At 37.3% G+C, this 288358-nt stretch overlaps 1 protein-coding gene across 1 annotated transcript; it reads left to right on the plus strand.

The window, feature by feature from the left end:
- Window positions 1–32720: 32720 nt before the first annotated feature.
- LOC128656929 (cysteine-rich secretory protein 2-like) lies at window positions 32721–157297 on the plus strand. The gene is made up of 7 exons (XM_053711103.1): window positions 32721–32753; window positions 53669–53776; window positions 82174–82264; window positions 85387–85541; window positions 93665–93759; window positions 139220–139308; window positions 157273–157297. The coding sequence occupies exons 1-7, from the start codon at window positions 32721–32723 to the stop codon at window positions 157284–157286; spliced, it is 585 nt and encodes a 194-aa protein (XP_053567078.1). The 3' UTR covers window positions 157287–157297.
- The last annotated feature ends 131061 nt before the right edge of the window (window positions 157298–288358 follow it).

A 288358-nucleotide genomic window follows, 5' to 3' on the forward strand; every position in this document is an offset into this window, starting at 1 on the left:
AGAAATAAGCATGTAGCAATTTAAAGTATATATATGATATAAAGAATATAAACTTTTTAAGCTTTTTAAACTTTTGAAACCCAGAGTAATGTAATGGACAAACAGCAAATTATGGCTTACAATATATACAAACAAAAATGTCAAGCTAGAAGGTATCTGGGCCACCAGATTCTGGGTAGTTATGGAGATGTTAATTTAAAGTGGGGTATGTTTCAAGGGAAACCGCGCAAGAATGCTCTGGCATAGTCACATAATGCCAGAGTTTTACAAATATGGGGGGGGGGGTGGAGAGTAATCATGTATTGGTGGGAGGGGGGGAGCTATATATAGCAACAAAGGTATTAAGTTAGACACCATGGTCACCTAGTTGGCATATAGTGGTATGATGAGATCGCCATCTAGTTTTAATCTGTACATTGTACCCAGCAATATCAACTATAATTGAACATCTGCATATCAAACTCCATATAGCTCTTATTTTGCTTTATTAATTGGGAGGAGGACTGTCCGCTACCTCTATGGGGAAGCCAATAAAAAAGTACCTAAGCGGGTGTAGGTCCATTGTGGGATACATAATCTTTAAGTTAATCAGTAAACTATAGTGGAAAGATGCAGTCAATACCATATAAAGGCTTCGCTACTGCACATTGGCAATAAAATTCAGACCTAGGGGCACAGGCCCTATGCCCCAGGACAGACTGTATACAGATAAGCACCATTGGTTAATAGCTGCACCAATAAGTGTATCAGAGAGAACTAGCTAATTATCATATAGTCTGTAAAATATAAATTATCTCCATGGAGGGTTGCCTATATTTAATTTGGATAGTTATAGTTCCACCCCAGACCTATGCTAGTCTGCAAATTTGTTGTGCTTGCTCACATATCAAAAAATGCTATAATGCTAAGAGCTGAGACATATAGATTAGAGATCCTGTAGGTACATCTATAGCAATAGCAACAAGCAAAGTACTATCAAAACTTAATATGCATTATTAATCAATATATAGCTAGATACATTTATTCGAGGTGCAAGACAAATGGACAGGGATATTAGAGCTTAAGAGAACATTATGAGAGCAGTTGTTCAACAATAAAAAATGATAATATAGCTTTGCTTACCCACAGTGCGGCTTATTATAGTGTAAGTGGCTTAAGTAATATAAGGATATAAAGTTATATATAGTAGCTAATCTAAGTAACTATCAAGTATTTCCAATACGTAGAGCAATATATAGACAGGTTATAATAGCTGGGCATTAATGCAAACTACAAACTTAGACTAAGACTAGAAACTAGACTAGAGGCAGGAACACCGTGTGACAAAAGAAAGTGCCACAAGAATGAAATACGTATGTGGCAGTTATCATGTTTTATGTAAATAACACAAGTGATATAGGTTTAATATGCTGAACCTCCAAGGGAAAACAGCACCCATTCAGAAACCAACAAAGCCTGAAATGTGAGGCAGAAGGTAATGGTAGGGAGTAGTACTCAATGTCCATTTGTAAATTCAAAATTAGGTTAGAGCAGCTCAGGAACCAATAAATATAACACAGGCTTAATAGCCAAGATGATCAGTATGAACTGTAAATGTAATATCCATAATAACAGTCTTTAAGAGCTATTGGTATTGCAGCAGATCTTAGAGCTATATATTGAGAAATATTTACCTGGGTCATCTATTGTGTATAGTAAAACACATGTTGCCAAAGGGCAGCTGTATATACAAATTCAACCCAGTTTAAACAGGTCTGGGGTCAGCTGGGAGTAAACCTGAACAAATAAAATAGAGTAAGCTACAGGATCGCGTATATCAGCTGCTTATACAGATCTGGAACTAATCCTTGACTCCCCTCTAGTGGAGATAGATGGTAACTGCATTGGATCTCTGAACATTTTATCATTTGTCTGCAGATTTCCGTATAAAATATTTGGCCAGATATCTCATGCAACATTTTGGCAATGTCATGTTCTAATCAGATAAAACCAGGTGAAACACATGGACCTCCACATAGCAGTAAATAAATGGCTTCGAAACATAACTCAGAAATAAATCAGTGAACATTGCCCACCTGAGTGTCAACTTGTACATATTGATGACTTTATACACAAATCTCTAAGTATATCAAACAGACTATCAATGTCATGTGTTGGATCACTGCAAGTAGTTAAGAAGAGTCTCTGTTAGGAATAGACCGCACATATTACTCTATTTATAGACATACAGTGTGTTTGCAGTGTTGAACTAATTGATGCGATCATATGCGACTAAGTAAGTTGTTATATCATCTAAACTATGAATAATAGCAATACCCATTAGACTTTAGCAGCCAACATCTGGTTGTTATATCTATACATAAGGTACAACTTTTCAGAACAACTATAACAACAGAGCTGCGTAGCTTAAATGTCCTGGAAAGTACAGTCCTAAGGAGATTTTAACCAATGCCTTGCCTAGAGAAATTTCGGGGTGAGGGGTTATAATAGTGGATCTCTCCAGGCAGGGCTCCAGGGATATCAGCAAGCAGCTCTGGTTCCATATATATTAAATGTTATATTAGCAACATAGGTCTCCTGACACAACGTTCGATAGAAAGTAGTCTTAGATATTCAGAGATTACATCTTTCTCCGATTGTGAGAAATCTGAACAAAGGTGATCCCAGAGAAATTTGTGCCATAATTGCACAAGCTGTTTGTAAATAATTTCAGTGAGAAACCTAAAATTGCAAAAAAAAATAAGTTTTTTTTTAAATTTGATCGCATTTGGCGGTGAAATGGTGGCATGAAATATACCAAAATGGGCCTAGATCAATACTTTGGGTTGTCTACTACACTACACTTAAGCTAAAATTAACTCTACAAGCTCCCTACATGCTCCCTAATTAACCCCTTCACTGCTGGGCATAAAACACGTGTGGTGCGCAGTGGCATTTAGCAGCCTTCTAATTACCAAAAAGCAACGCCAAAGCCATATAAGTCTGCTATTTCTGAACAAAGGGGATCCCAGAGAAGCATTTACAACCATTTATGCCATAATTGCATAAGTTGTTTGTAAATAATTTCTGTGAGAAACCTAAAGTTTGTCAAAAAGTGAACAATTTTTATTTATTTGATCGCATTTGGCGGTGAAATGATGGCATTAAATATACCAAAATGGGCCTAGATAAATACTTTGGGTTGTCTACTACACTACACTTAAGCTAAAATTAACTCTACAAGCTGCCTAAATGCTCCCTAATTAACCCCTTCACTGCTAGGCATAAAACACGTGTGGTGCGCAGTGGCATTTAGCAGCCTTCTAATTACCAAAAAGCAACGCCAAAGCCATATAAGTCTGCTATAATGGCATGTCTGGCACACAGTGTTGGGGCAAGGGTCCATCTGACCACTGATACCTGGTCTGCAAAGCATGGTCAGGGCAGGTATATCACCTACACTGCGCACTGTGAAGCGGGCGTAACCCTTACACTACCTGATCGATACTACATCATACCTGATGCTTTAAAGCACGTTATTCCAAACAATTTAGGAATGTTAGGTAATTTATGCCCTTTATGGATTAAAACCAGACTCTGCATCAACTATGTAATTTTCCATAGGAGTTTTGCCATGGATCCCCCTCCGGCATGCCACAGTCCAGGTGTTAGTCCCCTTGAAACAACTTTTCCATCACTATTGTGGCCAGAAAGAGTCCCTGTGGGTTTTAAAGTTCACCTGCCTATTGAAGTCTATGGCAGTTCGCCCCATTCGCCGGTTCGCAAACCTTTGCGTAAGTTTGCGTTCGCCGTTCGTGAACCCAAATTTTTATGTTCGCGACATCACTAGTCACCACACAACTTTAATTTATACTTAATGTTAAGTATAGGAGCAGGGGGCATGCTGCTTAGAAGCCTGTATCTCAGGCATCTAAGAAGCTACAGACCCCCAAGACCTACCATTTGAAAGGTAATCGCCTAACCTTTCCGACAGTGTAAATCTTGGTGGTCTGAAAAAAATTAAAAAAAAGTTAAAAAAAAAATTGTTCAAAAAATAAAAAAATCTTAGCACCCAGGTGGGAAAGTGCTTAGCACTCAAAGGGTTAAAAGCCTCATTTCATTTTCTGAAAACAGTAGAAAGATGGGCTTTACCAAAAAGCTGTAATTTTGTTTTATCTGTCCACGGCACATCCTCCCAAAAGGACTTTGGCATCCTCAGTTAAGTTTTAGCAAACTCCAATCTGTTTTTTTTTTATGTTTCTGTGTCAGCAGTTGGGTCCACCTGAGTCTCCTACCAAATTGTCCTTTTTCATTCAGATGGTGACGTATAGTGCTAGCTGGCAAATTTGTACCCTGTGCCTGAAGGTCAGCTTGAATTTGTCTGTCAGTTGATTGAGGTTCTTTATCCATCATTGCAATCTTTGATCATTTTTTTTTCTTTTGTTCACATCCAGGGAAATTAGCTACAGTGCCATGGGCTGTAAACTTCTTGACAATGTTGTGCACAGTGGACACAGGAACATTAAGATCTCTGGAGATGGACTTGTAACCTTGAGATTGCTTTTCCACATTTTTTGTTCTTAAATCCTTAAAAAATTATTTGCTGCTCTTTGTCTTCTCCATGCTCAGTGTGGCAAGCAGAGACAAACAACAGAAAGGTTAAGTAAATGTTTCACTATTTTAACTGGTTGCCGTGTGTGATTTCTACATTGTCAGCACCTCTTAACTGATACAGGTGAGTTTAATTGCAAATTACAGGAGCATCACAAACTTGGGGGTCAATTTATTATAGTGTGAGCGGACATAATACGATGTAGCGAATCATGTCTGCTGCATATCGATAAATGCCGACAGCATACACTATCAGCATTTATAATTGTACCAGCAGTCCTTGTGAACTGCTGGCGCAATACCTCCCCATGCAGATTTGCACCCAATCGGCCACTAGCAGGGGGTGTCAATCAACTAGATTGTATTCAATAGGGTTGATTTCTGTCCGCAGCCTCAGAGCAGGCGGACAGGTTATGGGGTGGAAGTCTTTAGAGCCTTCAGGCTCGCCGGATATACAGAGCTTGATAAATTGACCTTTTGGAATGCAATTATTTCTTACAATTTTGAGAAGGTGCCAATCATTTTGTCAAGTCCATTTTTGGAGTTTTGTGTGGAATGTGTCAGATTTGGCTTTTTGTTTCTCCACTTTTTTGTGTCATACCAATACAAACAAGAACCTAGATTATGAGTTGTGCGTTCGGGTTTTGACACTGAAAAAATGGTAATTTCAGCGTAAAAACAGCACTGCAACCATTACAAGTCGGTATAGCTGTACCGCAAGGCTTTTAGCCTGTACCGCAACATCAGTCCCACACAAATAAAAATTATGTTTTTTCATGGGACTTTCATAGCGCTGCCATTACGAGTTTTGCAGTGAGGCTAAAAAGCTTGCGTTGCAGCCTATAACGACAAGATCGGCAATCTAAAAGCAGTAGTTATGAGTTTTACGTAACAAAACTGTTACACAAAACTCATAGCTAAAGTGTTACAAAGTGCACTAAACACCCATAAACTACCTATTAACCCCTAAACCGAGGCCTTCCCGCATCGCAAATACTATATTAAACTTATTAACCCCTTATCTGCCACTTCCGACATTGCCACCACTAAAAATAATTATTAACCCCCATTCTACCACTCCCCGACATCGTCACCACTATAATAAAGTTATTAACCCTTAAACCGCCGCCCTCCCGCATTGCAAACACTATTTAAATATTATTAACCCCTAATCTGCCATCCGCACACATCTCCTTCACTGTACTAAAGTTATTAAGCCCTACTCCGCCGCCACTATAATAAACCTATTAACCCCTAAACCACAAGCCTCCCACAATGAAATTTACTAAAGTAAACTATTAACCCCTAAACATAAAGCCCCCCACATCACAATAAACTAATTTAAACTAGTAACCCATAAACCTAATGCCCCCCTAAATTTATATTAAAACTACAATTTCCCTATCTTAAATTAAATAAACATTTACTTGTCAAATTAAAAGAACTAAGTTTAAACTAACAATTAAACGATTATAATTATCAAAGTAAAATTAAACTAACTACCAATCAGAAAACTAAAAAGAAAACTAAACAACTACACATTAAAAAAATCCTAACACTACTCTAAAAATTACAAAGTATCTAATTACAAAAAATAAAAAAGAGTAAATTACAAAAAATAACAAACACTAAATTAAGAAGAAATAACAAACAAAATTATCCAAAATAAAAAAGAATTACACCTAATCTAATAGCCCTATCAAAATAAAAAAGCCCAACCAAAATAAAAAAAACATATCCTACAATAAACTACCAATAGCCCTTAAAAGGGACTTTTGTGGGGCATTGCCCCAAAGATACCAGCTCTTTTCCATGAAAAAAATACAAAGACCCCCCCAACAGTAAAACCCACAATCCAACCAACCCCCCAAAATAAAAAACCTAATTCTAAAAAACACTAATCTACCCATTGCCCTGAAAAGGGCATTTGCATGGGCATTTAGCTCTTTTGCTCTCCAAAAAAAAAACACCCAAAAAAAAACCTTAAAAAAACTAACACTAACCCCCGATGATCCACTTACAGTTTTTTAAATCCCGCTTGAATGATCTTCATCCAGGCTGCTTCATTCAGGTGACCTCTTCTATCCTAATCCAGGCGGCGAAGTCCTCATCCAGGTAGCAAGAAGTCTTCATCCAGATGGCCTCTTCTATCTTCATCCAGACGGCATCTTCTATCTTGATCCCGGCAGCATGGAGTGGGTCCATCCTGAAGACATCCGGTGCGGAGCATCTTCTATATATGGTCGCTGCCATACACTGAAACTTCAATGCAAGGGAGCCATTTGAAACTGGCGTCACTTGCATTCCTATTGGCTGAAAAATTTGAATCAGCCAATACTAATTAGAGCTGCTAAAATTCTATTGGCTGTTCAAATCAGACAATACAATTTAAGCAGTTCTCATTCTATTGGATGATTCCGTATGAAGAGGATGCTCCGTCCGCGCCGGAATGTCTTTAAGATGGACCCGCTCTGTGCCTCCGGGATCAAGAAGATGCCGTCTGGATGAATATAGAAGAGGCTGTCTGGATGAAGACTTTACAGCCTCGATGAAGATAGCAGAGGCCGTCTGGATGAAGACTTCTCAATGCCTTGATGAAAATAGTTCAAGCGGGACTTCAAAAACTGTAAGTGGATTGTCAGAGGGTTAGTGTTAGGTTTTTTGGGTGGATTTTTTTTTTTTTAGATTAGGGTTTGGGCAGCAAAAGAGCTAAATGCCCTTTTAAGAGCAATGCACATACAAATGCCCTTTTCAGGGCAATGGGTAGATTAGGTTTTTTAGATAGTTTTTTATTTTGTGAGTTTGGGGGGTGGGGGTTTGTAATGTTAGTGGGTTTTTGTTAAAAAAATAACTTAGAGCAATGCCCACAAAAGGCCCTTTTAAGGGCTATTGGTAGTTTATTCTAGATTAGGTTTTTTTTATTTTGGGGTGTTTTTTTTTTTAAATGGGTATTAGAATAGGAATAATTTGTATTATTTTTAAAAATTTGCTTGTTATTTTGTGTAATGTTTTTTTCGTTTTGGGTGGGTTTTTATTTTTAGATTAGGGCTTGGGCAGCAAAAGAGCTAAATGCCCTTTATTTTTATTTTGTGGGTTTGGGGGGGGTTGTATACAGTTAGGGGGTGTTTGTTTTATATATAAAGAGCTGTTAACTTTAGGACAATGTCCCCAAATGGCCCATTTAAAGGTATAGAAAACAACCAAACCAAATTCCCTACTTAAATATTCTTTAAGACTCAATAAATATCCCAGCTGTGTCTGAAATTAAATTAGCATAATATAGATATTTTAAAAAAGTACATTTATCCTGATAAAATAGTGTCCTGCTCAATAGTACTATTAACCCTCATAAAAAGCAGTACTAAGTCACTCTTCCTTTTTTAACCAATAACAGCTCACTTCTTCTTGAGCTGTATCACGCTATAGAATCCCCCTAACATAGTGGGCGTTATTCATTTCTCTCATTGAGAAAATATGGGCGGGTATTTATGCAAATGACTAACAACACAATGTAATAATGGGTTTATCTTTAAAATATTGATTGACACTATTCCCTGCTAGCCGCTACATGCCTCTCATAAACCAAAGTCATAAATCCAGCACACAGCGACCCTTGCATGCCACTCCAGAGGCCCACTCATGTCTCTGAATACTCAAATATATCCACAATGAGTAGCAGCAAAGAATTGTATTTATTGTTTCAACACAACAACATCAGCAGCGATGTTTCAGTATTTCTACCTTAATCATGCTCAATACAACACTGAATTAATTATATGTATACTTATTCACCACTAGGTGGCACTGCAGGGACAATTTAATATTAACCCTTTACATACCATTATATTAAAATCATTACAAATTAACATTACAGTTGTTTTTTTCAAAACCATCATATATATATACATTGTCCTAGAGTTTAACTAGAGACATAAAATCCTCATAGAAAAATAGAATCTTAGTAGAAAACTCTCAAATACAGATATACTTATATAATATTTAGAAAAAACATCCTAGAAGAATACAGACATATCCAGATCTCTATTTAACCCATTGGACTCCATTAGGCACATTTTTCTATGAGAATTTTATGTCTCTTGTTAAACTCTAGGACAATGTATATATATATGATGGTTTTGAAAGAAACAACTGTAATGTTAGTTTGTAATGATTTGAATATAATGGTATGTTAAGGGTTAATATTAAGTTGCCCTTGCAGTGCCACCTAGTGGTGAATAAGTATAAATAGAATCAATTCAGTGTTGTATTGAGCATGATTAAGGTAGAAATACCGAAACATCGCTGCTGATGTTTAAAGTATCCTACTGATTACTGGCCAGACCTATCATCCCAGACAGCTGTGTAACAGGGCTCCCTTCTGATCCCTATAGTGATAATCGGTATTTGCACCATCACATTCTTCCCTTGCCTCCCCCCTCTCCAACCTAGCTAGCCCACACACTTTTATATGTAATAAATTATCTACTGACACGACTCTCCGGAATTCAGGCAGATGAAAGTTACACTCTCTGCTCTGTTATTTTAACCCTATACGCTCTGCACAGTGTTTCACAGATCAGAGAGTGTAACTTTTATCTGACAAAGTTCCGGTGAGTCCATGTCTGTAGATAATGTATTACATATACAAGCTAGCTAGGTTGGAGAGGGGGGAGGCAAGGGAAGAATGCAATGCTGCAAATACTGATTATCACTATAGGGATCAGCAGCAAAATAGTCTCTGTTACCAAAGTATAGTGCTAATTCAGAAAGTATGTAAAGTGCCATTAATACAGAAAGCAAGGGCCGTCTTTAACACAGGGCAAAAGGGACAGCTGCCCAGGGCCCAGTCTTTGTTGAGGGGCCCAAGAGTCCTTTTTTTTTTGGTTCATACCAGACTGCTGATGTGACATGGGGAACACACACAGTCAGTCCTAATACTGTCCCAGTCAAAAGTTATTTGCTTATATTTATTTGTGAGAAACTGTGCCAGACCGTGCCGGTGTCATGTGACATGCCAAGCTATTGCCATGTACTGTTTTAGATGTGCACTGTGCAGCACTGAATGCTAAGCCCTAACTCAGCATCCAGCCATTCCCACTGCATCAGAAAAGGTCCTGCTGGGGTTACCACTGTTACCAGGTAACTGCTCTGGTTGTGGGGATTGTTTCTGGGTAGGGCTGACTGTAGGCGCATGCAGCAGACAGCTGGAGCGGCAGGCACATGAGGATTTGAGCATCTGTACAGCTGCACACACTGCTCTCTTCAGTCTTGAGGCTGTGTGACTCATCTCACACTGTATCCATGAAGCCTTGGACAGATAGCATCCAGTCTGCTGGTCCCCTTAGCCCTGCTCTTTCTGCTGTGGCCCTAGGATCAACTAACTGAAGTTTGTTAGGGGAACAGTGCTTTGTAGAAAGGTGTCAGTGGGAAGAATAAGTGAGTGCACACACGCCCCTACCCATGCAGCGTTGTCTAGTACAGGGTGAGAGCAGGACCATCTTTAACACAGGGCAAAAGGGGCAGCTGCCCAGGGCCCAGTTTCTGTTGAGGGGCCCAAGAGTACTAAAAAAAAATAAAAAAAATAAAAACATTTTTTTTAATGGTTCATACCAGACTGCTGATTTGACATGGGGAACACACACATTCAGTCCTAATACTGTCACAGTGAAAAGTACTCTGCTTATATATTTTTTTTTTATGGTTCATACCAGACTGCTGATGTGACTACTGTCACAGTGAAAAGTACTCTGCTTATATATTTTTTTTTTAAACTGTGCCAGACCGTGCCAGTGTCATGTGACATGCCAAGCTATTGCCATGTGCTGTTTTAGATGTGCACTGTGCAGCACTGAATGCAAAGCCCTAACTCGGCATCCAGCCATTTTCACTGCATCATAAAAGGTCCTACTGGGGTTACCACTGTTACCAGGTGACTGCTCTGGTTGTGGGGATTGTTTCTGGGTAGGGCTGACTGTAGGCGCATGCAGCAGAAAGCTGGAGCGGCAAGCACGTGAGGATTTGAGCATCTGTGCAGCTGCATACACTGCTCTCTTCAGTCTTGAAGCTGTGTGACTCATTTCACACTGTATCCATGCAGCCTTGGACAGACAGAATCCAGTCTGCTGGTCCCCTTAGCCCTGCTCTTTCTGCTGTGGCCCTAAGATCAACTAATTGAAGTTTGTTAGGGTAACAGTGCTTTGTAGAAAGGTGTCAGTGGGAATAATAAGTGAGTGCACACCAGGGATAGGCACAGACAAAGGCTGTGGCGGACATTTTCCAAAGTACAGACCTTAGTGAAGGACACCAAGGTACATTTGAAATAAAAAGATTATTTTATAGTGTTTGGTGTTATTATACTGATGCAGATACCACTGATCCTATAACCAGCCATCCTCTGGCTATACCCATGTGCCAGTGTCACTACTGTGTCATTATATAGTGCTGGGTGTTATTATACTGATGCAGATACCACTGATCCTATAACCAGCCATCCTCTGGCTATACCCATGTGCCAGTGTCACTACTGTGTCATTATATAGTGCTGGGTGTTATTATGCTGATGCAGATACTGCTGATCTTATAACCAGCCCTCCTCTGGCTATACCCAAGAGCCAGTGTCACTATGGTGTCATTATATAGTGCTGGGTGTTATTATACTTATGCAGATACCACTGATCCTATAACCAGCCCTCCTCTGGCTATACCCATGAGCCAGTGTCACTACTGTGTCATTATTTAGTGCTGGGTGTAATTATACTGATGCAGATACCACTGATTGTATAACTAGCACTCCTCTGGTTATACCCATGTGTCTGTGTCACTACTGTGTCATTATATAATGCTGGGTGTTATTATACAGATGCAGATACACATCCAATATTTCACTCATGCTCTATTTTTTTCCGTAACTTATCACCCAATATCGCTAGCAGTCTCTTGACAAGCCACTAACTTTATTCACACTACATATTTTTTTTTTTAATTCCTATTATTTTATCAGAAAGAAAAGATATACAGGTAGCCCTCAGTTTACGTCGGGGTTAGGTTCCAGAAGGAATGGTTGTAAATCGAAACCGTTGTAAATTGAAACCAAGTTTATTATGTAAGTCAATGGGAAGTGAGGGAGATAGGTTCCAGGCCCCTCTCAAAATTGTCATAAGTAACACTTAATACATTATTTTAAAGCTTTGAAATGAAGACTTTAAATGCTAGACAGCATTATAAACCTAATAAAATAATCACTACAAGCAGTGTAGTACAGAAACAAACTGGAGAATAGTGCTTGTGAAGACAGGGGCTCTGCCAGGGTCCCCTAACATCTATGATACAAGTAATTTTGTCCACAGCACTATAATATCAATTATTTTTATTTTCTGTTAAACATACAGATATAAAATGCGACGTTTCGAGTGTTGCCACTCTTACTCATGCTAATACATTGTATCATTTGAAACAAATTTAAAGCCCTCACTTTCGCGCCAACCACTACATTCAGTGGCTCTGCTGCCATCTACTGACCAACCAAAATATAACAGTTTAAAAACATTACTTTGTTATACAAACTAAGTATTAGTATCTGTTTGCACTTACTTACTTTTAGAAAATGTATGCATTTTAAATTTATGCAGTCCTGTTTATAATCAATTATGCATACATTGAACAATAGCCATACAATAATATGAACAAATTTAGACAGAATAAACTTTTGATAGAATAAATTTTACAATACATTTCATACAAGGAAATGATTTTACAATATGTTTCATACAAGATAATTAATTATTGATCTTTCATTACAGAAAAATTGACCAATCATAGTCTCTATTGAGACCATTTGGTTCCATACATCCTAGTTCATATATCCAGTACATTTCTTTTTCCTTCAATATTTTTTCCCGATTACTACCATTTCTCTGGGGACCCACACTGTCTATGACTTGCCATCGCAATTGGCTTATCTGGTGTCCACATTTCAAGAAATGATAGGACACTGAGGCTTCAAGATTTTTGCACCGAATATTTGAACGGTGCTGGCATATTCTGTCCCTGACCATACGAATAGTTTCCCCTATATAGATTAGGGAACAATTACATTTTATGAGGTAGATAACATATTTTGATTCACATGTATGGTGTTCTCTTATCTCATATTTCTTCCCTGTTCTTGGATGGAAAAAATATCTGCCTTTAATTACAGAATGGCAGCTCATACAGCCTAGACAAGGAAATGTTCCTTTATTTTTATTTCCTAAGAGTGTTTGTCTTGCTTGTTTCTTGGGCCCTACATCTGTACTAGTGAGTTGGTCTCTTAAGTTTTTTACTCTCCTATAAGCCATTAACGGGGTTTTTTTGAAAAGCTCAATTCCCTTATTGCACTCTTTTAATATGTGCCAATGCTTTGTTACAATACGTTTAATTTCTTCACTATTAGGGTTAAATTGAGTGACCAATAGTAACTTATCTTCTTTATCCCTTTCTCTTAAGTTTTTCCCTTTATTTATCATATTGTTGGTATGCTTTTCAATTAGTGTATTAGGATACCCTCTGTCTAGGAATTTTTTCTGCATTTCCTTCATTCTTGTTTGTTTAATTTCTGGCTTAGTTACAATCCTGTCCACCCCGAGCAACTGACTCTTTGGAAGTGAATTTATTAACCCTTTTGGATGGAAACTATCATAGCTTAATAATGTATTTCTATCTGTATCTTTTGTATACAGATCAAATACTAGCTTATTTCCCTCTTTGGTTACTCTAGTGTCTAAGAATGTTACTGATTCTTCACTCCATTCTATAGAAAATTCTAATCCTTTGACTGCTCCATTTATTTCATTAACGAACTCCATAAGGGACTCCACGCTGCCCCACCATATGCCAAACACATCGTCTATAAATCTCCACCAGGTGGCGCCATATAGACGGAACTTCTCTTTTTCATACACTATTCTTTCTTCAATTTCACTCATGAATAGGTTGGCATATGATGGAGCAACGTTGGTCCCCATGGCTGTCCCTTTTACTTGAATGTACCAGTCATCTTGGAATAAAAAATGATTCCAATAGAGGATAAGCCTTAATAAATTCTCAATAAATTCTACTTGCAGATCTGAACTTTTCTTATTTACTTTACATACTTTTTTAATTATGCCAATTCCTGTTTCGTGCTTGATAGCCGTGTAGAGGCTCTTTACATCCATTGTATAAAGCAAAAATTTGTCTGATTCTAGACATAATTCTTTGGCTTTATTCATGAAGTCTTCTGTATCTTTCAAATACGATGATATCTGTTTCACCTCTGGCTGTAATATTTTATCCAGAAATGTTGAGATATTGGTTAAAGCGGAATTAACACTTGAGACTATGGGCCTCCCTGGTGGTGCAGTTAAATTCTTATGTACTTTGGGTACAGTATAGAACACTGGATTCTTTGGCTCTTTATTAAACAAATAATCCCTCAATTTCTTATCTATTAATTTGTTCTCAAAAGCCTTATTTAATGTTGATTCAATTTCTTTCTGAATTTTACTCACAGGGTTATAATTTAGTTTCTGGTATGTCTCCTTATCTTTAAGTTGGTCCTCAATTTCATTTATATAATATGCTCTATCTAACACTATGGTGGCCCCGCCTTTATCTGCTTTTTTAATAGTTAGCTCTCTATATTTACTTTTCAACTCCTTTATGGCCTTATGTTCACCTTTAGTTAGATTAAACCCTCCAGCTTTGTTCTTATATTGTTTCTTTAGAATTCTTCTTTCATCCTTACATTTCAATTTCTCTATATCATTACAAACCAGCTTGATAAATGTATTAACACTGTGATTATTAGAAGATGGGTTAAACATGCTTTTATTTTTTAAAGATAAATCTTTCAATTTCCACTCAATACCCACATCTTTATTTTCAAATTCTAGATATTTGTTCTCATGGAACCACGTTTTCAATTTGATGTTCCTAAAGAACCTCTGCAAATCTTTATTCAATTCAAAGAAATTGGTATTTGCATAAGGGCAAAAGGAGAGTCCTTTTTCTAGCAAGCTTAACTCTTCGCTAGTCAGTTCTTTCCCAGATATGTTCAATACAGTGGACAGTTCAGATCTTACCCCTTTATGCAGCTCAGTCCGATTATCTATTGATCTGTCATCTTTGTCTTCAGTTGTTAATGTTGGGATTGTTTCCCTCTCCTGCTCGATCTCCTCGGGCCACCTCTGCCCTGGCCTCTGCTTCTTGCGGTGTTTCTTCCCACCTCTATGCCGAGACTTTCGTTGCTTGAATCTAAAGGGGAGGAGTCATCTGATTCACCTTGTGATGTTGTCATATCCCCTTCCGGTTGTGCTCCTTGTTCTCGATTCCTATTGGCTCTGCGTGCTCCAGCTCTTCTGTTGCCGTAGTTGTTGTGGCTGTTACCATGGGAACCGTTTCTCCACTTGTAAACTCTCCCGGTAAGATAGTCCGCTTCATCCCTTTGAAATTGTTGTCTTTTCCTGTCTTTGATTGTTTTCTGTAATTCAGTTGTCTTATCTTCGATCTGTTTGATCAGTGTTTCAAAGTCTCTTGATGATAGGCTTTTTGACAGTTCCTCACGGCTCTGTTTGATCTTTTCCTCTTGAATTGCTATTTCTTCGATTAGAGACTCCACTGTCAGAACCATCAGGTCGTAGGAGCATTTGTTTATTATGGATTCGAATTTGTCACAATGCTCTTTCTTATCCCTTAGTAATGTGGGACAAATGCTCATCCTCAGACCCTCGGTATCCTTTTCACCCTATAGTATTCTGATAAGGTGCTTACGTGCAGGCTCCATTTAGCGTTTTTGTATGTCATCTGTTCAAATGTTTTGCTTAAATTTTCAGCAGGTGCTGCATGCAAAAAGTCTCTCGGTCCTTTCGATAAAGCCGTAATTCTGGCTGCATCTACTTCTGTGTAGGCAAACATTTTCGTTCCATCTGTAGCTTTGTTTTCCATTTTCAAATAGACTCCTGTTGCACGTACTGGGCAGAATTATCCAATTCAATACAAGCAGTGTAGTACAGCAACAAACCGGAGAATAGTGCTCGTGAAGACAGGGGCTCTGCCAGGGTCCCCTAACATCTATGATACAAGTAATTACTTGTATCATAGATGTTAGGGGACCCTGGCAGAGCCCCTGTCTACACGAGCACTATTCTCCGGTTTGTTGCTGTACTACACTGCTTGTATTGAATTGGATAATTCTGCCCAGTACGTGCAACAGGAGTCTATTTGAAAATGGAAAACAAAGCTACAGATGGAACGAAAATGTTTGCCTACACAGAAGTAGATGCAGCCAGAATTACGGCTTTATCGAAAGGACCGAGAGACTTTTTGCATGCAGCACCTGCTGAAAATTTAAGCAAAACATTTGAACAGATGACATACAAAAACGCTAAATGGAGCCTGCACGTAAGCACCTTATCAGAATACTATAGGGTGAAAAGGATACCGAGGGGTCTGAGGATGAGCATTTGTCCCACATTACTAAGGGATAAGAAAGAGTATTGTGACAAATTTGAATCCATAATAAACAAATGCTCCTACGACCTGATGGTTCTGACAGTGGAGTCTCTAATCGAAGAAATAGCAATTCAAGAGGAAAAGATCAAACAGAGCCGTGAGGAACTGTCAAATAGCCTATCATCAAGAGACTTTGAAACACTGATCAAACAGATCGAAGATAAGACAACTGAATTACAGAAAACAATCAAAGACAGGAAAAGACAAAAATTTCAAAGGGATGAAGCGGACTATCTTACCGGGAGAGTTTACAAGTGGAGAAACGGTTCCCATGGTAACAGCCACAACAACTACGGCAACAGAAGAGCTGGAGCACGCAGAGCCAATAGGAATCGAGAACAAGGAGCACAACCGGAAGGGGATATGACAACATCACAAGGTGAATCAGACGACTCCTCCCCTTTAGATTCAAGCAACGAAAGTCTCGGCATAGAGGTGGGAAGAAACACCGCAAGAAGCAGAGGCCAGGGCAGAGGTGGCCCGAGGAGATCGAGCAGGAGAGGGAAACAATCCCAACATTAACAACTGAAGACAAAGATGACAGATCAATAGATAATCGGACTGAGCTGCATAAAGGGGTAAGATCTGAACTGTCCACTGTATTGAACATATCTGGGAAAGAACTGACTAGCGAAGAGTTAAGCTTGCTAGAAAAAGGACTCTCCTTTTGCCCTTATGCAAATACCAATTTCTTTGAATTGAATAAAGATTTGCAGAGGTTCTTTAGGAACATCAAATTGAAAACGTGGTTCCATGAGAACAAATATCTAGAATTTGAAAATAAAGATGTGGGTATTGAGTGGAAATTGAAAGATTTATCTTTAAAAAATAAAAGCATGTTTAACCCATCTTCTAATAATCACAGTGTTAATACATTTATCAAGCTGGTTTGTAATGATATAGAGAAATTGAAATGTAAGGATGAAAGAAGAATTCTAAAGAAACAATATAAGAACAAAGCTGGAGGGTTTAATCTAACTAAAGGTGAACATAAGGCCATAAAGGAGTTGAAAAGTAAATCTAGAGAGCTAACTATTAAAAAAGCAGATAAAGGCGGGGCCACCATAGTGTTAGATAGAGCATATTATATAAATGAAATTGAGGACCAACTTAAAGATAAGGAGACATACCAGAAACTAAATTATAACCCTGTGAGTAAAATTCAGAAAGAAATTGAATCAACATTAAATAAGGCTTTTGAGAACAAATTAATAGATAAGAAATTGAGGGATTATTTGTTTAATAAAGAGCCAAAGAATCCAGTGTTCTATACTGTACCCAAAGTACATAAGAATTTAACTGCACCACCAGGGAGGCCCATAGTCTCAAGTGTTATTTCCGCTTTAACCAATATCTCAACATTTCTGGATAAAATATTACAGCCAGAGGTGAAACAGATATCATCGTATTTGAAAGATACAGAAGACTTCATGAATAAAGCCAAAGAATTATGTCTAGAATCAGACAAATTTTTGCTTTATACAATGGATGTAAAGAGCCTCTACACGGCTATCAAGCACGAAACAGGAATTGGCATAATTAAAAAAGTATGTAAAGTAAATAAGAAAAGTTCAGATCTGCAAGTAGAATTTATTGAGAATTTATTAAGGCTTATCCTCTATTGGAATCATTTTTTATTCCAAGATGACTGGTACATTCAAGTAAAAGGGACAGCCATGGGGACCAACGTTGCTCCATCATATGCCAACCTATTCATGAGTGAAATTGAAGAAAGAATAGTGTATGAAAATGAGAAGTTCCGTCTATATGGCGCCACCTGGTGGAGATTTATAGACGATGTGTTTGGCATATGGTGGGGCAGCGTGGAGTCCCTTATGGAGTTCGTTAATGAAATAAATGGAGCAGTCAAAGGATTAGAATTTTCTATAGAATGGAGTGAAGAATCAGTAACATTCTTAGACACTAGAGTAACCAAAGAGGGAAATAAGCTAGTATTTGATCTGTATAAAAAAGATACAGATAGAAATACATTATTAAGCTATGATAGTTTCCATCCAAAAGGGTTAATAAATTCACTTCCAAAGAGTCAGTTGCTCAGGGTGGACAGGATTGTTACTAAGCCAGAAATTAAACAAACAAGAATGAAGGAAATGCAGAAAAAATTCCTAGACAGAGGGTATCCTAATACACTAATGGAAAAGCATACCAACAATATGATAAATAAAGGGAAAAACTTAAGAGAAAGGGATAAAGAAGATAAGTTAATATTGGTCACTCAATTTAACCCTAATAGTGAAGAAATTAAACGTATTGTAACAAAGCATTGGCACATAATAAAAGAGTGCAATAAGGGAATTGAGCTTTTCAAAAAACCCCCGTTAATGGCTTATAGGAGAGTAAAAAACTTAAGAGACCAACTCACTAGTACAGATGTAGGGCCCAAGAAACAAGCAAGACAAACACTCTTAGGAAATAAAAATAAAGGAACATTTCCTTGTCTAGGCTGTATGAGCTGCCATTCTGTAATTAAAGGCAGATATTTTTTCCATCCAAGAACAGGGAAGAAATATGAGATAAGAGAACACCATACATGTGAATCAAAATATGTTATCTACCTCATAAAATGTAATTGTTCCCTAATCTATATAGGGGAAACTATTCGTATGGTCAGGGACAGAATATGCCAGCACCGTTCAAATATTCGGTGCAAAAATCTTGAAGCCCCAGTGTCCTATCATTTCTTGAAATGTGGACACCAGATAAGCCAATTGCGATGGCAAGTCATAGACAGTGTGGGTCCCCAGAGAAATGGTAGTAATCGGGAAAAAATATTGAAGGAAAAAGAAATGTACTGGATATATGAACTAGGATGTATGGAACCAAATGGTCTCAATAGAGACTATGATTGGTCAATTTTTCTGTAATGAAAGATCAATAATTAATTATCTTGTATGAAACATATTGTAAAATCATTTCCTTGTATGAAATGTATTGTAAAATTTATTCTATCAAAAGTTTATTCTGTCTAAATTTGTTCATATTATTGTATGGCTATTGTTCAATGTATGCATAATTGATTATAAACAGGACTGCATACATTTAAAATGCATACATTTTCTAAAAGTAAGTAAGTGCAAACAGATACTAATACTTAGTTTGTATAACAAAGTAATGTTTTTAAACTGTTATATTTTGGTTGGTCAGTAGATGGCAGCAGAGCCACTGAATGTAGTGGTTGGCGCGAAACTGAGGGCTTTAAATTTGTTTCAAATGATACAATGTATTAGCATGAGTAAGAGTGGCAACACTCGAAACGTCGCATTTTATATCTGTATGTTTAACAGAAAATAAAAATAATTGATATTATAGTGCTGTGGACAAAATTACTTGTGTGTAATAAAATAATCACACAACACAAAATATATAATTAAACTAAGTTAAATGAACAAAAACATTTGCTAAACAGCATTATAAACCTAATAAAATAATCACACAACACAGACTTCACTTGCATTTTTCTGCAGTTCTTTCTATGCATTCCAATCTGGACTGAGTTATAGACTGGAAGATCTTGTTCCTTTGAAATCTGCTCGATAGCTCAGGTCTGGTTAAACTGATTAATTTCAGCTTGCTTTGCTTTGCTGCAACACAAGCAGACAGCTCCCATTACTGGCTATTTTAATAAATGCACTGCTTCTCAATGCTTTTCAATAGCAGTCACATGACTGGAAAAAAAGGTTGTTATTCTGAAACGGTGTAAATTGAACCATTGTAAAACAAGGGCCACCTGTACTAAGGTTGTGGCGGACACTACAAGGGCTAGTCACGGACACCAGTGTCCGTGTATGGACACCTTGCCTATCTCTGATGCACACACACCCCTCCCTATGCAGCATTGTCTAGTGCAAGGTGAGAGGGAACTTGTTCCTAGCAAAGAAGTAACATGTGCTGCTGTGGCTGATGTATAGTGTCATGCTGATACTTCACACATTAATGTAAGGTTTATTTTTATAGTTTTTGTTTTCTCTCTGTCTCAGATTTTACAGCTTCCCATAGCAGTTCTGGTGTTCCAGTCAGTAAACTTATACTGCACCGCCATGCTTCCTCCTCAGTCTTTACCTTGCTTTGCTCCTGTTGGCTGCCCTAAATCTCTTTAACCAGCTAACCTCACACCAGAATCATATTCAAAAGAATATTAAATGAATCCACAGTGGAGGAATTTATGTATTTATTTTCTTATTAGCACTGCTTAGGTCCAGTTTCAGATATTGGATGATCCACTGCTGGGCTAATATATATATATATATATATATATATATAAATAAATAAAATAAATTGATTTAGTTGTTTTTTGGGATGTTGGGGTGGAGAGCAAAATTGCATGGGTTGGGGGTTGGGGCCCAAGAACATTTTTGCACAGGGTTCAGTCAATATTAAAGATGGCCCTGCAGAAAGTTATTAGCTATTGTGTGTTTCTGTCTGGAAGATCGCATGGGACATACTATTTATAGTTAGAAATGTTTTGCTGTGATATCAGTATAACAGCAAAACATTTCTAACTATAAATAGTATCTGCCATGCGATCTTCCAGGCAGAAACACACTTCGTCAGCAGGAGGGAGCACCTGAAACAGAAACATACCCCTTAGTCAAGCCACTCCTGCTGCCTGCTCATACACAGTAATGCCCAGCCTGGAACTACTTCAGCGTTACTGTGACGTAGCAGGTGTATGGGTAGGATTAGGCATGCGCTGGTGGCCATCTTTAAATAAAGTGATATGTGTGTACGAGCACATTTATTGGCTGATATTGTTAGTTTTCAGAGGGCTTGGGCTAGATTGAAATCTTTAATTAAATATAACTTCTAATGCAAACTTTTTAATTAATAGATGTATATTGCAATGTTTGTTATTATGTGTCAATATTTATGAATTCTAATAGAAAAGGTATGAGTTTACTATCCATTTAACCCCTTAATGACCACAGCACTTTTCCATTTTCTGTCCGTTTGGGACCAAGGCTATTTTTACATTTCTGCTGTGTTTGTGTTTAGCTGTAATTTTCCTCATACTCAATTACTGTACCCACGCATATTATATACCGTTTTTCTCGCCATTAAATGGGCTTTCTAAAGATACCATTATTTTCATCATATCTTATAATTTACTATAAAACAAATTATAAAATATGAGGAAAAAATGGAAAAAAACGCAGTTTTTCTAACTTTGACCCCCAAAATCTGTTACACATCTACAACCACCAAAAAACACCCATGCTAAATAGTTTCTAAATTTTGTCCTGAGTTTAGAAATACCCAATATCTACATGTTCTTTGCTTTTTTTGCAAGTTATAGGGCAATAAATACAAGTAGCACTTTGCTATTTCCAAACCACTTTTTTTCAAAATTAGCGCTAGTTACATTGGGACACTGATATCTGTCTGGAATCCCTGAATATCCCTTGACATGTATATATATATATTTTTTTTAGAAGACATCCCAAAGTATTGATCTAGGCCCATTTTGGTATATTTCATGCCACCATTTCACTACAAAATGCGATCAAATAAAAAAAAAAAGTTCACTTTTTCACAAATGTTTTCACAAACTTTAGGTTTCTCATTGAAATTATTTACAAACAACTTGTGCAATTATGGCATAAATGGTTGTAAATGTTTCTCTGGGATCCCCTTTGTTAAAAAATAGCAGACATATATGGCTTTGGCATCGCTTTTTGGTATTTAGAAGGCCGCTAAATGCCGCTGCGCACCACACGTGTATTATGCCCAGCAGTGAAGGGGTTAATTAGGGAGCATGTAGGGAGCTTGTAGTTTTAATTTTAGCTTTAGTGTAGTGTAGTAGAAAACCCAAAGTATTGATCTAGGCCCATTTTGGTATATTTCATGCTACCATTTCACCGCCAAATGCGAACAAATAAAAATAAAACGTAAAATTTTCCCAATTTTAGGTTTCTCACTAAAATTATTTACAAACAGCTTGTGCAATTATGGCATAAATGGTTGTAAAAGCTTCTCTGGGATCCCCTTTGTTCAGAAATAGCAGACATATATGGCTTTGGCTTTGCTTTTTGGTAATTAGAAGGCAGCTAAATGCCGCTGCGCATCATACGTGTATAATGCCCAGCAGTGAAGGGGTTAATTAGGGAGCTTTTAGGGAGCTTGCAGGGTTAATTTTAGCTTTAGTGTAGGTATCAACCTCCCACATGCCACATCACACCCCCAGATCCCTCCCGAACAGCTCTCTTCCCTCCCCCACCCCACATTTGTCCCCGCCATCTTAAGTACTGGCAGTAAGTCTGCCAGTACTAAAATAAGAGGTTTTTTTTTTGGGGGGGGTTTAAATAATAATTCTGTTCTGTAGTATCCTCCCTTAGCCCCCAATCTCCCTGATCCCCCCCAAACCGCTCTCTAACCCCCCCACTCTCTGCCTTATTGCGCCATATTGGGTACTGGCAGCTGTCTGCCAGTGCCCAGTTTGAAATCAAATATGGTTATTTTTATTTATTTTAAAAAAAATACTATTTTCTGTAGTTTAGCTGACCTCCCTCAACCCCCAACCCCCCAACCCCTGCCAGATCGCTAAATATTTTTTAAATGCCCACCCTCACTCCCACCGAGTACCACCTTGTGCTCCCACCGAGTACCACAATTATTCCATAGTGTAGGGTTCCCACCTGCCCGCGCGCGCACCTGCTCCCGTGCACGCGCTCGCACCCGCGCGTGCGCCCGCACTCGATCCCGCCCCCCTTCCCACCGATGGCCGCCCACCCGCCTCCCTGGGTAAGCTCCCACCCACCAACGAACATGGCCATCAATGGCCGATGCAGAGAGGGCCACAGGGTGGCTCTCTCTGCATCGGACGGCTAAAAAATGTTATAGCAGGATGCCTCAATATCGAGGCATCACTGCTATAACATGAAAGCAGTTGGAAGTGATCAGGATCGCTTCCACTGCTTTCAAAGACCAACGACGTACAGGGTACGTCCTTGGTCATTAACTGCATTTTTTTGCAGGACGTACCCCATACGTCGTTGGTCGTTAAGGGGTTAAGGGCCCTTGGTAGTTTATTATAGATAAGGGTTTTTTGTTTTTTTTTGGGGTGTTTTTTTTTAAAGGGTATTAGAATAGGAATAATTTTTATTGTTTTATATAATTTTTTGTAATGGTAGTTTTTTTTTGTAGTTTTAGTGTTTTTTATTTTTTGCAATGTTAGTTTTTACTGTAAGGCAGAAAATGAAAAAGAAAAGAAGCAGGGCACAACCCCTCTAAGTGTAATATGTAAGTTTCAAACAGGTTTTATTAAATGATACAACTTCACACTCACAAAGTAGAACCTCAAACGTGTGAGGTATGGTTAAAGCACTGGGGAACAGCTCATGGGTCTCTTAAGCAAGATTACTGCAGCTCTCAAATGCAGCTCACTTAGTCTGGAGGTCCGGTGTATGTGTCTCACTATAACAGTGTCATAGAGAATTCTACTCACAGATTCCAGTGACTCCTTAAGTCCTAGTACCGTCCCCAAATTTATTAAAATAATCTGTATTCAAAGAACATGCAGTTGATTAAAACACAAAGTTTTGTATAGCTACCACTGTGCTCAATCCTCAAACAGCTGTTTCGCAAGTTCAAAGCCGGCTACTTGCGAGTGCTGGAGCGGATGACGTGAGGCGGTGGGCGTGGCCTTACGCGTTTCGTAGGGAATCCCCCTACTTTGTCAGAGGCTGCCCACTAAAACCCCCTTACATCTTAAATAATGATCCCTTAGACCAACCCCTCTTTTAAACTGGTCTAAGACATATCTGAAGCCATTGTTAATAAGGGAAAGTTTTGAATCTATTGGCACGTTAAATTCATGATATATTTAATCAAATTTTGAATTACACAATGGAATACAAATATCTGCAAAGAATTTCAATGAAATACATATCATAAGAAGACTAAAATTTATGATCATATATGTTAATAAAATATATTAAAAAGATGTTTTCATTATAAATAAATGACAATACAAAATAACGGTAGAAATGACAATAAAATAATAACAGCACTATAACAGCAAAATTAGTGCGAAAACATGCTTCCATAAAAACATTTAATTGATAAATATCTAGACATAATTGAATTGATTACCATCATAATCCTTAAAACCTTAAAAACCACTATATTACAAATTGCAAAATTTCTTAATTTTTGTATAGTACATAAAAACAGTTGTAGACACAGTGATAATATCATATATATTTTATAATTTGATTGGTCAATTCAGTTTATATTTCATAAAAAATACCTACACATTACCCAAAGTTCTCATCAAGACCATATACCTCAAATCTGAAGAAGAAACCATGCCCTACAACAGACTAATGTGAAGACATATGTGAGTGTAGGGAACTGAGAGTTTTATTATGGAATTTTATGGGGGGGGGTTGCTTAGGTAGGTCATCACTAAGATATTTTCAGTCTCACTGACTCTTTAGCAAAAATAACTCGTATTTAATCATCTACCAGAAAGGCGGCTAAATCTATCTCTCGATTCATCCCACTTGGTTCAAGAGTTCCCAAAGTTCTTATCCAATATGTTTCTTCTCTCCTTAAGGCTATTAATCTATTTCCTCCTCTTATCAAGATTTACTCTTTCTATAGCTTTTACTTGTAGGCTACTTGGGTCTTTGTTATGTACTTCTGAAAAATGCACTGAAACCCCATGGGACAGCACTCCTTTTTCAATATTGACCACATGTTCCCTAAAACGAGTTTTCAAGCTTCTTTTTGTTCTGACAATGTAAACTTTCCCACAGGAATAAGACAATTTATATACTACATGAGTGCTTTTACAATTTAAGGACTCTTTAATTGGATATGCCTTATTGTCTCTTAAGGATTTAAACTCTGAATTTACTTTGTCCCAGTGTAGGCGGCTCAGACAGTTTTTTCTGCCACATTTGAAAAAACCAGAGGCCTGTCTTTGTAACCAATTTTTCTGTCTGACCTCTTCTCTTAATTTACTGGGGGCTAAAATATTTTTCAGATTATCATTCTTTTTAAAAATTATCTGCGGTCTCTTGGTTAAAATTTCTTTTAAAACTGGGTCCTGCAATAAAACAGGCCAATGTTTTTTGAAGGATCAATTTGTTTAGAGGCTCTATTATATTTTGTTATAAATAGTGGCTGATCCTTCATTCTCTTTGCCTTTTCAGAATTTTTATCTTTTTTTGTTTTTATTTTCAAAAGTGTACTCCTATGTCAGGGTACCATCCTCCCTCTCCATTTATCTGCAACTATGTCTCTTTAGGACCCAGTAAGCAGCACACTTTACCTTTATAAGCTTCACCTGCACTTCAATCATTGCTTAGTATTGGTCTTTCCAACCACAGAACAGCCTCTCTCTTGATCAGTTGCAATACTGCTCAAACCTAACTCACTTTATAGTGACTCCTGTGAACGCTGTTCACAAAACTTTAACCTCCAGCTTCATTTATTCAGCTATAACCACTGCCAGCATAAAGTCTGTTTCTATACTGTTAGCCTCCTAATCATCTGGGTATTCACTAAACTCTGCTATTTCACCAATTGCTTATCTCAATCCATTTCTCACAAATCATGCTGCAGTCTGCAAGTAGCTTTAGCCTGACTTGTATACTTATCTAATCGTTAAGAATATCATCTAGCTTACTATAGGATATCAATGTTTACTCACTTCTTATACTTAAATGTTATACACCTTCTGCAGATATATACATTTGCATTGTTAGGTTAAATCTCCTGCCACATTACTTCCAGTGCACTCCGTACACATGCAGTGGCAATAGGAACCTTTAACCAACTTATACATATAATAAATTCTGCTGAATGGTTATATGGTACAACCAGCTGCCTGGGATTATAATGTTGTAACCATACACCTCTCCAGCTACATATATATAATTTGTTAACCTGAATTCCAGCAGTTGTGTTCCACATTTATAACTAAGCTCAACCATTCTAATTCTTTTAGATAAAAAAATAAGTTGAGCCTGACATCCTATCTGTTTTGTTGGCCCTAGTGTATGCATTAGATACTACTGCAGGATCATATCCTTTACTTATAAATCTCTTTTTTAATATTTCTGATTCTCTTTAAAAAGTAGTTAAATCTCTGCAATTCCTTTGGACCCATTGAAATTGCCCAAAAGGTATATTTTGGATCCATTTGGGGTGATGTCCGCTGGTGGCATGTAAATATGCATTCGTATCAGTCTATTTCCTGAATAAGCTGGTAATTATTTTCTCTCCTCTATGGGATAGTGTCAGGTCCAGGAAAGTTATATGGTCAGTATCATGTGATTCAGTAAATCTCAGATTTAGAAGATTCTGATTCACATATTTTACTAACCCAGCTACTTCTTCTGAGGTGCCCTTCCATATTATGAGGACATCATCAATGAAGCAGAACCACTTCCCAATCTTATCTTTAAAGGGATTGTTTGAGTAAATATATAAATCCTCCCACCACCTCATGCATAAATTTGTGAAATTGGGGGCGAATTTCGTCCCCATCACTGTGCCAGTCTTTTGAAGAAAGAATTCCCCTTCAAACAGGAAGAAGTTTCTTTTTAAAATAAAATCAATACAATTTAAAATGAATGTTCTTTGTGTTAAGTCTATATACCCTGTCTGTCTGAAATAATATTCAAAGGCTGATTGGCCTAAGTCGTGCGGAATACAGGTATATAGAGATGAAACATCTAGAGTAACCCACATGTATAATCTTTCCAAGTACATGTGAGAGTTGTGTTATGATATCGGTTGAGTCTCTCACATATGACTGGAGGCAGGGGACAATAGGTTTTAATATAACATCCACATATTCTGATAGTTTTGACGTAAGTGACCCTATCCCGGACACTATCGGGCGTCCGGGGGGGTCAACTAGCATCTTGTGAATTTTGGGGAGGTGGTAGAAAATAGCGATTTTTGGTTCTACCACCTTCAGAAATTCAAATTCTGATTTTTCCAAAATCCCCAAATCTCTTGCTTTACAAATCAGATCATCATATTGTTCTTTAAAAACCTTTGTTGTTTTGTTTTTTTTTAATTTAACATATGTATCTGGTCCCCTAATAACCTATATGCTTCTCTCAAATAATCAGCCTTGTCCTGCATGACTGTTCCGCCTCCTTTGTCGGCTCCACGTATGACTAAAGAGTTATCACTTTTTAAATCCCTTAGTGCTTTCTTTTCTTTTAAACTCATATTGTAAGCTACATAACCTTGTTTATTTGTACAAATCTGCTCTAGATCTTTCAGTACGAGTTTATTAAAAACTGGTATAAAATTCCCTTGTGCGTGCAATGGGAAAAACGTAGAGTTAGGTCTTAGACCTGTATGATTCACCTTAAGGTCCTTTGGATTACATTTTGTGCATTCTCTATTTCATTATGTATTACATATTCATCTTCAAGTGTTATTAATGTATCTAGAGTCAGGGATTCATCACATGTGGTTGATGGTTCTTCCTCTACACAAACAAACTTATTTGAATTTTTAGCATAGAATCTTTTGAGGGTTAGTTTTCTTGAAAATTTTTCAAGGTCTATAAAAAGCTCAAAATCTTTTGGATGATTTGTAGGAGCAAAGGACAAACCTCTCTCTAGGACTCTTGTCTCAGTATTGGTCAGAATTTTCTTACTAATATTGAAAATCTTTTGGCCATTTTCTTTTATCATTGCCACTCTCTTTCTTTTAATCTTTTTGAGTTGTAGTCCCACTACTCCTCTACATCCACTTCTCTTTCTCTCTTTTGGGGTTTCTAAAAAAGAAGAAGAAGAATAGTTGGCGGATTTCCCTTGGTAATCACCTCTACTATTTCTTGGTACTCTACCTGTATTTCCCAAATATTGCCAATGTAGTAATCTTGGTCTTGCACCCATATCATCATATACTCTGGATTCACTTGCGTTTGCATATGAGTAGTTATTTTTTACTTTATTCTTGTTTGGGTGTTGATAGATCCTATCTTGATAATTTCTTTGTAATACTGATCTATTTCCCCCTCCTTCAAAATCCCTGTACTCTCTATTTGAGAATCTACACCCTCCAAAGTTTTGTTTTGGGGTCTCCAGATTCTGTACATAATGATTATGTGTTCCGTTGTTTTTATTCTTATTTTTATTTTTGTTATTATTATTTTTATTATTACTATTGTTATTGGAACCATTTTGATGGGTGTGTTTCCTGAATCCCCCATGAAAATTGATATGTCCATTCTTAACCTGCTTAGAGGATTCCCCCGAATTACTATTAACCTTTCTTATTTTGCATCTTTTTGTTATTATTAGTTGTATTAAATCTGGGTTGGCCATTCACATGGAAACATCTTGATCTCTCTTCAATTGAAGCTACTTCACTAGTTTCTATTTCTGGATCTCTCTCTTCCCTTGCTGTGTTTGCTGCCAAAAAGGCATTATTTAGTTATTATACTTATACCTGGAAAGAAGAATACATGTGGGTTAATCTAGATGTTTCATCTCTATATACATGTATTCCACACAACTTAGGCCAATCAGCCATTGAATATTATTTCAGACAGACAGGGTATATAGACTTAACACAAAGAACATTCATTTTAAATTGTATTGATTTTATTTTAAAAAGAAACTTCTTCCTGTTTGAAGGGGAATTCTTTCTTCAAAAGACTGGCACAGCGATGGGGACGAAATTTGCCCCCAATTTCACAAATTTATACATGGGGTGGTGGGAGGATTAATATATTTACTCAAACAATCCCTTTAAAGATAAGATTGGGAAGTGGTTTTGCTTCATTGATGATGTCCTCATAATATGGAAGGGTACCTCAGAAGAAGTAGCTGGGTTAGTAAAATATGTGAATCAGAATCTTCTAAATCTGAGTCACATGATACTGACCATATAACTTTCCTGGACCTGACACTATCCCATAAAGGAGAGAAAATAATTACCCCCTTATTCAGGAAACAGACTGATACCAATGTATATTTACATGCCACCAGCGGACATCACCCCAAATGGATCCGAAATATACCTTTTGGGCAATTTCAACGGGTCCGGAGGAATTGCACAGATTTAACTACTTTTGAAAAAGAATCAGAAATATTAAAAAAGAGATTTATAAGTAAAGGATATGATCCTACAGTAGTATCTAATGCATACACTAGGGCCAAGAAAACAGATAGGAGTACACTTTTGAAAACAAAAACAAAAAAAGATAAAAATTCTGAAAAGGCAAAGAGAATAAAGGATCAGCCACTATTTATAACAAAATAGAGGAGGAAATAGATTAATAGCCTTAAGGAGAAGAAAAGCCTATTGCATAAGAACTTTGGGAACTCTTGAACCAAGTGGGATGAATCGAGAGATAGATTTAGCTTCCTTTCTGGTAGATGATCAAATACGAGTTATTTTTGCTAAAGAGTCAGTGAGACTGAAAATATCTTAGTAATGACCTACCTAAACAAGCCCCCATAAAATTCCTTAATAAAACTCTCAGTTCCCTACACTCACATATGTCTTCATTTTAGTCTGTTGTAGGGCATGGTTTCTTCTTCAGATTTGAGATATATGGTCTTGATGAGAATTTTGGGTAATGTGTAGGTATTTTTTATTAAATATAAACTGAATTGACCAATCAAATTACAAAATATATATGATATTATCACTGTGTCTGCAACTGTTTTTATGTACTATACAATAAATTAAGAAATTTTACAATTTGTAATATAGTGGTTTTTAAGGTTTTAAGGATTATGATGGTAATCAATTCAATTATGTCTAGATATTTATCAATTAAATATTTTTTATGGAAGCATGTTTTCGCACTGATTTTGCTGTTATAGTGCTGTTATTATTTTATTGTCATTTCTACCGTTATTTTGTATTGTCATTTATTTATAATGAAAACATCTTTTTAATATATATATATATATATATATATATATATAAACAGTTTTTTACTTTATTTAGAATAATTAGGCATACACTTCATAAAAAGAAAGAACATAGCATGCAAGAAGAGTGGTACAATATTATGTTTCAACATGGTGATACATTGTGCTAACGATATTAAATCATAAGTTATATATCATATTTTACAATTATAATACATTAAAATGTTCTCTTCACATCATTGTATTTCTTATAAGACCCAAATTCTTTAGATGGTTAGACCTCTCATGGGTCTTGAAATAGTTCTCTTGAATATAATATTGGGTACATATAGGTATACGATCAGGGTTTCATAGGGAGAAGGCAAAGAAAAAGTGAGGGTAACTAAGGGCATAACTTAGTGTGGTTATAATTCCAGTATATTGTAAAAGGGGAAAGTCCCAACTGGGTCACTGATTAGGTGTATGACTGGTGATCGGGCGTTCCAGGTCCGACAATACAAGTGGGTTATGATCCCCAAACGCAGCCAGGCAACATGCAAATAGTGATATGTGTACTTCATATTGGTGTCTACCTCAGCAGGATTGACCTAAATAAAGTAATCCTCTAGGCATATAGCGGGTATTATCTTTTATGAGATATAAATTATTCTTTATAAGGGTGAAGATGTGCATATGTATTTATCATGGTATGGCTAGTGATAATTATGTAATGCCTCTGGGAATTAGTTAGTAGTGGGCTAGTTTCTACTGCGTCACAAAAGATCTCGCAGAGGTGATCGTTCTAATGCTCAGACTCATGAATAGCAATGCTGCATATGTAGCCCTCTGTGTGGCCCTGGCCGCAGGCCGCACGGCAAAGAATATAGAGATAGAAACAATCCCCTGTCCTCCTAGGAGTGATCACCCTTAAATATAAACATAAAGAATACAGGTAATGGTGCCAGACACGATAATTCAACACTTTAACTGATAGGTTTTAGACATTAATGCAGTGGTATGCTGCTAATTAAAATGAATCTCTATAATTCTGGCTCACATATTAGGGAAATCTCCCGCCTTGACTAAATAACAAAATAAACTAGAAAGATGCATCTGTTTGTAAATCAGATAATGAACTTTAAAAAGTAAAACGTCTCTTACAGAGAATGCCATCTCAGCTCAGTCCTGTTAGTGAAGCGATCAAAGCCAAGGCTGGTCATGAAAACAAGATGGTAGTTTATTGTTATGTAACTAACGTTCCTCTAAGCTATCCCTTTTCTGCATATGAGATACAGGCATCGCTGCAAATATAGACTTTAGTCTCTCCTAATATTTTTTTTTGTTGCCTCTTACATGTGGGGCGTAGCAGAGAGCAGGGAGACCGCTCGGTGTACTCCGGCTGAGAGTTGGGTGGTAGTAGAGGCCAATGGAGTGCATTTTTCAGGGGAAATCCCGCTGGCTCTAGTTCCGATGGCTTCTGAATCGTTTTCCGAGTTGGAGCCTCGACAGTCTCTTGAATGTTCCAATGCGCTAGAGAAAAATCAAGTAAGGTGGTTATGGGTGTTTTTTGATCTATCTGGTCTGCAAGATAGCTGTCATGCTGCTTCGTTAGTGTCGGGTTCCTTCTTGGTTGTACTTTAAGAGCTTGCTCAGCGTAGTTTGTTGTAACCCTCTTTTTCAGCTGCTTTATAGGCTGCAGAGGGCCCAGAAGAGGTTCTGTGTCTATGGGACACCTCGCGCTGATGAATTCCACTGAGTTCCCCACTGCTTTCTCTCTATTGTGCAGGTGGTGCAGCAGGCGATCGTATGGTGCATTATCCACCATCTTTTTAAGCAGTTTTTCAATTCTCTCCCATATCACATCCGCTTGCTGAATGTTATCTTCTCCCACCAAGTGTTCCATTTCCATTATCTCCGGATGAAGTGATTTCTGGGGTAGGCAGTTCCAATCTTATTGTTGTAGACCTGTTTGCCTTTCTTACCTCGATAGATAAATTCTGACCCCCAGTTAGGAGCAGATACCTCGGGTTTACCGAGGGGGAAGCGCCGCCTTTAGTGAGCCGCAGCTCCAGGCCCTTAATGTCCGAACCAGAGAACTGATGTCAAAATTACAGCACAAAAGTCAGTGATAAGCACCCAGAGGGATTAGTGAATGATGAGGTTATATTTTCCCGGTTTTGGCTGTGCAAGGATGCCTAAAAATTGGCAGATTTTTAGCTATTCGATCAGAGCTCTTGGATAGTGCGACCAGCTAGGATCGCTGTTAGGACACGCCCCCCTTTTTAATATATTTTATTAACATATATGATCATAAATTTTAGTCTTCTTATGATATGTATTTCATCGAAATTCTTTGCAGATATTTGTATTCCAGTGTGTAATTCAAAATTTGATTAAATATATCATGAATTTAATGTGCCAATAGATTCAAAACTTTCCCTTAATAACAATGGCTTCAGTTATGTCTTAGACCAGTTTCAAAGAGGGGTTGGTCTAAGGGATCATTATTTAAGATGTATGGGGGTTTTAGTGGGCAGCCTCTGACGAAGTAGGGGGATTCCCTATGAAATGCGTAAGGCCATGCCCACCGCATCACGTCATCCGCTCCAGCACTCGCAAGTAGGCGGCTTTGAACTTGCGAAACAGCTGTTTGAGGATTGAGCACAGTGGTAGCTATACAAAACTTTGTGTTTTAATCAACTGCATGTTCTTGGAATATGGATTATTTTAATACATTTGGGGATGGTACTAGGACTTAAGGAGTCACTGGAATCTGTGAGTGGAATTCTCTATGACTCTAGTGAGACGCATACACCGGACCTCCAGACTAAGTGAGCTGCATTTTAGAGCTGCAGTAATCTTGCCTTAAGAGACCCATGAGCTGTTCCCCAGTGCTTTAACCATACCTCACAGGTTTGAGGTTCTACTTTGTGAGTGTGAAATTGTATCATTTAACCCTTTAAGGACACAGCTTTCTGTTTGCTCAATTGTTTTATGACGGAAAAATTCCGTCATATGTCCTTAAGAGGTTAATAAAACCTGTTTGAAACTTACATATTACACTTAGAGGGGTTGTGCCCTGCTTCTTTTCTTTTTCATTTTCGGTAGTTAATCCGGTCTCCAGAACCGTGTACCAGTGGTGGCAGCAACCCAGTGATGTGATTTGTAAAAGACTCTTTGAAATTTGGATGTCATTCTTCAGACATATATCCTTTTAGTGTTATATTTGATGTGCATTTACTGTGAGCATTTGTGTGGAGTGTGGGGCGCTTTTTAATGGTGTGTTGTATTATTTACTGTAAGGCAGCTTAGGTTTTATTTGACAGGTAATTTTGTATTTATTTTAGCTAGGTAGTTAGTAAATAGTTAATAACTATTTACTAACTAATCTACCTAGTTCAAATAAATACAAACTTGCCAGTCAAATAAAAATAAAACCTAAGCTAGCTACAATAAAAATATTACTTATATTGTAGCTAGCTTAGGTTTTATTTCACAGGTAAGTATGTATTTAGTTTTAAATAGGAATTATTTAGTTAATAATTGCTAGTTTAATTTAGCTATATTTTAATTATGTTAAGTTAGGGGGTGTCAGAGTTAGGGTTAGGCTTAGGGTTAAGTTAGGGTTAGGGGTTAATGTAGATTAATTTAGGTTGTTACGATTGGGGGACTGGCGGTTTAGGGGTTAATAGGTTTATTTAGTGGTAGTGATGTGGGAGGCCAGAGGTTTAGGCGTTAATAGCTTTATTTAGTTGCGGCAATGTCGGGGAGCAATGGAAGAGGGGTTAATAGATTTATTATAGTGTGGGCAATGTTGGGGTGCAAGGGAATAGGAGTTAATAACTTTAGTAAAGTGGCGGCGATATCAGGAGCAGCAGATTAGGGGTTAATAAGTTTATGTAGGTTGCGGCGATGTCGGTGGGGGGGCATATTAGGGGTGTTTAGACTCAGGGTTTATGTTAGGGTGTTAAACTAGAACTAACTTATGTTAGGTTTAAACTAGACACAAAAAACATTCCAAGGAGCACTCAGCAGCTGTATAAAACTAAGCGTTTAATGATTTAATGGGCTGTAAAAGAGTCAATTGCCCTTTTAAGGGCAGTAAAAGAGCGGAATGCCCTTTTAAGGGCAATGCCCATACAAATGCCCCTTTAGGTGCAATGGGAAGTTTAGGTTTTTTTAGAGTTAGTTTTTTTTTTATTTTGGGGGGTTTTGGTTTTTAGGGCTATTGATAGTTTAGTTTAGGGAGTATTTTTATTTTGTTTTTTTTATTTTTATAGGGATTAGGTTTAATTTTTTTATTTTTGATAATTTTGTTTATTTTTTCTGTAATTTTAGAGTTTTTTATTTTTTCTAATTTTAGATTATTTTTTGTAATTTTTAGATTATTTTTTGTAATTTAATGTTAGGTTTTATTTAAGTGTAACTTAGTATTGGGGTTTATTTAGGGGGTGTTAGGTTAGGGGGCTTAGTAATTAAATAAGTTATTTGCGTTGTGGGGGGTTGGTGGTTTAGGAGTTAAAAGGTTAATTTGGTTTATTGCGATGTGGGTTTTTTGTCGGTTTAGGGGTTAATAGGTTAATTAGATTTATTGCAATGTGGGGAGTTGCCGGTTTAGGGGTTAATAGGTTAATTAGGTTTATTGTGATGTGGTGGGTTGGAGGTTAAGGAGTTAATATTTTAATTATGTTATTTGAGGATTAGTGCTTAATTACTTTATTATTTTGCGATGTGGGGGTTTGCGGTTTTGGTGTTCATTAATACGCTGTTAATACTTTGTTAATACTTAGTTGTTTTTTTATACTTTGTGTGGGTGGTTACGTGTTTTTTAGTTATTTTGTGCGGGCAGGTGAATTTTTTTTTTTTTTTAAGGCTTCGGGTTTGTCCATTTTCAGAATCCACCGGGATGCATCAACATTCCTTTGGCTGCCTCGCACAGCCAAAATTCCTTTGAGGATGCGTGCCCAACTGGCGACACCGAAGTATATGGTTTTTCTTATTAGGGGATGCTCTCAAAAGATGGTGAGTCAAACTCAATATAGAGCCTTGCATCAATATCTATTTGATCGTGATACTTTCACATTCTCTTTGTTTCTATTACAGTTGACACGTGAATAAATATATATCCCTTTAAGAGCCCGAGTTTAGGTATAGCTCCTCTATCAGGATGTATAGTATATTAATATTGCTGTTTAATTTATAGCCATCATTTAGTATGTAGTATAAAGTATTTTGTGGCAACTGTATTCTTTCTAAAGCTCTATTTTGCTATGTGAATTGGGTCCTGCATTAAACTACTGTCAAATTCCCTGTTTTCTGTGGCAACTGTATTCTTTCTAAGTTTCTCTTTTGGTATGTGAATTGGGTCCTGTATTCAACGCCTGCCAAATTCCCTGTTTTCTGTGGCAACTGTATTCTTTCTAAGTCTCTCTTTTGGTATGTGAATTAGGTCCTGCATTCAACTCCTGCCAAATTCTCTGTTTTATTCCCTGTTTTCCGTGGCAACTGTATTCTTTCTAAGTCGCTCTTTTGGTACGTGAATTGTGTCCTGCATTCAACTCCTGCAAAATTCCCTTTTTTCTGTGGCAACTGTATTTTTTCTAAGTCTCTCTTTTGGTATCTGCCTGTAGTCTGTGAATTGTTATGCATTTTCTTTGATGATATCTTGTCTTTAGCTATGTGATGTTCAAAACTTGTCAATACTTGTGATAATTCCTAAATTTATAAGTCCCAGCCTCCTCCAAATTTTCTTTTCTTTTTTTTTTTTTTAAACTTATCTCACCCTGATCAAATTTTCCAATTTGGTCTTTTGACTGTCTTTGATCATGTCATTAATTAATTTATTGGAATCAGATGAACACTCTGTCCTATAAATTTAACACTGCTATAGGGTAGCATTGCAGGTTTAGTGAGGTACTAAGAATTAGGCAAAATAATTATACAAGAATTAACCCCTTAACGACTGAGGACGTGCAGGGTACGTCCTCAGAAAAAAGGCAGTTAATGCCTGAGAACGTACCCTGCACGTCCTCAGTGTGGAAAGCAGCTGGAAGCGATCCTGCTCGCTTCCAGCTGCTTTCCGGTTATTGCAGTGATGCCTCGATATGGAGGCATCCCGCAATAACCTTTTTAAGTCATCCGGTGCAGAGAGAGCCACTCTGTGGCCCTCTCTGCACCGGAGATCGGTTGCTCCCTGTGTTGGTGGGTGGGAGCCGGACCGGGAGGCGGGTGGCGGCCATCGATGGCCCTGTGGTTGTGAAGGGGAGCGGGATCGTGGGCGGGGGTGGCTGGTGGCGCGCACGGGCGCGCGCGCATGCATGGGAGGGTGGGGGCGGGCGTGTGCACGGGGAGGGAGCGGGTGGGAACCGCTACACTGCAGAAAATGGGGAAATAAAAAATATAAAAAAAATTAAAATTAAAACAATCAGCAAGGTGGTGGGGGTTTGTCTGTGGGGGGTGGGGGGGGGGAAGCTACACTACAGAAAAAAACAAAAAAACAAAAAAAAAGCACTTTTTATTGTAAACTGGGTACTGGCAGACAGCTGCCAGTACCCAAGATGGCCCCCAATAAGGCAGAGGGGAGGGTTAGAGAGCGGTTTTGGGGGGGATCAGGGAGGTTGGGGGCTAAGGGGGGGATCCTACACAGTAGCATATGTAAATATGTTAAAAAAAAATTCATTTTTTTTTTTAAAACCCTTTTATTTTAGTACTGGCAGACTTTCTGCCAGTACTTAAGATGGCGGGGACAATTGTGGGGTGGGGGAGGGAAGGGAGCTGTTTGGGAGGGATCAGGGGGTGGGATGTGTCAGATGGGAGGCTGATCTCTACACTAAAGCTAAAATTAACCCTGCAAGCTCACTACAAACTCCCTAATTAACCCTTTCACTGCTAGCCATAATACACGTGTGAGGCGCAACAGGATTTAGTGGCCTTCTAATTACCAGAAAGCAACGCCAAAGTCATATATGTCTGCTATTTCTGAACAAAGGGGATCCCAGACAAGCATTTACAACCATTTGTGCCATAATTGCACAAGCTGTTTGTAAATGATTTCAGTGAGAAACCTAAAATTGTGAAAAATTTTACGTTTTTTTTAATTTGATCGCATTTGGCGGTGAAATGGTGGCATGAAATATACCAAAATGTGCCTAGATCAATACTTGGGGTTGTCTACTACACTACACTAAAGCTAAAATTAACCCTACAAGCTCCCTAAAAGCTCCCTAATTAACCCCTTAACTGCTGGGCATGATACAGTTGTGGTGCGCAGTGGCATTTAGCGGCCTTCTAATTACCAAAAAGCAACGCCAAAGCCATATATGTGTGCTATTTCTGAACAAAGGGGATCCCAGAGAGGAATTTACAACCATTTATGCCATAATTGCACAAGCTGTTTGTAAATGATTTCAGTGAGAAACCTAAAGTTTGTGAAAAAATTTGTGAAAAAGTGAACAATTTTTTGTATTTGATCGCATTTGGCGGTGAAATGGTGGTATGAAATATACCAAAATTGGCCTAGATCAATACTTTGGGATGTCTACTAAAAAAAAATATATACATGTCAAGGGATATTCAGGGATTCCTGAAAGATATCAGTGTTCTAATGTAACTAGCGCTAATTTTGGAAAAAAATGGTTTGGAAATAGCAAAGTGCTACTTGTATTTATGGCCCTATAAGTTGCAAAAAAAGCAAAGAACATGTAAACATTGGGTATTTCTAAACTCAGGACAAAATTTAGAAACTATTTAGCATGGGTGTTTTTTGGTGGTTTTAGATATGTAACAGATTTTGGGGGTCAAAGTTAGAAAAAGTGTGTTTTTTTTCCATTTTTCCTCATATTTTAACATTTTTTTTATAGTAAATTATAAGATATGATGAAAATAATGGTATCTTTAGAAAGTCCATTTAATGGCGAGAAAAACGGTATATAATATGTGTGGGTACAGTAAATGAGTAAGAAGAAAATTACAGCTAAACACAAACACCGCAAAAATGTAAAAATAGCCTTGGTCCCAAACGGACAGAAAATGGAAAAGTGCTCTGGTCACTAAGGGGTTAAACAAAGATTGTACAAGGCATAAGGCAAGTTCTGTTGTAATACTGTGTTTAATCCACTGTTTGACTATTTTGTAAAAATGCTAAATTTCCTAATATTCTTTTTTGCTACATTTTGTCTCTATAACAAACTACTTTATTCAATTACTCCTTCCCCCTCACTACCTGCACGGTTCATTAGCCCATCTCTCTTAATCTCACCTTACATTTGTATTGATGAACTTCACACATTCCTATAGACTCTCTCTACCCCTTGCACCTCATCCCAAAAACATTACTTCAAATCGGCATCTCATCTCATGTCACTCTCCCTCTTAGCTGCTGGTGACATCTCCCCCTAATCCTGGTCCCCCACAACTTCCTTGCCCTATACACCCATGTTTGCCTTTCAATAGACTTCAAAAACAAAACTCTGGTAACCTTAATCTTATTCCTTTTGCATCTAAAGCCACTACCCCCTTCACTTGTGCACTCTGAAACTCTCGCTCTGTTTGCAACAAGCTTTTTATCTCCCACTCTCTAATTCTTCTGGCTCTCACAGAAACCTGGCTCTCTCCTTCAGACACAGCTTCCACTGCTGCACCATACCCCCAACAGAAAGTGGTAATGAGGCAGAGGATGCCCCAGAAAAGGCTACACTAAAGGTATGGTTAGACAGATAGGAAGAGAACCATGAGAGAGCTGTGTCTTATGGGTTTCAATATGATTTGTATGCCGATAACACCCAAATCTACCTCTCTGCAGCAGACCTAAATCCTTCCTTGCTAACCTGTGTCACTAACTGACTCTCTCATATATCATTGTGGATGTCCTCTCACTACATCAAGCTAAATCTCTCCAAAACTGAACTCCTTATTTTCCCCCTTCTTCCCAAATCTCCACCCTCCATTTCTCTATAACTGTTGATAACTCCATCATTACCCCTACACCACATGCCTAATATTTTGGGGTCACTCTTGACTCTGACAACTGCTCTGCTCCCCCCTAAATATCAAACCTTGTCTCCAGATACTCTCCCTCCTGTCTCCTTCGCTCCTCTCATGATCTCCTATTCTCCTCCACTCTTGTTACCTCCTCACATTCCCGTTTTCAAGACTTCGCCAGACTGGCTTCCATCTTATGGAACTCTCTGCCTGGCTCCATAAGACTCTGCCCTAGTTGTGAAAGCTTCAAGCACTCCCTAAATGACTTTACTATTCAGGGATGCATACAACCTACACTAACCTTCTTATCTCCACTCCTATCTCCTTAAACCCCTTAGCATGTAAGCCTATGAGCCCATCTGTTTGTAGTGCACCTTCACAAGTTCTACTCTCGGCAAGGCCCTTTATGCATTTGATCCCTGTAAATGTTATCTTGTATACCACCTATGTTTATAGTGCTTCAAAATCTGTTGGTGCTCTACAAATACCTGATAATAATAATGAAAATAATAATAATAATAATTTTGTATCTTTAGTATACATTACCATGTGCATGTTGACATCTTGAATTTTCTCACAGAATGCAAGTTTGTATTGCAAATTTATGAATAGCAAGAGGGATCACCTGCGTCATTATGACGCAGTGGCAATGCCGTTACTCTGGCCGCCATTAGAACGCCATGAGTTGAGATACACGTTAAGGTAATATCCACTGAATTCAAAGAGTGAAAAATAATATTTGCAATTTTTTCTGTGATTGCTAGACCAAAATGGTTAGTGGCAGATTATGCACTCTATGGGATTAAGTAACATCAGTGAGATTCTTATATGAAGTTACTTAATACTAGAATATGACGTTAAGTCCAAGGGGCCTATCTATCAAGCTCCATATGGAGCTTGATGCCCCATGTTTCTGGCAAGCCTGCAGGCTCTCCAGTAACAGAAGTTATGAAGCAGCGGTCTAAAGACCGCTGCTCTATAACCCTGTTTACCTGCTCTGAGCAGGCAGACAGACATCGCCACAAATCAACTTGATCGAGTATGATTGGGTTAATTGACAACCCTCTGCTGGTGGCCGATTGGCCTTGAATCTGCAGGGGGCGGCTTTGCACTAGCAGCTCACAATGCTGAATACGGAGAGCGTATTGCTCTCCGCATTCAGCGAGGTCTCCTGGACCATTAACAGCTGTCCAAATTGTTGATCCCACGTAAAGACCACAGCTCTCCTGCTAATGATAGTGTGCCATATTTCTCACTCCTCCAAGGGGATAGCACTATTTAGTCTAGGTCCTGATGAAGCGGTCCTGGAGACCAGGAAACACGTTGTGGAACTGATTTGTTTTAAATAAATCTATTTTTTTTACATTATACATCACAGCCTTTGACGAACTTTTAATTGTGCATTGGAGGATACTGGGATATAGTTGTTTGTATTCCTATATATAGCCACACAGCTGATGAACCTAGACTACAATAGTGCTATCCCCTTTGAGGAGTGAGAAATATGGCACACTATCATTAGCAGGAGAGCTGTGGTCTTTACGTGGGATCATTTATCTGGACAGCTCTTAATGGCCCAGGAGGCTCTTGTGGCTGTCCAAATTGTTGATCCCACGTAAAGACCACAGCTCTCCTGCTAATGATAGTGTGCCATATTTCTCACTCCTCCAAGGGGATAGCACTATTTAGTCTAGGTCCTGATGAAGCGGTCCTGGAGACCAGGAAACACGTTGTGGAACTGATTTGTTTTAAATAAATCTATTTTTTTTACATTATACATCACAGCCTTTGACGAACTTTTAATTGTCCAAATTGTTGATCCCACGTAAAGACCACAGCTCTCCTGCTAATGATAGTGTGCCATATTTCTCACTCCTCCAAGGGGATAGCACTATTTAGTCTAGGTCCTGATGAAGCGGTCCTGGAGACCAGGAAACACGTTGTGGAACTGATTTGTTTTAAATAAATCTATTTTTTTTACATTATACATCACAGCCTTTGACAAACTTTTAATTGTGCATTGGAGGATACTGGGATATAGTTGTTTGTATTCCTATATATAGCCACACAGCTGATGAACCTAGACTACAATAGTGCTATCCCCTTTGAGGAGTGAGAAATATGGCACACTATCATTAGCAGGAGAGCTGTGGTCTTTACGTGGGATCATTTATCTGGACAGCTCTTAATGGCCCAGGAGGCTCTTGTGGCACTTATCAAGTGCTGTCTATCTCCAGGAGAGTTGCAGTCTTTGCGGGAGGACAGCGATCTGGACAGCTGTTGATAGTCCAGGAGGCTCTTGTGGCACTTATCAAGTGCTGTATATCTCTTAAATACGATTCATACTGTGGGTGCGCAGAGTCATTGTCAAATTGATACACACTATTGTGGCACCTTCTTCTTATTTTGCCTTACACTAAAACCTAACATAACAATAAAATAAAATTAATTAAATTAAGAAAATACAATTATCTAAATTACAAAAAAAAAATTAAAACAAAATTACACAAAATGAAAAAGAAATTAACAAAAATAGAAAAAAATACTCCTAATCTAATAGCCCTATCAAAATTAAAAAGCCCCCCAAATAAACCCCCCCAGCCTACACTAAACTGACAATAGCCCTTAAAAGGGTCTTTTGCAGGGCATTGCACCAAATAAATCAGCTCTTTTACCTGAAAAAAAAAATACAAACAACCCCCCAACATTAAAACCACCACTCACACAACCAACCCCCCCAAATAAAAACCTATGGCCTAGATTTGGAGTTTGGCGTTAGCCGTGAAAACCAGCGTTAGAGGCTCCTAACGCTGGTTTTAGGCTAACTCTGGTATTTTGAGTCACTCAAAAAAGGGTCTAACGCTCACTTTTCAGCCGCGACTTTTCCATACCGCAGATCCCCTTACGTAAATTGCGTATCCTATCCTTTCAATGGGATTTTTCTAACTCCGGTATTTAGAGTCGTGTCTGAAGTGAGCGTTAGAAATCTAACGACAAAACTCCAGCCGCAGGAAAAAAGTCAGTAGTTAAGAGCTTTCTGGGCTAACGCCGGTTTATAAAGCTCTTAACTACTGTACTCTAAAGTACACTAACACCCATAAACTACCTATGTACCCCTAAACCGAGGTCCCCCCACATCTCCGCCACTCGATTAATTTTTTTTAACCCCTAATCTGCCGACCGGCAACTACGTTATCTTTATGTACCCCTAATCTGCTGCCCCTAACACCGCCGACCCCTATATTATATTTATTAACCCCTAACCTGCCCCCCACAACATCGCCGCCAGCTACCTACACTTATTAACCCCTAATCTGCCGATCGCAAAGCACCGCCACCTACGTTATCCTTATGTACCCCTAATCTGCTGCCCCTAACACCGCCGACCCCTATATTATATTTATTAACCCCTAATCTGCCCCCCTCAACGTCGCCTCCACCTGCCTACACTTATTAACCCCTAATCTGCCGAGCGGACCGCACCGCTACTATAATAAAGTTATTAACCCCTAATCTGCCTCACTAACCCTATAATAAATAGTATTAACCGCTAATCTGCCCTCCCTAACATCGCCGACACCTAACTTCAATTATTAACCCCTAATCTGCTGACTGGAGCTCACCGCTATTCTAATAAATGTATTAACCCCTAAAGCTAAGTCTAACCCTAACACTAACACCCCCCTAAATTAAATATAATTTTAATCTAACGAAATTAATTAACTCTTATTAAATAAATTAATCCTATTTAAAGCTAAATACTTAACTGTAAAATAAATCCTAATATAGCTACAATATAAATTATAATTACATTGTAGCTATTTTAGGATTAATATTTATTTTACAGGCAACTTTGTAATTATTTTAACCAGGTACAATAGCTATTAAATAGTTAAGAACTATTTAATAGTTACCTAGTTAAAATAATTACAACATTACCTGTAAAATAAATCCTAACCTAAGTTACAATTAAACCTAACACTATACTATCATTAAATTAATTAAATAAAATAACTACAATTACCTACAATTAAACCTAACACTACACTATCAATAAATTAATTAAATACAATATCTACAAATAACTACAATGAAATAAACTAACTAAAGTACAAAAAATAAAAAAGAACTAAGTTACAAAAAATAAAAAAATATCTACAAACATAAGAAAAATATTACAACAATTTTAAACTAATTACACCTACTCTAAGCCCCCTAATAAAACAACAAAGCCCCCCAAAATAAAAAATGCCCTACCCTATTCTAAATTACTAAAGTTAAAAGCTCTTTTACCTTACCAGCCCTGAACAGGGCCCTTTGCGGGGCATGCCCCAAGAAGTTCAGCTCTTTTGCCTGTAAAAAAAACATACAATACCCCCCCCAACATTACAACCCACCACCCAACCCCCCCTTAAATAAACCTAACACTAAGCCCCTGAAGATCTTCCTACCTTATCTTCACCATACCAGGTTCACCGATCCGTCCTGAAGAGCTCCTCCGATGTCCTGATCCAAGCCCAAGCGGGGGGCTGAAGATGTCCATGATCCGGTAGAAGTCTTCATCCAAGCGGGGCAGAAGAGGTCTTCCATCCGATTGAAGTCTTCATCCAAGCGGGGCAGAAGAGGTCTTCCATCCGATTGAAGTCTTCATCCAGGCGGCATCTTCTATCGACATCCATCTGGAGCGGAGCGGCAGCATCCTGAAGACCTCCGACGCGGAACATCCATCCTGGCCGACGACGGGCCCTTTGCGGGGCATGCCCCAAGAAGTTCAGCTCTTTTGCCTGTAAAAAAAACATACAATACCCCCCCCCCAACATTACAACCCACCACCCACATACCCCTAATCTAACCCAAACCCCCCTTAAATAAACCTAACACTAAGCCCCTGAAGATCTTCCTACCTTATCTTCACCATACAAGGTTCACCAATCCGTCCTGAAGAGCTCCTCCGATGTCCTGATCCAAGCCCAAGCGGGGGGCTGAAGATGTCCATGATCCGGTAGAAGTCTTCATCCAAGTGGGGCAGAAGAGGTCTTCCATCCGATTGAAGTCTTCATCCAAGCGGGGCAGAAGAGATCTTCCATCCGATTGAAGTCTTCATACAGGCGGCATCTTCTATCGACATCCATCTGGAGCGGAGCGGCAGCATCCTGAAGACCTCCGACGCGGAACATCCATCCTGGCCGACGACTGAACGACGAATGATGGTTCCTTTAAATGACGTCATCCAAGATGGCGTCCCTCGAATTCCGATTGGCTGATAGGATTCTATCAGCCAATCGGAATTTAGGTAGGAATATTCTGATTGGCTGATGGAATCAGCCAATCAGATTTAGCTTGCATTCTATTGGCTGATCGGAACAACCAATAGAATGCAAGCCAATCGGATTGAACTTGATTCTGATTGGCTGATTCCATCAGCCAATCAGAATATTCCTACCTTAATTCCGATTGGCTGATAGAATCCTATCAGCCAATCGGAATTCGAGGGACGCCATCTTGGATGACGTCATTTAAAGGAACCGTCATTCGTCGTTCAGTCGTCGGCCAGGATGGATGTTCCGCGTCGGAGGTCTTCAGGATGCTGCCGCTCCGCTCCAGATGGATGTCGATAGAAGATGCCGCCTGTATGAAGACTTCAATCGGATGGAAGATCTCTTCTGCCCCGCTTGGATGAAGACTTCAATCGGATGGAAGACCTCTTCTGCCCCACTTGGATGAAGACTTCTACCGGATCATGGACATCTTCAGCCCCCCGCTTGGGCTTGGATCAGGACATCGGAGGAGCTCTTCAGGACGGATTGGTGAACCTTGTATGGTGAAGATAAGGTAGGAAGATCTTCAGGGGCTTAGTGTTAGGTTTATTTAAGGGGGGTTTGGGTTAGATTAGGGGTATGTGGGTGGTGGGTTGTAATGTTGGGGGGGGGTATTGTATGTTTTTTTTACAGGCAAAAGAGCTGAACTTCTTGGGGCATGCCCCGCAAAGGGCCCTGTTCAGGGCTGGTAAGGTAAAAGAGCTTTTAACTTTAGTAATTTAGAATAGGGTAGGGCATTTTTTATTTTGGGGGGCTTTGTTGTTTTATTAGGGGGCTTAGAGTAGGTGTAATTAGTTTAAAATTGTTGTAATATTTTTCTTATGTTTGTAGATATTTTTTTATTTTTTGTAACTTAGTTCTTTTTTATTTTTTGTACTTTAGTTAGTTTATTTCATTGTAGTTATTTGTAGATATTGTATTTAATTAATGTATTGATAGTGTAGTGTTAGGTTTAATTGTAGGTAATTGTAGGTATTTTATTTAATTAATTTAATGATAGTATAGTGTTAGGTTTAATTGTAACTTAGGTTAGGATTTATTTTACAGGTAATGTTGTAATTATTTTAACTAGGTAACTATTAAATAGTTCTTAACTATTTAATAGCTATTGTACCTGGTTAAAATAATTACAAATTTGCCTGTAAAATAAATATTAATCCTAAAATAGCTACAATGTAATTATAATTTATATTGTAGCTATATTAGGATTTATTTTACAGGTAAGTATTTAGCTTTAAATAGGAATAATTTATTTAATAAGAGTTAATTAATTTCGTTAGATTAAAATTATATTTAACTTAGGGGGGGTGTTAGTGTTAGGGTTAGACTTAGCTTTAGGGGTTAATACATTTATTAGAATAGTGGTGAGCTCCGGTCGGCAGATTAGGGGTTAATAATTGAAGTTAGGTGTCGGCGATGTTAGGGAGGGCAGATTAGGGGTTAATACTATTTATTATAGGGTTAGTGAGGCGGATTAGGGGTTAATAACTTTATTATAGTATCGCTCAGGTCCGCTCGGCAGATTAGGGGTTAATAAGTGTAGGCAGGTGGAGGCGACGTTGTGGGGGGCAGATTAGGGGTTAATAAATATAATATAGGGGTCGGCGATGTTAGGGCAGCAGATTAGGGGTACATAAGGATAATGTAAGTAGCGGCGGTTTACGGAGCGGCAGATTAGGGGTTAATAATAATATGCAGGGGCAACAATAGCGGGGGCGGCAGAATAGGTGTTAATAAGTGTAAGGTTAGGGATGTTTAGACTCGGGTACATGTTAGGGTGTTAGGTGCAGACGTAGGAAGTGTTTCCGCATAGCAAACAATGGGGCTGCGTTAGGAGCTGAACGCGGCTTTTTTGCAGGTGTTAGGTTTTTTTTCAGCTCAAACAGCCCCATTGTTTTCTATGGGGGAATCGTGCACGAGCACATTTTTTAGGCTGGCCGCTTGCGTAAGCAACTCTGGTATCGAGAGTTGAAGCTGCGTTAAAAATGCTCTACGCTCCTTTTTTGGAGCCTAAAGCAAGCCTTTATGTGGACTCTCAATACCAGAGTTATTTTTATGGTGCGGCCAGAAAAAAGCCGACGTTAGCTACGCGGGTCCTTACTGACAAAACACTAAATCTAGGCCTATCTAAATAAACCTAAGCTAACCATTGCCCTGAAAAGGGCATTTGGATGGGCATTGCCCTTAAAAGGGCATTTAGCTCTTTTACTTGTCCAGAACCCTACTCTAAAACTAAAACCCACCCAATAAACGCTTAAAAAAACAAAAACTAACCTCTGAATGCAAGCTCAATCCTATTGGCTGATTGGATCCTTTTAAGGGCAATGCCCATCCAAATGAGCTAAATGCCCTTTTAAGGGCAATGCCCATCCAAATTCCCTTTTCAGGGCAATGGTTAGCTTAGGTTTATTTAGATATAATTTTATTTGGGGGGTTTGGTTGTGTGGGTGGTGGGTTTTACTGTTGGGGGTTGTTTGTATTTTTTTATAGGTAAAAGAGCTGATTTCTTTGGGGAAATGCCTTGCAAAAGGCCCTTTTAAGGACTATTGGCAGTTTAGTGTAGGCTAGGGTTTTCTTTTTATTTTGGGAGGGCTGATTGCAACAGCCAATAGGATTTTTTCACCTTTAATTCCTATTGACTGATAGAATTATATCAGCCAATCGGAATGTAAGGGACGCCAACTTAGATGACGTCACTTAAAGGGAAACTTCATTCTCCAGCAACTATTGGAAGAAGAGGATGCTCCGCGACAGATGTCTTGAAGATGGACCCGCTCCACACTGGATAGATGAGGATAGAAGATGCCGTCTGGGTGAAAACTTCTGCCCACTTGGATGAAGGCTTCTGCTGGCTTCGATGAGGATCGATGTCTGGTCTTGGAAAACTGTAAGTGGATTGTCGGAGGTTAGTGTTAGGTTTTTGTAAGGGTTTATTGGGTGGGATTTATTTTTAGTGTAGGGTTTTGGGCAATGTAAAACAGCTAAATGCCCTTTTAATGGCAATGCCCATCCAAATGAGCTAAATTCCTTTTTAAGGGCAATGCCCATCCAAATGCCCTTTTCAGGGCAATGGTTAGCTTAGGTTTTTTTAGATAGAATTTTATTTGGGGGGTTTGGTTGTGTGGGTGGTGGGTTTTACTGTTGGGGGTTGTTTGTATTTTTTTATAGGTAAAAGAGCTGATTTCTTTGGGGAAATGCCCTGCAAAAGGCCCTTTTAAGGACTATTGGCAGTTTAGTGTAGGCTAGGGTTTGCTTTTTATTTTGGGAGGGATTTTTTATTTTGATAGGGCTATTAGATTAGGAGAAATTCATTTTTATTTTGGTTAATTTCTTTATTTTGTGTAATTTAGTTTTTATTGTTTTTGTAATTTAGATAATTGTATTTTTTTAATTTAATTTAATTTATTTTATTTTATTGTAATATTAGGTTCTAGTGTAAGGCAGGTTAGGATTTATTTTACAGGTAAATTTGTATTTATTTTAGCTAGGTAGCTAGTAAATAGTTAATAACTATTTACTAACTAGTCTACCTAGTTAAAATAAATACAAACTTACCTGTGAAATAAAAAAATTAAACCTAAGATAGCTACAATATAACTATTAGTTATATTGTAGCTGGCTTAGTTTTTTTTTTATACAGGTAAGTTTGTATTTAGTTTGAAATAGGTGATTTAGGTAATAATTGTAAGTTTTATTTAGATTTTTTAATTATATTTAAGTTAGGGTGGTTAGGGTTAGACTTAGGCTTAGGGTTATGCTTAGGGTTACGTTAGGGTTAGGGTTAGGTTTAGGGGTTAATATATTTATTTAGTGATGCGGGAGTGTGGCGGTTTAGGGGTTAATAGGTTTATTATAGCAGCAGTGTTGGCGGACGGCAGATTTGGGGTTAATAATATTTAAATAGTGTTTGCGAAGCTGGAGGGTGGCGGTTTAGGGGTTAATAATTTTATTATACTGGTGACAATGTCGGGGAATAGGGGTTAATACATTTTTTAAGTGGCGAAAATGTCCGGAGCGGAAGACTAGGGGTTAATCATTTTATTTTAGTGTTTGCGATCCAGGAAGGTCTCGGTTTAGGGATTAATAGGTAGTTTATGGGTGTTAGTGTACTTTGTAACACTTAAGTTATGAGTTTTATGGTACAGCTTTGTAACGTAAAACTCATAACCGCTCACTTTTTGGCCTCCCAGGTAAACTTGTAATACCGGCGCTATGGGAGTCCCATTGATAAAGGATTTTTTTAGAAGTGTGGTACTGATGTTGCATGACGGCCAAAAAGGTGTGCGGTACACCTATACCTACAAGACTTGTAATAGGGGCATTAGGGGAAAAGTATTGTTATGAAGCATAACAATGCTTTTTCACTCATAACGCAAAACTCGTAATCCAGCTGTATGTTGCTAAATGTTGAAATGTGTAGTTATATTAGTATTACTATGATGATGATCATTTATTGGTAGAGCTCCAACAGATTCTGCAGCACTAATCATCTATTAAGTGTATTTTTTGAACTTTTCATAAATAAAATGAGCATTAGAAATATGTATTGCATATCTCAACAATAAAGCAATGTATTACAAAAAGTTCCTACAATTATTTTAAAGAAAATATTAAAACTAAAGGTTAATACATGTCACTTGTTTTCTAACTATATAGAGGAAAATGATTTTATATGACTGTTTTTAGTGTTTAACATTATAATTTTTATTATATTTTTTATATATTTGTTTGTTTATTTTATCAAACATAACACATTTTCCCAAAAAAACAACTGCTTGGAAAAAAATACATTCAGTGGTACAAATCCCACCTTTTTATAGTGTGAGAAATATTAAAAAGTCCACCATTGTAAACAAGGAAAGCCAAATATTGAAATAAGCGATTCCTTTGGCTGGTAAAAAGTTGATGTAGCTTCCTTGTGTTGTGGGATCACTTTTTGCTTTCTTGAACATAACTTTTGACTTGTTTGTGTCTCTCCAAGTTGTGTTTTGGTTTCAGTTAGTTGCTACAGATTTTGACCTGCAGCTTGTTTTAGAAAAATCATCTCCTAGATTTCGTTAATGTTTGTTGCTGCTGTTGTTTATGATCCCAGTTGGCCTTACTTTTGTGAGAATTTGATTGTGTTCCTACTAACTATTGAGGTATTCATCGCTATTTCAAGAATATGTATTGTGGGCCACATTCAGAGTTTTATCTAGAGTACTGAGATAGTGTCTATCGGGCCTATCTATCAAGCTCCGATTGGAACTTGAGGCCCCGTGTTTCTGGCAAGCCTGCAGGTTTGCCAGAAACAGGAGTTATGTAGCAGCGGTCTAAAGACTGCTGTTCCATAACCTTGTCCACCTGCTCTGATGAGGCGGACAGGAATCACCGGATTTCAACCCGATCGAGTACGTTTGGGTTGATTGACACCTCCATGCTGGCGGCCAATTGGCTGCGAGTCTGCAGGGTGCGGCGTTGCACCAGCAGCTCTTGTGAGCTGCTGGTGCAATGCTGAATATGGAGAGCGTATTGTTCTCCACATTCAGCAAGGTCTTGCGGACCTGATCCGCACTGTCAGATCAGGTTCGCAAGACCTATGATAAATAGGCCTCTATTGCTTTACCTATTACCTTAAGGATCTAAAAATGGACAGATATTTGCAATGCCCTGAAAGTCAGTGGGCTCAATTTATCAAGCTGTGAAACCACAACTCTATATATCTCACATATTAGCTAATCTACAGGTCAAGCATTATATTGTGAACATAGATAGATATTGGCTTAGTTTTGTAAATATTTTTTCAATCAATAAATACATTTTAAATGTATGTTTAATAGAACTCTAATAGAAAACAAAATGGGATAGAAGTTAAAAAAATTGATATTTCTATTAAAAGCAATGAATAAATTATATATATATATATATATATATATATATATATTTCTTTTTTATTTTTAATATGCCATTTAATTTCCAAGGCATGTAACTTAAGTAAAGGATAATATTTTCTTGGAATTCTATTTAAAGATTTCCTTTTAACTCTGTTATATCCATTAGGTAATTATACTGTAATCGTCTGCTATGTTTTGGCAGACATTAGAGTCTCAATTTACATATCTGTTTGTTTTGTGTTTTCAGATTTATTTTATCTACTCTTTCATCCCATAAACAAGATCAAAGTGACATATAAAACAATTGAATCTGCTATTCAGCCAATTTTAAAATTCAAAAGGTCCAACCAATCCCTCAGTGCCTCGTTTCTCTCTCTCTAAAAAGTTTATAATCCACAACAAAGCGTAGCCTTCTTTCTAACAAGATTAGAGCTTTCTCTGTTTGAGATAACAAAATCTTTATGTAAAATGCTAGTGATTAATACTTTTACCATTTTTTACCTTGCTGGCATGCTTCACCTGTTTCATGGATATGTAAGTACATTCATTTAGTTTTACTATCTGCCTTTTATAGTACAAAGGTATGCTAAATCATCGTAACAGCTGATTTTTATGTACTCAAGAATGTAAAGCAACTATTAACATTATACATATATAACAACACTTTTGTTTTGTTGAATACAATGAAGGAAGAATGCATTATTGTGTATTTTTAATGTGATTAATTAAAGAAAAATGATAAGGAATATATCTAACAGCGCTTCACCTTGAGTCCTGTGGCTCCTAAAGGTAATCTGGTCCCTAGCTACCAGAAAGGAAAGTACAGAGGAAAAAAGGTTCTAAAGGAGCGCCTATAAAGGGCAAGGACTCATCTAACCTTTAGGTAGGAATACCTATAGAATGGAGTGTATCAGTGGAATGGATTTATAGCATATGTGTATCCCAGGAAACATACAATTAGTAATAGTATATCTTATGTTAATAGTAGAGATATAACAATTTATTGGGTCACATTAACTGCATATAACAATATAACAATAAAACGATCATAACATTCATGGATCCATGATTCATAAAAATATAAAATGATATAAAATCACTTAAAATACTTAAAAACAATTGAGGTGGGTGAACAATGTTAGAAACGCCAAACAAATATGTTAATGGATGTTACTTTGTTCTCATGTATAAGAACCAAAAATATAATATAATTTGATTGTCCAAATTTGTGCAACAGTTCATCAAGTGTTGGTTATCAAATAGTCCTCCAAATGGTGATTAATCCAAATTGTGATGTGAAAAAATATGATGTGATAAAATGATAAACAATATCTTACAAATGTCCAGCAAATGGTGATTAATCCAAATTGTGATGTGAAAAAATAGTATGTGATAAAATGATAAAAAATATCTTACAAATGTCCAGCAAACAAGTGTAAAAAAAAAAGGTGTAAAAATATGATGCAAAAATACAAAAAAAAAGTAAAAAATATTTATAAAATATATATATAATATATATATATATATATAGATATAGATATATATAGATATAGATATAGATATATATATATATATATAGATATATATATATATATATAGAGAGAGAGAGAGAGAGAGAGAGAGAGAGAGAGATAATATGTGCAACAGTCTTCTGTTTAAAAATAGCTGATAAACTTTGTTTGAATAGGTTAATCCAAATCAAAAAATGAAAAAAATTATAATACAATGTTGTCCCAATAATGTGAAAGAATAATTTGATGAGTTCCTGTGTTTTTATAGAAGATCCTCAAATCCTATAAATAAAGCTTATTATGAATTTAAATGTAATCATGAGTTATAGATTTTACTGGCCCAATAGCATCTAATTAAAAAGTATTGCTGAATCTTACTCATCTTTTAGCTAAATTATATTTAAAATTATATTTAATTTTGAATAATACGGTTTGTCACTGCTGATAATGTTTTAGACATTAATTAAAAATAATTTACTGTTTTATTTAAAAATATATTTTTATTATTTCACATTTTTTCGGCATTTGGTTATAGGGCTAAAGGAGATTTAAAATTAATATATAGTATTAAGCAGTGTTGCGCAAAAGGTCTGTTTTCATATAATTAAAATTGCTTATTATTGTATTAATGTGTTGCTGTCTAGGGACATACCTCTTGATACGCATTTTAAGGATGTTTGTCTTATCTCCTCTGTTGTGACAACCAAAAAACAGATTAAATTAGTTTCTACACTGAACAGATTAAGCAACCCCTGTGTAGAATGTTCCAGCATTTGATTGTGAATCCTCAAGGATATGCCCAATTTCTCTGTGACAAAAATAAATAAATAATTACCATACAAATTAAACTTTATTATCATGTTTGTTTACACGTTTATGTATAACACATATATTATTTAGTTGTCACTAAAGCCATTCTAAAATCCTACTTTGTTTAACACTTTGTACAGACATAATAAAATTAACACTTTTTTATGGCAGTATATTCACTGTTTATTTACCTTTATATACAAGTTTATATGGTACTATGGACTGTTTAATCATTTTAATGACAATAATGTATAGCATGTAAAAATAATAAAAATCTGTTTCAATTACTGTGATGCATACTAATAAAAATTCACAGTATATCTACTAAAAAAGCAACACTATATCTACTAGAAGTTTATTAAAATTAACATAATTATCCCCATGTTAGCTTAGCCTAGGAAGAGTGTCTTTCAAACTATTAACCACATGTAACTCACCTTAATGGGGCAGTACACTGTAAAATAGTTTTTATATTAATGTATTTTCAATTACTTGTTATACCTGCTGCAGAGTATAAAATGTATGAGCAATTGCATTTTCAGGTTTATTTGTGCATATAAAGTAGCTGGTTTTGTGCTTTTAAACCACAGCCTATTACAATGGGTTAAGTTTTAGGTAATTTCAGATCTCATTATGTTATCACTTTGTGTACACACACTTGCTTCCTTATATTGTATCTGTTTTTGAACCAAAGCTAAATACTTAGAGAGAACAATGGGAAATTAACATTTCATTACTTAACTATCCTTCACACCACTGAGATTGTAATTTCTTCTTCTGGCTGTGTTTACTTAGGCTATTCAATAGCCTATACTCCAGTATAAAAACTTTTACTATAGTTGGGGATAGCACAGGCTAAATCAGCTATTTCAATTGCCAAAATAGGGGTAAAGGAGCTACTTGTAATCAATTTAATACACTTCAACATGTTTGGGTGAACTGTCCCTTTAAATGGTATAAAATATTATTGTTATGCTTTTTTAATTTGAAATAATCATATTATAATTTTTCCAAATATATTGAGCTAATTATTAAAATATTATAGATTGTAAAAAAGAAGAAATTATGGTTAAAGAAAATAAAAGCCTTGCATTCATTATAATATTTTTTAACAATAAAATTTTAAATTATTCTGTAAGACAATGTTTTTAGACATGTTTGTTCAAAGAGATCTTTTATTTATATATTTTTGTTTACAGGAACTTGATGGGGCAACAACAAAGCCACACATTAAAGATTTGATTGTTAATACTCACAACTACTATCGATCAATCGTGAAACCATCTGCCAGGAACATGTTAAAAATGGTAAGAGATTAATAAACAGTACTTTTGTGCATCACTAAAAAAAAATCTATATCTCAGCTGATAGTATTTCATAACAATTTGACTAAAAATAAATGAAAATGTAACTTTAATCATTTTTAAAATTGATTAGTTATTTGTGTATTATCTTGTAAAGTACAAACAGATTAATATTACAAATGATAGTGTATGTTCTTTTAACATTCTAATACTATTTATAGATTGATATTAATGTATCTGTGGGATATATAGTATAGCATTTTAGGAAAAGTCTGATATTAAATATACTATATTTATGCCTTTCACAGCATCACTGTATCTATGTTTGTAGAATTCAATGTATTAAAATGAATAATTGAATATAAAAGATCAAAATCTTTAGACACTAACTCATTTTAGGATGTTATTCTGATGTATGTTCAATAATAACATCTTGTTATTTTTGTAGGCTATTGAATGTAGTTTATTTTTTGCATGTGAATAATAATAATAATAATAATAATAGTAATAATAATAATAGTAATAATAATAATTAGTACATTAGTCTGGACCGCATAAAAGGACTTTGTCTAATAGGTTCTTAGAGAATATTGATTTTTTTTCACTGTGTTAAATTAGTGTAGGTTTTATGTTATTTTTCAGTGACATTTCACTTAATGCGAGAATAATATATATATATATATATATATATTATATATTATATTTATATAACCAAGCCATACTGAATGGGTATTTTAAGATATTTAACTTTTATCTATATTAACAATATAGCTTCAAATTATATATATATATATATATATATATATATATATATATATAAAAGAGATTTTTTTTAAGTCTTGGTTCCATTGGAGTGACTTTATTTCTGGACAGGCAGGTGTTCAAGCTGGGAAAAATGTGACAGAGTAAGTTGAGGTCTTCCATAGATCAAGTTAATAGATTGTTCAGAAATGTATTAGCTATAAATAATGTTCTTTAAAACATTTATAAAAATCACTAATTACAGTGATAATAAAAATATATAAGAAATAGTACAAATGGATTAAAAAAAAAAGAAAACAAGTTGTGAGCATTACTTTTTATTTAAATTTATATACACCTATTGATTTTATAAATAAATTAGTAAATATGTTCTATGTAACAGTCCATATGATAAATGTATGATGTTCTACAAAAATAAATATTAGATAAATAAGATTATTACACAACATAATTACAGGGGGTATTAAGGGTCCAGGCAGTAAAGGGATAATTGGTGAGTAAGTTTGCCAATACTAAAAGCAATTAGTGGGTGTTAAAATAATATGAGGAATTAAAGGATTAATAGGGGCTTGGGGGCCCAATGCAAAGTTGATGGGACTATTTTAGTATGGGTTAAAGCAGAGGGAGAAGGTTGTGGTTAAAGTATCTTTGTGGTAATATTTTTACACTGCCTCCTTTTATGGTCTATCACCCCCCCCCCCCGACCTTAAGCAAACTTAGCTTATTCAATAAAGTTAAAAAATTAATTTATATTTATATTTGTTATCCGATATGTATTTGTTTTGTGTTTAGTGAAGCACACTAGAGTGCAGCAGAAATTACCTTTCTATGACTTAAATTGTATTTAAGATGATTATAAAAATTCTAACACAAAAATCAACTTTTTTGAGTTTACAGGTTAATAATTGTGCACTAATGGTTCATTAGAAGGTCTATAAAATACATTCCTGCTTCAGATCCCCATTGTTTCAGGCTCGCCTGAAACGGAAGTTAAGAAGTTGTGGTCATAAGGACGGCAGCTCCTTATCTTGTCCGCAAACTTTTAAGTGGCGGATTGAAATCATTCCGATCCTGATGATTGACAGCTCCTGCTAGCGGCCAGTGAGCCAGGGGCATTAAACATTGCACAATCTTTTCTATAAATGCTTGTGCAATGTTTAATGCTGACAGCATATTCTGTCGGCATTTAGCGAGGTCGAGCCAACATGATTCGCTACAGCGTATCTTGTCCGCTTGACTATTAATAAATCTACCCCCTAGTGTCAAACTTGTGTTTGTCTTTTGCTCCGTAGAGAGGCCAAAAAAGCAAATTCTGTAACTTAGGTTTTCTTCAAAATGCTGTAAATCAATAGCTGGTTTATGCAATTTGCATTATTTTAAAGAATGCCCTTTGCTTTTTGGCCGCTCTAGAGAGCATGGAACACATAAAAGCAAGAGGTGTTTAATAACACTATAATACAATAAAACATTTAACATTGTATCAGTAATTAAATGACATCTACTGCTGGCTTTTATAAGATCAATATTTAGCAATAATAAATGCAGGCTGTTTTTTTCTTGTTTTATGTTATAACATTATCTCATAAAACAAGATCATCTTTTGTGATGTAGGGGAATAGAATAAAAATTAGTTACTGTTGATAAATACAGGGAGCAAAGAGAAAACGAAAAGATCACAGAGAGGCAAAATAGTGATTCATTGTTAAACACTTTGGGCTAGATTACAAGTGGCGCGCAACCGATTGCACTAGCGTTTTCGCAATCTTTTGTGCCCCCTTTCAATTGCGCTGATATTAAAAGTGGAGCTAGTGCTATCTTGATTTACCCTAGAATCCTTACCACGATCTCAGAGCTGTGGTTAACTGTTTTGAAGCTCATCAATTAATATTACAATTATTTTTCTGTAACTTATAGAAAATATTTAATCAGAAATGTGTATTATGTAGTATGGCGTGAATTCATTTTTATTATCCTGAAAATTAAAACACTTAATCAGAAACAAGAGTTCTCTCTTTGTTTCAATACAGGTAGTGAACACAAGCAAGGTGATTTGGTATTATAAATTTGATAAATATACTCAAGATTTTTGGTAAAAATAAAACTTATTTTGTTTCTAAAACTTGTCACATTTTGTTTGTCACTTTGTACATGAGTACATTTTAACCAAATTTACTGTTATACAGAGTATGCAAACAATTATCTAAAAAAATAGATTTCAGCTGGCAATGTTTATATAATTGAGCCCTAAATCTTAACAAGAGATGTCTTTCAGTTTCCATAGAGATTGTGAACTCAGGCATGGTGATTTGGTGTTTTTAAGTTTGATAAATGCACCCATTGTGATTCTTGGTAAAAGTAAACACAACAATTTGTTCATCACTGTTACATGACTACATTTTAACCTAATTTACTGTAAAGCAGAGTATGCAAAAAAATAACTAACTAAGAAAGAAAGAAAGAAAAAAAAGAAAGAAAGAAAATATGGGGGAGAGCAGACATGGAGCGTGGGAAAGGGTATTGGCCTCAAAAGACAGGAAAGTCATAACTAAACACTGTTGAGGGAAACAGTTGGAAAGAGTAATATAACATAATAATAAAAAATAAAGCAATGGCATATGAGTAAAGAAAGGGCATACAGATCAGATGAAAAGTTAAATCTGCAATGGATGGGGGGAAATAGAATTGCAAAAAAAAGTTATTTTGGATAAATTATAAATTCAATGAGCAAAGAGAAAAATGGAAAGATCACAGAGAGGCAATAATGTGATAAACTGTTAAACCCTATATAAGATCATTCTCACACCCTCATTTGCAGCTGTGTAGTCAGGGTGTTAGGACTAAAGGTCATAAGACATTTGGTCATAAGACATATGGACATTGCCATATGGTCACAAGGACTTTTGGTCATCTGAACTTATGGTCATAAGGACATTTTGTCATAAGCACAAATGGTCATAAGACATATGGTCATAGGACATTTGGTCATAAGACATATGGTGATAGGACTTTTGGTCATAGGAAATTTGGTCATAAGACATATAGTCATAGGACATTTGGTCATAAAACATATGGTCATAAGACATATGGTCATAGGACATTTGGTCATAAGACATATGGATATGACATTTGGTCATAGGATTTTTGTTTACAAGACAAATGGTCACTATTGATAATAGTAATATCAGGGCTCAAAAAGTCTTAAGACAAATGGTCCTATTACCAAATGTCCTGTGACCAAATATCGAATAACCAAATGTCCTATGACTATATGTCTTATGACCAAATGTTTTATGACCATATGTCCATATGTCTTATGACCAATTGTCTTATGATTAAGTGTCCTATGACCATATGTCCTGTACATTTTTTTAATAATAATCTATTGATTTTTTTTTTAAACAGCCTTTACTATTTCTTTAAATGATAGTTGTTTATTGTATGCTATTTCTTTAAATGATAGTTTTTTTATTTTATGTTAATCAATAGATTAAAAAAAACCATCATCTGGCCCTAAACTCTTTTATGAATAACTAGGCCGTGATGATTTAAGGTGTATTGCAGGGATAGCATGGTGCAGTGTATTGGCCCATGCATCGCTGCATGCACCGAGCGGTAAAAGTGTGAACATTGCTGTGTGCTCATTTGCATATGCAAACAGGTAATTTCCTATGCATTCACATGCTAATGAAGATTTACCTCCTATGGAAAAACAGCTCCTTTTGGTTAACTGACTTTTGTTGGAGTTTCACCTTTCTACATAGTATTGCACTACCCTGGGGGCGAAATGTCCCTGTAGGCAGTGGCATCACTTGGGGGGTGTGGGATGAGTGGACCGCACTTAGGTGACAAGATTGGGGGGTGACAACACCATGCAGGCAGGGACTTAATCTACTTGAGTAATCCTCCTCACGGCCATTTTGAGGGGTGGTTCTACTGCCAAGGGCACTTGCTGCATTTAGGAGAGGTTGTTATAAAAACAAAACACAAAGAAATAAGAAATAAACAAACAAAAAAAACTTTTATTTATTTTGTTGCTGCCATGTGCAGCTTTGCTTTGGTGTAAGAGTATTTCTGCTCTGTACTCCCCCCCCTGAGCTGCCTCTTGTACACATTGAAAAATCACCATTTTGTTATTCAATCAAATTTAATATTGCACTTTACATACTTATTGTTACATCTATGTTTTTTTCACTGCTGGAATTACACATTTAATCACTTGTCCTTCTCAGTCACACAAAATAGTACCTGCCTCATCAGTCAGCAATTTGATATAATTCTTATTTCAGAACTACTCTCGGGCAGGGGAACTAGTTACTTTCTCTTCTTTTGCTCTGATCACCAGTCATATCTTGCACCCAACCCCCTTCCCTTGTGCTCTTCAATATATTCCCATGAGGTTCTCTTATTCAGACAATGCTTCAACCATTTCTAGAAAGCTATGTTATCTACAGTAGGTAGTTTCTCAAACAAACTTGTATATTGTTTCTATAGCTGCTTGTTAACCCCTTCTATGCCTTTGTAACTTTTCATTAAAGTGACGGTAAATCCTAACATTTAACAAACGCTAGGATTTACCATCACCAAAAATAAAGTGGACTTTGATCAACCATGTAAAAAATGGTGCTAAAGTAACCTGTGTCATTGCACAGTACTAAACACAGCGGCTCCGGCCGCCCACAGCACATTGATCTTCTACCAATGAGGTGCCGCTTGCACCTCTAAACCAATAGCCCTGTGTGCATGCAGAACCCTTTCAGTTGACACGCACGACTATTGGTTCAGAGGTTGTAATGGACTCCTTTTGAATACAGTGTTAAGTAAATTATTTTTTGCGTCACGTATATTTACTTGTTTGCATAAGAGCAAACAGGTAAAAACATAAATGAAAGTTATTTTAGCCTACTGCTTCTCAGCTACTATAAGTAGATTTGATATAGCAACAAGTAGATACAGATGGCAAGTATAGGACTGTAGCTTTAAGAGAGCTACAAATAATGCATCCAGAGATTTTAACAAGTGTGATTTCAGTAAGCAAGTAAATGGTTTTCTGATATACCCTTTTTATATGTAATATTGATATGCTTCCCTGCAAGTTCAGCTAAGGTGTTGAAAAGTATGCAAGATAACCTTGATACTCTGGCATCTACTTATCAAGCCGTCAACTTACTTGCATTCGACGGCACCAATACCCATTGCCTAATATCGCTGCCGCGGACCTGAATATGTTCTCCAAAGTTACCAAAAAAGCTGTCAAAAAGCCGCGCACCAAGAACGGTGCGATGAGCAGCAGACTGTTGTTAACTAACAGTCATCGATCTCGCTGCTCTTCGGCTTTTTCCCAGCTTTATTGGTACCCTGTCACTAAACACCCACACTATACTATACTGTTTTACCCCTTATACCGCCACTCCCGGAGCCCACTGCCACCTACATTATACTTATTAACCCCTAATCTGCCACCCCCTACACCGCCGCCACCAACATTATACTTATTAACCCCTAATCTGCCGCCCCCTACATTATATTTATTTACCCCTAATCTTCCCCCCCTACACCGCCACCACCTACAGTATACTTATTAACCCCTAATCTGCCGCCCCCTACACCGCCACCACCTACATTATATTTATTAACCCCTAATCTGCCCCCCCTACACCGCCACCACTATATTAAATTTATTAACCCCTAAACCTAAATCTAACCCTAACACCCCCTAGCTTAAATATAATTTAAATAAATCTAAATAAATATTCCTATCATTAAATAAATGATTCCTATTTAAAACTAAATACTTACCTATAAAATAAACCCTAAGCTAGCTACAATATAACTAATATTTACATTGTAGCTAGCTTAGGGTTTATTTTTATTTTACAGGCAAGTTTTTATTTATTTTAACTAGGTACAATAGTTATTAAATAGTTATTAAGTATTTAATAACTTCCTAGTTAAAATAAATACAAATATACCTGTAAAATAAAACCTAAACTAAGTTACAATTACACCTAACACTACACTATAATTAAATAAATTCCCTTAACTAAGTATAATTAAATACAATTAAATTAAATTATCTAAAGTACAAAAAACAAACACTAAATTACAGAAAATAATTACAACCCCCCAACATTAAAACCCACCACCCACACAACCAACACTACTCTAAAACTCACCCAATCCCCCTTAAAAAAAAACTAACACTAACACTAACCCCTTGAAGATCACCCTACCATGAGAAGTCTTGACTCTTCACCCAACCGGGCCGAAGTCCTCAACGAAGCCGGCAGAATTGGTCCTCCAGACAGGCAGAAGTCTTCATCCAGACGGCATCTTCTATCTTCATTTATCCGGCGCTGAGCGGCTCCATCTTCTATACATCTGACGGGGAGCATCCTCTTCATCTGACGTCTTCTTAAACAATGACGGTTCCTTTAAGTGACGTCATCCAAGATGGCATCCCTTCAATTCCGATTGGCTAATAGAATTATATCAGCCAATCGGAATTAAGGTAGGAAAATTCCTATTGGCTGATGCAATCAGCCAATAGGATTGAAGTTCAATCCTATTGGCTGATCCAATCATTCTATTCTGTTCCTATCAGCCAATAGAATGCAAGCTCAATCCTATTGGCTGATTGGATCAGCCAATAGGATTGAACTTCAATCCTATTGGCTGATTGCTTAAGCCAATAGGATTTTTCCTACCTTAATTCCGATTGGCTGATAGAATTCTATCAGCCAATCGGAATTGAAGGGACGTCATCTTGGATGAAGAGGATGCTCCACGTCGGATGTCTAGAAGATCGAGCCGCTACGCGCCGGATGGATGAAGATAGAAGATGCCGTCTGGATGAAAACTTTTGCCCATCTGGAGGACCACTTCTGCCCGTCTGGAGCACCCTTCTGCCAGCTTCATTGAGGACTTTGGCCCAGTTGGGTGAAGACTTCTCATGGTAGGGTGATCTTCAAGGGGTTAGTGTTAGGTTTTTAAGGGGGGATTGGGTGGGTTTTAGAGCAGGGTTGGTTGTGTGGGTGGTGGAGGATTTTAATGTTGGGGGGTTTGTACTTTTTTTTACAGGTAAAAGAACTGATTACTTTTGGGCAATGCCCCGCAAAAGGCCCTTTTAAGGGCTATTTGTAATTTAGTGTAGGGTAGGCCTTTTTTATTTTGGGGGGCTTTTTTATTTTTTTAGGGGTATTAGATTAGGTGTAATTAGTTTAAAAATCTTGTAATTTGTTTATTATTTTCTGTAATATAGTGTTTTTTTTGTACTTTAGATAATTTTATTTAATTGTATTTAATTTTATCTAGTTTAGGGAATTTATTTAATTATAGTGTAGTGTTAGGTGTAATGGTAACTTAGGTTAGGTTTTATTTTACAGGTATATTTGTATGTATTTTAACTAGGAAGTTATTAAATAGTTAATAACTATTTAATAACTATTGTACCTAGTTAAAATAAATACAAACTTGCCTGTAAAATAAAAATAAACCCTAATCTAGCTACAATGTAACCATTAGTTATATTGTAGCTATCTTAGGGTTTATTTTATAGGTAAGCATTTAGTGTTAAATAGGAATAATTTATTTAATGATAGGAATATTTATTTAGATTTATTTAAATTATATTTAAGTTAGGGGGGGTTAGGGTTAGACTTAGGTTTAAGGGTTAATAAATTTAATATAGTGGCGGCGGTGTAGGGGGGGCAGATTAGGGGTTAATAAATATAATGTTGGTGGCGGCGGTGTAGTGGGGGCAGTTTAGGGGTTAATAAATATAATGTAGGAGACGGCGGTGTAGGGGGGGGCAGATTAGGGGTGTTTAGACTTGGGGTACATGATAGGGTGTTAAGTGTAAACGTTACCATAGGATTAAATGGGATATCGGGCAGCAGCGAACATGAGCTTTCGCTGCTTTCAGACTCCCATTGATTCCTATGGCATCCGCCGCCTCCAGGGCGGAGGATTGAAAACCAGGTATGCTGATCTGGAATAGTGGCGAGCGTACCTGGTAGAAATTTGATAACTAGCAAAAGTAGTCAGATTGTGCCGAATTTGCCTTCGGAACATCTGTAATGATGTAAGCATCGATCTGTGTCGGACTGAGTCCGGCGGATCGTTTGTTACGTCACAAAATTCTACTTTTGCCGGTCTGTAGGGTTTGATAACTAAGGCGAATCATTCTCGCCACAAATACGCTGCGGAATTCCAGCATATTTGCGGTTGACGGCTTGATAAGTAGATGCCTCTGTGTATTGGTTGATTGCAAACAACGTAACAGTTTGTTATTTAGGCTTGATATAGGTATGAAATGTTTGTAATAACAAACGGTACACATTAATTAGAAACACAGAGTTGAAAAATCTACTCACGACCCTTCAGCACATATTTGCAAATACTGTTCCGTTTGTAGGAGACTGTGGAATACTGTTTGATGTTAGCAAAGCATGCGTGTAAGCTGGAAACTGACAGTGCAGATGAAGCAGATGAATTTGTGCAGGGATAGTGAGACTCTGAGTATAGCACATCCACTGAGGTATCTGACGTCACAGATCACGGAAATATTGCACCTTTGAGAAAACAAACAGGGAGGAGTTCTCTGAAAAGCAACAAATATAAATTAGTACTTAGTGATTACTTCAGAGCTGGTGGAAGTGAATACTAGTGCACTTCAATAAACCAGCATAGTTCCCAGGTAGGTGGACACCTAAATAGGGTAACGGTTAATTGTGGTGTGCAAACTTAAAGTGGTATTGCAATATGAGTTGGTTTGCTTGGTTAAGGTGGAAGATTTCTGACAGAGGTGAAAATGTCACCTCATTGAAGGAAATCGATATGCCTTGGGCTGCTAGAACAACTGAGCTTAGTGCTGTGCACAGGCACAGAAAGGGTGAGTTTAGCACCCTTTTTTACATGGTTGATCAATTAAACTCCACTTTATTTATAGTGATGGTAAATCCTAGTAATTGTTAAACGCTTGGATTTACCATCACTTTAAGCTTATATAATTTTTTGTAAGCATAAATGTTGAGTTCCTCTGTCTTTGTAACTAGAATATACATCTACATGTACTGTCTTTATATACCTGTGTGTGTATCATTATATGCATATATTTGGGTATGCCATAAACGAATACCTATGTAGTGTTTTCATGTGTATGTACATATGTCAATGTATCTGTGTGTGTATATGTGCATATTGCAGTGCATCTGTGTGTGTCTGTGTGAGTGCATATGTCTGATTGGAACAGCCAATAGAATGTGAGCTCAAGCCTATTGGCTGATTGGATCAGCCAATAGGATTGAAGCTCAATCCTATTGGCTGATTGCATCAGCCAATAGGATTTTTTCACCTTTAATTCCGATTGGCTGATTGAATTCTATCAGCCAATTTCAATTCAAGGGACGCCATCTTGGATGACGTCCCTTAAAGGAACCTTCATTCTTTGTTAGCCATGGAAAGAAGAGGACGCACTGCGCTGGATGTCTTGAAGATGGTGCCGCTCCGCGCCGGATGGATGAAGATAGAAGATGCTGTCTGGATAAAGACTTCTGCCGGCTTGGATGAAGACTTCGGCCCGCTTGGATGAAGACTTCTCCCGGCTTTGTTGAGGACTTCTGCCCGCTTGGATGAAGACTTCTGCCGCTTCGTTGAGGATGGATGTCCGGTCTTAAAAAACTGTAAGTAGATCTTCGGGGGTTAGTGTTAGTTTTTTTTAAGGGTTTATTGGGTGGGTTTAATTTTAGATTAAGGTTTGGGCAGAAAAGAGCTAAATGCGCTTTTAAGGGCAATGCCCATCCAAATGCCCTTTTCAGGGCAATGGGGAGATTAGGTTTTTTTAGATAGGATTTTATTTGGGGATTTGGTTGTGTGGATGAAGGGTTTTACTGTTGAGGGGTTGTTTGTATGTTTTTTTACAGGTAAAAGAGCAGATTTCTTTGGGGCAATGCCCTGCAAAAGGCCCTTTTAAGGGCCATTGGTAGTTTATTGTAGGCTAGGGTTTTTTTTTTATTTTGGGGAGGCTTTTTTTATTTTGATAGGGCTATTAGATTAGGTGTAATGATTTTAAATATTTGATCATTTTTTATTTTATGTAATTTAGTGGTTTTTTTTTTTGTAATTTAGTTAATTGTATTTAATTAATGTAATTTATTTAATTGTAGTGTAAGGTTAAATGTTAATGTAACTCAGTTTAGGTTTTATTTTAAAGGTAAATTTGTATTTATTTTAACTAGGTAGCTAGTAAATAGTTAATAACTATTTACTAACTAGTCTGAATAGTTAAAAAATATTCAAACTTGCCTGTGAAATAAAAATAAAACCTAAGCTAGATATAATATAACTATTAGTTATATTGTAGCTAGCTTAGGGTTTATTTTACAGGTAAGTATTTAGTTTTAAATAGGAATTGTTTAGTTAATGATAGTAATATTTATTTAGATTTTTTTAATTATATTAAAGTTACGGGGTGTTAGGGTTAGACTTAGGGTTAGGGCTAGGGGTTAATAACTTTAGTATAGTGGTGCCGATGTTGGGGCAGCAGATTAGGGGTTAATAAGTGTAATGTAGGTGTCAGCGATGTCGGGGGCGGAAGATTAGGGGTGTTTAGACTCGGGGGTTTATGTTAGGGTGTTAGGTGAAAACATAACTTTTGTTTCCCCTTAGGAATCAATGGGGCAGCGTTACGGAGCTTTATGCTCCTTTATTGCAGGTGTTAGGCTTTTTTTAGCCAGCTCTCCCCATTGATGTCTATGGGGAAATCTTGCACGAGTACGTAAAACCAGCTCAAAGCAGCGCTAGTATTGGGAGTTTCGGGAGTTACGGTGCTCCCATACTCAGCACAAGGCCTGCTGCGGCTGCCTTGGTATGGCAAGGTGGAAATGGAGTAAGATGTCTCAATTTTCACCATGTAAGTCTGCGCTGAATATTGGATACGGATTTCCGATGCAGTCCCATGTTAACTTATAGGAGTAAAAATTGCGGGCGTCTGGTGAAATATATGCTACAATATATATGCCGGCTTTTGTGGGCGACACCGCATATGTAATGGGGCCCAATGAGAGTAGAAGGGTAATTGGGATTATGAAAAAATGATTAACTATGGTTCTGGTAATGAGAATATTAGTAATACAGGGGGTTAATTGGGTAGGTGTATAGATGAATTACAACAGGAGATTAAAAAAGTTTGAGGTAATAAATTCATTGTAGTTAAGAGATTCATATAGTATGAAAATTATATCATGGGAATTATTGCTGGTAGGGGATTTATTAGGATGGGTAATTAGGGTAGAATGTTAATATGTGTAATGTATTAAGACTGGTGGCATTTATAGGGTGGATTCTATTTGTACAGAGTCACAGTATGTTATTGTTCATTCTGGGGAACCTTCCAGGGATGGAGGGAATTTTTTAATGTTTTTTGCAGAACTTGCTCAAGGCTCTTACACAAAATGGTGATGCAGTTTGACTGGTGGATTGTATTGATACAGTAGCAGATAGTAGTTAGGGCATACTAATGAGTTTCTATTAGTTATGTGTTAATGTTATATATATATATATAGCAGGTATTGGCAGGTGCACTCTCACTAACACTTTAGTTCCAAATGCCAGGGTGCTAGAATATGGTGTAGAATAAGGAAATCAGAAGACAGCACTCACTGGTCTTGACAATACTGGATTTATTCAGTGACGTTTCGGGGAATACACCCCTTCATCAGACCAGAGTACATAGAACGAAGCAAACATTTATACTGTTCCATAAGACCCTCCCCCAGTGTGAAATTGCGCCAAAATTGTTGCCATGGCAACCACCAAGTGTCAACAAACCCCATACAAATGAATTAAAAAAACAAATGAATTAAAAAAACAAAATATACCACAATACACCAAATAAGTGAACATTGCAACCATGTACATATACAGAGCAAGTGGGAATCATAATGCAAACGGTAGATACAATTAAAGATCAAACAGAATATCAATAGAAAAAAGTATTCAGCATAGATAGATGTTATGGATGGGCAGCAGTTAACAGGACCAATGAGCAATGCTTAGATTAAACATTTCATTACAGGCTTATACTGAGCAAGCAATATATACATATACAGGGCATACTATCCCCATCAATGTAGCGCTGGCAGGAAGAGGGGCTTGTTTATGTGCCTTGATAGCCCCTCTTCCTGCCAGCGCTACATTGATACTTATGAGATAAGTCCCAATACATATACCTTGGACACCCCCTGCTAATATATGCTAATATATGCCTGCAGTGTGATTTCTACTTATAGTCGTTCCGCTATCTTGTCTACCTGCCTGTATGATGGGGATAGTATGCCCTGCATATGTATATATTGCTTGCTCAGTATAAGCCTGTAATGAAATGTTTATTCTAAGCATTGCTCATTGGTCCTGTTAACTGCTGCCCATCCATAACATCTATCTATGCTGAATACTTTTTTCTATTGATATTCTGTTTGATCTTTAATTGTATCTACCGTTTGCATTATGATTCCCACTTGCTCTGTATATGTACATGGTTGCAATGTTCACTTATTTGGTATATTGTGGTATATTTTGTTTTTTTAATTCATTTGTTTTTTAATTCATTTGTATGGGGTTTGTTGACACTTGGTGGTTGCCATGGCAACAATTTTGGTGCAATTTCACTCTGGGGGAGGGTCTTATGTAACAGTATAAATGTTTGCTTCATTCTATGTACTCTGGTCTGATGAAGGGGTGTATTCCCCGAAACGTCACTGAATAAATCCAGTATTGTCAAGACCAGTGAGTGCTGTCTCCTGATTTCCATATATATATATATATTAGAGATATGCTTGCATTCATTTATGGACTAATTAACTAATCACCATATGAACAAAAAAACAAATGTATGAACGAATGATTTACCTTCATACATATCTCATATACCATCGTTCATATGAGAAATGCAGTAATGAGAGAAGAAATCGGGAAGACCAGAGTTGATTGATTGCTTAAGCAGCATGTCAGGGTTAACCCTGAAGTGTGAGATTAGGAGGTTATTATTTCCTGTGCTGTATGTTTGTATGCTCTTGTAGCCAAAGATTTTCCCCTCAGGAACAGTATGGGTAATAGAAAAGTGGGAGGAGGTAACAAGTGCGCTGAGAAAGCTATTACAAACTAATGGAGACACGATTATGTGTAGGAAGCTCTGTGCTATAAAGAAAAAGCAGACCCTTTGAGAAAGCCACGCTGGTGGCGAAACATGTTAGGGCTTAGCAAGTTGATATGCTAAAAGCACAATTTTTTTAATTTGCAAAAGTGTAAATGACAATGCTTACTGAATAGCACTGTTTACTAAAAAAACGCCTCATATCACTAGTTAATTTGTGGCTGTCAGCTGAAAGCATAGATATGTTGTGGGCTTTTTGATGATAAACAAACTTCTTTAACTTCAGTTAATTTGCGGCGACCAGCCGAATACATTCATATATTGTGGGCTGTTTGTTTTATTTAAATTAAGCCAATCTGATAACATATGCTATCAAGCTGCCGCGGTGCCTACACAGAAATATAGTGAGCAGGTTGTTTTATTTTATTTAATTTAAGCTAACCGGTTATTATACGCTTCTAAGCTGCAGTAGGACCAATTGAAATTTATTATAGATCTATCTAACTGGTGTAGTTTATACCAATACTTGGTTATTATTATAGACCCTGAGCTGAAAACCTGCCGAATTATAAGACTATCCCTATAAGTATCTATAGTGACTTTATTTTACAAGTGTTGTATCTTACTACTATAAGCTATCATAGTATATAACGTTGAAAAAAACGCTACCATCATAGCATTATAAACCTTTAAAGCTAACACTTTGGACCACTATATAATTATTCCAAGTTCATTTGGACAATATATATTGATACTATAATAGTAATCTCCCACAAACTGACTTTCAATTGGGAGAGATCAAGCATTAGTAACAGGTGTATATATAGACATTGTTATACCATGACTTAGGGAAATATATGATAATCATATAAGTACTGTTTATCACTAGGGATTATAGTGAATAGAGGATGAGTATTTAATTCCCTCCATCACTAGATCATAGTAAGAGTGACCACTTCATATCATTTGAATTATTTTATAAAATACGGAGAAATATAAATTTCTGATGATATTTCACCACAAAAGTGATCACTAATTTTCTAAAATTAATATAAGGGGCTCTATACATCTAACCTTTGGTTAAGAAAATCCACCCTAAGTCACTATTTGTGTGGAATACAACATGCAGCTTATTGTAATTTAATTTACATTCTGTGTTTTTAAATAAATTATATGTTTGTTTGTGGATCTGTTAATTTTTAATGATACCCAATAAAGGTTATATTTTAATTTATCACGGGTAAAACCGTCTCCCTCCTCCTATAATTGTTCTAATTTACAGCCACTTATCTTGGGCTTAGAATGCTCCACAAGTGTACATCCCGTTAAATCCAAGGATTGAAATTTCTTTCTCGTTTCAAGCTCTGTGCTATATTAAAAAACTAAAATATGATAAAAACAATAATGTGCTAGAACAATAATATATTTTTTGATTTCTCACTATATGTGGAAGAAATAAAAAATATTATATGGATGAAAAAAAGGAAAACAGTGTAAAGTGAAAAAACTGTATATTTATATAAATAAATGGGTCTAGTAATAAATTGACACAATATAAATTGCACTATGTAAATAGAACTATACACATCCAATTTTGGATAATGTGTATGAATGGTAGGTGGGATCTAGCATGCCAATATGAGAAAAATGAGTGTAGTCGAATATTTGTAAGAAAAATAAAATAATATTTATTTTGCCAACATAAAACTATGAAAATAAATTGCATATAAATGAGTAGCAATTATTTTAAAACAATATAAATGTAGGTTGGCCAATATTGTTAGATATTTTTATAATAGATATTATTTTTATTTATTTTCTGCATATTTTGTAATATTAATGCAAAAGGACTTTTAGAAGCTTTTAGATAAATAGTTCGCTAGTATATCTCTAAACATAGTTAGAAGATAACCCTTTAATGTTTATAGTGATAGATTAATCTGCAAATTAAGAATCGTTATATCGAGAATGTCTATAGATATATTATTTTGCATCAGTTACCTAAAGATTATATAGTGTCTGTGTCTAAGTAGGATTATTAGGTGTTGTATACCTCCTAGAGGATTATTTTAAAAAAACAGTTAAGATTGAAGTCTATATTCAAGCCTTTTGGGTGTAGTGTTTGTAGTTCAAAAATCCACTTCGCTTCACTTTTAAGTAGACTATTAGTTAAATTGCCTCCTCTTTAATTGGGCATAATTTTTGAAATAGCTGTGAATTGGAAGATTTTTAAATTACTGTTACTACATATTCTAAAATGTTTAGGTACTGGAAGATCTATGTTCCTATCTTCATCTGAATGTTCTATTGATAGGATATGTTCTCTACTTGGATATACAATTCTACCAGTGCTATTTTTGAGCACTTCAGCTTGCCATAGAATCCTCATGATGTGAGCGCAGTAAGACTGCAATCATCAGCTCATGCTGCAAACACCACTCTGGGTTCCTTCGCGGTAATTAAACCTTAACAAACCCCAGCAGGAAACCAACATCAGATAACTTTGTTGACCCCCATATTAGGGACTATGTTATACTAAATAAGGAACACACAACCACAGTTGGGGTAAAAAGGCAGCAGCTTGTTTTATTAACAAAATCACTTAACATATAAACAACACAGATAAATAACCCCCATAATAAAAGTAACTTTAACAATCCCCTACCCCGGGGCTTGCCACCTGACCCCATTGTACTTCCATGCCAAAGGTCCCCTCAGGAACCGTAATAGACCTCTCCTGCATGGCAGGAGGTACCCCAGCAGATCCACAGACCACCAAAGGCAAGCCCCGCCTGCCAAGCTGCATCAAATTAGCACCTCTCTCAGCAGTAAACCTATGGAGGGAGGGAGCTTCTTGTCACCGTCAGGTCCGGGTAGAAGATGAGCCTACATCCTGCTCACTGTCCATTTTATGCCTCTCTACATGTGCCCGACCCCCATATAAAACCAAGCCTCCGCTATCCCACTCACTAGCCCTGCTCTGGGATCAGAAATAGCCATTTCTCCCGGGCAGGGAATATTAAAGTTTCTTCAGGCACTTGGATTAAAATCTGTGCAACATCTTTACAAAGCACGGACACAGAGCTACACATTGGGTTTGATAAAAAACAGCTGCAAGTATTATACATACTAAAAACACTGACTTCAAGTTTAATACTAACAGTGTCAGGCAATCCACTCCTTTCAGGCTGTTATATTATACAATTTAAAGCTGTAAAGTTCATTGTTTTATCAAAATTGGTTACACTTGTACTAAGCTTACAGAACAATATTCTTACAGAGTGTACTGGTATATGCTATGTAACTATTATCCATTTTGCCTAATATAAAACATAAGAAGTATAAGTTTTGAAAAGAAATGTTCTTTATCATTGTATTTTAGCCTCATTTAACTTTATTTGCTTGGCCAACCTACATTGATATTGTTTTAAAATAATTGCTTAATTGCTACTCAATTATATGTGATTTATTTTCATAGTTTTATGTTGCCAATGTAAATTTTATTTTATTTTTCTTACAAATATTTGACTACACTCCTTTGTCTCATATTGACATTGATAGATCCCACCTATCATTCATTCATTCACATTATCCAAAATCGGATGTGTATAGTTCTATTTACACAGTTCCATTTATTACTAGACCCATTTATTTATATAAAAATACAGTTTTTTCACTTTACACTGTTTTCATTTTTATATCCATATAATATTTTTATATCTTCTTCCACATATAGTTGAAAATAAAAAAATATATTATTGTTCTTGCACATTATTGTTTTTATCATATTTTAGTATTTTAATATAGCACAGAGCTTCCTACACATAATCTTATCTCCATTCGTTTGTAATAGCTTTCTCAGCGCTCTTGTTACCTCCTCCTACTTTTCTATTAACCCTGAAGTGAACTAAGAGTGATGTGTGGAATCTCTTACCCAATCCCGACTTCCTATGTGCTGGAATTAAAAAAATATTTTAAATATTGCAAACGCATTAGCCTATTACCCCATAGGAGTCAATATGGAGCAAAAAAAGTAGAAAAAAAATTAAAGCACTCTACTTGCACGCAAACCTGATTGTATTTTCTCAAGTGCGCTAACACAACATGAAAATATTAATATTTCACATTCCAATTTTCTTCAAATAGCACAATATGTTCTGTTTATTCATAAATACATATTTCTACATAAATCTAATGGTATTTTGGTACAATATATATCTATATATCAAGCTGAAGGGTAGTATATTCAGGAGTAATTTGAGGAAGCACTTCTTTACAGAAAGGGCAATTGATTCATGGAATAAACTTACACAAGTAATGACAAACACTGTGGGGGACTTTAAGAATGCCTGGGACAAGTATAAGGCTATCCTTCAAACTAGATATGTTTATACTTTTAGGAAATATCGGGAAAACTTGCTGGGCCTATGGCTCTTATCTGCTTTCAATATCTATGCTTCTATGTTTCTATATATATATATATATATATATATATATATCGATGATTACATACGGGTACAAATATATACATATATATATATATTTAAAAATACATAAAAAATATATTCTGCTATGTGCAGAACATTGGAATGTGAAATATGTACAGTAAATACACAGTAAAATACTTTATTAAATATGAATATTGCATAAATATATTTTTCGGGTTTTCATCTACTTAACTGCAAAGGCCACCAATGCACTATATATATATATATATATATATATATATATATATATATATATATATACAAACAGGAGTAAAGATTCAAAAGCCGGTTACCTTGCAATGCCATGGAGAGAGAAACGCTGTCGCCCTACAGCGTGAAGGGAGTATACACCTGGGGAGCTTCCAAAAAAGGCCTAGTCTTTAATTAGCAAGGATGGGTCGAGGCTCGCCAATCTGCCAACAGATGCGTCAGTGAATAATCTAACACTTTGAGAATAGTGATGTCGCGAATAGTTCGCCGGCGAATAGTTCCCGGTGAACATAGCTTGTTCGCGTTTGCCGCGGCGGGTGAACATATGCGATGTTCGATCCGCCCCCTATTCGTCATCATTGAGTAAACTTTGACCCTCTACCTCACAGTCAGCAGACACATTCCAGCCAATCAGCGGCAGACCCTCCCTCCCAGACCCTCCCACCTCCTGGACAGCATCCATTTTAGATTCATTCAGAAGCTGTATTCTTAGTGAGAGGAGGGACAGTGTAGCTGCTGCTGATTTAATAGGGAAATCGATAGCTAGGCTAGTGTATTCAAAGTCCACTACAGTCCTGAAGGACTCATCTGATCTCTGCTGTAAGGACAGCACCCCAAAAAGCTCTTTTTAGGGCTAGAACATCAGTCTGCTTTTTTTTTTCCTGTGTAATCTAATTGCAGTTGCCTGCCTGCCAGCGTGTGTGTCAGGCTCACAGCGTATACTGTGCCCACTTGCACAGTGCCACCACTCATATGTGGTGTAACAGTAGTGTACATTTAAAAAAAACAACACTTTTTTGACTGTGAAATAATAGCAGACATCTGCCAGTACCCAAGATGGCTGCCAATAAGGCAGATGGGGAGGGTTAGAGAGCTGTTTTGGGGGGGATCAGGGAGGTTGGGGGCTAAGGGGGGATGCTACACCACAGCATATGTAAATATGCTAAAAAAATTAAAAAAAAAAAAACTTTTATTTTAGTAATGGCAGACTTTCTGCCAGTACTTAAGATGGCGGGGACAATTGTGCGGTGGGGGAGGGAAGGGAGCTGTTTGGGAGGGATCAGGGGGTCTGATGTGTCAGGTGGGAGGCTGATCTCTACACTAAAGCTAAAATTAACCCTGCAAGCTCCCAACAAACTACCTAATTAACCCCTTCACTGCTAGCCATAATACACGTGTGATGCGCAGCAGCATTTAGCGGCCTTCTAATTACCAGAAAGCAACGCCAAAGTCATATATGTCTGCTATTTCTGAACAAAGGGGATCCCAGAGAAGCATTTACAACCATTTGTGCCATAATTGCACAAGCTGTTTGTAAATAATTTCAGTGAGAAACCTAAAATTGCAAAAAAAATTGTTTTTTTTTTAAATTTGATCGCATTTGGCGGTGAAATGGTGTCATTAAATATACCAAAAATGGGCCTAGATCAATACTTTGGGTTTTCTACTACACTACACTTAAGCTAAAATTAACTCTACAAGCTCCCTACATGCTCCCTAATTAACCCCTTCACTGCTGGGCATAAAACACGTGTGGTGCACAGTGGCATTTAGCAGCCTTCTAATTACCAAAAAGCAACGCCAAAGCCATATAAGTCTGCTATTTCTGAACAAAGGGGATCCCAGAGAAGCATTTACAACCATTTATGCCATAATTGCATAAGTTGTTTGTAAATAATTTCTGTGAGAAACCTAGTTTGTGAAAAAGTGAACAATTTTTTTTTATTTGATCGCATTTGGCGGTGAAATGGTGGCATGAAATATACCAAAATGGGCCTAGATCAATACTTTGGGATGTCTTCTAAAAAAACATATGTACATGTCAAGGGATATTCAGGTATTCCTGACAGATATCAGGGTTCCAATGCTCATTTTGAAAAAATGTGGTTTTGAAATAGCAAAGTGCTTCTTGTATTTATTTCCCTATAACTTGCAAAAAAAGCAAAGAACATGTTAACATTGGGTATTTTTAAACTCAGGACAAAATTTAGAAACTATTTAGCATGGTTGTTTTTTGGTGGTTGTAGATGTGTAACAGATTTTGGGGGTCAAAGTTAGAAAAAGTTTTTTTCCATTTTTTCCTCATATTTTATAATGTTAGATGATTTATGCCCTTTATGGATTAAAACCAGACTCTGCATCAACTATGTAATTTTCCATGGGAGTTTTGCCATGGATCCCCCTCCGGCATGCCACAGTCCAGGTGTTAGTCCCCTTGAAACACCTTTTCCATCACTATTGTGGCCAGAAAGAGTCCCTGTGGGTTTTAAAATTCGCCTGCCTATTGAAGTCTATGGCGGTTCGCCCGGTTCGCCCAGTTCGCCCGTTCGCAAACATTTGTGGAAGTTCGCATTCGCCGTTCGCGAACCCAAATTTTTATGTTCGCGACATCACTATTTGAGAACAACATTCCCCAAAGACAACTAGGATTTTGGCCATCTCACTTTCTACAGAGCACAATATAATTAAAAGATTTAAGGAATCCGGTCAAATCTCGGTGAGCAAAGGGCAAAGCCGAAAACCACTTCTGAATGTGCGTGATCTCCGATCCCTCAGAGGTCTTTGTCTCAAAAACGGTCATGAATCTGTAATGGATATACTGACATGGGCTCGGGAATACTTTGGTAAACCTTTGTCAGTCAACACAATTCACCGCTGCATCATCAGATACAAATCAGCAGAAGCCATACATCAGCTCTGTCCAGAAGCTCCACCAACTTTTCTGGGCTCAGTATCATCGGAGATGGACAATAACACAGTGGAATCGTGTTTTGGGGTCCGATAAATCAACATTTCAAATAGTTTTGGAAAAAAACAGTCTTCGTGTTCTCGGGGCCAAAGAGGAAAAGGACCCTCCAAGCTGTTATCAGCATCCGGTTCAAAATCCAGCATCTGGCATGGTATGGGGGTGTGTCAGTTCCCATGGCATCTGTGAGGGCACCAATAATGTATATATATATATATATATATATATATATATTTTGCAGCAACATATATATGCTTCCATCCAGACAACAACATTTCCAGGGATGTGCCTTCATTTTCCATCAGGACAACACCAAACCACATTCTGCCTGGATTACAAGCACATAGTTACATAAGCAGAGTGTGGAGGCTAGCATAGCCTTTCTGCAGTACTGGTGCATAATTAATCAAAAAAATAAGGCAACAAAGGCCCTGTACAGTTGCACAGCTGAAGACATGCATAATGGATGAATGGGGAAAAATGTTACTGGCTAAACTTAACCAACTTGTGTCTTCAGTGCCCAAATGCTAAGTAAATGTTATTAAAAGAAAGGTGATGTTACACAGTGGTAAACAGTCAACTGTCCCAACTTGTTTGGAGTGGGTTTCAGTCATTAGATTTTAAATGAGTGTATATTTAAAACAAAACAAAAAACTACATTCACAAAGTAAAACATCAAATATTGTGTTAATAATCTGTTTTCAATATTATACATTGTTAATTGAATTTTCAAATGACTCTCTTTGTTTGTTTTTTTTGCATTTTCATACTGTCCCAACTTTTTGAAATTGGAGTTTTATGTATTCATATGTATTTATGTGTTTATATGTGTATATACAGTATGTCTAAAAAAACATATACACACATATATATATATATATATATATCAAAATAACAACTGTAATGCATTGAGCAATGATACTTTTTTATTGGACTAACTCAAGCTATCAGAAAAATGTCTGCCTTTTTCAAGTCTGAAGCAATACTGACCAATTTGATGGAATTTACAGATTATATCTTAAAACACAGGCTAAAAAGACAGAACGTGTTACAGAGGTCTGTGTGCAGGGGGAGGAGGAGGTGTCATAAAAATCATGACAGGGGTTTAGGAGACAGGCAGATAGTGTCAGTAAAAGATAACAGGCAGGAGAAATATATGGTTATACACAAAGCATATACAGACATAAAGTTATATATCAACATATGAATAAAGATGGGAAATTAGGTATACAGGGGAATATAAAATAGTTAAAAAAGGAGAAAGCAAAGAATAAAAAAGGTAATATTAATAAGTGTGGACATAGGCTTACCTGCGTACCTATGCATAGAGAGTGTGGAATATACAATGTAATTGATTACAGTATATGAAAGTACATTACAAAAAACATTGATAATGGGTTAAGAAACCAGAGTCCACATTTAGTACAGAATTTAGCAAGTTGAAGTGCATTATCATTTTCATGTCAAAGGTTTTCCTTTCCAAGGTGTTTTTGAAGTTGCCACTGAGAATCTTGATTTTGAGGTTTTGGATGGAGTGGTCAGGTTGGGTGAAATGGTGACCAACAGGGGTACAGTATTTTGTTTCACAGTAGTTTTTGATTGAGTGTCTGTGTAAGTTCATCCAAAGGTGCAGTTTTTGGCTTGTTTCTCCAATATAACATCCCACTTCACATGCAGTGCAATGTATCATGTATACCACATTTGCAGATATACATGAATATGCCCCTTTAATGTTATACGATTTACTCTTGTAATTAGCTGTGCTGCTTTCACAAATGTGTTGACACAGTTTGCAGAGAGCTTTGTTGCAGCGCTTGGTTCCATTCTGGGTGTTCTTTTTATCAAGGGGTAGCTTTCTGTGGACCAGTTTCTGTTTTAGGTTGGGTGGTTGTCTGAGTGCCAGGATAGGGGGTTTTGGAAAGATTTTTTTGAGTGTGGGATCCTCTAAGAGTAGTGGCTGTAAGCCTTTTATGATTTTTCGTATTCCTTCTACAGCAGGGTTATATTTCAATACAAGTGGAATGCATGATATGTTTTTCTTCTGAGTGTATTGTAGCAAATGTTCACATGGGGTATTAAGGGCAATGTTAAATTGTTTGTTTATAACCCTTGTTTCGTAACCTTTTTCTCTGAATGATTGGGACAGTGTGATGAGGTGTTTGTCATGGTCCTTGGTGTCTGAGAAAATTCTGTGATATCTGGTGGCCTGACTGTAGATTATGGATTTTTTAATGGGATTGGGATGGGAGCTGGAGCTGTGGAGGTAGATGCATCTATCTGTTGGTTTCCTGTATACAGATGAGTGTAATTTGCCATTTGTGATGGATATTGTTGTGTCCAGGAAGCTGACACAGTCTCTAGAAAAGTCAATTTTAAGCTTGATTGATGCATGAAATAGATTAAATGATTTATGAAAATGTTCTAGGTTTTTTCTCCTTCTGTCCAAATTATGACAATATCATCTATGTAGCAAAAGTATTTGAAGGGTTTGTGAGGGTGAGTAGCTAGGAATCTCTGTTCTAAATCAGCCATGAAGAGGTTTGCGTACTGTGGTGCCATTTTGGTGCCCATGGCTATTCCCATGGTTTGTAAATAGATGGAGTTATTGAAGATGAAATAATTGTGGGTGAGTATAAATTCTGTAAGTTTACTGACTGTAGAAGCTCTATATGTCTGGTTAGAGCTGTTTGAGAAAAGGAAGTTTAACCAGGCATCAATACAATCTTTATGTGGAATATTGCTGTAAAGTTATTCCACATCCATTGTCACAAGTATAGTATCCTCTGACAATTCTGTTATCTGGCTGATTTTGCTAAGAAAATCAGTGGTGTCTTTTATAGAGCTAGTGGTGTTAATAACTAAGGACTTAAGAATATTCTCCACTAGGCCCGATATTTGCTCAGTCAGAGTGTCCATGCCAGTTATTATTGGTCTCCCTGGGTTCCCTGGTTTGTCGATTTTTGGGGGCATGTAGAATGTCCCTATGCTAGGGTTAGAGGGCACCAGTTTGCACCAGTAAGTTGCGTGTGTTTAGGGAATGTTTTTATTAGTTTTCTAAGTTGCCAAGTGTATTCCTGGGTGGGGTCCTTTTCCAGTTTATTGTAATAAGTTTGATCTGATAATTGTCTATTTCCCTCTCTGATGTAGTCCTGTGTATTCATGATCACCACTGCTCCTCCCTTGTACGCAGGTGTAATGGTAATCTTTTCATGGTTTTTTAGTTTTTTTATTGCATTATAAAATGCTATAATCTATAAATTCCATCAAATTGGTCAGTATTGCTTCAGACTTGAAAAAGGAAGACATACTTCCGAAAGCTTGTCATCTTATAAATGTATAGTTAGTCCAATGAAAAAGTATCATTGCTCAATGCAATACTCTTGTTATTTTGATATCTAATTCTCTGGACTAACACAGCTACTCCAATCAATGTATATATATATATTGATTGGAGTAGTCGTGTTAGTCCAGTGATTTTGATACCAAAATAACAAGATTACTGTCTTGAGCAATGATACTTGTTTTATTGGGCTTGCTATAAATTTATAAGTAGACAAGCTTTTGGAATTAATCCTTCCTTTCTCAAGTATTGCTTCAAACTTGAGAATGGAAGGTATTACTTCAGACTTGAGAAAGGAGGGAATTCTTTTGAAAACTTGTCTACTTATAAATGTATAGTTAGTCCAATAAAAAAGTAGCAATAAAAAGCTCAATATAATACTCTTATTATTTTAATATGTATTAAAACAGGTTGTGCTTTGGAATCAGCAGGGCTCTGTGGAAAACTCCATAAAATATAATTAACGTATAAGTAAAGCGCATTAAAGGAACACTGAACCTAAATTATTTCTTTTGTGATTCAGATAGAGCATGCAATTTTAAGCAACTTTCTAATTTACTCCTATTATAAATTTTTCTTCATTCACTTGCTATCTTTATTTGAAAAAGAAGGCATCTAAGCTTCTTTCTTGGTTCAGAACTCTGGACAGCACTTTTTTATTGGTGGATGAATTTATCCACCAATCAGCAAGAATAACCCAGATTATTCACCAAAAATGATTTTTTTTTTTATAATAGGAGTAAATTTGAAAGTTGCTTAAAATTGCATGCTCTATCTGAATCACGAAAGAAAAAATTTGGGTTCAGTGTACCTTTAAAACACCCTCATTTATATGTTCTGATGGAAGCAAAAAACACACACAAAAAACCCTGGAAATATCATACACAGGGTATTTTTTTTCCTTTTGATGCTTAAAAACAATTTTAGTCTCAGAATAAGGCAAAATAATATTACAGGCTTATTCCACGTCTTCATTTTTTTTATAGAATTTCTTTTATCAGATTATTCTATAATGGGCACTCACCAATAATAATAATACTCTTTTCATTATCATTTCACAGCCCCACACAACATTTATTTTTAAATCAGAGATTCTGTTAATCTTTGGCGAGACAAAAGAAGTACAGTCTAAATAGTATTAACAAACTAAGATTTAGATAAGAAAAGGTCATCCAGAATTGTTTAAATATTTTACAGAGCAAATGAATCCAACATAAAAAGTTGTCAAGCAGGACATTAAAATATGATTAAGTGGTAGTTGAAATATATTTACTACATTTTCACATGCCCCTGGAAGTGCTTAATTTTAGAGAAAAGAAATGGAGTCAAAACCTTTTATACCCTTACATATAAAAATGAGGGATGGGTGAATTTTTTTAAACAAGCATTCATGGAACCTTTTTTTGCAATTAAATGTTAACTTTTCCATTAATAAACATAACATGAATATTCAAAAGGACAGTGTCCTCAGGCAAACAACATATAAGAGTTATTTGTATATAAAGGGCCAGTCAAGTCAAAATTAAACTTTCATGATTCAGATAGAGCATGCAATTTAAACAACTTTCCAATTTACTTTTATCATCAAACTTGGTATTCTTTGATGAAAGCTAAGCTATTTCGAAGCCATTGAAGGCCACCTCTTATCTAAGTGCATTTTGACAGTTTTTCACATTAAGACAGTACTAGTTTATGTGTGCCATACAGATAAAATTGTTCTCACTCCTGTGGAATTATTTATGAGTCAGCACTGATTGCCTAAATTGCTGTCTGTCAAAAGAACTGAAATAAGGGGACAGCCTGCAAAGGCTTAGATACAAGTTAATCACATAGGTAAAAAGTGCATAGATATAACAGTGTTATATTGTTAAATGTGCTGCAGTACTACATTTTTCAGTATAGGTGGTGGTTTTAACAGGAAAAGCTGCCCCTTTAACATTCAAATATTGGTTCTAATAGACTTCCAAATCTATAGCAATCAATACTAAAATACAGGATTTTCCTGTATTGTGTTGTGGTTGGTAAGGTCCCAAAGACAGCATCCAGCATCGATAAATATTTTCTATAGTAAATGCAGGGTAAACACCTTTTCATGTCAAAGGTAACTCTATATTAGCTTTTGCTTATCAATAGTGAATTACTTGGTTTTATTAACTATATAAACATGCATTGGAATAAGGCAACATTTCTCCGAAGTAAAAATCAATCCTGTAGCAGAAATGTTGAAGCCGTGATATGGGGGAAAGAATACTGTGAGAGGAATTGTTAAACTGGCTCCAATACTGTTATAGGGTCATAATGAATTACAAATAAGCTCCCCACTAATGAATCTGAAATGTCAGGCACTGCTGCAATCATCTCAAACTATGAACCACCAAACTGCAGATAATTCTGCCTAGAAATCCCTGTCATATTACCTAACTGTTACATTCATTAATTCTTTAAATTCTAACCAGGAACCCTGCATCACTTTAACCCACATTAACTTTACTGTCCTTGCCACAGTCAAGCCTAACCTTTCTAAACTATATTAACCCTGAAACCCGTGGAAATATTATTAAAAGGACATGAAACCCAATTTTTTTCGTTCGTGATTTAGAAAGAGCATGTGATTTGAAACCACTTTCTAATTTACTTCTATTATCTAATTTACTTCATTTTCTCGATATCACTTGCTGAAAAGCATATCTAGATATGCTCAGTAGCTGCTGATTGGTTGCTGCACATAGAGGCCTTGTGTGATTGGCTCACACATGTGCATTGCTATTTCTTCAACAAAGGATATCTAAAGAATTGAGCAAATTAGATAATAGAAGTAAATTGGAAAGTTGTTTAAAATGACATGCCCTATCTGAATCAGGAAAGTTTAATTTTGACTAGACTGTCCCTTTAAGCCTCGCACAACCTGTCTGGCTTCACTATTAAACTCTTGCTCAATAGCAAATTATTCACTATACCAGTTGCCTTCCCAATACCTATAGGACCACTTACTACCTAATCCCACTCACCAGTAAGCCCACACCCCCCAAGCAGTCAAATCCCACAACACAATCTCAACACTGGTAAACCCACCAACAGGATCCCCTGGCAGAAAACCATCAGCAACAAATGTGATCTCCCATCACAGCAATCCCGTCTTGCAACTCTTCAACAACTAAGCATCCTGCCAAACATCTAATTCTCCCAAAACTAGCAATGACCCAAATTTCATACATGACATATGTTCAAAGAATCTTCATTGTGCAGTATCTTCTGATGAGCAGCAATTCCCTTTAAGTTAGCATCTAACAATCTTCTGCTTGTAAAGCTGTTATTCAGTTTCGATTAGCTCGATTAGGAACCACTGAGCATCCAGAACGTACAGTAGATCAGTGAACGCTGATTTGTAGATTAAAACACGATTCCCATGTTTTATGAGGGGTATTAGTATCCCAGCACTGCATGATTTAGTGACACCATACAAATAAATTATAATATTTATAATATTTCCTAAATATGAACAAAATAATTGTATAATTGTGTTTCTCCCAGTTATATTCTGCACTACAATTACTACCCCAAGTGAAAAATCACCAAAGTTTATCTATTTGTACATTTATGCTGTCAATTAACAACTAATAAGTAGTCCCCAAAACACTAAAAATATATGTAGTAAACAATTAGTTTAGAATATTTTGTGTAATTTGAATGTATCATTTCTTTAAGGAATGGAGTGAAGAAGCTGCAGAAAAGGCTAACCATCAAGCAAGCCGATGTGTAATGCAGCATAGCCCATTTTCTTCTAGAAGAGTGTCAAGTAAGTATAAATCATTTGAATGAATTACGTTTTTTTTAACTCTATAGATTCACAAAAAGGTTTAACCTGTTTATCCTTCTGGTTGCTGAGGAGCTTATATAACGGAGATTAGCATTAGCACTGAGCATCTAGCCAGTTATCACATAATAAAGTATTTATAAAGAAAGTTCTAATAAAAATCAACTAAAATCATTTTTGTAATTAGATTAATTATATATAAGAACAGGAACATGTGAATAGGAAACATACAATTATGTTCCATTTTGCAAAGCCTTTCCAATTTCATATATAAACAAAAGTGCAAAAATGACTGCTTGTTGGCTTCAAATAAAAGCTATAACTTGCAAATGCAGTTTATTAAAAAACTAGTCCTAAATCCCGTTCACACGGGCCATTTTTTGCAGTACAGAGGTCCCACCTCTTGCGCTCTCTTCCTCCCCCTCTCTTTTGCACTCTCTCTCTCCTCTCTCTTTTGTGCTCTCTCTTTCCCCCCTCTCTTTTGCGTTCTCTCTCCCCCCTCTCTTTTGAGCTCTCTCCCCATCTCTTTTGAGCTCTCTCTCTCCCCCCTCTCTTTTGCGCTCCTTCTCCCCCTCTCTTTTGCGCTCTCTCCCCCTCTCTTTTGCGCTCTCTCTCTCTCTCCCCTCTCTTTTGCGCTCCCTCTCTCCCCATCTCTTTTGCGCTCTCTCCCCCCTCTCTCTATCCCCTCTCTTTTGCACTCTCTCTCTCCCCCCTCTATTTTGTGCTCTCTCTCCCATCTCTTTTGCACTCTCTCTCCCATCTCTTTTGCGCTCTCTCCCCCACCCTTTCTTTTGCGCTCTCTCTCCCCCTCTCTTTTGCACTCTCCCCCTCTCTTTTGCGCTCTCTCACCCCCTCTCTTTGGGCTCTCTCTCCCCCTCTCTTTTGCGCTCTCTCTCCACCCTCTCTTTTGTGTTCTCTCCACCCTCTCTTTTACGCTCTCTCTCCCCCCTCTCTTTTGCGCTCTTCCCCCCTTCTTTTGCGTTCTTCCCCCATCTCTTTTACACTCTCTCTCCCCCCCTCTCTTTTGCGCTCTTCCCCCCCTCTTTTGCGTTCTTCCCCCCTCTCTTTTGCGCTCTCTCTCTCTCCCCTCTTTTGCGCTCTCTCTTCCCCCCTCTCTTTTTGCTCTCTCTCCCCCTCTCTCTTTTGCTGTCTCTATCCCCCCTCTCTTTTGCTGTCTCTCTCCCCCTCTCTCTTTTGCTGTCTCTCTCCCCCTCTCTCTTTTGCTGTCTTTCTCTCCCTCTCTCTTTTGCTGTCTCTCCCCCCCTCTCATTTGCGCTCTCTCCCCCCTCTCTTTTGCGCTCTTCCCCCCTCTATTTTGCGCTCTCTCTCTCCCCCCTCTTTTGAGCTCTCTCTTCCCCCTCTCTTTTGCGCTCTCTCTCCCCCCTCTCTTTTGCGCTCTCTCTTCCCCCCTCTCCTTTGTGCTCTCCCCCCTCTCTTTTGCGCTCTTCTCCCCCTCTCTTTTGCGCTCTCTCCCCCTCTCTTTTGCTGTCTCTCTCCCCCTCTCTATTTTGCTGTCTCTATCCCCCCTCTATTTTGCTGTCTCTCTCCCCCTCTCTCTTTTTCTGTCTCTCTCCCCCCTCTCTTTTGCTGTCTCTCTCCCCCTATCTCTTTTGCTGTCTCTCTCCCCCCTCTCTTTTGCTGTCTCTCTCTCCCCTCTCTTTTGCTGTCTCTCTCCCCCCTCTCTTTTGCTGTATCTCTCCCCCCTCTCTTTTGCTGTCTCTCTCCCCTTCTCTCTTTTGCTGTCTCTCTCCCCCCTCTCTTTTGCTGTCTCTCTCCCCCCTCTCTATCTCTCTGCCCCCTCTCTATCTCTCTCCCATCTTCCATCTATCGCGCAACTGCGCCCAGCCACGCCCCCTTCACGCCCGGCCACGCCTCCTCACGGCCATTCACGGCCTCATGGGCCTAAATTGTAGCCATATTCACAAGTTGGTTAATTAAACCATGATCTACAAACAATAAAAAATTAGTTTACCTCTTAGAAATTAGACTTTTGAGTCTTACAATATCAATATTTATATTGATAGATGACTCCCATAAACCAAAACAAAAAATAAAAAATAATAAATTTCTTGGGTGCAATCCAGTGTTTCCTTATATTTATATATAAAGTAGCCTTGTCCATGTAGTTAGTCCATGTTATGTTGGAAGGCTTATTGCCATAATTGAACAACCACTCAGAACCAATCAGAAGAGAGGGAGCACTCATTTCTGAGATCATGTTTTATATGAGTGTTTGTAGACATAGCACATTTATGTTCCAATTTATTAACAGTCGGACGAAAATTATCCTCTGTAGCGATCATGTCCGTCATCGCTGAATGCATACGCTGTTGGCAGTTAACATCACACAAGCAGTTCTGGTGAAGTGCTTGCGCAATGCTGCCCCCTGCAGATTCGCGGCCAATCGGCCACTAGCAGGGGGTATGTGATCAGGCTGATTGCTGTCCGCCACCTCAGAGGCAGACGAGTTAAGTCTTAAGACCGCTGCTTCTTAACTCCTGTTTCCGGTAAGCCTGAAGGCTCGTGCAGAAACAGGGGTATACGGTCCCATTCGAGACGTGATAACTCGGCCCCTTAGACTTGATCTCAATTTTATAGGAGTTGCATTTTTGGCTGGAATTTGGGCCAAAAAATTATTTGTTTTTTATTTAGCGCAATCTTCATTGATTTCAACTCTTTCTCGCACTCGCAAATGGGTTTTTGGCCACTTTAAACAAGCCCTATCAACACTATGGAGCCGAAAACTGCTTGCCAGTCACACTATATTTTTGGTTCACTTTTGAACTTTTTTTTCAAGACCATTTTTGGCTTATCAAATTCCGCACCTCTAGAAATGATACCAATGCCCCCCCCCAAAAAAAAACTATCATGGTGATATAAGTAAGGTGCCTCAGAATTCTGGACATAATATCTGTAGTTCAAATGGCGGGAGGCTAAAAGCAGAAACGTAGCGTAGGTTACTGCCTTTGACCAATGCAGTATATACACACACAGATTTCTCAACTACACACATTTCTCAACTGAATGTCTGTAAATTGTATATCTAATGCCATAAGATTATTTCTGCATTTAACCTTAATATATTTCCTTTCCACTTTTCTTAGATCCTTATGAAATGCAGTGTGGTGAAAATATATTATTTTCCAGTACAGAGACTGACTGGGCAAAAGTAATCCAGGATTGGGATAGTGAAAAAGACAATTTTGCTCTTGGTGTTGGACCAAAATCAGATAAAGATATGGTCGGTCATTATACACAGGTATTTCAAACCATAACTACAGAACCTCAAATCATGTTACTTGAAAACTACTACAATGAATATTATACTGATCTCAATTTCTATCAGTTTATAATGCAATGAGACAAAGAGTTTAGCTTTGCATATATGGATGGAATATGTTCACCAAAAAGTAGTATCATACACAGTTTATTGTATGATATTTTGCTTTTAGCATTTGTGACTTGTTGGTGGACCAGAGTAGCACAGGGGGTGGAATTATGGTTTCCCAAGGGGGAAGTAAAAGTGGTTGTGGAGCTTCATTTATCTGAAACCTGCACTCTCTAAGTTTGTGGATTACAACTACCTGGTGCATTGTAATACATATGTAACAATGGTGTTGCTTCTGCACTTGCGGCCACATGTTTTATTACAGAAACAACCAACAGGCACTCATGGTTGACACAAAGGCCTCTAGTTATCATGGTCTGGTGGACCTGATCCAACACTGCGGATCAGGTCCGCCAGACCTCGCTGAATACGGAGAGCAATACATTCGCCGTATTCAGCATTGCACTAGCAGCTCACAAGAGCTGCTGGTGCAATGCCGCCCCCTGCAGACTTGCGGCCAACCCGATCGGGTTGATTTCAGGCGATGTGTGTCCGCCTGCTCAGAGCAGGCGGACAGGTTATGGAGCAGTGGTCTTTGTGACCACTGCTTCATAACTGCTGTTTCTGGCGAGCTGAAACACAGGCTCGCCAGAAACACGGGACATCAAGCTCCATACGGAGCTTGATACATATGCCCCAAAGCCTTTAATAGAGTCAATTAAAATGTTACTTATAATTCAAATGAATATCCCAAACCACTATACTAGGAAGGCCTCCCTCAGGGACACAGGATACATACCTGGAGGTAATTAATACTTGTTTTTAAAAAATAAACACTAGAAATAATAATAAACATGTTTATTTTCTTTTTTATTGAATAGTAAATACATTTTGTCCAACTCCTCTACTATCCTACCGTGGACATAAAAAGTCTACACACTCTTATGAAATTGCTGTAAAGGCAAAAATAACAACAATGTAAATATCAGACTATTTTGTATTAGTATCATTATAAATAAAACAAAATTATAACACTTTGGTTGTATAAGTCAACTAATACTTTGTGGAAGCACCTTTTGCATTTATTCTTTGTGAATAAGTCTGTATTAACTTTGCACATTTAACATTTTATACCAATTTTCTTTCTCAAAAAATTCAAGTTTCTGCAAATTGTGAGGGGATCTCCTGTGTACAACTCTATTTAGGTTATTCCACAGGTTTTTTTATTGGGATTAAAGTCTTGGCTCTGATTCCAAGATTTTGATTTTCCTTTACTGAAGCCATGCTTTGGTCGACTTGGATGTGTGTTTTGTGTCACTGTCATGTTGAAATGTGAAATTCATCTTCAACTTTCTGACAAATGCCAGCAGATTTTGTGCCAAAATATCCAGATTTTTGTATCTATTTATTCTCCCATCTATCTTGACAAGAGTCCATGACCCCGCTAAAGAAAACACCTTCAAGGCATGATGCTATCACCACCATGCTTCAAAATAAGTATGGTTTTCCTTAGATAATGAGCTTAATTCTTTGAATAATGAGCTTTATTAGCCTTGCACCAAACATATCTTTTACAATTTAGGACATAAAGGTCAACCTTTGTCTTGTCAGGCCATAGCACATTTTGCCACATGGCTGGGGGTGACTACAATTTTGTTTTTGCATAATTTAGATGGGATTGGATGTTCCTTTGTTTTTTTAAAAAAGGTTTCTGTCTTGCTACCCCATTGTCCAGACATCAAAAATATGATTGCTGGTGGCCACATGCAAGGAGTGACCAGAACCTGCCAGAAATTCCTGTAGCTCCTTCAGTGATGCTGTTTGTCTCTTGGTAACTTCCCTGATAAGTTACTCCACACCTCTCCTCAAATGTCAGAAGGCTGACATTTACATTGTTATTTCTATCTTTAAAGGGACATGAAACCCAACATTTTTCTTTCATAATTTAGAACGAGTATGCAATTTTAAACAACTTTCCAAGTTACTTTTATTATCTAATTTGCTTCATTCTCTTGATATACTTTGTTAAAAAGCATATCTAAATAGGCTCAGTAGCTGCTGATTGGTGGTTGCACATAGATTCCTTGTGTGATTGGCTCACCCATGTGCATTGCTATTTCTTCAGTAAAGGATATCTTAAGAATGAAGCAAATTAGATAATAGAAGTAAATTGGAATGTTGTTTAAAATTGTATTCTCTATCGGAATCTTGAAAGAAAAATGTTGGGCTTCATGTCCCTTTAAATTAAAAAAAAACACGTATTTTTTAAGGGTGTGTAGAATTTTTATATTCAGTGTAACAAGAAAGCCCTGAAGCTACCACTTCACAAATGACTAAAATCTTTAAAAATAATTATAACCTCTCTTTGAAATCTACAATGTTTATAGTGAATACATTGAAATACAGATTAGTAAAATATACCTTTAACCTGGTCGCTAGTCTTTCTATGGGGCTTGCATATTTAATAGTGCTGTATTTTAAGTGACTTTTTCCAGTGGCCTGCTTAAGGATTTCCAGGTTTTATTAATCTGAATCACCTCAGGCATTAAAGTGAAGGTAAACTTTGATGAATGAAAGTCCGTTTTTTAAAAATACTATTAAAAACAGGGGCACTTTCATTCATCAAAGTTTACAAATCAGCCGTTTTGATTAAAAACCTACCTTTTTTTCTTTTCACAGCCAGAGCAGCTTCCCCCTCCTGGAAATCCTCTCTTCACACGTCAGCAATGACTAATCTGGCTTCCTCCAATCACAGCATGGCCTCAGGCAATAACCACCCTGGGGGGAAAGCCGTGATTGGAGGAAGGCGGATTGGTCATTGCTGACGTGTGAAGAGAGGATTTCCAGGAGGGGGAAGCTGCTGTAGCTGTGAAAATAACTGCTTGTGTAATGTTAATCAAAACGGCTGCTTTGTAAACTTTGATGAATAAAAGTGCCCCTGTTTTTATTAGTATTTTTAAAAAACGGGCTTTCATTCACCAAAGTCTACCTTCACTTTAACTTGTTTCAGAAAGTGTATGGCGGCACTCAAAGGGCTTCAAATAAAAGATACGTTTTATTTCCAAATTTGCCCTTTTACAGGAGCATGATACATAATCTGTCTTTACATAGCGGTCTATTAGGACTGCCTGTTCACTGTAAATATATATATATATATGTATATTCTTATATACATATATATTTTAATATGTGCATATACACATATAAACACATAAATACATACAGTATGTGTATATTCATATATATATTTAAATCTGCTGCCCATCGCTGCATTTAGTTTCTTTGCCGTGTATGACGACATCAGAACGAGGCTTCCATTAGAGCCTATGGAAGAGCGTACCTATTAACCCCTAAACCAAGACCCTCCCGCATCGCAAACACTATATTAAAATTTATTAACCCCTATTCCGCCGCTCCCTGACATTGCCACCACTATACTAAAGTTATTAACCCCTATTACCCTGCACCCCAACATCACCCACACTATAATAAAGATATTAACCCCTATTCTGCCGCTACCCGACACAGCCTCCACTATAATAAACCTATTAACCGCTAAACTGCAAGCCCCCACAACGAAATATACTAAATTAAACTATTAACCCCTAAACTGGAAGCCCCTCAATGAAATATACTAAATTAAACTATTAACCCCTTAACCGAAACCCCCACATTACAATAAACTAAATTAAACTAGAAACCCCTAAACCTAACGTCCCCTAACTTTATATTAACATTACAATTTCCCTATCTTAAATTAAATTAAAACTTACCTGTCAAATTAAAAAAAAACGAATGACTAGATTACGATTTTTGCGGTAAGATGAAAAAGCAGCGTTAACAGGTCCTAACATATAAACATATTAACCACCACTAGAATAAACATATTAACCCCTAAACCGCCGCACTCTTGCCTCGCAAACACTAGTTAAATACTATTAACCCCTAATATGCCGCCCCTAACATCGCCACAACCTACCTACATTTATTAATCCCTAATCTGCCACTCCGGACATTGCCGCCACCTACATTATACTTAATAATACCCCTAATCTGATGCCCCCAACATTGCCGACACCTACATTATTTTTATTAACCCCTAATCTGTCGTCCCCAATGTCACCACAGCCTACCTACATTTATTAATCCCTAATATGCCGCCCCCAACATCGCTGCCACTATTCTAAATTTATTAACCCCTAAACATAAGTCTAAACCTACCCCCCTAACTTAAATATAATTTAAATAAATCTAAATAAAATTCCTATCATTAACTAAATAATTCATATTTAAAACTAAATACTTACCTATAAAATAAACCCTAACATAGCTACAATATAACTAATAGTTACATTGTATCTAGCTTAGGTTTTATTTTTATTTTACAGGCAAGTTTGTATTTGTTTTAACTAGGTAGAATAGTTACTAAATAGTTATTAACTATTAAATAACTACCTAGCCAAAATAAAGACAAATTTACCTGTAAAATAAAACCTAACCTAAGTTACACTAACACCTAACACTACCCTACAATTAAATAAATTACATTAAATTAGCTAAATCACAAAAAACCCCACTAAATTTCAGAAAATAAAAAACAAATTACAGATCTTTAAACTAATTACACCTGATCTAATAGCCCTATCAAAATAAAAAGCCCCCTAAAATAAAAAAAAACACTAGCCTAAACTAAACTACCAATAGACCTTAAAAGGGCCTTTTGCGGGGCATTGCCCCAAAGTAATCAGCTCTTTTACCTGTAAAAAAAAATACAAACACCCCCAACAGTAAAACCCACCACCCACACAACCAACCCCCCAAATAAAATACTTTATAAAAAAAACTAAGCTCCCCATTTCCATAAAAAGGTCATTTGGGTGGGCATTGCCCTTATAAGGGCAGTTAGCTCTTTTGTGGCCAAAAACCCTAATCTAAAAAATAAAACCCACCCAATACACCCTTAAAAAAATCCTAACACTAGCCTCCTGAAAATCGACTTACTGTTCTGAAGACCTGACATCCATCCTCAAGGAAGTGGCAGAAGTCTTCATCCAACCGGGCCGAAGTCCTCAACGAAGCTGGGAGAAGTCTTCATCCAAGCCGGGTTAAGTGGTCCTCCAGACGGGCAGAAGTCTTCATACAGACGGCATCTTCTAACTTCATCCATCCGACACGGAGTGGCTCCATCTTCAAGACATCCGAAGGGGAGCATCCTCTTCATCCGGAGTCTTCTTACTGAATGACGGTTCCTTTAAGTGACGTCATCCAAGATGGCGTCTCTTAGATTCCGATTGGCTGATAGAATTCTATCAGCCAATCGGAATGAAGGTAGAAAAAATCCTATTGGCTGTTGCAATCAGCCATTAGGATTCAAGTTCAATCCTATTGGCTGATCCAATCAGCCAATAGGATTGAGCTTGCATTCTATTGGCTGATTGGAACAGCGATGCAATGTCGGGGGCAGCAGATTAGTGGTTAATAAGGGGTGTTTAGACTCAGGGTTCATGTTAGGGTGTTAGGTGTACATTAATTTTATTTCCCCATAGGAATCAATGGGGCTGCGTTACTGATTTATACGCTGCTTTTTTGTAGGTGTTAGACTTTTTCTCAGCCGGCTCTCCCCGTTGATTCCTATAAGGAAATAGTGCACGAGCATGTTACACCAGCTCACTGCTCACTTAAGCAGCACTGATATTGAAGTGAAGTGTGGAGCAAAATTTTGCTCTATGCTCACTTTTTGTCTTTTAATGCCGGGTTTCTAAAAACCCGTAATACCAGCGCTGTATGTAAGTGAGCGGTGAGAATAAACTGCTTGTTAGCACCGCACCCCTGTTACCGCAAAACTCCTAATCTAGCCGTAAATTTAAACTAACAATTAAACTAATATAACCATTAAACTAAAATTAAAATAACTACCAATTAAAGAAAATTAAAATACACATTAAAAAAATCCTAACACTATTACAAAAATTACAAAATATCTAATTACAAAAATAAAAAATAAAAAAACTAAATTACAAAAAAAACAAACACTAAATTATGAAAAATAACAAACGAAATTATCAAAAATGAAAAAGAATTACACCTAATCTAATAGCCCTATAAAAATAAAAAAGCCCACCCAAAATAAAAACCCTAGCCTACAATAAACTACCAATAGCCCTTAAAAGTTAAACAGTTCTTTTACCTGTAAAAAAAAACACAAAGACCCCCCAAAAGTAAAACCCACCCACCAAAATAAAAAAACCTTACTCTAACAGAAACCTAAGCTACCCATTGCCCTGAAAAGGGCATTTGTTTGGGCATTGCCCTTAAAATGGCATTTAGCTCTTTTGCATTGCCCTGAAAAGTGCATTTAACTCTTTTAAGTAAAGCCCAAACCCTCAACTAAAAAAAAACACTTAACATTTTAAAAAATCGTAACACTAACCCTCGAAGATCCACTAACAGTTCCTGAAGTCCGGACATCCTGGCGGTGATAGGTCTTCATCCAGGCAGCTCCATCTTCGTCCATCACGGGACCGGCATCTTCTTCATCCCTGTGGAGGCAGAGCGGCGATCCAAGGTGGAGGTCCAGGCGAAAGGTCCAAGGCGGAGGTCCATCTATCCGATGTGGAGGTCCTCTTCATGAGATCGTCCGCTGCACACTGAGGATTTAAATGCAAGGTACCCCTTTAATACTGGGGGTACCATTGCATTCCTATTGGCTGAAAATTTTGAATCAGCCAATAGGAATTAGGGCTGCTAAAATCCTATTGTCTGTTCAAATCAGCCAATAGGATTTAAGCAGCTCTCATACTATTGGCTGATTCGAATGGGTTTTTTATTTTTTTAACAGGGTATTAGAATAGGAATAATTTTTATTATTTTGGATAATTTCGTTTGTTATTTTTTGTAATGGTAGTTTTTTTTTATTTTTTGTAATTTGGGTGTTTTTTATTTTTTGTAATGATAGTTTTTAATTTTTTGTAATGGTAGGTTTTAGTGTAAGGCAGCTTAGACTTTATTTCACAGGTAAGACTGTATTTATTTTAACAAGGTAGTTAGTAAATAGTTAATAGCTATTTACTAACTAGTCTACCTAGTTAAAATAAATACTTACCTATGAAATAAAAATAAAACCTAGTCTAGCTACAACATAACTATTAGTTATATTGTAGCTAGCTTAGGTTTTATTTCACAGGTAAGTATGTAATAAGTTTTAAATAGGTATTATTTAGTTAATAATTGTAACTTTAATGTAGGTCTATTTTAATTATGTTAAAGTTAGAGAGTGTTAGGTTTAGGGTTATGTTTAGGGTTAGGGTTACGGTTAGGTTTAGGATTAGGTTTAGGCGTTAATAGTTTAATTTAGGTTGTTGCGATGTGAGGGGATGGCGGTTTAGAGGTTTAATAGGTTTATTTAGTTTTAGTGATGTGGGAGGCCAGAAGTTTAGTGGCGTTAATAACTTTATTTAGTGGCAGCGATATTGGTGGAGCAGCAGAATAGGGGTTCATAGATTTAATATAGTGTGGGCAATGTTGGGGTGCAGGGGAATAGGGGTTAATAACTTTAGTATAGTGGTGGCAATATCAGGAGCAGCAGATTAGGGATTAATAGATTCATTTTGGTGGTGGCAATATCGGGTGCAGCAGATTAGAGGTTAATAAGTTTATGTAGGTGTCGGCGATGTCGGGGGCAGCAGATTAGGGGTGTTTAGACGTGGGGTTTATGTTAGGGTGCAAGGTTTAAATGTAACTTTTTTCTCCCCATAGACATCAATGGGGCTACGTTACGGAGCTTTTCATTCTGCGATTGCAGGTATTAGGTTTTTTTTCTAACCAACTCTCCCTATTGATGTCTATGGGGAAAGTGTGCACAAGCACGTCAAAACAGCGCTTGTATTTTGTGCGTTATGGAGCTTAATGCAACCATAACGCACGCAAAAGCCGGCTGTTTCAAAACTTGTAATGTAGTGTGCATAACTCATAATCTACCTGTTTGCTTCTTCTCCTTACATTTGATTTTTTTTATTTTTTTTATATAAAAATATTAACTCTATATTGTTTCATAGCTTGTCTGGGACAAATCCTTTCTTGTTGGATGCGGAGTTGCCAATTGCCCTAACAGTCAATTTCCCTACCACTTTGTCTGCCAGTATTGTCCAGCGTAAGTATTTTAGAGTTGAATTATTAAGTTATATTTACATATACTGAGAATAAAAACGTTGTAATCTAATGTATATTAAGGAATTCACTCTTCTTATATTTGACGCTTATTAAATATTAAAGGGACATGAAACCCAAATTTGTCCTTTCATTATTTAGATACAGCATGCAATTTTAAATAACTTTCCAATTTATTTCTATTATCTAGTTTGTTTTGTTCTTTTCATATCCTTTGTTGAAACGTATACCTAGGTATGCTCAGAAGCTGATGATTGTTGGGCTGCACATATATACCTCTTGCTATTGATTTTCAGCTAGCTCCCAGTAGTGCATTACTGCTCCTACAACAAAATATACCAAGAGAAAATTTGATAATAGAAGTTAATTAGAAAGTTGTTTAAAATCACATGCTTTGGGGCCAAATTATCAAGCTCTGAATGGAGCTTGATGCCCCTGTTTCGGCGCGAGCCTTCAGGCTCGCCTGAAACAGCAGTTATGAAGCAGCGGTCTAAAGACTGCTGCTTCATAACTGGTCCGCATTCTCTGAGGCTGTGGACATCAATCCGCCTGATCCTATACAATCGTGCTGATTGACAACCCCTGCTAGTGGCCTGCTTTAAGCTTGGGAAGGACATCGTTTGGGACTTTCCTTTTGGGACTAATTACAAAGTTTCCATCTGAGTCCTTAAAACTTACACTTTATTTTGTGATCATATTTGTCCTTTTATCAATTTATGTGTTATTAATTTAGATGTGTTATTAATTTAGATGTGTTTTATAAGTTAGGGCTGGTCACTATCAATTGTATTAAATAAATAAATGTTAGATTTTAGAAAGAGTATTTTCAAATTGTTCATTTCATGTTTTTAAGCATTATAACATACAATATATATTTTAATCATATGTGGTTTGTTTCACGTTTGTATTCACCACTAATTTAATTTAATCGAAGTATATGGGAATTAATTTTAACCCTTTGGTGTGAGGATCTATAAAAAACCTCTCTGCATTTGAATATATTAGATTTAAATTTTTACACATGGTCAAACATTCAGAATTCTGAGTTTATTTTAAAACCCCTTTTTAATTGTTTACTTTAGCATCCACTTTGCGCACTTATATTTTGTATTATATTTAAATTTTTGTCCTTTTGGAAGTAATATTGGGAATCTTCCTTATATATAGGTATTTGTATTCAATTCATTTTGCGCTGGTCTCTAATTGTTTTATTTTCTTCTAGTGGCCTGCTTGTGCAATGATAAATGCAGACAGCATAGCTGTCGCCATTTATCAATGTGCGGCGGACAATAAATGCAACATCATAGAAACATAAAAGTTGATGGTAGATAAGAACCAAAAAGGCCCATCAAGTCTATCCATATTACATGTTACTTTTTCCTTAGGATAGCCTTATGCATGTCCCAGGCATTTTTGAATTCCTTTACAGTCTTTGTGTTTACCACCTCAAATGTAAGTTCATTCCATGAATCCACCACCCTTTCTGTAAAAAAATGCTTCCTCAAATTTCTCCTGAATCTGCTACCCTCTAACTTTAGATTGTGACCCCTTGTTTTGGCATTTATTTTTTTTGTGAAAAATGCTTTCAGCTTCTATTTTATTAAGTCTCTTCATATATTGAAGGTTTCTATCATGTCACCTCTTTCCCTTCTATCCTCTAAACTATACATATTTAGGTCATAGAGTCTTTCTTTGTACGTTTTATATTTTAGACCATGTACCATTTTAGTAGCCCTCCTTTGGACAGCTTCTAGTTTATTTATATCTTTCTGAAGATATGGGGCATATGTATCAAGCTCCGAATGGAGCTTGATGCCCCGTGTTTCTGGCGAGTCATCAGACTCGCCAGAAACAGCAGTTATGAAGCAGCGGTCACAAAGACCGCTGCTCCATAACCTGTCCGCCTGCTCTGAGCAGGCGGACAGACATCGCCAGAAATCAACCCGATCAAGTACGATTTGCCGCAAGTCTGCAGGGGGCGGCATTACACCAGCAGCTCTTGTGAGCCGCTGGTGCAATGCTGAATACGGCGAGCATATTGCTCGCCGTATTCAGCGAGGTCTGGCGGACCTGATCCGCAGTGTCGGATCAGGTCCGCCAGACCTTGATAACTATAGGCCATGGTCTCCAGAACTGAACACAGTATTCCAGATTTGGTTTAACTAATGAACTGTAAAGTGGCATAAGAACCTTGCTATTTCTGCTACTAATACCTCTTCCAATGCAACCAAGTATTCGACTGGCCTTACTGGCTGCACTGCTGCACTGTGTACCAAATTTTAAATTGTATCATGTTCTTCTGCACTTTTATAAATTGGCCCCTATATCTGAATCATGATGTTTTTAAGTCTTGAGGTTAAAAACACGCATATTATTCTGAAGAGCAACTAGTTTTAATTTTTAATGGAGGATAGTATTTATTTCACTAAATTGATCCTGCATATTCTCCAAATGAATCACACCTTCAATATAATTATATTTAAGGGTGTATGTCTTCTAAAAAAATTGGCCAAGCAAAGCTAGCACATTTCAAAGGTATAATTAAACAGCATCACAATATTAAACAATAATTTTAATTTATAAGGAGTAATAAGTAATAAGTACAAGGAGAAAAGGACTCTGACCTTGAGATACAATTGTTGGTAAATCCATTTTAAACAAATTGCAGTACAGTTTGCATTAAAAATGAAAATTGTATAAAACAAAAGGTATGGATATCAAATTGAATAATCAAGTCATTGCAATAAATAGTCTTTAAAGGGTAATCAAACTCAAAATGGTATTATATATAAAGTGTTTTTAGACAATAAAACAACATTATACATTACATTAACTGCATATTTTGCCTACTTGTGTTATACAACACCTGTAAAAGTCGTGTTTATCCCACTACCCTCAGAGGCTGGAGTACATTCATCACACTAAAGTATCAGAATAATTTTACACAGTGATTGCACAGACAAGAGCATAAAAATACTTTATCCAAAAATAGAGAAGGTCCAGCACTTACTGCAACTGGGTGCACACTACTGGGGTCCTGCACATACACCACATATAGAGTCCAGTAGTAGAAAAGTAGCTGCACCACTCAGTAAACCTCAATATCTGTTTATTTGAGACATCACACAGAACACATTGCACAACGTTTCGGTCAACACCTGACCTTACACATGATTAAGGTCAGGTGTTGACAGAAACATCATTCTGTGTGATGTCTCAAATAAACAGATATTGAATTTTACCGAGTGGTGCTGCTACTTTTCTACTAACAGACTAGAGCATAAACACACTTACATTTGCACCTAAATGACCACATCAAAGAAAACCAGGAACATTGATTCAACCAGGGGGTGTATTCCTTAGCTATTCTTGGTCTACAAAACCTTGTAAATTATGCTAACAGTATTAAATAGATGTAAAACATCTGTTCTATGTGCATATCATATGCAATGTATTTGTATATATATATATATATATATATATATATATATATATATATATACATACCTGTATAAATAATTTCAGTATCCCTTCATTAAGATACTACAGTTAAATAAGAAAGAGAGAATTAAATTTGTGTAGAAACAAGGTAGTTACTAGTTCCTATCAAGCTAAAAGACTTAAAACATCACAGGCCCTTTAGCTATCTTTGACTGCTGATGTTCACATATTGGTTTTGCTTTTTTATCGGCGCCATCCGTTCTCGTGGATGTAGAGCACACAATCGGGAAACAAGCAGATGCCACAGAATTGACAAGCCGAGGGATTTGGGCCTAGTCCATCTGAAGGTGAGAGCGCCATGGTGCAGCCAGGCCCTTACCAACGCCTCCAAAGGGATTAACTGATCCACCACCTACACATCACTGATGCGTAGCTGTGAAGAGCCAGCCCAACCAAATATCCACCAGTTCTAGAACATGTAGACCGCTTGATTGTGCACATTATATCATGGCCCACACACCCACAGTGGAGTTTATAAGTAATAAAAGGGAAAAGAAAATAACTGGAAGGTTGTGTTTGCTATAAAATTAATCTTGCCAACAAAGGGAGAAACTAACCTTGCCCTGTAACCTTCCCAGTGTTACCTAAAAAGAAAACAACACTTAGATTACACAAATAAGGTGGCAGCATATATTAGAGAAGCCTGATCACTTACTTACACAGATATGGTTATAACCTCCACACAAGAGTTTACATCAACCGGAACTCCCCCTGAAACTGTTACTACCATTATTTCAAGGCCGCACCCACAGGCCCTCACCACTATAAAGAACTATAAGGAAGATCCCTCATTCAAATAAAAGTCCCACTAATTTATGTATCAGATCATCTAAGTCTGGCTTGAAAAACACACAACATGGCTTCAAAAAGAACAGGCAAAACAAGACAAGCTACTTAAAGCAATGCCAATCAAAGGCCAGTCAGTGGCATCATTTTTTAATGCCACAGAAGGTCCCCCTATATCCAATTCTCAAGTTTCCTCAGATTTGAAGCTGCCATCTCCAATATACCATACACTGGTAGAAACACCACCACAAGAGCTGGTACAGATTCCATCTACAGTCTTATCTGCCTTGCCTTCTATAGACATAGAACAAGGGGACTGTGAGTTGGATTTCCAAGCCGCATTCGCAGCAAATGTTGGCGGGATTTCCCCTGCTGTGGGCCGGTTCCGGTCTGGAGGTCAAAGTGCAAGAAGGACGTCAGGCAACGAAAGACTTTCTTTTTTTAAAAATAAAGGTGAAATGGACTGCTTTAGCTAATGTGGATCATGGGTGGGAATTACGCATACAGAGTCAATTTTGAATTAAAAAGGCTCAATGCACCACCCCTACTGCATATGTAAGCTTAAGCAGATATATTGCAGGTAAAGCTTGTAGTAGCGTCCATAACATTCAAATGCCAGCTTTATGAAAGGTGCTGGACAGGATAAAAATAGATAATGGGTGTGATGGTATTTCCAAGAAAACAGCTCCGTTTTGTTAGAGCTGGTCTCAACCACCTCACCTACTATTAGGTTTCCAAGAAAACAGCTCCGTTTTGTTAGAGCTGGTCTCAACCACCTCACCTACTATTTGGTTTTTATCCTGTCCAGCACCTTTCATAAAGCTGGCATTTGAATGTTATGGATGCTACTACAAGCTTTACCTGCAATATATCTGCTTAAGCTTACATATGCAGTAGGTGTGGTGCATTGAGCCTTTTTAATTCAAAATTGACTCTACATGCGTAAATCCCACCCATGATCCACATTAGCTAAAGCAGTCCATTTCACCTTTATTTTTTAAAAAACAAAGTCTTTCGTTGCCTGACGTCCTTCTTGCACTTTGACCTCCAGACCGGAACCGGCCCACAGCACGGGAAATCCAGCCAACATTTGCTGCGAATGCGGCTTGGAAAACCAACTCACAGTCATCGGATGTAAGCAAGGAGAACCTGCTTCTCTCCCACTGTTCGGTTACACCATCAACGCCGAGGGAACTACATAAGTCATACCGGTATTCACTTAAACAGCTGGAACAGACAGTACTATCACAAGCTGTAATAAGGAAGGACGGTAACATTGACTCTGTGATATTGTAATATTACATGTTATTGTGCAACATTGTTTCTTTACCTCTTGCATCATTAAGATTTGATGTGATATTTTTCTTATCCTATTTTAATTGTTCTTTTTATTTTTATTTTTATTGTGTACTTTGATGCCGGCATTGTCGATTATATTGTATCTATAAATTTAATTCTATAAATTTCATTTTATACTTTAAACCTGTGTTATCCATATTCTTTATATAGCTTATTTACCACTCATACGCTGTTTTTACAGCGCGTTCCCATATCCCCTTGTTCTATGTCTATTTTGGTTTAATGTTAGGAGGTACATTTACCTTTGGGAATAGCTTTTGAGTTTTGAGTGTCGTATCTTATACCTACCTTTTTTCCCTCCTGCCTTGGCTTCTAAGCAAGATGTTGCAGATATAGTTTGAACATGTATCCGTGAGGAACTAGTTGACCTAAAGCAAGATATCAACACACTTGGCTTTCAAATTGAAGCATTGGAAGATGGAAATGATAATATGAGAGAGGAATTTGACAAATTACAGTCCCCAGTGGAATCATATTGTTCAACTAAAGATTTTCTACACACCAAAATTAAAAATCTGGAAAACAGAAGCAGGCGGAATAACCTCCACATACGGGGGGTCCCTGAATCAGTCCTCCCTGCCTGCCTTGTTCACTCATCTCAAAGGTAGCAATTCGAACTCTGGGACAGAGCTCACAGAGCATTAATAGATAAACCTCCTGAATCTGCACCACCTAGAGATATAATCATAAAGTTCAAAAACTACAGAGATAAGGAAGGACTCCTCAACTTATAGAGGAAAAACCAACCAATCAGATTTCGGGCATAATCATTTAACTATATGCTGATCTTTCACAAAGGACCCTAGAAAAACAGAAAAAATTCTCCCATCTAACTCAACTATTGTGAAACAGACGTATCCCATATTGGTGGGGTTTTCCAACACACCTATTAGTGATACATAAAGACAGACGCCTGATATGCACAGATGCATCGGGTGTACAGTAGTTATAAATTTTATGCAACAAAACTTACATAAAACTCATATCTAAAATGTCACAAAGTATACTAAACACCCATAAACTACTCCCGACATCGCTGTCACTAATAAAATTTATTAACCCCTATTCTGCCGCTCCCTGACATCATCACCACTATAATAAAGTTATTAACCCCTAAACCGCTGCCCTCCCACATTGTAGACACTATTTAAATATTATTAACCCCTAATCTGCCGTCCGCCCACATCGCTCCCACTATACTAAAGTTATTAACTTCTAATTCCGCCGCCTCTATAATAAACCTATTAACCCCTAAACCAAAACCCCACATTGCAATAAACTAATTTAAACTAGTAACTCCTAAACCTAACACCCCTTAACTTTATATTAAAGTTACAATTTCCCTATCTTAAATTAAAAATTACCTGTCAAATTAAAAAAACTAAGTTAAAACTAACAATTAAACTAATATAACTATTAAACAAAAAATAAACTAACTACCAATTAAAGAAACTAAAATACACATTAAAAAAAATCCTAACACTACTATAAAAATTACAAAGTATCTACTTACAAAAAATAAAAAATACTAAATTACAAAAAATAACAAACACTAAATTATGAAAAATAACAAACAAAATTATCAAAAATAAAAAAGAAATACACCTAATCTAATAGCACTATAAAAATACAAAAGCCCACCCAAAATAAAAATACCTAGCCTACAATAAACTACCAATAGCCCTTAAAAGGGCCTTTTGTAGGGCATTGCCCTAAGTTAAACAGTTCCTTTATCTGTAAAACCCACCACAAACCAACCACCCAAAATTAAAAAAAACTAACTCTAACAAAAACCTAAGCTACCCATTGCCCTGAAAAGGGCATTTGTATAGGCATTGCCCTTAAAAGGGCATTTAGGTCTTTTGCATTGCCCTGGAAGGGCATTTAGCTCTTTTACGAAAAGCCCAAACCTTAAACTAAAAAAAAAAAACACCCAAAAAAGTTTAAAAAATCCTAACACTAACCCCAGAATGTCCACTTACAGTTGCTGAAGTCCTGCTTGAAGGATCTTCACCCCAGGGGTTCCATCTTCATCCCGGTGGCTCCATCTTCATCCAGGCGGCTTGATCTTCATCCAGGCAGCATCTTCTATCTTCCTCCCGGCGGCGTCTTCTATCTTCATCCTGACAGCGCGGAGCGGGTCCATCCTGAGGACATCCGGCATGGAGCATCATCGTTATATGGTCACCACGATATACTGAATCTTCAATGCAAGGTACGCGATTCAAAATGACGTCCCTTGAATTCCTATTGGCTGATTTGATTTTGGAAATTCAAATCAGCCAATAGGATGAGAGCTACTTAAATTCTATTGGCTATTCAAATCAGCCAATAGAATTTCATTAGCTCTCAGGCTCGCCGGAAACCACAGTTTCTTAAGACCGCTCTCTGAGCGGCGTACAGCAATCAACCTGATCCTATACGATCGGGTTGATTGACACCCTCTGCTAGCAGCTGATTGGCTGTGAACCTGCAGGGGGTGGCATTGCACAAGCAGTTCACTAGAACTGCTTGTGCAATGCTAAATGCGGACAGCGTATGCAGTCCCCATTCAGCGATGTCTGTCGGACATGATACTCTGCAGCTTATCATGTCGGACAGACATTAGTAAATCGGCGACACAGTCCTAACTAATCAATCAGGCCTTTTCCTTTTTTTTAACTGATTCCACCATTTTGCACAAGTCCTGGTCGAACCATTTAGCTGTATCTGTACAGATTAATTGGCTCAATACACCCCCGGCCCATTTCAATAGCACCTGGACAAATCTCTTTTATCACATTAACCCTTTGTTGATTGACTCTCCACCACTCTGTAAGAATACTTTTATACTAATACAAACTCAGTAGCAGATTCCTTCATAGTGTGGAGGGCACATAAATGTATACTCAGAGGTGAATTTATCAAATTTAAAGCTCAACTTAAAAAAAAATCTCCAGACAAACATAATCTACATTAATAACAAAATTGACTCATCTAGATTTTACACATAAACAGGATCCTACTAACGCTAATATACTTAAAGAAATTCATACAAGAGAACAACAAAATAACTACCTCTGCATAGAATATCAAAAATATTCCTTAAAACTGAAACATGAAGGGAAAAAAGCAGGAAAAATGTTAGCTAGATCTTTAAACATGCACTTAATTAAAATCCTTCATCCATGAACTTAGGACTCAACAAAACACCCTACTTCAAACAACTCCTGACATATTAGACCATTTCCACCAATATTATTAAAAATTATATCACATACCCAATGATCCTGAAAACCAAGAATCGGACAGTGACACCCACATACAAGCATACCTAAACATCTGTAATCACCCTACGCTAACATCACTACAGAGTGAAGTATTAGAATCACCAATTTCAGCACCTGAAATTGCAGCAGCCATCAAAGACCTCAAAAATGGAAAAATTCAAGATCCTGATGGATTCTCTGCTATTGTCAGGGTTTAGGGTGCACTGTTTCCTTAATTAGAGATCAACCAATCATAACCTACTCACTCCCATAAAACACCTGATCACTAAGCACACCTTGCTTAGTATTTTGTTATTCTCCTCAGAGTAACACTGAGCCTCTCAGTTCTCTGTAAGTTTCTAAATTGAATCTTATCTCATCTACAACTGGAGTTATTTCTTTCAAGAACCTTTTACTACGAATCTCCCAGTGTATTCCAGCCTGTTACAACTTCTTCAATATTGGAAATCTAAGTTTGGGCAAGTACTTACATTTATTCAAGACTGTCTGTTATTTGTGGACTTACGCTACCTGTACCATCTTATGCGCTCATATGTTATTTTAAACAACCTTGTGGCTCCCATTAAGAATAACCGGTTATTGAAGTTCTATACAGTTATAACTTATCTGTTCCGTTTCATTAACATTATCTTGTTTTCGGCTGCACCGGAGAATCGTGACGTCACACGCTGTCAGTCAGCCGGCTTCAGCGTGTCTCAACTCCTGCTGCACTCGCAGCGTACAGAACCCGGAAGTGTTTGTCACTACCTACCGCACTCACAGTTTGCAAGGTACAATACCTCGTTTGCATTATAACTTTATTTGCTGAATTTCTCCATTATGTGATTCTATCTAAATTACCTTGGATAAGACTTACTTGCTGTGTATTCAATTTCTTCATATTACGCATTCAATTATTAATTACTCCTTACTTATTCATTTGGAAAGTTTCACCTATTCCATAACCTCTTATATTTTACAAGCCTGTTTATTCCAAGATTTATTTTGATATTATTCCTAATATTGCAGATTATACTATAGTGTGTATTTTATGCAGGGAATTATTAATCTTAGATTAACTGCACATATATCTATATGGGTTTACCAAGTAATAGTATTCTCATTTGATACTGTGCTACAAACCTATATCACATTCATCCATACTAAGCAGGCTTGAATCTTACATAATACTAAGCCTTAAAAGAAAATGGAACCTGCTGATATTCCCCAAGTAGTCTATAACCTGAGTCAAAAGGTAGACAAAATGGGACAGGCTATCCTGGACTTACAGCTTGAAAATCAGGTTCTCAGAGAACTTATAAAGGAGGTAAAAGAACAACAAACCCCCAGTTCTGAACCACAGATAAGCTTGCCAGAATTATATAATGGTGATAGGAAAACCTACAGGCAGTTTAAAAATGCTTGCTACTTGCTCTATAATTTAAAACCAAAAACTTACCCCACTGACAGGGTAAGGGTTTTGTCCACAATATCATTTCTAAGATCCGAACCCAGAATTTGGGCAGATCATTTGTGTGAAACAAATGACCCTCTACTAGACTCACTAACAATTTTTTTTCAAGCTATGGATGAGCTATATAGAGATACTGATATTCAACTAACGGCTGAACAGAAGATGAGGAGCTTAAAACAAGGAAAAAAGACAGTGGAAGAATATACCACTGAATTTAAGCTGTACGCATCAGATTCAGCATGGAGCTTGGTTTCTCTCAGAAACCAATTTAGATTGGGATTGTCTGATCCCGTCAAGGATGAGCTAGCTCGTATAGAGCTTCCAAGTACCTTGGATGCCTTAATGAAAGTCGCAACCCAAATCGACCGTAGGCTCAGGGAACGCAAAGCGGAACGTGGTCATTTTGATCCAACATTTAAAGCCACCACCTCCACCTATGCACATACAAAATCCCCTCCTACGGAGTATGTAACCCCCATGGAAATAGGAGTTATACGTGGACCATTAACTCCTGAAGAAAGGATAAGGAGAAGAACCAATCACCTCTGTATGTATTGTGCGAATCCCAGTCATACAGTTACGGACTGCCCAACACTACGAAAAAATAAAAAGAGTAAGTTTGTTCATATTAACAATACTCAAAGTTTAGATAAACAAATTTCTTACTGCAAACTATCTCTCCTTTTGCAGTGGGACCTTAAGAGATTGTCTACATCTGCCATCATTGACTCTGGAGCCTTTGGCAACTTTATAGATAAATCTACTGTATTGAAAAATAAAATACCTATTGTGTTGAAGAAAACACCAGTCTCAATCAAAGTTATTGATGGCTCTGTGATTGCAAATAGTCCTATAACACACAACACAATACCTATATTAGTCATTACTGAGGATGGACACACCGAATATATAACATTCGATGTAATTCCATCACCCCATTTTCCTATAGTATTAGGTTTATACTGGCTACAGACACACAATCCCCATATTGATTGGACTACTTTAACTGTTACCTTCCAATCAAAATTTTGTGAAAACACTTGCTTTCCACATCATAAAATACTTCACACAGAATTAGAACAGATACAAATACCGGAACCATACCAGGACTTCATAGAGGTCTTTAGCAAAGTTGAGGCTGAAACTCTTCCACCCCATCGAGTATATGATTGCCCAATTGAATTAATTCCAGGTGCAACATTACCGGTTGGTCATTTGTATCCATTGAGTCACCCAGAGTTGATACATCTAAAACAATACTTACAAGATAATCTACGGAAGGGTTTTATCAGACCCTCTTCTTCACCCACAGCAGCCGGAATGTTCTTTGTAACCAACAAAGACACATCCCTTAGGCCGATAATAGATTATCGAGAGCTTAATAAACGGACGGTAAAAAACCGTTATCCGTTACCTCTCATCCCGGAATTAATTGAAAGATTAAGTAATGCTACCATCTTTACTAAGTTGGACTTGCGCGGGGCATACAATCTCATACGTATAAGGGAAGGAGACGAATGGCTCACAGCATTCAGAACTCGGTATGGACTCTATGAGTACCTAGTGATGCCATTCGGTCTTTGTAATGCCCCCGCAACGTTCCAACACTTCATTAATGATATTTTCCGGGATTTATTAGACATATGTCTAGTAGTATACTTAGACGACATCTTAATCTACTCCAACAACTTGTCAGAACATATAAAACATGTCCGTTGGGTATTAGCTCGTTTACAAACGCATAAACTATATGCCAAATTAGAAAAGTGTTCATTCCACAATACCACTATCTCATTCTTAGGCTACACTATATCTCCTGACGGTATCCAAATGCAAACCGAGAAGGTTGATTCAGTGAAAAATTGGCCAACTCCTAAAGACAAAAAGTCTCTCCAAAGGTTCTTAGGGTTTGCCAATTATTACAGAAAATTTATAAAGAATTTTTCTTCAATAGTGAGACCACTCACACAACTTACTGGTTCAACTCAACAATTCCATTGGAATCAAACTCATTCCAAAGTATTTGACTTCCTGAAACAAACTTTCACAGAAGCACCCATACTTAAATTTCCGAATGTTGATTTACAATATGTACTGGAAGTTGATTCCTCAGACTTTGCGATTGGTGCAGTACTTTCACAACAGAAAACATCCAAAGATCCTTTACATCCAATCTCCTATTTCTCAAAAAGTATGACATCAGCAGAGAGGAATTACGCAATAGGAGACAAAGAATTACTCGCCATCCGCAAATCGTTAGAATTCTGGAGACACTTACTAGAAGGTGCAAAAATGCCCTTCATAATTTACACGGACCACAAAAATCTCCAATACTTGCAAAATAACAAAACTCTATCAGCTAGACAGGTACGGTGGAGTCTTTACTTTGCAAGATTCGACTTCCAAATCCTATACCGCCCTGCAAACAAAAATGGAAAAGCGGATGCACTCTCTCGACAATTATCCGAACCTATTCCTAATGAAAATCCTAGATCTATAATTCCTTCTGAACGCTTCATCGGATTAACTTCAGACTTTCTTACTGATATAAAGAACTCTTCGAAAAATTCACCCACTGACACTAAGGTTCCTTTGGAACTGAAAGACGGATTATACTACTACAAGAATATGATCTATATTCCTAAAGATTTGAGACATCAAATCCTACAACACCACCATGATTCACCCTTAGCTGGTCATCCAGGGGAATCACGCACCATCGAACTTATAACAAGGACATATTGGTGGCCTCAATTGAGGGAAACTGTCTCAAGTTACATAAAGAGTTGTGTTACTTGTCAAGTATGCAAAACAGAGCGGAAATTACCGTACGGGCTTTTAATATCCATTCCAACTTCTGACAGACCCTGGAAACAAGTAGGAGTTGACTTTATTGTGGATCTACCCCCATCAAAAAATTATACCACTATCATGGTAGTTGTTGACAGTTTCACCAAAATGTCGCATTTTATCCCATTTCATAAACTTCCCACTTCAGCGGAAACAGCTAAACTATTCATACAACATGTGATTCGGCTTCATGGAGTACCAACAGTTCTGATATCTGACAGGGGATCTCAGTTCACATCTAAATTTTGGAAAAGTCTCTGTCAATCTCTTAACATAACTCATCAATACACAACTGCATTCCATCCACAAGCAAACGGACAGGTTGAAAGAATCAACCAATGGTTAGATGAGTACTTACGATGTTTCTGTTCCTATCAGCAAGACAACTGGATAACATACCTACCCTTCGCTGAATTTTCATACAATAACCTAACCAACTCATCCACAAAATTATCTCCGTTCTTTGCAAATTATGGGTACCATCCAACCATCACTTCAGTTAGTACTACTCCTTCCAATTCTCCTCTGGTTGATGAATGGAATAATGCACTCCTAGACAATTTTCGGGTTATCAAAGAAAACATTTCAAAAGCTCAGAACTCCCAAAAGCACTATTATGATTTGCGGCACAGACAACCACCTTCATACCAAATTGGAGACCAGGTATGGTTGTCAACGAAAAACCTAAAGCTACATCTCCCGAGTAGAAAAATGGCGCAAAAATTCTGCGGACCTTTCCCCATTACTAGGGTAATAAATCAGAACGCAGTTACTTTAGATTTACCATCATCTATGAGAATACACCCAACTTTCCATGTTTCCCTCCTCAAACCATACGTTCCTACGAGAAACAATACACCCCAATTACTGCCGACCAGTTCCATCCAAGACTCAGAAGTCTATGAGGTGAAAGAAGTACTCGATTCAAGGTTTTCCAAGGGAATTCTGGAATATTTAATTAGGTGGAAGGGATATTCAGAGGATGATGACACCTGGGAACCCGCATCTAATCTTAATGCACCTCGACTTGTTACCCAATTTCACAGGAGATATCCAGATCGCCCCAGACTTCAAGCTGAGGATCAGCTTGTTTGAGGGGGGAGTCATGTCAGGGTTTAGGGTGCACTGTTTCCTTAATTAGAGATCAACCAATCATAACCTACTCACTCCCATAAAACACCTGATCACTAAGCACACCTTGCTTAGTATTTTGTTATTCTCCTCAGAGTAACACTGAGCCTCTCAGTTCTCTGTAAGTTTCTAAATTGAATCTTATCTCATCTACAACTGGAGTTATTTCTTTCAAGAACCTTTTACTACGAATCTCCCAGTGTATTCCAGCCTGTTACAACTTCTTCAATATTGGAAATCTAAGTTTGGGCAAGTACTTACATTTATTCAAGACTGTCTGTTATTTGTGGACTTACGCTACCTGTACCATCTTATGCGCTCATATGTTATTTTAAACAACCTTGTGGCTCCCATTAAGAATAACCGGTTATTGAAGTTCTATACAGTTATAACTTATCTGTTCCGTTTCATTAACATTATCTTGTTTTCGGCTGCACCGGAGAATCGTGACGTCACACGCTGTCAGTCAGCCGGCTTCAGCGTGTCTCAACTCCTGCTGCACTCGCAGCGTACAGAACCCGGAAGTGTTTGTCACTACCTACCGCACTCACAGTTTGCAAGGTACAATACCTCGTTTGCATTATAACTTTATTTGCTGAATTTCTCCATTATGTGATTCTATCTAAATTACCTTGGATAAGACTTACTTGCTGTGTATTCAATTTCTTCATATTACGCATTCAATTATTAATTACTCCTTACTTATTCATTTGGAAAGTTTCACCTATTCCATAACCTCTTATATTTTACAAGCCTGTTTATTCCAAGATTTATTTTGATATTATTCCTAATATTGCAGATTATACTATAGTGTGTATTTTATGCAGGGAATCATTAATCTTAGATTAACTGCACATATATCTATATGGGTTTACCAAGTAATAGTATTCTCATTTGATACTGTGCTACAAACCTATATCACATTCATCCATACTAAGCAGGCTTGAATCTTACAGCTATATATTATCAACCCTTCACTCCAACCTTCATCCCTCAACAACTTACCCTATTTAACAATTTCACCCCTTCTAATCCCTTCCCACCTTCCATGCTGGAGGCACACATCGTAGTTCTGCCCAAACCTGGTAAACTCCCAGATACCCCCTCTCATTTCCACCCCATTTCTTTATTGAACATTGACACTAAAATCTATGCAAATTTTTTGGCAACACACTTGAATAACATACTCTCCCATCTAATACATCTATTAGTGGGTTTTACCCCATATAGAGAAGCCTGTGATAACTCTAAAAATTATTAACCTAATAGAATACACTGTAAAATATACAACCCCAACTATATACATGAACACGGAGAAAGCGTTTGACAGGTTAAATTGGAAATTTCTCACTTATACACTAATTAAATTTGGTTTTCTGGAATCATTTATATAAAAAATATTAGTTTTATACTCTGCCCCAAATGATAAAATCAATCTGAACAATTCACTCTCAGCCCCCTTTTCAATTTACAATGGCACAAGACAAGGATGCCTATTATCGCCCCTCTTATTCGCTTTGAATATGGAAACTCTAGCAAATAGGATTAGAACCAACACAAAGATATCAGGTATTAGAATTAATTAGAAGGAATATAACATTTTCTTATATGCTGTTAATATTTTCATAACTGTAACCAACCCAATAGAATTATTAAAAGAACTAAAAAACAAATTTCAATTATATGGTAAGCTCTCTAATTTTTTTAATGCTTCAAAATTGGAATATATGAGCATAGCAGTCCAAGGAGCCTATTTATCAAGCTCCGTATGGAGCTTGAGGGCCCGTGTTTCTGGTGAAAGTTATAGCCAGTTATGACCACTGCTCCATAACCCTGTTATGAACAGTTATTACCACTGCTCCATAACCCTGCTCTGATGAGGCAGACAGGAATCGCCGGTATTCAACCCGATTGAGTATGATCGGGTTGTTTGACACCCCCCTGCTGGCGGGTTGCGGCGAGTCTGCAGGGGGTGGCGTTGCACCAGCAGTTCTTGTGAGCTGCTGGTGCAATGCTGAATACGGAGAGCGTATTGCTGTCCGCATTCAGCGATATCTGTCGGACCTGATCCACACTGTCGGATCAGGTCCAACAGACATTTCATAAATAGGCCTCCAAGACACAATTGTCCACCATATAACTACCGCATAATCCTACACCTCTTTAAAATATCTGGGGATACAAATAACCATAAATCCACAAAATGTATTCACTGAAAATTACTTAAATCTATTAAAAAATATTCAACAACAATTAAATTTGTGGTATAACAAAACTCTATCATGGTTAGGCAGATTACACGCAGTAAAGATGACTATCCTACCAAAAATCTTGTACTTCCTTCAAACCGTACCAATCACCTTACCAGCATCCTTTCTTAAGAAGCTTCAAGGCATGCTTAATACTTTTCTTTAGCACAATAAACACCATAGAATTGCCAAACCCATAATATACCGACCTAAATTCAGAAGGGCTCTTGGTATGCCAAACCTCCAACTCCATCAAGTAGCAGGGACACTCACATGTATTATTGACTGGTGTAAGCATGCCACTCATAAAGCATGGATACAAATAGAAAGTGATCTTGCACAGAATAAACAGTTAGGAGCTAGTTATTGGATTCCTCATTTACACAGATCTTTAGGCACACTAACGGCTGCAACCACTAAAATAACATTTGATACTTTGGACAAATACATTATTAAATCTCCTAACATCTCATCCATCCCTTCCCCGTTAACCCCATTAAGGGATCCCAGTAGATCAGCCATTTTTGAAATACTCAGACCAGCCCATCAAGATATCCAAAGTCCTGAAGTTAGCCCGCATCTGTCTTTCACTCTCGTGCTCATTACTTTCAACTTGTAATATGCTTACTAACTCGCCAGCGGAAATCTTTTACTTTTATTGCAGTTGCCGTGTGAGCAAAAAAATCTTAAAGTGATAGTGTGCAAACATTTTCATATAAATGCATGTAAAAGAAACTTCTATAAAGAAGAATATGCACAGATACTGATCTAAAATTTCAGTATAAAACCTTTTTAAAATATACTTAGAATCTCCCAATTTAGCACTGTTGATAAGGTTAGGCTTGAAAACCCAGTGAAAGGGGCTGGGAAAGCTGGAAGAGCAACACCCCCCCTCCCCTAAATATTAAAAGAAAAATTACACAAACACGAAAAAACAGTAATCTGTAGACTTCAGTCTACATCTGATACTTTGGGGCTTGGTTAGGAGTCTGAAAATCAGCACAATGTTATTAAAAAAATAAGCAAAACTATACATTGTTACAAAAACACTTCCAGATTGGCTATTTATCTACAAAATGTTTATGCAAAGAAAAATCTAGTGTACAATGTCCCTTTAAGCATGCCACTTGTACTCTCGCCAAATGGATCAGGCTTAGAAGAAAATATATTCAGCAGATTGTTTTAGATATTTAAAAATTTGGGATGTTATGCAATTTTTATTGTAAGCCATTATTATTTAAGAAACATTTACAAACAGAACTATCAACACTACAGGGACAGAAATGGCCAGATCTCATGTGACATACTACTGATAGAGGTATAGCAACTTGTCAGCCATCATACTTGAGTCAACTTTAATTTAAAGTGGCTCAAAACAACAAAACAATGCTGTAGCTCTTATTAAAAATGATAGCTATTGATTTTTCGAGGAGCTACAAAAACATAATAGTGCAGTATACAACGACTGCCACCATCACTGTTCATGAGTGAACAGTAGCTTCCCTATGTTTGTTGCCTATTATGAATATTCAGTATCTTTAGCTTTTAAAAAATCATTGCACTCTATTATGTACATGATATAATGTTTTCTATATACTATCCTCATCTTAAATAAATTATGCTGTGTATTATGGAAATTATAGAATTTCAAGTCTCCATACACTGGATTGGCATTTGCATATGTGTCCTATTCCATTCATTACTATCCTAAAACCGTAAGTGTAATTCTAGATATTCTATTTATTCACATAATACAAAACCCTGTGAATAAACATGAGTATATCAAGACTATTGTATTTATATTTAAAGTGGTTTCTTACATCACACTGCTCTAAACCTCTAATGCACCATTTAATATTTCTTAAAAAAAATCATCTCACAATTTTTTTGGTGCATATTACAAGTTGAAAGTAAAAACTTTTCACACCAGAGTTAACCGTACGCGAGTAAAAAGCCAAACTTGGAATATCACAACCATGTTAATGTATTTCCCTATATACTTCAATGGAGCGCTAGCAGTGGGAAAAAAACTAACAAACAACAAGTCATGCAAACCCAATCACGTTTTCTTACGTGCACCAACCTTTCTTGGAATATTTCTATTTCAGATTTGAATGTTCTTCACATAGCAGAATAAGTTATATTTATTCTTAAAGGGCCACTGTAAGTAAATATTTTCTATGCCTGTTACTAACTAACTACCCCAAATACGCTTTTTATCAACAGCATTTCATTAACATATCTCTACCGTATTTCAGAAATCTTGTCTGCAAATTTAATTGTTTTCCAAACCCACTCCGTGGGTATCCTTTGCTCTGTACCAATCCATTTACAATACCTAGGTTTCAAAATGGCGCTTTAAACACAAAGTAATTGGTTTAAGTATTTTGAACACTCAGTGCTGAAAATAGTGGGCAGGATAATGTGACATCATCGGCGAATAAAAGATATAACTTTTAGAACGTTATGAAACTTTGTTTTGGAGAAAATATAGGTCAGTAGGTTTTAATTAATGTTTATTAACTTTAATATGTTAGTTGTTTAGCTTAAAAATTATAACAGAAAGTAATCCTTTAACTATATATTGATTATATATAGGTATAGATATATGAGATATATAATATATATATATATATATATATATATATATATATATATATATATATATATATATATATAGTCAATGGAGAGAAAAGTTCACACAGCAGCTAATTATTAAAGCAGACACTCTAAATATCACTCCTCTGGCCCCTGCTGTTTTCACTGTGTCCCATAAAAGCTGGTAAAGAAACATATGTTGCCTCGCTCAGACTTAGACCATCAAACCCGGTGTTTTATAAAGAATATGCGGTATCTGAATGGGTCCATACAGGACAGCCCGTGCCCACCACAGCCTTAGCTGCGCCCACTCACCGCTACCTTCGTGTCTCCAGGGACTCGATTACACCGGGATTCCTTGTCCGTCCGTTCCGTCAGAGGCTATCCACAAGACGCTTGGAGGCGTGTCCACCCACGTGGTATCCAGCAGCCAATCAATGCCCGTGTCAAACATAACCGGGCGAATTCAAACTGGGGTAAAAAGTTCTTTAGCAGGGCTCAGAGTTCAGAGTGTGGCGAGCTTCCCTTCGTCCTGGAAGTAAGTAGACTTGAAAAAAATGGAAATCTCCAGAGCGAAGTAAAAAATTAGAAAACTTTATTACATTCCAATTTTGATATAAGTGCTTTATTGTTCTAGTTATCTCCCCACATATACTATATACTCTATTTTGACTATTTAATATGCCACATTTATGGAGTACAAAGTATATATTTAATAAGCATTGTTTTTTGTCCTTTTTACATTTTCTCACATAGAACAGACAGATATGCATAGATCAATACACTAATTCACTAATCAGCATATCTCTTTGAATTAGGAGATTTATTCTATCATGTACTATTTATATGTATAGAGTACATTATAATATATGGGGTCGTATATGACAATCATATTAGTATTGACCCCATCTGTAGAATGACATTCATCTGTGATACCTGAGATTATGGGGGGTAGTTATCAAGCCGTCAACCTCAAATACGCTGGAATTCCGCAGCGTATTTGTGGCGAGGCTGATTCGCCTTAGTTATCAAGCCCTAAATACCGGAAAAAGTAGACTTTTGTGACGTAAGCTTCGATCCGCCGGACTCAGTCCAACACAGATCGATTCTTACGTCACTCCAGATGTTCCGCACACAAGTGCAGTACAATCTGACTACTTTTGCTAGTTATCAAAAAACTAGCAGGTACGCTTGGCACTTTTCCGGCCCAGCGTACCTGGTTTTACCTGGAGGCGGCGGATCCCATAGGAATCAATGGGAGTCTGACCATAGCAAAAGTTCATGTTCGCTGCTGCCAGATATCCCATTGATTCCTATGGGAGCTGTCTACACCTAACACCCTAACATGTATCCCGAGTCTAAACACCCCTAATCTGTCCCCCCTACACCGCCGCAACTAAATAAAGTTATTACCCCCTACACCACTGCTCCCGGAGCCCACCACCACTATAATGAACTTATTAACCCCTAAACCGCCGCTCCCGGAGCCCACCGCAAGCTATAATAAATATGTTAACCCCTAAACCGCCGTTCCCAGTCCCCGCCGCAACTATAATATATGTATTAACCCCTAAACCGCCGCTCCCAGACCCCGCCGCCACCTACTTGATACCTATTAACTCCTATCCTGCCCCCCCTATACCGTCGCCACCTATTATAAAGTTATTAACCCCTATCCTGCCGATCCTGGACCCCGCCGCAACTAAATAAATAGTTTAACCCCTAAACCACCGCTCCCGGACCTCGCCGCAACCTATATTAAACTTATTAACCCCTAATCTGCCCCCCCCTACACTGTCGCCACCTGTAATAAATGTATTAACTCCAATCCTGCCCCCCCTACACCGCCGCCACTGCAATAAAATTATTAACCCCTAAACCTAAGTCTAACACTAACCCTAACACCCCCCTAACTTAAATATTAATTAAATAAATCTAAATAATATTTCTGTTATTAAATAAATTAATCCTATTTAAAATAAATACTTACCTTTAAAATAAACCCTAATATAGCTACAATATAAATAATAATTATATTGTATCTATTTTAGGATTTATTTTTATTTTACAGGCAAATTTCAATTTATTTTAACTAGGTACAATAGCTATTAAATAGTTATTAACTATTTAATAGCTACCTAGTAAAATAAAGAGAAATTAACCTGTAAAATAAAAACTAACCTACGTTACAATTACACCTAACACTACACTATACTTTAATAAATTATTTCTATTTTAAACTAAATACTTACCTGTAAAATAAACCCTAAGATAGCTACAATATAATTAATAATTACATTGTAGCTATTTTAGGATTTATATTTATTTTACAGGTAACTTTGTATTTATTTTAGCTAGTTAGAATAGTTATTAAATAGTTATTAACTATTTAATAACTACCTAGCTAAAAGAAATACAAAATTACCTGTAAAATAAATCCTAACCTAAGTTACAATTAAACCTAACACTACACTATCATTAAATTAATTAAATAAATTACCTACAAATAACTACAATTAAATACAATTAAATAAACTAACTAAAGTACAAAAAATAAAAAAAGCTAAGTTACAAAAAATAAAAAAGTTGCAAACATTTAAAAAATATTACAACAATTTTAAGCTAGTTACACCTAATCTAAGCCCCCTAATAAAATAACAAACCCCCCAAAATAAAAAAAATGCCCTACCCTATTCTAAATTAAAAAGTTCAAAGCTCTTTTTACCTTACCAGCCCTTAAAAGGGCCTTTTGCAGGGCATGCCCCAAAGAATTCAGCTCTTTTGCCTGTAAAAGAAAAATACAACCCCCCAACATTAAAACCCACCACCAACATACCCCTAATCTAACCCAAACCCCCCTTAAAAAAACCTAACAGTACCCCTTGAAGATCATCCTACCTTGAGTCGTCTTCAGCCAGCCGACCATAAATGGAACCGAAGAGGAGATCCGGAGCGGCAGAAGTCATCATCCAAGGGGCGCTGAAGAAATCTTCCGTGCGATGAAGTCATCATCCAGGCGGCACTGAAGAAGTCTTCCATCCGGGCGATGTCATCTTCCAAGCGGTGTCTTCAATCTTCATCCATCCGGAGCGGAGCCATCTTCAGACGAGCCATCCTCTTTTTCCCGAGACTACCGACGAATGGATATTCCTTTATGAATATTCAGTATTTTTAGCCTTTAAAAAATCATTGCACTCTATTATGTACATGATATAATGTTTTCTATATACTATCCTCATCTTAAATAAATTATGCTGTGTATTATGGAAACTATAGAATTTCAAGTCTCCATACACTGGATTGGCATTTGCATATGTGTCCTATTCCATTCATTACTATCCTAAAACCGTAAGTGTAATTCTAGATATTCTATTTATTCACATAATACAAAACCCTGTGAATAAACATGAGTATATCAAGACTATTGTATTTATATTTAAAGTGGTTTCTTACATCACACTGCTCTAAACCTCTAATGCACCATTGAATATTTCTTAAAAAAAATCATCTCACAATTTTTTTGGTGCATATTACAAGTTGAAAGTAAAAACTTTTCACACCAGTGTTAACCGTACGCGAGTAAAAAGCCAAACTTGGAATATCACAACCATGTTAATGTATTTCCCTATATACTTCAATGGAGCGCTAACAGTGGGAAAAAAACTAACAAACAACAAGTCATGCAAACCCAATCACGTTTTCTTACGTGCACCAACCTTTCTTGGAATATTTCTATTTCAGATTCGAATGATCTTCAAATAGCAGAATAAGTTATATTTATTCTTTAAGGGCCACTATAAGTAAATATTTTCTATGCCTGTTACTAACTAACTACCCCAAATACGCTTTTTATCAATAGCATTTCATTAACATATCTCTACCGTATTTCAGAAATCTTGTCTGCAAATTTAATTGTTTTCCAAACCCACTCCGAGGGTATCCTTTGCTCTGTACCAATCCATTTACAATACCTAGGTTTCAAAATGGCGCTTTAAACACAAAGTAATTGGTTTAAGTATTTTGAACACTCAGTGCTGAAAATAGTGGGCAGGATAATGTGACATCATCGGCGAATAAAAGATATAACTTTTAGAACGTTATGAAACTTTGTTTTGGAGAAAATATAGGTCAGTAGGTTTTAATTAATGTTTATTAACTTTAATATGTTAGTTGTTTAGCTTAAAAATTATAACAGAAAGTAATCCTTTAACTATATATTGATTATATATAGGTATAGATATATGATATATATATATATATATATATATATATATATATATATAAATATATATATAGTCAATGGAGAGAAAAGTTCACACAGCAGCTAATTATTAAAGCAGACACTCTAAATATCACTCCTCTGGCCCCTGCTGTTTTCACTGTGTCCCATAAAAGCTGGTAAAGAAACATATGTTGCCTCGCTCAGACTTAGACCAGCAAACCCAGTGTTTTATAAAGAATATGCGGTATCTGAATGGGTCCGTACAGGACAGCCCGTGCCCACCACAGCCTTAGCTGCACCCACTCGCCGCTACCTTCGTGTCTCCAGGGACTAACAGTACCCCCTTGAAGATCATCCTACCTTGAGTCATCTTCAGCCTGCCGACCATAGATGGAACCGAAGAGGAGATCCGGAGCGGCAGAAGTCATCATCCAAGTGGCGCTGAAGAAATCTTCCGTGCGATGAAGTCATCATCCAGGCGGCACTGAAGAAGTCTTCCATCCGGGCGATGTCATCTTCCAAGCGGTGTCTTCAATCTTCATCCATCCGGAGCGGAGCCATCTTCAGACGAGCCGACGCCGAGCCATCCTCTTTTTCCCGAGACTACCGACGAATGGATATTCCTTTAAGGGACATCATCCAAGATGGCGTCCCTTCAATTCCGATTGGCTGATAGGATTCTATCAGCCAACTGGAATTAAGGTAGCCAATATAATGCAAGCTCAATCTGATTGGCTGATTGGATCAGCCAATCGGATTGAACTTCAATTGGATCAGATTTTTCCTACCTTAATTCCGATTGGCTGATAGAATCCTATCAGCCAATCGGAATTAAAGGGACGCCATCTTGGATGATGTCCCTTAAAGGAATATCCATTCGTCGGTAGTCGTCGGGAAGAAGAGGATGGCTCCACGTCAGCTCGTCTGAAGATGGCTCCGCTCCGCTCCTGATGGATGAAGATTGAAGACGCCGCTTGGAAGATGACATTGCCCGGATGGAAGACTTCTTCAGCGCCGTCTGGGTGATGACTTCATCGGATGGAAGATTTCTTCAGCGCCCCTTGGATGATGACTTCTGCTGCTCCGGATCTCCTCTTCGGTTCCATCGATGGTCGGCTGGCTGAAGACGACTCAAGGTAGGGAGATCTTCAGGGGGGTAGTGTTAGGTTTTTTTAAGGGGAGTTTGGGTTAGATAAGGGGTATGTGGGTGAAGGGTTTTAATGTTGGGGGGGTTGTATTTTTCTTTTACAGGCAAAAGAGCTGAATTCTTTGGGGCATGCCCCACAAAAGGCCCTTTTAAGGGCTGGTAAGGTAAAAGAGCTTTGAACTTTTTAATTTAGAATAGGGTAGGGAATTTTTTTTATTTTGGGGGGCTTGTTATTTTATTAGGGGGCTTAGATTAGGTGTAAGTAGCTTAAAATTGTTGTAATATTTTTTAAATGTTTGTAACTTATTTTTTTTATTTTTTGTAACTTAGCTTTTTTATTTTTTGTACTTTAGTTAGTTTATTTAATTGTATTTAATTGTAGTTATTTGTAGGTAATTTATTTAATTAATTTAATGATAGTGTAGTGTTAGGTTTAATTGTAACTTAGGTTAGGATTTATTTTACCGGTAATTTTGTATTTTTTTTAGCTAGGTAGTTATTAAATAGTTAATAACTATTTAATAACTATTCTAACTAGCTAAAATAAATACAAAGTTACCTGTAAAATAAATATAAATCCTAAAATAGCTACAATGTAAATATGTTTACATTGTTTATTTTACAGGTAAGTAATTTTCTTAAAATTATTTTACTGAAATGTACAAATTTAAATACTCCAATACTTTATAGTTTTTAATGTTGAATAAACATATTGACATCCATTCTGGAATTTAAACCTGTGGGTACCCTAGTTGTGAGGTGGAGAATCCAAAAAAACTCTCTTTCATCTAGTTTATTTTCTCTGTTTCCACCCAGGGGATGCCTAGGTATAAAATCTATGCCCTGAACCTTGAGTAGTGCAGTATCTGAATTATGATTATATCTAAAATGTTTTGCTATGGGAGTTTTAGACTCTGGATCCTCGATGGATCTGAGGTGCTCCATAACCCGGTCCTTCAAGGACCTCTTGGTATGTCCTTTGTATTGTATATTGCATCCTTAACATGATAGAAGATACACTACATGGGTACTGTTACAGTTTATGAAATAGCGTATATCGCATTCTTTGTCAAGTGCTTCAGATCTACAAGTACTGCCCTGAATAATATGTGAACATGTCTTACATTGCGATGCATTGCATCTGAATAAACCATTGTGTTTTTGTAACCATGTGCCACTTGTTACTCTAGGCAACATGGAGGGAGATAGTATGTTTCTGAGTGTTTTTGCTTTGCGCGACACAAACTTACATCCCCCCTTCACAACTTTACTCAACCTTTCATCATTCTGTAATATAGGGAGACTCTGTTTGATTAGTTTGCAAATTTTACCATATTCGAGACTATATGGAGTGGTATAAATGGGAGTAGTGGAATAATTTTTCTTCTTGCTATCCTTTTAATATGTAAACAACTCCGTCCTAGAGATTTTATCTACATCGATTTTCACTTGTGCCAAAACTGCTTTTGGATACCCACGTGATTTCAACCTCTCCATGGTATCGGCTGCTTTTTGTTCATATATAGTAGAATCTGAGCAATTACGCTTCACCCTGATGAGTTGACTCTTGGGAATGGATTTTAAAAGATGTGAAGGATGGCAGGAATCATATTTGAGAATGCTATTGCCCAAATGAAGGTTTACTGTATAGTTCTACCTGGATGATTTCACCAATCGGTCTTATCGTCACATCTAAAAAGTTTAAAGATTCCGTACTGGATTCAATAGTAAAAATAAGATTCAACTTGTTTTGTGATACATAATGATGAAATCAATTGATGGAATCTTATTCTCCATCCCAAACAAATACCAAATTGTCGATATAACACCCATAAAAGGCGATATTCTTGCGGAAAGGGTTTCTATCTCTAAAGATGTGGAAGAGCTCCCACCAACCTAAGAAAAGGTTGGCATATGATGGCACAAATTTAGCGCCCATCGCTGTTCCACATCTTTGGAGATAGAAACAACCCTCAAAGAGAAAAAAATTATGCGTGAGTAAATATTCTGTGGCCATGAGTAAAAAAGTTATGGTAGCTTCATCATAATTTGACCTGTGCCTCAAGAAAAATTTGAGTGCTTCAAGACCCCTGTCGTGGGGAATAGACGTGTATAAAGAAGAGACATCCATTGAGACAAGAGTATAGTTAGATTTCCACGGGATACCCTGTATTTGTTTGATAAAAGATGTAGTGTCCTGTATATAGCTAGGAAGTGCCAACACAAGAGGTTGCAAATACATGTCTACCAGTTCAGATAGGGGTTCATTAAGAGACCCTATACCTGCCACAATTGGACGTCCCGGGGGATTGAGGGGGTTCTTATGTAACTTGGGGAAATAGTGAAACACGGCAGTGACAGGCCAATCAGGCGATTTGAAGCATTTGTTACAGCATATCTGCTTTTGTACCCTTACATTGTGGTGTTATCAAGGCTTATGTGATGCTTTTATATATTTTAAGATAAATTTGTATCCAAGTTTTGCCTAGTGTACTGTTTTCCCATCAGTATAAAGTGGGAGTGCGCATATCCTTGAGCTTAGTGGAAAGCTCCAACAAATGTGAGTAGTCATTTGTTACAAAACAACTGCTTCCTCAAAGTGCCGTTACAGATTCACACTAGGTTGCAATTTTCTGTTTCCTTTTTTATGGGATCTCACTGAGGAATGCTAACAAGCTGAAAAACTCATCCAGAGGACACAGACATATCCTTGATTCAGAACTTTATTTGGTTTTCCTTTTATGATTTTTGTTATCACATTTATTTCACATTTTTTTCTTTGTGATATTCGGTATATTTATTGTAATTTTATCTTGTTGTTATACCTATTTTATTAGTGCACTAAGATATAAGTAATATTTATATCCTGTAATTATGGATTAATGTAAGCAATTGTATTAGCACTTATGTTTGGTAAGCACTGTTTACTGTTTATTTTTAACTGATAGCCTTTACAATTTTGGACTTTTATCAGTTTTTGTCACTAGTACTGTTTTTCTGTTCACACACTGATTTTTCTGCAGCAAACCAGCTATATTTGGGTATTCCTTTAGCACAGAGTTTTGTTTATAGGTGTATCAAAGCCAAGCACACCTTGTTAATTAATTAGCAGTTCACACCATTCACACAGTTTTTAACCTTTTACCCATACTCATAGACTCTACATATAGAACACATTATATATATTACTTTTTGTCAATCTGGGAGATTTTTTCACTATGTCTTTGTTTCAAAGTAGACGCACCCTAGCATCAGGTGCTGATGATTTTTTTAATGATTCTGAACACACAGATGACTCACTAGCAAACCTCTTAAAGGAAGTTGAAAAATATATGGTTAAAGAAACCAAATATCACCTTGAGATAGTAACCTTAGAAAAATATTTGAAAGAACGAATTACCCCTAGAGGATTACGAATTCTAAAAAATCCCACATTTGGTCAGGGTAACCTTATGTTTATGACCAAATGGAATCATATTTTAGAAGAATGCACAAGAAAACTTATGAATCTTATTAGTGAAAAGAAAAAATTATTGGATGAGGCAAATATAGAAATTAACATGCTGGAACAAAAAATAACTCCCCATATGGAGAGCAAACAATATCGGGAACTTTCACAAAAAGTGGCAGAAAATTTAGATTGTTTAAAAAAAAGAGATCAAAGACACTAAGAGAAAGAAATACTTTAGAGACTATGAGGATTATAAAGAAAGGAAAGAAAGAAATTATAGAGCTAAAAATAGAAGAACACATATTCAAAATACTAGTAATTCCAACAAGGAGCGTTTACAATATAAAGATCAAGACTTTAGATACACACATGGAAATAATTATTATGGCAATACATCAAATCAACGCCAGTATAATTCTTTAGCACATGGAGAAAGAGAGAGCTACTATAATAAAAGAAAGGAAGATATTTCCTACGCAGATCACAGATATCCACAGAAAAATCATGATATGACTTATAATAAAAATATGAATTATAGGAACAATCAGGATAGATCTGAACAGTGGGCAAGAGAAGAAAATAATTGGCAACAACCTAGAAATCCTTTTAAAAATCATAAAGAACAATATCCAAAAGAAACCACCACCCATAATAGATTTGGAGCTTTAGCAAGATATAACTCAGAAGAGGAGGAGGTTTTTATAGAGGCTGGAAAAAGAAAATACACAAGAACTGATTCAGATCTGTTCAACAAAAGACGCAAAAACATGGACAGAATGGATTTCTAAGTAATAAACACAATAATAAACAAATAAATAAAAAAGATAATGGTATTTTCAATCTGTCGAGTACCACACTATCAGAAGCCCAAACCTCTGTCTTAAACAAAGGGCTAAATTTTGCTCCCAGTTACAGAATGAATAAATTTGAAGCCTTTATAGGAATTCAGAAGTTTATTAGAAATTTATGCATAAAAAAGTTTTTTACTAACAATCCCATAATCAGTAACAGTTCTATAGAAATAAATAAACATAAACATATAGAGGTACATAAAAAGTCCTCCTTTAATCCCACACAGTGCAAATCAGCACCTATGGAGACATTCTTAGAACTAGTACATAGGGATATTAAAAATATGAAAATTAATTATGGTTCCAATCTCACTAAACTAGAACAAACAGCCTTGGCAGATTTAAAAATGAATGATAAGATAGTCATAAAGCCCGCGGACAAGGGCGGAGGGACAGTTATCATGGATAAAACTAAATACAATGAGGATCTTAGACAACTTAAAAACACTGAGGTATATATCGAACTTGATAGTAATCCAATAATAAAATTTAAAAAAAGACTTGAACTTCACTTGGAAAAAGGCTTAAAAACAGGCATTGTGAATAAAAAAGAATATCAATATATATACAACCAATTTCCAAAAACTCCCACTTTTTATATACTGCCGAAAATACACAAGGATCCATCTAACCCCCCGGGTAGACCCATAGTGTCAGGGGTTAATTCCCTCACAAGCAACTTATCGGCATTATCGGCATATATAGACCAATTTTTACAGACTTATGTTGTAAAGACAAAATCATATTTGAAAGATACCTTAAGTATCCTTAACCATTTAGAAAAACTTGAGTGGAATCCAAATTGGTGGTTGGTGACTAGTGATGTCACATCACTTTATACCATAATAGACAAAAATCTTGGCATAGCTTCAGTAAAAAACATCCTAGAAAAAGATGACTCTTTGGATAAAAAAACAACTTGAGTTTATATTAGACAGCATAGCTATAATTCTAGAAACCAACTACTTTTGGTTCAACCACCAATACTATTTGCAAGTAGGAGGCACAGCGATGAGCACCAGATTTGCGCCCAGCTATGCCAATTTATATATGGCCAATTGGGAAAATCAATATATTTACAACTCTAGCTGGGCGCAATATCTGGTGTCTTATCATCGCTACATAGATGACCTTTTCTTCATATGGTCAGGAAGTGAGAACCAATTACTTGAATTCATGGAATATTTGAAAACAAATGAGTTCAAAGTAGCTCTAACTTGGAATTATAGTCAAACCAAGGTAGAATTTTTAGACCTTGAAATATACATTGAGAATGAAATGTTGAAGTCGAAAAACTTTTTTAAAAGCATAGACGTAAACAATTACATAAGCCTCGAAAGTTGTCATCAAAAACATTGGCTTAAAAATGTCCCCAAAGGTCAATTCCTTCGACTGAGACGTAATTGTAAAGAACAAGATATGTATAAGGTTCAATCTCAAATCCTAAAAAAAACATTTTTTAGAGAAAAATTATCCAGCTAATTTTCTAGATGAAAAAATAGAAGTAACCAACATGGACAGGTCAGATTTATTAAAATATAAAATCAAAAATAAGAAATTCACTGATGATAAACTAGCAAATAGACTTATCTTCCAACATAGCACTCAGAGTGGAGAACTTAGGAACATCATACAAAAACACTGGGGAATTCTCACAAGAGATGCAGCATTAAATGAATTTTTAGGCGATGGACCTAACATAATTTTTAGAAAGGTTCCCAATCTTAAGTTTCAACTATCCCAATGTATTAAAGAAGTAGACAACAGCAAAGTAAAAAATTGGTTGCTACCATCTGAAATGGGTTTTAGAAAGTGTCAATTCTGCAATGCTTGCAAATTTATGAAAAGAACTCCAAAATTCTGTAAAAAAAAATTTCTGGAGATAACAAAAGGGAGTACAGTATAGATCAATTTATTACTTGCAATAGCAAAAACGTAATTTACATGTTACGATGCTCATGCAATTTAATCTATATAGGGCGTACCTCTAGACTTCTAAAAATTAGGATGAATGAGCATATTTATAATATTGAAAAGGGTTATGCTAATCATACAGTATCGTCTCACTTTGATAAAAAGCACAATAGAAATGTAAAGGATTTGGAATTTCTGGGCATTAGGAAATTAGAACAGAATTGGAAGGGAGGAGACACACAGAATAGATTGGGACAATTGGAAATGAAGTGAATCCATATTATGGATAGCTTCATACCCAATGGTCTTAATAACGATTTTGAAATCCATCACTTTTTGTGAAAGTTATTTATAAGTACAGCTACGAAGGCTAAAAAAATCTATATATGTCTTTTTTCATTTTTTTTTTTTAATAATTTTTAATAATTTTTTTAATTTTAATAAAAAAAAAATTTAATTTTTTTTTTAATTTTTTTTTTCTTTTATAATTTTTTTTTTTTTTTAATTTTTTTTTTATTTTTTTTTTTTATTACTTTGTCCACACTTATATTATCAGTGCTAGGTAGTTTTAGAATGTTTCACGAACTTATTTTCAATATTTGGAACCCCAAATGTAAAATTAAACACATAGTTAGAAACAGTAACCTCAACATCCTATCATAACTTTTCAGCGCAAACACACATAAGTACAATATATGTTTTTAAACATGTTACATGCTAACAAATAAAATCTATTTTTGAAAACATTGCGACACAACTAGGTTTATGATAAGGCTAGTAGTTTAATTATGGTCCATAGGACATATAGTCAGTAACATCACTTAAACTAAAAAAGATATAACTAATACCTTCACATTAAGGGGTTAAAAAAAACAAATACCTACATATATCATCAGTATAGACACTAATTGCAGGCACAATGTGATTATGTTTTTTGAAGTTTTGCATATATGTATAATGCTATAACATTATAATGCATAATTTCCCAATTCTGGTTATCCATCTTAACATCTATGCATATATCAACAAAATGTATAAAACTGAAAGAAGTTGAAAAACATACTAGTTGTTTAATGACAAATTACCTAAATGCCAACTTCCAAAATGGAGGTTGTAACCACAAACCTGGCAGAAACTCATCAATGGATTGTTTAAAAGGACTCTTGGACATGCGCACTAACATTCCTTGACAAAGCATACCAGCGAAACGTACATCGGAACTGAACTGTTCTATATTGAGTTTTATCGTGTCTCTACACTAGCCAGGACACCTGGGGGCTTAGCGCTATTGTCTTGCTACTAAAAAGGTTTTGGTTTCGGAGGTCACACTCCTGCTGATCCATTTAACTCTTTGCAAGTTTGGCGATTTGAAGCATTTGTTACAGCATATCTGCTTTTGTACCCTTACATTGTGGTGTTATCAAGGCTTATGAGATGCTTTTATATATTTTAAAATAAATTTGTATCCAAGTTTTGCCTAGTGTACTGTTTTCCCATCAGTATAAAGTGGGAGTGCGCATATCCTTGAGCTTAGTGGAAAGCTCCAACAAATGTGAGTAGTCATTTGTTACAAACAACTACTTCCTCAAAGTGCCATTACAGATTCACACTATGTTGCAATTTTCTGTTTCCTTTTTTATGGGATCTCACTGAGGAATGCTAACAAGCTGAAAAACTCATCCAGAGGACACAGACATATCCTTGATTCAGAACTTTATTTGGTTTTCCTTTTATGATTTTTGTTATCACATTTATTTCACATTTTTTTCTTTGTGATATTCGGTATATTTATTGAAATATTCAGACATATTGGCTGTAATAATTCCATTGTCCCTGCCATATCTCACTATCCCCACAAGTAAATCCTTGTAGATACTAGTAGGATTGGTGGTAAGAATAAAGTAAGTATTGGTGTCTGATAGTTGACGGGAGGCCTAACAAACATAATCTTGCCTGTTTAAAATCACTAGGTTACCTCCTTTGTCTGATTCTCGAAACACAAGATTCTTATTGGAGGATAATTATTAAAGAGCCCTATTATCAGACTCAGCAAAATTATTTTTATTGTGATGAAACCTATTGGTCTTAATACCGCTATCAGTTTCAGAGGGTATAGGTGTGGTCCTTAGCTCAGAATCAAGTTTAATTAGTTGATTTTCTATAGTTTGCTGAAAAATATCCAGAGAATACATCTGGTCTGAACTGGATAAAAAGTACTCTTAGTTTTTAAACTAGACACATCTATATCCTGTGTAGATGGACCATATCTAATATTGTCTCTATCCGCTGATTGCAGATCCTCCATATCTTGTATACAACATCTATCCTCAAAAGTCAAACTACACCCCAAATAATCTCTTGGCACAATAGGAGAAATATTTTCTTCATCTTGAAAAGACCCTGATTCAGAATCATCTTTCAAAAAATGTTTTTTGAGAGTAAGCAATCTCACAAATTTGTTGAGATCTAATGTGGTCTGAAACAGATTAAAATGACAAGATGGAGAAAAACTAAGACCTCGTGAAAATACCCTCTCCTCATCGTGACTAAGAGTGTAATCAGACAAATTAATCACATATTTTGTAGATATCTGTGTGTTTGTTTCTTCCTTATCCTCTGCGGGTATCTCTTTGTTTTTTCTGTGTCTACGGCGATGTCTGTTCTGGCCCACTCTACGTGTTCTTTTCGGATTATTGGTTTTAAAATGGAGTGAAGTGGGCCTGATCCGTTTTTTGACTGTCCGTGTAGTGAAGTGCTTGGTGTATTTAGTACTTATGGCTGACCTGATGTATCATGTGTATCACCGATAAGGTCACTGTCTTAGGTTTCATAATCGTATTCGGTATCACTGAAAGATGCCTTTTTGTCTTGTTTGGATTTTTTATATCTGAATTTTTTGCTTTTAGAAATTGAACTCCTATGAGACCATGAGTATACATTGTCTGAATCATAATCCATTTTGTCCCTATTAATTTTTTGCGACTTAAAATCCCAAAGTTCCCTTTGGAATTTTTGCATGTTTCCTTTAAACTGAGTGTCATAGACACTAAATTCAGGGTCCATCTGTACCTGTTTTAATTCTACTTGCAAATCTTGCATTTGTTTTATGAGTGCCAATCTCTGTTGTTTTTTATAATTAATCAATATAGTCATTGATGTTTGTGAACAAGTGGAAAGTGCTTTATTCCACTCAGGCATGTAACATGAAATGATGGGAACTTTTTTATCCTAAGACCCCTAGGTATATGTTCCCTTTGTTGATAAATAAGAAAAGTCTTGATGTCCATTTCTAACCTAATGTTTGTTTTTCTGAAACTATCCATTTGTACAAATAGACTCTCTAAATCATGTTCTGCGTCATTTAACCATGATTGCAGTGTGTCTGCTGAGGGATTGAGCGTTTTTGTGAGATCTTCAAACACAAAACCCTCCGTGTCCTGTTGATCCATGATGTACAAATAAGTAATAGAATAGATTAGTATATGAAAATCATCAATTAATAGAAAATTAAACACTATAGATAAACAATTAAATAATTAAATATCACCTTTCATTCCAACAGTGGAAATATATGAATACAAAATATGTAATCCCAAATACATATGAAACATCTGTATTCAATATTATGAATTTTCACTACGATTGCCTCACTATATTTTATAGATGAAGCTAGACCTAACAGATTGATAGCTGGTTAGAGTACTAGCACACTACCACATTGCTGAAGCAATATTGGTTGAATGAAAACACATGGTATTCTTATGGTATATCAGTCAGAGTGACACCTAAGCAAGATGGTCTCAATACTGAGTGTTGATGACTTTTTAAATTGAAAGCTATTTTAAACCTTAATTGGTGTTATAAATAGATACACCTAATATTTGCATAGTACATCAATCAAATCTAATCAACTCAAAAAACTAAATAGACTGGGTACTATCTGTTAAAGGCCATTATATTAGTCAATTTAAATGCTGATATGTTGCCATATTGCTAAAAAAACAATTAATTATATAAGTGAAAACACAAGGGATTATTATAATTTATGAAATATAGCTGGTCCAAAACCAAATGGACTCAATGCTATCCGATGACTATTAGATTGGTAGTTAGTAAAAATGCTAACCTTCTGCCGTTTTACTAGAAAGGCATTAATTGATGTTATTAGGAAAAACACAAGATATTAGTAAAAAATAGCAATCAATGCAACGCAAAAGATAGATAGTCTCAATAATATCCAATTAGTGACTACTATCCCACACAAGATATTGTTCACAATATATGTAGCTTTACTACACTTCATTGCACCAGTATATTTTGGCAAATAAAGTTAGACACAGTGGATTGATGGCTATACTAACAAGTTGCCATATTCCTGGAGAAACATTAATTAATGTTGAAGCTGAAAATATAAAGTGTCAGTATGATGCGGCAAATATATATATAAATAAAAATAAATATATATATATACACACCTTAATAATCATTAGTATTCAATGATAAATAAAGCTAATCTAAAAGATGACATCCTTAATCTAACTCTGAATTAAGACCCTTCGGGCTCAAAGTTCCTAATTGAAATATCCATTTTCCTTCTCTTTTTAAAATTTCATTGTGCAAATTACCTCCTCTCCAAGGATATGAACATTTATCGATACCCATAAATTTTAAGTGCTTTAAATTTGCTCCATTACAATTAAAAAAGTGCTTGGGGACAGGTAAATCTTTGTTTCTCTCTTTATCGTGGTGTTCAATTGATAGGATGTGTTCTCTTATCCTATCACGTAGGGGTCTTTCTGATTCCCCCAGGTATTGAACACCACATTTGCACTCTATTAAATAAATAACATTTTTATCTGTGCATTTGAGCATTTGATTGATCTTAAAAATGTATCCTGTATTATATGATTTCACTTCTTTCTTTTTCATAGCATGTTTACATGACTTGAACTCATGGCATGGAAAAAAAAACCTTTTAGTGCTTTTCCCCATAGGCCAGTGCCTATACCTGTCTCTTTTTTCTTTAAGTCAGTAGGGGCCAGTCTAGTTTTTAAATTCCTTGCTCTCTTGTAAACTATTTGGGGTTTATTCGATAGAAGGTGACCTATCATATCATCACTTTTTAATACATTTTTTTTCGATAACATGTTTATTTCCACTAAAAGAGGTAATACAAGGCACAAAGAAACAGTCGTTATTCGTTTTTTTCTTTCATCTTTTTATTTAAAATATTTTCTCTTTTATAAATACGAACCTCATTTTTAACTGTTTCTAATTCTTTTTCTCTGTATCCTCTATTTACAAATGTATCTACTAAAATCTTTGATTGGGCATCATAATCTAGGGTGTTGCTAATTTTTTTCTTTATTCTGATAAACTGACCCTTAGGGATATTCTTTTTCCATAAATTGGTGACAGCTTTGTTGGTGGATGTAATTATTGTCATCTACTTGCTTAAAATATGTCCTAGAATGCAGTTTATTATCCTTGACAAATATTTCTAGATCTAAAAAATGTATAATAGAATTACTTTTTTTGCAGGTAAATTTCAAGTTTTTGGAATTATTGTTCATAGATGCAAAACATTCATTGAAACTACTCTCACTACCCTGAGAAATCATTAGAATATCATCTATGTACTGCTTATAGGTGACCAGGTTTGTCCCCATTGTGCAATTGGAGATAAACTCTTGTTCCCATAAGCTCATAAATAAATTTGCATAACTGGGGGTAAACCTGGTCCCCATAGCGTTACCCTGTTCTTGATTATAAAACTCTCCCATAAAGTAAAAATAATTGTGATGTAAAATAAATGTAATGCATTCCAAAATAAATCATTTTTGCTCACGGCTTATCATTTCATCTTGTTCTAAATAATTCTTAGTGGCCTGAATGCCATCTTCGTGTATAGTGAGGCAACATCACATGTTATAAGCATGTATTCTTCCTTCCAATTAAGATTATTAATTAAATTAAGTACATCGGTGGAGTCCTTTTGGTAAGATGGTAATGGTTTTACATGTTTTTGTAGGAATAAATCAATGTATTCAGAAAAGTTTGCCGTTGTTAAACCAATGCTCAAAATAATTGGCCTTCCAGGGGGGTTTGTGATACATTTATGAATCTTAGGCAAACAGTATAGTAATAGTATTCTAGGATACTGTATTGATAAATATCTACTCTCTTTTTCTGTAAGAATTCCCTTTTAGTGATGTCCCGAATAGTTCGCCGGCGAATAGTTACCGGCGAACATAGCATGTTTGCGTTCGTCGCGGCGGGCGAACATATGCGATGTTCGATCCGCCCCCTATTCTTCATCATTGAGTAAACTTTGACCCTTTACCTCACAGTCAGCAGACACATTACAGCCAATCAGCAGCAGACACTCCCTCCCAGACCCTCCCACCTCCTGCACAGCATCCATTTTAGATTCATTTGGAAGCTGCATTCTTAGTGAGAGGAGGGAAAGTGTGGCTGCTGCTGATTTAATAGGGAAATTGATAGCTAGGCTATTGTATTCCACTACAGTCCTGAAGGACTCATCTGATCTCTGCTGTAAGGACAGCACCCCAAAAAGCCCTTTTTAGGGCTAGAACATCAGTCTGCTTTTTTTTTTTTCCTGTGTAATCTAATTGCAGTTGCCTGCCTGCCAGCGTGTGTGTCAGGCTCATAGCGTATACTGTGCACACTTGCCCAGTGCCACCACTCATATCTGGTGTAACAGTAGTGTAGATTTAAAAAAAACAACACTTTTTTGACTGGCCGCCAATAAGGCAGATGGGGAGGGTTAGAGAGCTGTTTTGGGGGGGATCAGGGAGGTTAGGGGCTAAGGGGGGATGCTACACCACAGCATATGTAAATATGCTAAAAAAATAAAAACAATTTAAAAAAAACAAACCTTTTATTTTAGTACTGGCAGACTTTCTGCCAGTACTTAAGATGGCGGGGACAATTGTGGGGTGGGGGAGGGAAGGGAGCTGTTTGGGAGGGATCAGGGGGTCTGATGTGTCAGTTGGGAGGCTGATCTCTACACTAAAGCTATAATTAACCCTGCAAGCTCCCTACAAACTACCTAATTAACCCCTTCACTGCTAACCATAATACACGTGTGATGCGCAGCAACATTTAGCGGCCTTCTAATTGCCAGAAAGCAACGCCAAAGTCATATATGTCTGCTATTTCTGAACAAAGGGGATCCCAGAGAAGCATTTACAACCATTTATGCCATAATTGCACAAGCTGTTTGTAAATGATTTCAGTGAGAAACCTAAAATTGTGAAAAATGTAATTTTTTTTTTTTATTTGATCGCATTTGGCGGTGAAATGGTGGCATGAAATATACCAAAATTGGCCTAGATCAATACTTTGGGCTGTCTACTACACTACACTTAAGCTAAAATTAACTCTACAAGCTCCCTACATGCTCCCTAATTAACCCTTTCACTGCTGGGCATAAAACACATGTGGTGCGCAGTGGCATTTAGCAGCCTTCTAATTACCAAAAAGCAACGCCAAAGCCATATAAGTCTGCTATTTCTGAATAAAGGGGATCCCAGAGAAGCATTTACAACCATTTATGCCATAATTGCATAAGTTGTTTGTAAATAATTTCTGTGAGAAACCTAAAGTTTGTGAAAAAGTGAACAATTTTTTTTTTATTTGATCGCATTTGGCAGTGAAATGGTGGCATGAAATATGCCAAAATGGGCCTAGATCAATACTTTGGGATGTCTTCTAAAAAAAAATATACATGTCAAGGGATATTCAGGTATTCCTGACAGATATCAGGGTTCCAATTTAACTAGCGCTCATTTTGAAAAAAAGTGGTTTTGAAATAGCAAAGTGCTTCTTGTATTTATTTCCCTATAACTTGCAAAAAAAGCAAAGAACATGTTAACATTGGGAATTTCTAAACTCAGGACAAAATTTAGAAACTATTTAGCATGGTTGTTTTTTGGTGGTTGTAGATGTGTAACATATTTTGGGGGTCAAAGTTAGAAAAAGTGAGTTTTTTTCAATTTTTTTCCTCATATTTTATAATATTTTTAATAATAAATTATCAGATATGATGAAAATAAAAATATCTTTAGAAAGTCCATTTAGTGGCGAGAAAAACGGTATATAATATGTGTGGGTACAGTAAATGAGTAAGAGGAAAATTACAGCTAAACACAAACACCGCAGAAATGTAAAAATAGCCCTGGTCCTTAAGGGAAAAACATTGAAAAATGGCCTTGGTCCTTAAGGGGTTAAAAAAACACTAGAAATATGACTGTGAAATAATAGCAGTCAGTGGAGGGGGGCAGGATCGTGGGCGGAGATGTCCGGGAGGGCGGGGGCGGGCGCGTGCACAGGGAGGGAGCGGGTGAGAACCGCTACACTACAGAAAAAGTTGGTGTAAATTTTTTTTAAAAAAGGAATAAAGATTAAAAAAAAAGATCAGGCAGGTGGTGGGGGTTGGTCTGTGGGGGGGGAAGCTATACTACAGAAAAAAAAATAAAAACAGAAAAAACTACATTTTTTTGCAAATTGGGTACTGGCAGACAGCTGCCAGTACCCAAGATGGCCGCCAATAAGGCAGATGGGGAGGGTTAGAGAGCTGTTTTGGGGGGGATCAGGGAGGTTGGGGGCTAAGGGGGGATGCTACACCACAGCATATGTAAATATGCTAAAAAAAATAAATAAATTACAAAACCTTTTATTTTAGTACTGGCAGACTTTCTGTCAGTACTTAAGATGGCGGGAACAATTGTGGGGTGGGGGAGGAAGCTGTTTGGGAGGGATCAGGGGGTCTGATGTGTCAGGTGGGAGGCTGATCTCTACACTAAAGCTAAAATTAACCCTGCAAGCTCCCTACAAACTACCTAATTAACCCCTTCACTGCTAGTCATATTACACGTGTGATGCGCAGCATTTAGCAGCCTTCTAATTATCAGAGAGCAATGCCAAAGTCATATATGTCTGCTATTTCTGAACAAAGGGGATCCCAGAGAAGCATTTACAACCATTTATGCCATAATTGCATAAGTTGTTTGTAAATAATTTCAGTGAGAAACCTAAAGTTTGTGAAAAAGTGACCAGTTTTTTTTATTTGATCGCATTTGGCGGTGAAATGGTAGCATGAAATATACCAAAATGGGCCTAGATCAATACTTTGGGATGTCTTCTAAAAAAAATATATACATGTCAAGGGATATTCAGGTATTCCTAACAGATATCAGGGTTCCAATGTAACTAGCGCTCATTTTGAAAAAAAGTGGTTTTGAAATAGCAAAGTGCTTCTTGTATTTATTTCCCTATAACTTGCAAAAAAAGCAAAGAACATGTTAACATTGGGTATTTCTAAACTCAGGACAAAATTTAGAAACTATTTAGCATGGTTGTTTTTTGGTGGTTGTAGATGTGTAACAGATTTTTCAGGGCCTGCTAGGGCACAGTGTCATACCAGTGCAACTCATATCTGGTGTAACAGTAGTGTACATTAAAAAAAATTCAATTTTGACTGTAATAGATTGAATAGCAGTTAGTTGTCTGCAAGCGTGTGTGTCAGGCCTACAGCGTCTACTCTGCCAACTTCTGCCAGTGCACAGTGCCACTCATATCTTTTGTCACAGTAGCTTGCACGCATAGTACCACAAATCGGAAAAAAAAATGACAGGCAGAGGCAGGCCACCCCGCAGGGGCCGTCGTGGTCATGGTGCTGTGATTCCCTTTTGGCCCTAGAATAATGCCCAGTGTATAGAGGCCACGTACCCAGAACTCGAAAAGTTCTGAGGACATAGTTGACTGGCTAACACAGGATACCCAATCTTCTACAGCTTCCGCTCGGAACCTTGACGCACCATCCTCCTCCAGCTTAGCTTCGGGCAACTCTCAAGTTACCACTCGCCCGCCTGCCGCCACCACCAACACTAGCACCACAGCCACTTCACTTGATCTGTAAGAGGAGTTATTTACACATCAGTTGGAAGAAATGAGTGATGCGCAACCATTATTGCCAGAGGATGTAGATAACAAGGATATGTCTCAGTCAGGCAGCATTACACACATGGATGTACGGTGTGATGATGATGATGTTGTACCTGCTGCGGGAGTTTGGTCTGTCACTGTGAAGCAGGCGTAACCCTTACACTACCTGATCGATACAACATCATACCTGATGTTTTAAAGCATGTTATTCCAAACAATTTAGGAATGTTAGGTGATTTATGCCCTTTATGGATTAAAACCAGACTCTGCATCAACTATGTAATTTTCCATGGGAGTTTTGCCATGGATCCCCCTCCGGCACGCCACAGTCCAGGTGTTAGTCCCCTTGAAACAACTTTCCCATCACTATTGTGGCCAGAAAGAGTCCCTGTGGGTTTTAAAATTTGCCTGCCCATTGAAGTCAATGGCGTTCCGCCCGGTTCGACGGTTCGCGAACTTTTGCGGGAGTTCGCACTCGCAGTTCGCGAACCCAAATTTTTATGTTCGCGACATCACTATTCCTTTTGTTTTTCATGATTCTAATAGAGTCTTCAACTCTTTGGTATATTCTGTAGTAGGGTTATTATTTCATTTTTTATATGTATTATTATCATATAAGATATCTTGACATTTTTATATATTGCTCCTTATCGAGTATAACAATCCCACCTCCTTTGTCCACAGGTTTTATTATTAATTCTTCATCTTGTTCCAATTCATTTATTGTTTTTAACATATTCTTAGATAAATTACTGTTAATTTTATCAATTTTTGTTTTTTGTAAATTTTCAATATCTTTCAGGACAAATTTTTCAAAAGTTTCAATAAAGGATCCTTTATCATATTTCATATAAAAATTTGATTTTTGTCTGAGGTTTGTATGAATGTATTTATCATTACTTTGATCATATTGTTGATAATTCAACTCTGGTCCTTTTCTTAGAAACCATCTTTTGACAATTAATTTGCTTATAAATTTATGGGCATCGATATATGTACCGAATTTGTCTAATTTTGCAGTTGGTGCAAATGTTAGGCCTTTACTCAACAATTCTTCTTGTAACTTGGTTAGGGTCTTTTTACTTAACTTGTAAATCCCTTTATTACTTATTATGTTACTATTTGCAATACGTTGGTCTTTTTTGTTTCTACTACACCCTCCTCTCTTTCCTCTCTTTCTGAGGCCCTTCTTTTTCTTCTTTCCCTTTGGGGTAGTTGTTTTGTATTTGTTGTTGGTCCTAATTCTAAAAAAATATTTTTGTCTATCATTAATGTGTTTAGTTTTTCTTTAGATTTTTGCCCACCTGATGTACTTGGTCTTGTTTCTGATAGTACTTCAAATCTATTTGTAGTATATACTTCTGATTTGTCAGGTGTATATATATATATATATATATATATATATATATATATATATTTCCAGTGTTACCTCTAGGGTTTACTTGTTTACTGATGGCTTGTATTTGAGTAGTTCCCATTGTTATATTATTTATATCTCCAGTTTTCAGTTCCCCTATTGTTAAAATGTCCATAATTATTAGTATTCAAATAATTAGAGTTCCTATTATAATTAAAAAATTGTCCACTGTTGGGATGATAATAATTTCTATCATAGTTGGATGATTGTCTGTTCCAATCAGCCAATAGAATACGAGCTCAATATGATTGGCTGATTGCATCAGCCAATCGGATTGAACTACAATCTGATTGGCTGATTGAATCAGCCAATCAGATTTTTCCTACCTTGATTCTGATTGGCTGATAGAATCCTATCAGCCAATCGGAAATGAAGGGACGCCGTCTTGGATGACGTCCCTTAAAGGAACCTTCATTCGTCGTTCAGTCGTTGGTTGAAGAGGATGGCTTTGTGTCGGCTCCTTTGAAAATGGCTCCACTCCGCTCCGGATGGATAAAGATTGAAGACGCTGCCTGGATGAAGACTTCTACCGGATGAAGGACCTTCTCTGCGCACCTTGGATGAAGATTTCGGCCCGGTTGGGTGAAGACGACTCAAGGTAATGAGATCTTCAGGGGGTTAGTGTTAGGTTTTTTTAAGGGGGGTTTGGGTGGGTTAGAGTAAGGGTATGTGGGTGGTGGGTTTTAATGTTGGGGGGGTTGTATTTTTTTTTTTACAAGTAAAAGAGTTGATTACTTTGGGGCAATGTCCCGCAAAAAGCCCTTTTAAGGGGTGGTAAAAGAACTGATTACTTTTGTAATTTAGAATAGGGTAGGGCATTATTTTATTTTGGGGGGATTTTTTATTTTATTAGGGGGCTTAGATTAGGTGTAATTAGTTTAAACTTCTTGTATTTTTTTTATTTTTTTGTAATTTAGTGTTTTGTTTTTTTTGTATTATAGATTAGTTTATTTAATTGTGTTTTAGTTTAGCTAATTGTAGTTTTTTTTTTTTAAATTTAATTAATTTAATGATAGTGTAGTGTTAGGTGTATTTGTAACTTAGGTTATGATTTATTTTACAGGTAATTTTTAACTTATTTTAACTAGGTAGCTATTAAATAGTTATTAAATATTTAATAGCTATTGTACCTAGTTAAAATAAATACAAAGTTGCCTGTAAAATAAATATAAATCATAAAATAGCTACAATGTAATTATTAGATATATTGTAGCTATATTAGGGTTTATTTGATAGGTAAGTATTTAGTTTTAAATAGGAATAATTTATTTAATAAGAGAAATATTATTTCGTTTAATTAAAATTATATTTAACTTAGGGGGGTGTTAGGGTTAGACTTAGGTTTAGGGGTTAATAACTTTATTATAGTAGCGGAGACGTTGCGGGCGGGAGATTAGGGATTAATAATTGTAGGTAGGTGGCGACAATGTTAGGGAGGGCAAATTAGGGGTTAATACAATTTATTATAGTGTTTGCGAGGCGGGAGTGCGGAGGTTTAGGGGTTAATACATTTATTATAGTGGCGGCAAGGTCCGGTCGGCAGATTAGGGGTTAATAAGTGTAGTTAAGGTAGCGGCGACATGGGGGGGGGGCAGATTAGGGAGTAATAAATATAATATAGGTGTCAGCGATGTTAGGGGCAGCAGATTAGTGGTTCATAGGGATAATGTAGGTTGCGGCGGTGTCCGGAGTAGAAGATTAGGGGTTAATAATATAATGCAGGTGTCAGCGATAGCGGGGGTGGCAGATTAGGGGTTAATAAGTGTAAGGTTAGGGGTGTTTAGACTCGGGGTTCATGTTAGGGTGTTAGGTGCAGACTTAGAGAGTGTTTCCCCAAAGGAAACAATGGGGCTGCGCTAGGAGCTGAACGCTGCTTTTTTGCAGGTGTTAGGTTTTTTTCAAGCCAGCTCAGCCCCATTGTATCCTATGGGGATATCGTGCATGAGCACGTTTTTCCAGCTTACCGCTACCGTAGGCAACGCTGGTATTGAGAATTGAAGGGAAGGTAAATTCTGCTCAACGCTCCCTTTTCTGAGCCTAACGCAGCCACTCAGACAACTCTCAATACCAGCGTTGTCTTAAGGGTACACTGGGAAAAAAAGCAGCGTTAGCTACGCGGATCTTTACCGACAAAACTCTAAATCTAGGCGATAGAATGCTACAGACACAAGCACTCTCCTGAGTCTCTCATTTTTAACAAAAGATATTAAAAGTACAAATAAAGTTTGATAATACAAGCACATTAGAAGGTTGTTTAAAATGACATGTTCTATATGAATCATGAAAGAAATATTTGGGGTTTTATGAATATATTAAATATACAATAAGTGAAAAGAAAACCAATTTCAGATATACTTTTGTAACTATACCTGACCATATGCATCCCACTCCCATACTGCTTGTATACAGTTCTCCTCTCTGCCCTCCCACTAACCTAATTTCTTGCCTTTTTCTCTTTTTTTTCACCAGTTGCTTTCAATAATGTTGACACTTAATTGAACTCTAATTTACTACAAGTTAATTTTTAATAAACTTTTTTTCCACTCTCTCTCATGGCCACACATATTAGTGGTTAATCATATGTGTAGATAATCTCCCTTATTCACTATAAACATGCTTGTAATACCTATATGCTTTTTTTTTTAACTTATGTGTTTTTTTTTTTTTTAAATGTTGAAAATACAAAATGTAGTTCTGTACAGTATGGGAATATGTGGCTACATTTTGAGACTTTGTTCTTTACAGTGTTTTGGGAGAAGGACAGATCATATACTTGAGTTTATTGTACTATATACAGTATTATCTAATCTAGCAGAAAAATTAAACCTTCTTTGTATTTCTATTAACTTACACAGTATTTTTTTTTTTCAAACATTATATCCCGTTTTGCAAAAACAACCTATCAACATTCCGAGTATTGCATTGCCATACAAACTCCCTCTTCATTGGCACCCCAACCCCTTAATTCATTCATATTCTGTGATGTTTTATACAATCACTCTGTATTGAGGGTCAGCTTAAAATCCTACATATTATGTTATTACAAGACTAAACGTCACCTTCCTATATTCATACAACATTCTGTCATAGCCTTGGACTATTATCATTGTTCCTCATAAGTAATGTATGCTGTATTGAATCAACAATACTACTACTACTGCAAATAATAATAATAATATTAAGGTTACTCAAGATTAAATTAATTACATTGAAAAATTGGTAAGTGTTAATATCATAAGATCATTTATGCATAATTTCCTTCATTTTTTATTCTAGTGGAAATGATATGAGGAGGTTATATAAACCGTACAAAAAAGGAAAACCATGTGCTGACTGCCGAGGTTCCTGCGATGGAAAATTATGTAGTAAGGAAATAAAATAATCTTCTGTTATTTTTCTTCTTCTAGTGTTTAAACATGATTTACTTATTGCTAGTACTGAACACCATATATACACACACAAATACATACACATACAGTATATATACACACACACCATATTCTTAAAAAAATAAAAATCTATTTAGGTTAATCCCGATAGGAGGGGTGTATGGTACCAAAAATATATAGAAATATATACTGTATATATATATATATATATATATATATATATAGATAGATAGATAGATAGATAGATATAGATATCAAAATAACAAGAGTATTATATATATACATATACAAATATATATATATATATATATATATATATATATATATACAAATACAGAGTATTGCTTCAGACTTGATAAAGGAAGGAACTCTTCCGAAAGCTTGTCAACTTATAAATGTATAGTTAGTCCAATAAAAAAGTATCATTGCTCAATGCAATACTCTTGTTATTTTGATATCTATATCTATATATATATATATATATATATATATATATATATATATATATATATATATATATTAATATAAGTGGTTATGAAGTGCTCCCGCCAGGGTGCTAGCAAATATCAATTCAAAAACAGGCTGCACTCAATGGTTCTTTTTAGTTAATTTACTATGTGACTTCTCAGGGATACAGTTCCCTTTCCTAAGACAAATTAACAGTGTTGTGACAAACATTTTATAACAAACCAAATCAGATAGATCCAACCCCCTCATCAGTTAAACCACCAAAGCTTGTCGTAGAAACCACATTGTGTTTATAAACATAAGTGTCATATTCATCATATGTGTGTCATTATCAGTGATTTAGGAAACACATTGTGATTTACATTATATCCAAATAATATTTACAACATTATCCTTCATCATTATAAATTAGCCTACACTTGGCTTCATCTTATGTCGATGTAAATCAAGATATTGCAAAATCTTAACATAATGTTTCACTCTGCTTAGTTGTTTATACTTATATTTAAAAAAAGACCTTTTAGACCAATTATCCATATGATATATATATATATATATATATATATATATATTTCAGTATCTTTAATAATATAATATTTATATTTAATATTTATATATATATTTTTAAAGTATCTATAATAATTATTATTAATATTTTTATATTTAATATTTACATAACACGCTTTAAGATAACTAATTTTTCATGTGCGCTAACCTGACAAAGTGTTAGTCCTAAAGTGCAAAACTCAAAGCTTGTTACACATATTTCACATTTCAATGTTCTTCACATATCATTTTTTTAATTTTGATTATTAAATATATATATATCTATATATCTGATAATTTTATTGTAAAATATATTTATATATCTGTATATCTATACAACTAGTAAAACAAAATTTTACAGGGACACTGAACCAAATTTTTTTCCTTTGTGATTCAGATAGAGCATGCAATTTTAAGCAACTTTCTAATTTACTTCTATTATCAATTTTCTTCGTTCTCTTGCTATCTTTATTTTAAATAAAAGCCATCTAAGCTTTTTTGGGTTAAGAACTCTGGACAGCACTTTTTGATTGGTGGATGGATTTTTTCCACCAATCAGCAAGGACAACCCAGGTTTTTCACCAAAATGGGCCAGCATCTAAACTTAGATTCTTGCATTTCAAATAAAGATACCAAGAGAATAAAGAAAATTTGATAATAGGAGTAAATTAGAAAGTTGCTTACAAATTCATGCTCTATCTGAATCACAAAAGAAAAAATTTGGGTTCAGTGTCCCTTTAATTATTACTATATAATGATTAATTAGACACAAACATATACAATATATATATTTTATGGCCATGTATTTGACTGCAAAGGGCTGCAGTCAAAACTACATGGCCTTATACCATATTCCACTTGTGCACAAATGTTTGCATGTTACTTGCAATCTAGCCAACTAGCGTTTAAATAATTACCAAAGCTGAGACAAAGATTGATTCACAGCAAACTAACCCCAGAAGTGGGGCTTACAAAGAATGACATAATACAATACAGCAAATCCCACTGCATTCTTTGCCAACATAGGGTAGATTACGAGTGGAGCTCTATTTATCGCTCCAGCTCACGTGTTAACTCCACTGGATGACACCTCTTTTTGTGCGCGTATTACAAGTTGAAAGTAAAACATTTTTGGTCACAGGTTAACTCAACTTGTGCAAAAAGCCGAACTTCGAATATTGTGACCACATTAACATATTCCCCCACAGACTTTAATGGAGCAAGAGAAATGAAAAAAAAAAACTAACACCTTACTCACGTGCAAACCCAATGGAATTTTCTTAAGTGTGCTAACCTGACAAGAAAATATGAATATTTCACATTGCAATGCTCTTCACATATCAGAATATGTTCTATTTATTCATAAATCTATATTTCTATACATCTAATGTTTTTGGGGTAAAATAAATGTTTATATATTTATCAAAGTCCAGAGTTCAGATCTAAACTCTTACTATACAATTGGTCAACTACCAGGGTGCTGAGTTAACACAAATATAAAGCACACAACAGAACTGCACTTACTGGATTTATAAAAAAAATAAAAAAAAATATTTTTACATACGGTACAAACATTTATATATATATATATATATATATATATATATATATATATATATATATATATATATATATATATATATATATATATTTATATATATATATGTGTGTGTGTGTATACACACACACATACTGTATATACAGTACATTGTATATAGAAATATCTATTTAGAAATACTTAGAACATGTGGAGAACATTAAAATGTGAAAAGTTTACAGTAAATACACAGTATAACACTTTAATAAATATGAATATTACATAAATATGATTTTACTTGCTAATTAACTGCAAAGGGCTCCATTGCATATATATATATATATATATATATATATATATATATATATATATATATATATATACACATACATACAGGTATATACATATGAATTTATGTGTTTATATGTATATATGTCTGTAAATATATAAATACATAAATACATATGTACACACACATAAACATACAGGTATATATAAATACATTTATGTTAAAGCCCTTTGCCTGCCTTTTTTTTTCTCTACTTGAGATCTCATATCTTTTTAAGCCTTTATAACTTTTTTATGCAATATTTTTTTTAAATAATTTGTATTATATAGTGTTATTATGAGTGTAAGTGTACTTCATAATATATTTTTGATGTGTTTTGTGACACTATTTCGTTTTGCATAACAATTAACTAAAGCTCTGAGGTCAAGGTAATCATTCTTGTGGAAATTGTGATTTACATTCAACTTGTAATACGAGTGCTCCTTCTAATGTGCACAAACAGCACCCAATATCACTCACCCGTAACTGAGTGCGTCACTCATAATACATTTTTCAGTGTACATCTTGTGACCAAGTTGCTACATTTAAGAAACTGGCCATAAGCAGCATCTCAGGTTGAAACAGCACAGACACTAGATAAAAACCATGAGGAAGACAAATACTGTAGCCTAGTCGACATCATTTAACCCAAACTGATCAAGCCATCCAAAATCTCAAAATGAAAGTACTTGAGAGGAAAACATTTGAGATGAAAATGATAACACATTTCAACACCATAAACAAGGGACTTAACATAGATTATGGCTTTCTGAAGCACTGCCAAAACTTTATATGAACACACTTAAGGTCAGATTACGAGTAGAGCGTAAAATTGTGCTTTCGCAAACACGATATTTGCGCTCCACGTGTAATACCAGTGCTCTGGTATTTCAAGTGGCCCGCAATGCGAACGTTAGCTCGAGTTCACATTGCATGGAAGCTTTGCGCTCAATAGAGTGCCATTCCATAGGCTCCAATATGTCTCACGGCATGAGAACCTAGCAAAACGAAAGGGGTAAATTGTATAGCAATGGACAGCAGATTTAAATATACAGTATATGAATATATACATATATATTTATGTGTTTACATGCGTTTATACACATATTAAGACATAACTATATACTGTACGTATGTATATAAACATATAGATATATTTTTACACACAGTTCCCCATAGACCCATATGTAAAGGTACTTTTCATTGATGTTTTTTTCTAACACCCCCACACACACCAAACGTAAACCCTAAAAACTGCTTTGCGCAGTTTTGTTTTATAAAAAATTACAATATACTTTAATTTGGGGCCACTTGGGACACTTTTTGAAAATTAACCAGAGAACTGATCTCTGCTTAATTTTCAGAGCACTAATTGCTACCACAATTATGAGTGTGCGATAAATTAGCACTCCAGTTGTAAATTAGCCCTTAATGTCTAATATATATCTATTTTGTATTACTTATTTTTTTTCCTACTCCTACTATATTTTTGTTTTGTTTAGCTAATTCATCTATACACATATTATGCAACTGTATATGATATTTATTCTGATCTTTGCTGTTTAATGTATTTATTATTTCTCCTAATTCTCCAATTCTGCAATTAACAAAACCCAGCTCACCCCCTCCCCTTCTCTAACTACATCTTGTTTTAAGTGTTAAATTAGTATTGCTTTAGACCTGAAGAAGAAAGGAAAGCTTTCAAAAGCTTGTTTTTTAAATATCATTTTCATCCAATAAAGTATTATAGCATACTACAATACTCAAATTATTTTGACATCATATCTATCTATCTATCTATCTATCTATCTATATCTGTCTGCCTGTCTATCTATCAATATCTATATCTATCTCTCTGGGGTAGATTTATTAATAGTCGAGAGGACATGATTCGCTGTAGCAAATCATGTCCACTCTACCTCGCAAAAGGCCTACAGCATACGCTGTCGACATTTAACATTGCAAAAGCAATTCTAGTGAAATGCTTGTGCATTGCGGTCCCCTACTCACTGGCGGCAAACCAGTCATTAGCAGAGGCTGTCAATTATCCTGATCTGATCGGATCTGGACGATTTCAATCCGCCACCTAAAAGGTGGAGTAGTGGTCTTATGACCGCTGCTTCTTAACTTCCGTTTCAGACTCCGAAGCAGCAGTCGCTGCCCAATAAATGGAACCCATTGTCTCTTTATCTCTCTCTCTAAATATATATATATATATATATATCAAACAGAGGTTTACTGTAGGGTAGTTATATATCCATTTGTAATAAATCGCACTCACGGGTCTTATTTCAATAAAAGTTCAATTCATTATTCAAAACTTTCCTTAAAACATCAGGTTGACATTTTGGTTCTTACTTGAAAGTTTTTTCAAGACCACATTTTTTTCCAGCTACAATAAAAACAAAAATCGCATTTGTTTATATTACTTGCAATCTTAAAGGGACACTGAACCCAATTTTTTTCTTGATTCAGATAGAGCATGCAATTTTAAGCAACTTCTAATTTACTACTATTATCAAAATTTCTTCATTCTCTTAGTATCTTTATTTGAAAAGCAAGAATGTAAATTAAGATGCCGGCCCATTTTTGGTGAACAACCTGAGTTGTTCTTGCTGATTGGTGGATAAATTCATCCACCAATAAGCAAGTGCTGTCCAATGTCGCTGAACCAAAAAAATGCTTAGATGTCTTCTTTTTCAAATAAAGATAGCAAGAGAACGAATAAAAATGTATAATAGGAGTAAATTAGAAAGTTGCTTAAAATTGCATGCTCTATCTGAATCACAAAATAAAAAATTTGGGTTTGGTGTCCCTTTAACTTAGCAAATATGCTATAGTGTTTTTTTCATAATCAGAGAGTGTCACCATTTTGCTAATTACTTTCTCACAAATAAAATATAACTATGCCGGTTTTCTATTACTAAATACATACAACATATATAGAAGCATATTACACTATGTAACAAATCATTTTTGCTATATCATGCCGATTCAGTGCATTCTATTACCTTATATATGCAAAATTTGACATGCCTCATGCCATCTGGTGCTCGCCGGGGGGGATTGTAATAAGGGATTACGGTTTTTGTATCTACCCTAAAAATGTAGAATTTCCAAAACCATCGCCAAACTTCATTACAGACTAAAAAATCCAAAGGGTTGTATTTTACTGAAAAAAAACAGAAAAAGTACAAGTAAACAGCGCCTAATAGGATTTTCAAATTTAATTAGAAATGAGAACTCCCAAAATAAGTTTAGCTCGACTTTTAATAGTCATTAAAACATATACATGTTGCACACGATACACAATAATATCCTGCATAAAGTTGATACACACAATTGAGTAAAATCCAGTGAATATACGTTATATAAAATTTTAAGTATATAAACACTACTAAAATAAATGGCAAAGATACTTGCACTTAAAAAGAGATAGTGGAATGTATCCCTTTGAAAAGACAGCTTCAGGACAAATGCCGGCCAGCCGATCAACACATACACAAGCTCCACAACGCATTTCACGGTACAGGCCTCTTCATCAGGTAATGTGTCTTCAATACAGACTAAGCAGAAGACAAAACCAGTGGGATTTCCTTTTCAAAAAAAGAGTAACTTTGATCCCCCTATACACACTGCACTATAAATACCTATATAAAAAATTGTACTTATAAAAAGAAAAACATTTAAAATAAAAATTGCAATCTTACTAGACTGAAGAGAAAAGTCTTAAATGACCTGGCCTGGGACAATAGCATAGTCATCTGCCCTTCTGATAAGGGCAGGGATATTGCAATAATGGATTTCAAATATTATAAGGAGGAACTATTAGGACAGCTGGCAGACACAGAGGTATATAAAAGACTGGAAAATAATCCTACAGGGATATAAAACTTTAGTGGACTAGATTATACAGGGGGCTTTACATAGTGGAAATATAGATGGAATTTCCTAGTAGCTGATTACCCTTACATCTTAGACTTAATATAAATTTACAAATAAATAAAAAGAGAGAAGCGCTCAACCTGGGAACGAACAATAGCATAATAGCTTGTTCTATGGCAAGTTACCACCCTAGAAGCAGCCTCTTTTTGCTCAATATGTGCCTTTCACAGAGAAGAACTTTCCTGTAGCATATCAGTCTGATCCTGACTTCACAGTACAGTCCAGCCCCGAAATACCAGGCAATCCCTCTCTGAACAAGAGAAACAGCAAAACCCCAGACGTACGTTTCGGCCTATTGTGGGCCTCGTCAGTGAGGTGCAGCCATATCCCTCTAGGCACACTGAGCAACGGGTCCACGTCTGGATTCCTGCATCACACTTTGGGAGACTTCCCCAAGTGTCATAATTTGCATAAATAAAAAGAGAGAAGCGCTCAACCTGGGAACGAACAATAGCATAATAGCTTGTTCTATGGCAAGTTACCACCCTAGAAGCAGCCTCTTTTTGCTCAATATGTGCCTTTCACAGAGAAGAACTTTCATGTAGCATATCAGTCTGATCCTGACTTCACAGTACAGTCCAGCCCCAAAATACCAGACAATCCCTCTCTGAACAAGAGAAACAGCAAAACCCCAGACGTACGTTTCGGCCTATTGTGGGCCTCGTCAGTGAGGTGCAGCCATATCCCTCTAGGCACACTGAGCAACGGGTCCACGTCTGGATTCCCGCATCACACTTTGGGAGACTTCCCCAAGTGTCATAATTTGCATAAATAAAAAGAGAGAAGCGCTCAACCTGGGAACGAACAATAGCATAATAGCTTGTTCTATGGCAAGTTACCACCCTAGAAGCAGCCTCTTTTTGCTCAATATGTGCCTTTCACAGAGAAGAACTTTCCTGTAGCATATCAGTCTGATCCTGACTTCACAGTACAGTCCAGCCCCGAAATACCAGGCAATCCCTCTCTGAACAAGAGAAACAGCAAAACCCCAGACGTACGTTTCGGCCTATTGTGGGCCTCGTCAGTGAGGTGCAGCCATATCCCTCTAGGCACACTGAGCAACGGGTCCACGTCTGGATTCCCGCATCACACTTTGGGAGACTTCCCCAAGTGTCATAATTTGCATAAATAAAAAGAGAGAAGCGCTCAACCTGGGAACGAACAATAGCATAATAGCTTGTTCTATGGCAAGTTACCACCCTAGAAGCAGCCTCTTTTTGCTCAATATGTGCCTTTCACAGAGAAGAACTTTCATGTAGCATATCAGTCTGATCCTGACTTCACAGTACAGTCCAGCCCCGAAATACCAGACAATCCCTCTCTGAACAAGAGAAACAGCAAAACCCCAGACGTACGTTTCGGCCTATTGTGGGCCTCGTCAGTGAGGTGCAGCCATATCCCTCTAGGCACACTGAGCAACGGGTCCACGTCTGGATTCCCGCATCACACTTTGGGAGACTTCCCCAAGTGTCATAATTTGCATAAATAAAAAGAGAGAAGCGCTCAACCTGGGAACGAACAATAGCATAATAGCTTGTTCTATGGCAAGTTACCACCCTAGAAGCAGCCTCTTTTTGCTCAATATGTGCCTTTCACAGAGAAGAACTTTCCTGTAGCATATCAGTCTGATCCTGACTTCACAGTACAGTCCAGCCCCGAAATACCAGGCAATCCCTCTCTGAACAAGAGAAACAGCAAAACCCCAGACGTACGTTTCGGCCTATTGTGGGCCTCGTCAGTGAGGTGCAGCCATATCCCTCTAGGCACACTGAGCAACGGGTCCACGTCTGGATTCCCGCATCACACTTTGGGAGACTTCCCCAAGTGTCATAATTTGCATAAATAAAAAGAGAGAAGCGCTCAACCTGGGAACGAACAATAGCATAATAGCTTGTTCTATGGCAAGTTACCACCCTAGAAGCAGCCTCTTTTTGCTCAATATGTGCCTTTCACAGAGAAGAACTTTCCTGTAGCATATCAGTCTGATCCTGACTTCACAGTACAGTCCAGCCCCGAAATACCAGGCAATCCCTCTCTGAACAAGAGAAACAGCAAAACCCCAGACGTACGTTTCGGCCTATTGTGGGCCTCGTCAGTGAGGTGCAGCCATATCCCTCTAGGCACACTGAGCAACGGGTCCACATCTGGATTCCCGCATCACACTTTGGGAGACTTCCCCAAGTGTCATAATTTGCATAAATAAAAAGAGAGAAGCGCTCAACCTGGGAACGAACAATAGCATAATAGCTTGTTCTATGGCAAGTTACCACCCTAGAAGCAGCCTCTTTTTGCTCAATATGTGCCTTTCACAGAGAAGAACTTTCTTGTAGCATATCAGTCTGATCCTGACTTCACAGTACAGTCCAGCCCCGAAATACCAGGCAATCCCTCTCTGAACAAGAGAAACAGCAAAACCCCAGACGTACGTTTCGGCCTATTGTGGGACTCGTCAGTGAGGTGCAGCCATATCCCTCTAGGCACACTGAGCAACGGATCCACGTCTGGATTCCCGCATCACACTTTGGGAGACTTCCCCAAGTGTCATAATTTGCATAAATAAAAAGAGAGAAGCGCTCAACCTGGGAACGAACAATAGCATAATAGCTTGTTCTATGGCAAGTTACCACCCTAGAAGCAGCCTCTTTTTGCTCAATATGTGCCTTTCACAGAGAAGAACTTTCCTGTAGCATATCAGTCTGATCCTGACTTCACAGTACAGTCCAGCCCCGAAATACCAGGCAATCCCTCTCTGAACAAGAGAAACAGCAAAACCCCAGACGTACGTTTCGGCCTATTGAGGGCCTCGTCAGTGAGGTGCAGCCATATCCCTCTAGGCACAATGAGCAACGGGTCCACGTCTGGATTCCCGCATCACACTTAGGGAGACTTCCCCAAAGGTAAGCTTTTCTCTGTGAAAGGCACATATTGAGCAAAAAGAAGCTGCTTCTAGGGTGGTAACTAGCCATAGAACAAGCTATTATGCTATTGTTCGTTCCCAGGTTGAGCGCTTCTCTCATTTTATTTATGCAAATTATGACACTTAGGGAAGTCTCCCTAAGTGTGATGCGGGAATCCAGACGTGGACCCGTTGCTCAGTGTGCCTAGAGGGATATGGCTGCACCTCACTGACGAGGCCCACAATAGGCCGAAACGTACGTCTGGGGTTTTGCTGTTTCTCTTGTTTAGAGAGGGATTGCCTGGTATTTCGGGGCTGGACTGTACTGTGAAGTCAGGATCAGACTGATATGCTACAGGAAAGTTTTTCTCTGTGAAAGGCACATATTGAGCAAAAAGAGGCTGCTTCTAGGGTGGTAACTAGCCATAGAACAAGCTATTATGCTATTGTTCGTTCCCAGGTTGAGCGCTTCTCTCTTTTTATTTATGCAAATTATGACACTTAGGGAAGTCTCCCTAAGTGTGATGCGGGAATCCAGACGTGGACCCGTTGCTCAGTGTGCCTAGAGGGATATGGCTGCACCTCACTGACGAGGCCCACAATAGGCCGAAACGTAAGTCTGGGGCTTTGTTGTTTCTCTTGTTCAGAGAGGGATTGCCTGGTATTTTGGGGCTGGACTGTACTGTGAAGTCAGGATCAGACTGATATGCTACAGGAAAGTTTTTCTCTGTGAAAGGCACATATTGAGCAAAAAGAGGCTGCTTCTAGGGTGGTAACTAGCCATAGAACAAGCTATTATGCTATTGTTCGTTCCCAGGTTGAGCGCTTCTCTCTTTTTATTTATGCAAATTATGACACTTAGGGAAGTCTCCCTAAGTGTGATGCGGGAATCCAGACGTGGACCCGTTGCTCAGTGTGCCTAGAGGGATATGGCTGCACCTCACTGACGAGGCCCACAATAGGCCGAAACGTACGTCTGGGGTTTTGCTGTTTCTCTTGTTCAGAGAGGGATTGCCTGGTATTTCGGGGCTGGACTGTACTGTGAAGTCAGGATCAGACTGATATGCTACAGGAAAGTTTTTCTCTGTGAAAGGCACATATTGAGCAAAAAGAGGCTGCTTCTAGGGTGGTAACTAGCCATAGAACAAGCTATTATGCTATTGTTCGTTCCCAGGTTGAGCGCTTCTCTCTTTTTATTTATGCAAATTATGACACTTAGGGAAGTCTCCCTAAGTGTGATGCGGGAATCCAGACGTGGACCCGTTGCTCAGTGTGCCTAGAGGGATATGGCTACACCTCACTGACGATGCCCACAATAGGCCGAAACGTACGTCTGGGGTTTTGCTGTTTCTCTTGTTCAGAGAGGGATTGCCTGGTATTTCGGGGCTGGACTGTACTGGGAAGTCAGGATCAGACTGATATGCTACAGGAAAGTTTTTCTCTGTGAAAGGCACATATTGAGCAAAAAGAGGCTGCTTCTAGGGTGGTAACTAGCCATAGAACAAGCTATTATGCTATTGTTCGTTCCCAGGTTGAGCGCTTCTCTCTTTTTATTTATGCAAATTATGAAACTTAGGGAAGTCTCCCTAAGTGTGATGCGGGAATCCAGACGTGGACCCGTTGCTCAGTGTGCCTAGAGGGATATGGCTGCACCTCACTGACGAGGCCTACAATAGGCCGAAACGTACGTCTGGGGTTTTGCTGTTATTCTTGTTCAGAGAGGGATTGCCTGGTATTTCGGGGCTGGACTGTACTGTGAAGTCAGGATCAGACTGATATGCTACAGGAAAGTTTTTCTCTGTGAAAGGCACATATTGAGCAAAAAGAGGCTGCTTCTAGGGTGGTAACTAGCCATAGAACAAGCTATTATGCTATTGTTCATTCCCAGGTTGAGCGCTTCTCTCTTTTTATTTATGCAAATTATGACACTTAGGGAAGTCTCCCTAAGTGTGATGCGGGAATCCAGACGTGGACCCGTTGCTCAGTGTGCCTAGAGGGATATGGCTGCACCTCACTGACGAGGCCCACAATAGGCCGAAACGTACGTCTGGGGTTTTGCTGTTTCTCTTGTTCAGAGAGGGATTGCCTGGTATTTCGGGGCTGGACTGTACTGTGAAGTCAGGATCAGACTGATATGCTACAGGAAAGTTTTTCTCTGTGAAAGGCACATATTGAGCAAAAAGAGGCTGCTTCTAGGGTGGTAACTAGCCATAGAACAAGCTATTATGCTATTGTTCGTTCCCAGGTTGAGCGCTTCTCTCTTTTTATTTATGCAAATTATGACACTTAGGGAAGTCTCCCTAAGTGTGATGCGGGAATCCAGACGTGGACCCGTTGCTCAGTGTGCCTAGAGGGATATGGCTGCACCTCACTGACGAGGCCCACAATAGGCCGAAACGTACGTCTGGGGTTTTGCTGTTTCTCTTGTTCAGAGAGGGATTGCCTGGTATTTCGGGGCTGGACTGTACTGTGAAGTCAGGATCAGACTGATATGCTACAGGAAAGTTTTTCTCTGTGAAAGGCACATATTGAGCAAAAAGAGGCTGCTTCTAGGGTGGTAACTAGCCATAGAACAAGCTATTATGCTATTGTTCGTTCCCAGGTTGAGCGCTTCTCTCTTTTTATTTATAACTTTACAAATAACCTGCAGGTTCCCCAGAAACACAGGGTATCAAGGTCCATTCGGAGCTTGATAGATAGGCCCCATAGTGTTCATAATATGGAATGGCGCAGAACAAAGTATACTCAGGTGGTTTGAAAGAATCAACAAGGTGCTAACCTATGTACAGTTGAAACTTGAGTATCACCCATACATTATACACTTTATCTATTTAGAAACATATAAAATACAAGAAAATAGGAATATTAGATTGGGTACTACTTTGTACTCCAAACCAACAGATAATAATTTGTTGTTGGTAGCTGGGGGATTTCATCCTCCTCCTCGCAAACAAAAGAAGGAAGTGGATAAAAAGATTCTGGACCTGAGGGATATAACAAAGGATAATATATTAACAAAGAAATAAAAAAGTAAGAAGGAAAATGACCATGAAGTATATTATGATGATTACTCCAAAGAGTTTAGATATTAACCCCTTAACGACTTACATCATACAGGGTATGTCTTGCACAAACTGGTCTTTAAAGACCAGCGACGTACCCTGTACGATGTTGGGGTTGAAAGTGGCTGGAAGCGATCCTGATCGCTTCCAGCTGCTTTCCGGTTATTGCAGTGCTGCCTCCATGTCGAGGCATCACTGCAATAACATGTTCCCCCATCCGATGCAGAGAGAGCCACTCTGTGGCCCTCTCTGCACCGGACATCGATGGCCGCAACTGTTGGTGGGTGGGATGGCGGCCATCGATGGCTTGCTGAGTACAGATGTGGGCGGGATCGTGGGCGGGATCATGGGCGGGGTAGCTGGGGGGCACGCATGGATGCCCACGCATGCACAAGGGAGGCGGGCGCGTGCATGGGGAGGGAGCGGGTGGGAACCATTACACTATGGAACGGTTTGTGTAAATTTAGAGGGAGAGAGGGGAAATAAACATTGTATTATAAATAATCAAATTGATCTGGGAGAGGGTAGGATGGGGGTTTAGTCTTTGGGGGGGAAGCTACACTACAGAAAAGTAGGAGAAAAATAAAAAAAAATTGTAAACTGGTTACTGGCAGACAGCTGCCAGTACCAAAGATGGCTACCAATAATGTGGAGGGGGAGGGTTAGAGAGCTGTTTTTTTTTTTGGGGGGGGGATCAGGGAGGTTTGGAGCTAAGGGGAATCCTACACAGCAGAATATGTAAATATACAAAAAAAATAATAAAAAATAAATAAAAGATGCCTTTTATTTTAGTACTGGCAGACTTTCTGCCAGTACTTAAGATGGTGGGACAATTGTGGGGTGGGGGAGGGAAGAGAGCTGTTTTGGAGGGATCAGGGGGTCTGATGTGTCAGGTGGGAGGCTGATCTCTACACTAAAGCTAAAATTAACCCTGCAAGCTCCCTACAAGATCCCTAAGTAACCCCTTCACTGCTAGACATAATACATGTGTGATGTGCAGCGGCATTTAGCAGCCTTCTAATTACCAAAAAGCATCGCCAAACCATATATATCTGCTATTTCTGAACAAAGGGGATCCCAGAGAAGCATTTACAACCATTTGTGCCATAATTGCACAAGCTGTTTGTAAATAATTTCAGTGAGAAACCTAAAATTGTGAAAAAATTTAAGTTTTTTTTAAATTTGATCACATTTGGCGGTGAAATGGTGGCATTAAATATACCAAAATGGGCCTAGATAAATACTTTGGGTTGTCTACTACACTACACTAAAGCTAAAATTAACTCTACAAACTCCCTACATGCTCCCTAATTAACCCCTTCACTGCTGGGCATAAAACAAGTCTGGTGCACAGTGGCATTTAGCAGCCTTCTAATTACCAAAAAGCAACGCCAAAGCCATAAAAGTCTGCTATTTCTGAACAAAGGAGATCCCAGAGAAGCATTTACAACCATTTATGCCATAATTGCATAAGTTGTTTGTAAATAATTTCTGTGAGAAACCTAAAGTTTGTGAAAAAATTGTGAAAAGTGAACAATTTTTTTATTTGATCGCATTTGGCGGTGAAATGGTGGCATGAAATATACCAAAATGGGCCTAGATCAATACTTCATATACATGTCAAGGGATATTCAGGTATTCCTGACAGATATCAGGGTTCCAATTTAACTAGCACTCATTTTGAAAAAAAGTGGTTTTGAAATAGCAAAGTGCTTCTTGTATTTATTGCCCTATAACTTGCAAAAAAAGTAAAGAACATGTAAATATTGTGTATTTCTAAACTCAGGACAAAATTTAGAAACTATTTAGCATGGTTGTTTTTTGGTGGTTGTAGATGTGTAACAGATTTTGGGGGTCAAAGTTAGAAAAAGTGTGTTTTTTCCATTCTTTCCTCATATTTTATAATATTTTTAAAAATAAATTATAAGATATGATGAAAATAATGGTATCTTTAGATTTAGTGGCGAGAAAAATGGTATATAATATGTGTGGGTACAGTAAATGAGTAAGAGGAAAATTACAGCTAAACACAAACACAGCAGAAATGTAAAAAAAGCCCTGGTCCTTAATGGAAAGAAATTGAAAAATGGCCTTGGTCCTTAAGGGGTTAAAAGTATCATCAACAAAAAAAAAATCATTATAAGAAAGGAAACCTCCCTACCATTTGGATGGTCCCCCCACCTCCCCAAGGATGGTCTACAATAGGGCCAGAAATCTAAAAGACATTCTTGTTAAAACAGATTTCTCAGAAAAAACATCTGGATACTTGGTTAACAAAAACACAATTATGATGCTACAAATGTGACAATTGTACCACCTGTAACTTATTTGAAACAGGGCCAAAGTTCAATCAACCACATACAGGAAGACCAGTATATATAAAACACAGAATTACATGCACTTTGGACTATGTGGTCTATACTATTGTTTGCCCATGTGGGTTATATTATGTGGGTAAGTCCTCTACCCCTTTCGCGGACAAACTGGCAAACCATAGATTTGCCATACAAAAAGCACTAAAGTATAAGGAAAGTGAACAACCTGTGTCATACTATTATTTGGAGAACAGCCATACGGTGTCTATGTTATGTACAATGTTGATTGATAGAGTTCCTGTATTGTTATGGGGTGGAGATTAAAATCTGGAGCTCCTGAAGAGGGAGGCAAAATGGATTGATCATATCGGTACTTTGGTACCAAAGGGACTTAATACAACACAAACATATTCTCTCTTTTTCTATAAATATATACTTTGGTGTCTGTATAAAGCCTTGTGAAGGACTAGTAAACATTGATATAAGCAATATACCTAGCAATAAGAGGCGCCTTGTAGGGAATATAGGATATTTATGGTGCATATATCACCTCTGTCACTGTTTGATTTCGCTCCTGACTATGTGGATTATGTGTTAATATGCTACACTAGATTGTAAAAACCTAAAGGAGCTTAGATATAATCTCATAGTGGGAAATTGTATTTAATGTTTACCTAAAGTGGGTTATGAACTACCCACAATATACTATAGACAAAAGAACAAACATGGTTGGAGTCCAGACGTAGTATGTACCATGTTTTAATGATTGTAAGACATACAATAAGCAGGAAAGCTCCCTAAACATCTGATGTGTTTCACACATGCGTACATGCGCTTCCTCAGGACATACTTGAAAATGAGAGAAATCTCAATGCATCCTTCCTGGTAAAATATTTTATAAATAAATAAATATACTGCCTAATTGCTAATCCATTTCGATATTTATTTTATACCACCTTAAAAGTATAAATGTGGTTAGGTTGCATTGCAACCATGTAAACAGATACCTTTTCCACTTAAAATCTTGTTTGCCCTGCGGTTGCAAAGCAACAAAGTAAACAAATATGCACAAGGTGAGGGGTGATGATGTCATCCAGCAAGCCCAGGTGAGCATGAGCATTGATAATGGCGCCAGTCTAGTGCTTTAACAAGGAGGTGCTGGTGATCTGTAGCACATGTTCTGGTGATCCAGATCTATATGGCTTGGGGCATGTCAAATTTTGCATATATAAAGCAATGGAATATACTGAATGGGCATGATATAACAAAAAGGATTTGTTACATAGTAATGTAACAAATGTAATATGTTTCTATATATAGTGTATGTGTTTACTAATAGACAGTTATGTTTTATTTGTAAGAAAGTAATTAGAAAAATGGCAACACTCCCTGACATTTAAAAGGACCCTGTGCATATTTGCTTATTTAAAGGGACAGTAAACTTAAAAAATAATGTTACCTAATTCTCCACATAGTGAGGAATTAGGTAACATTATCTGAGAGATAGCTTTAAAAACCAAAAGATTTTTTAGAGATTTTAGCCCCCAAAGTTACACTTACCTCCTTAGGCTCTTCTGTTCAGGTCCTAGCGGTTCTTGGTTGCTCTGTCTAATGACAGCATGCCTGATTGCGCTATTGAACTAAATGTAGCTCGCTCCTGCTACCAGACCAGAGAGGGAGCTACATTTAGTTCAATAGAGTGCTCGGGCACGCTGTGATTAGACAGCGCAAACCGCTTTTGAAAGGAAGACCTGAACAGAAGAGCCTGAAGAGAAAAGGAGGTAAGAGTAACTTTGGGGGCTAAAATCTCTAAAATCTTTTAATTTTTAAAGCTGTTGCTAAGATAATGTTACATAATTTTACACTATGTGCAGAATTATGTAACATTATTTTAAATTTTACTGTCCCTTTAAGATTGTAAGTAATAAAAATATATGCAATTTTTGTTTTTATTGTAACTGGAAAATAATTTGGTCTTGAAAAAGATTCAAGTAAGAACCAATATGTCGACCTAATGTTGACCTGATGTTTTAAGGAATTTAACTTTTATTGAAATAAGACATGTGTGCCACCCCTGTGTTTCTGTGATGTAAAAAGAGACAAAGACAAATAATTTCAGAACTTTTTCCAGAGACAGCTAAAAACTAGTGAAAAAAACCTACAGTACATACATAGATACACATATGCATTGTTAAGCCTTTCCCAGTCAAGCACCTCATAACCATATTTGAACTTGAAGGCTTGTCTCCTATAAAACTAGGCCACAGAGGTGCAAATTTCTAAACTGGAACACACCTATGTGTTTGTACGTTTAATAAAGTAGGTGTAAGAGCTTTGACCTGTCACGTATGAAGGTGTGTCCTCTATAAAACCTGCTTAAAGAGGCCCAATTTAATTTTAAGGACTCATAGGCAGATACAAAGCTACAAAGGAGAGTGATTCAAACTTTACAGTGTCAGTAATGTTAAAATCCAGTGTAAAAAGTTATTATAAGTCCTTTCAATAGAATCACATATTTTGCCACCCTGAATTAAGAACCCGCCAAAATGGCAATGGTCTTTTAACAAACAGTAAAAAAATATATGTATTGTTAAAAACAATACTTGTGAATGTTTAAAAGCAAAAATATAGAGATTAAAAATGGTGCACAGTCTACCCATCATGATAGCATTCAATTGGGATTCAGGTGGTTTAGCAGTTGAGCAGGTGGGAAACGGATTGCAATAGGTACTTATGGAACTCACAATTGCACACAATAAAGTACAATGTAAAAGTATAAATAGAATATTTGTACATCTTGTTTCCATTTATATGTCAATAATTATAACAATTTTGTTTTTCAGAGCCACCTGTGTAAAGAAGAAGACCTAATTTACCTATATTTTATATGGAGCATACAGGTTAAATGAATATTTCAGAATCAATATCTTCAATTTCAGATTGTAAAAACTAATAAAAACAAAATTCTGACTTAACCCATTGGCTTTCAGATAGCACTGCAATTCAGTACTAGGTGACATGGTTCATTAATCTCCAGGACATATATTTTAATACATATTTCAATATTTCTTTAGGCAAAGATGTGCGGTCATAATTTACTCTATATCCAATGAATTCATATATATTACATCATCTGCAATTACCTAAATCCTATCATGTTAAAAAATCATTAGTATTCTGTCTTTTCAAGAAAATATATTTCTATTAAAAAACATAATTATAAATAAATAACTTTGTGCTGGTCTTGTTTCCTGCTGAATAATTATAGTTAACATTAAAAAACAATCAGTATAACTATAACAATGGAAAATTAATTTCACTACATTTTCTTCATTGTCTCACAGCTTCTTACACTGACACTGACTGGCCTATGTTTGTATGACTGTAAATGTATGAGCAGTGGGTGACATTATTATTATTTATTTGTATAGCATCACAAATTCCATAGCACTTGGAACAAAGATAAGGCTATACAATGACTATGATTTGTGATTAAATACAAAACATAACTAAACAATTCTAGTACAGGAGGAAGAGGGCCCTGCTCCGGAGAGCTCACAGTCTACAGATTGACATAAGGTTTGGCGTAGCTTGTCACATGGATTGTAGTTGCAGAAGTGAGTCAGGCAGTTCAATAATTATTTTGGTTAGATGAGATATTGAGGAGAGATGGTAAGCCTCTTTGAATATATATGTTTTCAAGGAGCATCTGAAGCTATACTAGGCTTATTGAGTGGGGTAGACAGTTCTAGAGGACAGGAGCAGCACGTGAGAAGTATTGGAGACTGAAGTGGGATGTACAGATAACAGGAGTGGAGAAACGTAGGTCAGAGGTTGATTAAAGAGGATGGGATGGAGAATATTTGGAGATAAGAGAGGAAATATAGTTGGGAGTTATACTGTTGAGGGCTTTGTAAGTTAGGGTTAATACTTTAAATTGTATTCTGGAGTGTATGGGGAGTCAGTGTAGAGACTGGCAGAGTGGAGCAGCTGATGTAGATCGGCGATGAGTCTAACTGAAGCATTTATAATAGATTGGAGGGAGGAGAGTCAAGTGTGACCCCAAGACAGTGGACCTGGGGTGAGGTGTTGAGAATAAAGTCTCCGACCGTCAGAGAAATGTCAGGTGTGACATGAAATTAAAAATAATTAAAAACTTCTTATCTTTTTTAACTGCATACCAGCTACACTAATGTTTTATTATTATGTATAGAGTCTTAGGGGCCAGTTTCTCATGTGTCTGGTGGACATGATCCGCTGTAGCGATCATGTCCGCCAGACAAAGATAAATGCCGACAGCTTGTGCAATGCCGCCACCCTGCAGATTCATGGCCAATAGGCCGCAAGCAGGGTGTGTCAATCAACCCGATCATATGCGAGTGGGCGGATTGCTGTTCGCCACCTCAGAGGCAGAGGACGGGTTAAGGAGCAGCGGTCTTAAGACCCCTGCATCTTAATTCCTGTTTCCAGCGAGCCTGAAGGCTCGCGCAGAAACAAATGTATTTGGCCAGATTCGGGCCATGATAAATCAGCCCCTTATTATTGACTATATACATAATAATAAATTCTTATATAGTTTTCCCATTTGAATGTAATAGTGTTATATTTATATTAGATCACCTATTATTATTATTATTTATATTAGATCACTTACAGTAACAATGAGTCTTAATTAATTCTCAAAAATAAGTAAAAACCATCTCCTTTAATTTAAACATAATAATTTCTCAAATACCAAACACATACGGCTAGATTTAGAGTTTTGTCTGTAACGACCCGCGTATCTAATGCTGGCTTTTTTCTGGCCGCACCTTTAAAATAACTCTGGTATTGAGAGTCCACAGAATGGCTGCGTTAGGCTCCAAAAAAGGAGCGTATAGCATATTTAACGCAACTTCAACTCTCGATACCAGAGTTGCTTACGGACGTGGCCAGCCTCAAAAACGTGCTCGTGCACGATTCCCCCATAGGAAACAATGGGGCTGTTCGAGCTGGAAAAAAACCTAACACCTGCAAAAAAGCCGCGTTCAGCTCCTAACGCAGCCCCATTGTTTCCTATGGGGAAACACTTCCTACGTCTGCACCTAACACTCTAACATGTACCCCGAGTCTAAACACCCCTAACCTTACACTTATTAACCCCTATTCTGCCGCCCCCGCTATCGCTGACCCCTGTATATTATTTTTAACCCCTAATCTGCCGCTCCGTAAACCGCCGCTACTTACATTATCCCTATGTACCCCTATTCTGCTGCCCCTAACACCGCCGACCCCTATATTATATTTATTAACCCCTAATCTGCGGCCCCCAACGTCGCCGCCACCTACCTCCAATTATTAACCCCTAATCTACCGACCGGACCTCACCGCTACTATAATAAAGTTATTAACCCCTAATCCGCCTCACTCCCACCTCAAAAACCCTATAATAAATAGTATTAACCCCTAATCTGCCCTCCCTAACATCGCCGACACCTAACTTCAATTATTAACCCCTAATCTGCCGACTGGAGCTCATCGCTATTCTAATAAATGTATTAACTCCTAAAGCTAAGTCTAACACTAACACCCCCCTAAGTTAAATATAATTTTAATCTAACGAAATTAATTAACTCTTATTAAATAAATTATTCCTATTTAAAGCTAAATACTTACCTGTAAAATAAATCCTAATATAGCGACAATATAAATTATAATTATAATGTAGCTATTTTAGGATTTATATTTATTTTACAGGTGGTAACTTTGTAATTATTTTTACCAGGTACAATAGCTATTAAATAGTTAATAACTATTTAATAGTTACCTAGTTAAAATAATTACAAAATTACCTGTAAAATAAATTCTAACCTAAGTTACAATTAAACCTAACACTACACTATCAATAAATAAATTAAATAAAATACCTATAATTATCTACAATTAAACCTAACACTACACTATCAATAAATAAATTAAATACAATTCCTACAAATAAATACAATGAAATAAACTAACTAAAGTACAAAAAATAAAAAAGAACTAAGTTACAAAAAATAAAAAAAATATTTACAAACATTAGAAATATATTACAACAATTTTAAACTAATTACATCTACTCTAAGCCCCCTAATAAAATAACAAAGCCCCCCAAAATAAAAAAAATGCCCTACCCTATTCTAAATTACTAAAGTTCAAAGCTCTTTTACCTTACCAGACCTGAACAGGGCCCTTTGCGGGGCATGCCCCAAAAAGTTCAGCTCTATTGCCTGTAAAAAAAAACATACAATCCCCCCCCCAACATTACAACCCACCACCCACATACCCCTAATCTAACCCAAACCCCCCTTAAATAAACCTAACACTAAGCCTCTGAAGATCTCCCTACCTTGAGTCGTCTTCACCCAGCCGAGCCAAATTCTTCATCCAAGCGGAGCAAGAAGAGGTCCTCCATCCGGTAGAAGTCTTCATCCAAGCGGGGCAGAAGAGGTCTTCCATCTGAGCGGCATCTTCTATCGTCATCCATCTGGAGCGGAGCGGCAGCATCCTGAAGACCTCCGACGCGGAACATCCATCCTGGCCGACGACTGAACGACGAATGATGGTTCCTTTAAATGACATCATCCAAGATGGCGTCCCTCGAATTCCGATTGGCTGATAGGATTCTATCAGCCAATCGGAATTAAGGTAGGAAAATTCTGATTGGCTGATGGAATCAGCCAATCAGAATCAAGTTCAATCCGATTGGCTGATCCAATCAGCCAATCAGATTGAGCTTGCATTCTATTGGCTGATCGGAACAGCCAATAGAATGCGAGCTCAATCTGATTGGCTGATTGTATCAGCCAATCGGATTGAACTTGATTCTGATTGGCTGATTCCATCAGCCAATCAGAATATTCCTACCTTAATTCCGATTGGCTGATAGAATCCTATCAGCCAATCGGAATTCGAGGGACGCCATCTTGGATGACGTCATTTAAAGGAACTGTAATTCGTCGTTCAGTCGTCGGCCAGGATGGATGTTCCGCGTCGGAGGTCTTCAGGATGCTGCCGCTCCGCTCTGGATGGATGACGATAGAAGATGCCGCTTGGATGAAGACTTCAATCGGATGGAAGACCTCTTCTGCCCCGCTTGGATGAAGACTTCTACCGGATGGAGGACCTCTTCTTGCTCCGCTTGGATGAAGAATTTGGCTCGGCTGGGTGAAGACGACTCAAGGTAGGGAGATCTTCAGGGGCTTAGTGTTAGGTTTATTTAAGGGGGGTTTAGGTTAGATTAGGGGTATGTGGGTGGTGGGTTGTAATGTTGGGGGGGTATTGTATGTTTTTTTTACAGGCAAAAGAGCTGAACTTCTTGGGGCATGCCCCGCAAAGGGCCCTGTTCAGGGCTGGTAATGTAAAAGAGCTTTGAACTTTAGTAATTTAGAATAGGGTAGGGCATTTTTTTATTTTGGGGGCTTTGTTATTTTATTAGGGGGCTTAGAGTAGGTGTAATTAGTTTAAAATTGTTGTAATATATTTCTAATGTTTGTAAATATTTTTTTATTTTTTGTAACTTAGTTCTTTTTTATTTTTTGTACTTTAGTTAGTTTATTTCATTGTATTTATTTGTAGGTATTGTATTTAATTAATGTATTGATAGTGTAGTGTTAGGTTTAATTGTAACTTAGGTTAGGATTTATTTTACAGGTAAATTTGTAATTATTTTAACTATTTTAGCTATTAAATAGTTCTTAACTATTTAATAGCTATTGTACCTGGTTAAAATAAATACAAAGTTACCTGTAAAATAAACATTAATCCTAAAATAGCTATAATATCATTATATTTTATATTGTAGCTATATTAGGGTTTATTTTACAGGTAAGTATTTAGCTTTAAATAGGAATAATTTATTTAATAAGAGTTAATTAATTTCGTTAGATTAAAATTATATTTAATTTAGGGGGGTGTTAGCTTTAGGGGTTAATACATTTATTAGAATAGCGGTGAGTTCCAGTCGGCAGATTAGGGGTTAATAATTGAAGTTAGGTGTTGGCGATGTTAGGGAGGGCAGATTAGGGGTTAATACTATTTATTATAGGGTTAGTGAGGCGGATTAGGGGTTAATAACTTTATTATAGTAGCGCTCAGGTCTGCTCGGCAGATTAGGGGTTAATAAGTGTAGGCAGGTGGAGGCGACGTTGAGGGGGGCAGATTAGGGGTTAATAAATATAATATAGGGGTTGGCTGTGTTAGGGGCAGCAGATTAGGGGTACATAGCTATAATGTAGGTGGCGGCTCTTTGCGGTCGGCAGATTAGGGGTTAATTATTGTAGGTAGCTGGCTGCGACGTTGTGGGGGGCAGGTTAGGGGTTAATAAATATAATATAGGGGTCGGCGGTGTTAGGGGCAGCAGATTAGGGGTACATAAGTATAACGTAGGTGGCGGTCGGCAGATTAGGGGTTAAAAAAATGTAATCGAGTGTTGGCGATGTGGGGGGGCCTCGGTTTAGGGGTACATAGGTAGTTTATGGGTGTTAGTGTACTTTAGAGCACAGCAGTTAAGAGCTTTATAAACCGGCTTTAGCCCAGAAAGCTCTTAACTACTGACTTTTTTCTGTGGCTGGAGTTTTGTCGTTAGAATTCTAATGCTCACTTCAGACACGACTCTAAATACCGGAGTTAGAAAGATCCCATTGAAAAGATGGATACGCAATTGACGTAAGGGGATCTGCGGTATGGGAAAGTCGCGGCTGAAAAGTGAGCGTTAGACCCTTTTTTGAATGACTCCAAATACCGGTGGTAGCCTAAAACCAGCGTTAGGAGCCTCTAACGCTGGTTTTCACGGCTACCGCCAAACTCCAAATCTAGGCCTTAGTATTATAATTTAGAAGTAATTTGTACACCTAAAGAATGTTTATCAGAAAATAAAAGGAAAAAGAAAAGAGCCATAGTTAATGAAAATATCTGCTTTTTATTTGGTCTCAGTTTTCAGGAACTACAGTACAGTGATCCCTTATACATGTTTCTGTTTGACTATTAAATACATGGTTGCACACATGTCATCGATCATCCTGGTTAGAGGGACAATTTAAATGTGACAGGAAAAATGATGTAGTGTGTAAAAGAGTTGGATCCATCATACAAAGTCAAAAAAATACATAGTAACATAAAAAATGTGTGCAATCCTAATAACATATAATCCATTGATTTTTGCACTAAAAATCACATTATCAAATCACTGATAACTGTCCCTATACTTATCATGCAATCTAAAATCTCTGTCAACACATTTTTGGGTAATTTTTTCACTGACTTTTTGTAGCTAAAGGAACCTGATAAGATCCCAAACTGTACATTTCTACTCTTTTGGAAATCCTTTAAGACTTTTCAATGGAACATTGGTTTTGTGTATGAGCAAATCACACTAAAAATAGTCATGGCTGTACTTATTATATAAAGGTCTAGATTTATTGAGAACCTCTTTTATAGTCCATCACTAATAAATGGTACTCTAATTTAGATATTTAATTTTATTAATTGGCCAAATACGTGTCAACTCGCAAGCAAATGAGAACTAGAAATGCAAAAAAACTAAAAATCATGACAGCAACATCTAGAAAACCTTTTTTGAAATGCTACATTATAGTACTTTCATATTTTTGATAACCCATACATCTTGGTAACCACTTTGTTCCAAATCCTACTATATAGCATTTTGCAGTGTTTGTTGGTTTTCTAGGTTCATGGTATAAGGTTTACAAAAAAAAAACATGAACAAAAATATCTGTCTTGAAAGACTTTTCCATATGAAGTATATTGCTCTTACAAGGTTGCAAATTTATTCCTTAAATATATATATATACTGTATATATAAATATACAGTATATATATATATATATATATATACAAAACACGGAAGGGAACTGCACTCTCATACCGGACCGGGTACACATCCCATGACCCTGCAACATGCTCAGCCCTGGGTGCCACTGCCACTCACAGGAAGCTGTGCTGTCCCCAGAGCCACAAGCAGTTAACCCCAGACAGGTCTGGGAGCAAGAACCATAGGGAAAATTACAAAACAAATTAATACAACACACAGAGAAAACCCAGCACTCACTTACAAGCTCTCAGCTAAGATTTAAAAGCAAAAATGGAAAGGTTAGTCACCGCATCTGGCCAAATGGGACAAGCTCAGGTACCACGTCAAGGTCCTTTCCAATACCTGAGACCCTAAAACAGCCACACAATGCAAGCTTTCAAATCCAAACAAACTGAAAACAAGGGAAGGGTGCACAGGAATATGTAACCACCCTAGACATATACAAAACACGGAAGGGAACTGCACTCTCATACCAGACCAGGTACACATCCCATGACCCTGCAACATGCTCAGCCCTGGGTGCCACTGGCACTCACAGGAAGCTGTGCTGTCCCCAGAGCCACAAGCAGTTAACCCCAGACAGGTCTGGGTGCAAGAACCATAGGGAAAATTACAAAACAAATTAATACAACACACAGAGAAAACCCAGCACTCACTTACAAGCTCTCAGCTAAGATTTAAAAGCAAAAATTTTCCATTTTTCAATGGAATGTTTGCCTTCTTTCACCCTCACCTACTATGTTAAAATGTCACATGTAATTTGCATGAAATTATATGGGGGTGAGATAAAATATTCAAAAGATAGCAATTAGTGCATAGACATGATTATGCCAATTATACTCATGCTTTGTCATCTTTAGATAAATATTACAGCAAACCTTACCAATTTTAATTTTCAATATACACACGAAGAAACAAAAATCCAAAAAAGTGACAAGTGGTAAAAAAGAAAAATTATCCATACTGATCCTCCCATAATGTGGCTCAAGGCATGCATATTCCTAGAATCCTTAGGCTCACAAACCTATAGGTAACATTGTTCGCGGACCTATACAAACCCACAAAGGAGTCTCACACACAGTATTATGCAGTGATATTTCCCCTAAAGTTCGGATCTCTCAGCAAAACTGTCCCATGGATGGAACTTCTCAGACAATGAAAGTTTAGTTACCAGCGCCAGTGGTACATACAAGCTTACTATATAAGATCACACAGAGCAGTAGGGTAATAATAGGTAGTGTGAACAAATATCAAATGGGGTAACTTGGTAAGCTTGAACAGCATTAATCAATTTCACTCCAAATCCAAGCTTGTATAGCAATACCCATGAGTATTATCATTGTGTCATTATTTAGTACAAATAAAATTAGTAGAAAAAGGAGAAGACAACTTACCGCCATATCACTGCATGTACTTATTACTCACTGTTTGTAACCGAAGTTCATCTTCTCAAACGGACCAGTGAGTAGTTTTCTGTAATATGCGCACACAATGGTATGTAGATACTCTTTGCGTGTGTCCTCCACTATTCACCAGCATTAGTGAAACCAGCAATTCGCTTTCCTCTCTCGCTGTCTGGGCTCTCCCTCACGCCCTCATAACATAACACATAGTCAGACCTATAGACAGCAGATCCAATTGGAAAAGAATATATACATAAAAGTAAGCTTTATTCAAGTAGAAATACAACATGTATATTATGGACACAGCACACAATAAGACTCAGCGCTAACAGCTGACGCGTTTCATGCCCACACAACGTTTCATCAGAGCTGATTTGCATGCTAAAGGACTTAGCAATTTAAACTGCAAGGAGTTAAACACAGCAACCAATCATAAGTTGTCAGGTTATTTAGAATATTCTGTATTCCTCATTACAAATAAATGCAGTTTCTATGTCTACACATATATGCATTACACAAGTAAATAAAAGACATTTGCCTAAGTATAAAAAAACAAACAAAAATGTTAAAATAACACCATTGTGTATATCAATAACTCTATTGCTGTTTACCAAAATAAAGATAAGCCAGTGTGTTTAAAGGCATATTCTAATCAGTATATAATACATGTAAAAGGTATAAGTAGCTACCCATACAGTGAATGTGAAACTAATCTAGTATATCAATTTAAATGAAAAAATGGTATTCAAAAGGGAATCCAATAATACCCTCCACATATAGAAAACAATACTCTATGGCTTATGGTACAGAAAAACATGACATTATCATAAACTTCATCTTATCATAATGCATCTATTTTGATGCACCTTGGAGTTTAAATAGTACAATAACTAACATGATCATAATAAATCAGCACCTAATATTAAAACTGCATTAAGTCGGTGGAAATCCTAATTATATAAATATACAGATATACAAATCCAATTTCCTCAGAGGAGAAGCCTCGTATACCACATCATTTTCCAAGCAATGAACTTCATTCTAGTCATGGTCAATGAACAACTTTTAGTTGCTAATTGCTTTAATACCAAAGGGATGTCCTGTCTTAAGGGTATGAATCCAGTAAATCTCTTGTTTACTTAGAGCCGCAAATCTAACTCCTCCTCTTAACCACAGCGTGACACATTCAATACCTTGAAAGCTGAAAACCCCAGACTGTGCCACAGCATTTTGTGCAAAAATTTTTGCTACTGGAGACTTGGGAACCTCAGCCTCCAGGGATAGAAGGTGCTCCCCGATTTGATCCTTGAGAAACTTAGAGGTTAACCCAACATACTGCATTTTGCAAATGTTGCAAGATATGAGATAAACCACATATGAGGAGTTACAGTTAATACGTTCATATATCCTGTATCTCTCTCCTGTCCGAGTGGATACAAACAACTCTCCACTCTTCACATAACTGCAATTTTTGCAAGGGTTAACACCACATTTATGGAACACTTTATTTAAAGATAGCCAATTTTTTTATGTTTTCCTTTTGATATATCCTCCCCAAAACTCTTCCTTATAATATCTCCAATTGTTTTTGATCTACGTGAAACAAAATTAGACATCTTGGAGATATTCCTAAGATCAAAGTCTTGTTCCAAAATAGGTAGCCTCTTTTTAATAATAGCACATATATCCCTATATTGTCTGCTATAGGTTGTAATAAAGTTAATACTATCCTGCTTGAAACTTCTTTTTTTATTAGTATAATTTCTTCCTTCCTTCAATAAACATTCCCTATCTAACTTTGCAGCATCAGTCGAAATCTTTTGAAGTATTTTCAAGTCATACCCTCTATCTCCTAGTCTTTTCGTAAGTAACTCTGAATGTTGCCAGTATTTTGCCTGAGTTGTGCAGTTTCTCCTCAGCTTTATGTATTGTCCCTTAGGGATCCCCTTCTTTAGGTGATCAGGGTGAGAAGAATCTGCCCTCAGAATAGTATTTCCTGATATTTCTTTCCTATAAACGTCTGTAATTAAGGATAATATGGAATAAAGCAATCTGAGGAACTGTATGTACATCTCAGATTCCCTCTATTATCATTCAGATGCCTCACAAAATTCTCAAGATCATTTTCATCTCTTTGCCAAAATAGCAGAATATTGTCTATATACCTTGTATAAAAATTAATTTTATTTTTATACAAATTATCAAATCAAAAATAGCTGTCTCTTCAAAAACTGCCAAATAAAGGTTGGCATATGATGGGGTGAATTTTGCCCCCATCGCAGTGCCCCTTACCTGAATGTAAAAATCCCCATTAAACACAAAATAATTGTGATTAAGCAAAAAACATATGGCCTACAGAATAAATGCAATGAGGTCATCCCCATAATTTGAATATTTATAAAGCATTTTTTTAACTGTAGCCACTTAGACACTCCCTTATATTCAGCGCACCGAGACTTTATACACTCTTATTCTCATATAAGGATACAGATACAGCCCCCGTCAATAAATCAGTCTAGACAATGAAAACTGACTTACTGCTTGTCTCCTGTTGTCAGGATCAGCTGTGGGCTAGCCTCAATCCGTCCATTTAGTAGAGATCCACAAATCCTTCTAGACTCTTATCCACAGTAGTCAGTTCTGACAGCGTCACATGCCGAGAGTAGCTCCGCCCACTCTCCACCTTGAAACAAAACCACTCACTTGCTAACCGCAAAAGGGATTCCCCAATCCACTCGTTCCATAGAAAAACTTCAAAAGCGAGGCAGTGAGTGTAAAATCTAAAAAGTAATGTTTATTTTAAATTTAAAACTTCACATCAAAGGATCCTGAGGCCAGTGCAGCACCGGTCTTATGCGTTTAAGCTTGTGCCTTCCTCATAGACCGTGCTGCACTGACCTTTACAGCCTCATTAAATACACATGGGATACTATGATGTCATATTTACAAATTCATTAACCCTAAAAAACAGCCAGTTAACATTTCATATACCTGTGATTCATTTCAAACAGCAGAAACAATTATCTGGTAAACCTTAGGAGCTTAACATACTTATACCAAATATAACTCTCTATATGATTAATAATGTTCACCCTGCTAGAAAGATAGGCATATCACCTTTCATCTTATGACTCATATACATCCTGAAAGTATTGTAAGAAATACCTATATACGTAACAATATCCTAGACTTCATCAGCAATGTTATACGTAAACTTAAATTACTGTGATCTATAAAATTCAAGCATATACTAATGCTCTTAAAGAGCCATAGTTGATATCGGCTACTTAAATATTCAACAGTCTTATAATCATTTCATAACGACAATACAGTTTATATATATATACATAAAGTGCTCAACCTTCAAATTTATTGGGGAACAATTCTTATTCCAACATTTGCTTATATATAATACTATTACTCCCAATACATTGATATCTGTACCTAATAGACTTATATAAATGAATAGCCTTAATGATATAACTATAATGAAATTAAACAAATCTCTAGATTAAAACACTATGGCATACTCTCTGTATAATTAATAATATTCACACTGCTAGAAAGAATGGTATGTCAACTTTCATCTTAAGACACATATACATCCTGAAAATATTGTTAGTAACACCTATATATGTAATATTTCTTAGGCTTCGTCAGTAATGTTATACACAAACATAAATTACTGTGATCTATAAAATTTGTTCATATACCAATGCTCTTAAAGAGCCATAGTTAATATTGGCTGCTTAAATATTCAACAGTCTTATAATCATTTCATAACGACAATACAGTTTATATGTGTACATAAAGTACTCAACCTTCAAATTTATTGGGGAACACTTCTTTTTGCAACATTTGCTTATATAATGTGCTATCATTCTCAATGCATTAATATCTGTACCTGAGCAGGATCTCTAGATTAAAACATAGGGGCAAAGATGTCAGTATAATGTTCTCTCTCTTAACACCTAAGAGTTATTTCATCTTAACAAGAGCAAACCTTCATAGACTATAAAACATAGCCCTAGTGTGTGTTTTATATATGTATTATAATATATGTCACAGTGTACATCCTTACTCCCAAAAATTAATCAAATCTGTTTGTATATTGAGGCCTTCTGGTGCCCTAGTTTTTAACTTAAAAATCCAGAATGCTTCACGTTTCTGTAACAGTTTATCTCGATTTCCACCTCTCCTTGGTATATTTACATGTTCTATTACTTGCCATTTAAGACCATCTGTATGCTCATTGTGCATGTATTTGAAATGACAAGCTACTTGTGATTTAGGACATGCTGTTTTAATCTCATAAAGATGTTCCTTGATCCTGTCTCTAACCTCTCTAGAGGTGAGTCCAACGTATTGTAAATTACAATGAAAACAAGTTACTAAGTATATGACATAGGTAGTACGACAATTGGTACAGTTATTAATATCAAAAACTTTTTGTGTTACCTTGGATTGAAACTGCTTCCCTACCTGTTTATGTTCACATGCTTTGCAGTTCCATTTTCCACATTTATAGTGGTCCTTGCAATGTAACCAAGTACTCTCTCTCTTCTCTCTCTTAATTCTTACTTCACTGGGAGATAGTGTATTACCCAATGTTTTGTTTCTTCTAGAGACGCATTTGCATCCCTCTTTTACCAAAGGGTAGAGAGTTTCATCTTCCTGTAAAATTGGAAGATTTTTCTTTATAATACTTGCAATTTTCTCAAACTGATTACTGTAATTAGTGACAAAGATAGGTAGCTCTTTCTTTACAGTAGTCTTACTGTTCTCATACAACATAGATCTTCTATCAAGCTTATCAACATCTCTTTCAGCTTTTTCTATTAGATATTTAGGATATCCTCTCTGTATGAACCTCTCTTTTAAGACATATTGGATAATACACTATCAGGTAGGGAAGCAGTGTCAATTCAAGGTAACACAAAAAGTTTTTGATATTAATAACTGTACCAATTGTCGTACTACCTATTTCATATACTTAGTAACTTGTCTTCATTGTAATTTACAATACGTTGGACTCACCTCTAGAGAGGTTAGAGACAGGATCAAGGAACATCTTTATGAGATTAAAACAGCATGTCCTAAATCACAAGTAGCTTGTCATTTCAAATACATGCACAATGAGCATACAGATGGTCTTAAATGGCAAGTAATAGAACATGTAAATATACCAAGGAGAGGTGGAAATTGAGATAAACTGTTACAGAAACGTGAAGCATTCTGGATTTTTAAGTTAAAAACTAGGGCACCAGAAGGCCTCAATATACAAACAGATTTGATAAATTTTTGGTAATAAGGATATACACTGTGATATATACAGGGAGTGCAGAATTATTAGGCAAGTTGTATTTTTGAGGATTAATTTTATTATTGAACAACAACCATGTTCTCAATGAGCCCAAAAAACTCATTAATATCAAAGCTGAATAGTTTTGGAAGTAGTTTTTAGTTTGTTTTTAGTTATAGCTATTTTAGGGGGATATCTGTGTGTGCAGGTGACTATTACTGTGCATAATTATTAGACAACTTAACAAAAAACAAATATATACCCATTTCAATTATTTATTTTTACCAGTGAAACCAATATAACATCTCAACATTCACAAATATACATTTCTGACATTCAAAAACAAAACAAAAACAAATCAGTGACCAATATAGCCACCTTTCTTTGCAAGGACACTCAAAAGCCTGCCATCCATGGATTATGTCAGTGTTTTGATCTGTTCACCATCAACATTGCGTGCAGCAGCAACCACAGCCTCCCAGACACTGTTCAGAGAGGTGTACTGTTTTCCCTCCTTGTAAATCTCAAATTTGATGATGGACCACAGGTTCTCAATGGGGTTCAGATCAGGTGAACAAGGAGGCCATGTCATTAGATTTTCTTCTTTTATACCCTTTCTTGCCAGCCACGCTGTGGAGTACTTGGACGCGTGTGATGGAGCATTGTCCTGCATGAAAATCATGTTTTTCTTGAAGGATGCAGACTTCTTCCTGTACCACTGCTTGAAGAAGGTGTCTTCCAGAAACTGGCAGTAGGACTGGGAGTTGAGCTTGACTCCATCCTCAACCCGAAAAGGCCCCACAAGCTCATCTTTGATGATACCAGCCCAAACCAGTACTCCACCTCCACCTTGCTGGCGTCTGAGTCGGACTGGAGCTCTCTGCCCTTTACCAATCCAGCCACGGGCCCATCCATCTGGCCCATCAAGACTCACTCTCATTTCATCAGTCCATAAAACCTTAGAAAAATCATTCTTGAGATATTTCTTGGCCCAGTCTTGACGTTTCAGCTTGTGTGTCTTGTTCAGTGGTGGTCATCTTTCAGCCTTTCTTACCTTGGCCATGTCTCTGAGTATTGCACACCTTGTGCTTTTGGGCACTCCAGTGATGTTGCAGCTCTGAAATATGGCCAAACTGGTGGCAAGTGGCATCTTGGCAGCTGCACGCTTGACTTTTCTCAGTTCATGGGCAGTTATTTTGCGCCTTGGTTTTTCCACACGCTTCTTGCGACCCTGTTGACTATTTTGAATGAAACGCTTGATTGTTCGATGATCACGCTTCAGAAGCTTTGCAATTTTAAGAGTGCTGCATCCCTCTGCAAGATATCTCACTATTTTTGACTTTTCTGAGCCTGTCAAGTTCTTCTTTTGACCCATTTTGCCAAAGAAAAGGAAGTTGCCTAATAATTATGCACACCTGATATAGGGTGTTGATGTCATTAGACCACACCCCTTCTCATTACAGAGATGCACATCACCTAATATGCTTAATTGTTAGTAGGCTTTCGAGCCTATACAGCTTGGAGTAAGACAACATGCATAAAGAGGATGATGTGGTCAAAATACTAATTTGCCTAATAATTCTGCACTCCCTGTATATATATATATATATATATATATAGACACTATATAGACACACATATACAGATTTAGACATGTATGTATACTGTGTATATATATGTGTCTCAGTGTTAAAGATATTTGCAGCCTTTTTTTTCTGATACCTTTTATTTTTGAGCCCTTATAACTTTTTAACTTAATTGGTAGTAGGCTTTCGAGCCTATACAGCTTGGAGTAAGACAACATGCATAAAGAGGATGATGTGGTCAAAATACTCATTTGCCTAATAATTCTGCACTCCCTGTATATAAGCAAATGTTGGAATAACAAGTGTTCCCCAATAAATTTGAAGGTTGAGTACTTTATATATATATATATATAAACTGTATTGCCGTTATGAAATGATTATAAGACTGTTGAATATTTAAGTAGCCGATATCAACTATGGCTCTTTAAGAGCATTAGTATATGCATGAATTTTATAGATCACAGTAATTTAAGTTTATGTATAACATTGCTGATGAAGTCTAGGAAATTGTTACGTATATTGGTATTTCTTACAATACTTTCAGGATGTATATGAGTCATAAGATGAAAGGTGATATGCCTATCTTTCTAGCAGGGTGAACATTATTAATCATATAGAGAGTTATATTTTGTATAAGTATGTTAAGCTCCTAAGGTTTACCAGATAATTGTTTCTGCTGTTTGAAATGAATCACAGGTATATAAAATGTCTAGCACAGGAATGAAATGTTAACTGGCTGTTTTTTAGGGTTAATGAATTTGTAAATATGACATCATAGTATCCCATGTGTATTTAATGAGGCTGTAAAGGTCAGTGCAGCACGGTCTATGAGGAAGGTGCAAGCTGAAACGCGCAAGACCGGTGCTGCACTGGCCTCAGGATCCTTTGATGTGAAGTTTTAAATTTCAAATAAAAGTTACTTTTTAGCTTTTACACTCACTGCCTCGCTTTTAAAGTTTTTCCATTATTTTAACTGCCAAAAGACCCAAAGTTCGGTATTCATGATTAAAGTGATACAACATCTATGGTCACGAACTGTCTCATCAGCCCAAACATGCCCCTCTAATAATTTCAACAGATGCTTGGAATCTTTTATGAAACCTGGGAGTGATTGGACTATTGGCTGTAACTGTGTGTCCACCCATTCCCCCACCCCCAGTCTTTCTCCGAGTGATCCTATTGCAGAAATAATGGGATGCCCCGGGGGATTTTTTAGTGATTTATGTATCTTAGGTAAAAACTTAAATGTTGGAACCCTGGGGAACTCCACATATATAAACTCACCCGTTTTTTCTGTTAAAACTGGATCATCAACTGTATTATCCAGCAAATGTTTTAATCTTTCTAAGAATTTACTAGTTGGGTTATAAGTCAATTTATTGTAAGTATCTTTATCTCCTAACTGCCTATAGTATTCTTCTATATATTGCTTTTGACTCAGAACAACTATCGATCCTCCTTTATCTGAATTGAGGACCATCAAATTCTCATCTTTCTTCAACTTATTCAGGGCCTCTATTTCCTGTTTGGATAAATTCCCTTTCTGCTTAGGTTTCTTAGATATCTCCCTAAATAAATTTACTAGATCTTGCTCAATGATAGAGTGAAATATCTCTATCACATTGTTGCGTGCCTGTACTGGATAGAAAGTGCTCTGTTTACTCCCCAAAACTGTCTGTTGGCTTGTTTTATTTTTATTATGGTTACTCAGTTGTAAATCACACAAATCTCATCAAAACCTAATCTGATATCTGGACTCAAATCAATTGCATTATCATTGTTTATTACAATTCCATCACAGGCATCAATATCTTTGAAGTGTTTCTTCAATGTCACCTTGCGGACAAATTTGATTATGTCCAGAATTGTATTAAACAGATTAAAGTCCTGAAACAATCAAAACCTAGACCTTTCTTAAGCACAGATAGTTTAAAATCACTCAAGGGTATATCTGACAGATTAACAACTTCTAATTCTTCTGTTTCTTGTTTTTATGATAGCTCTTGGGGTTCTGTCGACTCGGGTAGTGAGGTGCCTGTATTTCTGTCACCTCTCCTCCTTGCTCCTCTGTCGCCTCTCTGTTTCTTGGCCTCGCTCCCATTTCCTCAATAGATCTCACTGGGAGTCTCTTTGGGGTTGATGTTGATACTGGAGTATCTGGTGCAGAAGACTTAGACTCGTCTTTAGATATCGAACCGTCATAACTTGAAAAAGTAACCCTTCTCAAACTAGTGGTTTTATTCTCATTTTCTTATTGTTATTTTAACATTTGTGTTTGTTTTTTATACTTAGGCAAATGTATTTTATGTACTTGTGTAATGTATATATGTGTAGACATAGAAATGTCATTTATTTGTAATGAAGAATACAGCATATTCTAAAAAACCTGACAATTTATGATTGGTTGCTGTGTTTAACTCCTTGCTGTTTAAATTTCGGAGTCCTTTAGCGTGCAAATCAGCTCTGATGAAACGCTGTGTGGGCGTGAAACGTGTCAGCTGTTAGCGCTGAGTCTTCTTGTGTGCTGTGCTCATGATATACATGTTGTATTTCTACTCGAATAAAGCTTACTTTTATGTATATGGAGTTTTGTCGTCCTTCACAATTACTTTTTTCCTGCTTGGATCTGCTGTCTATCGGTCTCACTATATAAGATCACCTAACGAGATCTTGGGATTAGAGCATGTAGGGGTTGTGTGAATAGGAGCGCCAGAAGAGGCTGAAGTACGTGGTCAGGCTAATAACTGACAAATAATGTCAGTATAAACACGAGAAATTTGATACAATACACAAGGGAGTGTATCCCATAGGAAACAAAAGAAATGATCAGTTTAGACCAAGGGTTAGATTTATCATAGAGGTGTTGATTAACCTAGCGCTAGGTGTATGTCTGCCTATATTGCTCCTAAAATGAATGAGGTACCTAGCTAACCCAGAAAGAGTTAATAATGAGATATAATTTTAAAGCGCACTAAAAGAGGCTGGGGCAGATCAGAGTGCAATGTGTGCAAAATTGGTGGTTCTTTCTTAAAACATATATGAGTACAATCTTACGACATATATGAGTACAATCTTACATACAATGCTGTGACTATTACAATGCTATGTCTATTAAAACATATTTATTCTGTATCTATAGAAAGATAATTATTTCACAGTGTTAAAATATATAACATGGATCTATGTGTACAATGAGCTCTAAAAAAACATATAAAAACAGTACAATAAATAAAAGACAATATAGTAGAAATGATGAACGGACCACATTAGTGGTATGGTTGGTTAGTCCCAAAAAGAGAAAAGTCTGTGAAGAAAAGTCTATAATAAATCCATGTATAATCCTAAAGTGATGTAGTGTCGCAGATAGATGAATTCACTATACAAAAATTATAAATCTGATGTCTTAAAGAGGTGATGAAAGTGCAAAAATAAAAATAAAAATATATAAAAAAAATAAAAAATGAAAAAATAAACAAAAAAGTGCAAAAATCCAAAAAATATATAAAAAGATCAATTTTTTTTAATCAAAATTGTATCAAAAATTGTATCAAAATATCGAATTTATAAAACAGTGTTTTTCATGTCAAAAATGTCTTAGATAGTGATTCCAAAAGAGGGTGATAGGAAATCCTACTGGAGGATGTTGATTTTCTTAAAAGGAGATCCTACTGTGTGATAGTGTGAAACCTAAAAATAAAAAGGAATAATAGTGCAATAACGCTAAGGACTTTTTAAAAAAACAAGAAATAGGCTTACCATATATTGTCAATGCGTTTCTGCCCTAAACATGGGCCTTTTCTCTTGAGAACTACTGTATACCAATTAAACACATATTGTATCAAATTTCTCACGTTAATACTGACATTATTTGTCAGTTATTAGCCTGACCACATACTTCAGCTTCTTTTGGTGCTCCTATTCACACAACCCCTACATGGAACTTCTCAGAGTCTCCTGTATACATGGTCTGGTTCCCTGCAACTTAAAATTCCTTCGTCCTCTCTGCGAAAGCTGTTTGCACCTGTGGATACTGGATCTACTTTCTCTGGTCTTGGTGTCCAAACCCTGAGTATGTGCTCTGGGTGTTGTGCACTCCTCACTCTATACAGTCAGAATCAGGCAAATTAAAATGTATCAGGGTTAAAAGGTATATGGTATATGACAAGGTATTTGAATGGAAAGGGCAATAATGTATATAAACATTCACAAATACATACACATATTTAGACATGTATATGTGTATGTATATATATATATATATATATATATATATTACTGAGTATTTAGTGTTCTTCACATACTGAAAAATTGTATTTTCATTTTATATATATATATATATTCCGTCTCAAGGATTTCCAAAATAGTCGGTAAAAGACTTTTACAATTGCAGGAGGCATATTATTATTTTTGGAGACCTACTTATGGAACTTTGTTGTTTCGATATGCAAACCAGGAATAAGCTTTCAATTTATACCCTGTAATAGAGGCCTCTATATAGGGTTTACTAATACGACTCACCTTATAATATGGGACTTTCAGATGTTTAGCTATAATTTGTTGCCACATAGGATATATGTACATTGTTTCTTGCTATAATTTTGTTGCAGATAAATTGTTAAACAACACGATCTGTTATCTATCTGTGTTTCTTAGGGAAGTACTAACCCTGGTAATTTTACTTCTATCAATCCCATTGTGCTGGACTAAGAGTTACTATCTTCAGATTTATAATCAATTTTCTAACTCTCCGTGCACAGGTAGAGGGTGTGAGATTGGGGGATGTCCCATAAATCCTTTTACTTTTGGGAGATAATATATATAAATGTAGTGCATATATATATATATATATATATATATATATATATATATATATATATATATTTATATATATATATATATATATATATATCTATAAGAGCTAGGAAAGGGAGGGCACTCTCAGGATTTATATACATCAAAGTTATTTGGGGATTCTAAAGATATTTTGGTTAATATAATTATACAGGTTTCTGTTTTGCTGGTGGTGTTGTATGTGGCTGCAAGTCGCCGTTGTGAGTTGTTCATCTGTCTTGATGAAGGCTTCTATGTAAGCCAAAACGTCGACCTATCCATATGACTTTCTAACGTTGTTGTTATAAACAATAAACTAACTTTGATGTATATAAATCCTGAGAGTGCCCTCCCTTTCCTAGCTCTTATCTACAATCCATTGAGGATTGCACCCAGGTGCTTCATTATTAGTTGAAGCTGGAGTGCTGGAACACGTGCTAATTGGATTTTATATATATATATATATATATATATATATATATATATATATATATATATATATATATATATATATATATATATATATATATATATTTCTATACATTTTACATTAAGATTATCAGGTATATAATTATAATTAACATTATAATTATTATTTTGGAATATATTTTTTATTGAGATTTCAGACAGTTACAATAATATACTTTTGTCCAAATACAATAACAGAGAATACATATATGTATATATGAAATAAACAGGTTGATATGTTACATGATAAGGTATGTAACAAATTGGGGAATCGAAAAAATGTATAACATAAATAACTCTTTTGGGGGGGGGGGAATAAATAATTAAGTAGATAAGCCCTTAATGCAAATCCCTCTATAAATGATAGTATATTATCATTCAAGGAATTACAGAGGACAGAACCATTGATCAACCAATGAGAGAGTAGATGGACATATCTTAATGGAATCTCTTCTTTTTTTTTTTTTTTTTTGGTAATGTAAGTAGTTTGTTAGGATGAAATAGTAAAAACAATGGAAAAATTGGGAGAAAATCAGCAGTCCAGAGCGGTTCAAGGATTGAAAGGAAGGGGGGGGGGGAGCGTGGCCAGGGGATTCTAAAGATATTTTGGTTAATATAATTATACAGGTTTCTCCAAGAGGCTATGTAAAACTAGAAAAGTGTACAAAAAAAAAAAAAGAGGTTGACCCATATCAGGGAGGTAGTATACTTCCTAAACTGTAAACACCTCAGTTATGAACTGGAGTTTGTTTTACAATTGAAGTTTCATATAAATAGAGGATCACTCTTGGGCCTGACCAGCTTAGTAATATAGTAAAGAAAAACTAGAATAATAATGGTGGATATTCTGAGGGCTTAGTACACTTTTAAGTGTTTGCAATCAGCGACTGATAAAATTCTGTGAGTATAAATTAGGGAATTATACATAAGCAAACCTAATAGAAATTGGATGCAATTGCTCACTGTAGTATAAAATGGATAGGTACTGTTGCCAAGGCCCATTCTTACTTAAAGAATAAATGTTCAGGAATAAAATATGTTAAACTCTAAGCTGCATAAAGTTCCTGAGTTAACAACTCTGATAGCCACAAATAAGATGAGATAGAATTGTAAGCTAAATTGTCCTCAATAACAATACGTATTTACGTATACTGACCATAATATTATACCTCATTTCTATAGGGTAAATAAATTAAGGTTAACTCCCTTAGAACATGAAGTGTCTTATAGAGTAATCTTTTATTATACTTTATGTAAAAAAATTTAAAGGCAGGAGGCATGTGTACCATATGGAAATGGCCACAAGTTGTAACTTTAAACCTAATGCCACAAAAGGGGCACAAGTCAAAAACATTAGCTGTTGTGGCTTATTAACAAATTGAGCGCACCATAAATATATGCCCTTGTACTAAGTTTCATATAGGTTAGGGCGCTTCTAAAATTCACGTGATATGCTCTTAAAAACTAGTTAATATATATATGTACTCTCAGGAGTTGGAAACATAGTCTTGAGTGCAAAGTTATTGGGCTAAAGCTCCTATGCTCTGCAGACTAAAGGGACTGCGCCACAACCCTATGTTACCAGCTATACATTAGGAAGATTATGCCTAGTATTTGATATACCCCCACAAGAAGTTTATAGCAGAGGCTCAATCTCATGTAATGCATAGGAACATTAATAGTTAGACAAACGATATAGATATCTATTTCCTCTACGCAAAGGGCAGAATGGTCTAACAAGGTACCTGATCTATGGCCAGAAGATTAGTCACCCACGATTATATGTGTTAGCAAAGGGCTGATCACTTTAACAACAACAGAATGACTTGCGTATAGAAAAAAATATGGACCAGCATGTATAGAATTACGAACTATCTTATGTGTGAACATAAACAAAAGCTGTAGTGATATAACAAACACCTGAATAAACTTGGGGCAGGATAGGGGGGACATCAGATCTAAATAACTTATGAAGACTTAGGGTATCGTAATGAACTCACTGTTGTAGCGAGGGTTTCAGTAACTAAACTTACAAACGACCATACAACTGAAATGCGATCCGTGTTAAATCAAAACCTCACTCCCAATGAACAGCATGCATGTGGTATCTGACAGCTGATGTAAAATATAGTTTGCCATATTGGAGGGAGTCTCAGAAGTATGTCTGTAAATTAATAAACAATAAAACATTTAAAACTAAATTAGTAATTACTGCGTTGTTTCATTTGCAAAAAGAAATGAACTGACATGCAAATCTAGGGCATGTAAAATGAGGTGTCCTCCGGCATAAGATTATCCTATGCCAAACCTGCAGTTCAATCTGTTTCTGGGGAGTTGTAGTCTGTTCAAATGAGCTGCAGTTTTGAGCCATTTAGGGTTGGTTGCGTAGTGTGTTCCAAAGGTCAGCAATGTGGTGGGACTGCTGGTTATTGCGGGGGCCATGCCCTCGACTGTGCAGAGCCAAGCTCCTGTTAGCCCTGCTCGTAGAAGTCCCGAATTAGCAATAGGGTGAATGTAATACTGGGTAGTTTCAGGCCAAAATTTGTAAAGCTCTATACAGTCACAAACATAGAGTTAATGTTGTCTCCCGGTTGTCGTTTGATCAGAAAAGATGCTCCCTGGGTCAGCGTAGTACTTAAAATTTTCTGAGATGTCCTGATATATATTCTCATAAGTATGCTTGGTGGGCTGTTTCACTTCGGATCGATACTCCCGGTACTCGAGCTTCTTCTCCGGCATGTGAGAGAGGAGGGAGGAGATGTTTGGGGTCTGTTGTGGCTTCTGGATAAGGGTCCGGTAAATGAAAGTTGATCGGGGAAAAACCCCATCGGGCTGTGCACACCTTCTGACCTCCAGCCATGGGTTCTCCTCCATGTGCAACGTCTCACAGCCTGGCCGGATCACCCTGTGCTTCCTCTTCATGACACAGAGCTGCCGGTTCCTCCGGTCGCATAGCACCGCAACTGCCTAAGGACTGACATAATCTGGAGAGGTCTGTAAATGCGACATCCATCTTAGTCTAAATGCTTTTAAGTAGTAGCTCAAGGTCAGCGTGGGTCTCTTCCATGCTGGAACTTAGACAGGTTTTTCGGCAGTTATACACTAAATGTTGAGTTCAAAGAGTTTAGGCGGGTAATGAGTGCTATGGCGTAGGTCGCAGCTGCAATTTGCTATATGATAGCTCCGGACTCTGATATTATGGAGAAGTAAGTTTGGTGTCATTCAATGCTGCATAAGCTAAGGAATATGAATCTGATAGTTCCAAGGTGGGTTAAATTAATTATTCTGGGGAGAACATCGATTCATCATTATCATCTTGAGAGCTCCATATTTTTGCGTCTGATCAGAGCTGTTTTTTATGTGAAGAACATAGGAATGTAAAATATGCATAATGTGCTTCGTGTTTCGTGCTTTAGGTCTAATGCAGTGATGGTTAATCCCACATGAAAAATTTGTAGTCTTAAGGTACATTATTAAAATCTTGAATCTTAAAAAAAATATATTAATAATAATTATTCATCATTTTTATAGAAACCGTAATATATATATATATATATATATATATATATATATATATATATATATATATATATATCTTTTACTGTGAACAGTGATGTTTCAGGGACAAAGTATCCCCTTCCTCAAACACAGTGTATACAAAATGAAACAAATATTCAGCAGTGAGCATACAAACCCAACCCCCCAATTAGGACAAAAAAAAAAAAAAACACCCGAAAGGTAACCATATTAACCACTTAGTCACATAAACAACTTAACCACATAGTAAATGAAAACTTGCATGATAGCATTGTGTATCATATCATATAAAAACTGTCTGAGCATTTCTTATGATCAGTGATAATATTATACAGTGTACAGTGACATTAGTATATCAGGAGGAACCAGTAACATAGATACGTAATAGATTACACACAAGACTTAGTATTCAAATACGCCATTGACATCAATATCTTATGGGATATAGTGGCTTCTTAGCCATGTATTAATATCAAAAACTCACTTGCGGTGACCCCAGGTGGATGTCTCTAACATTATTCAGCTGAATGCCACTCACACAGCCATGGCGTGTACCCAGAAGAATCAGGAACGTGACGTGACATGGACCGGGGACCTAATTGAGGGGTTGGGTTTGTTTGCTCATTGCTATATATTTGTTACATTTTGTATACACTGTGTCTGAGGAAAGGGATACTTTGTTCCCGAAACGTCACTGTTCACAGTAAAAGATTTTTGGAAAGACCAGAGAGAGCAAGTTTGGTTTGTCTTATCTATTGATTGCACTAGCACCCTGGTGTCATGCCGCGCCGCTCTAGCTTTTGCTAGGGACGCAGCACCTGCTTTTCTGCTTGTTGCCTAGGGGGGCGTCGGCTCCTGTCTGCGTGCGGCGGTGATGTCATCGCTGCATGCTTCCTCCGTTCTGAAGCAGGTCAGGATCTCCTGTGGCGCAAATCCTGCGCCTATGTAAGTTACTCACTTGCTAACTATCACTGCCCAAGTATAGGTGTTACTTAGTGTTCTCCTGGGTGTTACTGTTGATGACCTCTGCTTGTCTGACCACTCTGCCTGTTAACCCCTAAACTGCTGGATTGATATACTGCTGCTGAAATCTGCTTGCCTGAGTGAGCACTCTGCCTGTTAACCCCTAAACTGCTGGATTGATATACTGCTGCTGAACTCTGCTTGTCTGACCACTCTGCCTGTTAACCCCTAAATCGCTAGATTGATATACTTCTGCTGAACCCTGCCTGTCTGACTCATTTGCTTGATTAACCCTATTGCTCTGGATTCCCTCTCTGTTGCCAAACACTGCCTGCCTTACCATCCTAGTGGTCCACCTCTTGACTGCTTTACCGTTGCTAAATCCTGCCTGCCTGACCATCCTAGTGGTTTACCTCTGGACTGCTTTACCGTTGCCAAACCCTGCCTGCCTGACCATTCTAGTGGCTTACCTTTGAACTGCTGGCCTGGTTTGGTCTGATGGTGGAATATCCCATGAGCATTACACCTGGCAGTTGGACTGAGTGAGAGTGCACATCTTGGCTATATATATACACCTATATACACACACACACACACACACACAGTATATATATATATATATATATATATATATATATATATATATATTCTATGTATTTTTTAGAATATTTTAGTTCATCTATAATAATTATTTAAATATTTTAAAATATTTTATATTTAAATAACTTACGTCAGGTTAGCACATATGATGTATTAGTGTACTTCTGTTGGATTTATGTACACAAACCCAACAGAAGTACACTAATTTTTCATGTGCACTAAACTGCTCAATCTAGCCCTTAATTTATAATATTTCAGGTATTATTTCACATCAATATTCAATTTTAGCACCTAATTCTTAATCCCCTTTTGTTTAACAAAATATCACTTTTTTCAATCTTGCACTAATAAGTTAATTTAAAAAAATAATTATATTTTGGCCTCATATTGAATGCACATACACTAGTGACAATATATGGTAATACATTTCCTAACACTATTATTTTTTATACAATAAAATCACCTAGTTTCAGTGTAAATTTCTCTCTACAACATGCGCTACCTAGTTGTCTGAACTTTCTTTAAATTTAAAGATTTTATCACCACAAACAAATCAGGAGATTAGGTTATTTACTATTTAATTGCACAGTAAAAATGAACACAAAAATGTACACATCATCTAAGCATGCTGATCACCCCCATAATAAGAAACACTATTATACTTTCAAAAATGTCATAATGATATATAATTTTCACACATGAGCAATAATATTTAATGCATCTATAAAATAAAAATTAACATGACAGTATATGTATATCATTTGTAATAAAAGCAGGGTGATCTATAAACTATCGCTATAGGGCAAGATTACATATGCAGCACAGGTTCTAGCGCAACTGCTGAAACCCGCGTTGCCCATAAATTCAGCTTGCACATCGGGTGAATCACATATACAGCGCCGGCAGTTCAAATACTGCTGTAAGTCGAATAAACTGACATTTCTGGAGTCACCGGTGCCTAGGTAAAAAGTCTAAAACCCCTATATCCGCCATCCCCCCTCTTCGTCACTAATAATAAAAGTGACTCTGAACAAGGAACATCGCAACCCCAGATGATCATTTCGGACTTTTGTGGGCCTCGTCAGTGAGATGCAGCCATATCCCTCTAAGCACATTGGGCAAGGAGTTCACGTCTGGTTTCCCCATCAACCTTAGGGTGACTACTCCAGGATCATAAGACAAATGCATACAGAAAGAGAAGTGTTCTACCAGAAATTAGCAACAGCTCAACGGCCTGTTCTATGGCGAGTTACAACTTCTTTTCATGGCTTTTAATGGCTTGGGTGCAGCTCCTGTTGCTTTGGCTACCCCCTGACTTGTTGCCAAACTGCAACTGTAATATAATGTATGTATATATCATATTGTGAAAGCCCATATGGTACTTTTTTAATCAATACAAGCTCAAGCTTTAATAAGTTGATCTACAGTGTATCCCTCAATATAGCATCTCATAGTTATAACTAAAACACTTAAAGCTTCAGCCATTTAGAACACAGGCTTAAACATTACAAATCTTCAAATTAAGATCATTAGTGAACAGAATAAAGATTAGGCTAGACATACTGTACTGTTGCTGACCTCTGCTTGTCTGACCACTCTGCCTGTTAACCCCTAAACTGCTGGATTGATATACTGCTGCTGAACTCTGCTTGTCTGACCACTCTGCCTGTTAACCCGTAAATCGCTAGATTGATATTCTGCTGCTGAACCATGCCTGTCTGACTCATTTGCTTGATTTACCCTATTGCTCTGGATTGCCTCTCTGTTGTCAAACACTGCCTGCCTTACCATCCTAGTGGTCCACCTCTTGACTGCTTTACCGTTGCTAAATCCTGCCTGCCTGACCATCCTAGTGGTTTACCTCTGGACTGCTTTACTGTTGCCAAACCCTGCCTGCCTGACCATTCTAGTGGCTTACCTTTGAACTGCTTTTCTCTGATTCCCTGCCTGTTGCCGCTGAAGACTATCTTGCCTGTGGTGAGTGCTGCTTACCTCATCTTGCAAACTTTCTCTGCTCTGGGATATTCCCTATCATTCCAGATCGATGCCGGGATAAGAAGACTACTGGCCGAGTTTGGTCTGATGGTGGAATATCCCACGAGCATTACACCTGGCAGTTGGACTGAGTGAGAGTGCACATCTTGGCTATATATATACACCTATATATATATATATATATATATATATATATATACACACGAGCATTACACCTGGCACCTGGAATATCCCACGAGCATTACACCTGGCAGTTGGACTGAGTGAGAGTGCACATCTTGGCTATATATATACACCTATATATATATATATATATATATATACACACACACAGTATATATATATATATATATATATTCTATGTATTTTTTAGAATATTTTAGTTCATCTATAATAATTATTCAAATTCATTATTAATATTTTAAAATATTTTATATTTAAATAACTTATGTCAGGTTAGCACATATGATGTATTAGTGTACTTCTGTTGGATTTATGTACACAAACCCAACAGAAGTACACTAATTTTTCATGTGCACTAAACAGAAAAGGCCCGTATGTAAGGCATGGAAGGAGGGCACCTGTGACCCCACTTCACCCCTGCAAGAGTGGAACATTCCAAGGTGGAGATACCTGTATAAGAAGCCGGATTCGGAAGTGAGGTCACAGGTGTCCTGGCAGGAGCAAAACGGTAGGAGGTGTGTCCCGCCCTCCCTTCCCAGAGTAAAGTGGTAATTGTCGCAGCATTGGCGGAAGTGCTTGCTATGTCCTATTGAGGCTTACGCCTAATAGAGTATGGCTGGTGTTTATTAATGATTAAGAAAGTAAGTGGAGGTGCGCCCCGCCCTGGAAGGGGTGGGGGCTTATACTTAAGCAATAGCAAGCACGGAGGTGTGGTTAAATGATGTTGTAAAGGTTAATTAATATGTTAATTTATTTGGTTATGTTAATAAAGGAGCTGCGGCCTTTTCTCTCCCAAGAAGGTGTTGTGTGGTTTTTGATTAGGAAACGAGTAATGGGAAATGTGGGGTCATGCTCAATCTAGCCCTTAATTTATAATATTTCAGGTATTATTTCACATCAATATTCAATTTTAGCACCTAATTCTTAATCCCCTTTTGTTTAACAAAATATCATGTTTTTCAATCTTGCACTAATAAGTTAATTTTTTAAAAAATAATTCTTCCTGAATAGATGTTTTAATCGCTTCATTTGGCAAGGAAAGAAGCCTCGAATTTCATTGCTTAAATTAACATTACCCAGAATATATGGAGGTTTGGCTTGCCCTAATGTCAGATATTATAATTATGCAGCTTTGTGTAAATATGCATTAGATTGGGTAACTGAAAAAGAATTGGTTACATTCTATGGTTTGGAATCAATGTTAATTAAACCTTTTAACCTACAGGCTATATTACATTATAATGCAAATAAATTGCCAGTTCCAATATGCCAAATGATCACTTTTAAAACTATTATACAGGCATGGCAAAAAATAGGTAAAGAGTTGAATATTGACTATCGGAAATCTGAATTTTTGCCATTCATAGGCAATCCCGATTTCCCACCAGGATTGGGCTTGTCAGTATTTCAAACCTGGGCCGAGCAGGGACTGAAATTGGTAATCCAGATCTGTGAAGGTAAAAATCTAAGACTGAAAACTTTTGAGGCAATATCTCGACAGTTTGATCTTCCTAGATCTAGCTTCTATGCGTACTTGCAGGTGAGACACTGGATAGAAAAATTAAGGCTAGATACAGGTTTGGAATTGGATAGTAAAGAAATCAAGAAAATAATTGGAGAATATATTGATGGGGTAAGCACCATCTCCCGAGTGTATGATACAATTCTGAAACAACGAGGTAGGGAAAATATACAGGACTTAACATATAAGTGGGCCAAAGTCCAAATTAGAGTAGATACTGAAACTATATCCCAGAGCATAACATTGGTAGCAGGCGCTACAATTATGCATACTTGGAGAGAGTCACATATGAAATTGCTTAATAGAACCTATCTTACACCTGCTAGAGTAGCTAAATGGAGGCATGATGCAGGGAAATGCCCCAAATGCCACCATGAGAAGACGGACATAGTACACTGTTTCTGGGCATGCCCAAAGATATATCAATTCTGGCAAAAAATCAATTTTTGGGGTATTAGGATAACAGGGAATAAATTCAAATTAAATCAATATTTAATATTTTTCTTGAGTAAGCATACCTCAATTCCCAATAATAACAGATTCATTAATCTACTTATTCTGGTGGGTCGAAATTTAATTCTGAAAAGTTGGAAAGGATTAAAAGCCCCTAGATTTAGTGACTTCCTTATGGAAATACAATATCAAATGACCTTTGAACAATATAATTTAAAAGCCACAAATTCTAAACAATTGGCTAAATTCTTTAACAAATGGGAGAAATACATAATGTCTCTTCCGTTGGAAATTCAGAGGCAGGCTTTATCCTTCTGTAAAGCCTCCATCTGGCTGAAACAACAGATAGAACAAGGAAGATTCCCGAGAGCTTGGTCTCCTTAGGATGGATATCATGGTTACCCCCTTTACCCCTTTTGTTGGTACGGGGTTCTCCCTTTTTTTTTTTTTCCTCTCCCATTCCCTCCTGTTTCTCTGGTATATTTAAACTTTTTGGAGAGATAGATACAAGATAGTAACCAACAAGGATTAAAATAAAATAATAAATGCCTATAGATAGGCAGTAGGTGGTTTTTCTCATGTACAAATTCTATAATTTAGGAATAGGGATATTGGAACATTATCTACATTTCTTTTGTGTCTCTCAGGGAAAGAGAGAAAAGAGAAGAAAAGAGAGGATAGAAAAAGTGTTAAGCTCAAGGGGCTAGTGTAGCACTATACATTCTTCTAATAGTATGTATACCTTAACGATCTGAAAGAGGAAAATGTTATATAATTCAATTCACATAGAGTGTTGGAGGATAGAGCAGGAAAAATGGAATGTTTGCCATGTTCGTTTCTTGTGCTTTTTTTTTTTTTTTTTTCCTCTCATGCAAAAATTAGCTACTAGTTGGCTGAGAGCAGATCAGCTATATATTATAGAGTTTGAAAATGTAAAGATTGTTCGTCTTTAGTAGTGCAATTTATGATATAACCATATTTTATTTTTACAGCAGTTTAATTTTAATTATGAGACAATGCAATGAATATAATTGTATATGCTACATTGATGTGATGATTTTGTCTGATGTGTAAAAAACCAATAAAAAATTAAAAAAATAAAAAATAAAATAATAATTATATTTTAGCCTCATATTGAATGCACACACACTAGTGATACAATATATGGTAATACATTTCCTAACACTATTATTTTTTATACAATAAAATCACCCAGTTTCAGTGTAAATTTCTCTCTACAACATGCGCTACCTAGCTGTCTGAACTTTCTTTAAAATTAAAGATTTTATCACACAAACAAATCAGGAAATTGGGTTATTTACTATTTTATTGCACAGTAAAAATGAACACAAAAATGTACACATCATCTAAGCATGCTGATCACCCCCATGATAAGAAACACTATTATACTTTCAAAAATGTCATAATGATATATAATTTTCACACATGAGCAATAATATTTAATGCATCTATAAAATAAAAATTAACATGACAGTATATGTATATCGTTTGTAATAAAAGCAGGGTGATCTATAAACTATCGCTATAGGGCAAGATTACATATGCAGCACAGGTTCTAGCGCAACTGCTGAAACCCGCGTTGCCCATAAATTCAGCTTGCACATCGGGTGAATCACATATACAGCGCCGGCAGTTCAAATACTGCTGTAAGTCGAATAAACTGACATTTCTGGAGTCACCAGTGATTTACGGCAGTTTATAAACTGCCGGTGCCTAGGTAAAAAGTCTAAAACCCCTATATCCGCCATCCCCCCACATCGTCACTAATAATAAAAGTGATTAACCCCTAAACCCCCACCCTCCCACAACGCAATATAACTAATAACTGTATTAACCCCTAATCCGCCATCCCCCACATTGCAAACTACCTAATAAAAGTATTAACCTCTAATCCACCATCCCCCTACATGGCAAAGTATCGAATTACACTATTAACCCCTAATCCGCCAGGTGAAAATGGAGTAATATTTCTCAATTTTGGGAGCGTAAGTCCTTGTGCTGAATATGTGATACCAACTTGCAATGCCGGTTCTATTTTAGTTTATGGTAGTAAAAATAGCGGCTGGCGGGTGAAATATACGCGCCACATTTATATGCGGCGCCGTATATGTTATAGCAATATCTGACTAAAAACAACCGACGCCGCATTTGTAATCTCGCCCATAGTATTTAGAGTATACAAAGTACATTTATGTTAATAACATGACATAAGCATCAATATGATATGAATTTAGCAGACGCCAATATTAAAGGGACACTCAAGTCAAAATAAACGTTTATAATTCAGAAATAGCATGTGGTTTTAAGACACTTTCCAATGTACTTCCATTATCACATTTTGCACAGTCTTTTTATATTCACACTTACTGGGAACAATATCCTACTGAGCATGTGTACAAGCTCACAGGGTATACGTATACTAGTTTGTGATTGGCTGATGTCTGTCACATGATACAGGGGGCCGGAAAATGGTAGAAAAAATTAATTTGTCAGAAAAAAATCTACTGCTTATTTGAATTTCATAGTAGGTGTTATTGCATTATCTTTTTATTATATACTTGTAAATTATGCAATGCTACTGCATTGAGTAGTCCTTTAAGTAAAACTGCTACACAGCTACATTACAATTTGAAAAGTAAACATTGATCATCATTTTTACTGATGATAACATAGCATTTGATTTGGCAACATCAGTCAAAGCAAAACCATGAGCTGTAGACGTCAACGAGGACATGACTGAAAATGTGGTATAACCAATCATCACTAATCTCGTAACTATTTATGAATCACCTAAGATTAAGAGGGTTTTTTTATTTGTGGTTAAATATCCAGCCTGTCAGGCTGAACATTTCCCCTCTGAAAAAACGTTTAGTAAAACGCTCGTAAGCAGAGATCCGGGAGCAATGTCTCTTAATTTGTTTTAATTTGCTCATATAAATTCTAAATATAACTTTAAAAGGAACTTAAAAGAATAATATGGGTGAAATAACGACTTGGGAATAGAATAATTATAGAGTTTATATTCTATAGTCATAGAAGGCCAGATACACATTACAGGCCAGATTACAAGTGGAGTACTAAATATAGCTTTCAAGAAAATGATATTTGCACTCCACTGTGTATAACTATGCTAATGTGCGCTGGTATTACCTTGCGTTAGAATTGTTGGGAAGCATTGCGCTCACAAGAGTACAATTCCATATGCTCCTATGGGAGCCTCGTTCTGATGCCATCATGGACAACATCCATATCAAAGCACAGCATAGGGGGTAAGTAGTGCAGCAATTGCAGCAAACTTAAATATATATGTATATGATTATATACATATATATTTATGCGTTAATATGTGTATATGTAATAAGCATATAAATATATATTTAAAGGGAACACACAATTCCAATAGATGGCAAAGTAAAGGCACTTTTCAGTGCCTTTTTTTCTAACACCCCAATTTTAGCCCCAAAATGCAACCTAGTACAGTAATTTTATAAAAATATAATGATGCTGCTATCTTTATGTTTTAATAAAATACACAAAGACTGTATTTTGGGGGCATTTGGGGCAGATTTATAAAATTAACCAGAGATCTTATCTCTTGTAATGGCTGATTAATTATCTTAAACTTGACAGTTTGCGAGTGAGCAATAATTTAGAGCTCCACTTGTAATCTAGCCCTACATATTTTGAAAAATGAATTTCCCTTTGGTATTAATATACAACCTTTTTTACTCCATGATAAAAAAGGTCTGAATTAAATAATTATTATGCATGCAGAAAGGGAAGCGCTCTTCCATGAACAAACAACAGCTCAATGGCTTACCTAGGAGAAGCCTCTTTTAGCCCATTTGGCTTTTTTTTTTTAAAGAAGAAAGGTTTTTCCAAATTATATCAGTCTGATCCCACCTAGTAAGATCAGTCCAGCCCCAAAATACCAGGTAATGCTCCTCTGAACAAGGAACATGGCAACCCCAGATGATCATTTCGGACTTTTGTGGGCCTCGTCAGTGAGGTGCAGCCATATCCCTCTAAGCACATTGGGCAAGGAGTTCACGTCTGGTTTCCCCATCAACCTTAGGGTGACTATTCCAGGATCATAAGACAAATGCATACAGAAAGAGAAGTGTTCTACCAGAAATTAGCAACAGCTCAACGGCCTGTTCTATGGCGAGTTACAACTTCTTTTCATGGCTTTTAATGGCTTGGGTGCAGCTCCTGTTGCTTTGGCTACCCCTTGACTGCAACTGTAATATAATGTATGTATATATGTATGTATATATCATATTGTGAAAGCCCATATGGTACTTTTTTAATCAATACAAGCTCAAGCTTTAATAAGTTGATCTACAATGTATCCCTCAATATAGCATCTCATAGTTATAACTAAAACACTTAAAGCTTCAGCCATTTAGAACACAGGCTTAAACATTACAAATCTTCAAATTAAGATCATTAGTGAACAGAATAAAGGTTAGGCTAGACATACTGTACATCACTAATCTGCTTTATACCTCATTGAGCAGCAGCAAACACAGCCAGCCCAATAATGGAAATATGGAAATGTGCCCAGATATTGACCCTGCTGCACTCACCTTACGTAGAGTTATCTCACACGGCTAAATTTATAAAATTACATTGCTTGACCTTCTCAAAACTTCCTGATGTAAATGGAAACATCTAAAAGGCATTTCTGATCACTGAATTCATGTGACACACTGCCTTATTCATGCGATTGAGAGGAAGTTCTGAAAACTGTGTGTCACACAATTGGACCTTGTGAGTTGATAGGGCTGAAACTGACTTGCACCAGGTCAAGGCAAGTGTAAAGAAACAAGAGTCCATGTGGCAAGAAACTGTAAATGTACTGTGATGCCAAAGAAAAGAGATGCCTTAAAGTGACAGTCTACACCAGAATTTTTATTGTCTTAAAAGATAGATAATCCCTTTATTACCCATTTCCCAGTTTTGCATAACCAACACAGTTATAATAATATACTTTTAACCTCTGTGATTATCTTGTATCTAAGCCTCTGCAAACTGCCCCTTTTTTCAGTTCTTTTGAGAGACTTGCATTCTAGCCAATCAGTGCCTGCTCCCAGATTACTTCATGTGCACCAACACAGTGTTATCTATATGAAATATGTGAACTAACACCCTCTAGTGGTGAAAAACTGTTAAAATGCAATCTTAAAGAGGCGGGCTTCAAGGTCTAAGAAATTAGCATATGAACCTCCTAGGTTAAGCTTTCAACTAAGAATATCAAGAGAACAAAGCAAAATTGGTGATAAAAGTACATTGGAAAATTGTTTAAAATTACATGCTCTATCTGAATCAATAAAGTTTATTTTGGCCTAGACTGTCCCTTTAAATGCATTCCTCTAGATATTGACTGGAAGCATACTTTCTTATGAGATGGTGATAAAGATTTGGAGCCTATTATTTTATATTATGCAATGCAAATTTGTAATATCCATAGTAAAACAAAAAACATATTTATTTTACTTATAGTATTACACTGTTCACTGTACCATGAACATTAATCTCATTGTTGAAATGGATTAGTTGTTCCTCACCCTGAATATTCAGGATCCTCAGTTGAATATGGAAAACATTACACGTTTATTGACATAGTAGTATTTAACTTTGTTATGCTGCCATCTCTCTTTATCCTAACTTTTTTCTAGCTAGTTGTCTTTCTATTTCCTTTTGAACTCAATGACCTTAATCCTTTTTCTCCTATAACTGATTACTTTTATACCCCCCCCCCCACACACACACACCACACACACACACAGCCCACACACACACACACCACACAGCACACACACACACACAGCCCACACACACATACAGCCCAAACACACATACACAGCCCACACACACACAGCCCACACACACCACACAGCCCACACACACCACACAGCCCACACACACCACACAGCTCACACACACCACACAGCTCACACACACCGCACAGCTCACACACACCATTCAGCCCACACACACCACACAGCCCACACACACACAGTCCACACACACACCACACAGTCCACAAACACACCACACAGTCCACACACACACACCACACAGCCCATACACATCACACACAAACACACAGCCCACACCCACACCCACACACAGCCCACACACACACCACACAGCCCACACACACAGCCCACACACACACCACAGCCCACTCACACCACAGCCCACACACACAACACAGCCCACACACACCACACAGCCCACACACCACACAGCCCACACACACCACACAGCTCACACACACCACACAGCTCACACACACCACCCAGCCCACACACACACCACACAGTTCACACACACACACACACACCACACACACACAGCCCACACACACACCACACACACACAGCCCACACACACACACCACACAGCCCACACAGCCCACACCACACATCCCCCACACACACCACAAAGCCCCCCCAGACACACACAGCCCACACACACACACCACACAGCCCACACACACACACCACACAGCCCACACACACAGTCCACACACACACACCACACAGTCCACACACACCACACAGCCCACACACACCACACAGCCCACACACACAACACAGCCTACACATACCACACAGCCCACACATACCACACAGCCCACATACACACCACACAGCCCCCACACACACACCACACAGCCCACACACACCACACAGCCCACACACACACACCACGCAGCCCACACACGCCACACAGCCCCCACACCACCCACACACACACCACACACACACACAGCCCCCACACACACATCACACAGCTCACACACACACACCACACAGCCCACACACACACACTACACAGCCCACACACACCACACAGCCCCCACACCAAATACACACACACACCACACACACAGACAGCCCACACACACACACCACACAGCCCACACACAGACCACACACACACACACAGCCCACACGCACACAGCCCACACACAGCCCACACACACACACAGCCTGGTGCTGGCCTGGTGCAGTGCCCCCCCCCCGACCACGGGGCCCAAGGTGGCCGCCTCGCTCGCCTTGCCCAAAGGCCGGCCCTGACCATTTAATTAAATTAATAGAACAGGGAATAACCAGAAATATAGTGTATCTAGACTTAAGCAAAGCATGTGACACTTTTCAACACAACAAAATACATTACCTTGTTGTAGATGTGAAAGATTGTTAAATGGGTAGAATGCTGGCTTAGGGATTAAAGCCAGAGGGTTTCAATTAATGGAGTACATTAAAATGATGGGTCAGTTACTAGTGGTGTTCCCCAAGGGTCAGTTCTTGGGCCTGTTTTGTTTTATATGTTCATCAGTGATATTGGAAGTGGGCTTTAGGGGAAGATATGATTGTTTGCTGATGTGTAACAGAGTTGATGTTCCAGGAGGGGTGGATTAAAAGAGTAGTGATATTAAAAAACTGGAAAACTGGGCAAATAAATAGAATCTAAAATGAAATATTACAGAGAGCAAAATTATGCATTTAAGATACAAAAACCCAAAAAACAACTGAAGCCTCAATGCAACATTAGTGACTATGGGCTAGATTACAAGTGGAGCACTACTTTAGCGTGTGCCTACGGGCGCAAGTTAAATAACCAGTCATTACAAATGGCTGGTTAATGGGACTGCAAGCTTGCGGTTTCACGTTGCGCTTCACGCAAATTAACCAGAGGTCAGACCGATGGTTAATGAAAAAATGTGCCCCAATTGCCCCCCCAAATAAAGTGGACAGTTCTTTAAACTAAAATAAAATAATTTTTGTTTTATTAAAAACTGCACAAAGCAGTTATAAAGGGTTAAAGTGAGTGGATGTGGGGTGTTTGAAAAAATTCAAATATGTATACACATATACACATATATATGTATGTATTCATATAAATATATATTTTTATTTTTGCTTTCCAACACTTTGCAAATTGCCCCTGCAATGTTCTAGGTGCTTTGCTGTGTCTGATGGCATGAGAAAAAGGGGCTCCTTTTAAAGCCTACGGAAGCACGCTCTCGTGAGCGCACCGCCTCCAGGCAACTTTACGTCCGCTGGTATTACTGATTAGAGTGCTAGTATCACTCTCTCAAAAGTGCGAATATTGCACTCCACTCGTAATCTAGGCCTTTAACTAAAGAGGAATGGGACCATATCTTAAGAAGGATAAAATTAGAAACTGTCAAAGGAGGGCTACTAAAATGATACATGGTCTATAATATAAAACATGGAAAAAAGACTCTATGATCTAATTATATATAGTTTAGAGAAGAAAAATAAAATAGTTGACATAATAGAAACCTTTAAATATATGCTGGGACTTAATAAAATGGAAGTTGAAAGCATTTTTTACAAAAAAATTAAATACAAAAACAAGAAGTCACAATCTTAAGTTAAAGAATAGCAGATTCAGGAGAAATGGGAGAAGCATTTTTTTTAACAAAGGTTCATGGGGTCATGGAATAAACTTCCAATAGAGGTGACAGTAAAATAAATAAAAATGCTATACTAAGAAAACAGTAAAATGTAATATGGGTAAAAAAAAACATGTTTAAAATCTATATAATGCTAAAATTAATATGCATTATACAGGGAAATGCATATCATTTAAACATTGTGCATACATGTATTGACATAGCTACAATACTTATAAAAGGGAGTTTTATTATTTTTGTCTTTATTAGTAAGTTAGAGCGAAGACATGGGCCTCTAGTTATCAAAGCATCTAATATGGTGCATTCACGGGCGTCAACACGCTCGCCAAACTTCGCCATACATCGCCGCCGCGGACCTTAATACGCTCGCCATATTTATAGAAAAAAACGTCCAAAACATGCGCGTCAAGTATGGTGCGAAGAGGAGCGGACTGTTGTTAACTAACAGTCATCGACGTCGCAGCGATTCGGTCTTTTCCCAACTTTATTTATATCTGCAGTAAAGTCCAGGAACATAGCACATACATTGTCAGCAGATGATTGTATATAGATATTGTAATTTTTGTTTTAAATTGAATTTGAAAGATAGCAAGTAGCGACATATTCTTAGCAAAATGGAGAGGGAATTATGTTTTTTAAACAATTTATATATTGGACATATTTTACTATGATTACGTTATATTTGCAACTTCTATGTGTGTGTATATACAGAGTATATGTATTTTATATCTAGCACTATTTGAAGGAGATAGCAAACAAAAAATATTTAATTTACACTAGTGGGAGCTAGCTGCTAATTGAGCCTATTATGTAGTTCTTTTGTCTTTGTATATTAATTATTGCGACAAGTTAAGTGCAAAACTGTGCACAAAATATGTAATCTCTAATTTTCAAAGAGAGACAAAATTGGAGCCTAATCCATCCAAAGCATTTTTTTTTATTTCTATATCTAATAATGCATTAAATGTAGATTTTTTTTCAGTGTCTACATATTTACTAGCTTATATGTTTCATTGCTTTGCAGCATCATATTTAATATTTAACATCTAGCATAAAATAAAGTGTTTCTGCATATCAGGTAGCAGTTGTTATAGATTGAGCTATTAATTTCTTACCTCCATTCGCAATGGTTTGTTCCTCCCCTTAACCACTTGATAGCACAGAGAGGAAGTTACATCCAATCAACAGTTAGGCTAGCTTATATCAATATGCTAACAGAGTGGGGCAACATGCAGTCTATGAATAAGGCTCATGGAGAGCCGAAACGCATAAGACAGGCCCCAAACACGAGCTCCTAACAGCCCACATAACATCAGGCCATAGCTACACTCTTAGCTGTTATGCAAACATCTCCAAGCATATATAGCGTTACTGTTTTTAAGTCTATTTGTTAATAAAGTGCTTTTTTTTTTACTTTGAGCATCAGTCCGGACTTTTCTTCTTGTACGAACTTACCCAGCGGTGGAGATCGCTTCTACAGACCTGGCTCAGCTGTTCAGCACATTCTGCATTGCTGCCCGATACTGCCTAGGAGGATCAACGGAAGCCCTGGTGCTCAACTCGGCAACGTCAACAGACGCTTCCGTACAGATTTGAGTGACGTCATCAGACGCGGACACTGGAGTTAGAGTCTCAGCGAACACGCCGAACACGACCTAGCAACGGATATCACCCAACAGCACGGCCTTTTGGTGGACACTGAAAGAAGTACTGTCGCAAGGGTAAGAGGAATGTTTATTCATTTATTCATCCATTACCAGACACGTGAATTTTTCAAAGTTGCTAAGTGTACAATGTATCTGTGAGATTACACGGCTGAGAGTCAATTAAACACTGTTCCACAACGGACTTAAACATTAAGCTAACACAGTGACTGACTTAGAAGACTTGTCATATCATATTATACAAGTTCAAGTTGACCATATCTCCTTTGAGCAAGTGCCAATAGGTAGAGACTGTAATATCCTTTTGTTCTGTTTATATTATTACTAATCACTGTCTACAGCCTCCCTATTCACCACTATTTCCAGTCAAATATATATTTATATATATATATATATATATATATATATATATATACACATTGTTGCTCCTCAGCAGTCATACTGCCGCATTAGAGGCTTTGGTCTCATTAATTGGGACCTTTATAGCAATCTTTTTTCATTCAACAAATAGCACACCAATAACAGAGGTAGAATGGCCCAACAATTTTACTCAATGAAATCCGTTGCGTACATGGAGAGGAACAGACCCAGTTTGGAGGACACCTTTGAAAATAAAGTGAATTTGTTGGAAATCTCAGATGTTTTCATGGATATGGAGAGGGCACTTATTGATGAGTACAAGCTTTGGTGGGACAAACGCACCTTGGAGAAATGTATACCCATAAACATGGTTCCAAGAGGCCTACACATTAAGAAGTTGCCAGCATTTATTACCATGGATGAAAAATTCATCTCTGATTGGAATACTATACTATCAGAGTGCTCTTTGAGATTGATGACACTCATTATTAAGCACAAAGAGGCAAAGCTGATGGAAGCCAGCGACAAAATTGAACAAGTATTCAAATACTTTCATGGAGCATAAGGATTATTCCAAATTGGATGACATTTTACAAATTACAGTTGATAAGACTAAAAGAGAACTGGATATATTAAAGTTCAAGAAATATTCATGTGACCTGAATGATTACAAACATAATAAGGTGTACAACTGGAGTACCAAGAGGAACACCAGAAACAAGAAATCCATTAATAGAAAGAACTCACAACCCAAAGAAGCAAAGCAAGATAATCACCACAAGAAAATATCCTTTTCAGACACAGATCCAGAATCCAACGAAGATGACGACCTTCAAGATTTTGTGGACTTTATGTCTAGTGGGCAATCCTCTGGAGAAGATGAGGTATTGTTCGCCAGAGGTTCTGGACCTACTTTGTCCAATGTGCACCCAACATCCATAGTGTCCTCTTTTTCTGACCCTGTACCATCTAGTACACCAAGTATAGATAGTGTTGAACCTAATCTATCTAGTGAGAGGGTAGCCCTGACAGCAATTCTGAAAAAAACAGAAGCCCGCAAGCCCCAAAGAGGCAATAAATACAAAAAGGCACAGGAAATACAGGGAGCTGAGGGCCCAATAGGACAGCAGGTTTTTCAGTTGGTTCAAGGACAGGGAGAAGGAGGAGGAGGAAAAGGGTCCACAAGAGAGGAGACACTGAGGCCCCAGTACCATCTGAGGAGAGGCAGGTGAGCCAACAAATACAGGGATCCAACATTCTAAACTTGTCAAGTGTTACTATCACCAAGTCTAAATTGGAGGTTTTAAGTTTGGGCCTCAATGTTGTACCTACAACAAGATTTAGTGTGTTTGATATATTAATAGATATCAACAAATTTATACGAGGCCTTACTCTAAACATTTTTTACACACTTAATCCCCCAATTAATAAAGAATTTGTGAGTTGGAATTGGAAAGCTCTGATAGAAACTTAGTAGGAAGCCATAAGGGCTTCAAGCCTAAGTCCATCTTCTATCCCACACAATACAGAGGGCAAGTACTAGAATCCTTTCACAAATGGATGGAGGAGGATCTCCTTAAATTGCAGAGACAGGAGTCCGAATCTCTGATTAGAGATAAGGGCAATCTTACTCGTGAGCAAAAATTGGTTCTTAAAAATATTCAACAACGAGACAATATTGTCATCAAGCAGTCCGACAAGGGGGGCTCCATTGTGGTTTTGGATAAGACTTATTACATTATGGAAGCTGAGAGACAACTATTGGATAAAGAAGTCTACTCCATAATGTCTGAGGATCCAACCCGCCAATTTGGAGTCCTCCTGATGGATCTGCTTGATGACAGTAGGCACATGGGACTGATTGATGATGAGACATTTGAGTATCTCAACGTAAAACATCCTGTGGTTCCCATATTCCATCACCTCCCCAAGGTCCATAAGTCCTTGGTGGAGGTGAAAGGATGCCCCATTTTCTCTGGAATAGGTTCTCTTTTTGAGAACCTATCGAATTGGTTGGAGTCTTTATTGCAAACCCTGGTGTTTGGATTACCTTCATATTTGAGGGATACCAAGCACCTGCAAAGGTTGATGCAACAACGCATTTGGAGTGAAAACATGGTTTGGCTCACAGTGGATGTAGTTGGACTATATTCAGCGATTCCCCACTACAAAGGGATGATGGCCACTAGGTACATGCTTGACAAATTCAGTGCCTACAATGAGAACCTCAAAGATTACATTATGCGAGTGTTAGATTTTCTACTAACACATAATTATTTTGAGTTTTCTGGTACTTTTTATTTACAGAAGCGAGGGACGGCCATGGGTGCGAAATTCGCAACAGCCTATGCAAATATTTTCATGGGCTGGTGGGAGTTGACGCACCTGTATACTGATCTAAATACTTTTTTAGCATCAATCACCAGTTACAAACGCTATATAGATGACCTCCTGTTTGTATGGTCAGGCAAACAGGAGGAAATCAAGGGTTTTTGTGATTTTCTCAATAACAACGAAGTGGGTTTGAGTTTTACCATCTGCTCCGATAAAATTAGTTCTCCTTATCTTGATGTCATTTTGAGAATAGGGTGAGTACCTCCCTCTACGTCAAACCAATATCATCCAATGCCTTCCTACATGCAGGAAGCTGCCATCCCAATCATACTAGCTATGGAATCACGAAGGGACAGTTCCTAAGACTGTGTCAGAACTGTTCAGAGGATGACAGCTTCTTCCGCGAAATTAGAATTCTAACACAAAAATTACTTGAGCGTGGATACAATAAAAAGGTTGTATCAAGAGCCTATAATGATGTCTCACAATGGGATAGCCTATCCCTCTTAGAGGATACCCCACAATTGAGGTCTGCAAGACACAAGCCCACATTCGTGACCACATACAGTTCACAGTATTATGCAGTGTGCAAAATTCTCAGGAAAACTCTACCAATTCTGTTGGCGGATGATGTCCTGAAAGACGAAATCAAAGATGGATACTTTTGTGTCCCTAAGCAGAATCAAGTCTCTCCATCACCACTTAAGAAACAGAAATATAAAAGTAGTTGGTTACTTCAAAAGGTACATTTCAAATGTGGAACAAGTTCATGCAAGGCATGTGGTTTTGTTACCACAGGTAAAGCTTTTCAATCAAAAGCGACCCAGAGAGTATTTAATCATGCATACTGCACAAATTGTAGTTCCACATTTATCATTTATATGATAACATGTGAAACCTGTGACAAACAGTATGTTGGTTGCACCTCTAGGGAGGCAAGAGAGAGGGTACGTGCTCATCTCAATAACATTGAACGAGGTATTCTTACCATTGGCGCCTCAAAACATTTCATTGAGGTTCACCAAGGTGATCTCAGAAGCTTTACATGGACAGTCATATATTATATTCCCAAAAAGCCAAGAGGGGGTGATAGATCCAGGGATCTCTTGAAAAGAGAGGAATTCTGGATCTTCACCTTAGGGACCAGGCAACTAATAGGTCTGAATATTGAAACAGACCTGATAAATCATTGGTGATCTCCAATGTTGCCTGTTTGCTTAAGTGTCTAGGTTTCTAAGTTCTTAAGCGGTATGTAAGGGCCTTTCTGTTTAAATATCGCTTGGGCATCTTTGTTTTCCAGTCACTGATTTGCATAGGTTTAGAAAATATTTTATGTAAAATACATGCACACTCACTCTGTATTATATAACGTTAACCTGACATCATTTATACTAGTTAGATGTTTTAACTATTTCCAGGATGGATTGGTTAGAATTATACAGCTAATTCCACTCGAGATGTATAGGTTAAACTAGATCTGGACAATACATTGTGTTTGTTATTTAGGTTCATCATTTGTGGCAGCATCAGGTATAAAACGCATAACGGCATCAGGTATAGAACGCATAACGGCTACTCCATTTATTATTATTATTATTTTTAATCAGTATATAGTCAGTCGAGACACGAATTGACTAAATTTAGCTACATATACATTCATTTAAAATGGTAGTTTATTTTGGGGTACACCTCAAGGCCAATTAACTATGCTTCCCAAACAATATAGGACCAATACATAGCCATATTGCAATATTTATTAATATGCAATACTACTAACAAAATAACAACATAGGATTTACCAAAGTATCTACATTGTTTTATTTATAGTTCCTGTATTCATTTCCCTAGATACCTGTTTGACAGCGTGCAGTACAAATATCCTATACAGCGTGTGGTTCACAAGTGACGTAAGGTGGGCGTGGCCTTATGCGCTTCACGGAAACATCCGCTTTGTCAGAGGCTTAATGCACGCCCACCCTACCTGCTGTGCTTTTGAGACAGCGCAACGGTACACGCCCACCCTACGTCAGTTGGAAAACAGAACCTGTCAATTTTGTTTGCCGTAATAGAAAGTCCGATCCAGTCCTGTGTTAAAAAGCCTATTAGGAATCTGGCATAATAAAAATCCTATTTGACAACATACTGCATTAGTTATACTTACAGATTTACAAATGTGCAATACTGACTAAATTTCTTTATAGAGTACTTAATGTTATCCCTATATCAGCATTTAAATCCTTATTTGAAAATACAGTGCACATAAAAAAATGTGTTTATCTAGATATAAAAATAACCTACATAAATTGAAAAATAAAATAAAATAAAACATGCAGCATAAAGGTTAATGTTTGCAATAACTTCATAAAATTGAACATTCATTGTATACACTCCATAGTAATATTTACATATACAATAAACATTTAGTAACCCTATTTAGAAAGGGGCTATTTAACTACATGGGTAATATAAATTTTATCCTAAGCATTATCTCCCATTGTATCAACAATTTAAATATTGATTGTAGATGACACTTTAACATAATAGAGGTCGTTTGTATGTTCCCTATAGATTTGTCGGTCTTAACCTCGAAAATATAACTCTACCTGGAGTAGAATCTTAGGTTTATTATATTTGTAGGAGTTTATTATTGTTAATATTTTAAATTTATAATTTTATATATTTGGGAATCGGTTCAATTTATTAATTTTCCAAACCCAAAATAGTTTTAAAAAATTGAATTAAATTAAATTAAATTAAATTAAATAAAAAATGCCTGGATATCCACTTCCCTGTTCATCCCATATGGCTCCATGGTCTGGAGGGAGTGGATCCAGAATGTTTCCCTCTGCCTTAGACGTAACATTCTGTCACCCCTTCTCTCATCCAGTATTACTTGTTCTATAGCCTTAAACCTCAAACTGGACGGATCATTATTGTGTATCTTTCTAAAATGATCCGTTACTCCATGAGTCAAGTCTCCCTTTTCAATATTTGCAATATGCTCCAAAACTCTTCTCTTTACTGTTCTCTTTGTTCTGCCTATATATTGGATATTGCAACTGCACTCTAGAACATACACAACATATTTGGAGTGACAGTTCATAGATGTTCTTACAGGCTTCGTGAGGCCGTTCACATGTGATGTTATTTGTTTATTATTTGGATCAATTATTGGACATGTATTGCAATTTTTCCTATTGCATTTAAAGAAACCAAAACTGGCTCTGTTGAGCCAATTTACTTTGTTTGGGTCTTGTCTCAAACGGCTCAGAGCCAGAATATCTTTTAAATTCTTATTGTTCTTGAATACAACTCTCGGGATCTTGTCTAGAGACTTTTTTAGAATGGGGTCTTCTAGTAAAACATGCCAATGTTTTTTATCACTCTCTTTATGTCCCATGATTTTTCATTGTATTTAGTTAAAAATAAGTTGTTCATCTTATTGCCTTCAAGATTGGGGTTTTGTTTCTGCTTAAGTAGTGTAGATCTTTCTAGTTGGCGTGCCCTTGAGTATCCACTTTCAACTAAATCTCTGGGATAGCCCTTAGCTCTGAATTTAGTTCTTAATTGTTCTGATTCTTTATCAAAGGAGACTAGACTTGAACAGTTCCTCCTCACCCTCTGAAATTGACCATAAGGTATATTCTTTATCCAATTTTTGTGATGTCCACTCTTGGCGTGGAGGTAACTGTTCGAGTCTGTCTCCTTTCTATATAGACTAGTTGTGACTTTATCCTCACTCCCTGTGAGTATTACGTCTAAAAATTCAATTTTGGTTCTATTCACATTTTTCGTGAATTTCAAATTGAATTCATTTTGATTCACACATTCAAAAAATCTATCTATTCCACTTTCATCCCCTTTCCAGATGACTATTACATCATCTATAAATCGTTTCCAAACGATTATATTCCCCTTAAAGGGGTTATTTTCCCATACATACTTGTCCTCCCATGTTCCCATGTAGAGATTTGCATAGTTATGGGCAAAGCGAGTACCCATCGCTGTGCCCCCAACTTGCAAATAATAATCCCTGTCAAACAAGAAATAGTTCTTCTGTAAAATGAATTTTATTGCTTTTAACAAAAATTCTCTTTGCATAGGTGGAAGATGATCATATTTTTCAAAACTGTATTTTATACTATCCACACATGCATCATGTGGGATGCAGGTGTAGAGAGAAGCGACATCAAGGGTCAACCAAATATAATCAGGTTGCCACTGTATGTTCTCCATAATAGATAGAATATGTGGAGCGTCCCTTATATAGGATATCAAAATAATAACGATAGGTTTCAAATAGTAATCTACAAACTGAGAGAGATTACTAGTCAAAGAATTAATGCCCAAAATTATAGGGCATCCAGGTGGCCGTTCTAAATTTTTATGGACTTTCGGCAAGTGATAGAAAATTGCCACTCTGCATTTGTCCATTCATCCTTAGAGATGTTACCTATTCTTAAATTCTCAGTAAGAAGATTTTTTAATTCTTTGATGAAGCTATTTATGGGGTCCCTTTTCAATTTTAGATAAGTAGTAGAGTCATTCAGGATTCGATAGGCTTTTGTCAAGTAGTCTTCTCTATCCTGAATGACTATACTCCCCCCCTTGTCTGCTTCCCTAATTATTATTGATGTATCTTGTTTTAGTTTGTTTAAGGCCCTCATCTCAATTTCATTCAAGTTAGTATTTTGTTTTGTTCTTATAGAATCTTTTTTACATAAATACATAAGTTCCTCCACAAATAGCTTCATTTGTACTGCACGCTGTCAAACAGGTCTGCACTGCAGCTGCTATCAGCGTTTGCTTACCAGCCTTGGACTGATTCTGCAGGAGCGGTAAGAGAGTCCTGAACTTCAGGACAACTTTAACTGTTAACAAACGACACAGGATTTCCTTTGGACATAACTGGGGACAGTAACAGTGAGGAGACTTCTCTCTAACATTGGGACCAGTTGCCTGATATAAGTGGGGACACTTTAAGATCCGACTGCCAATACTTACCTCATATGATTGGGGTAATACTTGTGAATAGGATTCACTCCTAGATACCAACTGTTTGTTTTATTGTTTTATTGTATTAAATTGATTTGCACTATGAGAGGTGTATCTGTGCGCTTGTTTTTTTAGATTTCTGCAGCTGTACCTTTTCACTCAAATTGAACCTTGAGTGTTTTTTGACGAGCAGCACTGAACACCAGCTTCTTTGAATCTATATTACATCTGATCATCAGAAGGACAATATTGTTTATTCTCCTATTTTGGGATCTTTCTGAATGTGATAAGTATATTAATTACTATATACAATTGATTTGATTATCTTGTTTGCATATAGTAATATCCTTTATTTTTGTGATAAAATTTAAAAACCAATTGCGAGTGTGCGCTGCCTTAGCTCACAGTGGTGATACTCATTGCACTCCTGAGTTCTCCTTTGTGACCTTGTGTCTTATATATATAAATCTCCTTAATTGCTGTGCCGTGTTTTCATTCTCTTGCTATCCTTTGTGTGGATTTTTTTATTTTAAATCTCCTTAATTGCTGTACAGTGTTTTCATTCTCTTGCTATCATTTGTGTGAATATGCTGGGTTTTTTTTTAAAAAATCTCCTTAATTGCTGTGCAGTGTTTTTATTCTCTTGCTATCCTTTGTGTGAATATGCTTTTCTTTTTAAAAACTTCGAATTACAGGAAGGGAATGGTATTTAAAATAAGGTATACATATTTATAATGCTTGACTCTAGCAGCATCGAACATAAGATTTCTGTTTTTGGATTCCCATTGACTACTATAGCATCCGCGACCTCTAAGGCGGCAGATTGAAAACTTGGTATGCTGCGTCGGATAAGACGCAAGCTTAAGTAGTGATTTTTTGATAAATTTTAGAAAGCTTCTAATTGTGTCGAAGAACACGGCGAATGCACAGAATTCCGCAACATTTCCAGAGGTTTTCTAGTCGCATCGATCAGCGTCGAATTGAGAGCGCCGGATCGTATGTTACGTCACAAAATTCAAACTCTTCCGATCTTGAGACTTTGATAACTACGGCGATGCAATCTCGCAACGAGTACAACGCGGATTTCTGCCGTATTTTCAGTAGACTCTTTGATAACTAGAGGCCATGGTGTAGATGTAGGTGTTCAGTGGTAGTTATCTGGGTTTTCCAGAGAATAAATTGCAAGTAGTGCAATATATTCCAAGGGCAGCCCTGTAGGTTAGGTATAGGGTTTAAGTGTGAGGTAGGTAGTGTAGGTTTCATTACAGTTAGGTTAGGTATTATTTATTAGAAGTTTTCCTACACAGGAATGTACTGGCTGTGCTGTTATAAATATAATTGTATAAAAAGAGAAACACCTAATGCAACACTGGGAGACACATTGCCACCCACCAGCAATTTGCCCTCTTTTTTAGAATATCTCTAGATTGACGGGCGGTGAACTTGGCGATGCAAAAAAGCCATTTTCTTTATCATACTGACAATGTTTTGAATGTTGGGGTCTATAGAAGACCAAAAATCTGGGTCCCTCTATTAATAAAGCAACATTTTTATATTTTTCCATACTTGTATTGTTTAAAGTGTTCATTTATTAAATATTAGGTTTAATCAGTGGGCATATTATGTTTTCTGCATTGCTGAACCTGTGTCATAATCATATCCCAGAGTAAAAATATTGTGAACACAGGGACTGGAAATTCCAGTTTAAAAACAAATTTTAACAGCATCACCATTTCACTAGAACTCAACAATTGCTGGCATTATATTATCAATGTGTATTTATGTGTGTGTGCATGTGGATATCTATGGGTGCCTATGTATGTTGTGCTTATGGATATCCATGGGTACCAATTGTGAACATATCATTGTGTATGTGTTGCTGTATGCGTGTGTGTGCATGTAGATATCTCTGGCTGTTTGTGTTTGTGCATGTTGTGTGCATGTTGATGTTTATGGTTGCCTGTGTGTTTGCATGTGTTGTGTCTGTAGGTGTCTCTATGGGTTTAGGGGGCACAATTTTAGAAATTTGCCTTTTAAGGGATAGATTATGAGTGGAGCAATAGTTTGCACTTAAAACCACTAGAATTATTTTTTTATGCACTGCGATTGGTGTTCGTATTACGAGGTAAAAGTAAAAGTTTACACTCCCATGTTCACAAAGTTGCGGTAACAAATAGACTTGAGAAGTGAATTCAAAATTGCATTCCCCTATTCCCCAAAAAAGTAAAAACCAAACAAACAAAAAGAACACTCACAAGTCACGTAAACACGATTGCGGTTATTTAAAAGCGCAAAATAAGATAATATTGCATATTTCATAATCCAATGTTCGGCACATTGCAGAATATTTTCTATCTATTTTCATAGAGATATTTAAATATATATCTGATGGATTTTTACACAAATATATATTTATACCTTTATATATATTCATAATTATATATAGATATAGATTTATACAGATATAAGTAGGAATATCTATTTAAAATGCATAGAACATATCCCCCTATGTGGAGAACATTAGAATGTAAAATATTTACAGTTCATATGCCATATAATACTTTATTAAATATGAATATTGCATAAATATGATCTTTCATGTTTTCATCTACTTGACTGCAAATGGCTCAATGCACATATTGCATATTTAGACAAGTGTATGTATGTATCTCTATATTAAAGTCCTTTGCAGTACTGAGACCTCATATCTTTGACCCCTTATAACTTTTTTTTTATGAGTGCAACTGTACTTTCAAATTTATTTTTGATGTGTTTTGTGATACTTTTTTGACTTAACAATTAACTAGAGTTATGAAGTCACGGTAATCATTCTAGCGTAAATCACACCTGCGCTCATGTGTTCACATTTACTTTCAACTTTTGGGTGGAAATAAAATTGCGCACAAACGGCCTTGAAAACCCGATATAAGTGTTGCGCAAACAATAGTGCTCCACTTGTAATCTAGTGTGGAGTTTATACGTGTATTTGGGTAATACAAGGAGAATGCAATAAATAGATAATAATGTATACATTACAGCTAGTAGAATATAATTATTAGACAGATGCTCTATAGGACTTCAGGACAATAAAGCATTCACCTTGAGTCTGTCTCTATGCTTCACCTAGTCTAACTGCTTTTGCTCTTTCTTAAATCTTAATGTTCTGGCAGGGACAAAACTACAAGGGGTGCAGAGGTCATAAATGCAACTGGGCCCCCAAGCTGGGATATATATTTTCAATTTAGCCAAAGATCCTTTAATGGCACCAGTTAGGGTATCTTGGAGAACAATAAGGGGCATATCTATCAAGCTCTGTACTGAGCTTGAAGCCCAGTGTTTCTGGCGAGCCTTAAGGCTCGCCAGAAGCACCAGTTATGAAGCAGCGGTCTAAAGACTGCTGCTCCATAACCTGTCCGCCTGCTCTGAGTAGGCGGACAAAGATCACCACAATTCAACCCGATCCAATACGATCAGGTTAATTGACACCCCCCTGCTGGAGGATGATTGGCCATGAATCTGCAAGGGGCAGCGTTGCACCAGCAGCTCACAAGAGCGTATTGCTCTCTGCATTCAGTGATGTCTGTCAGACCTGATCTGCACTGTCGGATCAGGTCCGACAGACCTTTGATAAATATCCCCCTAAGCCTCTGAGTTAGACCCCTCAATACTGCTATCAGATTCCTGTGATATAATCTAAGTATGGGTTGGAGTGCCCAAACCCAGAAAAGCAATGGTCATATTCGTAATAGAGTTCACTGTTTTAAAAATGCCACAGATTTACAAGCTAATGGGCACATATTTAGGGGGATATTTATCAAAGGTCTGGCGGACCTGATCCGACAGATTCACCAGACCTCGCTGAATGCAGAGAGCAATACACTCTCCATATTCAGCATAGCACCAACAGCTCTGGTGCTGCTGGTGCAAAGAAGCCCCCTGCAGATTCGCGGCCAATCGGCTGCCAGCATGGTGTCAATCAACCTGATCGGGCCTTCAACTCCATCCGGAGCTTGATAAATGGGCCCCCTTGAGTCTTCTAGACTTAAACAATTAGTAAAATCAGAGATAGATCCTAAAACTGGTACCAGGTGACATAAAAATGATCAAATATAGCAGAAGACTGTCTAGGTGGGCAAGCCCATCTTCAGCCTATAAACTACATCAGACTGCTATATCAGAAACTCCAGCTGGTCATAGTGCCATTGAGGAACACCCCACATGATGAGAAAAAAGACTGGGAAAACTGGGCAATAACCATATAGGACTGTCAGATAAAGGTGTCAGGCAGTATTAAGAGAGTCCCAGAACACAGATATTTGGCTGCTAACATATAGCATATGTTAACTTGGCAATTAGCTCACGGTCACAGCAGTAAGTAGTGAGTGATGTCAGGATACTTTAATGACATCTCCACACCAAATGAATAACAGTAACAGGGAAACAGGTCAAAGGGTGCAGGAACATTTTCCTATGGGGACTAATTTATTTGAAGGATCAGAATAGGGACATGTATATAAAAGTACCTAGAGAGATCTGAGTAGGTGCAGTTATATAGGGTTGTGGATGATTGTCAGAATTACTTACAGTTCCACACAAGTTAACAAAGTCCCAGGCTTGTCTTCAAATCCATCTCCCTATACAGTTCATTGCCAGCTTAACCACTCATTGCTACAAGGCAGGAACCGAAGACACAAGATTTTTCTTTCAGGCCTGCTTCAAAATGATCGCACTGCAACTGGGCCAAGATGGAGATTCCATTACACGGCTGTCCAGATTATTAACTAGGGACAAGTTTTAAAAATCACCATCCCCAGGGTACAGCTTCCATTGATGACCAATTGCTTCCCAGCTACACATAATATTGTTCCCTCCTTCTAAGGAAATCCACATTTTTTCTCCTTTACTCTTTCACTCGCCAGGGAGTGTACTGTCTCCCGTGGTGCCTGAAGCCCCTCCATTGCCTATACCTAGGATCTTGTCGCCATCTCCCCTGCTTTATGGTGTAGCCCCTGAGGGTGGTTAACTGCTGGCTAGCTCAACCTCCTAGAATTCTTCTCTCTTAATATTGTATCTACACTGCATTCCTACTGAATATACTTTCTTTCTCATCTTTTGAAGTTCATGCCATCTTCTCCCCTGTAGCACTTCATGTTGCTGTTATTTTTCATCCTCCAGACCACTTCTTTCAAGCCTGGCTCCCAGATTTCTTATTTTGTAACATTTCTTATCTCATCTTAGTGGACATCAACATACCTGTTTACAATCATACCATGCCTGCAGCCTCTAAACTTTTATCTCTTCTTTTGGACTGCCAAGTTTAAAACATCTCCCATTCACTGTGAAGCCAACTCAATTGAACAGGTCTTCACCAATCTATGTGCCACTTCCAAGTCCTATAACTTACTCTTTCCTTTCTATGACCATCATCTGCTAACTATCTTTCTCTACCGGCAGCATCTCCACAAGCCCCCTAAAAATACTACCTTAAAGGCATTTCTATAACTTTCACAGACTTTTATTTTCAACTGAAATCCCAACATTTGATCCTCCTCTTGCCTAGACCCAGTGATCTTAAAGTAAAAGTCAGCACTAAAATTAACTCTTGACAAAGCTGCACCTTCAACTGTTCACTGTGCATCATGCACTCCAAGTTAAACATTTCACACAAAACAGGCCTGCTATATTCAGTGATGTTATAAAATAAAATGTATCACAATGGTGAAAAAACACAAATACAAATAGTTTCAATACAATTTTTCAATATAAAAATATGATACAGACCATCAAAAAGTCAGGTATCAAATGAATAAAGACTTAGGGACCTATTTAACAAAGGTCTGTCGGACCTGATCCAACAGTGCAGATCAGGTCCAACAGACATCGCTGAATGCGGAGAGCAATACACTCTCCAAATTCAGCATTGCACCAGCAGCTATTGTGAGCTGCTGGTGCAACGCTGCCCCCTGCAGATTTGTGGCCAATCGTCCACCAACAGGGGGGTGTCAATCAACCCGATCGTACTCGATTGGGTTGAATTGCAGCGATGTCTGTCCACCTGCTCAGAGCCGGCCGGACAGGTTATGGAGCAGCGGTCTTTAGACCACTGCTTCATAACTGGTGTTTATGGCGAGCCTGAAGGTTTGCCAGAAACACAGGGCTTCAAGCTCCATATGCCCATTAGAGTCCTCTTGAATAGGGTGCATAGGCAATCTTTAATCTTTTTCTTACAAATCCTCAGAAGTAATCCTTAAGGAAATTGAAAAGCAAACATAGCATAGCACAGTATATGTAATAGGTAAAAATCCCCCACTCGAGATGATCCAAATCACGTGTAGTAGAGCTATAACTTAGCTCTCAGTGTAAGCGCTTAAGCATAAAACACCTCCTGGTTCACAGTAAAACAGGTTTTAATAAAATCAAAGACAGTAAAAAAAGCTTTGCAGTTATGTATTCTATCTATGAGGGATATCTATCAAGCCGTCAAACACAAATACACTGGACTTCAGCAGCGTAATTGTTGTGAGCTTGATCCAACCTAGTTATCAAGGCCTTCAGACTGGCAAAAGTTGAAATCTGTGACGCAACATACAATCTGCTGGTCTTAATCTGACACAGATCGATGCTTACGTCATTACAGATGTTCCGAATACACATTCGACTCGATTTGACACTTTTCAAAGTTATCAAATAGTTAACATGGCTCATGGCTATTCTGGCCCAGCGTACCTGGTTTTCAATCCGCCACCCTGAAGGCCGCGGATGCCATAGGAATCAATGGGAGTCTGAAAGCAGCGATAGCTTATGTTCGATGCTGCCAGATATCCCATTGATTTATATAGTAGAAAACCAGTTACGTTTACACCTAACACCCTAACATAAGCCCAGAGTCTAAACACCCCTAAACTGCTGCCCTGACATTGCCGCTACCTACATAATGTTATTAACCCCATTTCTGCCACTCCCGACCCTGCAGCAACTTTAATACAAGTATTAACCCCTATTCCGCTGCTCCCAGACCCCGTCACCACTAAATAAACATATTAACCCCTAAACCTCTGGCCTCCCACATCACTACCACTAAATAAACCTACTAACCCCTAAACCTTTTGTAGGGCATTTCCCCAAGAAATCAGCTATTTTACCTGTAAAAAAAAAATACAAACACCCCCTAACAGTAAAACCCACAACCCCCACAACCAACCCCCCAAATAAAAACCCTATCTAAAATAACCTAAGCTCCCCATTGCCCTGAAAATGGCATTTGTATGGGCATTGCCCTTAAGAGGGCATTTAGCTCTTTTACTGCCCAGACCCTACTCAAAAATAAAACCCACCCAAAAAACACTTAAATAAACCTAACACTAACTCCCGACGATCCACAGTTCTTGAAGTCCCGCTTGAAGGATCCATCCAGCCAGCAAGAAGTCTTCATCCGGGCGGCAAGAAGTCTTCATCCAGATGGAATCTTCTATCTTCATCCATCCGGCGCTGAGCAGTTTCATCCTGAAGACATCCGGCGCGGAGCTCCTCTTCAATACGGTTGTTGCCGTAAACTGGAACTTGAATGCAAGTGACAGCTGCTTCATAACTTTTGTTTCCAGTGAGCCAGAAACACAGGGTATCAAGCTCTGGGCATTAAGCTCTGTACCCAGCAGTACGAATTTTGCAGCACTATACAAATAAATGATAATAATAATCCTCTAAAAATGTCCCTTTTATCAAGCAAAGGAACACTTACCTTTAGATAGATCAGAAGATTTTTATTTTTATTCACATTGCTTTAAATAAATGGAATAATCTAGACATGAACTATTTGTAGACGCAGGATGTTTAATAGTACACAATGTCCTTTTTCTGACAGAGGATAAGCATAGTTTCAGTACATTGATTGTTTGCTTATTTAGTTGGATTCTGTTCTTGCAGCACCACATATCATTGTTTAACTTTCTGAACATAATAACCTGAGAATGTTTGACATTTCTTTTGGCTGCAAATAGCAATACATTTAGAGACACTTATTGCATATGCACAACATAGTTAAATTACTATTAAAAATGCAACACTAAAAATAAGTAGCTAACCACGTTAAAATACGTTTCTGCCATAAAAATTATAAAATGGTTATGCCTGGCTTTCTTTAAAGTGAATGTAAATTTTGATGCTTAAGTACCCGGTTTTTACAATTTGATTAAAAGCAGGGACACTTTAATTAATCAAAATTTACATGTCACCCCTGTTGTGAAAAAAAAACTTACCTTTTAAACTTGACAGCAGCTCTGACATCAGAAATGATGGATAGGTCATCCTCCAATCACGGCTTCCCCCCGGGGGAATCAGCGTCTGATTCAACGCAGTGATTGGAGGAAGCCGGATTCCTCATTTTAGACCCAGGAAGAGGCTTTGCGATGGGTGGAGGAAGCTGGATTGGCTGTCAAAATTTAAAGGTATTTTTTCACAATAGGAGGGAAATGTAAATTTGATGAATTTAAGTGCCCCTGTTTTTAATCGAATTTTTTAAAACCGGGCACTTTAGCATCACAATTTACATTCACTTTAAATAGAAAACATTTGGAAATTCAAATTGGGATACATTTCTCACTGGCTAAAATTCTCCCATCTTTTTGGATAGACACTCCTTCGCCCAAAATAGGAATTAGAAGAAAAATATTTTTTAGGAAAAAATAATAAAAATAAATAAATAAAATTCTCTTTTTGTGTACCGTTAAATAAATTATATATATATATATATATATATATATATATATATATATATATATATATATATATATATAGTGTGTGTATCTCTCTCTCTCTCTCTATATATATATATATATATATATATATAGTCAGGTAGAAAACAGCACTCTCTGGACTTAAGTTTTAAACAAATAGTTTAATTAGTAACGTTTCGGGGAATGCTCCCCTTCATCAGACCAACAACATACAAGTGAATCAAACATTTATGTACACATAGACCCCTCCCCCTAGTGCAAAAACCGCCAAAAACTGGTTGTCATGGCAACCAAACCCACAGTGCAAAGTAAATACAAATAATACAGCATATAATCCAGCAAGCAATAAATAAAGCAGTCAATAACGCAATAATCACACCTGTGAACCCACAGATGCATGATCCTGGTAAATGGGCAGATATACACTGGGATATAAAATGTGAACTAGAGGATACAGACATATGCCAAATGATGCAGTACAGAGTATGAGGAGGAATCCTAGATAACAAACCAGCATCGAGCTGTATAAATTCTTCCTATTCAATACAATTTATAGAACAGTAACACCTTCATTTAGAGCATAATGGCATATCTGTATTAGCCATCTGTAACTAGATCCGTTCTACATTACACATAATACATTCGCAGTGACACTTAATGACTACCACTGATAAGGCATAAGTAACCCTACTTTAGGGATCAGACATTAACCTCAGTCCTAATGCAATGTGTTAATAGTAAAGAGAAAGCATTGACCGTAGTATCAGAGCGTAACCCAGAGGGATCATTCCGTGTAGCCGTGTCAGATGCAGGCCCATGTTAGTGCTTACAGTCTGCACCGCGCATCGCACAGCTAAGTAGTGCGCATGCGTATCGCCCAGGGGCGATCCGCCCCCAATGCTCCCCAGAAGCGTTACCATAGGCTCAATGTGACAAGCCCCTACTTAAGTGCATGTAAACAAATAACACATTTATACTCGCTGTCCAGCTATTGGGCAGAGTAAAATACTAAACTAAACTAAAATAAGTCATTATGACTCGGCGTCCGTGAATAAAAATATTCAAATGGGGTATAGGCAAGGGTATACTACGTGTGAGATGTCAGTGACAGGCAACCCAGCCCGCAGTCCACTAGACATAAGACATCTAATCAAAACGGCAGCTTTCAACCCACAGAATACTTAGTGACTCGGCCCGTATAGTGCAGGAGCCCCCATATAGGATGGGTGTAGCTTGATTATAGTAACTATGGTCATAACTCTCAGTACTTGGATCTACATATTAATTGGCCATAATGGGACAAAGCCCACCATGACGTCATAATATGTGTGGGAGTCACAAGCTAGCGCACACCTTTACACAGAAACTGGGTAGCAGATACCAATAGGTTAGGGCAAATCCCGCCTAGAGCATACGGGAGGGAAACTTAGGTTATCTATCATGTGAGGCAATATTATAATGCACAAATACAATACCCAACCTAATCGGGGTATTAACATACTTCCAGGACAAATCAGCATAATAAAACGTATCACATAAAAAGCATAGTGTGTTAACCCACCGGGGACAGTGGTTAGAAAACCAGAGAAGGATGCATATAAGCGGCCTGACCAATCTAAGTCAATATTAAGTGACAAATCCCTGATGGCAGCATGGGGTGTGCTCAGACAAACACTCATAAAGAATGTTTTGGTAACCAGGGGAACGACACATACCTATGAAGAAGATAGGTGTGCTACGTGCAGCCACATCTACTTTACAAGGTGGAAAACACACAGCATCAATACACATGTAGCAGACAAAAATTAACCAAACACACAGTAATAAAGAATACAAATAAGAATGAACAATCAAAAATCATAGAAAACAGTGCCAGTCTATTTCCATATTCAAACCTCTGGGATGTATGGTGTCCAGTTTAAAGATCCACTCCGCTTCTTTTTGTAGGAGACGTGTGTCCCTATCCCCGCCCCTCGGGAGTGGGGGTACGTGGTCAATAAGCTTAAATCTAAGGTCTGCAACAGAGTGACCCTTTTCCATGAAATGTCTGGCCACTGGCTGGTCACTCTTGCCTTTAGATGTCTTATGTCTAGTGGACTGCGGGCTGGGTTGCCTGTCACTGACATCTCACACGTAGTATACCCTTGCCTATACCCCATTTGAATATTTTTATTCACGGACGCCGAGTCATAATGACTTATTTTAGTTTAGTTTAGTATTTTACTCTGCCCAATAGCTGGACAGCGAGTATAAATGTGTTATTTGTTTACATGCACTTAAGTAGGGGCTTGTCACATTGAGCCTATGGTAACGCTTCTGGGGAGCATTGGGGGCGGATCGCCCCTGGGCGATACGCATGCGCACTACTTAGCTGTGCGATGCGCGGTGCAGACTGTAAGCACTAACATGGGCCTGCATCTGACACGGCTACACGGAATGATCCCTCTGGGTTACGCTCTGATACTACGGTCAATGCTTTCTCTTTACTATTAACACATTGCATTAGGACTGAGGTTAATGTCTGATCCCTAAAGTAGGGTTACTTATGCCTTATCAGTGGTAGTCATTAAGTGTCACTGCGAATGTATTATGTGTAATGTAGAACGGATCTAGTTACAGATGGCTAATACAGATATGCCATTATGCTCTAAATGAAGGTGTTACTGTTCTATAAATTGTATTGAATAGGAAGAATTTATACAGCTCGATGCTGGTTTGTTATCTAGGATTCCTCCTCATACTCTGTACTGCATCATTTGGCATATGTCTGTATCCTCTAGTTCACATTTTATATCCCAGTGTATATCTGCCCATTTACCAGGATCATGCATCTGTGGGTTCACAGGTGTGATTATTGCGTTATTGACTGCTTTATTTATTGCTTGCTGGATTATATGCTGTATTATTTGTATTTACTTTGCACTGTGGGTTTGGTTGCCATGACAACCAGTTTTTGGCGGTTTTTGCACTAGGGGGAGGGGTCTATGTGTACATAAATGTTTGATTCACTTGTATGTTGTTGGTCTGATGAAGGGGAGCATTCCCCGAAACGTTACTAATTAAACTATTTGTTTAAAACTTAAGTCCAGAGAGTGCTGTTTTCTACCTGACTACATTTCACCTATTCTAGCACCCTGGCCCTTGGGAAACTGTTTGTGAGAGTGCAACTGACTCATTTTGCCTATATATATATATAAATATATATATAGTATTGTCATCTAGATTGGGCCCTCTATTCCTTTTATTTGTTTGTTTAATTTTGTCCGGTATCTTATATTGTATTGTATTACTGTTGTACATTTATCTTTGTACCCATTAACTACCTTGTTAAATTAAATACAAATTTACCTGTAAAATAAAACCTAACCTGCCTTACACTAACACCTAACCTTACACTAAAATTAAATCAATGACATAAATTAAATACAATTACAAAAAAAAAACACACTAAATTACACAAAATAAAAAATAAATTATCAGATATTTAAACTAATTACACCTAATCTAATAGTCCTATCAAAATAAAAAAGCCCCCCCCCCCCAAATAAAAAAAATCCCTAGCCTAAACTAAACTACCAAGAGCCCTTAAAAGGGCCTTTTGCAGGGCATTGCCCCAAAGAAATCAGCTCTTTTACCTGTAAAAAAAAATACAAACAACCTCTCTAAAATCCTAACTAAAAAAACCTAAGCTCCCCATTGCCGTGAAAGGGGCATTTGGATGGGCATTGCCCTTAAAAGGGCATTTAGCTCTTTTTCAAGTGCCCAAACCCCTAATTTAAAAATAAAACCCACCCAATAAACCCTTAAAAAAGCCTAACACTAACCCCCGAAGATCCACTTACAGTTTTTGAAGAGCCGAAGTCCTCAACGTTAATTACTGTAATGTAGGTGGCGGCGGTGTCGGGGGCGGCAGATTAGGGGTTAATAACTGTAATGTAGGTGGCGGCGATGTCAGGGGCAGCAGATTAGGGGTGTTTAGACTCAGGGTTTATGTTAGGGTGTTAGGTGTAAACATACATTTAGTTTCACCATAGGAATCAATCGGGCTGCGTTACGGAGCTTTACGTTGCATTATTGCAGGTGTTAGGTTTTTTTTCAGCCGTCTCTCCCCATTGATGTATATGGGGAAATCGTGCACGAGCACGTAAAACCAGCTCACCGCAGCTTACCACAGCGCTGGCTCATAACGCAAAACTCGTAATCTAGCCAATAGTTATTACTTAATTCAATATCATATTGAGTATCTGTCTATATTTTAAATACTGTTATATATACAGGACTAGAAAATTTTCCTATATGGAACTATTATCTTTCCCAAAAATTAATTATATCTGTATCAGAATCTATAACAGGTGAAATTTGTTTTTAAAAAACTAAATATTTCTAACAATAATAGAGACCTTTAAATACAATAAATTAATTTATAGAACATTTTCATTTCCAATAATTCATTATATCTAAATCTAAATTGTAACCGTGTGGAATTTAAGTTCTTATTAATCCAATATAATTCTTGTCTGCATAAAATTCCAAATGTATCTCTGCCCCTCAATGGGCGTTTAACCTGTTCTATGGTTCTCCATGAAAAAGAGCTTACATTTTGTTTGTGTATATCAATGAAATGCTTTGATAGTGCTAAACATCTGTTATTTGTAATGTAAGACAAGTGTTCAGGATTTCAGTAGCTCTCATCCTATTGGATGTTTTAAACAGCCAATAGGATTTTAGAAGCTATCATCCTAATGGCTGATTTGAATTTGAAGAATCAAATCAGTCAATATAAATGCAAGGTACACCATTTTGAAATGGCTACCTTGCATTGAAGCTTCAGTGTATGGCGGGGACGGGGACAGTATGAAGAGGACGCTTTGCGCTGGATATCTTAGCCGCTCCTCTCCAGACTGCCGGGATGAAGATATAAGGCCGGGATGAAGATAGAAGATGCGCCCGGGATGAATGAAGATGTCGCTGCCTTGATGAAAACTTCTCACCTCCTGGATGTCCGAACTTCAGTAACCATGAGTAGATATTCTGGGGTAAGTGTTAGGTATTTTTTTAATTTTTTGGGTTGGGCTTTTTTTCCGATTAGGGTTTGGGCTTTTGAAAAAGAGCTAAATGCCCTTTTAAGGTCAATGAAAAAAGAACTGAATGCCCGTTTAAGGGCAGTGACCATACAAATACCCCTTTAGGCGCAATGGGTAGCTTAGGTTTTTTTTTTATATTTAGCGTTGCGGAATCTGTTGGCGCTCCACAAATAACCGATAATAATAATAATAATAATCATAATAATAATGTGGGTGGGTGGCAGAATAGAGGGTAATAGGTTAAAAAAGTATGTTTTTGGGATGCAGGAGGGTGGCGGTTTAGAAGTTAATAGGTAGTTTATGGGTGTTAGTGTACTTTGTAACAGTTTAGTTATGAGTTTTGTGAAACATTTTTGTGGCGCAAAACTTATAACTACTGCTTTCAGATGGCGGTATAGATCATGTCGGTATAGGCTGTAACACAAGCTTTATAGCTTTACCGCACAACCTGTAATACCGGCGCTATGAAAATTCCATGTAAAAAGGTCATTTTTTGAGTGTGGAATGGAGGTTGCGTTACAGGCTAAAATGCTTGCAGTATAGCTATAGTGAACCGACTCGCAATAGTGAATTACTGCCATTATGAAGAAATTACCATTTTTCTTTGTTAAAAGCCGTAACCTATTAAGCCCTAAAACACCAACCCTCCACAATGCAAACTACCTAATTAACCTATATACCCCTAAACCACCAAACCCCCACAATGCTAAGTATTAAACTAATAACTAAGCCTTCTAACCTTACACCCCCTAAATTATCCCCATTTACAATACAATGCAACCTACCAAATTAACCTATATACCCCTAAACCACCAAACCCCCAGAATGCTAAGTATTAAACTAATAATTAAGCCTTCTAACCTAACACCCCCTAAATTATCCCCATTTACAATACACTAACATAACATTTAAAAATACTAACTACATACTAAGCGGCTTAAATCCAATTGTCTGATTTGAACAGCCAATAGGATTTTAGTAGCTCTCATCCTATTGGCTGATTTGAATTTTTCAGCCAATAGGAATGCAAGGTACCCCAATGTAAAATGGGTACCTCGCAATCAATCTTCAGTGTGCGGCGGACAATTGCATGAAAAGGACCTCCACGTTGGATGACCGTGCCCCCGCCAAGCCGCCTATGCTCTGTGCCGCCTACGCTATATGCCACCGGGATGAAGATGGTCCCGAGCAGGAAGAAGATGGATATCCGGACTTCAGGAATGGTGAGTATTTTTTTTGGGGTTAGTGGGGTTTTTTTTTTTGGGGGGGTGTTTTTTTTTTTAGATTAGGGCTTTTTTTATTTTTATGGACACTAAAAGAGCTGATTGCCTTACAATAAATAGGCCCTTTTGAGGATTATAGGGAGTTTATAGTTTAACTTTATTCATTTTCGATAATTTAGTTTGTAATCTTAGCTTTTTTATTTTTTGCGTGTGTGCAAGGCTTACAGCGTATACTGTGCCCACTTGCCCAGTGCCACCACTCATATCTGGTGTAACAGTAGTTTAAATTTAAAAAAAAAAACTTTTGACTGTGAAACATCAGTCTGCTTGTGTAATCGATTTGCAGTTGCCTGCCTGCCAGTGTGCGCGTCAGGCTCACAGCGTATACTGTGCCCACTTGCCCAGTGCCACCACTCATATCTTGTTTAATAGTAGTGTAAGTGTACATTTAAAAAAAAAAAAAAAACTTTTTTGACTGTGAAACATCAGTCTGCTTTTTTGTGTCTGGCTCACAGCATATACTGAGCCCACTTGCCCAGTGGCATCATATCTTGTTTAATAGTAGTGTAAATGTACATTTAAAAAAAAAACTTTTTGGACTGTTAAACATCAGTCTGCTTTTTTGTGTCAGGCTCACAGTGTATACAGTGCCCACTTGCCCAGTGCCACAACTCATATCTTGTTTAATAGTAGTGTAAGTGTACATTTAAAAAAAAAAACTTTTTTGACTGTGAAACATCAGTCTGCTTTTTTGTATTAACAAGTTACAAGGTTAGTGTAGACCGACGGTAATTATACCAGAACTGCCTACCTCCTAATTGCACCTCTCACAGTAGTGCAATTGAATTTATAGGAATATAAGTTACAAAGGATGGAGGCGGCGCCAAATAAAGGCTATCTGGCACTCGAACAATTAATTTCTATGAAAAACATAAGTTTCAGGTTAAAAAATTATTAATATGTCAGTTTAGGAGAGAAGGCTCTAAATTACTCACAATGGATAGGCAGCTAACAATATATATATCTATACAATTGGACCTTAGGATCTGGTTTGAATTATTTATATTTCTTTATGTTAACTCAGACCAATATATTAAATTATTGATTCCTAAAAAATGCAAGGTGCTGCAGGTTTTAATATCGAAAAACAATTTTTATTACAAATTTACAGATAAATTCATATAAGTTGATATGGGTTCAAAAATATATATAAAAACATTCACTAAAATACTATGACACCGGTGCCCAATAATTCTTAAAAATGTAAATAATAAGACCTATTAGAGTCAGATCAGCAGGCTAAAAACAAACATTAGATAAATTATTACAACACTCTAATCATCCATTCGCTGTGGAGCGGATTATCTACTAAAAAACTTTTAACAAAGACCAATTCTAATACTCAGTTCAAATACTTGATATTGGCTAAAATTAAATGTAAAATTAAATGAAGCTCAAGACGAGCTGTTTTACAAAAGACCGGATTGAACAAAATATGTGGTGGCCACTTCTGTTAATTGACACAGTTCTTTATGTGTTAGGACACTATTGAGAGTCTGTATTAAAATGATGTGAGCATACTCGTACAGTATATGCGGTGTTGTCTGGCAATCTCCGTAAGGGCTTGAAAGTCTCTTTAAGCAGCAATCACCTGTATAGATGTATGATAATGTTTTGCAAGGTGCTTGTTAGTCTCTTTTTATAATCAATCAGAGTACCAATTTAACAAGTAATGCTTGAGATTGGAAACACTCACCCGATCTCTCAGTGATTCAGGCAGCAATTCTTCAGCCTGTTTGTCTGCGTCCCGCCGGGGTCGTGTTGAATCACTTTAAATAAGTGTCAGCAGTCTTCTCTGGATTCCTTTAGTGTGCACACTGTTGGATCATCCGTTCATCTATACTCCTACCGTCTGACCAGGTTATTCAGATGTTTTCTGGCGTGACGGTCCAGGGAGTACAAGTGTCTCTGTGTATTTTTCCTCTGCAGGGCTGGATAGTAGTCAAGTCTACGCGTTTCAGCTCACCAGGGAGCCTTTGTCAAGATGCCTACGTCCAGCTGAAGTCGTTTATTTAAAGGGAATTTCATTAACCCCTTCATTGTTTTCAATTAATGTATTCTCAACATGTCCTTATCACCTACTTTCTATTTGTCAATGCCCCATTTTTAATATTCAACCGGTGTATTTGTTTCCGATTCACTTCTAATATGTGAGAATAACCACTTGATAAAATGTGAAAATAACCACTTAAAAATCAATTGACTGTTTTAAATCTCAATCCTGTTAACCCCATAGCACCTTACATTAATTATTTAGACATCAATAATCTCCAACCATAAAATACAAAAATTGAATATAAATAGGGCACTTAGAATACAAAAAAACGGATTCCGTTTTTCAATAATAATTTACATGAATGACCGTTTACATAAATAATCTCAAACCATCCCAAATTCGAACTCACAACCTTTGTTGTGGGAAACCTACTTCTTATCCATTATGCTACCATTGTGGTTTTTATTCCTCTATTCATATTGTAGTACTTAGCTTATTTACCCTTATATGTCACTTTGAAAATTAAAAGGTTTACCCCATATTTCTTACTTGTATTCGAACTCTTATCCTTTGCAATGGGAAACTTACTTCTTAACCATTATGCTACCATTGTGGCTTTACTTGTATTCGAACCCTGGTACCTTATGCTTGCAAGGTTAGAGCCTTACTCATTGAGCTAATCACCAAGTCTCCTTTTCAAATGTCCTATATAACTTTTTTTTTTTAACCCAAAGTATAGATTGACCACAATATATAGATTAAAAAAAGGGAGGACCCTCCCTATCTAGAACTACAGTTAGCTCGTTCGACTATATATAAAGTATAGATTACTTAAGTTGGGACATTGGAAAAGGAGACTTGGTGATTAGCTCAATGAGTAAGGCTCTAACCTTGCAAACATAAGGTACCAGGGTTCGAATACAAGTAAGAAATTTTGGGATAAATCTTTATTTTCTTAAGTGATATATAAGGGTAAACAAGTTAAATATTACATTATGAATAGAGGAAGTAAAGCCACATTGGTAGCATAATGGTTAAGAAGTAAATTTCCCATTACAAAGGATAAGAGTTCGAATACAAGTAAGAAATATGGGATAAACCTTTTAATTTTCAAAGTGACATATAAGGGTAAATAAGCTAAGTACTACAATATGAATAGAGGAATTAAACCACAATGGTAGCATAATGGATAAGAAGTAGGTTTCCCACCACAAAGGTTGTGAGTTTGAATCTGGGATGGTTTGAGATTATTTATGTAAACGGTCATTCATGTAAATTATTATTGAAAAACGGAATCCGTTTTTTTGTATTCTAAGTGCCCTATTTATATTAAATTTTTGTATTTTATGGTTGGAGATTATTGATGTCTAAATAATTAATGTAAGGTTCTATGGGGTTAACAGGATTGAGATTTAAAACAGTCAATTTATTTTTAAGTGGTTATTTTCACATTTTATCAAGTGGTTATTCTCACATATTAGAAGTGAATCGGAAACAAATACACCAGTTGAATATTAAAAATGGGGCATTGACAAGTAGAAAGTAGGTGATAAGGACATGTTGAGAATACATTAATTCAAAACAATGAAGGGGTTAATGAAATTCCCTTTAAATAAACGACTTCAGCTGGACGTAGGCATCTTGACAAAGGCTCCCTGGTGAGCTGAAACGCGTAGACTTGACTACTATCCAGTCCTGCAGAGGACAAATACACAGAGACACTTGTACTCCCAGGACCGTCACGCCAGAAAACATCTGAATAACCTGGTCAGACGATAGGAGTATAGATGAACGGATGATCCAACAGTGTGCACACTAAAGGAATCCAGAGAAGACTGCTGACACTTATTTAAAGTGATTCAACACGACCCCGGCGGGACGCAGACAAACAGGCTGAAGAATTGCTGCCTGAATCACTGAGAGATCGGGTGAGTGTTTCCAATCTCAAGCATTACTTGTTAAATTGGAGTGTGAAGAACGTCTAAACACAGGCACTCTGATTGATTATAAAAAGAGACTAACAAGCACCCTGCAAAACATTATCATACATCTATACAGGTGATTGCTGCTTAAAGAGACTTTCAAGCCCTTACGGAGATTGCCAGACAACACCGCATATACTGTACGAGTATGCTCACATCATTTTAATACATACTCTCAATAGTGTCCTAACACATAAAGAACTGTGTCAATTAACAGAAGTGGCCACCACATATTTTGTTCAATCCGGTCTTTTGTATAACAGCTCGTCTTGAGCTTCATTTAATTTTAAATTTAATTTTAGCCAATATCAAGTATTTGAACTGAGTATTAGAATTGGTCTTTGTTAAAAAAAATTTAGTAGATAATCCGCTCCACAGCGAATGGATGATTAGAGTGTTGTAATAATTTATCTAATGTTTGTTTTTAGCCTGCTGATCTGACTCTAATAGGTCTTATTATTTACATTTTTAAGAATTATTGGGCACCGGTGTCATATTATTTTAGTGAATGTTTTTATATATATTTTTGAACCCACATCAACTTATATGAATTTATCTGTAAATTTGTAATAAAAATTGTTTTTCGATATTAGAACCTGCAGCACCTTGCATTTTTTAGGAATCAATAATTTAATATATTGGTCTGAGTTAACATAAAGAAATATAAATAATTCAAACCAGATCCTAAGGTCCAATTGTATAGATAAATATATTGTTAGCTGCCTATCCATTGTGAGTAATTTAGAGCCTTCTCTCCTAAACTGACATATTAATAATTTTTGAACCTGAAACTTATAAGTTTTTCATAGAAATTAATTGTTCGAGTGCCAGATAGCCTTTATTTGGCGCCGCCTCCATCCTTTGTAACTTATAGTCTGCTTTTTTGTGTCAGGCTCACCGCGTATACTGTGCCCACTTGCCCAGTGCCACCACTCATATCTTGTTTAATAGTATTGTAAGTGTACATTTAAAAAAAAAAAACTTTTTTGACTGTGAAATATCAGTCTGCTTTTTTGTGTCAGGCTCACAGCGTATACTGTGCCCACTTGCCCAGTGCCACCACTCACATCTTGTTTAAAAGTAGTGTAAGTGTGCATGTGCAATCTACTGTGCCACCAGATATAAGTGTTGTGTTCAGTAGTACTATTCTTATCAGTTTAATCCCTGTTACGTCTCCTTTCAGGGGACGTGTATATGGCATGGATTTTAGGAACCGGGAGATGGAAAAAGATGCTTGGTCGGTCCACCTAAATCCTCCTAAATTTTGGGCACTGTGCGTGCAATCTACTGTGCCACCAGATAGGAGTGGTGTGTTAAGTAGTGCTATTCCTATCAGTTTAATCCCTGTTATGTGCCTTTTTTTTGGTTTGGTTTTTGAAGCCATAGTGCTGCACCAGAGGCCAGAAAAATTAGGCATGTACACATGCCTGAAAAATTAGGTATTGTTGCAGCCGCTGCTGTAGCAGCGGCCAGAAAAATTGATGTTTGTTTCCCAGGCAGAAAGTGCCCTAAAACATTGTGGCTTGAACCCTAGTTGGTGGTGAATAAGTCACTCAAGTCATCCGGCATTCAGAGATTAAATACAGCAGCGTGTGGACCATTTTTAGCCCAAGGCAGCTCATCTCATGGCCTTTTTTAGTCGAATGTATCGCCCACTGTCAGTCCCTTCGGGATCCATCCCTCATTCATCTTAATAAAGTTGAGGTAATCTAGACTTTTTTGAACTAGGCGACTTCTCTTCTCAGTCACAATAACTCCTGCTGCACTGAAGGTCCTTTTGAACACACCACTCATATCTGGTGGCACAGTAGATTGCACGTGCAGTGCGGCAAATTTGAAGTAGGAGGACCGACCAAGCATCTTTTTCCATCTCCCGGTTCCTAAAATCCATGACATATACACGTCCCCTGATAGGGGACGTAAAAGGGATTAAACTGATAAGAATAGTACTACTGAACACACCAATCATATCTGGTGGCACAGTAGATTGCACGTGCAGTGCCATATACACATCCCCTGATAGGGGACGTAACAGGGATTAAACTGATAAGAATAGTACTACTGAACACACCACTCATATCTGGTGGCACAGTAGAATGCATGTGCAGGGATTAAACTGATAAGAATAGTACTACTGAACAGACCACTCATATCTGGTGGCACAGTAGATTGCACGCCCAATGACCCAAATTTGAAGTAGGAGGCCCGACCAAGCATCTTTTTCCATCTCCCGGTTCCTAAAATCCATGCCATATACACGTCCCCTGATAGGGGACGTAACAGGGATTAAACTGATAAGAATAGTACTACTGAAAACACCACTCATATCTGGTGCACAGTAGATTGCACGCGCAGTGCCCCAAATTTGAAGTAGAAGGACCGACAAAGCATCTTTTTCCATCTCCCGGTTCCTAAAATCCATGCCATATACACGTCCCCTAATAGGGGACGTAACAGGGATTAAACTGATAAGAATAGTACTACTGAACACACCACTCATATGTGGTGGCACATTAGATTGCATGAGCAGTGCCCCAAATTTGAAGTAGGAGGACCGACCAAGCATCTTTTTCCATCTCCCGGTTCCTAAAATTCATGCCATATACACGTCCTCTGATAGGGGACGTAACAGGGATTAAACTGATAAGAATAGTACTACTGAACACACCACTCATATCTGGTGGCACAGTAGATTGTACGCCCAATGCCCCAAATTTGAAGTAGGAGGCCCGACCAAGCATCTTTTTCCATCTCCCGGTTCCTAAAATCCATGCCATATACACGTCCCCTGATAGGGGACGTAACAGGGATTAAACTGATAAGAATAGTACTACTGAACACACCACTCATATCTGGTGCACAGTAGATTGCACGTGCAGTGCCCCAAATTTGAAGTAGGAGGACCGACCAAGCATCTTTTTCCATCTCCCGGTTCCTAAAATCCATGCCATACACACGTCCCCTAATAGGGGACGTAACAGGGATTAAACTGATAAGAATAGTACTACTGAACACACCACTCATATGTGGTGGCACATTAGATTGCATGAGCAGTGCCCCAAATTTGAAGTAGGAGGACAGACCAAGCATCTTTTTCCATCTCCCGGTTCCTAAAATTCATGCCATATACACGTCCTCTCATAGGGGACGTAACAGGGATTAAACTGATAAGAATAGTACTACTGAACACACCACTCATATCTGGTGGCACAGTAGATTGTACACCCAATGCCCCAAATTTGAAGTAGGAGGACCGACCAAGCATCTTTTTCCATCTCCCGGTTCCTAAAATCCATGCCATATACACGTCCCCTGATAGGGGACGTAACAGGGATTAAACTGATAAGAATAGTACTACTGAACACACCACTCATATCTGGTGGCACAGTAGATTGCACGTGCAGTGCGGCAAATTTTAAGTAGGAGGACCGACCAAGCATCTTTTTCCATCTCCCGGTTCCTAAAATCCATGACATATACACGTCCCCTGATAGGGGACGTAAAAGGGATTAAACTGATAAGAATAGTACTACTGAACACACCACTCATATCTGGTGGCACAGTAGATTGCATGTGCAGTGCCCCAAATTTGAAGTAGGAGGACCAACCAAGCATCTTTTTCCATCTCCCGGTTCCTAAAATCCATGCCATATACACTTCCCCTGATAAGGGACGTAACAGGGATTAAACTGATAAGAATAGTACTACTGAACAGACCACTCATATCTGGTGGCACAGTAGATTGCACGCCCAATGCCCCAAATTTGAAGTAGGAGGCCCGACCAAGCATCTTTTTCCATCTCCCGGTTCCTAAAATCCATGCCATATACACGTCCCCTGATAGGGGACGTAACAGGGATTAAACTGATAAGAATAGTACTACTGAACACACCACTCATATCTGATGCACAGTAGATTGCACGCGCAGTGCCCCAAATTTGAAGTAGGAGGACCGACCAAGCATCTTTTTCCATCTCCCGGTTCCTAAAATCCATGCCATATACACGTCCCCTAATAGGGGTCGTAAGAGGAATTAAACTGATAAGAATAGTATTACTGAACACACCACTCATATCTGGTGGTACAGTAGATTGCACGTGCAGTGCCCCAAATTTGACGTAGGAGGACCGACCAAGCATCTTTTTCCATCTCCCGGTTCCTAAAATCCATGGAATATACACATCTCCTGATAGGGGACGTAACAGGGAATAAACTGATAAGAATAGTACTACTGAACACACCACTCATATGTGGTGGCACATTAGATTGCATGAGCAGTGCCCCAAATTTGAAGTAGGAGGACCGACCAAGCATCTTTTTCCATCTCCCCGGTTCCTAAAATTCATGCCATATACACGTCCCCTGATTGGGGACGTAACAGGGATTAAACTGATAAGAATAGTACTTAACACACCTTATAATAACGCGGAGAGAGGCAATGCAGAGAGAGGAGTCTGAAGAAGAGGAGTCAGAGAAGGAAGGTGGCTTTGAGGAGGTGGAAGACCAAACACAGCCGGCGTCCTAGGGGGCTTGTTGTCACCTTTCGGGGACCCTTGGTGTTGTACATGGCTGGGTGGAGGAAGAGACCTTCAATGACATCAGTGAGGACAAGGAACGGGACATGGCTAGCTTGGTATCCAACCTTGTGCAAATGGGGAGTTTGCGATTGTGCAAATGGACTGTTTGCGTTTGTTTGCGGTGCATTAAACGGGGAGTTTGGTATGTCACTGTGAAGTGGGCGTAACCCTTACACTACCTGATCGATACAAAATCATACCTGATGTTTTAAAGCATGTTATTCCAAACAATTTAGGAATGTTAGGTGATTTATGCCCTTTATGGATTTAAACCAGACTCTGCATCAACTATGTAATTTTCCGTGGGAGTTTTGCCATGGATCCCCCTCCAGCATGCCACAGTCCAGGTGTTAGTCCCTTTGAAACTACTTTTCCATTACTATTGTGGCCAGATAGATAGAGTCCCTGTGGGTTTTAAAATTCGCCTGCCTATTGAAGTCAATGGCGGTTTGCCCGGCTCGCCCCATCGCAAACTTTTGTGAAAGTTTGCGTTCGCAGTTCGCGAACGCAAAATTTTATGTTTGCGACATCACTACATATTAAGGGTTATCTTAGATTTAGTAGATGTGATAAGTCTCCCTTATTGTTCAGACCCCTAGGATAACAATCTAGATTGAAAATCCATTTGGATTCCGCAGTCAATAATTTCTTTTCATAATCCCCTCCTCTCCAATTTGGGGTCACTAACTGAATACCTATGTAACTTTCTTGTTTCCCATGTAAAGAATGGTGAAGTGTCTGTATAGAGGGGTTTCTGTATTTTTGTGTTTGATCTGTAGTAAATCCTCTCTGATCCTATCCATTAGGGGTCTGGAGGTCTGCCGAATGTACTGTAGACCACAACTGCACTGTATCAAATAGATCACCCCTTTACTGTTGCATCTTATATGATCCCTAATTATGCACTCAATCTTAGTGTTGTGTAAAGATAATTTTTTCGTTTTGGTACCCCTATTACATGCTTTGCAACTCGGGCATGGGTAAAAGCCTTTGATGTCTCTGCCATATATATCCCTTATCTTAAGTTGTATATTTTTAGGTATGCTTGGTGACAATATGTTCTTTACATTGTCTGATTTACAATATATAAATTTTGGTTGTGTTGGTAACTTCTCTCCTATTATTTCTTCAGAATTGGCCAATGCTTCTCAACTATCCTTTCTACAATGTGTATATTTTCACTGTATTCTGTTATAAAAGGAATAGTGAGTAATTTATTATCGGGATTCATCTTGGCGTTCTTAAATCTATATTTCAAAAGGTCTTTACGATCTTTACACCTGACCTCCTCTATATCTCTCTCAAGTCTATCCTCTTCATAGCCTCTTTCCAGAAACCTTTTCTTTAATACTATGTCTTGCTCTTCCCATTTGGTGGGATTTGAGCAGTTCTTTTTCAATCTGAGGAGTTGTCCTTTTGGTATATCTGACTTCCAGTTTTTGTGATGACAGCTGTCTTGGTGAATATAATTATTACAATCTACTTCTTTAAAGAACGTAGAAGTTTCAAATTGCCCATTTATGACCACAATTTTCAAATCTATGAAAGGATTTCTCTAGTGTTGTGTTCGTATGTAAACTTTAGGTTATGACTGTTATCATTCATGACTTTTATAGTGTGTTCCAAATCTTCTATGGAACCTTTCCATATTATGAGGATGTTGTCTATGCATCTGTGGTATAGGACCAGGTCCGCGCTAGTTGGGCATGAGTCCTAGAATATGAGTTCCCATCGTCCCATATATAAATTTGCATAGCTAGGCGCAAACCTGGTCCCCATTGCTGTACCACATATCTGTTTGTAATATACCCCATTATTATTAAAATAATTATGGGTTAGAATATAATGTATGCCATCCAAAATAAAAATCTCTCTGTAGTTTGGGCATATTTGGATCCTTCTTAAGAAAATTTTTTACAGCCTCTAAACCTCCCTCATGATGTATACTAGTGAAGAGGGATGTCACGTCACACGTGGCTAATATTTAGTTATCAGCCCACTCTATTTCTCCCAGTATATTCAGTACTTGGGTCGAGTCCCTCAAGTAGGATGGTAGCTGTGTCACATATTTTTGGAGTTTTTTTATTGACATACTCAGACAGGTTACTCAACAATGAACCAATCCCCAATATGATTCGTCTCCCAGGAGGATTTTTTTAAAGATTTTTGGATCTTGGGGAGGTAGTAAAACACTGTGGTTATTGGGTGTTTGATACTTATGTACCTATATTCTTTTTCATTAATTATCCCATTAGTTCTCGCTTCACCCAAGATCCTATCTAATTCTTTTTTAAAACCATCAACTGGATTTTTCCTGAGTACCTCATATGTCTGGATGTCAGATAAGATCCTATTGCATTCCTGGTCGCAATCAACCTTGTTCAAGACAACAATGCCCCCTCCTTTGTCAACTGGTTTAATAACCAGATCATGATTCCTCTTGAGGGTCTTATGTTTATGTCTGTTCAGTTAATTCTGACTGGTATTCCTGATCTCATTACAAACTATTGTGTCAAAAGTTTCTATGGCATTGCCTTTGCTTGCAACTGGAAAAAAGGAGGATCTGGGTTTCAGATCTGTGTGCTGGTAAACACTATTAGTCCTACTGGGGTCACTTTGGTAGGTATTACCATAATTGTTTAGGTGTAATTCTAGCGGAGACTTCATAAAATGCCTCTTGATTGTAAGTTTCCTAACAAACTCTTTGGCATTTATAAATGTGTTGAACTTATTCAGGCTATTAGATAGGGCAAAAGATAGTCCATAATTTAGAATAGAGGACTCTTTTCCTGTTAGCTTTGTAGAACTCAAATTATATATACCTTTGGATGGGGAGTCATATAAAGAGGGGCTGATGATCTTATTTAATTTTCTTCCACCTCTCTTACCTCTATAGGTTTTCTTTTTTCTGTGGGTGTTAGAAAATCCTCTGGGCATGAGTTTTTCCTCTTTGTGGATACCCTCTCTAATTCTCTGGTTGTCGTTTGGGGTGTCCCTTAAAAAGAGTGCCCTTATGTGGAGGCTCGGTTGTGTTCGTTAGTCCCTTGCTCAAATGTTTCATTATTAGTGTGTCTGTTCCCCTGTCTTTGTCCTATATTAGATGTTGGTCTATGTGCTTCTCTGACCTCTCGTGTCTCTACATGGTATAGATGAGAAAATCTGTTATTGCTGTTATAGTATTTGTCCTTCCAATTACCACCTCTGTTATGGTGATATTGATTAACTTGGTCATGGTATCCTTGTGGTCTATTTGGGCCCAAAGAATAGTAAAGATCTCTCTCCTGATCCTCCCCATAGTGTCTATTATTTCTCGAAAAATTAGTATGGTGTGGGAAGATCTGTTATTTGGAGTTCGGTATGAATGGTATCTGTTATTATCCTCCCAGGTCCTTCCTTGTCTATATGAATGGTATGTGTTCATGGGGCTCTGTTGTTACCTCTAAAATTAGAGGCATGAATGGATCTATCTGGTCTAGATTTATATTCAGGTTCAGTGGTTGTTTTATTGTAGTATTGTCGTTCCCTATGGTTGGAATCAAAATAATTCCTGTGATCAACCTTAGATGGGAATCTGGGTTTGTATCTTCTCCCCCTGTTGTTCACCTCTGTCCATTTACCCTCATCGTCCAACTGTCTGCTCTCATCTATATCGATGTATCTATAGTTATCATCAGTTGTTTGCAGATTTGTGTTAGCAACATTCTCTTCTATCTTTTTAATGTGTTCCAATTCCTTATTTAATTTCCTTGATTTTGATTTTTTGTTAGTAATATCTTCCCTAATCTTAGTCACTTTTCTAGTCAAATTCTCTTTTCTTTCCAAGAGATCTTTTGTTTCTAATATTAGTCCATCTGGGCCTATCAAATTGTCCTCATTGTTTTTATCTCAATATCCACATGTAATAATAAAGATTCTCTGTAGTCAATTATGGCTTGCATCAGTTTTCTTGAAGTTTCTATTAAAATGTTTGACCATTTATTTACAAATTCGGGGTCTTCTAATTGGAAGGCACAGTCTTTTTTTAATAAGCAACCCTTTAGGGATGATGTTCAACTCTAGACAATTTTTAAGAAAATAAATTTCTGCTTCAAATTTCACCTCTTATATTAACAATCTTTCTAAATTTCTAAATATAGAAACATAGTCTAGGGTTTCTGTACTGTTTGTGTTCATATTCGTGATAGAGTAATTAATCTCTAGTGTAATGTCCTGCCTCATGGATTTGGTTATATCCATCTTTCAGATATGTCAAAAAAAGGGCTTCTGTATAAATAAATCTATATGTAAAACTTGTTAATAAAAATGTGTATAAATAGAATTCTAGTGATAATTACAGTTAAAAAAACAACAAAGTGGTTGTCTGCTGTTCGATTTACTAGGACCACAATTGAAGATAAAGACAAAAATATCTCACAGCGCGCTCACCGTTAAGTTTCCTTGTAGCTCCTTAGAATATGGATACCTAGTTTATCCTGTATATGTAGATTAAAATGGAGGAAACTAAGGAGTGCCTATAAATAGGCTAAGGATATGTATTCAACAATATATATTCACAATGTAACATTTTTTTGCAATAATAAAACTGACAGATGTATATCATTATGAATAATTCACAAATACTAAAATCATGAATCCATGTTATTAACAATATGACACATATAAAACATATAATTATGAATGTGATAAAATGTATAGTTAAAGGGACATTAAACACTTTGAGATGGTATAAAATGATAAATTGTATATATAAAACAACTCTGCAATATACTTTCATTATTTATTTTGTCCTCTTTGCCTGTAATTCCATTCTGAAATTGTGAGCTTTTCAGTTCCTGTTAGAAATGGAAGTGCAGAACACTGTTAAATCCAGCACAACCATTGGCTGCACACTCTAGTGACCTATTTATAACGGTCCCTAATTGGCCACAGCAGAGAAGGTAACACAAGTTACAACATGGCAGCTCCCAGTGTTTTATAGACACTAAAACTTTACACTTATTTTGTCACTTTTTAAACAACTAATGAAACTTTAAAAAATACAACTACATGTTAGTCATGGACTAATCTTTTCTTTGAATGTATCATTCTATCTAACATGTATTTAGGGTTTAATGTCCCTTTAATATTATAATAATCCTGTTTTGTCCGTATAACAAAATTATATTCTTGGTGATATCAGATTGTCCCTTAGTCCAGAATTTAAAGGTGAATAGCACTTGCAGATGGTAGATCTTTAAAATAATACTTCCTCAAATTAGTGCAAAAAAATATATATGCAAAAGAATAAATCAAATAGTGAGTGATCGAATGACCTGATGAGTGAATAATTAAAAAATAAAAAATACCAAATATTCCAAAATACAAAATGATGTGCTTTGTATTTGTACAATGTTTGCAAACTCTTGAAAAATATATAAAAATAAAATAAAAAATATATATATAAAAATATTTTAAAAATTCTTGCAAAAAGTTACTGTTAAGTGCTGTATTTCTCCTTGGTGATAGGTGGTTTAAAAGAGCTATTTGTGGGAATGATCCAGAACACAAATCTTGTGAATAAAAAAAGGTACAATATAGTGCAATACTGCTAAAATGATATCAAAATAATCAGAATGAGGCTTACCATAAAGTGTCAACGCGTTTCGGCCCTTCCTTAGGCCTTTATCAAGACTATACTTATGGTAAGTTATGGTAGCTTGCTTTATACGCCAAAAAAATGATTTACTTTTAACCCGGAAGTGGTACCTTCTTGGTACTTCCTTCCTGCATCGAGTCTGTTTAGCATTTACTTTTTTTTTCCCTTTACACTTGTATCACTTATTCCCTACTTACAGTTAGGGAGATTCTATATATCACTCCTTCAAGAATCTATAGATAAAGGGTAAAGGAAAAAAGGAAAATCAGCGAACATTCTTTATTTGCCAAATCCCTATTGGTCTGACGAGTTGAACTATAGAATCAGATCCTTCTCATAGTTACAGGTGGGAATTCTTCTCCCTCTGCTTATATCTAAGTGAGGCAGAATATCTTCTAACATCCTGTGGCTGATCTCTAATTAAAAAAACGACATATATTCAGTTTTAGTTATAATAGACACAGATGATATACCCATACCCATATAAAATCCATCCCTTATTCTTATTTACGTAATCTATAGATTTATACAAATTTGAATTTAATTAAATTTTAATCGATTTTAATTTATTTTATGCGTAGACTACCAAATATCCAGAATGCATTATTTAGAGTAAAATATAGACAATCTTTAATTTAACTATAATTGCAGAAATCCATTCATTTGTTCCAAAAAACAGATGATAGATCCGACATATTCTGAGTATAATATTGGATCACCAATTGTTTTTTATTTCTATTTTTGTTTTTTGTAAACTGCCTCCTCTATTTAAACATAAAACATAAAACACAACTTGTATAATGTAACCACATTTGATATTAAGACTTTGCAAGAATAAGTCCAGTACAATGTTTTAAATTGTTTTAAATTGTTTTAGATGTTTTGAAATGTTTAAAAATATCGATTATACTATAATCAGGCAATATTTGAAATTGATATATGTGGGCTAATTAATTCCACAGATTTTATACACAATGTGAATATAACTTTAGACCCAGATAACCCAGATCTTATATGTTTAGTTATTGGTTAAGTATAAAAAGATGTGAATTGAAGTAAGCTGTTTAAAAATATCTTCAGCAAATACATTTTAGAATGTTTTAGTCACATAATGGACTTTATTTTATACATCTTTAATAGTAAGCTGTCAGGATGAACATTGAGATTACATTTTGCCCAAATAAGAGCTGTCAGATGTGAAAGGCTCCTATAGTTTACCCAAACAAAAGATGTCAAAACCAAAGAGGTCCCTTAACAAAACAAAACCGGAAGTGACACGGTACACTATCGGCGATACCGGAAGTGACGTAAATAGCCAAGCCGTCGCTTCCGATTTGCCGGTTTATCTCTTCCTTCTTCTCATCTCTGACATGAAGGTAAAAGATCCTCAATAGCATCCTATAACAAAAGGAAACCGGAAGTAACACAGAACTCCATCAGCGATACTGGAAGTGTCATAACTGGTTATATTGTCACTTCCGGTTCGCCGATTTTAATTTTTCTTTTTTCCTTTACCCTTAATCTATAGATTATTGAAGGAGTGATATATAGAATCTGCCCTAACTGTAAGTAGGGAATAAGTGATTTTTCTTTTTTAATTATTCACTCATCAGGTCATTCTATCACTCACTGTTTGATTTATTCTTTTGCATATATATTTTTTTGCACTAATTTGAGGAAGGATTATTTTAAAGATCTACCATCTGCAAGTGCTATTCACCTTTAAATACTGGACTAAGGAACAATCTGATATCACCAAGAATATAATTTTGTTATACGGACAAAACAGGATTATTATAAAATTAACTATACATTTTATCACATTCATAATTATATGTTTTATATGTTCTATATGTGTCATATTGTTAATAACATGGATCCATGACTTTTGTATTTGTGAATTATTCATTATGATATACGTCTGTCAGTTTTATTATTGCAAATAAATGTTTATATTGTGAATATAAATTGTTGAATACATATACTTAGCCTATTCAGAGGCACTCCTTAGATTCCTCCATTTTCATCTGTAGGGCATTCTCAAATGGAAGGTGGGGGAGCACAAGGTCTCTAACATCCATCAGCTCTGTGATGTCATCATGGAGGAGTGGAAAAGGACTCCAGTGGCAACCTGTGAAGCTCTAGTGAACTCCATGCCCAAGAGGTTTAAGGCAGTGCTGGAAAATAATGGTGGTCACACAAAATATTGACACTTTGGGCCCAATTTGGACATTTGCACTTAGGGGCATACTCACTTTTGTTGCCAAAGGTTTGGACATTAATAGCTGTGTGTTGAGATATTTTGAGGGGACAGGAAATTTACACTTTTATAAAGGCTGTGCACTCACTACTTTACATTGTAGCAAAGTGTAATTTCTTCTTCAGTGTTGTCATCACTTATTATTTAAAGGGCCTCTGTTCAGTATGCTTTGCCTTTGCGTTGTCTCAGACCTGTTTGTGAGAGTTCCTGTGTATTACCTGGCTGCCTGATGTCCTTCCTGGTTCCTGATCCCTGGCTTGTTCCTGACTCTGCTGTTTTTCTTGTTCCTGATTTCGGCTTGTCTGACTATTCACTTTGGCTCCTGACTCGGCTCGTCTGACTACCAGCTCTGGTTCTGACTCCTGGCTTGTTATTTGACTTGTGGACTTTTTATTATTTTTTGCTATTAATAAAGGTGTGATTATTTTTGCACTTCTCGTCTCAGTCTGTTTCCTGGCACTCTGACATTACGCAAAGGCCATGAATCCTGATGGTGCTAATAATCCACATTTACCTGCTATCATTTCCAGGATGGATGAACAGGATCACTGCTTGGATCAATTTGCACTAGCCCTGCAAACCCTGCTGACTCGCACTGCACATTTGGACCAAAGTGTCCTGCAAGTTATGGCTGCTCCTGTTTCCGCTGCTGCACCTATGCCTATCAGGAGCATGTCCGGTTCTGCACCTCTACCTCAGCGATATGGAGGCAATCCTATTCAGTGCAGAGGGATTTTGAACCAGGTGGGAATTTACTTTGAGTTGTTACTTCAGGCGTTTCCCTCTAACATAGCTAAGGTGGGATTTATCATCTCGTTACTCTCTGACACAGCTCTTACCTGGGCTAATCCCTTGTGGGAGACTAATATACCTGTGATTTCAAATTACCCTGAATTTGTGGCCTCCTTTGAAGGGTATTTGATGTTCTGGGTCGCTTCTCCTCTGCTGCTAAGCAACACATGTCCATTCAGCAAGGTACAATATCTGTTGCTCAGTATGCTATTGAGTTCCGTACACTTGTCGCAGAGGTAGGTTGGAAAAATGAAGCCATTGTTGCCGCCTTCTTTAATGGGCTCTCTGATGCGATTAAAGACAAAGTTGCTGCCAGAGATTTACCAGAGGATCTCAAGGCATTGGTGTCTTCTTTTATCCTAATTGACATCAGACTCAGAGAGAGGCCCTCTTTCAAAGAGTGCTTGCGGAAGCCTCCTGTACCGTTGTCTGCTACATGTTCGTTGCCACTCATGCCTCCCTCTCTTCCAATGCCTCCTGGTCCCGAGTCACCAAATACTGCTGAGCAGATGCAGCTGGGATTCACGTTTCTCTCCACGGCGGAGAGGGCCTTTAGGTGGAGGGAGAGGCTCTGCCTCTATTGTGGGTTACAGGGCCACCTTTTGAAGTCTTGTCCTACACGGCTGGGAAATGCTCACACCTAGGGTCCTGTCGGGGGCAGACTTTGGGTGGTTAATCCTCATCCCCGGAACTGCTTAAGGAGAAACCTTTGGTCACTGTTGTCCTTTCCTGGGTGGACTCCTCCATAGTCACTCAGGCTCTTGTTGACTCCGGTGCTGCGGGCTATTTCATTGACAATGATTTTGTATCAAAGCACTCCATTCCTGTTTTGCCTTGGTCCATTCTGCTTGCTATTGAGGCCATTGATGGCAGGCCCCTTCAGCGGCCATTGATGGCAGGCCCCTTCAGCCCGCACTCGTTACTCACAAAACTGTTTCGTTGTCCATGGCTGTTAGGGCTCTCCATTTTGAAACCCTCCAGTTCCAGGTGGTAAATTCTCCGCATTTTCCGGTTGTCCTGGGTTATCCCTGGCTCCAAAATCACAATCCCAGTCTTGACTGGTGCAGGTCTCAATTGCCAGAGGAGTACCGAGAGTTCCTAGACATGTTTGACAAGGTGCGTGCCAGTGTGCCTCCTCACCGGTCTTACAATTGTGCCATAAACCTGCAACTCGGAGCCACTCCTCCTCGGGGCCAGGTGTACCCTCTGTCTGTTGCAGATAATTGTGCTATGGAGGAGTATGTTGCCGATGCTCTGTCATGGGGGATCATCCACAAATCTTGCTCTCCTGCAGGGGCTGGCTTCTTCTATGTGAAGAAAAAGTGTGGCGAGTTAAGACTTTGTATCGATTATAGGGGTCGTAATCGTCTTACCATTAAGAATGCTTACCCTATTCCGCTTATTACGAAGCTCTTTGACCGCCTCAAGGGAGCTATGGTCTTTACTAAACTTGATTTGAGAGGAGCGTACAATCTCATTAGGATTAAGGAGGGCCACAAATGGAGAACAGCAGTTATCACCAGGAGCGGGAATTATGAGTATCTTGTAATGCCCTTTGGCCTATGTAATGCTCCTGCTGTTTTTAAGGAATTTATTAATGATGTCCTACGAGATATGTTGCAACAGTGTGTTGTGGTGTACTTAGACGACATCCTCATACACTTACCCACACTTGAGGCTCATCGTTCTGATGTTACACGGGTTCTTCAGAGACTACATGAGAATGGCCTGTTTTGTAAACTTGAGAAATGTGAGTTCTATCAGACTCAAGTATCCTTCCTAGGTTATGTTATCTCCCTTGCAGGGTTCTCCATGGATCCTGAAAAGTTATCTGCAGTTCTACAGTGGCCTCACCCAGTTGGTCTTCGGTCTATTCAACGTTTTTTAGGGTTTACTATAGAAAGTTTATTAAAAACTTTTCTTCCTTGGTCAAACCTATCACAGACATGACCGTAAAGAGAATGATCCACTATATTGGTAACCTACTGCCATTAAGGTCTTTGATAGTCTTAAGACTGCTTTTGCTGCCGCTCCAGTTCTGGCTCATTCTAACCCTGTCGTGCCTTTCGTTCTTGAGGTTGATGCTTCTGAGACTGGAGTAGGTGCCCTCTTGTCTCAACATCCTACGCCTGATGGTTCCTTGCATTCGTGTGGTTTCTTCTCTAAGAAATTGCCTCCAGCGGAGTGCAATTATGAAATTGGCAACAGGGAATTACTGGCCATAATTTTGGCACTTAAGGAATGGAGGCATCTTCTCGAGGGTACTAGCGTGCCAGTGCTCATTCTTACTCACTACAATAATTTAACTTATCTATCTGAAGCAGGCCAGATGGGCGCTATTTTTGTCTAGGTTTAATTATGTGGCCTCCTTCCTGCCTGATAGTAAGAGTGTTAGGGCTGATGCCCTCTCTCGACAATTTTTGCCTCTGTCCAAGGAGGAGTCTGTACCTACTCCTGTTATACCTCCTGACCATATTTTGGCTACCATATGTACTAATTTGACTTCTCCCTTGGGGGAGGAGATCCTGGCTGCACAAACTAATGCACCTCCTGAGAAACCTAGTGGTAAGTGTTTTGTTCCTGAGAATCTTTTAACTAAAGTTCTGCACACTTACCACTATCCTAAAGCCGCAAGTCACCCAGGCAAGAACCAAATGATTTGGTCTGTCACTCGACAATTCTGGTGGCCAGGTATTCGTTCTGATGTTGCTGCGTATGTTGCCTCCAGCTCAGTTTGTGCACAGAATAAGACTCCTCAATGTCTTCCTGTGGGTCTTCTTCAACCTATTGCTAATGGTGAGAGTCCTTGGACACATCTTTCCATGGTCTTCATTGTCGAGCTCCCTGTTTCCAATGGCAATACTGTTATCCTTATGGTGGTTGACCGTTTTTCTAAAATGTCACATTGCATTCCCTTGATGAAGCTGCCTACCGCTCAGGAACTTGCTTAAATTTTTGTCTGGGAGGTCTTCTGTTTAAATGGTTTACCCAAGGAGATAGTGTCGGACCTGGGTAGCTAGTTTGTCTCCAGATTTTGGCGTTCCTTTTGTACTCAAATGGGGATCCAGCTTTCCTTCTCCTCGGCATATCACCCTCAATCCAATGGGGCTGCAGAACGGTCTAAACAAGCTCTGGAACAGTTCCTCCATTGCTATGTCTCAGATCACCACAATAATTGGTCTGAACTGTTACCTTGGGCATAGTTTGCTTGTAATAGTGCTATTAATGCTTCCTCTAAGTTATCACCGTTCATGGTGAATTATGGGTTTCAACCATCCTTGTTGCCCGATTCATTTATGTCTCAGGGTATTCTGGATTTGGAGGAGCATCTCCGGCAACTCCGTTCCACGTGGGTGCAGATTCAGGATTGCCTTCATCGTTCTATGCAGCACAAAATTTCCAGGCTGATCATAGGCGTCTGCCTGCAACTTCCTACCAGATTGGTGAGAGAGTTTGGCTGTCCTCCCGCAACTTGAACCTTCATGTGCCTTCCAATAAATTGGCTCCCTGTTATGTTGGTCCTTTTCAAATACTCCGACGGGTTAATCATGTGGACTATGCTCTTGACCTTCCTCCTGCTATGCGCATCTCCAATGTTTTTCATGTCTCCATCTTGAAACCATTGGTTTGTAATCAGTTTACCACTGTGTTGCCTCGTCCCCATCCTTTCTTTGTTGACAACCATGAGGAGTATGAGGTCAGCAGCATTATTGACTCTCGTATGTCCAGGGGCCGTGTACAGTATTTGGTTCTCTGGATGGGCTACGGTCCGGAGGAGCGTTCTTGGGTTCCCTCCTCTGATGTTCATGCTCCTGCCCTCCTCCGTGCCTTCCATGCCTGTTTCCCTAATAAGCCTTTTGTCCTCCCGTGGGGGAGGGGTCATTGAGGGGAGGGTACTGTCAGGGGTTTTTCCCTGTTGTGCTTGCCATGTGCTGCTGGCAGCCATTTTACTCACCTCTTTTCCTGACTATGACTCTTTCTGCATTGTGGGGAATGCTGTTCATTTCCTGCACTTCCTTTTATGGCCAGACTGGTGTGCATCATCCATGTGAGACAGGATGCAGTCTCAGAATTGTGATGTCATCACTTATTATTTAAAGGGCCTCTGTTCAGTATGCTTTGCCTTTGCATTGTCTCAGACCTGTTTGTTAGAGTTCCTGTGTATTACCTGGCTGCCTGATGTCCTTCCTGGTTCCTGATCCCTGGCTTGTTCCTGACTCTACTGTTTTCCTTGTTCCTGATGCTGGCTCGCCTGACAATTCGCTTTGGCTCCTGACTCGGCTCGTCTGACTACCAGCTCTGGTTTTGACTCCTGGCTTGTTATTTGACTTGTAGACTTTTTATTATTTTTGCTATTAATAAAGGTCTGATTATTTTGCACTTGTCGTCTCAGTCTGATTCCTGGCACCCTGACAACTAAGAGAGGAGGGGACATTGATGCTATGTTAGCAAAAAAAGAGGTGTTCTGGATCTTTCAGTTAAAGACCAGAACACCTCTAGGCCTGAATTCCAAGTACGATCTAATATATTTTTGGGAATGAATCTCACCTCTATATAACCCCTTATCTTATTATAGAGTAGATATCATCTGTAGGCATTTAAATTCCCTCTATGCATTGTATATTTAGTTCATTTGCATATATACTGTGATTTAGGTTAAATTTCCCAATATAACATTATCAATTAGATCTACCGAAAAACTTTGGCACTTGGGAGGTCCTTGCCTCATTTGCTCATTTATTTATTTATCATCACATTTTGATACATGCATTAGAGGTAGGTAACGGTAACATCTATCTATCTATCTATCTATCTATCTATCTATCTATCATCTATCTATCTATCTATCTATCTATCTATCTATATATATATATATATATATATATATACTGTATATTGTTCTGTCCTCATTACTGATAGCTAGACAGCTAGTTAACAAACCAGACAGAAATAGCTTTGTGTGTATTCCAAACTGATTTTACTTCTAAATAGTTATTTTTGTAAAACTGCAATACAATAAGAAAAGTTGAAATTACAATATGTAGTTACATGTGGTGCTTGCAATACATACAATAATACATGTTTCTAACACAGAGAGCTTACATTTAATCATTACAGCAAATAGCAATGCAATTCAAATGTACAATGATTTCTTAGCAAACAACAAATAACTTACAGGCATATGTATATTTAGAGGCAAATGTTAAGAGCTGATTTCCATGCTTCTTGAAGCTAAGATGGCTGCTGAGAAACTGAAAGTAAGACTTTTTATTAACAAACTTTATTAACACTTCCTGTTTTATTCTTGAGAGGAACCAAGCTGTAATTGCAACATGAAACCACCAGATGTCATCAACATGAACATAATAAGCATATAATACACAGAACACTCCCCGTCTGGTATAAACATATACCACTATTACATGATCTATAAATTATTATTAAATTCAACCAGATAACTCTTTACTTTGAAAAAGAACAATTAAATCTGACACAGTTCTGAGATATACTTTAGCAGTCCCTTGTTTAATGATTTTGACCTCTACCATCACCACTAGGAATGGCTTTTACATTGTCCATCCATTGCACTTTACTTGAGAGTCTTTCAACAATACAAGATCTCCTTCTTGAACATTTTGTTTCTCTTTCTATTTTCTATATTTCCATGTTTGGATACATTTGATAGTCACTGTTTCAGCTTGCAATCTAATTAATGGCATAACCCTTTGCTGCAATGCCAGCCTTTACACGACTCCTTTTGAGTGCTGCTGGAAAATGACTTGGCAATGTGAATAAGTATTGCTATACCTCTCACAAGGGACTTCCACTTTGAGAATCTGAGAAATCTATGTGAGTTTAACTGGCGTTCATACACTTCAGTTTTTAAAGCTGTCACTTCAGGTCTGATCTCACTGTCAGAATCTGGTTCAATGAGGTCAAATACTTCAGCTTCAGATTGATCACCTGAATCTGCCTGATGTAAGAAATTTGGGCCTGAGAACCAGTTGGTATGTTTTAGGTGAGCTGCCTGAATTGGTCTAGTACCATGATCTGCTGGATTCTGACTGGTGTTAATATAATGCCACTGATCTGGATTAGTAGATTTTCTAATACAAATTATTCTGTTTGAGACATATACATGAAATCTCCTACAAGTATTGTGAATATACAATACAACACAATTTTGCTATCAGTGTAATATTTAACTGCATAAAGTTCAATGTCCATTTCTTCAGTAATAAGTTCAGCTAGCTCAACTGACAAAACAGCTGCACATATATCTAGACGTGGCACTGTATGAGCTGGTCTTGGAGCTAGTTTAGATTTGTCCATAATAAAGCCTACATGACATTGACCGCTATTGTTTATGACTCTGAGATATGCCAAAGCTGCTATCGCTACAGAAGAAGCATCAGAAAAAACACATACCTCCTTTCTTACTATGGACGATAGTGACACTGGCACATAGGGTCTGGGAATACTGAGAACTTCAAGATGGATCAGGTCTTCTGTCCATGCTCTCCATTGAGCTTCTCTATCTGGTAAGAGTGGGGAATCCCAGTCACATTGTTCTGTTGAGAGTTCTCTGACTAAAGATTTACCTTGCATAGTGATTGGAGATGCAAACCCAAGTGGGTCATAAAGACTGTTTACTGTAGCCAGGATACCTCTCCATGTGAAAGGTTTTACCTCTTTAGACACTTGAAAAGTGAAACTGTTGGTCTGTAAGTTCCAACTTACTCCTAATCCTAAGCTCCTTTGGAGGGGTAGAGGATCGACACCTAAAACAAGGTCCTTTAGATCTTTAGCTCTGTCATCTGCAGGAAATGCTTCCATTACTGGGATTTTGTTGGATGCTACTTTGTGTAGCTTGAGATTTAATCCTGCGAGCATGTCCGTAGCTCTCTGCAGGAGACTGACTGCTTCAGCTTCAGTAGGCACAGATGTGAGTCCATCATATACATAGAAATTCCTCAAGATAAACTGTTCTACATCTTTGCCATACTCACTCTTTCCTTGCTTTGCTATTTGTCTTAGACCATAAATGGCTATGGCTGGGGAAGGGCTGTTCCCAAAGACATGTACCTTCATCCTGAACTCTGTTATTTCTTTGTTAAGGTCATTGTCACAAAACCAAAGAAATTTCAAATAGTTACGGTGATCTTCTCTAACCATGAAACAGTAAAACATTTGTTGTACATCAGTGGTAATTGCAACTGGCTCTTTGCGGAAATGTAAAAGGACACCTAGTAGTGTATTATTTAAATCAGGCCCACTGAGGAGTTTGTCATTCAGTGAGATGCCTTCAAACTGAGCACTTGAGTCAAAAACTACTCTGATCCTGGCTTCTGAGGGTGATAGACACCAAACATTGGTAGGTACCAACACTCTTCACCTGGTTCCAATGGTGGGGCAGGTTCTGCTTGGTCATGGTCAAAGATCTTTTGCATAAAGTTAACAAAATGTTCTTTCATTTCAGTTTTTTTCACAAAGGAACGCTGTAGAGCAAGGAGTCTTTTCTGGGCTTGCTCTATGTTGTTTGGTAGTCTAAGACGAGGTGAGCGAAATGGTAGGGGTGCTACCCAGTAATTTGCTTCATCAATAAACATCTCTTTTTCTACTACATCAAGGAACATACCATCTTGAATAGACATAGCAGGTTTGTCATCGTTTGAGTAGTAACAAAAACATTATCATCTAAACTGCCCACATTGTGAGTTGCAGTTCCTTAAATAACACAATGAGGGGGTGTATGACTGTTGTTTACAAGCATTAAAAGTCTATTTTACCTGTATATAGCTAGTGCATGGGCTGAACAGAGAAGTGCACCCACTAGGCAGCACATTTGTCTTGAAAGAGTTCACATCTGCTGGTCTATGAGCTCCTCCTAGGCATACTTCCCCAACTATGACCCAACCTAAGTCTAAATGTTGTGATAAGGACTGTTGTGAGGCCCATTAATTTGCTCACGTACTTTGTGCACCTTCAGAATAGCTCTTCCTAACAAGAGAAGTATTTGTGCGTTAGGGTCAAGTGCTGGGATCTTGTCTGTTAAGGATTTCAGATGAGGGAAATGCTGTGTAATCTCAGGTGTTAGAATTTCTGAACTGTCATCAGGTATCATGTCACATTCAATGAGTGTGGGGAGTTTTATGTGTGTTTTCCCATCAATAGACTGAACAGTGAAGTTGGATACCCTACGCCCTGTTTTCTCTGTAATGCCTGAGCATGTCCTTAGAGTGTAGGAAAATGTTTCACCACTAATGTTAAACACATCAAAAAACTCTGATTTGGCTAAAGAATGGTTACTTTGATCATCTAACACTGCATACATCTTTACAGAACAGTCAGGTTTATTAGAGGGATATACAGTCACTAAACAAATCTTGGAACATGATCTGGGCCTTGTCCCTTTCCCGCATACCTCTATACACTTGGATACAATAGTGGGTGGAGTAGCTTCCTCTTGCTCCCTGCCTTGCTCTCCCTTTGGTAAAGGAGCCTCTACTGCCCAGGGAGCTGGACCTGGTTGCAAAGCTGAAGTATGCTGGTCACTGTTGCATTCTCTGCATCTTATGTTATTTTTGGAGTCTTTGGCAATGTGTCTGGTGGATGCACAACATTTAAAGCAGATAGAATTCTCTTTCAGGTAAGCTTTACGTTCATCAATGTGCTTGCTTCTGAACCCACGACACTTTGATAGTGGGTGTGGTTTATTATGAATTGGACATGGACTGTCTGATTCCATGGATTTCCACAAAGGGCTTTTCACTTGTGGAGTTGCATTAGTAGCTGACACTTCTGTCTTTCTTACTGACACCGTTGGTCTGTTGCTGTACCTTGTTCCTGACTTCTCTGTATTTACTGGAAATTGCTGCATGTTGAGAATATGAAGCTTGGATCATTTCTGGTCTTTGCTTGGTTGACAATAAATCTGGTAAAGAAACTGAATGGTGGAAAGGGGACATGATGATCTTCTTTGTACTTGGAACCTTGAAAAATCCACTTTTCTTGCAGGCTATATGGCAGTTTTTCAATAATTGGTTTGATGCCACGAGCTGTGTCTAGGTATGCCAGACCTGGCAAAAAGCCTCCTGCCTTAGCTGCATTCACCTCCAACAACATGTCACCAAGTTCTCTTAACTTTATGTTGTCTTTGTTTGAGATTTTGGGGAAGTTTTCTAGCTTCTTTAACCCCTTAATGACCACTTTTCCATTTTCTGTCCGTTTGGGACCAAGGCTATTTTTACATTTTTGAGGTGTTTGTGTTTAGCTGTAATTTTCCTCTTACTCATTTACTGTACCCAAACATATTATATACCGTTTTTCTCGCTATTAAATGGACTTTCTAAATATACCATTATTTTCATCATATCTTATAATTTACTATAAAAAAAATTATAAAATATGAGGAAAAACTGGAAAAAAACACACTTTTTCTAACTTTGACCCCCAAAATCTGTTACACATCTACAACCAATAAAAAACACCCATGCTAAATAGTTTCTAAATTTTGTCCTGATTTTAGAAATACCCAATGTTTACATGTTCTTTGCTTTTTTTGTAAACTATAGGGCCATAAATACAAGTAGCACTTTGCTATTTCCAAACCATTTCTTTTCAAAATTAGCGCTAGTTACATTGGAACACTGATATCTGTCAGGAATACCTGAATATCCATTGACATGTATATATTTTTTTTTAGTAGGCAACCCAAAGTATTGATATAGGCCCATTTTGGTATATTTCATGCCACCATTTCACCGCCAAATGCAATCAAATACAAAAAATCGTTTACTTTTCACAAATTTTTTCACAAACTTTTGGTTTCTAACTTAAATTATTTACAAACAGCTTGTGCAATTATGGCATAAATGGTTGTAAATTCTTCTCTGGGATCCCCTTTGTTCAGAAATAGCAGACATATATGACTTTGGCGTTGCTTATTGGTAATTAGAAGGCCGCTAAATGCCACTGCGCACCACACGTGTAATATGCCCAGCAGTGAAGGGGTTAATTAGGGAGCATGTATGGAGCTTTTTGGGGTAGTTTTAGCTTTAGTGTAGTGTAGTAGATAACCCCAAGTATTGATCTAGGCCAATTTTGGTATATTTCATGCCACCATTTCACCTCCAAATGCGATCAAATTTAAAAAAAACTTAATTTTTTTATCAATTTTAGGTTTCTCACTGAAATTATTTACAAACAGCTTGTGCAATTATGGCACAAATGGTTGTAAATGCTTCTATGGGATCCCCTTTGTTCAGAAATAGCAGACATATATGGCTTTGGCATTGCTTTTTGGTAATTAGAAGGCCTCTAAATGCCGCTGCGCATCACACGTGTATTATGGCTAGCAGTGAAGGGGTTAATTATGTAGCTTGTAGGGAGCTTAAAGGGTTAATTTTATCTTTAGTGTAGAGTTCAGCCTCCCACCTGAAACATCAGACCCCCTGATCCCTCCCAAACAGCTCTCTTCCCTCCCCCACCTCACAATTGTCCCCGCCATCTTAAGTACTGGCAGAAACTCTTCCAGTACTAAAATAAAAGGTATTTGTCCCTGTTTTTTTTTTTTTTTTAAAAAGAAGCATATTTACATATGCTGATGTGTAGGATCCCCCCTTAGACCCCAACCTCACTGATCCCCCACCAAACAGCTCTCTAACCCTTCCCCTCTGCCTTAATGGGCGCCATCTTGGGTACTGGCAGCTGTCTGCCAGTACCCAGTTTTGTAAAAAAAATGTGCCTTTTTTGTTAAAAAATGCCCTTTTCTGTAGTGTAGCTTCCCCCCCACCAAGACCAACCCCCAACTCCTTCCAGGTCGCTTAGATTACATTTTTAATATTTGAATTGTATTAGTTTTTTTTAACTTTTAACTTTTTTTTTTCTGTAGTGTAGCGGTTCCCACCCGCTCCCGCCCCGTGCACGCGAGCGTCCACCGCCCCCTGTGCACGCGCGCGCTCCCGTGCGTGCCCCGGTAGATCCCGCCCCCGATCCCGCCCCTCTCCACTCCACACACAGCATCGATGGCCGCCCACCCGCCTCCCACGTAAGCTCCCACCCACCAACGATACCGGCCATCGATGGCCAAGGGGGGTTATTGCAGGATGCCTCCATTTCGAGGCATCACTGCAATAACCGGAAAGCAGCTGGAAGCGAGCAGGATCACTTCCAGCTGCTTTACAGACCAAGGACGTACGCCACACGTCCTCGGTCATTAACTGTATTTTTTTTGAGGACGTGTGGCGTACATCCTTGGTCGTTAAAGGGTTAACAGTGCATTCTCAATAGCTTCAGGGCTGCCATAACATTTTTCTAATCTCTGCCATACCATTTTAACTCCATCAATTAGGTTATGAACATGCACTGACCTGAGTCTCTTAGCCTGTTGAGATGACTCTGGACCAAGCCACTTAGTCAAAAGATCTAGCTCTTCTCTGGCTGTAAGATTAAGATCTCTGGTGACACCTTGGAATGATGTCTTCCATTCCCAGTAGTTCTCTGGTCGATCATCAAATGTTAGTAGCCCTGTACTCACTAACTCTCGAAGAATCAGGTGCTTTGCTAGGTCAGTAGTCTCTGAAGTTCCTAATGTACTATTTCTGAGAGGGGATATGTGAGAGTCCATATAATGTGACTGATATTGTGGATTAGCGTAACCTCTGCTTTCTTGAAAGCGCACTCTTGGTGTAGAGACATTTGCAGTGTCAGTCTGGGAAGGAGGGTGCAGGTCAGGAATACTTGGAGTAGACTGTAAATATGTTGAGTCAGGAAACTGTGGCATTATGCTGGACATATGTTGTATAGGAGCATGCTCTGTTTTATCTTGGTCTAGAGCATGGTTCTGTACATACCCACGAGTCCTTTGTACTGAATCATGGGTAGTTATTTCTGCAAAATCTTGAAGTGGTTCCTCTTCTAGTTCGGCTGCTGCTTCATAGACTGCTGCTTCTGCAGATTCTGCAACTGCTGCCCTTTGAAACTTTAGCACATGCATATTAGCTTCTAACTCTGCCTTGTGTTGTGCTGTTTCAGCTTCACACCTTGCTGTCTCTGCTTCCATATCTGCTTTGTGCCTAGCTGCCTTTGCTTCTAGTGATGCTTTCTGCTTTATCATGTCTGCTTCTTTTTCAGCATAAGAAATTTGTGCCTGGGCTGCTTGCGCTTTAACATGGGCTCTGAGTCCTGCAGAACTGGCTGATGATCTGCTGGAGCGCATGGAATATTTAGAGGCAAAGGATCTGCTCTCTAAAGTTTGCTGCGTCATATCAACACTCTTATCTTGGTTCATAGTGATCAGGTTAAAGTAGTGCAATATTTTAAATGCAGTTCTTGTGCAAATTATTTTTACTGCCTTTCACTTTAAATTGCAGGTCTTGTATGTTTGCTTGTTATTTACTGCTTTTTACTTTAAAATGCAGCCTTTGTATCTTGCTTGTTATTGCTTCTCACTTTACAATGCAGCTCTTATAACTTCCCTTGAAATAGCATGCTTTTTTTTACTTTACAATGCAGCTCTGTATCTTCCCCTGATATAGCATGCCTTTTTTACTGTACTGTCCTCACTACTGATAGCTAGACAGCTAGTTAACAAACCAGACAGAAATAGCTATGTGTTTCTTCCAAACTGATTTTACTTCTGAATAGTTTTTTTTGTAAAACTGCAATACAATAAGAAAAGTTGAAATTACAATTTATTTATTTATTTCTTTTTTGCACTGTTCCTTTAACTATATTAACATTTCATGCTAAACTGTACTAATCATTCCTGTATTCTTTGTGTTATTGTAGGTACATATTTCATACAAATATTATGTCTTCAAGCACAGTTCTAGTTTAGCATATTTAGTATATATGAATGTATGTTTTCTTAGTGCTCTGCCTGAATGAATCATGTATATATATATATATATATATATATATATAAATATATATATATATATATATATATATATATATATATCTGTTTAGGTTTAGACAGTATAGTAGGCGTTAATGTTTTTAACTCATTATCTAATCAGCTGTTTCTTCATGCTTTTTAAACCTGTATTCTGTCTTACCCCTTAGACTATGATTACATCGTAACTGCCGAAACATTTCAGTCTAGCTGGTATGCCTTGTACTCTCTGTGGATGCGTCCATATATATATTTTTTATGTATTTTTGATAATAAAGGATTTTATCATTCAAAGATTGCGGTTCCTCTTCCTCTATATCCTTTGTCAGTCTTGTCATATATATACTTTTGAGTTCTTTCCAGTCAAGAACCTTGTCATATACCAGATCCCTTTAAAACACTTATACTGTTCTTCACTGTAATCATTTTTAAAAAACTATCTTTTGGTTATTCTATTGAGAAGTTACTACAGAGCTCCATTTCCCAAAACATAAAGGGGTTAATACTGCCAAAACATACAGTATGGGGCAAGCACTGGTGAAGTGCCATTAGTTTTCTCTGTTAATTTTTTATATTTAGGTCAATCCTTTATATTGGAGACTTAAATGAGGACAGCACCAGTGTTTTCCAATTGAGTGCAACGAGAAAGGGTTTATTTCAAATGCAAGTAAAAATCCCCAAATCCAGAATCCCAAAATCCCGAATAATTTCAAAATCCAGACTTTTTCATTAATATTTTTGTAAAATAAAATTATTAAAAATTAGCATTTTTCGCCACCAGTAAATCACAGTCTTCTTTGTCTGTGTCTTTGATTTGTTTTTGTGTTCTAAAATTCAAATAGTCTATATTTATATAAAGCAACTATTACCTTTCTAATTACAGTACTGTACTATCTTTCTGATGGTACTATGTACGTTATATAAAAACATGTAATCCTTATATAGAACTACTTTAGGTTGCATGTATAAGCTGTATTATGACATGTACATTTTTTATTAATGACATAAGATATTGTTGTTTACACCTTGTCACATACCATCTCCAAGCTGTCCCATTTTTACATATGCAAATATACAAAAAGTCTGAAATCCAAAATATTTCAAAATCCAAACCTTTTCTAGTCCCAAGCAGTTTAGATAAAGCCCCCCCCCCCTGTATTTAACAACATTATGGAACTATATAGCGCAAACTACCTCTCCTCTCGTAATCTAGCCCTATTTGTTTGGGCATGCAATTATAACACTAGGGACTCTGCAAAAGGGCTTAAACAAACAGTTGATGTATAGCTCATGAACTACATAGAACAATTATTATTCCACTTAAAAATTCATTATTGCTAACCTTGTCAATGACTATATTTCCTATTCAAACTAAGCTCAGCATGCTAAGGCTGAGCTCTGTAGCAACCCAAGTGTTCGATCCCCGGCGAGGTCCACTCAGCCTTTCATCCTTCCAGCGCCTTGAGACCCTTACGGTGATTAGCCGCGCTTTACAAGTACTCAATACATACAATGTATGTTTTCATGGAAAATAAAGAAATGTCTAAGGGAGCCAAAACTTTGAAATGCAGTGTGTGTGTGTAAATATATAAATATATATATATATATATATATATATATATATATATATATATATATATATATATATATATTCTGTATTTACACACTTATATATTATATATATATATATATATTTATATATATTTATATATATATATATATATTACACAAACAACTTAAATGATAGTTTATATAGTTTCATAGTGTCTGTTTAATTCCTTACGGATATTAAATCTGTCAGACTTCAGTTTGTTTAAAGAATAATCTGGCAATAATTGAAGGTTAATCTTTTTGTGAAAGATTTGACTTAACATTCACTAGATATAGAAAGCAACACCCATGTTATGAAACATTTTTGAAGCTTTTATAATAATCATTTAGTTTTATGAAAAGGTTAATTGGTTGACAAGAGTAGGCCACCTTGCATGACATTAAGACATTTGCATAGCACACTGGTCTGGTATATAAACCAAATCCATTAAGGGAATCATGCCGGCTAAAAATTTATCAGCAGATAAGGAGGTGGTTCACCAGTCCAGCCAGCATCAACAAAGGTAGAGTATTACTTGTAAATTCCTAAAATATAATTTCACATTATGTGACACATATTAAACATAAAAATATGCGGTGAGAGGAGATCATTTTATATATATATATATATATATATATATATATATATATATATATATGTGTGTGTGTGTGTGTGTGTGTGTGAGTGTGTGTTATATTGTATTATACATTTTATATACTGTATGGGATGAAAAAAAATAAATAAAAATCAATAAATAGATAAATAAAGTGATGGAGATACAAATAGTGCTAAAGTCTGATCATTTCTAAAATGAGTTATGCTTGCCTTTTAAGATTATCGATAAGCAATCTTGTAAACGTAAACATCAAAGAACAGTTTCAACTTGTGCGCAGGAAAAAAAAATAGTTTTTTCGGAAATTTTCTTTTTATTAAATTTAAAATTTTCATTTTAGTTTATTTCGTTCATGGTCGTATTTTTTTAAAACTAAAAATTTTGTTTCGAGATACAGCGCTGCGGAATCTGTTGGTGCTCTACAAATAACCGATAATAATAATAATACAGTACAGATTCTTGCCATTTTTCTTTATCTGAAGCTGTAATCAGCTATATTAGCTTTTATTCTGTCATTCTATGTAATTCTTAAACATTCTTTTGTTTATCCATCTACTTATTGTGCACTTAATTTTTGGTAACACTAAATAGTTTACGTAAGGTACAGAAATTAGTATATTATATTGAAAGTGTCTATACTTAAAAGGACATAAACAAATTTTTGGTTCATGATTCAGATAGAGCATGCACTTTTAAACACTTTTTTACTTATTTTATCTTTTTTCATTTATTCTTTGTATCCTTTGTTGAAAAGCATACCTTAAGGAAGGCTAGGAAGCAGGAAGGGAGCTAGCAGAAGATTGTTGGCTGCACATATATGCCTCTTGTCATTGGCTTAACAATGTGTTCAGCTAGCTCCCTCCAAGTAGTGCATTGCTGCATCTTTAACAAAGGATATTCAAGCAAAATTGATAAAATAAAAAATAAAAAATTAAAAGTTGCTTACAAATGAATGCTCTATCTGAATCATGAAAGAAAATATTTGGGTTTCATATTGAAATCCATTTTATTTTATTTTATGATATTTTAGATACAACATACTAATTTAAACAACATTCTGATTTCCATTTCTTATTACATTTGCTTCATTCTTTTGATATCCTTTGCTGAATGATCAGCAATGTTCAACCCGGGAACTCTAGTCTTTGCTGTTGTAGTTTCTGTTTAGGTTACAAATGATTAAAATTTATACATATATATATATATATATATATATATATATATATATATATGCATTGATGTGTTTATCTGTGTATGTCTTTCTGTAAAAATATGTATAAATATATTTGTATATATATATATATATATATATATATATACAGGTGCAACTCGAAAAATTAGAATATTGTGCAAAAGTTCATTTATTTCACTAATGCAACTTAAAAGGTGAAACTAATATATGAGATAGACTCATTACATGCAAAGCAAGATAGTTCAAGCCGTGATTTGTCATAATTGTGATGATTATGGCTTACAGCTCATGAAAACCCCAAATCCACAATCTCAGAAAATTAGAATATTACATGTAATCAATAAAACAAGGATTGTACATACCTGTAGAACAATATCTGACCTCTGAAAAGTATAAATATGCCTACTGTATGTACTCAGTACTTGGTTTGGGCCCCTTTTGCAGCAATTACTGCCTCAATGCGGCGTGGCATGGAAGCTATCAGCCTGTGGCACTGCTGAGGTGTTATGGAAGACCTGGATGCTTCAATAGCGGCCTTCAGCTCTTCTGCATTGTTCGGTCTCACGTCTCTCATCTTTCTCTTGGCAATGCCCCATAGATTCTCTATGGGGTTCAGGTCAGAAGAGTTTGCTGGCCAATCAAGCACAGTAATCCCACGTTCATTGAACCAGGTTTTGGTGCTTTGGCAGTGTGGGCAGGTGCCAAGTCCTGCTGGAAAATGAAGTCAGCATCCCCATAGAGCTTATCTGCGGAAGAAAGCATGAAGTGCTCCAAAATCTCCTGGTAGATGGCTGCGTTGACCCTGGACTTAATGAAGCACAGTGGACCAACACCAGCAGATGACATGGCTCCCCAAATAAACACAGACTGTGGAAACTTCACACTGAACTTCAAGCATCTTGCAGTGTGTGCCTCTCCATTCTTCCTCCATACTCTGGGTCCTTGGTTTCCAAATGAGATGCAAAATTTGCTCTCATCAGAAAAGAGGACTTTGGACCACTGAGCAACAGACCAGGTCTGTTTTTCTTTAAAGCGTGAGGGCAAGAAGGTAATCGCAGCTGTAGCGTCCTCGGAATGAACCGGAAGTGAAAACCTTAGGGAAAGGTCACTGTAAAGTCCCCAGGATACTCACGGAGTGCCGTAGCCAGAAGAACGGAGGATTAGCCCGTGTAGCAATATCGAAGAAGAGGAGGCGGCAGGCACTACAACTCAGACCCACAAGCAAAATGGTAAAAAACAAAAAGTCTTTATTGGAGGCACTTAGCCATGTTAAAAGGCAGACTGACAGGCAGGGGAAACAGCACAAACAAGGTCTTACGCGTTTCGCGCCCCCTAGTGGCGCTTACTCATAGACTATTGTCTATGTTACAACCTAGACTATTTATAGGCTAATCAGAAACAAGGTTAACCCTTCAGCAGCCAAATAAAAACAGGTTAAAAACATAGATAGTGCTGAATAGATACAGGACAATTGAAATTAACAATTGATATACAAAATTACAGTGTACACAGTCACAGAGTATAGGAGCTAATAATAAAGCTATTACATGCATCAAGATAAGAAATTCGAAAACCAAATATTGAAAAATTTTTTAAAGAAAATTAAGCTAAATCAAAACATATATATACTATAATTTTCTAAGATAAAGGAATGTATACCTTATATTAAGAAAAAGCTTAAATAATACGGTTTTCTATATTTTGGCTAGAGGAGAACCTAATGTTAGACATGATACAATTTGCTGAAGCACAGTAATGTTAAGCTAAGAAAAGGCAGAAAGGCAAATGAGTGGCAAGTTTCAAGTCATAGATATCCGGCATTGATAACCAAACTTAGTCTAGTTATCAATAAAATAACTGATATCACATTCCCTATTCATGCCAATAGGATGGCGTGTTTTAAGTTTTAAAATCCAATATAATTCTTTCTTCTCTAATATCTTGGACTTATTACCTCCTCTAGGGGGAACTATTGCTGTGTCTATGATTTGCAAAGCCAATTCCGCTTGATTAGAAAAATGAACATAATTAAAATGGTTGGCAACAGCAGAATCAGACTCATAGTTTTTAGTATCCCTGATATGTTCATTGAATCTGGTTCTGACATTGCGTGATGTCATACCTACATATTGGCAGAAACAAAGTTTGCATGTAAGTAGGTAAACCGCATATTGAGTGGAACAATTGGCATAAAAATCTATCTTATAAATGTTGTTGTCAGCAGAACAGTGAAACGTGTCACCCTGTAGGATGTTAGGACACGCATAGCATATTTTGGCCCCACATTTATAAGTGCCTTTTTTGGACAACCAGTTTTTTGAAGTGCCCTGGGGAGTATTCTTAACCATACTAGGAGATAGTATTTGACCCAGTGTTTTAGACTTTTTTGGGACAAATCTGAATTTATGAATATATTCACCAAGTACATCATCAGTGGCCAGTATTGGTAAATGCTTTTTTAAGATATTAATTATATCCTGATACTGCTGACTATATTCAGTCGTGAATACTATTGAGTCTTCAAAGCTGTTTTCCTTAGGCCTAGTGTATAAAACATTTTGTTGATGAGTGCTAACCATTTTTCTGCATTTTTCTAACTTCTGAAACTTATAGCCTCTTCTAGTTAAGTTAATCTATTTCTGAGTTCTATGGACTGTTGTTCATAGATCTCATCAGATTTGGTATTACGTCTGAGTCTTAGAAATTGTGATTTGGGTATAGATTCAATAAGATGTTGTGGATGTTGTGAGGTGGCATGAAGTATTGTGTTGCCAGCTGTGGGTTTTCTTTTTATTCACATAATTACTTTTTATTCGACAACCAATATTATTTACAGACATGTGGGACAGCCATGGGGGCTAAATATGCACCCTCATTTGCTAATATTTTTGTTGCCTGGTGGGAGTTATTATATGTGTATACGCCAACGAACCCTTGGTGTGAAGACATAGAATTATTGGTACGCTATATAGATGACCTTCTTTTCATAGTCAAAAAACCAGTTGATGATACACTGTTTCATGAATTCATTGACTTTTGTAATAACAATGAAATGGGTCTAAAATTTACTGGGGTCTTTAATAGAGTAAGTGTGAATTACTTGGACTTAACCCTTCAAATTATTGATAACCATATAGTGACCAAAACATTCAGAAAACCCACAGCTGGCAACACAATACTTCATGCCACCTCACAACATCCACAACATCTTATTGAATCTATACCCAAATCACAATTTCTAAGACGTAATACCAAATCTGATGAGATCTATGAACAACAGTCCATAGAACTCAGAAATAGATTAACTAGAAGAGGCTATAAGTTTCAGAAGTTAGAAAAATGCAGAAAAATGGTTAGCACTCATCAACAAAATGTTTTATACACTAGGCCTAAGGAAAACAGCTTTGAAGACTCAATAGTATTCACGACTGAATATAGTCAGCAGTATCAGGATATAATTAATATCTTAAAAAAGCATTTACCAATACTGGCCACTGATGATGTACTTGGTGAATATATTCATAAATTCAGATTTGTCCCAAAAAAGTCTAAAACACTGGGTCAAATACTATCTCCTAGTATGGTTAAGAATACTCCCCAGGGCACTTCAAAAAACTGGTTGTCCAAAAAAGGCACTTATAAATGTGGGGCCAAAATATGCTATGCGTGTCCTAACATCCTACAGGGTGACACTTTTCACTGTTCTGCTGACAACAACATTTATAAGATAGATTTTTATGCCAATTGTTCCACTCAATATGCGGTTTACCTACTTACATGCAAACTTTGTTTCTGCCAATATGTAGGTATGACATCACGCAATGTCAGAACCAGATTCAATGAACATATCAGGGATACTAAAAACTATGAGTCTGATTCTGCTGTTGCCAACCATTTTAATTATGTTCATTTTTCTAATCAAGCGGAATTGGCTTTGCAAATCATAGACACAGCAATAGTTCCCCCTAGAGGAGGTAATAAGTCCAAGATATTAGAGAAGAAAGAATTATATTGGATTTTAAAACTTAAAACACGCCATCCTATTGGCATGAATAGGGAATGTGATATCAGTTATTTTATTGATAACTAGACTTAGGCCTAGATTTAGAGTTCGGCGGTAAAAGGGCTGTTAACGCTCCGCAGGCTTTTTTCTGGCCGCACCATAAATTTAACTCTGGTATCGAGAGTTAAAACAAATGCTGCGTTAGGCTCCAAAAAAGGAGCGTAGGGCATTTTTACCGCAAATGCAACTCTCGATACCAGAGTTGCTTACGGACGCGGCCGGCCTCAAAAACGTGCTCGTGCACGATTCTCCCATAGGAAACAATGGGGCTGTTTGAGCTGAAAAAAAACCTAACACCTGCAAAAAAGCAGCGTTCAGCTCCTAACGCAGCCCCATTGTTTCCTATGGGGAAACACTTCCTACGTCTGCACCTAACACTCTAACATGTACCCCGAGTCTAAACACCCCTAACCTTACACTTATTAACCCCTAATCTGCCGCCCCCCGCTATCGCTGACCCCTGCATTACAGTTTTAACCCCTAATCTTCCGCTCCGTAAACCGCCGCAACCTACGTTATCCCTATGTACCCCTAATCTGCTGCCCTAACATCGCCGACCCCTATGTTATATTTATTAACCCCTAATCTGCCCCCCACAACGTCGCCGACACCTGCCTACACTTATTAACCCCTAATCTGCCGAGCGGACCTGAGCGCTACTATAATAAAGTTATTAACCCCTAATCCGTCTCAATAACCCTATCATAAATAGTATTAACCCCTAATCTGCCCTCCCTAACATCGCCGACACCTACCTTCAATTATTAACCCCTAATCTTCCGATCGGAGCTCACCGCTATTCTAATAAATGTATTAACCCCTAAAGCTAAGTCTAACCCTAACACTAACACCCCCCTAACTTAAATATAATTTACATATAACTAAATAAATTAACTCTTATTAAATAAATTAATCCTATTTAAAGCTAAATACTTACCTGTAAAATAAATCCTAATATAGCTACAATATAAATTATAATTATATTATAGCTATTTTAGGATTAATATTTATTTTACAGGCAACTTGGTATTTATTTTAACCAGGTACAATAGCTATTAAATAGTTAAGAACTATTTAATAGTTACCTAGTTAAAATAATAACAAATTTACCTGTAAAATAAATCCTAACCTAAGATATAATTAAACCTAACACTACCCTATCAATAAAATAATTAAATAAACTACCTACAATTACCTACAATTAACCTAACACTACACTATCAATAAATTAAATAAACACAATTGCTACAAATAAATACAATTAAATAAACTAGCTAAAGTACAAAAAATAAAAAAGAACTAAGTTACAGAAAATAAAAAAATATTTACAAACATAAGAAAAATATTACAACAATTTTAAACTAATTACACCTACTCTAAGCCCCCTAATAAAATAACAAAGCCCCCCAAAATAATAAATTCCCTACCCTATTCTAAATTAAAAAAGTTACAAGCTCTTTTACCTTACCAGCCCTGAACAGGGCCCTTTGCGGGGCATGCCCCAAGAAGTTCAGCTCTTTTGCCTGTAAAAGAAAACATACAATACCCCCCCCCCAACATTACAACCCACCACCCACATACCCCTAATCTAACCCAAACCACCCTTAAATAAACCTAACACTAAGCCCCTGAAGATCTTCCTACCTTGTCTTCACCATACCAGGTTCACCGATCCGTCCTGGCTCCGATATCTTCATCCAACCCAAGCGGGGGCTAGACATCCACTGAAGAAGTCCAGAAGAGGGTCCAAAGTCTTCCTCCTATCCGGCAAGAAGAGGACATCCGGACCGGCAAACATCTTCTCCAAGCGGCATCTTCTATCTTCTTCCATCCGGTGCGGAGCGGGTCCATCTTGAAGCAGGCGACGCGGATCCATCCTCTTCTTCCGATGTCTCCCGACGAATGACGGTTCCTTTAAGGGACGTCATCCAAGATGGCGTCCCTCGAATTCCGATTGGCTGATAGGATTCTATCAGCCAATCGGAATTAAGGTAGGAATTTTCTGATTGGCTGATGGAATCAGCCAATCAGAATCAAGTTCAATCCGATTGGCTGATCCAATCAGCCAATCAGATTGAGCTCGCATTCTATTGGCTGTTCCGATCAGCCAATAGAATGCGAGCTCAATCTGATTGGCTGATTGGATCGGCCAATCGGATTGAACTAGATTCTGATTGGCTGATTCCATCAGCCAATCAGAAAATTCCTACCTTAATTCCGATTGGCTGATAGAATCCTATCAGCCAATCGGAATTCGAGGGACGCCATCTTGGATGACGTCCCTTAAAGGAACCGTCATTCGTCGGGAGACATCGGAAGAAGAGGATGGATCCGCGTCGCCTGCTTCAAGATAGACCCGCTCCGCACCGGATGGAAGAAGATAGAAGATGCCGCTTGGAGAAGATGTTTGCCGGTCCGGATGTCCTCTTCTTGCCGGATAGGAGGAAGACTTTGGACCCTCTTCTGGACTTCTTCAGTGGATGTCTAGCCCCCGCTTGGGTTGGATGAAGATATCGGAGCCAGGACGGATCGGTGAACCTGGTATGGTGAAGACAAGGTAGGAAGATCTTCAGGGGCTTAGTGTTAGGTTTATTTAAGGGTGGTTTGGGTTAGATTAGGGGTATGTGGGTGGTGGGTTGTAATGTTGGGGGGGGGTATTGTATGTTTTCTTTTACAGGCAAAAGAGCTGAACTTCTTGGGGCATGCCCCGCAAAGGGCCCTGTTCAGGGCTGGTAAGGTAAAAGAGCTTGTAACTTTTTTAATTTAGAATAGGGTAGGGAATTTATTATTTTGGGGGGCTTTGTTATTTTATTAGGGGGCTTAGAGTAGGTGTAATTAGTTTAAAATTGTTGTAATATTTTTCTTATGTTTGTAAATATTTTTTTATTTTCTGTAACTTAGTTCTTTTTTATTTTTTGTACTTTAGCTAGTTTATTTAATTGTATTTATTTGTAGCAATTGTGTTTATTTAATTTATTGATAGTGTAGTGTTAGGTTAATTGTAGGTAATTGTAGGTAGTTTATTTAATTATTTTATTGATAGGGTAGTGTTAGGTTTAATTATATCTTAGGTTAGGATTTATTTTACAGGTAAATTTGTTATTATTTTAACTAGGTAACTATTAAATAGTTCTTAACTATTTAATAGCTATTGTACCTGGTTAAAATAAATACCAAGTTGCCTGTAAAATAAATATTAATCCTAAAATAGCTATAATATAATTATAATTTATATTGTAGCTATATTAGGATTTATTTTACAGGTAAGTATTTAGCTTTAAATAGGATTAATTTATTTAATAAGAGTTAATTTATTTCGTTAGATAAAAATTATATTTAATTTAGGGGGGTGTTAGTGTTAGGGTTAGACTTAGCTTTAGGGGTTAATACATTTATTAGAATAGCGGTGAGCTCCGATCGGAAGATTAGGGGTTAATAATTGAAGGTAGGTGTCGGCGATGTTAGGGAGGGCAGATTAGGGGTTAATACTATTTATGATAGGGTTAGTGAGGCGGGTTAGGGGTTAATAACTTTATTATAGTAGCGGTGCGGTCCGCTCGGCAGATTAGGGGTTAATAAGTGTAGGCAGGTGTCGGCGACGTTGAGGGGGGCAGATTAGGGGATAATAAATATAATATAGGGGTCGGCGGTGTTAGGGGTAGCAGATTAGGGGTACATAGGGATAACGTAGGTGGCGGCGCTTTGCGGTCGGAAGATTAGGGGTTAATTATTTTAAGTAGCTGGCGGCGATGTTGTGGGGGGCAGATTAGGGGTTAATAAATGTAATATAGGGGTCGGCGGGGTTAGGGGCAGCAGATTAGGGGTACATAAGTATAACGTAGGTGGCGGTCGGAAGATTAGGGGTTAAAATTTTTAATCGAGTGGCGGCGATGTGGTGGGACCTCGGTTTAGGGGTACATAGGTAGTTTATGGGTGTTAGTGTACTTTAGGGTACAGTAGTTAAGAGCTTTATAAACCGGCGTTAGCCAGAAAGCTCTTAACTCCTGCTATTTTCAGGCGGCTGGAATCTTGTCGTTAGAGCTCTAACGCTCACTGCAGAAACGACTCTAAATACCAGCGTTAGAAAGATCCCATTGAAAAGATAGGCTACGCAAATGGCGTAGGGGGATCTGCGGTATGGAAAAGTCGCGGCTGTAAAGTGAGCGTTAGACCCTTTAATCACTGACTCCAAATACCAGCGGGCGGCCAAAACCAGCGTTAGGAGCCTCTAACGCTGGTTTTGACGGCTACCGCCGAACTCTAAATCTAGGCCTAAGTTTGGTTATCAATGCCGGATATCTATGACTTGAAACTTGCCACTCATTTGCCTTTGTGCCTTTTCTTAGCTTAACATTACTGTGCTTCAGCAAATTGTATCATGTCTAACATTAGGTTCTCCTCTAGCCAAAATATAGAAAACCGTATTATTTAAGCTTTTTCTTAATATAAGGTATACATTCCTTTATCTTAGAAAATTATAGTATATATATGTTTTGATTTAGCTTAATTTTCTTTAAAAAATTTTTCAATATTTGGTTTTCGAATTTCTTATCTTGATGCATGTAATAGCTTTATTATTAGCTCCTATACTCTGTGACTGTGTACACTGTAATTTTGTATATCAATTGTTAATTTCAATTGTCCTGTATCTATTCAGCACTATCTATGTTTTTAACCTGTTTTTATTTGGCTGCTGAAGGGTTAACCTTGTTTCTGATTAGCCTATAAATAGTCTAGGTTGTAACATAGACAATAGTCTATGAGTAAGCGCCACTAGGGGGCGCGAAACGCGTAAGACCTTGTTTGTGCTGTTTCCCCTGCCTGTCAGTCTGCCTTTTAACATGGCTAAGTGCCTCCAATAAAGACTTTTTGTTTTTTACCATTTTGCTTGTGGGTCTGAGTTGTAGTGCCTGCCGCCTCCTCTTCTTTGATTCTGTTTTTCTTTAGCCCAGGTAAGACGCTTCTGACATTGCTTGTTGTTCAGGAGTGGCTTGACAAGAGGAATACGACATTTGAAGCCCATGTCCAGGATCCGTCTGTGTGTGGTGGCTCTTGTGAAAGTCCCCAGCACTTTTGAATGGCCTTTTCCTGACAATCCTCTCCAGGCTGCGGTCATCCCTGCTGCTTGTGCACCTTTTTCTTCCACACTTTTCCCTTCCACATAACTTTCTATTAATGTGCTTTGATACAGCACTTTGGGAACATCCAAGATCTTTTGCAATTACCTTTTGAGGCTTTTCCTCATTATGGAGGGTGTCAATGATGGTTTTCTGCACAACTGTCAGGTCAGCAGTCTTTCCCATGATTGTGATTCTTACTGAACCAGACTGAGAGACCATTTAAAGGCTCAGGAATTCTTTGCAGGTGTTATGGCTTAATTAGCTGATTAGAGTGGACACTTTGAGCAAAGAATATTACAGCTTTTCACAATATTCTAATTGTCTGAGATTGTGGATTTGGGGTTTTCATGAGCTGTAAACCATAATCATCACAATTATGAAAAATCACGGCTTGAACTATCTTGCTTTGCATGTAATGAGTCTATCTCATATATTAGTTTTACCTTTTAAGTTGCATTAGTGAATCAAATTAACTTTTGCACAATATTCAAATTTTTCGAGTTTCACCTGTAAGTACATAAATAGATATGTAATTATATACACATATATATACTGTATATATATATATATATATATATATATATATACACAACATTCACATACATGCACATACATCTTTAGACATGTATATGTACATATCGCAATGTTAAAGCTATTTGCAAGCCTTTTATTTCTAACACCTGAGACACCATATCTTTTAGCCCTTATAACTTTTATGTGCAATATTTCTTTCATGTAATTGGCAAGAGTCCATGAGCTAGTGACATATGGGATATACAATCCTACCAGGAGGGGCAAAGTTTCCCAAACCTCAAAATGCCTATAAATACACCCCTCACCACACCCACAATTCAGTTTTACAAACTTAACCTCCTGTGGAGGTGGTGAAGTAAGTTTGTGCTAAGATTTCTACGTTGATATGCGCTTCTCAGCATTGTTGAAGCCCGATTCCTCTCAGAGTACAGCGAATGTCAGAGGGACGTGAAGGGAGTATCACCTATTGAATACGATGATTTCTCTAACGGGAGTCTTTTTCATGGGTTCTCTGTTATCGGTCGTAGAGATTCATCTCCTACCTCCCATTTCAGATCGACGATATACTCTCAATTTACCTCTACTAATAACTGTTTTAGTACTGGTTTGGCTATCTGCTATATGTGGATGGGTGTCTTTTGGTAAGTATGTTTTTTATTACTTAAGACACCTCAGCAATGGTTTGGAACTTTATGCAAATTATATAAAGTTCTAAATATATGTATTGTAATTATATTTGCCATGAGTCAGGTTCATGTATTTCCTTCTGCAGACTGTCAGTTTCATATTTGGGAATATAAACACTTTAAGAAATTAATTTATTACCTGGGGTTTAGTCTTTTTTCAATTTGACTACTTTTTGCAATTGCGGGTGTTAAGCCCGCGGGTGTGTCAAATGTTAGACTTTATTGCGTCATTTCCGGCGTCATACGTGACACCGAGACCTTTCACACGGCGGCGTCATTAGTGATGCAAGTGTGTCATTTCCGGTCATTTTTGGCATCAAAAAAGTTTACGTTACGTTGTGCATCATACTTGGCGCCAAATTTTCTTCATTATTTCAAAACCCCATTGTTGTTTGCCTCCTGCTTTCTTTTCTATCAAGAGGCCTATGCTTTTGCATTTTTTTCCCATTCCTGAAACTGTCATTTAAGGAAATAGATAATTTTGCTTTATATGTTGTTTTTTCTCTTACATTGAGCAAGATGTCCCAATCTGATCCTGCCTCTGAAGTCTCTGCTGGAACATTGCTGCCTGACATCGGTTCTACCAAAGCTAAGTGCATTTGTTGTAAAATTGTAGAAATTATTCCACCGAATGTAATTTGTAATAGTTGTCATGATAAACTTTTACATGCAGATAGTGTTTCTATCAGTAATAGTACATTGCCAGTTGCAGTTCCTTCAACTTCTAATGTACATGATATACCTGTAAATTTTAAAGAATTTGTTTCTGATTCTATTATGAAGGCTTTGTCTGCATTTCCACCTTCTAATAAACGTAAAAGGTCTTTTAAAACGTTTCATTTAGCTGATGAAATTTCAAATGACCAACAACATAATAATTCATCTTCTTCTGATGAGGATCTATCTGAAACAGAAGATCCTTCCTCAGATTGATATTGACACTGACAAATCTACTTATTTATTTAAAATAGAGTATATGCGTTCTTTATTAAAAGAAGTGTTAATTACTTTGGATATTGAGGTAACCAGTCCTATTGATGTTCAGTCTAATAAACTTTTAAATGCTGTTTTAAACCTCCTGTGGTTTCCCCAGGTGTTTTTCCTATTCCTGAGGCTATTTCTGATATGAATTCTAAGGAATGGAATAAGCCAGGTACTTCCTTTATTCCTACTTCAAGGTTTAAGAGATTGTATCCTTTACCAGCAAAATCTATAGAGTTTTGGGAAAAGATCCCCAAAGTTGATGGGGCAATTTCTACTCTTGCTAAACGTACCACTATTCCTAAGGAAGATAACACTTCCTTTAAGGATCCTTTAGATAGGAAACTTGAATCTTATCTAAGGAAGGCCTATTTATATTCAGGTCATCTTCTCAGACCTGCTATTTCTTTGGGTGATGTTGCGGCTGCATCAACTTTCTGGTTGGAAAATTTAGCATGAATTGGATTTTAACATATCTGGCATTGTTCGCTTACTGCTACATGCTAATCATTGTATTTGTGATGCCATTTTTGATATTATCAAAATTGATGTTAGATCTATGTCTTTAGCTGTATTAGCTAGAAGAGCTTTGTGGCTTAAATCTTGGAATGCTGATATGACATCTAAATCTAGATTACTCTTTCTTTCCAAGGTAATAATTTATTTTATTCTCAGTTGGATTCTATTATTTCAACTATCACTGGAGGAAAATGAGTTTTTTTGCCTCAGGATAAAAAACCTAAGGGTAAATCTAAGGCTTCTAACCGTTTTCATTCCTTTCATCAGAATAAGGAGCAAAAACTCAATCCTCCTCCCAAGGAATCTGCTTCCAGTTGGAAGCCTTCCTCAAATTGGAAGGTGCGGCCCTCATTCCAGCTCAGCTGGTAGGGGGCAGATTAAGGTTTTTCAAGGATTTTTGGATAAAATCTGTCCAAAATCATTGGATTCAGAGCATTGTCTCTCAAGGGTATCGCATAGGATTCAAAGTAAGACCTCCTGTGAGAAGATTTTTTCTCTCACGCATCCCTGTAAATCCAGTAAAAGCTCAGGCTTTTCTGAAGTGTGTTTTGGACCTGGAGTCTTCGGGGTAATCATGCCAATTCCTCCTCAGGAACAAGGTTTGGGGTTTTATTCAAACCTATTCATTGTACCAAAGAAAGAAAATTTGTTCAGACCAGTTCTGGATCTGAAAATTTTGAATCGTTATGTAAGAGTACCAACTTTCAAGATGATGACTATAAGGACTATTCTGCCTTTTGTTCAGCAAGGACATTATATGTCCACAATAGACTTGCAGGATGCATACCTTCATATTCCGATTCATCCAGCACACTTTCAGTTTCTGAGATTCTCTTTTCTAGACAAGCACTACCAATTTGTTGCTCTTCTATTTGGCCTAGCAACAGCTCCAAGAATCTTTTCAAAGGTTCTGGGTGCCCTACTATCTATAATCAGAGAACAGGGTATTGCAGTGTTTCCTTATTTGGATGATATCTTGGTACTAGCTCAGTCTTTACATACTGCAGAATCTAACACGAATCAACTAGTGTTGTTTCTTCGGAAACATGGTTGGAGGATCAATTTACCAAAAAGTTTCTTGATTCCTCAGACAAGGGTCACCCTTTTAGACTTCCAGATAGATTCAGTGTCCGTGACTCTGTCTCTAACAGACAAGAGACGTTTAAAATTGGTCACAGCATGCCGGCACCTTCAGTCCCTTCAGTGGCTATGTGCATGAAGTTTTAGGTCTCATGACTGCAGCATCGGACACAATCCCCTTTGCTTGTTTTCATATGAGAACTCTACAGTTTTGTATGCTGAATCAATGGTGCAGGGATTATACAAAGATATCACAATTAATATACTTGAATCCCAATGTACGACTCTCTCTGACATGGTGGATAGATCACCATCGCTTGGTTCAAGGGTCTTCTTTTGTTTGCCCAACCTGGACTGTGATCACAACAGATGCGAGTCTTTCAGGTTGGGGAGCTGTTTGGGGATCTCTGACAGCACAAGGGGTTTGGAAATCTCAAGAGGCGAGATTACCAATAAATATTTTAGAACTCAGGGCTCTTCAGTTCTGGCCTCTGCTAAAGAGAGAACCGTTCATTTGTTTTCAGACAGACAATATCACAACTGTGGCTTATGTCAATCATCAGGGTGGGACTAACTGTACCCAAGCTATGAAAGAAGTATCTCGGATACTTGCCTGGGCGGAATCCAGCTCTTGTCTAATCTCTGCGGTGCATATCCCAGGCGTAGACAATTGGGAGGTGGATTAACTCAGCCGCCAGACTTTACATCCAGGGGAGTGGTCTCTCCATCCAGATGTGTTTTCTCAGATTGTTCAGATGTGGGGGAGATAGATCTCATGGCCTCTCATCTAAACAAGAAACTTCCCAGATTTCTGTCCAGGTCCAGGGATGTTCAGGCAGAAGCAGTGGATGCGCTGACACTTCCTTGGTGTTATCAGCCTGCTTACATCTTCCCGCCTCTAGTTCTCCTTCCAAGAGTGATCTCCAAAATCATCATGGAACAGTCTTTTGTGTTGCTGGTGGCTCCAGCATGGCCACACAGGTTTTGGTATGCGGATCTGGTTCGGATGTCCAGTTGCCCGCCTTGGCCACTTCCGTTATGGGTGGACCTACTATCTCAAGGTCCGTTTTTCCATCAGGATCTCAAATCATTACATTTGAAGATATGTAAATTGAACGCTTAGTTCTAAGTCATAGAGGTTTCTCTGACTCAGTGATTAATACTATGTTACAAGCTCATAAATCTGTCTCTAGAAAGATTTATTATAAAGTTTGGAAGACTTACATTTCATGGTGTTCTTCTCATAAATTCTCCTGGCATTCTTTTAGAATTCCTATAATTTTACAGTTCCTTCAGGATGATTTGGATAAGGGTTTGTCTGCAAGTTCCTTGAAGGACAAATCTCCTCTCTTTCTGTTTTATTTCACAGAAAGATTGCTATACTTCCTGATATTCACTGTTTTGTACAGGATTTAGGTCATATTAAGCCTGTCATTAAATCAATTTCTCCTCCTTGGAGTCTTAATTTGGTTCTGAAGGCTTTACAGGCTCCTCCATTTGAGCCTATGCATTCTTTGGACATTAAACTACTTTCCTGGAAAGTGTTGTTCCTTTTGGCTATTTCTTCTGCTAGAAGAGTTTCTGAGCTATCTGCTCTTTCTTGTGAGTCTCCTTTTCTGATTTTTCATCAGGATAAGGCAGTTTTGCAGACTTCTTTTCAATTTTTACCTAAGGTTGTGAATTCTAACAACATTAGTAGAGAAATTGTTGTCCTTTCCTTGTGTCCTAATCCTATTCTTTGGAGAGATCCTTACATTCTTTGGATGTGGTAAGAGCTTTGAAATATTATGTGGAAGCTACTAAAAATTTCAGGAAGTCTTCCAGTTTATTTGTTTTATTTTCTGGTCCTAGGAAAGGTCAGAAAGCTTCTGCTATTTCCTTGGCTTCTTGGTTGAAACTTTTGATTCATCAAGCTTATTTGGAGTCGGCTCAAACCCCGCCTCAGAGAATTACAGCTCATTCTACTAGATCAGTCTCCACTTCGTGGGCTTTTAAGAATGAAGCTTCAGTTGATCAGATTTGCAAAGCAGCAACTTGGTCCTCTTTGCATACATTTACTAAATTCTACCATTTTGATGTATTTGCTTCTTCGGAAGCAGTTTTTGGTAGAAAAGTTATTCATTCAGCTGTTTCAGTTTGATTCTTCTGCTTTTGATTTAAGATTTTTTCTTTCAAAAGTGAAAATAACTTTTTTTTTTGGTTGTGGATTATTTTTTCAGCGGAATATGGCTGTTTTTATTTTATTCACTCCCTAGTGACTCTTGATTGGAAGACTCCACATCTTGGGTATTGATATCCCATATGTCACTAGCTCATGGACTCTTGCCAATTACATGAAAGAAAACATAATTTATGTAAGAACTTACCTGATAAATTCACTTCTTTCATATTGGCAAGAGTCCATGAGGCCCACCCTTTTTATGGTGGTTATGATTTTTTGTATAAAGCACAATTATTTCCAAATTTCCTTTGTTGATGCTTTCTACTCCTTTCTTTATCACCCCACTGCTTGGCTATTCGTTAAACTGAATTGTGGGTGTGGTGAGGGGTGTATTTATAGGCATTTTGAGGTTTGGGAAACTTTGCCCCTCCTGGTAGGATTGTATATCCCATATGTCACTAGCTCATGGACTCTTGCCAATATGAAAGAAATGAATTTATCAGGTAAGTTCTTACATAAATTATTTTTTTTGTGAGTAATTTTTATTACATATTGTTATGATGGGTGTAACTATACATTATAAAGGGAAAATATAAACAGCGCTTCACGTTTATCAATGGGTCAATAAATTAAATTAAATGAAATAAATGTAAATACATATGAGTAAAATATCTTAATATTTAATTTCTCAAAACAATACATACATATGCATACTATTAGTATAAAAAACAATCAAAATAAAATCAGAATAAAAAACATTCATAGATGAATCATTCGTAGGGAGAAAAATTATAAATAACTTCCTAGGTAGACACACAGAGGAGAGGACGTCTCCACCTCCTCAGACAATAAAAAATCTTCAAAGAGCAATGTGTTATACTTGAGAATAGTAGCGTTCCACCTTTATTTAATTGCAAGTCACTTCTTTGCAGTATACTTTACAATGTTGCAAAAAACCTTCAGAGAGCAGTGTGCTACGCTTAAGATTAATGGCACTCCACCTTTACTAAGTTGCAAGTCTCTTTTTTTGTTACAGTGTACTTTGCAATGTTGCAATGTGTATTGCTCGCTCCTTGGTGTTTTTGCCCACCTTTTATCTTAATATAGCTTAGCATTCAGGGAGGTCAAATTTGTTTATCTAAAAATTTCTGCATTCATATGCGTAAGAGTGGTTCATGTGCTTGAAAATAAAAAGTTAGTAGTTGTTTTAAACAGTTTCTGGTGGCAAGCAAGTAGAAGGGTAGCTCCAAGAAACACTTTAATCGTGGTTCCGTGTACAAAATAGTTGCATTTGGAATATATACACTCTCAGTGCTGTAAAGTTCAGTGCAGGATAGGTAATTACAGGCAGGTATACTTTACCGGTCACCCTTTGTTTGCGATCTCCGGCGTGGATGTTTTGGCGTCCTTTTGGCCCTGTATCGACCTGTCGGATAACGCTCTCACCTCTGACCTTGATATAGTGATGTCAGCAATTTTCATCCGCAACGGGTATTGCCACTACGGTCTCTCCAGGTGTCCACTTCGCTGTAGGTGTGCCGGTAACCTGCTTGTATGCTTCTTTCTTTAGATGCCAATAGTGATCATCCGGATTCTGTGTCTCAGAACTCTGCGCAGAGTGTCAGATAGAGTGTAGCCTGCTCGGCTGGTAGCTAATCCGGGTTCTTCCTTTTAGTAGCTCCTTCGAGGATATGTCTACGCGTTTCACCATAGTGTAGGCTTTATCAAGACTGATCTTTCGAGGAGCTGTTTGCCAGGTTTAAATACCCCGCCTTTCATTTTCATTGGTTGGCGGTTTTCTTCGTTGCATGAGTGTGTATAGGGAGTCGTGATTATTCACAGTGTTTCTTATTTTGTTTTGTTGCTACATATCGTCATTACTTCTTCTCTTTTTGCAGGTGGAGTGTATATTTAAGTTGTACTTAAGCATACAGATATTTAGTAGATTTATAGATGGAGTGTGATGTTAATCGGTGGAAATATAGTCAAATTGTAAATTCATTTGTGTGGGTTGAATATTCTTATATTTCATAGTTGATCTCATTTACTAGAATATTATAAATATTAGAGATAGTAAACATCAAATTAAAAATAGTAAAAATCAAATTAGGAGAAGTTAAAAAATTAGAAAATTGGAATCAGTATATGGTATAAAATTATAACAGAGTGGATGACTATATAATAAGATCACGTTTCCTTGATCAGCTATATATTATTTTCGATTTCACGGTTATATTGGGGATCTAGTATATTTTCACTATTTTCTTATATTAAACTGGACAAGGACAACCATATATATATATATATATATATACAGCGACACATCCAAGCTTATATACAGCTTTGCAAGAGTCTCTGTATATATACATAAATGTGGAAGAATATATTTATACTCATTTCTCATACTCCTATAGTTATTTTAAAATTTTCATTCTACCATAAACAAATGTACATCTAATTTGGAATCAAAAGTGTTATGGTTTACTAGTTATATTGTTATCATATTTATTTCCAATATGTAAATTTCAATATTTTCAGATAAACACAGATATACACCTATTATGGTATGGTATGAAGGTTTTTTGCAACATTGTAAAGTATACTGCAAAGAAGTGACTTGCAATTAAATAAAGGTGGAACGCTACTATTCTCAAGTATAACACATTGCTCTTTGAAGATTTTTTATTGTCTGAGGAGGTGGAGACGTCCTCTCCTCTGTGTGTCTACCTAGGAAGTTATTTATAATTTTTCTCCCTACGAATGATTCATCTATGAATGTTTTTTATTCTGATTTTATTTTGATTGTTTTTTATACTAATAGTATGCATATGTATGTATTGTTTTGAGAAATTAAATATTAAGATATTTTACTCATATGTATTTACATTTATTTCATTTAATTTAATTTATTGACCCATTGATAAACATCCCTAGCTATCCTATATCTATATATAGGTGAAGCGCTGTTTATATTTTCCCTTTATCTTCAGCTTCAGAATATTTGTGAGATTATTCTATTAAACAGCTAACAGGGTGTAAGTAAGGCGCTCCTTATAAATACACTTTCTACGTGTAACTATACATTGTAATGCATTTGTTATGTATTTTGTGCTTTTTGTTTTGAGAAGCCGTTAACCATAGCTCTAAAGTTGCAGATATCATTCTAGCATAAATCAAGTTTGTGCTCAAGCAATTGCATTTACTTTCAACTCATAATACCAGGGGTAAACCCAACAAGCGCAAACCCCTGCGATAAACCCCTTAATGGTCATGCACAAATGTTTGTGGGCTAGATTACAAGTGGAGTGCTAATTTATTGTTTACGGGCATGCGATAAATAACAAGCCATTACAAGTGGCTGGTGATTGCTATCACGACCTCGCCCCCAAAAACGAGTGTAATATAGTAGCATCTTTATTTTTTAATAAAATAACTGCAATAAGCAGTTATGGGAGTTAAAAGTTGGCGTTAGTGGGGTGTTAGAAAAAAAAAAAAAGTGCCTTTACATTGCGGTCTAAGGATACTGTGTGTTCCCAGTAAATATATATCTATATGCTTATATACATATATATTTATGTGTTAATATGTGTATATATTGAACACATGAATATATATGTATATATTCATATACAGGTATATGTACAATTTGCTGCCATCACTGCACGACTTACCCCATTCGCTGTGGCATGAGAACGAGGCTCCCATCAGAACCTATCGTGAGTGTAATGCTTACTAGCAATATGAATGCTAGCTCGCATTCACATTTTGTTCAACTTGTAATAACAGCGCACATTAGCGTGTGCTGGGATTACTCAGCGGAGTACAAATATCGCTTTTGTGACCTGAACACTAATTGTGATCACTAAGAACTTGAAAAACATAGGATGGGAGCCAAAAAAATAATGCAGATGAGTAAAATGGAAAGATTGATATCGACTCCTATGTTTGTTATTGATAAAGTTCACTCATGCTGCATACATGTAAACTTATAAGATTTTATATACTCTAATACCTTGCTGCACATAATTTATTATAAGCAATATGCCAAGAATATTATTTTTGGTAAAACAGCGCTACCAATCCCAAACATCAGAATTCCTGTGGGATGTTAATTCCATTGCCATTTCATTAGCAACACTTGCATTGTTTTGCTTTCCTTATTTCGACAAGAGAGGCATAGTGATATCGCGAATAGTAAAATTTGACCCTGTACCTCACAGTCAGCAGACACATTCCAGCCAATCAGAGGCAGACCCTCCCTCCCAGACCCTCCCACCTCCTGGACAGCATCCATTTTAGATTCATTCGGAAGCTGCATTCTTAGTGAGAGGAGGGACAGTGTAGCTGCTGCTGATTTAATAGGGAAATCGATAGCTAGGCTAGTGTATTCAGTGTCCACTACAGTCCTGAAGGACTCATCTGATCTCTGCTGTAAGGACAGCACCCCAAAAAGCCCTTTTTAGGGCTAGAACATCAGTCTGCTTTTTTTTTTTTTCCTGTGTAATCTAATTGCAGTTGCCTGCCTGCCAGCGTGTGTGTCAGGCTCACAGCGTATACTGTGCCCACTTGCCCAGTGCCACCACTCATATCTGGTGTAACAGTAGTGTACATTTAAAAAAACAACACTTTTTTGACTGTGAAATAATAGCAGACAGCTGCCAGAACCCAAGATGGCCGCCAAAAAGGCAGATGGGGAGGGTTAGAGAGATGTTTTGGTGGGGATCAGGGAGGTTGGGGGCTAAGGGGGATGCTACACCACAGCATATGTAAATAAATAAAAAATAAAAAAAATCTTTTATTTTAGTACTTTCTGCCAGTTCTTAAGATTGCGGGACAATTGTGGGGTGGGGGAGGAAAGGGAGCTGTTTGTGAGGGATCAGGGGGTCTGATGTGTCAGGTGGGAGGCTGATCTCTACACTAAAGCTAAAATTAACCCTGCAAGCTCCCTACAAACTACCTAATTTAACCCCTTCACTTCTAGCCATAATACACGTGTGATGCGCAGCAGCATTTAGCGGCTTTCTAATTACCAGAAAGCAACACCAAAGTCATATATGTCTGCTATTTCTGAACAAAGGGGATCCCAGAGAAGCATTTACAACCATTTGTGCCATAATTGCACAAGCTGTTTGTAAATAATTTCAGTGAAAAACCTAAAATTGCGAGAAAATTTAAGTTTTTTTTTAAATTTGATCGCATTTGGCGGTGAAATGGTGGCATTAAATATACCAAAATGGGCCCAGATCAAAACTTTGGGTTGTCTACTACACTACACTTAAGCTAAAATTAACTCTACAAGCTCCCTACATGTTCCCAAATTAACCTCTTCACTGCTGGGCATAAAACACATGTGGTGCGCAGTGGAATTTAGTAGCCTTCTAATTACCAAAAAGCAACTTCAAAGCCATATAAGTCTGCTATTTCTGAACAAAGGGGATCCCAGAGAAGTATTTACAACCATTTATGCCATAATTGCACAAGTTGTTTGTAAATCATTTCTGTGAGAAACCTAAAGATTGTGAAAAAGTGAACAATTTGTTTTTTATTTGATCGCATTTGGCGGTGAAATGGTGGCATTAAATATACCAAAATGGGCCTAGATCAATACCTTGAGTTGTCTACTACACTACACTTCAGCTAAAATTAACTATACAAGCTCGCTACATGCTCCCTAATTAACCCCTTCACTGCTGGGCATAAAACACGTGTGGTGCGCAGCGGCATTTAGCAGCCTTCTAATTACCAAAAAGCAATGCCAAAGCCATATAAGTCTGCTATTTCTGAACAAAGGGGATCCCACAGAAGCATTTACAACCATTTATGCCATAATTGCATAAGTTGTTTGTAAATAATTTCTGTGAGAAACCTAAAGTTTGTGAAAAAGTGCACAATTTTTTTTATTTGATCGCATTTGGTGGTGAAATGGTGGCATTAAATATACCAAAATGGGCCTAGATCAATACTTTGGGTTGTCTACTACACTACACTTAAGCTAAAATTAACTCTACAAGCTCCCTACATGCTCCCTAATTAACCCCTTCACTGCTGGGCATAAAACACTTGTGGTGCGCAGTGGCATTTAGCAGCCTTCTAATTACCAAAAAGCAACGCCAAAGCCATATAAGTCTGCTATTTCTGAACAAAGGGGATCCCACAGAAGCATTTACAACCATTTATGCCATAATTGCATAAGTTGTTTGTAAATAATTTGTGTGAGAAACCTAAAGTTTGTGAAAAAGTGAAAAAAAAAATTATTTGATCGCATTTGGCGGTGAAATGGTGGATTTAAATATACCAAAATGGGCCTAGATCAATACTTTGGGTTGTCTACTACACTACACTTAAGCTAAAATTAACTCTACAAGCTCCCTACATGCTCCCTAATTAACCCCTTCACTGCTGGGCATATAACACGTGTGGTGCGCAGTGGCATTTAGCAGCCTTCTAATTACCAAAAAGCAACGCCAAAGCCATATAAGTCTGCTATTTCTGAACAAAGGGGATCGCAGAGAAGCATTTAAAACCATTTATGCCATAATTGCATAAGTTGTTTGTAAATAATTTCTGTGAGAAACCTAAAGTTTGTGAAAATGTGAACATTTTTTTTTTATTTGATCGCATTTGGCGGTGAAATGGTGGCATGAAATATACCAAAATGGGCCTAGATCAATACTTTGGGATGTCTTCTAAAAAAAATATATATACATGTCAAGGGATATTCAGGTATTCCTGACAGATAGAGGGTTCCTATGTAACTAGCGCTCATTTTGAAAAAATGTGGTTTTGAAATAGCAAAGTGCTTCTTGTATTTATTTCCCTATAACTTGTAAAAAAGCAAAGAACATGTATTGGATATTCCTACAAAATTTCAGGACAAAATTTAGAAACTATTTAGCATGTTTTTTTTTTTGGTGGTTGTAGATGTGTAACAGATTTTGGGGGTCAAAGTTAGAAAAAGTGTGTTTTTTTTCCATTTTTCCCTCATATTTTATATTTTTAATAATATATTATAAGATATGATGAAAATAATGGTATCTTTAGAAAGTCCATTTAGTGGCAAGAAAAACGGTATATAATATGTGTGGGTACAGTAAATGAGTAAGAGGAAAATTACAGCTAAACACAAACACCGCAGAAATGTAAAAATAGCCCTGGTCCTTAAGGGAAAGAAATTGAAAAATGGCCTTGATCCTTAAGGGGTTAAAAGAAAACTAGAAATTTGACTGTGAAATAATAGCAGTCAGTTTCCTTCACACGTGTACGTTTCAGGGCTTGCCAGGGCACAGTGTCACACCAGTGCAACTCATATCTGGTGTAACAGTAGTGTACATTAAAAAAAAATACAATTTTGGAGGCGGAGCGAGCGGTCTGTTAAGATGGCCGCCAAACACTAAGGCTCTAAAGACAAGCCAGGAGCTACCAGAATTATCTTATGATATTCAGCTCCTTTTTCAACCACTGAGGTACATCCAGCTTTGGGATCTCACCAGGATCACGTAGATGCCTTTCAAAAGATTTTCCGAAAAGCACTAACAGAGACTCAAGACACGACAAGACACGGAGGCCTCATACCAGTGACGCAGCTGTCCGACGACGGTCGGACAAGTAGAGGCTTAAGCTCTTACCTGATCACCACCGGGAGGCTGTGGCACATTACCTAGCACACATGATGCACTACCGCAGATTGTAGCGACATCGAGAGAGTGCTCCTCGAACACGACTAAGCCAGCCGTAACTCCGGAGGGCCGGAGCCCTGCTCCGGAGAGCAGGTGAAGACCAAAGTACGCCCGCTCTTGTTACCGGTAAGCATACAGTTAAATGGGCAACAAATACCTTATGCGAGCAAGCTAAACACCCTAATAAGCTGTGGGGATGATGTGACGTAACATATTAACAGAGAACTGTGAATTATGGCGGGCCTATGTGACACATAAATAATATCAGCCTGAAAAGCAGTGGAGGCCTTTTTTATAAAAGAACAGCAATCAGTGGCTTGGGAAAAGTGCAGCACACATTCACGACACAAAAATAAAAAGATCACCTTGGCACACCAGTATATGATTTGAGAGCACAAGGAAGACCTATAAAGCAGTTACTGATCAGCACAGCCTTTGTGACAACAGCCCTGCATTGACACAGACAACAAGCCCATAACGGCACTTTGCAAGAAGGACATGCTTTATTACCCTTCATAACAGAGGCTCATAGGACCTGCAAATGGTGCAGGGCCTTGCACACAATAACATAAGCTGTTTGAAGTTTGGCAAGAGTTGCTCCCTCTCATTGCTTAAGAACTCTATTATGAATGTATAAACCTTTAAACGGTGTCACTCCCACACTGCAATTGTTTTACTAACCGTGCTTGAAAGAAATACCTGTAGATCTGACAGGGCCCAAATTGCTCTTTAAGCCCCAAGCTCAGTTTCAGCCACGCGGTTTATATACCAACTCTGCAAATCTGTTTACAGAACCCTTAGAGACTGCCTTGGACACTTTTATTAAACACATAGACCAGAAGATAGGGGTTTAGCACAACCTGACCCCAAATAGCAATTATAATAAATAGGGACCTACAGAGGGTGTACAGTTTAATCGAGCTTATAGGTCTAGCCTCAGTCCCCCTCCATTTCCCGCTGTCTTAAATGTCAGCGGGTCATATCTGTTCTCCCTTTCCCGAGATCACTCTGAGAGTAAATCCCCTGGGGAGTGAGGCTTCTCTATCTATTGCAAGTTTTCTTCACAGTCCCCAAGAAAATATCTATACTTAAGAAAATGTCGCAAAGGAAGTTAGTAAAGTCAGACAAACCGCAGAAAACACCTCAAAGATCACAGGAGGCCGTCAGTACCTTCTTTAAACAAGTGGATAAAAACAAACACAAGAGCGATACGGCTCCTCTACACTCCACTGCCTCTGAAGAAAGAGAGGACTGCTCTGACAGCTCTAGAGGCTCGACACCTGAAGCACCTGAAATAGCAGCTGACCCACCTATTACCTATAAGGCCATCAAAGCTTTAATAGATCAGGTTAAGACCTGAAAAAGGACATCTCAGACTTGAGCCACAGAGTTGACTCACTTGAGGAGAACAAATACGTCTTCTCTCAGAAGATAGCGGATCTGACTTCCAAAGTCACGCACCACCACCAAAATTTTGCAGACATGGAAGATAAGTTGGATGACCTCGAAAATCGCACCAGGCGCAACAATTTGCGTTTTCGGGGCATCCCTGAAACAGTACAAAATAATGAAATACGCAAATTTCTACAGGGTCTCTTCTCTGAAATGGCCGAGACAGGAGATGTGGAGCTGACGAATGTTATTCTAGATAGGGCGCATAGAGCACTGCGCCCCAAACTTGACGAGGACTCTCCGCCCAGAGACATTATTGTTAAATTCCAAAATTATCAACATCGCGAAGATATATACAATATGTCCCGAAAACAGCAAACGGTGTCATACCAAGGATACCGTATACAGATCTACCAAGATTTATCCATAAGGACATAGCAAAAAAGGAGAGAATTTTCGGCTTTAACACTTCACCTTAGGCACCTAAAGATCCCTTACACATGGGGATTTCCTACCTCAGTGATCTCCACGAAAAATGGGAAGAGGTTTGAATGCCGATGCCTATCTGACGTTGAAAAATTCTGCCACATGCTAGCAATCCCTGTCCCAACTGGAGATTTGTAATTGCCTCCACAAAACCCATTGATGGGAAGAACGGCCCCTAAGCCGCAGAGAAAACCTGGACCTCCAAAGCCAACAAGTCAACTTAAAATGAAACAGATCAGCCCTGTGGAGTCTGACTTAATAAAGCCGGGCTGACCACGCAAGGATCTCCTGCTTAATACCCTACTATAGGCCCTGTCCTTTCTATCTGACTATGTTAGATCTTATTTGCCAGAGACTGGACTTCACTTGATATTAACATTAGGTGGATGAAAACTGATATACTGCAGCAGCCGCAGAGTAAAGTGGCAAGTATATTCCTTGTTGGTACTTCCACGAACGCTGAACCGCTGCAGGCCCTTTAGCCGGTTTCTCGATTAACCGGAAGTGTGTGGGAAGAATGGTAGTGGAGCACTGGGGGTGCACGCCGCTGTTTGCAGCCGGTTCCGCTGCTTGTAATCCCAGAAAAACGAAAAAATGCGGCAGCAACAAGCAGAGTAAAAGGTAATTAAAATTCAAATGCTTTATTTAACATGTCTTAAAAAAGCCAATAGGCAAAGAATACAAAGGGTAGCAGGTGATAACCCTCCTTACATGTTTCGTGCCTATGCTCGGCACTTAATCATAGGAGTGAGATATGTTAGTACAACCCCTGCTATTTAAAGGGGAAGTACCCAATGATGGAAAAGCTATAGAAACACCTGTATCAAAATAGTGTTAAAACTGCTTACCCTCACCTAGCACTTACCATGAACACAGAAAAGTATATTGTGTTTGAAAAATGTATGTACATATATGTATATGCTGAATTACTTAATAGGATATATAGTTATACATGATATGTAAGTACACATAAAACAACAACTTCAGCACTATGTTATAACCTTGTAACCTTATGTCTTTGTAGATACTAAGTATGAGTCACCTCCTATACGCTAAAATGTGTTTATTATTTTGTGATAAATAAATGAATATAAAGGGAATTATATCAAGAAACAGGGGACTATAATCATATGCTCCTATTTATGGACCTAAATATATCCCATTATTTATTCATGCTTATACAAACCAAGTATATAATGTTTAAATAGAACTGAATGAGAACCTAAGATCCAATATTTGTTAAAGGTAAATTACTATATGCAATATTATTGAAAGACTTTGTTGAAATGTCTACATAGTAAATTAAGTTGACCCTTAACAGATAGACCAAAAAAAATATATGTAAATAAATAATTACTCCACATAATAGGACATGTCCCATTCTCTATTTAGACCCTGTGGTACTATCGTTTTAAGTTTGTAAATCCAAAATAATTCACGTTTGAGCAACAATTTTTGTTTGTTGCCCCCTCTAGTGGGTGACTGAATTTTATCAATAACTTTAACAGTGATGTGTGCTATGTGAGTCATATGTATTTGATTAAAATGAACCGCTACCGCCGAGTCTTTATTGTAGTTTTTAGTGTCCCTAATATGTTCTCTGATACGTGATCGGAGCTCTCTGGTCGTTTGACCAATATATTGTAGGGAACAAAGGGAACATTCTATTAGATAAACTACAAATTCAGTCCTACAATTTGCATAGAACTCTATATTATATCTTTCATGTGTTGCTGAACTGGTGAAAGTATCACTTCTTTCAATAACTTCACACGTAATGCATGGTTTAGTGCCACATTTGTATGTACCTTTTTTCCTTATCCAATTACTCCCCCGTTTATTTGTTATTGTATTTACCATACTGGGTACCAGCCTGGTGCCCAGAGTCGGAGGTTTTTTGGACACAAATTTACAAGTATGAAAAATGTTGCCCAAAGCTTCATCTTCTTTTAATATGTGTAAATGTTTCTTGAGAATAGCTGTGATTTCATTGAATTGTTTAGAATACTCTGTGGTAAAGACAATTTTGTCTCTACTAAAATCTTGATCTGGTCTCTTTTTGGTTGCAATGACCTCTCTTTGAGTCTTATATTTTATCTTTTCGTGAGATTCATTAAGAATCTTATTCGAATATCCCCTTTGCTTTAATCTGTTTGTAAGATCAGTGCATTGTGAATTGAATTTCTCAGTACAATTAGTGTTTCTTCTCATTCTAATATATTGAGCTTTGGGGATTGATCTAATTAAATGTGGAGGATGGCATGATTTGGCGTGGAGTATGGTATTTCCAGCCGTTGGTTTACGATATGTGTCAGTCATTATTACACCTTTTTCTGGATCACCTGTGAGTTCTAAATCTAAGAAACATATTTTATATTGTTGTAATTCACCTGTGAATCTCAAATTTAAATCATTGGTATTAACATACTCTAAAAAGGTGCTCAGCTCTAGTTTATCCTCCACTATAAATATAAGATCATCTATGAAACGCATATACTTAATAATATGCTTTGCAAATGGATTGGAAAGAGTGTATAGGTATAAATCCTCCCACCACGCTACATACAGGTTGGCAAACGAGGGGGCAAATTTTGCCCCCATCGCTGTGCCACAAACCTGCACATAGTATTCATTATTAAACATAAAAAAATTATGTTTTAATAAAAATTCAATGATTTCACAGAAAAAAAGTTTGAATTCTAAAGAATAACGTGTGGCTGTATCCAAGAAATATCTAATGGCTTTTAATCCTAGCGTGTGGGGTATACTTGAGTAAAGGGAGGTGGCATCAATAGCCACCCATCTGAACTCCTTGTTCCATTCTACATATTCCAAACAATTCAACAAATGTGTTGAATCTCGTAAATAACTATTAAGGCTTTTAACCAAAGGCTGGAGTATGGAATCGACCCATTCAGACAATGGCTCAAACATAGAGCCAATGCCTGAAATGATGGGTCTTCCTGGGGGAGAGGTCATATTTTTATGTGTTTTAGGCACATGATGGAATATAGGCACTAATGGATAATCCGGTATCATATTTTTGACCTGTTCCTCAGTGAAGACATTGATGGCTATTCCTTGTTCTATTATTGAATATAGTTTAGACTTAAATATCTGTGTTGGATTCCTATCCAGCTTTCTGTACGTTTTGGTATCAGACAATTGTCTGTAAGCCTCATTGCAGTAGTATTCCTTATCAAGGACCACTACATTACCACCCTTGTCAGATGTTCTTATCACAATACTATCATTTTGTTTTAGTTTGTGTAATGCATTAAATTCTGCTTTTGTGAGATTAGGTTTCCCAGTGGTGCCCTTTGTTTTTATCTCTGTCTCTAAATCTAACAAATCCTTCTGGACTCTCCTCTGATACATATTGATATATGGACCCCTGAAGTTTGTGGGATAGAACTCTGACCTCCCCCTTCTGGGTGACTGTATATCACTGTCCTCTGGACCATATTCACATTCTAAAGATTTTAATTCATTAAGTGTTATACAGTCACCAAATTTGAGGGTTGCTGAGCCCATCTCACCTACAACACTGCTATGGTCAACCATTAAATCTGAATTATCATTTGCACACTCTCCTAATGCTGATTCTTCCTTCTGCAAATTAAAAAAGCGTTTTAATGTCAATTTCCTGACAAATTTATTAATGTCAATGATAGTTTTGAAAGCTGAAAAAGTGTTCGTAGGGGCAAAGCCCATTCCCTTGCTCAGTAGTGATTTTTCTTCCTCTGTGAGTTCCAGTTTAGACAGGTTCAATACCGATAGTCCTTCTTGTGTGATTTTCTTTGGGATTTTCTTGATTCTTCTGCCTGCCCTCCTTGTGCGCCTCCTAAAGGGACAGCCGATATATCTTTATCTTTGTCTTTAGGACATACAGCTGTATCTTCTTCCTCATCCGTGTCACTGTCACTCAGAACCTGTAATGACAAGAGGGGGCAGGAGGGAGGAAGTATAGACTTAGAAGAAGAAGAAGAAGAAATAGTAGAATGAGAAGGTGGTGGAGAGGGGGGAGAGAGAGATCTTGGCCCCACAGGCCCTGAAGAAACGCTTCCATCAGATATATATGATTCCTGATCTGAAGTATCAGTTGAAGAAAAGGCAACTTTTCGTTTAGATTTATGCTTCAAGATTGGTTTGGGATTTACTGTTGCAATATTTTCTGTAGATGATACTTGATTCTTTTTGCCCCCTTGTGGACGAAAGGACCTTCTTCTTGGTCTGTTCTGAAATCTTGACCAGTTGTACACCTTGTTATTCAAATAGTCCTCCATATCTCTGTTAAATTTGTTGCCTTTTCTCTGTGCCAATTCTCCATCTGTTTTTTGTATTTTTGCTTTTAAATTGCTTTTAAATTCTCCATATTTAGTATCTGATTTCAGGGTTTTCAGATCTACTGTAATATTATCAATTTTAGATTTAAGATTATCCCTCTTTTTGGTTTTACTTCTGATAACAATGTCCATAAGTGTGAGAGAACATTTGGTTAATGCCTCATTCCATTCTGTCTGTAGGTCTGGGTCTTCTAGATCAAAAGAGGGGTATTTTTTAATTCTCAAGCCCCTTGGTATTCTTATGGCTTTGATATAGTGATCAAAAGAGACCACATCCCACATTAATCTTAAATCTGTTAATAAAAGTCTCTCTAGTTTAATAAATTGGCTCTTTATGTCACTCTGACCCCCTCCAGAGTGTTCAGCAACATTGAAAATGGTGTCAAAAAACCTTTGGCGGTGTTGTACATTGAAAAAAGATTTATGAGAGCTTTCACCCTCATTTTCCATGTTAACGGATAGTGCTGTGTGCAGGCTAAAACCAAAAACTCTGCTGCAGTACCCTGTATTGACTCTGCTATGCCCCTATTGAAAGTGCTCCACTAGTAAACCCACTTGTAAGTGAGAAAAACAAACTGCTTTCTTTTAATATACTGTTTATATATTAGTAGCGATCTCCTTAAGTAGGTCAGTCCATGTACTGAAAAGCCTATTTGTTGTGCTGCCAGATATGAGCCACCGCTCCTGCTGCACGCTAAAGGCACATAAGGATAACCAAGAAGACCGTATATCTTTAAAACAGAAATCCCAACAATATCGACAAAGCAGTAGTGTAATCAAAGTTCACTTACTCCAAATCCATCGATTGGTGTCAGACCGAGCTGGTTACCAGAATACTCCTCAGGAACTTCCACGAACGCTGAACCGCTGCAGGCCCTTTAGCCGGTTTCTCGATTAACCGGAAGTGTGTGGGAAGAATGGTAGTGGAGCACTGGGGGTGCACGCCGCTGTTTGCAGCCGGTTCCGCTGCTTGTAATCCCAGAAAAACGAAAAAATGCGGCAGCAACAAGCAGAGTAAAAGGTAATTAAAATTCAAATGCTTTATTTAACAAGTCTTAAAAAAGCCAATAGGCAAAGAATACAAAGGGTAGCAGGTGATAACCCTCCTTACATGTTTCGTGCCTATGCTCGGCACTTAATCATAGGAGTGAGATATGTTAGTACAACCCCTACTATTTAAAGGGGAAGTACCCAATGATGGAAAAGCTTTAGAAACACCTGTATCAAAATAGTGTTAAAACTGCTTACCCCCACCTAGCACTTACCATGAACACAGAAAAGTATATTGTGTTTGAAAAATGTATGTACATATATGTATATGCTGAATTACTTAATAGGATATATAGTTATACATGATATGTAAGTACACATAAAACAACAACTTCAGCACTATGTTATAACCTTGTAACCTTATGTCTTTGTAGATACTAAGTATGAGTCACCTCCTATACGCTAAAATGTGTTTATTATTTTGTGATAAATAAATGAATATAAAGGGAATTATATCAAGAAACAGGGGACTATAATCATATGCTCCTATTTATGGACCTAAATATATCCCATTATTTATTCATGCTTATACAAACCAAGTATATAATGTTTAAATTGAACTGAATGAGAACCTAAGATCCAATATTTGTTAAAGGTAAATTACTATATGCAATATTATTGAAAGACTTTGTTGAAATGTCTGCATAGTAAATTAAGTTGACCCTTAACAGATAGACCAAAAAAATATATATAAATAAATAATTACTCCACATAATAGGACATGTCCCATTCTCTATTTAGACCCTGTGGTACTATCGTTTTAAGTTTGTAAATCCAAAATAATTCACGTTTGAGCAACAATTTTTGTTTGTTGCCCCCTCTAGTGGGTGACTGAATTTTATCAATAACTTTAACAGTGATGTGTGCTATGTGAGTCATATGTGTTTGATTAAAATGAACCGCTACCGCCGAGTCTTTATTGTAGTTTTTAGTGTCCCTAATATGTTCTCTGATACGTGATCGGAGCTCTCTGGTCGTTTGACCAATATATTGTAGGGAACAAAGGGAACATTCTATTAGATAAACTACAAATTCAGTCCTACAATTTGCATAGAACTCCATATTATATCTTTCATGTGTTGCTGAACTGGTGAAAGTATCACTTCTTTCAATAACTTCACACGTAATGCATGGTTTAGTGCCACATTTGTATGTACCTTTTTTCCTTATCCAGTTACTCCCCCGTTTATTTGTTATTGTATTTACCATACTGGGTACCAGCCTGGTGCCCAGAGTCGGAGGTTTTTTGGACACAAATTTACAAGTATGAAAAATGTTACCCAAAGCTTCATCTTCTTTTAATATATGTAAATGTTTCTTGAGAATAGCTGTGATTTCATTGAATTGTTTAGAATACTCTGTGGTAAAGACAATTTTGTCTCTACTAAAATCTTGATCTGGTCTCTTTTTGGTTGCAATGACCTCTCTTTGAGTCTTATATTTTATCTTTTCGTGAGATTCATTAAGAATCTTATTCGAATATCCCCTTTGCTTTAATCTGTTTGTAAGATCAGTGCATTGTGAATTGAATTTCTCAGTACAATTAGTGTTTCTTCTCATTCTAATATATTGAGCTTTGGGGATTGATCTAATTAAATGTGGAGGATGGCATGATTTGGCGTGGAGTATGGTATTTCCAGCCGTTGGTTTACGATATGTGTCAGTCATTATTACACCTTTTTCTGGATCACCTGTGAGTTCTAAATCTAAGAAACATATTTTATATTGTTGTAATTCACCTGTGAATCTCAAATTTAAATCATTGGTATTAACATACTCTAAAAAGGTGCTCAGCTCAAGTTTATCCTCCACTATAAATATAAGATCATCTATGAAACGCATATACTTAATAATATGCTTTGCAAATGGATTGGAAAGAGTGTATAGGTATAAATCCTCCCACCACGCTACATACAGGTTGGCAAACGAGGGGGCAAATTTTGCCCCCATCGCTGTGCCACAAACCTGCACATAGTATTCATTATTAAACATAAAAAAATTATGTTTTAATAAAAATTCAATGATTTCACAGAAAAAAAGTTTGAATTCTAAAGAATAACGTGTGGCTGTATCCAAGAAATATCTAATGGCTTTTAATCCTAGCGTGTGGGGTATACTTGAGGAAAGGGAGGTGGCATCAATAGCCACCCATCTGAACTCCTTGTTCCATTCTACATATTCCAAACAATTCAACAAATGTGTTGAATCTCGTAAATAACTATTAAGGCTTTTAACCAAAGGCTGGAGTATGGAATCGACCCATTCAGACAATGGCTCAAACATAGAGCCAATGCCTGAAATGATGGGTCTTCCTGGGGGAGAGGTCATATTTTTATGTGTTTTAGGCACATGATGGAATATAGGCACTAATGGATAATCCGGTATCATATTTTTGACCTGTTCCTCAGTGAAGACATTGATGGCTATTCCTTGTTCTATTATTGAATATAGTTTAGACTTAAATATCTGTGTTGGATTCCTATCCAGCTTTCTGTACGTTTTGGTATCAGACAATTGTCTGTAAGCCTCATTGCAGTAGTATTCCTTATCAAGGACCACTACATTACCACCCTTGTCAGATGTTCTTATCACAATACTATCATTTTGTTTTAGTTTGTGTAATGCATTAAATTCTGCTTTTGTGAGATTAGGTTTCCCAGTGGTGCCCTTTGTTTTTATCTCTGTCTCTAAATCTAACAAATCCTTCTGGACTCTCCTCTGATACATATTGATATATGGACCCCTGAAGTTTGTGGGATAGAACTCTGACCTCCCCCTTCTGGGTGACTGTATATCACTGTCCTCTGGACCATATTCACATTCTAAAGATTTTAATTCATTAAGTGTTATACAGTCACCAAATTTGAGGGTTGCTGAGCCCATCTCACCTACAACACTGCTATGGTCAACCATTAAATCTTTTTCATACTTGTAAATTTGTGTCCAAAAAACCTCCGACTCTGGGCACCAGGCTGGTACCCAGTATGGTAAATACAATAACAAATAAACGGGGGAGTAACTGGATAAGGAAAAAAGGTACATACAAATGTGGCACTAAACCATGCATTACGTGTGAAGTTATTGAAAGAAGTGATACTTTCACCAGTTCAGCAACACATGAAAGATATAATATGGAGTTCTATGCAAATTGTAGGACTGAATTTGTAGTTTATCTAATAGAATGTTCCCTTTGTTCCCTACAATATATTGGTCAAACGACCAGAGAGCTCCGATCACGTATCAGAGAACATATTAGGGACACTAAAAACTACAATAAAGACTCGGCGGTAGCGGTTCATTTTAATCAAACACATATGACTCACATAGCACACATCACTGTTAAAGTTATTGATAAAATTCAGTCACCCACTAGAGGGGGCAACAAACAAAAATTGTTGCTCAAACGTGAATTATTTTGGATTTACAAACTTAAAACGATAGTACCACAGGGTCTAAATAGAGAATGGGACATGTCCTATTATGTGGAGTAATTATTTATTTACATATATTTTTTTTGGTCTATCTGTTAAGGGTCAACTTAATTTACTATGCAGACATTTCAACAAAGTCTTTCAATAATATTGCATATAGTAATTTACCTTTAACAAATATTGGATCTTAGGTTCTCATTCAGTTCAATTTAAACATTATATACTTGGTTTGTATAAGCATGAATAAATAATGGGATATATTTAGGTCCATAAATAGGAGCATATGATTATAGTCCCCTGTTTCTTGATATAATTCCCTTTATATTCATTTATTTATCACAAAATAATAAACACATTTTAGCGTATAGGAGGTGACTCATACTTAGTATCTACAAAGACATAAGGTTACAAGGTTATAACATAGTGCTGAAGTTGTTGTTTTATGTGTACTTACATATCATGTATAACTATATATCCTATTAAGTAATTCAGCATATACATATATGTACATACATTTTTCAAACACAATATACTTTTCTGTGTTCATGGTAAGTGCTAGGTGAGGGTAAGCAGTTTTAACACTATTTTGATACAGGTGTTTCTATAGCTTTTCCATCATTGGGTACTTCCCCTTTAAATAGGAGGGGTTGTACTAACATATCTCACTCCTATGATTAAGTGCCGAGCATAGGCACGAAACATGTAAGGAGGGTTATCACCTGCTACCCTTTGTATTCTTTGCCTATTGGCTTTTTTAAGACATGTTAAATAAAGCATTTGAATTTTAATTACCTTTTACTCTGCTTGTTGCTGCCGCATTTTTTCGTATTCCTTGTTGGTGCCCTGCTGAACTGTTTACAAGATAGCTGTATTTATGTAATAAGCTGTTTAAGATTGATGTTCTTTTTTTTTCGTTCTAGGTTCATATCTGTTGTATGTTCATTTTTCTAACACACTTTAACAAGTTATCCAGGAACGAAAAGTTTCCCTTTTAGCTGCCTGCTTAATCTAGGCGGCCTAAGAGCTAGTTTATTTTATTTTATTTATTTTTTTAGGCCGATCTAGGTTAGTGAGCTAGCATTATAGCTTACTGTTGGTGTCATATGTCTTCTATCTCGCGCCCCTGGGCACTCTAAGGTGGACCGGTTCTACTTTACCCGATCTCACTATAACACAGCCCAGTTGTGGCTGATGGTGGAAGGGGGACGCCGTTGGTGTGCAGGGGTACGAATGATCTCATACACT

This window comes from Bombina bombina, chromosome 4 (assembly GCF_027579735.1).
Source record: "Bombina bombina isolate aBomBom1 chromosome 4, aBomBom1.pri, whole genome shotgun sequence".
Taxonomy (NCBI): domain Eukaryota; kingdom Metazoa; phylum Chordata; class Amphibia; order Anura; family Bombinatoridae; genus Bombina; species Bombina bombina.

Coding starts and splice junctions, on each gene's coding strand:
- LOC128656929 (XM_053711103.1), top strand. CDS start 32,721: ATGGTACTAGGACTTAAGGAGTCACTGGAATCT. Junction 53,777..82,173: donor CCAGGAACATGTTAAAAATG/GTAAGAGATTAA, acceptor CATTTCTTTAAG/GAATGGAGTGAAGAAGCTGC. Junction 85,542..93,664: donor TGGTCGGTCATTATACACAG/GTATTTCAAACC, acceptor ATTGTTTCATAG/CTTGTCTGGGACAAATCCTT.